We start from the raw sequence: 288,358 nt of genomic DNA, 5'->3' as shown, positions 1-288,358 counted from the left end.
CTAATAAATGTATATGCGTCATTCGGTAGTCTTTCAATATCGGTACAACTGTACTTATTTCCAGTGTCGAAATGAGAAAGTACTTTCTTAAATATGGGTTGAGCGTTGAAATCTCCCATTATAATGATTTCAGAGTGTTTGTTATCTTGAAGGATCGTATGTATTTTGAAAAGTTAGTTGGTGAAGTCGGTAAGGTTGTCCGCATGACATACCGGCATGTAGACAGTCAGTATGCTTATCGTCCCTCCGTTGGTAGTTGACTGAATACCAGCGATATTCTTACTTCTGCAGCTCGTATCAAAGTACTGCGACTCCTCCGTAGGGTCGGACCTGTAGTGGTCCGTTTGCTCAATCTACAGCAGAGGTACCCAACCCCTGGATGTTCGGATAATTGGATAGATTCGATGTTTCGTTTTGTAATAACCACGTTTCTTGCAAAAGTATTACGTCGTAGATATCGCACATATCTATAATGAAGTTGACGTTTCTTTTATAACTTAAAACATTACCAGTCGGCAAAATTCTTTGTTATTGTAGGTTTTGAAATCCTTCTTTGGTATAGTTAACTTGAAATATCCAAATTGGGTGGGATTTCGTTGTATTATTTTTTCGACTTGGATTTTACTTCCTTTTATTTTACTATTGATAAAGTTTGGAATATTATCCTCTGTTACGCAATTGTCGAACCTCGACACAAAGAGCGATGTTTTTAATTCTCATAAATATTTTGACAAGTAAAATATAATATTTTCGCCTTGATTATGTCAATGGCAGTGCTTAAACATAACCTACTTTGCTAAACAGACTGCACAAATATGTCTTATTTTGTTATTCGGCTGTAAATCATCACTGCATATTCCTACGGGGAAAGAGAATTTTTGTTTATTATTATTATTATGTAGCAGGCAGCATTCTGCTGATTTCACAACAAGTTTGACAGTAATTGAGTTGTTTTAAGTTTGAACTAAGTCCTTTCTTCTCTCCAAATGTGAATCCAATAGAGCTTTGAATTGATTTATATTTGTTGCATCGATGACATGTTGTGGGAGTTTGTTCCAAGCATCCACTACTCTATTTGCAAAGAAGTGTTTTCAAGGATTAGATGCAAAAGGCGTTTTGGTAAATTTTTTTGAGTGTCCACGGAGATTTATATTTTTATTAGTAGTGAAGATTTCTTGGATGCTAGGGCGACTGTAATGTCCAGATAAAATTTTGAAAGTCTCGATCAAGTCACCCCTTTCTCTTCTTTCTTGTTAGGTTGGTAATCTTAGTTCCTTGAGTCTATCTTCGTATTGTAGATCTTTCAGAGCTCTTGGTATTTTAGTAAAACGTCTCTGTACTCTCTTTAACAGATTTATATCCCTTGCGAAGTAAGGACTCCATATTTGGAAAGCATATTCCAGGAGAGGTCGCACATATGTTTTATATATTTTTAACATCATGTCTAGGTCAATGAAAGTTTTCTTGATTAGATATGTTAGTGAATTTGCTCTTTTCACAATTCCAGCGATGTGTGGTTCCCATTTCAAGTCCTGTGATATGGTAACTCCTTCGTCTTGGTGTAATGTCACTGCTTTTAGAGGTGTTCCATAAAGCTTGTAGGAAAGTGTAGGGTTAGTTTTTCCAACATGTAGGACAGTGCATTTTTCGACATTGAATTTTCGAAGCCAATAATTTGTCCATTGATATATTTCGTTTAAATCGTTTTGCAGTTGGTTGTGATGAGTGTGTGGTTTAGCAAAGAATTTTATATCATCTGCAAAGCAGCTGGAGTCTGATTTTATTATAGTATGCAGGTCCGTGATGTACAAAAAAAACAAAACTGGACCGAAAACTGATCCTTGAGGGACACCACTGGTCACATTTCGCTCACATGACAGTTGGTTGCCAATTCGAACTTGCTATTTTCTCTCAGTGAGGAAGGATTTGATCCATTCGAGAAGTCGTCCTCTTATGCTTAGGAATATAAGTTTAGCTAACAGTCTGTTGGTTGGAACAGTATCTCAAGACGCCTGCAGATGTAAGTTTATCGACTTTTGTCATACGTACAGCAGTAAACCCTCTCGCCTTCCCTTTCGGGGTCACATGGTTACATAATACGTGAAATGTATGTGGCGTATATCTCTCAACATCGTGAATCAATCGTCAAGCTATTTCCCGATTGCGCCCATGCTACCTAACCGTGGAGCTACCTTCCGCCTACTCCTAACATTATAAAACACAGTGCGTGGTGGGAAGAAAATGTTTGGCAATCTTAAAAGACAGTCTAGGCTATCTTACACGATACGTTTTACAATGTCTTTCAATGTGTCTTTATGTTTCCTACTACTTTTCGATGTGTTTTTACTATGTTTTTCCAAGTCTTATCACGTAGTACGATGATTTACCGTGTGTCGCCATATTTTTCGGTATTTGACAATATTTAACTATGTTTCTCAAGTTTTAATTATGTTATATGATGTTTTACGGTCTTTTTACTACGTATGACTGATTTAAGAGAAGTTTTACCATATTTTTGATTGTTTTTCATGATTTTATCATATTTTACGATGTTTTACGGTTTTTAATGATGGTTTACCATATTTCACAAAGCTTTTCAAGGTTCAATTATGTTTTACTATAAACTTTACTGGTTTTTAGTAATATTTTCCAAATTTTAGTTTTCAAGGTCATTTTCATCATTTTAAACGTCTTCCGTCATATATTTGACTAGTTTTTAAGGTTTTTAATGATTTTTTTAGAGGTTAAGCATGCTGTTCGCTGTTTTAGAGTCTTCTGCCATACATTTGACTACATTAAACGGTTTTAAATGATATTGTACCATATTTTACGACCATAAATTAATAAATCGGAATATTTTTACGGTATTCTATCATTTTGATGAGTTGATTGCGGACAAGGCCTTTTTTGCAATAATTTAATCAGATTTTCAAGGTTTTACCATATTTCACGGTCTTCCACCATACATTTGTATGTTTTACCATATTTTACCGTCTTTCACTATTTATTTGTATGTTTTACCACATTTTACCGTCTTCCACCCAACATTTGTATGTATTACCTCATTTTACTGTCTTCCACCATACATTTGTATGTTTTACCACATTTTACCATCTTCCACCATATATTTGTATGATTTACCAAATTTCACCGTCTTCCACCACAAATTTGTATGTTTTACCACATTTTACCGTCTTTCACTCTACATTTGTATGTCTTACCACATTTTACGGTCTTACACCATACATTTGTATGTTTTACCACATTGTACGTTCCTCCACCATATATTTGTATGATTTACCAAATTTCACCGTCTTCCACCATATATTTGTATGTTTTAATACATTTTACCGTCTTCCACCATAAATTTGTATGTTTTACCACATTTTACCGTCTTCCACCATACATTTGTATGTTTTACCAAATTTCACCGTCTTCTACCTTATTTGTATGTTTTACCGAATTTCACCGTCACCCACCATATATTTGTATGTTTTTGTAACATTTTACCGTCTTCCACCATACATTTGCATGTTTTACCACAATCCACCGTCTTTCACCAAACATTTGTATGTTTTCCCACATTTAACCGTCTTCCACCATTAATTTGTATGTCTTACATCATTTTACCATCTTCCACTATACATGTGCCTGTTTCTAGACATTTTACCGTCTTCCACCATACATTTGTGTGTTTAACGATATTTACCGTCTTCCACCAAACATTGTATGTTTTACAACATTTTACCGTCTTCCACCAAACATTTGTATGTTTTACCACATTGTACCGTCTTCCACCATACATTTGTATGTTTCACCACATTTTACCGTCTTCTACCATTTATTTGTTCGTTTTACCACATTTTACCGTCTTCCACCATACATTTGAATGTTTTACCACATTTTACTGTCTTCCACCATAAATTTCTCTGTTTTACCGTATTTTATCCAATTTTAGAATTTTTACCGTGTTTTCAATTATTTTGGAACAATTTATCATTCTTCACAGTGTTTTTTTTTTATTTTGGACCTTTTTTCTCTATTTCTTACGGTTTTTAATGATGGTTTACCATATTTCACAATGCTTTTAGAGGTTCAATCATGTTTTACCATATACTTTAGTGGTTTTTAGTTATATTTTCCAACTTTTTAGTTTTTCAAGGTCATTTTCAGAAAGTTTTCATCTTCCATCATATATTTGACTAGTTTTTAAGGTTTTTAATGATTTTTTTAGAGGTTAAGCATGCTGTTCGCTGTTTTAGAGTCTTCTGCCATTCATTTGACTACATTAAACGGTTTTAAATGATATTGTACCATATTTTACGACCATAAATTAAAAAATCGGAATATTTTTACGGTATTCTATCATTTTGATGAGTTGATTGCGGACAAGGCCTTTTTTGCAATAATTTAATCAGATTTTCAAGGTTTTACCATATTTCACGGTCTTCCACCATACATTTGTATGTTTTACAATTGATTTGGTAAATCATACAAATATATGGTGGAAGATGGTAAAATGTGGTAAAACATACAAATGTATGGTGGAAGACAGTAAAATGAGGTAAGACATACAAATGTTGGGTGGAAGACGGTAAAATGTGGTAAAACATACAAATAAATAGTGAAAGACGGTAAAATATGGTAAAACATACAAATGTATGGTGGAAGACCGTGAAATATGGTAAAACCTTGAAAATCTGATTAAATTATTGCAAAAAAGGCCTTGTCCGCAATCAACTCATCAAAATGATAGAATACCGTAAAAATATTCCGATTTTTTAATTTATGGTCGTAAAATATGGTACAATATCATTTAAAACCGTTTAATGTAGTCAAATGAATGGCAGAAGACTCTAAAACAGCGAACAGCATGCTTAACCTCTAAAAAAATCATTAAAAACCTTAAAAACTAGTCAAATATATGATGGAAGATGAAAACTTTCTGAAAATGACCTTGAAAAACTAAAAAGTTGGAAAATATAACTAAAAACCACTAAAGTATATGGTAAAACATGATTGAACCTCTAAAAGCATTGTGAAATATGGTAAACCATCATTAAAAACCGTAAGAAATAGAGAAAAAAGGTCCAAAATAAAAAAAAAACACTGTGAAGAATGATAAATTGTTCCAAAATAATTGAAAACACGGTAAAAATTCTAAAATTGGATAAAATACGGTAAAACAGAGAAATTTATGGTGGAAGACAGTAAAATGTGGTAAAACATTCAAATGTATGGTGGAAGACGGTAAAATGTGGTAAAACGAACAAATAAATGGTAGAAGACGGTAAAATGTGGTGAAACATACAAATGTATGGTGGAAGACGGTACAATGTGGTAAAACATACAAATGTTTGGTGGAAGACGGTAAAATGTTGTAAAACATACAATGTTTGGTGGAAGACGGTAAATATCGTTAAACACACAAATGTATGGTGGAAGACGGTAAAATGTCTAGAAACAGGCACATGTATAGTGGAAGATGGTAAAATGATGTAAGACATACAAATTAATGGTGGAAGACGGTTAAATGTGGGAAAACATACAAATGTTTGGTGAAAGACGGTGGATTGTGGTAAAACATGCAAATGTATGGTGGAAGACGGTAAAATGTTACAAAAACATACAAATATATGGTGGGTGACGGTGAAATTCGGTAAAACATACAAATAAGGTAGAAGACGGTGAAATTTGGTAAAACATACAAATGTATGGTGGAAGACGGTAAAATGTGGTAAAACATACAAATTTATGGTGGAAGACGGTAAAATGTATTAAAACATACAAATATATGGTGGAAGACGGTGAAATTTGGTAAATCATACAAATATATGGTGGAGGAACGTACAATGTGGTAAAACATACAAATGTATGGTGTAAGACCGTAAAATGTGGTAAGACATACAAATGTAGAGTGAAAGACGGTAAAATGTGGTAAAACATACAAATTTGTGGTGGAAGACGGTGAAATTTGGTAAATCATACAAATATATGGTGGAAGATGGTAAAATGTGGTAAAACATACAAATGTATGGTGGAAGACAGTAAAATGAGGTAATACATACAAATGTTGGGTGGAAGACGGTAAAATGTGGTAAAACATACAAATAAATAGTGAAAGACGGTAAAATATGGTAAAACATACAAATGTATGGTGGAAGACCGTGAAATATGGTAAAACCTTGAAAATCTGATTAAATTATTGCAAAAAAGGCCTTGTCCGCAATCAACTCATCAAAATGATAGAATACCGTAAAAATATTCCGATTTATTAATTTATGGTCGTAAAATATGGTACAATATCATTTAAAACCGTTTAATGTAGTCAAATGTATGGCAGAAGACTCTAAAACAGCGAACAGCATGCTTAACCTCTAAAAAAATCATTAAAAACCTTAAAAACTAGTCAAATATATGACGGAAGACGTTTAAAATGATGAAAATGACCTTGAAAACTAAAATTTGGAAAATATTACTAAAAACCAGTAAAGTTTATAGTAAAACATAATTGAACCTTGAAAAGCTTTGTGAAATATGGTAAACCATCATTAAAAACCGTAAAACATCGTAAAATATGATAAAATCATGAAAAACAATCAAAAATATGGTAAAACTTCTCTTAAATCAGTCATACGTAGTAAAAAGACCGTAAAACATCATATAACATAATTAAAACTTGAGAAACATAGTTAAATATTGTCAAATACCGAAAAATATGGCGACACACGGTAAATCATCGTACTACGTGATAAGACTTGGAAAAACATAGTAAAAACACATCGAAAAGTAGTAGGAAACATAAAGACACATTGAAAGACATTGTAAAACGTATCGTGTAAGATAGCCTAGACTGTCTTTTAAGATTGCCAAACATTTTCTTCCCACCACGCACTGTGTTTTATAATGTTAGGAGTAGGCGGAAGGTAGCTCCACGGTTAGGTAGCATGGGCGCAATCGGGAAATAGCTTGACGATTGATTCACGATGTTGAGAGATATACGCCACATACATTTCACGTATTATGTAACCATGTGACCCCGAAAGGGAAGGCGAGAGGGTTTACTGCTGTACGTATGACAAAAGTCGATAAACTTACATCTGCAGGCGTCTTGAGTGGAAATTCAGTAGACTAATATATTTTGTTTGAGCTATATTTTTGCTTATAGCTCAAAAACTGCAGAATGAAATTCTTGTGTGCTGAATGTGAGAGTGGCCTTCAACAAATACCTGTACTACACAAACTAATTCGGGACCTTCAAGAAGAAGTCAATGCCTACAAAAAATGCGATTCACAGAAGGCATGATTAGTGAACTTAGCGATCGGCAATCCCGAGCAAAAAATATAATTATAGAATACCACGAGATCTGCTATAAAACTACTAGACTAAGATTACCACGAGATCTGCTACAAAAAAGGGCAAATCGGAAGTAGACCCTCAACCTGCTATAACACCTACTTCAACGGCATCCTCTGTTCCAGATCCATCGGTAGGGACTCAAACTACCGAAATGGCCTCGACCGTCATCCGCTCCACCACCGGGCATACCTCCTCCACCTCCGAGCCGCCAGTCAAAAATACCAGCGATTGGAAGAAAGTGACGCATAGGAATAAGAGACGTCCTATCCTACGATGTACCGCTCAAGAACCTACCTGCCTGGTTGCCGTCGAAAGGCTGAAGTACATTCATGCTTGGCAATTCGACGCCAGCACCTCAACCGATGACATTGAAAAATTCCTGCTTAATACTGACAACACTTTAAAGTGTGACGTTACCAGACTACCGTCACGGTCTGACTACGTTTCGTTCCGTATCGGGATCCCGTAATCAAAATTCGCCACATTTATGGATCCAAACTTATGGCCTAACCATATTTCGTTCAACGAGTGATTTTTTCGCAGATAAAACCAAATTTATTTATTTATTTCACGCCTATTACCTAATGTTTTTACATACGTATATATATTTTTTATATATTTACGAAATTATACATGAAAATAGTGCAGGAAACGACTACTTAAAACAATTGCAGAAAAATAAATATAAAGTCAAAATATCATTGAACTTGATCTACGCAGCATGCAGGCACAAAACATAAAAAATCCAAAATATTTTTTTCTATTTCAGTTTACAAAATTATGATGTGTTAGTCAAATCAAATTAAATACCTTTAATATAATATTCCACTACTTGATGAAAAAAACTTCAAAAGGTATGCTTATATATTGAAATTGATGAACTAAATATATCAACAACATCGTAGTATTTGTTTCCTAGCTGTTGAATCCGTCGCATAGGAGTGTGATATTGGGACGTTGAAATAGAATTGCAACAATAATATGGTAGGTACTGTCTTGTAACCGACCTGCTTGGAGTATGAAAAGAGATTACATATAATAAATCAGGGGTATCAACATTGAAATAATAATTTTATACAAACATGTTAAATCGGAAATAATTCTGCAATCAGATAATTTTGTTAAATTTAATGAACAAAGTACGTTATCGTAATTTAGGTTTTCTCTAGGAATGCCCATTTTAAAATTTACATATCTTAAAAATTTATTTTGGATTCTTTCAATCGCATGTGAATGAACTTCATAATTTGGGGACCAAACCGTGGAATTGTATTCTACAAGGAGTGACATTTATAATGTTTTTACAGTATTTACATTTTTGAAATCACTAGATACCCTTAAAATAAATCCCAGCATTTTCAAAGCTTTATTGGTAATTATTTCAATATGCTTGATAAAGTTAAGTTTCGTGTCAAACCAAATGCCTAAGGTATATGACGAACCGAATTTTTTAAAATTGGACCATACGGATGACTGGGGAGATTCATTCATCCAGACCGCTTTTTGTTTTTCAAAACGCGTTTCGCTTCTGCCTGGGCGCGTTTCACAGAAAGGTAATTTTCGAAAGACATACATTTACGGAAAATGGAAAATGCTTCTCTTCTGGATTAAACGACACTAGTGCATTCTTCATCCCAAAATGGGGTGGTTTGTTTTATCTTAATGTGAACATTACGTTTTTTAAGTGTTTTTTCTGCATCTTTTATTATCATGTTAGGAAACCATTCACATTGTAAACTAGTGTTGACAAGGGAAGACTTAGATGCTTGAACAATGGAGTCTTATTCTGAAGAAAAATTTCTCCAATTCGAGTCTTTCGTTTTAAATTTAAAACTATCGTTTATCGAAAAGGAATGCGTGGAAGATAGATGGTGGAAGGTAATTATTATAGGAAAATGGTCACTGGAAAGGGGATTTTTAAGAATATTCCAATAAAATATGGGAATCACCGAAGATGAGCAAAAAGATAAATCGACTGCACTTTTCCGATGTTGAGGGGCAGTGAAACGAGTTGGAGATCCGTCATTTAGAATACATAAATAATATGTATCCATAAAATCTAATAGATTATGGCCAGAACGGCTTGTTAACTCACTGCCCCAAGAAGAAGAATGAGCATTGAAGTCCCCAAGTATCATTTACGGGGGACGAATCTGGGATATAAATGTTGACCATTCGTTTTCAACAAAAATTGTAGAGGGAGGGATATATATTGATAGTAATGTAATATCAGATACAACAGCTTCTACTTTCTGAAAATCATTGGAGAGAGTGTGGAAAATAATTTGTTTAAAAGGGATAGAATTATGTATAATAAGAGCAGTGCCACCTTTGCCATCCAGTCTATCATGTCTTAGACAGTGATATCCAGTAATTTTAAATTGGTATGAGGGTTTTAACCACGTTTCAGAGATGGCAGCAACTGAAATATTATGTTCATCAAGTAACTGTACAAGATCAATTGGCGAATAGACTTCTAATATTCCATTGAAGTATTTTGCTCAGTTGCGGATACATCGGGAAGGCTAGAGAGTAAAGATTTCATATATTCGGTAGCGTTGGACGGTATTTTATTGTTATTTGAAAGGATCGTAATTAATAGGGTTATTAAAGTTTGAATAAAAAAAGAATTTTGAAAGAAGGAATAAATTTTGGATTAGATTTTATCGGTGTGAAAATTGTTTCTTTGTGGGAAGATGAAAGAGGGGATTTAGGGGAAGAAAAATGAAAAAGAGAAGCGTTAGTCGTTATCTCTGCAAAAGATTTTTTTGTGGGAGGGAATAATTGAGAGGCCTGAAAGTAGGAAATTTTGTCTGCAGCCATTGTCTGTTTGATATTTCTCTGTCTAGATAACTCTGGACAGGCCACACTAACAGCAGTATGGTTGCCCTTACAATGAATACAATTAGGGTTATTCGTTGTATTTTGACACTGTTCAAAGGGTTGATCCTCTCCGCAATGGAAGCAACGAGGAGGAGAACGACAAATAGGTTTTGAATGGCCAAAATGGCAACAGTTGAAACATTGGATAGTCGGGAATCTATATATTTCAACGGGAAGAGCGTTTTAATAAATAAATACATGGGATTGTAATTTTTGACATTCGAAAGTAATAACAACGGATTGGGAAGGTTTCCATATAGTGGTGCCGGTGGAAGTATCCTTGAAATTCAAACGACGTGCTTTCAAAACTTTTGGAGTTAATTGAGAGTCATTAAGAGCGTCTTCTATTTCTGTTTCTGATAGATTGGTTGGGATACCTCTTACTCTGCCCATTCTGGTTAAATTGAAATTAATTTTATGGATAGTTTGTATCGACCTTCCGGTTTTATTGATCCATTTATAATACCAAGGTTATTGAGTTTTGAGCTAAAAATAAATTTACCAAAATCCAGGGGATGAATTATTTTCCCCTGTTCAGTCCTTTGGACATTGACAATAAATGGAGCTGAAGATGAAATAGAATACATAAGCTCAATAGCTTTTGTTTCTCGAGGAATGGTATCATTATAACTTCCATGAGAGATTGGGGCTTCGTTTGATGGTGAAAGAGATTTAATTTTAGGAGGTACATTAATGCAAAGCGGAGGTCGTCGTTTTCGGAAGGAATGGTTACAGAAGTCTGAGTATCATCAGAATCGTAGTCGTCTACAATATTAGAAATGGACTCAGGGTCCGGAGGGCGATTTTTGTCCTCCTCCATTTCAACAAATTACAAAAAAAAATCAAACAATAGATATTATTTAAGAAAAAATAAATGCTAGAAATAATACAGGCAACTGCGTCGCAAACCAATAACACAAACAAAAATAATGAATACGAAAAGGTTACAAAAAATAAATCGTATCTGTACGCCTCGCCGTCAGCGAGCCGTCAAACACAGAGCACTGGATGTAAACACAACTCTAGCGTATATCTCTCAACATTGTGAATCAATCGTCAAGCTTTTTCCCGATTGCGCCCATGCTACCTAACCGTGGAGCTACCTTCCGCATAATCCTAACATTAGAAAACACATTGCCAGGCATAGTCAACTTCGTGGTGGGAAGAAAATGTTTGGCAATCTTAAAAGACAGTCTAGGCCAGGGGTGCTCAAACTTGAACTGCTGGCGATCTACCTCAATATTATTAGATTCCGATCGATCGACTCTGAGAGGCTGCAAGTATGTGTGATGCAGGATTGTCGTCTATATAGGTAAGGTGTATCGTGGCTCAGGTATAAGTGTAGGTATATATAGGGACGTTGCACAAATGCATGGCAACGAATCCACATAGAATTTAGAGGAACGACAGAAATTAGTTCGCAATATGTATTTTTTTTAGTCAAGATAGGTGGAGGTCCGCACTAAAAAGTCAATAAAAAAACTTATATTTATTCAAAATTGCAAGTTTATTGGTTCTTACAAAAAACAAACGAGTTGTAGTTTTTAAACTTAACTAAATTACGACTTTGGATGTTGAAGCTTGGCACTGCATGTCCTCAGCATACTTTTCATACGATGGTACGTAATTACCGAGTGCTAATTGCAAGCACGATGACATATGTTCGTCAGTTAGTCGATTGCAATATTTTGACATAGTTATCTTCATTTCAGAAAATGCAGACTCGCACAAGTAAGTTGACCCGAAAATTGCCGTCAACTAAAGGGCGATTTGCCTTAGATTCGGATATTTATCTTCAGATATAAAATACCAGAATTTTGTGTCAGATGCTGTGGCTATGAGATGTATATCTGATATTATCTGCAATGTACCAGAACACTCCGTTCAGTAACTCAGTCCGCTACAAGCTATAAATAAATAATAAAAAAGAAGGCATGAAAAATGGGAAATTTTTGTCGAGATCGACTCAAAAAGCACTCGCGATCGACTGGTCGATCGCGATCGACCGTTTGAGCACCCCTGGTCTAGGCTATCTTACACAATACATTTACAATGTCTTTCAATGTGTCTTTATGTTTCCTACTACTTTTCGATGTGTTTTTACTATGTTTTTCAAGTGTTATCACGTAGTACGATAATTTACCGTCTGTCGCCATATATTTGACAAATTTTTCTGGTTTTAAATGGTATTTGACCATATTTTACTGTGTTTCTCAAGTCTTAATTATGTTATTTGATGTTTTACCGTCTTTTTACTACGTTTAACTGATTTAAGAGATGTTTTACCATATTTTCTTATGTTTTTTATGGTTTTCTCACATTTTACGATGTTTTACGGTTTTTAATGATGGTTTAGCATATTTCACAATGATTTTCAAGGTTCAATCATGTCTTACCATAAACTTTACTGGTTTTTAGTGATATTTTCCAAATTTTAGTTTTTCAAGGTCATTTTCATCATTTTAAACGTCTACCGTCATATATTTGACTAGTTTTTAAGGTTTTTAATGATTTTGATAGGTTTTAAATGAGGTTTTTAATTTTTAATTGGATATCACAACCGGCCGGGTCTCCCCTTGTTCCAAATCGGCAACCGTCACGCCAGAACAAAGAAAACCAGGTCTCATCACCAATTTCAGAATTGCCCCAACCTCATGCACCTCCAGGAAAATCTACTTTACTGAGTGTAGAAAGGGAAAACCATGACATCCCTTGTCACGAATCTAGTCGCGAAAATATGACACGTAAGGTCCTATGTTACGTGCCACCTCTAGAAAACGTTGTAACTCCCTCGTCGTCGGGGATTTACATCCCTTTCTAGGTCAATAACATAGATAACACACGACGATCTTGTCAACATTAAGCCTGCTTTTAGCGATAGGTTGTGTACCTATCGCTACCCATTCAGCCAATTATCATGTGAGATATATGTAAGGTCTACTCGAAATGCCAAATTTAGGATGAGGACTCTCTGTATTTTAATATTTGGTTCCAGTATTTATTTTATGAGGTTACTAGCACCCTCGTGTATTAGGTATGGGTAACTTCTATTGAATACCTATCCTCTCAGGTAGGTATAAACGGATAATTGGTTTGATTTTTGCATTTAATTTAAAGAGGCTGCCTACCTCTCGAAAGGTACCTGTTGAGAAAAGTTGTTCGGTTGGTAGTTTTATTTCGGAGATTACCATCTCCCACTTTTGACTCTAGATTTGTTTTGTGCATCCCAATTCGTAGCTTAGAAAGTCAAACAATAGATGAAAAGTATTAAATTAGAAAGTCAAATAACAGAAGAAAAGTATTCATTTTTGTTCTGTCTGGTTGCATCCGATCGCTTTCTATTCGGGCGGTCATACGCTAGCAAAACTTCCCCTTTGACTGACTGTACCTGCGTCTCGTCCTATATATGAAAAGGTCATTGGCCCGTCTCTCGCTCACAGCTGTTTGACAGTTCGACTAGCACATTCCTTTCAATGACAACATTATTTGGGCGGCAGGTGTCGTAAACTTAGTTCCTGTACCTCGGTTGTATCCGTCTTTTAAAAGGGTCCTCTGGAATTTAATAAATAATATTAAAAAAAACTCACCCAATTAGTCATCTCTCATTCTAAGCGTGAAGCTTACCTGGTTACACTATATAGCTAAATCAGTTTAATTTTCGATCTCCTACCTATCGGTTTCTTTTCTCCTTTTAGCGAAATCCTTGCAATTTGTTCAAATTTTGGTCCCCTCCCTACGCCTATAAAGGGGTAATTAAGTAATTCTGTAAATTAAAATTGTACCTCCCTAATCTGTCAGGATTCGAACCCAATTTTTTATGATTTGTTTGATTTTCTGGTTTACGGTCTCCGTGGATAGACCGCCATCTCGCCAACCTTTAATTCTACTCTAATCCAATTAAACACTTCCTGCCTTTAAATACGTTCACTCTGTTTTAAAACGCAATCATCATTATTATTATTTTCATGTTTTAAGACAAGTAACTTAGTTTGTACTACATATTTACGAAATCACGTTTAATTTAACACATTTTATATTATATCGCGATCGCCCAACTCTTAGCGCCCCTGGGGTGATTTTTCACAAAACGGCGCTCTACAAATTATCCAATTGTTCCTATCTCCACTGAGCACAACCACTTTCACTTTACACAAACACCGGTTCAATAATATTTCACTTTAATTCAATATACAACAAAGCTTTCTAACACCATTTGAATTCACTAATTAACTGTAATTTCACACGACACTTCTGATTTGTATCGATTTCTCGGAGCTGTCAACGTATCCACGTTCAACAACAGACTGTCATGCGATCTCTCTCTTCCTTCCCGTGGGAACATGTGTGCTTCAAGCCCGCCTGTCAATAAATCTTATCTGTTAGCCCAAACAAAAAAATTTTGGAGTACATTCATTTCGTTTATTTATGTGATTGTTCAAACCATCACAAAGTTCCGCAAAAAGAACGCAAAAAGTTTTTACTACAAGAATTGCCTCAGGACTGAACTTTATGGCAATTCACCCTAAATCCTCATTTGGGCAAAGACACTTGTACCAGGCTCCACTTCTATTTAATAGCCTTCCAGATCACATTAAGTCGTCAAATTTCTTGTGTACATTTAAAAATAATTTTAAATTATTCGTGTTATCCGGGGATTTCCAACATATTCTTTCATCTTTGTCCTTTTAAATTGTGGCATAATATGTTGTTAATGTATATTTTTTCTTACTTTTCCTTTTATAATGTAATGTTTTTCTATTTCTTTTTTCTCTCTTAATATAAAATAATAGTTTATTATATTTTTTCTTTCAATTAAATATCAATGTATATCATGTCATCTTACATGTTAACTTCATTATACTGTAATGAATTGGCTGGAATTAAATTATTAGATACCATGTAGGTACCTTATTCGTAGAAACGTTAATATAACAATATTTTTATATTAATATATAATCTTTGTGCTATTTTCATTATTTTGAAAAATTATTAACCCCAACACAGGAGTGAAGTTAAAATTCTTCAAAGATAACAAACACTCGTCAAGTCTTTGGGAGACATACGAGTCTTTCCCAGCCTGACACGGTATCATAAAAGTTATGCTATCACATTTTGTATTACGGTGAAAATTAATACTTAATTATTTTTAGAAAGAGACATTGCTGCACGTTTAGTTTGAGTACAAAAAATTACCATCAACGGTTAGAATCTATGCTTCAAAAAATGGAAATAATTCTATGAAACAACAATTAGCTTTTGTAAATTATTTGTCGAAGTTTGCAAAAAGTTTATTAAATATTTTGGTGTTAAAAGAAGTGACAATAACTTTTATAATACCTTTGTCTAATTGAATATGTTTTCTAGTTTTGTGTTAAGTAGTTATTACAGTATAAACGAAAAAAAACGATAAACTACTCTGAAAACATTATTTACATTTGAGTTAAAAAAAATTTCATTTCTCGATTTGTAATGGAAATATCTGAAAAAGTCTTTTTTCTTCTTTCAAAAACAGTATTTTATTTGAAATAAAAGCGTACCTAAAGAATTTACGACCATGTTAATAAGAGTAGAACAGTGTACCTGAACATTGGGTCTGGTGCTGAGAATGTACACAATCCCATCAGCGATGTCAGCCGGCTCTATGAAGTTCACGGCAGCGAGGGCCAGGGTCACGTTGTTAGCCTTGAATTCATCTGCCACTTTCTGTATCAGTTCTGTCTTCACCAATCCGGGACTAACACTCTGCAACAACGGTAATAATAACTGTAAATATGCAACTATAAATGTCACCTACATTATCACCTATAGTATAGTAAATGTCACCTATAGTATCCCGATGTTTATCTGTGATTATGTTAGAAAAAAAATGATTCTATATGAAATCACCAAATGAAACAGGAGCATTCGCCTGTTGACCTACTCATAGGTGTGTTGCTGACGAATCAAGATCAAACGCTTGTAATTTTACAAAAAGTGGAACGGGATTTGTTCAATCGGTATATCAACCCTATTTGCTCAAAACAACTAGTATCATTGGTTTCTTTGGAGAATTTCCCGCGCCAAACAATATTTGAATATGTTCGGCATGTGCCGCGTGAGAATGAGTGGCTTGACTCTGTTCCTTCTTCTTAAAGACACAGTTTCCCTAAATATGACATTGTGCGAATTGAAAGAGAGAAGCGATGGATATTTGATGAACTTACGGACACTCTGATGTTAGAGTTGAGGACAGAGAGCTCGTGGGACACAGTCTCCGTGAGGGCGGTGACTGCGTACTTGCTGGGGGAGTAGATACCGGTGTTAAAGCCCTGGTGGCGAGGGATCTGGTGGCCCACAATGCTGAAACACACACATAACATGTATTTATTCATATGTTCCTTACAATAATTTCTGAACAATAAGTACAAATTAATTTTTTTTCAAATATTTTAATGTTTATAAATAATTTTTTTATGCATAGCACAAAGGATGACAACCCTGAAACACCCGTATTGTATAAATTGAAAAAATAAATGCCGCTGACGGGAATTGAACCCGCACTTTTCTGATTGTCGGTCAGATTCTCTACCATTGCGCTACGTCGCGTCGGTTTATTCTAAACCCGCCAAATAATTCAATGTGTACCCGTATGTTTCATTCAACATTTATTGCTTATTTGATTTGTCACCTGAAAAATAACCGAGATTTTCAGTGATGAATGCGTGTCTTTTATTCTCGAGATGTTTTTGCGAACGTTGACGAAGCACTATTATTTATTCAATTATTTTAGAAATGTGTCTTAGTGAAGTAAATGAATTGCGGTACCCCAACTAATCAATGTGCTACACCTATATTAAATACTAAGTACATTTTAAAACTGGAATGCACTGCTGGCAATCTTTAAATCTGAATCTGATACAGCAACCTCTTGCCTCAAAGTGAAGTATGCTTCATCATTTCTTCCTTAATCTTTTAACATTGTGAATTATTTTTATTGATGAGTATGATAATAAGTCGAAAGTTGAACCTGTTGATATTGATTATCTGACCATCATCTCCTCGAGTCCTCATGCTCTTCAGGGCCTCCCGAGTAGCGATGCTCAGCGCTATCACATTCAAGTTCAACACCGTCGTCCAATCTGATGTCTTTCCATCTAGAATCAAACAACAGACATTATGTAAACTGAAGAGAGACAATACTTTTAATGTCTGACATTTCAGCTTATGAAATTGGTTTCGAAAACACCTAGTCAGCAATAAGAATTTTAAAACTGTACTTCAAACTCGAGAATGGTTTTCTCTTTAAATGCGTCCGCAGATAAATCCACAAATAAATTAACAACTATAATTTTATCTGGTAGCGAGTCCCCAGCTTAATAAGCATTGCACTCATAATTTTTTATCACACATTTAATTTCTTATTATTTTATTTTAATTAAATTAGCCCACATCAACTTTCCCACTGTTCTGATGGCAGTATGCTATACTAGCGCGTCTTAGCAGCGAGCCTTCGTCGGGTTGGTTTCCTTTATAATAATAATTGTCATAACTGCCTTGTTGGTTTCAGACCTTAAATAATTTTACACTAATATAATAATTATATTTATTCCGGACTGTGGGGAGGTTGGTGCGATCCCAAACATACCATACAGAGCATAAATATATATGTAAAGAAAAATATAATTTTCTTTAATTCAAGGCAATGCCGAGCTTGTCTTGTCATTGTGGCTGTGTGTGTCGTGGACTGTCACTAGCTGGATGTGCGCCACAGTACCTACACAGTCGACTCGATATTTCGTAATCTATGGTTTAAGACATAGTAAATATAATCTATGGGTTGTGACAAGGCAGATTGATGGGAATAATTTCAATAATTTGTAATTGCTATCGTGATTGTGATTAAGGAATTGACATAACAATTAATAACATTAAATGTCGTTTCTTTCCTTACAGGTAATGTTTTGTTACTGAATGCTTTTCTTTATGTAAATCTTATGAGATTTACAAAATAAACCTCTTCTTTCCTTACAGAGAAACTCAATTGTGTTAATTTACTATGTCGTTCAAATCACAAGGAAAATATCATTATAAAACGACATTTCTTGTCACAATATGGAAAAGTTGAAGTTTACATTTCAATCAAAACCAACATCAGACGTAAAGTCTAATTTTATTGCCACAACCTCAATTGTTACACAAGATGACAAAGTTTTCCTGATTCCTGAAGAATGTCAAGCAGCATCACTTCACAAACCTATTTTCACCTCTAAGGCTTATGCTACAGTTAAAATACATTAAAAAAAAGACACCAAACCAGAAGTGTATGGATAAAAATGACAGAAGATATTTCACAAACATATGTGGATGCGGATAAAAACATGATTTTTCAGGACCAATTTCTAGAGGAAATAACTAAAGAACTAGTGTCTATTGCCAATAACAGGAGTTCAGAAGACCCTATAGTGAAAATTTTGGAAAAAATAGTTGAAAATCAGCAGAAAAACGAAAAACAAAGCATGAAAAAGTTAGCTGACAGGTTTGTACTTGAAAAATTTAATGGAAAAAATATAAGTGCATGTCACTGGATGGAAGTATTTGAAAAGAATGTGCAAGGTTTGACAATAATAATGATTGGATTATTTATATAGCGCCGTTTTCGTGAGAAAATCACCTCAAGGGCGCTTAACAACTTAATTTATGCATTGATCACTTAGACTTAATTACTTTTGGTTTATAACTAAGTTTCATAGATAGAGAGAGACTTTTAAGATTAATGTCGCGTGATTTAAAACTAAGACTTTTAACTAATGACTTAAGTTATACATATTGTTATGACCAAGTGGGCATTTACACAATACCGCTATAATACGATGTAAGCATCTACGGCTTAAACTAGAGATTTACGACTAACATACATATTTAATTTATATTTACAAATACCGATTGTTATGATTTCTGCCCGTGGTGTCAGTTATAAAATATTTAAAAAAAAATTGGTTACGCGTAATAAACGGTTAATAAAGGTGAAAAAAAATTCAATTAGAAAAATCCCCTGGACTGAGCAATGAAATAATACTGATGAATAAAAAATAAAAAAGGTCATCATTCTGGATACGAGAAGTTGAAAAGGTGAGTCTTTAGTTTTGCTCTGAACTCAGATGAGCTGTCGATCTTTCGCAAATATGAAGGGAGTTTGTTCCAAGCTGTTGGGCCTGCTACTGCAAAAGCTCGGTCTCCAAAATTGGTATTGTGATTGCGCATAGGTACTGAAAGTTTACCTATGGCTGTTGAAGATGCTGATCGAAGCGTTGCTTGCCTAACATTAACATCGTTTGGAATGCAGAGTTCCGACAAGTAAGGTGGCGCCATATCATGTACGACTTTAAAAACCATCCAGCAGAGTTTGAATTGGATTCTCTCAGGGCACTTTAGCCAATGAAGGTTACGCAAATATTGTGAGATGTGGGAATATTTGGAAACACCAGTTATCAGCCTTGCTGCAGCATTGAAAACTGACTGAAGTCTGTCAGTGTATATTTTAGGGAGACTTGCGTATATACCATTGAAAAAGTCGAGTCGTGATACAACGTAAGAGTTAACTAACATCTTTGTGGCGTTAGCCGGAATATTTATTTTTACAGATTTGATTTGACGCAGGTGAAAGAAACCTGCGCTTACTGTTTTGTTAATTTGGGATTTGAGTGATAGATCTTCATCTAGTTGAACACCTAGGAGTTTAATGTCATTTTTAGGGATGATCTTGCTGCCAGAAGTAATGAGAGGAGTTTTGTCTAACATTGACTGGCGCTTTTTTGTTGCTGTCCAGAGAAATTCTGTTTTGGATGGATTTAGTCTAAGTTTGTTCGAAGACATCCAGTCTGTTATGGCACCAATGCATTTAACAGTGATATCTTTTAATTTGTCTTTTTTATTCGGTGCAAAGTAGAAATAGATTTGCTGATCGTCAGCATAGCAATGGGTAAGAAGTCAGAATGAATCTATAATTTCGGCAACATCGTTGATGAACAGAATAAAAAGTAGGGGCCCCAAGACTGAACTCTGGGGGACTCCAGAAGTCAGGGTCACGTAGGGAGAGTTTTTACCGCCCGCTTGTACAGATTATGTTCGGCCACAGAGGTATGATTTTATCCACTTAATAATTTCACCACCCAGTCCAAAAGTTTTTTCCAGTCTGTTGATCAGAAAATTGTGGTCGATGGTGTCAAATGGTGCACTCAAATCTAATAATGATAGCAAAGCTAGCTTACCTGACTCATTTGCAAGCATCAAATCTGACAACACGCGCAATAATCCAGTCTCTGTAGAATGGTACCTCCTATAAGCTGATTGGTACTTTGACAGCAGTTCATTTTTCTCCAGATGGGCGGTTATCTGCCTGATCACAATTTTTTCTAGGATTTTTTAGATGAACGGTAGATTTGACACAGGATGATAATTACTCAAATCCTCATAATCTAGTTGGGTTTTCTTTAGAATTGGTGAGACAAGAGCCTTCTTAAGCAGCTGGGGTACCTCGTATAAGTCAAAAGTTTTGTTATATAAGTAAACTAGGAATGATACTATATGGTACTATACTAGGCAACATGGGTTTGTTCCTCAAAGATCTATTAACTCAAATTATTTGGAATTTTGTAATTATGTATGTAATTCTTTTAATGAAAGATTACAAGTAGATGCAATTTATACTGATTTCCAAAAAGCTTTTGATAAAGTTAATTACTCCATCTTATTAAAAAAACTTGAACAAATTGGAATACATGGAGATCTACTTCGCTGGGTGAAATCATATTTGTATAACATAACTCAATTAGTTCTTATTAATGGATACAAATCATCCCCTATAATTGTAACTTCCGGTGTTCCACATGGTTCAAATCTTGGCCCCCTGCTTTTTCTTATATTCATAAATGACCTTGGCTCGAAATTAAACTGTGATTATGCTTTTTTCGCCGATGATCTTAAAATTTTTCGTAAAATTAAGTCTGTTTCCGATCATCAACTGCTTCAAAACGACCTCGACACACTTAATAACTGGTGTACTGTTAATGATATGCACTTAAATGTTACATTTTATACTTCACTAGAAATAGAATAATAAAGGATTTTTCTTATGTTATTAATAATATTATTCTCAAAAAAGTATCTTCAATAAGAGATCTAGGAATCACTCGTGATTCTAAATTCATATTTGATGTACACATTATGTTTAAGCTGTGGACCTTTTATAACACAATCAATTATTCTTTTGGCAATGAATTTATAAGGGTATAAGGGTACTTACGGAGGTAGAGGAACATTCACTTGTTGGGATTCACTGATTCACTTGAATTCCACTGTAATTTTGGTATAAGCGAAATTTTATTTATTGCGATGCGTGTAATGATCTACCCTTTCATCAAACTTTTCCTTCTCTTCTTTATTACACACCCCTTCAAGTGTGTACATCCTAGTTTGTCTACGTGACGTACGACCTTGAACGTACTCATTTCACGTGACGGTTCAGTATAAAAAGGCTTCACCGAACGTTGTGTTGGTTTTTTGTTTCTCGGTTTAGAAACCTAGTTATCTATGTATGTGTGGTATCCCTTGGTTCTTTTGAGATAGAGTGAGTTGAATCCATTACCGCTGTGTTTTAAAGCCATCTCATAAACCTGATTTTTCTGAGTCGCCTGCTCTTCAAACTAGCTACGTGAGTCTACCTGTCATAGGGTTATGTGAGTATAATAAAGTGTTAGATTTTGTATGTGTGATGAACATACGATAAATTTATGGTGTTAGTTGTCGGCGCCATCCATGTATATATTTTGGGAGGGGAAGGAGAGGAAGGAAATGAATTTTTTTCAGGTTAAGATTGGCTCCTCCTCTTTACCAAACAAAACCGATGGATGATAATTTGAGCAAGGCGATCGATATCTGCGTGTCTGGATATCACAACCGGCCGGGTCTCCCCTTGTTCCAAATCGGCAACCGTCACGCCAGAATAAAGAAAACCAGGTCTCATCACCAATTTCAGAATTGCCCCAACCTCAAACACCTCCAGGATAATCTACTTTACTGAGTGTAGAAGGGGAAAACCATGACATCCCTTGTCACGAATCTAGTTGCGAAAATGTGACACGTAAGGTCCTAAGTTACGTGCCACCTCTAGAAAACGTTGTAACTCCCTCGTCGTCGGGGATTTACATCCCTTTCTAGGTCAATAACATAGATAACACACGACAATCTTGTCGACATTTAGCCTGCTTTTTAGCGATAGGTTGTGTGCCTACCCATTCAGCCAATTATCATGTGAGATATATGTAAGGTCTACTCGAAATGCCAAATTTAGGATGAGGACTCTCTGTATTTTAATATTTGGTTCCAGTATTTATTTTATGAGGTTACTAGCACCCTCGTGTATTAGGTATGGGTAACTTCTACTGAATACCTATCCTCTCAGGTAGGTTTAAACGGATAATTGGTTTGATTTTTGCATTTAATTTAAAGAGGCTGCCTACCTCTCGAAAGGTACCTGTTGAGAAAAGTTGTTCGGTTGGTAGTTTTATTTCGGAGATAACCATCTCCCTCTTTTGCCTCTAGATTTGTTTTTGTGCATCCCAATTCGTAACTCAGAAAGTCAAACAAAAGATGAAAAGTATTAAATTAGAAAGTCAAATAACAGAAGAAAAGTTTTCATTTTGTTCCGTCTGGTTGCATCCGATCGCTTTCAATTCGGGAGGTCATACGCTAGCAAAACTTCCCCTTTGACTGACTGTACACCGCGCCTCTCGGCCTATATATGAAAAGGTCATTGGCCTGTCTCCCACTCACAGCTGATTGACAATGCGTCTAGCGTATTCCTTTTATGGGAAGATTATTTGGGTTGCAGGCGTTGCAAACTCGGTTCCTGTATCTCGGTTGTATCCGTCTTTTAAAAGGGTCCTCTGAAATTTAATAAATAATATAAAAAAACTCACCCAGTTAGTCATCTCTCATTCTCAGCGTGAAGCTTACCTGGTTACACTATATAGCTAAATCACTTTAATTTTTGATCTCCCCCCTATCGGCTTCTTTCCTCATTTTAGCGAAATCCTTGCAATCTGTTCAATTTTGGTCCCCTCCCTACGCATATAAAAGGGTAATTAAATAATTCTGTAAATACAATTGTACCTCCCTAATCTCTGTTGGGATTCGAACCCGAGTTTATAATTTGTTCGATCCTCTGGCTCTCGGTCTCCGTGGATAGATCTCGCCAAATCAATTCCCCCCTAGACCGATTAAAACTTGCTGCCTTTATATACGGTCACTCTGTTTCAAAACGAAATCACTATTATTATTATTTTCATGTCTTTAAGACAAGTAATTTAGTTTGAACTACACATTTACGAAATCACGTTTAATTTAACACACTTTATATTATAATCGCGATCGCCCAACCCTTAGCGCCCCTGGGGTGATTTTCACAAAACGGCGCTCTACAAATTATCCAATTATTATTATTGTCATTATTATTAATTGTATTCTCACTGAGTCGAACCACTTTCACTTCACACAAACACCGGTTCAATAATCTTTCACTTTAATTCAATATACAACAAAGCTTTCTAACACCATTTGAATTCACTAATTAACTGTAATTTCACACAACACTTCTGATTTGTATCCATTTCTCGGGGCTGTCAACGTACCCAAGTTCAAGACTCGACTGCCCGTATTTTATCCCTTTCTGTGGGAATGTGTTTACTCAAGGCCTATAATCTATCCCATGTTGCTAGTCTAGACAAAAAAATTTTAGAGCACGTTCGTTTATTATTTATCGTTTATTTATGTGGATATTCAAAACATCACATGCGTTAAGATGATTTTGATTGTTTCTTGCGATAAGATACGTTATGGGTAATGATGTTCCCTTCGCGTCACGGCTGTTGGTTTCGCACTGACTGATTCCCGGACAAAGAGGAGAGGTATGAAGGAGAGGAAAACGGGGTTCAGGAACAAAATTCATTGCCATAAACAATTCGCAATGACACGACAATTAGCCATTATTTGGCGTAAACATGCTCCCCGCCTTGACAGAATGGTCAAAACAAACCAACGTACGATAACAAAAACAAAATAAATAACTGCTATAGAACAACATGGTGTTTCACTGTTCAAGACGTGTGTCTATTGCGAGTAAAAAAAATAAAATAATGTAAAAAAATAAGAAATAAAGTAATTAGAAAAATAACAACCAGATGTATGTGTGCATACTTCTAAAATAACTAGGCTAACTAATGAAAAATAAAGGCTTATTGATTTGGTAAAGGGCAAACCTTTACCACAGGACGCTTGTAAGATCCTGCCTTGGTTCGGACAATTACCACTCGAACAATACCGTCCTTGCCTGGATAAACTTCATCTATAATACCTAATGGCCAGTGCAGAGGTGGTGCGTTGTCAGCCTTTAATAGCGTACCCTTTTGTACAGGATTAACTGGAGTGTTCCATTTTAACCTAGTTTGTAAAGAATTCAAGTACTCCATCTTCCAACGTCTCCAATAGTTCTGAACCATGTGATCTAACATAGATTTTCTTTTAAGTAATCCGACTGGTTCTTGGGACACGTCTGCAGAAGGCAATGCAGTTAAATAGGTTAATGTGAGGAAATGCGCTGGGGTAAGTGCCAACGGTTCCAATGGATCAGAACTCAATTGAGACAGAGGACGAAAGTTTAATAAAGCTTCAATCTGAGCTAAGATAGTGGACACATCTTCGTAGATAAGGAGCAGCTCTCCTATTACTCGGTATAAGTGTGTTTTCACACTTCGGACATTGGCTTCCCAACTACCACCGAAATGAGGGGCACTAGGTGGATTTAATTTCCAGTGGACTCGATATTCTGATAGGGTATGTGAAAATGCGTCTTTAAATTGTTCAGAACTCAGTAAATGATACAAATCATCTAAATATGATTTGGCACCGATGAAAGCAATTCCATTATCCAAATATAATGTACTGCAAGGTCTTCGTCGTAAAATAAAACGTTTAAAGGCGTTTAGAAAGCAATCTGTGCTGAGATCAGAAACAAGTTCAATATGCACGACTTTAGTGACGGGACATATGAATAAACCCATGTAAGCCTTTAAGCGACGAGTTCATCTTTGTTGATTCATTGTGATTGCGATAGGCGTTGCATGGTCTACGCCCGTATGTAAAAATGATTTTGATTGTTTCACCCGGCACTCAGGCAAGTCTCCCATAATCGGAAAATTGGCTTTTGGATTGGTTTTAAAGCAGGTGTTGCACAGGTGTACACGTTTTCTAATCAAGTTTCCAGCGGAAAGTATCCAATATTTTTGACGTAGCAAAGATATTAAAAGCTGTGGTCCAGCATGTAGATATTTCTTATGGTGATAATCGATGAGGATGGTCGTGACGTGTTCCTTACTTGGCAACAAGATCGGATGTTGAGAATTGTAGTTCAGATCAGAATTTTTCAATCTGCCTCCAACACGAATAAGAATAATGTCTAAAAATAGTCTTAATTTTCTTAATGCAGGGGCTAAGTAACGTTGCTTTTGTAAATTCTTTAGGTCATTCTCAAAATGAACTACTTGTACATCACATAGTATGGCCCTCTCAGCAACTTCGAAATGATTTGATGTTATTTTGAGTTTTTTGCGATGAGATACGATGAGTTGCGTTGCGTTTCGTTGCGTTGCGTTGCGTTTCATTGCGTTACGTTGCGGTGCGCTGCCAAGCGATGTGATGCGATGCGATGCGTTGCGTTGCGTTGCGTTGCGGTGCGATATGATGCGTGTTGATGCGATGCGATGCGATGCGGTGCGATGTGATGCTTGTTGATGCGAAGCGATGCGATGCGGTGCGATGTGATTAATGTTGATGCGATGCGATGCGATGCGGTGCGATGTGATGCATGTTGTTGCGATGCGATGCGACGCGGTGCGATGTGATCCTTTTTCTAGCATCAAAAGATGACGTAAAGCTACTTGACAAGATTCTCCTTGCATTTCTGGAGGATCCTTAAATGGGATGTAAACTATACATCTACCTGACGGATCTCTGATGGTAGATTGAACATAAATTGCATCATGGACATTTTCTTCCGGTGATTGTGATTCACACTCTGTGACCTTTTCCAATTGACAGAATTTTGCAATAAGTTCTTCAACCGATGGTTCTGTCGTTGTGCAAAATGAGTTACCAAGGGAATAAGAACTTTCGATAGTAGGTGCATTTCCTATTATTATATATCCTAAGCTGGTCTCAATGGCACTTGGTAATAATCGTGTGCCTTTTACCTTACCGGGTAATATTATTTGGCCAAATAAATTGGCTCCGATGATTGCATCTATGACCCCTGGGGTGTGGAATTCGTCATCGGCAAGTGGTAATTCATTTAAATAAGATAAAGCGTTTAGATTTAGCGATGATGCTGGCAGCTGAGTTGTGATGCGATCTACGACCAAAGGTCGAATGGAGAAAGATACTTTATTGTTGTAACGAGACTCAATCCTCAAATTAGTGACTCCTTTAACGCGTTGAGCAACATCCCCTATTCTTCTAATCGTGGCGTGATTGCGATTTGGGAATAAATGTAAGCCAAGGCGTTGGAAACATTCCGTTGTAATGAAATCGTTTCGCGATGCGCTATCGATTAGGACACGTATTTTCTGATAATTATTCCTAACATCAAGAACATTAATGGATGCGGTCCCTAATAGTATGGTTTGATTCGGAGAAAAAAAGTTTTCATCTCCATTATTCAGAGTGCACAATGTGACATGATAGGATAGATTTTCAGATTCACGCTCGGAATTTTCCGCTAAATCTTGCTCATTAGAGTGAGAAGAGTCGGATGCTGTTGTATTAAAATGTAATAGAGAGTGATGATTTTGATTACAATATTTGCATCGGTTTTCCGATTTACATTTATTAGCAAAGTGCATTTTACTAAGACAATTTCTGAATAGATTTTGTTTTTGAGCAATTTCAAATCTATTCTTAGGAGATGCTTTTAAAAATGTTGGGCATTTATAAATTGATGTATGATCTGATAGGTTACATACAGCGCACTCGTATTGTTTTATTTTACTGTTTGTTACACTAACAAATGCTTGGCTATATTGCTTCTTAAGTGAGTTTTTCTCCATGCGCTGTTGCGATTTACATTCCGGTAATGCAGATGTTCGCTGTAATATTTTTGCGTGCTCACGCAAAAAAATCACGAACTCTTCAAATGAAGGTGTCTCAGATCTCCTTACTGACGATTCGAATGCCATAGCTGTTTCCTTATCTAATTTTTGAGTTCCTATATAAAGGAAGAAATATTGTAATAAATTCGAAATTTTTAATTGTTGTAACGCCGAAATTGACGAATGAAACTGATCTATAAATAATATCCTAACTGGTGACTTTAATATAAATTTCAAAAATTTGAATGATACATATACTAAAAGACTTAAAAAAATTATCCAAGCATCGGGAATGAAACAACTTGTTAAAAGTGAGACACGAATAACGGATAAATCCAGGACGTTAATTGACCTTGTCATATCCAACAGATTAGATTTGAATGTAAAAGTTCTAGATGAGCCAAAAATAACCGACCATAACCTTATCCACATTACAGATAACACAAAAAGAACTAATACGAAAACCAGCAAAGTAATAAAATACAGAAATTATAAAAAATATAACAGTGAAAGGTTAATTGAACTTCTGGGTGATATGAATGAACTTCATCAAATGGAATTTAATGAAAAGGCTAAATCATTAATAAATAACCTTCAAGAAGTAATCGACCAGTTAATACCAATCCAAACTACTAAAATAAGAGGAACAAATAAATGGTATAACATAGAACTACAATCAATACAATATGAAAGAGATAGACTGTACAAAATTGCAAAAATCTCAAGAAACTCACAAGACTGGAAAGCATTCAAAAATGCAAGAAATAAATACTCAAAACAACTGAAATTTTGGAAGAACGATTACTTCAAAAATAAAATTATCTGTGAAAAAGGAGACACTAAAAAAATGTGGAAAACCATAAAAGGATTAATGCAAACTGAAGATAAAGGGATGAAACATGACATTGAATTTCCACATCAGATACAGGGTAGCATACAGAACTGCTTCAACAAATATTTTGTAAACAGCATAACAGAATTACATCAGAGTATACCAATACTGAAGGAAGACAACCGCGTGAGAAATGTTCCCCTAAACCGAGAAAAACTTGTGTTTAAAGAGATTGATGAAACATATCTTTTACAGATTCTAAACAGCACCAAATCAAAAGAGAGTCCAGATGGAATAAGCTTTACAGTTTTAAGGGATGCAATGCCAGTGATAGGACCTCATCTACTGAACATAATAAATGAATCGTTAAGAAGTGGAAAATTTCCAAACACATGGAAAACATCTATTGTGATCCCGATTCCGAAAGTTGTTAATACCAGAAAATGTGAAGAATTTAGACCTATAAATATGTTACCAAAATACGAACAGGTACTAGAAATTGTAATAAAGAAACAACTCGTTGAGTATTTGGAAAAACATCATATATTATGTGACGAACAATCAGGATTCCGTAATAATAACTCTTGTGAAGCTGCAATAAACATTGTGATTAATACATGGAAGAAAGAAACAGATAATAAAAAAATCACCATTGCAACATTTTTAGATTTTAAAAGAGCATTTGAAACGATAGAAAGGAAAAAACTTTTGGAAAAATTAGAAGATATAGGTCTTTCTGAAGTAGCTCTAAATCTTTTCAAAGAATATCTCCATGAAAGAAAACAGGTAACAAAATTGGAAAGCTCAGAATCAAAACCGATAGAAAACAACCTCGGTGTTCCACAAGGGTCGGTATTAGGTCCAATTCTATTCATTATTTACCTTAATGATATAATTAAAACCATAAAACATTGCAAAATTAGATTATTTGCAGACGATACATTAATCTATATTTCATGTGAAGAGTACATAGATGCAATTAATAAATTAAATGAAGACCTACAAAATATAGCGAAATGGCTGAAATTAAACAAATTAAAACTGAATGTCAACAAAACAAAATATATTGAAATAGGCAACAAAACGCATAACACAGAGTTAAAATTGACAATTAATGGCGAAAAAATTGAAAAAGTAAATGAAATTAAGTACCTGGGTGTGATACTAGATTCAAAACTAACTTTCGCAGCAAATTTTGAATATGTGCTAAAAAAGGTGTCTAAAAAAGTCAATTTTCTTAGAAGATTAAGAAATAAACTAAATGGAAACACTAGAGAGCTGATTTATAAAACTATAGTTGCTCCACATTTAGATTATTGCTCTACTATGTTGTATTTGGCCAATGAAGGAAACTTGAACAAGCTAGATGTTATACAGAATAGAGCTATGAGATGTATACTAGGAAAAGGAAAATACGCAAGCATAGATCAAATGAGAGAACAGCTAAATTGGATTTCTATAAAAAAGAGACTATTATTTAATGTGTTAATTTTTGTACATAAAATCATGAACAACCAAATGCCAAAATATTTTAAGGATGAAATTGTTTTTAATAGAGATGTTCATAATTACGAAACCAGAAATGTAAATAGGATTAGATTGCCACATATGAAAAAAACAAAATCACAGAACTGCCTAATGTACAAAGGACTAAAAATGTATGATGAAATGCCTGAAAGTCTGAAGAATGAAGGAAGAATGAATGTATTTAAAAAGAAATGTTATATTTATTGTAAAAATATGTAAAATTACAAAATGAAATATGATCTTGTTTATATTAGTTTATATTCAAATGTATAAACTAACTCAATAAATAATAAAAAAAATAAAAAAATAAACGCTTCTAAATTGGATGCTGTTGGAATAGTTATTTATTTAATGTTTAAAATTTGATCGAAATAATACGCTGCGTGTGCTCGATTATCTTCATATTTCTCTATTAAAGCATTCCAAATAATTTCATAATTATCAGCTGTTGTTGGAATCCCAACACAAATATTTAATGCTTTATCAGACAATGAACCGACCAAATATTGTACTTTTTCTGCGTTAGAGAGATCTGTGTTTTCGTGAATAATATTTTTAAACGTTTCATAATAAATTTTCCAGTTCATTAAATTCCCATTAAAGCCGGGTAGCGTTAACTTTGGTAACTTTAGATTATGTTTTGGTTGGGTAGTAGATGACGACTGATTCATATTTTCACTATTCATTTGCCTGGCGGTTAGTTGAATAATGGCGTAAATTTCGTCAAATGATTGTTCCATTTGAAAATTGGGAATATATTCCGGATTTATTTTAAGGTTGAGCGTGTTTATTTTACTAACCATTTCTGAAAATTCCTTCCTAATCTCTGGTAACCATGTGGCGTTTGCGCAAAAAGTGTTTTTTGACGATGTCGTCTTCAAATTTTTCATGCTATCAAATATTCTCTGAGCTCTTGAAAAGAATGAATTTTGACGAGCTTCCAATAACTTAATTTCTCTATTAATTTCTACATTTGACGTTTCGTTAGTCATTTTTATGATAAATAATATAATAACAATAAATCGTTTAATTAAAATAAATAATGCGAGATCTTACTGTACAAAACTATCTACCCTACCCACATAAATAATTCGACACGTATTTAACGATGAAACACAATATCGTGGATAAATGCGTAAATACGTATTATAATTACGAGATGCGCTGGTTCATATCTCTACATAATAATGTATGTGGCTCGAATTGACCAAATGTTTAAGCTGTGGACCTTTTATAACACAATCAATTATTCTTTTGGCAATGAATTTATAAGGGTATAAGGGTACTTACGGAGGTAGAGGAACATTCACTTGTTGGGATTCACTGATTCACTTGGATTCCACTGTAATTTTGGTATTAGCGAAATTTTATTTATTGCGATGCGTTAAGATGATTTTGATTGTTTCTTGCGATAAGATACGTTATGGGTAATGATGTTCCCTTCGCGTCACGGCTGTTGGTTTCGCACTGACTGATTCCCGGACAAAGAGGAGAGGTATGAAGGAGAGGAAAACGGGGTTCAGGAACAAAATTCATTGCCATAAACAATTCGCAATGACACGACAATTAGCCATTATTTGGCGTAAACACATTAACGAAATTAAGTGCAAATCATTAAAAATTATGGGATTTATTCACAGAATATGTAAACCTTTCCAAGATCCTCAATCAATTCTAACTCTTTACAATGCCTTAATTAGAAGTAAACTTGAATATGGAAGCACTATTTGGAATCCACATTACTGCAAATATGAAAACATTGTAGAATCCGTTCAAAAAAATGCTTAGAATGTTATCCTTCAAATTTGGATTACATGACCATCTTAGATCATATGACGTACGTCGTGATTACTTCAAGATTGATACACTTAAAACTAGAAGGCAATTGACTGATCTCATATGTTTATATAAAATTATTCACGGTCAACTTGATACTACATTATGTCTTAGCAATATTAAAATAAATGTCCCCAATTCCCATTGTTTAAGACGCCATAATATTTTTCACCTGAATACATTTATAAATAATATCGCATACTTTAGCCCTCTGACCCAGATGTGTCGACTGTATAACAAGATAGTGTGTGCTGAAGTAGATATTTTCGTCGATAATTTGTACGGATTCAGAAAAAAAGTTCTGGCGCTATTAAAAAATATTAGCTAATTTATTGTGTCAATTTTCTCTCTATGCATACCTCTCGTATTTCTTATGCCTCTTACCACTTGTAATAATGTATAATGTAATGTGTTACTTGAGCGAGCTTGTATATGATTGTGTATTTTATTTTTATTTTTTGATGTTTTTGTTTTCTAATTGTATGTATCTGTATTTAATTGTATGTATCTGTATTTAATTTTTTGTATCTTTATTTAATTGTAGATTTTTGTAATTGTACAATAACTGAGTTTTTATAAGTAGATTGTTCTCACGTAATTGTGATCATCTGTAAAACCCAGTATAAATAAATAAATGTTTCAGACACTTTTTGAGAAGCCACGTTGGGATTGGGTCTAAAGCACATTGTTTGTTTAGTGAACTAGACACAGTTTTGGTGACTTCTTCCGATGTAGTGTGTGTGATCTTAAGAAAGGATTCGCCGTTGTGGGTGGTGAACGTAGGTGGAGGTGCAGATGCTGTTGTGGCCCGAATATTGTCGATTTTTTCTTGGAAAAAGTCGGAAAAATCTTTCGGACTGAGCGCTGCCGTGGTTGAGTTTTCAGACTCACCTATGACAGTTTTAAACGAATTCCAAAGTCGCTGGGGGTCCGAATCTTCACTCTCAATCTTCGTTATCCAGTAGTCGGCTCTTTTTCTCCGAATTGTTTCCCTCTATACAGTTTGCACACCAACCTACGCTTCCCTTTGGCTGGCTAGTTTTCCGCTCTTGTATATCCTCTCAAGTCGGCGCATAACAGACTTGCGAATCAGACTTGCGAACAGCATAGGTTTTGGTCGAAAAGGGGGCATGTTTGTTTATTAGTGTAGTTAAAATATCATTATAGACTTCTACTAGGCCAGATGTCGAAAGGACATTACTATTAAGGTCGTATTTTGCAAGGATGGAAGTCTTCAGTTCTTCCTCAAAGAGGGCAAAGTCAAACTTTCGCCACGCTCTGGTCGTCTTCGTTTTGTAGACAGGTCTGGAAGGATTAAAGTCTACTTCGGTACGCACAAGCCTGTGATCTGAGAGACCCACATCTATTACTTCGGTTATTAGCGGTGGGTCAGTATTCCTAGATATAAAAATATCAAGTATTCCGCCTGCGTCGTGAGTCAGAATATCTACCCATTGCCTACATCCGTAGCACTTTAAGACATCCAGGAATTTTATTTTATTTTAATTTTATTAATTTTAGTAATTTGACATTACTAAGGACGAAGAAAAAATTTAAATCTTTAGATTATTTTTGGACAAATCATGTACAGATTGGTATTCGTCCATGATGATAAAGCTTAGTTTACAATCAGAGTGGTTAGATTGGAAATCAAACATTCTGCAAGCCTATGGTGATAAAGGTTGGACTGCTAGCAGGTATGTTTTATCTTTCAAGTATTAATCAGGATCATTATTAGAATATGCGGTTAAAAAATAAAGACTTTTACTTGAAATAAGAAAAACAATTGATCAGGGGACTTTAACCGATATAATTGCTGCCGATTTACCAGATTATATAACAGATAGAATCAACAAGGATGAGATCATAGAAACAAAAGACTTGTTTAATTAACTTGGAAAATGTTTAGTTTCGAAGAAAAAGTAAATGAGAAAGAAAGATGACACTAAGCCGTTGAAAGAAAAATGTAGCATTTGTGAAAAATTAAATAAAGGTGTGCGCTATCACTCAGAAGATTTATGTTGGTTCAGAATAAAGAATAATAATAATGAAAATGATAAGAGGAAAATAAAGCACATTAATAATTCAAAATAAGAATGCGAACTGCAATGTGAGAACCAAAAAAAACTAATAGTGCCGCCATTAATTATTAAAGTAAAGTTAGTGTTAAATAAAAATGTTGAAGTATTTGGAATCTATGACTCGGGCTCTAATGTGTCATTGATAAACTCAAGGTTATTGAAGATAAACAATGAAAAAACAGGTTATTCGAACAACACTAACTTAAAAACAATTAATGGCATTAAAAAGGCAATTGGTATGATATCACTGGATGTAACTATTTTTAACATTGAAAAAAATATGGATGTCTTTGTAATAGACAAAGAAAATTTTGATTACGATTTTTTAATTGGACTTGATTACATACAAAAATTTAGCTTAATTCAACATGAAAACTTAGAAATCAGTCAGAAAGCTCCAACACAAATAAATTAAATAGTTTCTAATCAAACCCAATCTAATAATTTAATAAACTTCAATGAAAATTTTACAAAAAAAAACTTCATTACTTATATAAATCATCTAGACTTTGATCAACAAAAAGTGATTGATGAATTAATAGTGAAGAATAAATCTGTATTTGCAAAGGACAAATATGACATTGGAAAGGTAAAAGATTATGAAGCACACATTGATTTTTTAGTGGAAAAATATTGCAATAAAAGACCGTATCGTTGCACAATCGAAGATAAAAAAGAGATTGAAAAACAGATTGCAATATTACTAGAAAAAAATATAATAGAAGAATCATATAGTCCATTTGCAGCTCCAGTTACATTGGCTTATAAAAAAGATGAAAACAAAAAATCTAGATTGTGCATAGATTTCAGAGATTTAAATAAAATTGTTGTCCCTCAATCACAGCCGTTCCCGCTTATTGAAGACCTGATGGTAAAAACAAGAGATTGTAAGTTTTTCTCAACACTAGACTTGAACTCAGCATTTTGTTTAATTCCTCTGCGAGTCACAGACAGGCACAAAACTGCTTTCGTCACTCAAGAAGGACATTACCAATGGTCATGTTTGCCATTCGGCTTAAAAACCGCACCAGCAATATTTCAGAGGATAATGTTTAACATAATACGGAAACACAAACTCGGAGATTTCACAGTAAATTACTTAGATGACATCCTGGTTTTTTCAAAAACTTTCTCAGTTCATGTCAAACATCTAACACCGCTGTTTCAAGCGATTGAAAGTGAAGGCTTCAGACTGAAGTTTACAAAATGCACGTTCGCAACTGACTCGGTTAAATATTTGGGTCACATAATACAAAATAATTCAGTTAGACCTCTGAAAGATAACTTGATATCAATAAGAAACTTTCCAACCCCAAAAACGCAGAAAAACGTGCGACAATTTTTGGGAAAAATAAACTTTTATCATAAATATGTGCCAAAAATAGCAATGAAATTGGATCCGTTGCATAATCTTTTGACGAAAGGTCAAACCTTTGATTGGACTATGGCATGCCAAGAGTCATTTGATGAGATGAAACAAATTTTATGTTCTCAACCAATACTAACCATATTTGACCCGAACTTGCCTATACATGTATACACAGATGCTAGTATACAAGGAGTGGGAGCTATCCTAAAACAGCCACAAGAAAACAATGAGGAAAAACCAGTAGCTCACTTCTCATAGAAATTGAATGAAGTTCAAAAAAGGAAGAAGGCTATATATCTGGAATGCCTAGTTATCAAAGAATGTATTAAATATTTGCAACATCTATTGATAGGTAAGAATTTTACTGTCTTTTCAGATCACAAGTCATTAGAGAATATGAATATGAAATCAAAAACTGATGAAGAATTAGGAGATCTAACATACTACCTATCACAATATGATTTTCAAATTAAATATTCTCCAGTTAAATACAATATTGAAGCTGATTGCCTAAGCAGAAACCCAGTCTTAGAACCAGATGAGAACCAAGATGAGCAATTAAAAGTTATCAACTTAATCAAATTAGAAGATATATTAAAAGATCAGGTGAAAAATGAGAAGATACAGTGCAGAAGAGATAAATTGATATCGAAGAATAATGTTTATTACAAAAAAGTAAAAAAAAGAGAAAAAATAATTCTATCAGAAAAATTCAGCATAGTATTTATCAAAAATGTTCATACAGACCTAGGTCACATAGGAATTAAACAAATGCAAAAAATGATAAGCTCGTTGTACACAGCAGAAAATATGACAAACAATATAAAGAGAACCTGCGAAAGTTGTTCAGTATGTTTAAAGAACAAATCAAGAGGTCAAAACAAATATGGATTGATGTCTCACTTGGGTCCTGCAACAAAACCTTTTGAAATATGTTCCATTGATACAATAGGCGGTTTTGGGGGTTCACGGTCAACAAAGAGATACTTGCACCTGCTATCAGATCATTTTAAGAGGTTTGCATATATTTTGACATCAAGAACTCAAAATACCAATGATTTCAGCAAACTCGTAAATTCCACAGAAACTAATGACATCGGCATGATACTATCAGACCAATACCCGGGTCTCAATTCTAGAGAATTCAAAAAAATTTTGGATGAAAAAAAAATTCCAATATTTTTTTCTGCAGTAAACTCACCTTTCTCAAATGGATTAAATGAAAGATTGAACCAAACACTGGTCAATAAAATTAGATGCAAAATTAAGGAAAATGACTCAAAAGGAGCTTGGACAACTATAGCACATAATTGTGTAAAAATCTATAATGAAACGGAGCACACTGTCACAGGATATGCGCCACAGTATCTACTTAACGGCACAAATGTTACGATTCTGCCAAATGAGTTAAAACTTAAGAAGACCGACATCAGTTTGATGCAAGACAGAAAAAAAGCTCTGGAAAATACTATGAAGTCACATAATTACAACAAGATAATTTACGATAAAAGCAGGAGACACTTCAACTTCAACGTTGGTAATATTGTTTTTGTGGAGAATGGAAACAAACTTAACAGGAAGAAGCTAGACGAATTCAGAATCGGACCCAGCAAAATTATAGAAAAATTATCAAACTCAATTTACAAGATCTACTCAAGCTCAAAACACTGGTCGACAAAAATCAGAATCAATTTTTTTCCACATCTCAAAGTTAACTCCAGTACCTGCATTAATGAACCAAAAAGAGGATACTTAATATGTTGGGGTTTATTGTCTTCCCTAGGGGGGGAGAGGAAAAGAAAAATATAATTTTCTTTAATTCAAGGCAATGCCGAGCTTGTCTCGTCATTGTGGCTGTGTGTGTCGTGGACTGTCACTGGCTGGAAGTGCGCCACAGTACCTACACAGTCGACTCGATATTTCGTAATCTGTGGTTTAAGACATAGTAAAAATAATCTATGTGTTGTGACAAGGCACTTTGATGGGAATAATTTCAATAATTTGTAATTGCTATCGTGATTGTGATTAAGGAATTGACATTACAATTAATAACATTAAATGTCGTTTCTTTCCTTACAGGTAATGTTTTGTTACTGAATGCTTTTCTTTATGTAAATCTTGTGAGATTAACAAAATAAACCTCTTCTTTCCTTACAGAGAAACTCAATCGTGTTTTAATTTACTGTGTCGTTCAAATCACAAAGAAAAAAATCATTATATATATTATTATACATATAAGTTTTTACATAAATTGGAATTAAAAAAAGAAATTGCATGGTATTATGCATAAGAAAAATATAAATTAATGTAAATAGGCAAACATCATCGATTCATCTGTTCCTTGTTGTTATTGATCCATTGGAATGAAGATTATTGGCGGGATCATCGTTTTCCAATTTGGTTCAATAGTCGAACCTGAACTCTGACGGGATTCCATGATGAAGATATTTTGTGAATTTATTGATCCTCTCCCTCACTCCTGCAACCCTTGTTCGCATTAAGGCTGCAAATATAAGAAGGCTCACCGACCATGTTGGAGGTGATGCTAGTGCCGGCGTTATTAACAAGGATATCCACTCCTCCAAACTTCTTCTCGATGGCTCTGAAGACCTCAACAATTTCCTCCTCCTTGAACATGTCACACTTCATTGCGTGGATGGTCCCATTGGTCCTGGCCGCTAGTTCCTGGGACCACACAACATACATATATAAAATGTGTATTATTAAAGATATCCGGACAACTCAACACAATCACAATTCAACACTCCCTTAAAACGTGATATGAAGTCATGAAAGGTAATAGGTAACATAGTTTATGTTTATAGGTTTTTTCATCGCTTTTGATGACTATATCACTTTTTAAAGGTGTGTTGAATATTCAATTTGCTGAGTTATCATCGAACATCATAAACAAGAAAGTCATAGAAATGCAATTTTCTCCTCCTTGAACATGTCACTAGGTTTTAGAAGTTTTGATCGCAATTCACTACTGTCCATGAAAATTCTCAAGTCAAACATTGACATTGTAGAAGCCTGTCAATTATTTCAAATAAAAATTTCAATATTTTACTTGGCTTTGAAATATTTACAAAATGTTAGCTGTCAAATGGCTATAAACACTGATTAATTTTGTACTATAATTTCGAAACCAGATTTGGTGTAATCTATTTAATCACATATTAATATATATTACTAAATTATATTTTCTGTCCAAAAGATATTATTCTGAATACAGAAACAGAATCAATCAATACAGAGACAATCCAGAAAACCGGAAAACCTCTAATCTGAATATTGGAATGCAGATGGTAGTATTAAATCCTTCAATTCATGATGGACTTCAACCTTGTCCTGCCTAAAACGCTGTGTAAATCTTAAATATCCGAATTACATAACTTACCGCACCATACCAGGCGGTGGCACCGCGATTGTCTTAAAATATTCCATAGATCACTATTTTGTGAATTGTCCCTCAGCCAAAAACATAGAAACTACCGCGATCGTCATCAATACCCTAAACAATGGTCCAATTAAATTCATCTCCGCTTACGGCCCTCCTAAAAGAAAATTAAATACTCCGGACCTGGATGAACTCCTAGGCATCCCGTTTCCCACAATAATGGTATGCGACCTAAATGTCAAGCACGGGGCCTGGCAGAGCCAAAAAATGAATAACAAGGGACTGTTTGTTTCTATCCGACGGCTCTCTACGTTCAGAACCATCTCATCGAACCACACACAAACAAATCCAAAAGCAAACAAGGCGATATTTTTTTTAGAGTAAATACAAATCATTTAACCATATTTAGCCTAAACATTTTCAGGCTAAATATGTTTAGGGTAAATATGTCTATGGTCTACTAGCATTTCACGAGGAAGTTTTATGAACAGCATTCAATCTACTTTCATCCTTTTTTGCCAGTTCCATGCTTCTCTTCCATACATTTGGGTAGGTACCAGCACTCCATTGTGGACTGCTAACTTCGCTTCTTTGGACAATTTTTTTTAGCGCCAACTGCGTTCAGTCCTCCATTTATGGATTTACCTGCAATTACTCTTCTTTCAATATCTCTGTCAGCCTTCCCATCTCTCGTAAACATGCTTCCTAAATACACAAACTCATCCACCTGCTCCAAGTATTCCTCATTCACAGCTATATTGCACACTGTTTGCGTACTCTCTCTTTCAAACACCATTACTTTAGACTTACTTACATTCATCAGTAACTCATTCTTCATGCATACTTCGTTCATCCTAGACACGAGAGACTGCAGATCATCCATAAAAAATTATTTCGTGCTTAGTAGCAATTTTCTGATTTATTGACTAACAAACTATTCGTCACGCCGTTTCCCCAAAAACAAGTAACACAACTCTGTATTGGCATACACTGTTCGCTTCAAGCATATTCATGCATTTTATACTTCATAATTAACATATCAAAATTACAAAATGGTAAATGGCAAATAAATGTATCTTTCATAGTCTTCACAAAACAGTTGTACACCAAATATGATTTAAGATTTTCACGGCCAAAAGTATTTTTGTTATTTTTTTTTGGGGTGTTATGCCGTGTTGCGCTAACTCAAATAATAAAAACAAATAACATTAAGGTGTACATCAATATAATGTTACCCAGACGATTACAAATTTAGAACGCAAAAGTCTAGAAAATGATAAATGGCTAAAAAATCGGTTGTACATGAGTGAAATGTGAAATACTCCCGAGTGAAATTATTCATGATCCATGAACTCAAATTTGTTTTGAATTTAATTGTCACATTCAAAATTGAAACTGCTTGTGTGAAGTATATTTCAGGTAAGCGTGTAATGGGTACATATCCATAATATTTAAATAAAATTTGATAGCTTGGCTTAAATTCAAATACGGTTTTGTCTTTACTTTAAAAGTTGTTATAAAAATATAAGATTGTTCATTTTAATGGTAGATTTATTTTTTTGGTAATCATATATTTTTTAAAGTATTAAGAAATAAATATAATTTCACAATGTTCCAAAATAAAACCGGTGACCGATTTACGTGTTTCGAATTTCGAAGATGATCCGCCCCATTACTAATTAAACAAGGATTTGTTTAATTAGTAATGGGGCAACAATTTAGCTGACCAGAGCTAAATGGCAAACGTTTCGTCGTCATTCGTAAAAATTAAAAATGATAACTTAAATTTGTTGATGGAGCCCCTTTTTCTTCATGAATAATAAATACTTTCCCTATTTTCACATAAATATAAATAAAACACTGCAAATTCAATGCGAAAACACTCACTTTTAAAACACTTTCGGGTGAATTTGAAAGATATTTACTTTTAACATACTATGATTGTACGATTCAATCATCGAAAGCAACCAAAACGAACACACACAAGTCGGTAATATATTGAATTATAATAAAACAATGGATTACCAACTTAAATTAATTAGGATTTACTTGGACATTCATTCAATGAAAATTTGTCCATTCGGACATTCTACCGAAGGAATTTTGTCCATTCGGACATTCTACCGAAGGAATTTTGTCCGTTTGAACAACGATCTAATGAATAACGTCCATTCCGCGATTCAACCAATAGAACTTTATCAACTTGGATATTCAAGCAATGAAACTGAGTCTATTCAGACATTCAACCAATATAACTTTATTTGGACATTCATCCGAAGTAAACGTGAACCAATCAAAAGTATTGAAAAACCTTAAACATGTGTTTATTTGTCACAAAACATGAAAAATTTTATGAAAAAATTGAAAAACCGTACGAAATAATATTTCAAATCGTCATAAAACCTAAAACTTACAGAAAAACAAGAAAAATATATTAAATCGTAGTAAAATACTGAAAATTATTGAAAAAACCATGCAAAATGAGAAAAGACGTCATAAAACCTCAAATATATTAGAAAAACGGAATTTATATATTTAAACGTCGTTAAACCTTAAAATTTGTAGAAAAACCACATTTTTGTGTTAAATTCTTGTTAAACATAAAAATTTTTCTAAAACATCGTAAAACACTGAAAATATTGAAAAACCATGCAAAATTTGTAAAGACGTCATTAAACCTGAAACATTGTCGAAAAACCAGTGTGATGTGTTAAATCATCGTAAAATACTGAAAATTATTGAAAAACCAGGCAAAATGTGTAAAATCGTCATAAAACCTGAAAAAATGTAGAAACACCGTATTTTTGTGTTAAATTGTGGTAAAACATGAAAAATTGTCTAAAACATCGTAAAACATTAAAAATTATTAACAAACATGGCAAATGTATCAAATCGTCATAAAAAATAAAAACGTATAGAAAAACAAGATTATTGTGTTAAATCGTCATAAAATTATTGAAAAACAAGGCAAAATATGTAAAAATCGTCAGATTTCCTCGTTATATTGTCATTAGAATAATTTTCTTTTTTAACCAGAATTTAACACAAAAATAAGGGTTTTTCCACAATTTTTTGAATAATCGTTGTTTAACCTGAAAAATAATAGAAAAACCTTTTTTGTGTTTGATTGTGGAAAAACATGTAAAATTGTCTAAAACATCGTAAATCGTCGTAAAACACTGAAAATTATTGAAAAACCATGCAAAATGTGTAAAAACGTAATAAAACCTCAAAAATTGTAGAAAAACCGTCTAAAAAGTCTAAAATTGTGGTAAAACATGAAAAACTGTAGAAAAACCTAATTTATCTAAGTTGAATTGTCGTATATCATGAAAATTTATCTAAAACATCGAAAATTGTAGAAAAACCTTATTTTTTAGATCAATTGTTGTAAATCATGAAAAAATAAAGAAAAACCTTATTAAAGTTTTGAACTGTCGTAAAACATGCAAGATTATCAAATACATGGAAAATCGACGCTTTACCTGAAAAATTGTATAAAAACATTATTTTTTTTTTAAATCGTCATAAACCCTGAAAAATTGTTGAAAAACCTTATTGAAGTGTTAAATTGTCGTAAAACATGGAAAATTATCAAATACATGGTATATCGTCGTTAATCCTGAAAAATTGTAGAATAACCTTATTAAAGTGTGAAATTATCAAAAAACATGCGAAATTATAAAATACATGGTTAATCGTCGTTAATCCTGAAAATTTGTGGAAAAACCTATAAAAGTATGATATTGTCACGAAACTTTATAATTTGTATAAAACCTTAATTAAGTGTTAAATCGTCGTGAAACCTGATAATTTGAAGAAAAACCTATTTTAAGTGTTAAATTGTCGTAAAACATGCCAAATTATCAAATACACGGTACATCGTCGCAAAACCTGAAAAATTGCAGAAAAACCTTATTATTGGGTAAAATCGTCGAAAAACCTGAAAAATTGTAGAAAAAAGTTATTTTTGTGTGAAATCGTCGTAAAACCTGAAAAATTGTAGAAAGACCTTATTTTTATGTTAAATTGTTGTAAATCATAAAAAAATGTAGAAAAACCATATTTAAGTTTTAAACTGTCGTAACACATGCAAAAATATCAACAACACGGTAAATGGTCGCTTAGCGTGAAAAATTGTAGAAAAACCTTATTTTTGTGTTAAATCGTCGAAAAACCTGAAAAATTGTGGAAAAACCTTATTAAAGTGTTAAATTGTCGTGAAATATGCAAAATTAACAAATACATGGTATTTCGTCGTTAATCCTGAAAAATTGTAGAAAAACCTTATGATTATGTTAAATCGTCGTAAAACCTGAAAAATTGTAGAAAAACCGTATTTAAGTGTTAAATTATCGTCAAACCTGAAAAATTGTAGAAAAACCTTATTTTACTTTAAAATTGTCGTATTTCATATAGAATTATCAAATACATGGTAAAATTGTAGCAAAACCATATTTATGTGTTTTATTGTCGTTAAACTTGAAAAAATGTATAATAACTTAATTTTATTGATAAATCGTCTTAAAACTTGAAAAAATGTAGGATAACCTTATTAAAGTGTCGTTATACATGAAAAATTGTAAAAAAACCTAATTATGTGTGTTTAATTGTCGTTAAACCTGAAAAAATGTAGAATTATCTTATTTATGTGTTAAATCGTCTTAAAACCTAAAAAATTCGAAGAAAAACCTTATTTAAATGTAAAATAGTCGTAAAACATGAAAAATTATGAAAAACTTGGTAAATCGTCGCTAAACCAGAAAAATTATAGAAAAACCTTATTTAAGTGTGAAATCGTCGTAAAACCTGAAAAATTGTAGAAAAACCCTAGTTTTGTGTAAAATGGTCGTAAAACTTGAAAAATTGTAGAAAAACCTTACTTTTGTGGGAAATCGTCGTAAAACCTGAAAAATTATAGAAAAACCCTAGTTTTGTGTAACATGGTCGTAAAACTTGAAAAATTGCAGAAAAACCTTATTTTTGTGTGAAATCGTCGAGAAACCTGAAAAATTGTAGAAAGACCTTATTTTTGTGTTAAATTGTTGTAAATCATGAAAAAATGTAGAAAAACCTTATTTAAGTTTTAAATCGTCGTAAAACATGCAAAATTTTCAAATTCATGGTAAATCGTCGCTTAACCTGAAAAATTGTAGAAAAATCTTATTTTTGTGTTAAATTGTTGTAAATCATAAAAAAATGTAGAAAAACCTTATTTCAGTTATAACTGTCGTAAAACATGCAAAATTATCAAATACATGGTAAATCGTCGCTAAACCTGAAAAATTGTAGAAAATCCTTACTTTTGTGTTAAATCGACGTCAAATCTGAAAAATTGTAGAAAAACTTTATTTTTCTGTAAAATCGTCGTAAAACCTGAAAAATTGTAGAAAAACCTAATTTTTGTGGTGAATTGTCGTTAATCATGAAAAAATGTACAAAAACCTAATTTATCTGTTAAATCGTCGTAAATCATGAAAAAATGTTGAATAACCTTATTATTGTATAAAATCGTCGTAAAACTTGAAAAATTGTAGAAAGACCTTATTTTTGTGTTAAATTCTTGTAAATCATAAAAAAATGTAGAAAAACCTTATTTATGTTTTAAATTGTATTTAAACATGCAAAATTATCAAATACATGGTAAATCGTCGTTAATTCTGAAAAATTGTAGAAAAACCTAATTTAAGTCTGAAATTATCGAAAAAAATGCAAAATTATCAAATACATGGTAAATCGTCGTTAATCCTGAAAATTTGTGGAAAAACGTTATTTTTGTGTTAAACTGTCGTAAAACACGCAAACTTATCAAATACATGGTAAATCTTCGTAAAACCTGAAAAATTGTAGAAAAACCTTATTATTGTGTAAAATCGTCGTAAAACATGAAAAATTGTAGAAAAACTTGATTTTTGTGTTAAATCGTCGTAAAACTTGAAAAATTGTAGAAAAATGTTATTTTTGTGTTAAACCGTCGTAAAATCTGAAAAATTGTAGAAAAACTTAATTTTGGTGTTAAACTGTCGTAAATTATGAAAAATGTAGTAAAACCTAATTTATCTGTTAAATTGTCGTAAATCATTAAAAAATGTTGAATAACCTTATTATTGGTTAAATCGTCGTAAAACTTGAAAAATTGCAGAATAACCTTATTTTTGTGTTAAATCGTCGTAAAACCTGAAAAATTGTAGAAAAACGTAATTTTTGTGTGAAATCGTCGTAAAACCTGAAAATTTTTAGAACGACGTTATTTTTGTGTTAAATTGTTGTAAATCATAAAAAATGTAGAAACACCTAATATATCTGTTAAATTGTCGTAAATCATTAAAAAATGTTGAATTACCTTATTATTGTGTTAAATCGTCGTGAAACTTGAAAAATTGTAGAAATACCTTATTTTTGTGTTAAATCGTCGCTTAACCTGAAAAATTGTAGAAAAATCATATTTTTGTGTTAAATTGTTGTAAATCATGAAAAAATTTAGAAAAACCTTATTTCAGTTATAAATTGTCGTAAAACATGCAATATTATCAAATACATGGTAAATCGTCGCTAAACCTGAAAAATTGTAGAAAATCATTACTTTTGTGTTAAATCGACGTCAAATCTTAAAAATTGTAGAAAAACTTTATTTTTCTGTAAAATCGTCGTGAAACCTGAAAAATTGTAGAAAAACCTTATTTAAGTGTTAAATTGTCGTTAAACATGCAAAATTATCAAATACATGGTATCTCGTCGTTAATCCTGAAAAATTGTAGAGAAACCTAATTTTAGTGTGAAATTATCGAAAAACATGCAAAATTATCAAATACATGGTAAATCGTCGTTAATCCTGAAGATTTGTGGAAAAACGTTATTTTTGTGTTAAATTGACGTAAAACATGCAAAATTATCAAATACATGGTAAATCTTCGTAAAACCTGAAAAATTGTAGAAAAACCTTATTATTGTGTAAAATCGTCGTAAAACATGAAAAATTGTAGAAAAACTTTATTTTTGTGTTAAATTGTCGTTAATCCTGAAAAATTGTAGAAAAACGTTATTTTTGTGTTAAATCGTCGTAAAACCTGAAAAATTGTAGAAAAACCTAAATTATCTGTTAAATGGTCGTAAATCATTAAAAAATGTTGAATAACCTTATTATTGTGTTAAATCGTCGTGAAACCTGAAAAATTGTAGAAAAACCTTATTTTATTGTTCAACTATCGTAAAACATGAAAAAAGGTAGAATAACCTTATTTAAGTGTTAAGTTTTAGATAAACATGAAAAACTGTAGAAAAACCTAATTTATCTGTTGAATTGTCGTAAATCATGAAAATTTATCTAAAACATCGTAAATCGTCGTAAAAGTTGAAAATTGTAGAAAAACCTTATTAAAGTGTGAAATTGTCGTAAAACATGCAAACTTATCAAATACATGGTATATCGTCGTTAATTCTGAAAAATTGTAGAAAAACCTAATTTAAGTCTGAAATTATCGAAAAAAATGCAAAATTATCAAATACATGGTAAATCGTCGTTAATCCTGAAAATTTGTGGAAAAACGTTATTTTTGTGTTAAACTGTCGTAAAACACGCAAACTTATCAAATACATGGTAAATCTTCGTAAAACCTGAAAAATTGTAGAAAAACCTTATTATTGTGTAAAATCGTCGTAAAACATGAAAAATTGTAGAAAAACTTGATTTTTGTGTTAAATCGTCGTAAAACTTAAAAATTGTAGAAAAATGTTATTTTTGTGTTAAACCGTCGTAAAATCTGAAAAATTGTAGAAAAACTTAATTTTGGTGTTAAACTGTCGTAAATTATGAAAAATGTAGTAAAACCTAATTTATCTGTTAAATTGTCGTAAATCATTAAAAAATGTTGAATAACCTTATTATTGGTTAAATCGTCGTAAAACTTGAAAAATTGCAGAATAACCTTATTTTTGTGTTAAATCGTCGTAAAACCTGAAAAATTGAAGAAAAACGTAATTTTTGTGTGAAATCGTCGTAAAACCTGAAAATTTTTAGAACGACGTTATTTTTGTGTTAAATTGTTGTAAATCATAAAAAATGTAGAAACACCTAATATATCTGTTAAATTGTCGTAAATCATTAAAAAATGTTGAATTACCTTATTATTGTGTTAAATCGTCGTGAAACTTGAAAAATTGTAGAAATACCTTATTTTTGTGTTAAATCGTCGCTTAACCTGAAAAATTGTAGAAAAATCATATTTTTGTGTTAAATTGTTGTAAATCATGAAAAAATTTAGAAAAACCTTATTTCAGTTATAAATTGTCGTAAAACATGCAATATTATCAAATACATGGTAAATCGTCGCTAAACCTGAAAAATTGTAGAAAATCATTACTTTTGTGTTAAATCGACGTCAAATCTTAAAAATTGTAGAAAAACTTTATTTTTCTGTAAAATCGTCGTGAAACCTGAAAAATTGTAGAAAAACCTTATTTAAGTGTTAAATTGTCGTTAAACATGCAAAATTATCAAATTCATGGTATCTCGTCGTTAATCCTGAAAAATTGTAGAAAAACCTTATTTGTCTGTAAAATCGTCGTAAATCATGAAAAAATGTTGAATAACCTTATAATTGTGAAAAATCGTCGTAAAACTTGAAATATTGTTGAAAGACCTTAATTTGTGTTAAATTGTTGTAAATCATAAAAAATGTAGTAAAACCTTATTTAAGTTTTAATTTGTCGTAAAACATGCAAAATTATCAAATACATGGTAAATCGTCGCTTAACCTGAAAAATTGTAGAAAAATTTTATTTTTGTGTTCAATTGTTGTAAATCATGAAAAAATGTAGAAAAACCTAGTTTAAGTGTTAAAGTGTCGTTAAAGATGCCAAATTATCAAATACATGGTAAACCGTCGCAAAACCTGAAAAATTGCAGAAAACCTTATTATTGGGTAAAATCGTCGTAAAACTTGACAAATTGTAGAAAAACCTTATTTTTGTGTTAAATCGTCGCTTAACCCGAAAAATTGTAGCAATATCTTATTTTTGTGTTTAATTGTTGTAAATCATGATAAAATGTAGAAAAACCTTATTTCAGTTATAAATTGTCGTAAAACATGCAAAATTATCAAATACATGGTAAATCTTCATAAAACCTGAAAAATTGTAGAAAAACCTCATTTTTGTGTTAAATCGTCGTAAAAGCTGAAAAATTGTAGAAAAACCTTATTTAAGTGTTAAATTGTCGTTAAACATGCAAAATTATCAAATTCATGGTATCTCGTCGTTAATCCTGAAAAATTGTAGAAAAACCTTATTTGTCTGTAAAATCGTCGTAAATCATGAAAAAATGTTGAATAACCTTATTATTGTGTAAAATCGTCGTATAACTTGAAAAATTGTAGAAAAACTTTTTTTTTGTGTTAAATCGTTGTAAAACCGGAAAATTGTAGAATAACGTTATTTTTGTGTTAAATTGTCACAAACCATGCAAAATTATCAAATACATGGCAAATCGTCGTTATCCTGAAAATTTGTGGAAAAACGTTATTTTTGTGTTAAATTTTCGTAAAACACGCAAAATTATCAAATACATGGTAAATCTTCGTAAAACCTGAAAAATTGTAGAAAAACCTTATTACTGTGTAAAATCGTCGTAAAACATGAAAAATTCTAGAAAAACTTGATTTTTATGTTAAATCGTCGTAAAACCTGAAAAATTGTAGAAAAATGTTATTTTTGTGTTAAATCGTCGTGAAACCTGAAAAATCGAAGAAAAACTTAATTTTGGTGTTTAACTGTCGTAAATTATGAAAAATGTAGTAAAACCTAATTTATCTGTTAAATTGTCGTCAATCATAAAAAAATGGTGAATAACCTTATTATTGTGTTAAATCGTCGAGAAACTTGAAAAATTGTAGAAAAACCTTATTTTTTTGTTAAATCGTCGTAAAACCTGATAATTTGAAGAAAAACCTAGTTTAAGTGTTATAGTGTCGTTAAAGATGCCAAATTATCAAATACATGGTAAACCGTCGCAAAACCTGAAAAATTGCAGAAAAACCTTATTATTGGGTAAAATCGTCGTAAAACTTGAAAAATTGTAGAATAACCTTATTTTTGTGTTAAATCGTCGAAAAACCTGAAAAATTGTAGAGAAACGTTATTTTTGTGTGAAATTGTCGTAAAACCTGAAAAATTTTAGAAAGACGTTATTTTTGTGTTAAATTATTGTAAATCCTTTAAAAAATAAAGAAACACCTAATATATCTGTTAAATTGTCGTAAATCATTAAAAAATGTTGAATAACCTAATTATTGTGTAAAATCGTCGTGAAACTTGAAAAATTGTAGAAAAACCTTATTTTTTTGTTAAATCGTCGTAAAACCTGATAATTTGAAGAAAAACCTAGTTTAAGTGTTAAAGTGTCGTTAAAGATGCCAAATTATCAAATACATGGTAAACCGTGGCAAAACCTGAAAAATTGCAGAAAAACCTTATTATTGGGTAAAATCGTCGTAAAACTTGAAAAATTGTATAAAAACATTATTTTTGTGTTAAATTGTTGTAAATCATAAAAAAATGTAGAAAAACCTTATTTATGTTTTAAATTGTATTTAAACATGTAAAATTATCAAATACATGGTAAATCGTCGTTAATTCTGAAAAATTGTAGAGAAACCTAATTCTAGTGTGAAATTATCGAAAAACATGCAAAATTATCAAATACATGGTAAATCGTCGTTAATCCTGAAGATTTGTGGAAAAACGTAATTTTTGTGTTAAATTGACGTCAAACATGCAAAATTTTCAAATACATGGTAAATCTTCGTAAAACCTGAAAAATTGTAGAAAAACCTTATTATTGTGTAAAATCGTCGTAAAACATGAAAAATTGTAGAAAAACTTTATTTTTGTGTTAAATTGTCGTTAATCCTGAAAAATTGTAGAAAAACGTTATTTTTGTGTTAAATCGTCGTAAAACCTGAAAAATTGTAGAAAAACCTAAATTATCTGTTAAATTGTCGTAAATCATTAAAAAATGTTGAATAACCTTATTATTGTGTTAAATCGTCGTGAAACTTGAAAAATTGTAGAAAAACCTTATTTTTGTGTTTGACCGTCGTAAAACCTGAAAAATTGTAGAAAAACCTTATTTTATTGTTCAACTATCGTAAAACATGAAAAAGGTAGAATAACCTTATTTAAGTGTTAAGTTTTAGATAAACATGAAAAACTGTAGAAAAACCTAATTTATCTGTTGAATTGTCGTAAATCATGAAAATTTATCTAAAACATCGTAAATCGTCGTAAAAGTTGAAAATTGTAGAAAAACCTTATTAAAGTGTGAAATTGTCGTAAAACATGCAAACTTATCAAATACATGGTATATCGTCGTTTATTCTGAAAAATTGTAGAAAAACCTAATTTAAGTCTGAAATTATCGAAAAAAATGCAAAATTATCAAATACATGGTAAATCGTCGTTAATCCTGAAAATTTGTGGAAAAACGTTATTTTTGTGTTAAATTGTCGTAAAACACGTAAAACTTTTCAAATACATGGTAAATCTTCGTAAAACCTGAAAAATTGTAGAAAAACCTTATTATTGTGTAAAATCGTCGTAAAACATGAAAAATTGTAGAAAAACTTGATTTTTGTGTTAAATCGTCGTAAAACTTGAAAAATTGTAGAAAAATGTTATTTTTGTGTTAAATCGTCGTAAAATCTGAAAAATTGTAGAAAAACTTAATTTTGGTGTTAAACTGTCGTAAATTATGAAAAATGTAGTTAAACCTAATTTATCTGTTAAATTGTCGTAAATCATTAAAAAATGTTGAATAACCTTATTATTGGGTAAAATTGTCGTAAAACTTGAAAAATTGTAGAATAACCTTATTTTTGTGTTAAATCGTCGTAGAACCTGAAAAATTGTAGAAAAACCTTATTTTTGTGTTAAATCGTGGTAAAACCTGAAAAATTTTAGAAAAACCTAATTTTTTGTTAAATTGTCGTAAATCATGCAAAATTATCAAAAAAATGGCAAATCGTCGTTTATCCTGAAAATGTGTGGAACAACCTATTTAAGTGTGAATTTGTCGTGAAACCTGATAGTTTGTAGAAAAACCTTAATTTAGTGTTGAATTGTTGTAAATCATGAAAAAATGTTGAAAATCCTTATTTAAGTTTTGAATTGTCGTCAAACATGCAAAATAATCAAATACATGGAAAATCGTCGATCACCTGAAAAATTGTAGAAAATCCTAATTTTTTTTTAAAAATCGTCGTAAACCCTGAAAAATTGTGGAAAAACCTTATTTAAGTGTTTTATTGTTGTAGAACATGCAAGATTTATAAAGTACATGGTATATCGTCGTTCATCCTGAAAAATTGTAGAAAAACCTTAGTGTTAAATCGTCGCTTAACCTGAAAAATTGTAGAAAAACCTTATTTTGTGTTAAATCGTGGTAAAACCTTAAAAATCGTAGAAAAACCTAATTTATCTGTTTAACCGTCGTAAATCATGAATATTTAACTAAAACATTGTCAATACTCATTAAACCTGAAAAATTGTAGAAAAAACTGATCTTGTGAAAAATCGTCGTAAAACCTGAAAAATTGTAGTAAAACCTTATTTTTGTGTTCAATTGTTGTACCTCAATCATGAAAAAATGTTGAAAAACCTTATTTAAGTTTTTAATCGTCGTAAAACATGCAAAATTATCAAAAAAAATGGTTAATCGTTACTTAACCTGAAAAATTGTAGAAAAACCTATTTTTTTTTTTAAATCGTCGTAAAACCTGAAAAATTGTAGAAAAACCTTATTTTTGTGTTAAATCGTGGTAAAACCTGAAAAATTTTAGATAAACCTAATTTTTTGTTAAATTGTCTTAAATCATGCAAAATTATCAAATACATGGCAAATCGTCGTTTATCCTGAAAATGTGTGGAACAACCTATTTAAGTGTGAAATTGTCGTGAAACCTGATAGTTTGTAGAAAAACCTTAATTTAGTGTTAAATCGTCGTGAAACCTTATAATTTGTAGAAAAACCTAATTAAAGTGTTAAATTATCGAATACATGGTAAATCGTCGCTAAACCTGAAAAAATGTAGAAAATCCTTACTATTTTGTTGAATCGTCGTTTACCCTGAAAAATTGTGGAAAAACCTTATTTAAGTGTTAAACTGTCGTAAAACATGCAAAATTATAAAGTACATGGTATATCGTCGTTAATCCTGAAAAATTGTAGAAAAACCTTATTTTTGTGTTAAATCGTGGTAAAACCTGAATAATTGTAGAAAAACCTAATTTTTTGTTAAATTTTCGTAAATCATGCAAAATTTTCAAATACATGGCAAATCGTCGTTTATCCTGAAAATGTATAGATAAAAAATAACAGAAAACCTTTAGAATTAAAAGTATGTAAATTTTTTTACAGAAAACCTTAAGAATAAAAAATCATCGTTATTTCCTTCTTGTACATCGCGGGTCTGTATTGGCAATATTACTTAATTTAAAAAAATATGCGGTTTTTTTGGTATTACACCACTTTGGCAAACAAATAAGAGATCAAGAGAACGCGCGTCTTTTACTTCTCAGGCACACACCTGAAGTGATTAAGTTTGTAAAAATACTAACACGTTTATGAAATAGCAAACTAGAAAATTTTCCTTATTACCCCAAAAAATAAATTTTTACCCCATTTGGGGTAATTTACCCCGGTTCCCCGACCGCTGGTGTAGGTGCTTTTGTATTTGATAACTGACGGTTCATCTTTAGTGATCAGTAACATCTTAACTTAATTCCAAATACATTTATTTTTGTCCATGTTTATTGAGAATTTTTTTCCAGTCTTCTGACATACCCTTTTCCAGTCCGTTGTTTCCATTTCTGTTAACTTATAACGAGGTTCATTCTTCTTTGCACACTTTATAATTATCGCTAACTCCGTTGGAACAAATATTGGACCTTGTTTTAAAACCCTGACCTTTTCTCTTTCGATGCAAGAATGAACGGAGTATCCTTCGTTCTCTGAGTGCCCAACAATTAGATATTTATTGGTAATAATTTGAATATCAAGTGTTCGTAGTGCATGAATATACATGAAAAACAAAAATTTGTTTTTATTCTGTGCCACACAGTTATCAGAATAAAAGATCACTTCCCGTTTCCCTTGGCAAAAGTCTTTTGAAAATGTGTACACGCAGGTAGACATTTTGACTGCGTCTCTTTTAGCTACACACTCATACTACATGTAACAATGGTTCTGTCGTGTTTTGGTATTGTAAATAGAGAAGTTATAAACTATTTCTTCTTCTTCTTCGATGGCGCTACAGCCCATATCGAGCTTTGGCCTCCTGCAACAGTCGCCTCCAACTCCTCCTGTCCTCAGCGGCTGACTTCCAGTTTGTCACCTGGAGAAGCTGTGCTGCATCCCCTCTTACCTCATCTTCCCACCTCAGTCTGGGTCTTCCCACTTTTCTCTTTCCACCTGGGTGACCAGTCAGAATTCTTTTTGGGACGCGTGTACCCGGCATTCTCTGTACATGCCCAGCCCATCTCAGCCTGAGGAGTCTCATGTGTGCCGAGATGTTAGGGGCCTTATATATATCGTACAATTCTATATTGTGCGGATACGCCACTGTTCGCCCTCTTTCACGGGTCCACATATTCTTCTCAGCACCTTTCTTTCAAAAGTATCCAGCATTTCAGCCATCTTTACCGTCAGTGTCAGCGCCTCACATCCATATGCCAATACAGTTCTTACAATGGTCTTATATATGGTTATTTTGGTTTTTCTGTGGACACTACGTGACTTAAACACTGGCAGCAAAGAGAAGTATGTTTTGTTGGCTGCTGTGATTCTCCTTCTGATTTCTGCTGGATCCTCATTGTTCTCTGTCAGGCTGGAGCCCAGGTAGGTGAATTGGTCGACCACTTCGTATGAGTAGTTGTCTTTAAATAGTGCACTACTTCTTCTTCTGTGTGAGGGGTTCCTGCTCTGTACCATCATTTTTGTTTTGTCAACATTAACTCGCAGTCCTACTTCCCGCGCCGCTGTTTCTAAAGGGTCGAAGACCTCTTTAATGGCTGAAATTGATCTTCCGACAATGTTGATGTCATCCGCATATCCGACAACTTGACTGCTCTTGAAACAAATATTGGAGCCAGTGTCTATTAGTGTTTTTCGTATTACATGTTCGAGCACAATGTTGAAGAGAGTGGGAGCCAGACTGTCCCCCTGTTTAAGTCCCTGTGATACTGTAAATTCTTCCGACAATTCTCCGTCTATTTTGACCTGACATCTTGAGTCTGACATTGTGGCTTTTATGAGCCTAACCAATTTAGGTGGAATCTGGAATTGTAGTAGTATGTCATATAGACACTCCCGATCTATGCTATCATATGCTTGCTTGAAATCAATGAATAGTTGGTGTATGTCTATGTCAAATTCCCAGCACTTTGCCAAGATCTGTCTGACGGTGAACAGTTGGTCTGTTGTGGATCTACCGGTGCGGAAGCCTGCCTGATACTCTCCCAGTAGGTTTTCTGCATATTTATCAATTCTTTGTTTCAGTATCATGGTGTAGATTTTATATGCTGTGCATAGAAGTGATATTCCTCTATGATTTTCGCATTTTAATTTGTCACCTTTCTTGTGAATTGGGCATATTATGCTTATTTGCCATTCCTCTGGAATTTTTTCCAGTGTCCATATTTTAGTTATTAAATTGAGTAGCAGATTTCTCAGATACTCATTTCCATATTTGAACAACTCTGCCGGGAGGTTGTCTTTCCCAGGTGATTTGTTGTTTTTAAGTTTCTTTAGTGCAGCATTTATTTCTTGCATTGTTGGTGGATTCGCTGATTCTTCATTACTTGATTCAGTGGGGATGTTGGTAGGGTGACTTCTCAGGTCGCTATTAGGGTTGAGAAGTTTATAGAAGTAGTTTTTCCACACTGTTTTTATTCGTTCCTTATCTGATATAATTGATCCATCAGCGTCTTTGCATAGTGTTGTATTCGGTTTGAAACCCTTCTTGAAGAAGTTTACTCCCCTATATGCTTCTCTAGGATTATTATTGACAAAGTCCTGTTCCATTTTTAGCAGTATATCATTCAAGAATTTTCTTTTCTTTCCCCGTATCAGCTTACTCGTTTCTTTTCTCGCTTGTTCGTACGCCTGTCTTTTGTTTCTTGTTGACGTTTCCAAGTACTTCTTTCTGAGTATATTCTTTTCAGCTATCTTTCTTTCACACTCTTCATCAAACCACGGGTTCCTGGGCTGTCTGGGCATGTTTCCGACACTTGATTCCACTGCTCTTACAATTGCTTCTTTTATATCATTCCAATCTTTTTCGAGTGATTCTTGGGAGTTCTGCTCAGTGATCTGATCTGGGAGGCTATTTAAAAGGGCGTTGTGATACTGCTCTTTGCCTTCTGGTGTTTTTAGAGCTTCCGTATTGATTTTTGGAATAGTTGGTGATTTTCGTGTCCTGTTGATTGCAATTCGGCTCCTATAGGTGGCCACCACCATGTAGTGGTCTGAATCACAGTTGGCACCCCTATATGTCCTTACGTTTGTGATGCTCGTTGCCCCCCTTCTTTCTATCAGGACATGATCAATTTGGTTATGGTGTCTACCATCTGGCGACGTCCAGGTCCGTTTGTGTATGTCTTTTCTTGGGAATTGAGTCGAGGCCACTATTAGGTTTCTTGATTCTGCGAAATCAATCACTCGGGTTCCGTTATTATTAGCGTGCTTGTGTAGACTGTTCATTCCTGTAATGCGTTGGAGCAGAGGATCCTGTCCTATCTTGGCGTTAAAGTCCCCAATTACCATCTTAATGTCGTTCGATGGTAATGTGTCGTAGACCTGTTCGAGTTTCTGATAGTATGTATCTTTCATTATGTCCTCTTTATCTTCCGTTTCAGCATGTACGTTGATCAATGTTACATTGAAAAATTTCGTTTTTATGCGTAAGCTGCACATTCTTTCATTGATGGGTTTAAAGTCTAATATGCATTTTCCCATTTTCCGGTCAACAATGAAGGCCACTCCGAATTTATGATGTCTTTCATTTCCACTATGCAGTATCGTATGCGTTCTTGTGTCAAATGGCTCAGATCCTATCCATCTGGTTTCTTGCACCGCCATTATGTCAATTTTATATTTCGTCATCTCTCTAGTGATCTCTCCTAGGGCTCCACTTCTATACAGCGTCCTTGCGTTCCAGGTAGCTATTTTCAAGTCCTTATTTCGTTTGCCGGGTCTTTTCCTAAGTTCAGTTGTTGTCCGAGGCTCTGTGTTAGGATTCGTAATAGCGTTGCTTTTACAGGGAGAGGTTATTAGCCTCTCGCCCAACCCCCTACCAGGAGGGCCAGGGTTTTTCTGTAGGGGTTTCCATCCCTTAGCTGGGGGGTTCCGGTTTTATGGCGCCGGAGATTCGCCATTCATCCTCTCCTATCTGCTATGGCTGATGGTATTGCCATTGGCCACATTGCCCAGGGCTCGCGGGGCTTAAGAGACCACTCGTGGACGCTAGGAGTAGGACTATTGGTAGTGTTGCTGATGGAATGCAACAGTGGCATTACACGGTATTTAATGAGTGACACATTTTTCCCAGCAAAAAATGCGTCTCCGTGACCCTACCAAACTTTGAGCCCCTATAAACTATTTAACTTTCTATTATAAAAAAAAAAAACGTAGATATATTGCCATTCGGCAACGGCATAACAGCCTGTAAGTCATAAATGACAACTACAGTTACATCAGTGGTCTTGGAAATGTTTTTATCTTTTTCTTTTTCTTGGCGAGATAGTTTCACATTCTGAATGTGTTCAGAATATTCTTATTATCTTGGCGAGATAGTTTCACATTCTGAATGTGTTCAGAATATTCTTATTTTTCTTATTTCTTATTTATAGGACCATAGTTGTAAGGTACACAAAATGAGAAAAGGTCTTTTTTTGGTTTAAAAAAAGGTATATTGTTGCGGCGTGAATGGACTGTAATTTACGATATTTTGTGAATTTGTTTGATTTGACTTACCAATATCTCCAAGCTGTCGGCACTTTCCACTTTGCTCTGCTTTAATCACCGGTAGGGTAATTGTTAGTATTGGAAGAGAGGTCAGGAAAGGGAAATGGTGATATTGGTTTTGCGAAATGGTCAATGCGTTAGAGATTGCTATTTTTATGCACTTTGTCACGGCGATCTTTTGCGGTATAACATTTGCTATTTACAGCGCGGCGCGGTGGTTTTAATACCTCAAGATAGGTTATGCGGAAGCGGTAGGTCGGTTGAACCTTGCGGGCAAAATTTTAACACAACGACTGATGTAGGTAAAAGCGCGGAACGCGGGCGGGAGACAACCGAACCAAAATACTATGCAACAATTATAACTGGCAGAATTTGTATTCCATTTCTGACGCGATTGCAGCGTGTTCAGATACTCCATTCGCCATCGATTCCAGAAAGTCTGGACTAGACGATCGACAAGATGTTTTCGTTGCAGCAAATTTACTGGCGCATCTGACAAATCAGCAGCGGGTAAAGATTGTAATGGAGTGAGCGTTAACAAATGCGCGGGTGTTTAAGGCAATGGAGCCGAAACATCGGTAACGCTGAGCACTGATAATGGGCGTGAATTTAGAATAGCTTCAATCTGATAAAGAATCGTTTGCATCTATTCGTATGTGAGAAGAAATGTACCCAAAACTTTATTTAAGTAACATTTAATGCACTTAATGTTACTCTCCCAGATCCCACCGAAGTGGAGTGCTTGTGGAGGATTCATCTTCCACTCGATACGGTTTTCCAACAAATTTTCTGAGAATTCTTTCTTGTAATCCGGTGACTCTAAAAGTTCGAATAAAGCCTTCAAATGCGATTTAGTTCCTACGAAATCTGTCCCATTATCAGAATAAATTACCTTTACAGGCCCTCGACGGGATAGAAAACGTTTGAACGCGTTGAGAAAGACTTCGGTCGAGAGGTCTGAAGCGAGTTCAATGTGAACCGCGCGGGTCACCAGACAGATAAATAAGCAAATGTATGCCTTTTGGCTTCTCACACCCCGACGGCTATGCGGGATTATTTGAAGCGGCCCAGCGTAGTCGACCCCCGTGTGCAGAAAGGCCTTAGCTTCGTGGACGCGGCAAGCGGGTAAATCTCCCATTATTGGGAATTGAGGTTTGGGATTGACTTTAAAGCATGTATTGCACTGATGCACGCGTTTCCGAATCAAATTGCGCGAAGAAAGTATCCAAAACCTTTGCCTCAACAGAGACATAAGTAAGGTTGGTCCCGTATGCAAGTTCTTAATGTGGTAATAATCTACTATTAAATCAACTATATGATCATGGGCGGGTAATAAAATAGGATAACGACTATCAAATTCGAGTTCGGCGTTTCTCAATCTGCCTCCTACTCTTAGGAGACCGTCCTGAATAAATGGATTTAATTTAGCAAGAACTTGCCGTACTTTCTTGCCGTTGTTCACTGACTTCATATCATCGGAAAAATGTACTTGCTGAACTGCCTTTATAATAGCGATTTCTGCAATGTCAATATGGCTTAACTCAAATTTACGGGGCAATTTCCTAATGAAGCGAAACACGTAAATGACAATTCGAATCAATTTCGACCACGAATGAATGCGAGAAGTCAACGTGCATAATAAAGGTGACACGATTGTCTTGAGGCGATTATCGGTATTAGGTTTCATTTTGGGTGGATCAGCTACACGAGAGCACAAGCCAAAAGTAGTTGGCTGTTCATACTGATTGGGTTTCAATTCCGGTAACTGTTCTGAATTTGGGTGCTTAAATGGTGAAATAAGCCACTCGAAATGCGGCTGGCAAAGCCGTTTTGGACCAATCCATCAAATTTCATTTGCTATCAATTGCGATGGTAGCATACCTCTTGACAGACAGTCGCCAGGGTTATCAGCACCTGCAACATGATAAAAATGACTACTGTTTAAATTTTTGTGTATTTTGACTACACGATTGGCAACAAAGATTTGCCAGCGGTGAGGTGATGAATGAATCCAACTTAAAGTTACAGTCGAATCAGAAAAGGTAAATGTTGAATGAATAGTAAACCTCGCGGAGTAATTATCAATTACCTTTTTCAACAGGTGCGATAACAATAATGCAGCGCATAATTCTAGGCGTGCTTAGGAGACGATTTTTAGCGGTGCTACCATTGATTTTGCGCAAACTAATTGAACCTTAATTCGGTTATCAGGAGTGGTCACATGAGCGTATACCACTCCTCCATATGCCTTTTTGCTTGCATCCGCAAATCCAACAAGTATTAACGTGCATCCTTCAGTGACTCCTTTATGACGTGGAATACGAATCGACGATATTGACGGTAATTCCGCGTTAAACTGTTGCCACTGTTGTGATATCTTTGCGGGTGGGATTTCGTCCCAATCGATTTTTAAATTCCACAGCTCCTTTATTAGAAGCTTGGCTTGTACAATTATAGGTGCCCAGACCCATCACGTCAAAGAGTCTAGCGACAGATGATAAAATATTGCGTTTCGAACAAGTTCGATTTTCTGGAGTAACTTAAAATGCGAAAATGTGATCCGAAGGATGCCATCGTAGCCCAAGGATTTTTAGCAGATTTAGAAGATTATTTTGTGATCTCGCCCTAAACAAAGCTGAATATGTCGCATCAGTCTTTATTTTATTGCTAAAATTGTCAGGAAAGGTACACAAATGGAGTAGCAGGTGCTGATAACCCTGGCGACTGTCTGTCAAGAGGTATGCTACCATCGCAATTGATAGCAAATGAAATTTGATGGATTGGTCCAAAACGGCTTTGCCAGCCGCATTTCGAGTGGCTTATTTCACCATTTAAGCACCCAAATTCAGAACAGTTACCGGAATTGAAACCCAATCAGTATGAACAGCCAACTACTTTTGGCTTGTGCTCTCGTGTAGCTGATCCACCCAAAATGAAACCTAATACCGATAATCGCCTCAAGACAATCGTGTCACCTTTATTATGCACGTTGACTTCTCGCATTCATTCGTGGTCGAAATTGATTCGAATTGTCATTTACGTGTTTCGCTTCATTAGGAAATTGCCCCGTAAATTTGAGTTAAGCCATATTGACATTGCAGAAATCGCTATTATAAAGGCAGTTCAGCAAGTACATTTTTCCGATGATATGAAGTCAGTGAACAACGGCAAGAAAGTACGGCAAGTTCTTGCTAAATTAAATCCATTTATTCAGGACGGTCTCCTAAGAGTAGGAGGCAGATTGAGAAACGCCGAACTCGAATTTGATAGTCGTTATCCTATTTTATTACCCGCCCATGATCATATAGTTGATTTAATAGTAGATTATTACCACATTAAGAACTTGCATACGGGACCAACCTTACTTATGTCTCTGTTGAGGCAAAGGTTTTGGATACTTTCTTCGCGCAATTTGATTCGGAAACGCGTGCATCAGTGCAATACATGCTTTAAAGTCAATCCCAAACCTCAATTCCCAATAATGGGAGATTTACCCGCTTGCCGCGTCCACGAAGCTAAGGCCTTTCTGCACACGGGGGTCGACTACGCTGGGCCGCTTCAAATAATCCCGCATAGCCGTCGGGGTGTGAGAAGCCAAAAGGCATACATTTGCTTATTTATCTGTCTGGTGACCCGCGCGGTTCACATTGAACTCGCTTCAGACCTCTCGACCGAAGTCTTTCTCAACGCGTTCAAACGTTTTCTATCCCGTCGAGGGCCTGTAAAGGTAATTTATTCTGATAATGGGACAGATTTCGTAGGAACTAAATCGCATTTGAAGGCTTTATTCGAACTTTTAGAGTCACCGGATTACAAGAAAGAATTCTCAGAAAATTTGTTGGAAAACCGTATCGAGTGGAAGATGAATCCTCCACAAGCACTCCACTTCGGTGGGATCTGGGAGAGTAACATTAAGTGCATTAAATGTTACTTAAATAAAGTTGTGGGTACATTTCTTCTCACATACGAATAGATGCAAACGATTCTTTATCAGATTGAAGCTATTCTAAATTCACGCCCATTATCAGTGCTCAGCGTTACCGATGTTTCGGCTCCATTGCCTTAAACACCCGCGCATTTGTTAACGCTCACTCCATTACAATCTTTACCCGCTGCTGATTTGTCAGATGCGCCAGTAAATTTGCTGCAACGAAAACATCTTGTCGATCGTCTAGTCCAGACTTTCTGGAATCGATGGCGAATGGAGTATCTGAACACGCTGCAATCGCGTCAGAAATGGAATACAAATTCTGCCAGTTATAATTGTTGCATAGTATTTTGGTTCGGTTGTCTCCCGCCCGCGTTCCGCGCTTTTACCTACATCAGTCGTTGTGTTAAAATTTTGCCCGCAAGGTTCAACCGACCTACCGCTTCCGCATAACCTATCTTGAGGTATTAAAACCACCGCGCCGCGCTGTAAATAGCAAATGTTATACCGCAAAAGATCGCCGTGACAAAGTGCATAAAAATAGCAATCTCTAACGCATTGACCATTTCGCAAAACCAATATCACCATTTCCCTTTCCTGACCTCTCTTCCAATACTAACAATTACCCTACCGGTGATTAAAGCAGAGCAAAGTGGAAAGTGCCGACAGCTTGGAGATATTGGTAAGTCAAATCAAACAAATTCACAAAATATCGTAAATTACAGTCCATTCACGCCGCAACAATATACCTTTTTTTAAACCAAAAAAAGACCTTTTCTCATTTTGTGTACCTTACAACTATGGTCCTATAAATAAGAAATAAGAAAAATAAGAATATTCTGAACACATTCAGAATGTGAAACTATCTCGCCAAGAAAAAGAAAAAGATAAAAACATTTCCAAGACCACTGATGTAACTGTAGTTGTCATTTATGACTTACAGGCTGTTATGCCATTGCCGAATGGCAATATATCTACGTTTTTTTTATAATAGAAAGTTAAATAGTTTATAACTTCTCTATTTACAATACCAAAACACGACAGAACCATTGTTACATGTAGTATGAGTGTGTAGCTAAAAAAGACGCAGTCAAAATGTCTACCTGCGTGTACACATTTTCAAAAGACTTTTGCCAAGGGAAACGGGAAGTGATCTTTTATTCTGATAACTGTGTGGCACAGAATAAAAACAAATTTTTGTTTTTCATGTATATTCATGCACTACGAACACTTGATATTCAAATTATTACCAATAAATATCTAATTGTTGGGCACTCAGAGAACGAAGGATACTCCGTTCATTCTTGCATCGAAAGAGAAAAGGTCAGGGTTTTAAAACAAGGTCCAATATTTGTTCCAACGGAGTTAGCGATAATTATAAAGTGTGCAAAGAAGAATGAACCTCGTTATAAGTTAACAGAAATGGAAACAACGGACTGGAAAAGGGTATGTCAGAAGACTGGAAAAAAATTCTCAATAAACATGGACAAAAATAAATGTATTTGGAATTAAGTTAAGATGTTACTGATCACTAAATATGAACCGTCAGTTATCAAATACAAAAGCACCTACACCAGCGGTCGGGGAACCGGGGTAAATTACCCCAAATGGGGTAAAAATTTATTTTTTGGGGTAATAAGGAAAATTTTCTAGTTTGCTATTTCATAAACGTGTTAGTATTTTTACAAACTTAATCATTTCAGGTGTGTGCCTGAGAAGTAAAAGACGCGCGTTCTCTTGATCTCTTATTTGTTTGCCAAAGTGTTGTTATACCAAAAAAACCTCATATTTTTTTAATTAAGTAATACTGCCAATACAGACCCGCGATGCACAAGAAGGAAATAACGATGAAGGTTCATTGTAGGTTTCCAGGGAATCAACACAAATTTGTTTTTTTATTCTTAAGGTTTTCTGTAAAAAAATGTACATACTTTTTATTCTAAAGGTTTTCTGTTATTTTTGATACATACTTTTTATTCTTGGTTTTTTTTTTTAATTTTGTCACATACTGTTTTGTTCGTTTTGTTACATACTTTTATTCTTAAGGTTTTCTGTTATTTTAATTACACGTACACGCTTCTTATAAATGAAATTATAAGCACAATTGTATTTTTCTTTCATTTTTATACCTCTTTACTCCCATACAATTGTCATATTGACAAACTATAAGAGTGAGTGGGTGTGTGTACCTACTGTTGAAATTGTATTTATGATTATAAACAGCACGGTAAAACACACAGAAATAAGAATTATTAATCATTATAAGCAATAATTATTAGCCTGAAACACTCATCCACATTTAAAAAATCTCCCGAATACAATAATTAATTATTTTTTTAATGATAAACTAACGTTTATAAGACAAGGTTTTATGCATAGCATAAAGGATAACAAATATATATAAGCAATAATTAGTCATCCGAAATACTAATACAAATTGAAAAAATCTCCCGAGTAAAAATAAATGCCGCCAACTAATTTAATTATCCATCTTCAATTAATCATTAATTCAATTATATAATCTAAACTCGTAATATTATTATTATGCTACACTGAGATAATTTGAGAAGATTACCAAACCTCAACGCAACAGTGAGATATTTCCAGATTTACGTATACTTTGTCAAAATTAGTATGAAAAAAGTACTTATTTATCTAATATTACTATTTTGTGTTGATGTTAAATAATTTACCTCTCTAATACAATATATAATACCATTTCTCTGCCAGCTTCATCGAAGTAAAAAAAATATCAGTTGTGATGTTTCGTCCCTTTTTGAGATACGGCTGTAATAGTTTCATTATTACATATTCTAATTATGTATAATTTTCAGAGTAATTAAGTACCACTAGTGACACATATGAAGGTTTGATTATATTGTTTATGAAAGGTTCTCGCCTCTGCTATTTGTTTGTAATTAAGTCGCGTCGGCAAGGCCGATTCCTGTTTTGCGGCCTTTTTTTAATTTGAAGTTTGTCAACTGTCTTTTCATATAAAAGATTGGGTTTCCTTAACTCTTTCTTGCTCAAAAACAACCAACCTTTCCTAAAGAACCACAGGAACTAGCCTGTATCCAGAGTATTTACTGTAAAAAGTGCCTAGTCATATTATGTGAAAGTGTGTATTTATTGTTAAATAAAATAATTCGGTTTGCTTTCAATAACATAGTATAATTAAAAGGACCCTTATTTATAACATGGTCCTAGCAATCCGGATATTGTAATCCAGGCGAGATTACAAAAAATTTAAACAAAAACCAAGCGGCCAAAAATATTGAAGAAATCCGTGAGAGATCAGCTGGAAGTCTGAGAACCTGAAAACACACCATCGCATCAGACAGATAAATGCCAATCCTATCGTATCCTATCACTTCTAGAATTCCCAAAATATCTTTATTAGTTTATTCAAATAATAATATTAGAAATAATTTGTTACAAGATTTCCGATTTACTGTTTGTCAATATCATAAAAAATTGCAAATTATAACTTAATTTTGTATGACATTTTACAATAACAATATTAGCTAAGTGATTTATATGCATATTTTATCGAAAATAGTAAATATTGTAAGGATCTTGTCATCATTTCTCTCAAATTGGAGTATTAATACACAAATAATTTACTAGTTTTAGTGAATTATTGTAGTGATCATTTAATTATTGGGAATTTATTGTCGCGATTCATAATACGATGGAGAAATTGAAAGGATTAGTGAATAAACGCGGAGTTTTAAGGGGAAAATTAACCAGATTCAATGATGACTTGAATACGCTTTCAGCTCACGAAATAAAACTGAGATAATATATGACAGAATTAAATGTATAATTTGATGAATTTGAAGTTATTCAGGATGAAATTGAGGAAATCTCAGATGTAAATGAAATCGAAAATGCTTCTCAGAGAGAATCATTTGAAAATCAATATTATTCATTAATGACAACGGCCAAAGGTGCATTAGAATCCGTAGAACAATCGAGGGTAGAAATAAAATTACCTAACAAGAATTGTTACAAGAATTCCACGGAGACCAGAAAAATTGGAACACCTTTGTAGAAACTTTTAAGACTTTTAAAAGTTCACAATAATAATTCGATAAGCAATGTACAGAAATTTTATTATTTGCTATCTTGCTTAAAAAGAGAAGCAATTAAAATCATTTCGAATTTAGAGATGTCTGAGTCTGAATATCAAGCAGCATGGGAATTGTTACATGATAGATATTCTAATGTGCAAATGTACATAAGCATATTCAATTCATATTCCAATCGAAGGAAATGAAGCAGGAAGATGCAGTCGCATTGCGGTGATTGATAGATGGAACTAACGTTAACTTAAAAGCTCTACACAACTTAGGAGTTCAAGTAAATCAATGGGATGCTTTAATTATTTACAAAATTTCAAACAAATTAGACATGATTACTAGAAAACATTGGGAACAAAGCCCTATTGAAGGGAACTTGCCCACACTGAAAGAGTTCTTGAAATGTTAAGCTTTACGAGCTCAAACTTTAGAACTTATATAAATAATACATAACATAAATAATTGTGATAAGCTAAAGACTAAAATATCAGGAAATTTAAACGTTGAAAAACTAGAATTAGCTTTGAAATATTTAATTGCATCGTCACAAAAATACAGTTTTCATGTAGAACTAGAAGCCTTGATAAAAAATGGAAGTGTAAATAAAAATAGTTCTTTAAAGGCTCTGAACCCGTTTTTACATGACCAATTAACACGGGTTGGTGGGAGATTGTCCACAGCAACACATTTAACTTTTCAACAAAAACATCCTATTATTTTACCTTCAAAGCATAAGATGACAGAATTAATAATACGTCACTACCATAATGCGATTTTACACTCAGGAGCACAAGCGTTTCTAGCCGAAATAAGGTTAAAATTTTGGCCAATATTCAGTAAAAACACAGTAAAACGAATATTACATAACTGTATAACATCTTTTAGATGCTGCCCCGTCGTAGGCCAGCAAATTACGGGTAACTTGCCTATGGACCGAATCAACCCGGGCAGGTCATTCTCTGTAACCGGTTTGGACTACGCGCGTCCACTCCAAATCAAAAGTAGAGTTCTGAAGAGAGCACCTCTAATCAAATTGTATCTATGCATTTTTGTTTGTCTTGCTACTAAGGCTGTCCATTTAGAGCTTGTAACAGATTTATCTAGCGAAACTTTTTTAAATTGTTTAAAACGGTTTATAGCTCGCAGAGGTCAACCCAAGAAAATATATTCTGAAAATGCTTCTACTTTCAAAGGAGCATGTAATAAACTGGAGGAACTGTATGCCAGTTTGAGAAAAAATGGTGACAAAATTCAGGAATATTTGGCAAATAGGGCTATAGAATGTCATTTTATCGCTCCACGCGCACCAACGTAAGGAGGTCTGTGGGAAGTCGCAGTCAAATCTGCCAAATATCACTTGTATAGAATTAATAATTATTCATCTTTAACTTTTGAGCTTTTATATACTGTACTATGTCAAGTCGAAGCCTGTTTCAACTCCAGACCCTTAACACCACTGTCTAACTTTCCTAATGATTTAAATCCTCTGACTCCTAACCATTTCCTTATGGGCGCTAATGCATCTGTTATTCCAGAAGAAGATGTCCGAGATGTACCATACAACAGACTAAATCAATATAAAAAATGACGGACTTATTCAATAAATTTGCTTCGGTTAGAAAAAGGATTATTTGGGAGAACTTCAACGGAGAAACAAATGGCGAACCACCAACCAGAAGTCCCTCCAGAAAGATGATCTAGTTATTTTGAAGGAAGATAACTTACCCCTCACTCTATGCAAATGGCTTGCATTCTATCCTTTCATCCTGGAGCTAATGGAATCGTAAGGGTAGTCACCCTCCGGACATCACAAGGGACGTTCGTGCGACCGATTATAAAAATCTGTCTGCTAACCATAGAGGGCAACCTTGAACACCAATAACTTACTCGTTCAACAAAGGGCGATATGAAGAAATAGAACGATCCTGCAATTTACGTTTTTTTTTTGCACGCCCCAAACTGATGTAACAAACCCGATGTAACCAAATTGATGACCCTGGCTCAAATTGATGAACCTTCGTGCAAAGCTGATGACCTCTCGTGCACAAGGTTATTCTCATAGAAATCCAGATGAAAATAGAAGAAGAAGCCAATCAAGATTTGCGTTGTGTTTGTTAAATACTGACTCCTTTATATTTTATATGTTCTTGTTTCTATTTATTAACTATAAAATTTAATATTAATGGCTTATGTATATATGTTTTTTTTTCGTTTTTTATTAGAGAGAACCTTGGTGAATTAAGTTTCTTTCGGGTCGGGTGCATGTATTATTTTGATTGCAGTAATTGAATCAATTAGATACCATTAGTGTCACCTGTGAAGGTTTGGTTATATTGTTTATGAAAGGTTCTCGCCTCTGCTATTTATTACAAGAACAATTCCTGTATTGCCGCCTGTTGAATTTGTGTCAATGTAGTTTGACAACAGTTTTTCATATAAAAGGTTAGGTTTCCTTAAACAATCGAAGGTTTCACCTTCCCTACAGAAACACAGGAACCGGCCTGTACCTAGTGTATTTCACCTGCAAAATGTATTCATGTTGTGCAAAAAAGTGTCTATTTATTGTGAATAAAATAATTCGAATTGTTCTCAGACCCTACAATTTATAACAGCCATCCCTATGCTAATAATGACCACTGCTCAGCACCACTGCCTGTATTTAGATGTGAGATAGTAGGTACAATATATTATTGTCCAAAAACAAAATTAATTCAAACGAAATCTTGAAATATGAAAAATTGAAAAAAAAAATTAACTCTAAAATTGATAATGATATATTCTACCCTTAGGACTTAGGACGGGTTGTTTCAGAATTTGAACAATTCATCAAATTTAAAAGTTGATTTTCACGATCTGTGAAGGTTCTATTCTGTTGTGAAACTGAAATAATGACAAAACTTGAAAAGAATTTTCACATACCTTGAAAATCAATTTCCAATAATAAATAAATTTATTTTGGAAAACACACTTTTTACTTTTTACACAAAATTTCGACTTATATTGAAAAAAAATCATTTAACATTTCTGGTACAGAAACCATTCCAAACCGTTCCATTCCGTGACCATATTTACTTATTTTTTAAAGCCTAGAGGCTTTTCCATGAGAAAAGTTGATTGGTACAGTTTTTTTTTTAATATTTTTTTTTGTACATGATATAACTGCCCCAGCAACAATATTTTGTATTTAATAAGTACAAAATTGAAAATGTTTACTAAAGAATCCGTATTATGTATGACCCTCCATTAGTATTCTGGGCAATGAGTACAATATTATGGTCATTAGTCTCAAAATTTCAACGCTAAAAAAAACCCTTCTAGTAATCTGATACTGGTGGAAACAATGAAAACGAAAAAATGAATTTTTAAATATTATTTTATATGTTTGTACTTTATCGCTTATCTGAATTATTCACACAAACAGTTTCAATTTTAAAAATGACACTAAATTCAAAGCAAATCCAAGTTCAATGAACCACAGTTACAACCACAAACAAACAACCAAAATTAGTATTTTCGATGATTACAATATACACGGTGTCCGGAAACTCGTAGTACAAGCGGGAAACTGGAGAATCTACACCACATGGGGAACCCAAAAAAACATAAAGTTTTTTGATTTGAGCATTTTCAAAAAAAAAAAAAAAACCAAAAAAAAATATTTTTCGGCTATTTTAGGGTTAAAGTTTTTTCTGGTGTTTAGGGTTGAATAACAGATGTTTTAACCCTGCAGAGCAGAAATATTTTATGATTACACCGGGTTAAATGAAGGGTGATTTCAAAATAATGCTTCAAATCCGAGTTTCTTCATTTGTTTTACTTTCAAATAGTTTTAATTAGTTGGGTACTTTGATCTTCAGTAATAATTTATAAGAATTTGATTAAAAAAAAAAAAAAAAATCAACTTCAAACTCGATTTACTCGATAACGAAAGCTCAAATAAAAAAAAATATATACTACAAAATCGACTCCAAATGTGATGTAGATTCACCAGTTTCCCGCTTGTACTACGAGTTTCCGGACACCCTGTATACATGTCTGTTTTTGGAATTACAGGCAATCTTTATGATTAATTTTAACCAATTGACTACGAGGTATTTTGTGGTAGTCGATGCTCCTGTAAGTATGCTTGACTATTTTCTGCGATGGCACCCGTTTCCTGGTCAAAACCCGAAGAAATTCTAAAACAAACAACATAAAATTGTTTTATTTTATGCCTTTTTTCAATACCATATTATTATATGGCTTGGCTTTCGGTGGAATTCAGTTGGTAATAAGACAAGGAATTAAATATGGAAAAAAAAATACTAAGCATACCTTTAAATTATTTGCAAACATTCTTTCCGAAAAGATAGTATGTATTGGCGAAATGAATTTTCAATAAAAAATATGTGTTTCTAAGAAAATATTTTTTAGTCCTCACCAGTATGTGTCTTGTCTGGATTTTTCACACAGTAATATACAATGGCGAAATTTTTATAGTCCGTTTCCAAAACGGTGTTAAAAATATTGTAATGTCCCTGAAGACTGCCTTCAATTGAGTCTGTCTTTTTCTGCCAAAAAACTGTCTCAGCTTTATGTGTCCTAAGGGAGAACCATTATTGTTTTTAATTAAATATTTCAGAACTCATTTCGGAAACCTATTGCTGAACTTGAAAAATATCCTGCAAAAAATAATTGCATATTTATGTGTTAAGTATCTACCTACAATATTTAGATAACGAAAGAATAATTTGTTCGAAACCCGTTTTTGCGAAAATGTATGACACCCCTGTTGGAACTAACAAGCAGGAGCGGATCTAAGGTTCAGAATTTCAGCAAATGCTTGCTGAGCTCGTTGCGGTCATCTTTTTTCTATTAGCACGCGACCATGAGCCCAAGAAAACAACTAAAATAATAATTAAAAGTATTCTATTTTGCTTAGTAAGTTTTTTTCTATTCTTATTTTACTAGCGTTTTTTTATCACCGTCGCACAGTTTGTGAGTATGTAATGTTGTATTCTAAAAAATGTTTAATTTGTATAGTAAAAATAAAAAATTTGGAAAAAAATAAAGGAAATTTTTAATTTTTCATAATAATATTTTTGGTATGCTATCTTTCCGAAAAATAAAAATCGAAAGTATTTATTGGTTTGCCCTCCGTCCTAGAAAAAAAATTCATCTGCGCATAATAATTAATATTTCTGCATATAATAATTAACTTTCCACTCTCTTCGCCTACACCACAGGCTCAGAGATTTTTGAGGAATAGTGCGGTATCCGCAATTTCAAGCCTTTGTATATCTGTAGGTAATTAGTAGTAACCTACACATTTGAAAAAAAGAATTATTCATATATTTAATTTTTATTCCACCATTCCAAATGCAGAAAAGAATATTTTCATGATAAAATTCAAAATAATAACACCATTATTTTTTTTTTTAATTTTCTTTTCGGAATAACATTATTGAGTAAAACCTCAAATTGTAATATTTAATTATTGAAGACAATATTAGCGATTTCTAAACGAAAATTTGAAGCAGAAAAATCAGAAAAGGATACGGTCACATCTAGGACTCGAACCCAGGACCCTTGTCTTTCCGGGACACTGCTCTACCAACTGAGCTAATGGGACCCTATCCACCTCGGTCACTTTTAACTGTATCATACTTCGAATAAGAACTACCAACATTGTCTTCATATTTTCACCGCACATTCTTATTACCCAGGACCCTTCTCTTTAAAGACAAGGGTCCTGGGTTCGAGTCCTAGATGTGACCGTATCCTTTTCTGATTTTTCTGTTTCAGATTTTCGTTTAGAAATCGCTAATATTCTCTTCAATAACTAAACACCATTATTATTTGAAAATTTAAAATGTTCATATTATATCTTCAAATCACTATTAGGTGGCTTAGCGACTAGCGACACGGTTAGCATTCACAGTTCACAAACAGATAATTCCAACATCTTTTAAATTTAAAAAACAGTTGTTTGGCCTCATATCCAAAATGAAGTTTTGTATGAATAGATAACTTATCCCCCCTCCCACCCCTTTGACCTCTCCAAATGGTGTCTCGCCTTGCGCCACAGTGGGAGGGTTATATTCATACGTCTGTCACTCCTGGACGCACTGATCCCTAGATTCCTTCCCGACTGTCATACCTTTTAATTTCCTTTCCTTAAAAAAGACCCTCCACACAGCATCCTAAAAGATGACAAAGGCTCTGAGGGAAATGATTTTCCTCGGGGTTTATAATTTCATTTAAACCATTAGCCCCTTGGATACGTTTGCAGACTGCCCATTGAGTCTTAGGAAGGGGTGGTTTCAGAGAATTTGAACAATTCTTAAAATTTCCAAGTTAATTTTCAAGTTCTGTGAAAGATTTAAGTTCTGTTATTATTTCAGTTCTGTCAAGCAACTAGGATATAATGATATAATAACAGAACTTTAATAGGACTTTCACAGAGCCAAAAAAGGAATGTTTAAATTTGATGAATTGTTCAAATTCCGTTAAACAACTCATACTTAGATCTGCCCCTGCTAATTAGTACTGAGATAATTTCTTTCTTACAAAGTGTTTTGATATTGTTCCACAACAAACAAGTTTCCGTCATCCTCAGCCTGATAAAATACAGCAATACAGGAGTGGTGCACGGCATTCCCGTCTTCGGCAAATCTCTCATATTCATACCATGGACCACCGAACCTTTCATGCCGAAAGTTCTTTACCTGTTTCATCTGAAAATGGAATCACGTATACTAAAATATTGTTTCATATATTTCACATATTGTTTTTTCACATTTTAAATTAATTGATTTCCAATAAAATTGTTAACCTCACTAGGACCAACCTGTATAGAGGTTACAATACAATTCGTGGTTTGTTATTTATGTAGATTTTTAATACAAATATTTTTATACCTTTTCATAATTCGGACATTTACCAGGTCTAACGATTTGTCCTTGTGTTGATGTTATAACTATAGAGCATACAATAAATAGTATTCGAATCAACGTATTGTTATCTCTCGATTTACAGAACACTGAAAAAAAGTCTAAAACATGAGTATTTTATACATTTTCTAACACACATCTGTTCAATTTATTTATATAACAGGTAGAGATGCATTTTTCACACAATAATGAAATACAATCAATTACAGATCGACATTGTTAGCTAGTTTTAACCAAAATATCAGATAATTCACTAATCAGTCAAGAGCATCCAATGTTATTAACCGTTTGATTGCCAATCGTCGAATCTCGTCGATTCGTGTTTTAACAAAGATTGCCGATCGTCGATTTCCGTCGTTTGCGTCAGTCGTGTTCTGATTCGCGCGTACGTCGGGTGTGGTTCTGCGGCGTTGGTTAATATTATTCTAATATTATCTTAATAGTTGTAAGATCGTAGTAAACCTTTAAAATTTCAGATTCATTAATAATTTTTATTTATTTTAGTTAATTGAAAAAATATAACGTCGAGGGCGTCCTCTGATATGTCTGACAGCGGGAGCGACGATTTCTACTCCTCTAATTCAAGTTCGAGTAAGAGTAGCTCTGATGAGAGTGATGTCAGTGATGTCATACCTGTGTTTCCCAACCGCGGGATGCGAATTTCCAGTAATTCTTTGGATCGTGACCAAGAAATGGAGAGTAACACCGGAAATTACTCAATTTCAAATGTACCTCCCGCAACCAATTTTTCTACCGAAAATTCTCATTTTTTCGAAACGCCTGGACTTCGGGATCCTCCTCCGCGTGATTCTAAACCAATATCATATTTTGATTTATCGAAATCCTTGAAAGTTCAAAGAATTTATGGGTAAAAAAATATATAGTTTCATAAAAAATAATGTTTTTTTGGTGGCATTTTACAAGCAAATGTATGAATTTTTTGGCACTCAAACGGTTAAAATATACATTTAACAAATTTATTATAAACTAAGTAGGTTTACATAAAAAAATACGTAGGTAATTAATGAGAATTTTTTTTTCATTTTCCCATAATTGCTGATATATGTGTAAACTATTTTTTCTCAAGAAACAATTATAAAAATAAATGTTTTCTATTCAGATTTAAATACAAACACCATTTATTTACATAATATGATTTGTATGGTTATAATTTAGAAGAAAAATATATTTTTAGGTTATTGATATTGATCACATGCAACATGCAACATAATTCAATTTCAATATGTGCTAATCTTTTCTTAAGCCATGCTTATGTAGAGAAATTACTTATTAAATTTACCTACCTCGTAAAGACATAATAAATATTTGATTAAATATACTTGTTTACTCGCACTGTTAGTAATAATAATTACTTTGGTAAATAAAACCACTGTGTTTGCTTTCAATAGCTGGGGGTAAGTGAATGTTTTACTCATTGATACATTCAAGATAAACAAAAAAGTTTAAAATTTAATTTCCTCACAACCTAATCATATTTTTAGGCCACTTGCATAATTTTTTTTCCTATTTAGGCAAAAATTGTGAGAATATATTTTTATAGCATCACACTAAAAAAAATAATATCTCATAATTATTTTAGCCATGATTCATCTCCTTGTCCCGTCATTATTATGTTCAATGTCGTTAAAACTGGACATTTTTATGTAGTGACGTCACAAGATAAAAATTCAAATTTATATTAAAAAACTATGATTTTTTTCCTTTGTTGGCAAAATTTTCGTAATCTTAGTAGAAACATCTAATCACAATTTTTTTTCCAAATCATTATAAAATGCAAGCAAGTGGCCTATTACTTGACCGTGTAGAATAACTACATAATGCGTTATTTTTGCTTTACGAAACAATCGAGCCAAAATTATTAATGGTTCCACAGGTATTAAAGTTGATTTGATATATCAACATTACTAATCAGGGATAATTTTATTAGAGCAATCAAAACACTTCATACTTCTAAAATATTGTTACGTTAGAGTGACAGTGTTAGGCCGGCCACAATTTAGATGCAAACAATTATCGCACATTTTCATACGATTCTTTTCATGTTTTGCGTTGGTCAAGACCAGTTACATTTCTCCGATACTAGTAGGCTGCTACGGTTTCGTCGCAGTCATTTATTATACTAGAAGGGATAAATTTGATGAATTCCATAATATCATGGCAGACTTAAATAATGACAATAATCATGGTATGTATAAGTATTTGGTATTTGTCATTTGATGGTCACGCAGGTGATAATTAGAATCACTTTGATCCCACAAACGTTTGTGGTCATGTAATAAAATAATAAATTTTTCATTACCCATCGTAGGAAACCATAAAATTTTCTAAACAAATCTGAATCGTATCGCATCTATTCGCGCGCACGCGCATAACTTAATTGTAAGTAGTGTGCAAGCTTCAATATTACTTTAAATATAGACTTGCGATTCAATTTGACAATGATCTTTTTATGTTTTTTTGTTTCCTTCTTCAGCTGCCTAATAAAAACAAAATTAGTAACAAATTATTAGTTAAAGTTATTTTTGATCCATGCAGTACACCAGCGTTTCCCAATATTTTTTCGCCCCGGAACCCTTATCGATCATACTTTTCTAGGCGGAACCCTATTTTTATAAGAAAAAGATAAACTTGTAGTTTGAATACTTTCATGTTTACCATGAAAAGAAAGATCAAAAGTTTTGTGTAAAACTCAATTTAATGTAAAGAGTGATATCTTTTTACATTTTTTGTTAAAATAGCATTGAAATCAGGCTTTATGTCAGACAGCTGAATACGAAGATCTGGAGTGGCATCCAGTCTGTTTCTGTATTTGTTTTTTGTGTAAGCGTAAGCCGAAAAACCAGTTTCACATCGGTAAGTGGTCACAAACGGTAACAAAACTGTGATAGCCTTCTCGACGACTTCTAGATATTCGTTTTTAAGTCCAATCCAAAACTCATCCAGATTAGTTTTTTCTGAATTAAACTTTTGTTGTAAGGAAGAAGAACACATATCAATCAAAGCCTCGTTCTCTGTTGCTGTAAGAGTCGACGGTGTCCTGTGAACTAGGAATGGATTCTGTACCCAGTCAATGTCCTGCAGGTTTTTTTCAGGAAAATACTCTTCCAGAGATTTGTTGAGGGCCATCAAATGTTCGTAAATGCATTTTTCAACATCTGAGGTTACTTGCAACTCATTTTTTTCCAGAAACTCGTTTAAAAGAGTAAAACATTGGTACTGTTTCTGTTCAACACATTCTATCCAGAAGACAAGTTTTTTTCTAAGAGAAGAGATTTTGTCGTTTACTGTAAAAGTATTTGTGTTTCTTCCTTGCAATGACTTGCAAATTACATTCAGTTTATCAAATATGTCTGCCAAATACGCCAGTTTCATTAGCCATTGCTCGTCGTGCAATAGTTGAACAAGACCACTCAAAGATGAAGAAAGCGATTCTTTGGAAAAAAAATACCACTAGTTCGTTGCGCAATTCAAACACTCTTGATAATACTTTTCCTTTGGAAAGCCATCTTACTTCCGTGTGAAGAAGAAGTGATTGATGCTGACTTCCTATATCTTCACACACTTTTTTAAAAAGTCTCAATTGGAGCGGACGTGATTTAACATAATTCACAATTTGTACGGCTTGATCGAGAACTTTCTTTAACTCGTGTGGTATTTTTTTTACGACAAGGGCATGTCGATGTAAAACGCAGTGACTGCTGCTGCATTTAGGTGCAACATTCTTAATTCTTGTTACAGTACCTTTTATTTTGCCAGTCAAAGCGGCAGCTCCATCGCTACATACATCGACACATTTGTTCCAATGAATGTTATGTACATTCATGTAATTATCAATGACTTTGAAAATTTCTTCTCCAGTGGTGTTGGTCTCCAAAGGAGCACAAATAAACAAATCCTCTTCAATAGATCCCCGAAGGGGTATCTTACGAAAACAAGCAGTATTTATAGTCCAGCGACATCTGTACTTTCGTCCAGTTGCATTGCAAACATTTCACTACTTTTCAATCTACAAATCAATTCATCTTCAATGTGGTCAGATATTTTATGGATTCGATCAGATATGACATTATTGGAACTCTGAACTGCTGCAACTTTCTGCGCTGCGTCTCCGCCAAGTACACACTTGACAATTTCTGTCATACAGGGTTTTATTAAAGTCTCTGCAATCATGTGTGGTTTGCCAGCACGAGCAATCCTGTAACTTAACAGGAATGAAGCTTCGGTGGCATTCTCGTTATCAGTTTTAACATATTTATGTAAAGCAGCCACACTGGTTTTATGTGCATCTTTGTATCTTTTAAAAAAGTCTAAGCTTTTGTCTTTTAGTTGCGGGTGGTTGGAATTAAGATGTCGTTTTAGCTTTGCAGGTGCCAGAGAGCTATTACATATGATTTTGTTGCAGATAACGCATTGACCATCCGGATTCTCAAGCATTCCTACAGAAATAAATCCAAAGGACAAGTAAGATTCGTCATATTTTCTCTTTTTTGAAGTAGTGTTATCCTGAGATTGCCCAGCCCTTTTAGTCGTTGGTGTATTTTGTCTATCCTGCTAAGGACAATATCCTTCAGTATTTACGATATCCTGGAATGAAATAAAAAACATTAGTAATGTGACGGCAAGATGCAGTTTGGTGTTGGCTAAAAAGAACAGTCCCACCCCAAATCTTACTTTGGCACAGTCTGGAATTTGACCCCTTTTTCGGGCGTGATTCATTCATATCAAAATTAGATGGCATTTGCTGTTTAAAAGGCTAGAGTCGAACACCCATGCGTCAGTTATACTACATTAAAGTAATTTATCAGGGTTGTCACGGTTATCACCAATCAAAATATGTTCATGAACTGGGCCTAAATGATTACTTTTTTTTTTTTTTTATAGTGAATACCTCACAAGAGTCCCAACTGCTCCCGTCTGGAGCCAGTGAGACTATGGCATCCCCGATTGGGGGATGTTGTGAGGCTGAAGGTAAGTGGGGAAGGGAAAGAGGAAGGTGGGGAAGTACCTGGCTATTCAGATCTAGTCACTAAACACGGCTAAAGTCATTTGGAGCAACGTTTCAATTCTGAATGGTGGTCTTACACCAGGACGATACTGGTAGTATCTTCCACTCTGGAACGTGCCGCAAATATACTATATATTATTTTAATTAATCAATTGTGAAATAACACAAATTAATCAAATAAAATTTATTTGCGCACGCCGGGTTCGAACCCGCGACCTTCGGAATGGCAGTCCAATGCGTTACCACTGGACTATGCCGGCCGTCAGATTACTATTGCTAGGTAAGTATAATTTACTTACGGATAAATCAACAGCTTCTTCTGAAATACTTTCATTATTTGCTGACGATGAACTTGATGAAGCACTTATGCCACTTTGTAAGCGCCCTGTTTTGAGCCAGTTATCCATTTTTTAATAAAGGTAGGAAAGGGATATCGTAAATACAAGATTATAAGAACAGGAATAACAATATCACTGGAATGTCACCTTTGTAAGTTCACACGAATTAAAAAAAGAACGAAAGCACACACGTTCTCTCATGTCACAGTCATAGAGTCGAGTGAGCTTGCGGCGGGCGATACGGGTCGCGGGTGGCGGAAGGAGGCGACGGTGGTCAAGCGCGCTGGATCTAGCTCCCGTGCGCATTATTTTTTTTGTTAAATACATACGTTAAATCGGGACGGAACGCGGAACCCTTGTGATGCTTCTACGGAACCCCAGGGTTCCGCGGAACACCTTTTGGGAAACGCTGCAGTACACCACTAAACAATATAGAATCTGCTGTAGTTTAGGTTGGGTACAAAACAAAATAAAAACTAAACACATATATATATATTTTTTTTAATTGCCGGCAACCCGGGCATTTATTGCAGTAACATGATCAATATTACAAATATGAAAGTAACCCGCCTCGCTAGAAAGTTTCTGTTCTGAGGCGGGTAAACATTGTTTGAAATCACGCTGTTTTTTTTATGTATCTTGAAAACTTATCATAATAATCTATGAAATTACCTATTTCTTAATGTGCCATCAAACTAAATTTAAAAATGTTAATAATTCGTTGCAAATTACATTGAAAACAGCATAAAGAATTATTCCAAACCTTTCCCGAACAGCTCGATCGAGAAACAACCATTGTTTCACACACGACATGCAGCAAAATGCAAAACTGACTTCCATTTATATCATCATCTCTTTAAAACATATACATAATATTCATCGTGCTGTCTCCCTCACGGCCATGACATTAGCATCCCGAAGTTGTCTTCAGTACCTAATTATTACTCTAAATCAAAGACAGTGCCATCTCGTTTATTGTATAGGGACAGAAGATATCAAAGCAGTGGACATTCTTTAAATTCACCCAACGAATCATAGGTATATGAAAAGGGGAGCTTCTATTTGAGACAATAGATGTCACTGCTCGTCACTTGCCGCCCCACTATTTCAAATAAATCAAGAATTAGACAAGTTGTTTTGATGCATACATATAGTTACATGAACAATAATTTATTATTATTGTTTACTTATAATTTTGGAGGCCAAAAACCAATTGACCTAAGGAGAGGACCGCCCCTGGTGTCAATTCTCAATATTATTATGTCAAGCTTGCCTGAAAAATACAATTAAACAGGGGAACAAAATCAAGTGTGTTATTTTTATCATAGAAATTTTTTTTTTTTTTTACAGTATTACCGCACAAGAGTCCCAACTGCTCCCGTCTGGAGCCAGTGAGACTATGGCATCCCCAATTGGGGTATGTTGTGAGGCTGAGGGTATTGGGGAGGGGAGGGAGATGGGGAAGAGGAAGGTGGGGAAGTACCTGGCTATTCAGATCTGGTCACCAAACACGGCTAAAGCCATTTCAAGCAACGTTTCAATTCTGAATGGTGGTCTTACACCAGGGCGATACTGAGAGTATCTATGTAGAAATAAAACATTGGTAAAAATAAATGCTTTTAATTTGTAAAATCCATAAAAAAATAACAAATAATGTTATTGGGTAGATATTATTTAGTCATAAAATGCAATATTATAATAGGGACTTGAAATTTTCATTGATATTTTCAATTTGTTGCTAAAATGACATTTTTAAACAGAGAGTTAAACAATATCAAAATTAAGTCAAAACAAAATGGTAATCATTATTTAGTTTTCTTAGCTCGTTGAAGTATTTAAAAGTATCACAATAAGGTGGTAGGCATAGATAATAATCTTTATTTATGAAAAATAAAAATTTTATTGAAAAACTTTAAAAAAATATATTAGTTTCATCTCATTGTAAATTTCCATAGTGCAAGATGAAGAGAGAGAGAGAGATAATAGAGAAAGACATCTCTGATCTAAATATAATTGAATAAATGCAAGAAACATGTCTATAACACAAGACTATAGCTCTAACGAATAATTTTAATTTTGATCTTGTCAAAGGCATTGTTGAGTACCCCTCGGACGTTCCAAATGTTAGCCACGTCGTCGGGCTGGTTGTTGTAACTCGAATCAATGGCTTTCACCCAAATCTCCATCTGGAAATAAATAAATAATTGAACAAGAAGATAATATTAACAAATCTAAACAAAATATGAAATCTATATCTATATCTATCTAGATAAATAAAAATGTTCAAAGCTCTTCACCGATGGCTTTCAAATGTTGACATAACGTTGCATTTGAATACGCGCATGTTATTACATGGCGACAGGTAAAAACATGCTTTTCTTAAAACAGCGCCATCTGCTGGACGTAAAAGCAACAAGCGGTATTGTTTCTCTACAGACAGACTGAGTCACAATTAGGAATCGAACCCAGGATCTCTGTTTTACCAGGATATTGTTTTTAGCAACTGGACCATTGGAATGTAATTATTAAACATCATATTTGGCCATCTCATATTTCATATACAGAATTAATATTAAAACCACTATGCCAGATTGAAATAAACATTGGCGGCCAAAATATCTCAAATCTCCTATGCGCAGATGACTCTACTCTCATTGCCTCTGAAGAAACAATTAATCAACTCCTTAATCCATCAATGCTATCAATAATAATATGTCACAATAACCTCTCTCTGCCCCCTTTGGGCCGGGATCTTGGCCGTCCACAGGGTCCAGGCCCAGTGTCTCCCGGCTGGCATGTTGTCCTGATTCACAATAGTCCCGTTGATCCAAGTCTTGCCCTGGTCTCCGGTCAGATCCACTCTCAAGATCTTCTGTCCGCCACCAGACCAAGCGTAGCCTAGAGGAAATTTTAAAAAGTTGTAAGGCCCTTTTTCAACAGGGACACGCAAATATCAGATATTCGACGATTCAAGTATTTTGGTGATTCATCTGCATAGAGGTTTGTGCATGGGCACATGTTGTTGACATTTTGTAAACTCGTTGGTGACGCCAGTATCATGCGACAAGCTTTGATCATCTTTGCTTGTGTCAAACATTTTGCAACATTTATTTATTTATCTATCAATATAAAGTTATTTACATGTATTTATCGACATCTATCTCACTAGGGTACACCTGTGTCGAGACAGACGTACATTGCTAGGAACTAAACAGTCAACAAAAAATGTCAGCTTCAGCAGAGTGATGTTGTGAAAGCTAGTTTTGACATTTAGAGAGGTGGTGGCAACGCAGGTTTTGTGATTTCAGTAGTGTGTAGGGACTCTGCGCAACAAGTTGTTTGCGACGTGAATACACAACATCATTATCAGATACTGGAGTATTCCTGTGGAATAGGTTGAGTAGGTTGTACAGTTTGTATGTGTTAATAGAATCCTTATTATGTACAGATTAACATATTTACTGAACTGTTATCTGTAAACCTAACGATGAGTGTTTGTTTTCTGGCAAATGATTGACCAAGCAAAAATTTGGGAGCAAAGTTCAAATAGGGTGCAAAGTGAGATTAAAGAATGTATATTTTTGGAGGGTGGTGGGAAGTCGGTGATTTTCTGAACTAGAAAGACAATTGATTTTCAAAAAAATCTTTAGGGCCCAGATTATTACTAATCAATGTATTACCTAATGGCAAAGTAAAAAGTAACGAAAAAGCTGTGGCAAAATGAAGAGTTCCAAAGCCACTCATTATTAAATGAAAATTAAAATTATCATTATTTAATGAGTTAAATTCATTTAAAATCACAGTGTAGTTTTTGTAGCTACAAAATGTAAGCCACGAGAGGTCTGGTCTGAACAAATTCCCAAAACACTATTGTTTTTTTAACGAAATTAGTTTTCACAGTGGTGAATACTTAAATATACCGTTTTGTGCATAAAAATATATCGGCTTTTCAGTCTAGAGGTTGTGTGATATCAAATGAATTTTATTTTATGAAATATAATATTAAGTATTAAAGAATTGTTCAAAATTGCTAAAATTATTTAAAAAGATGTAACAATATTTTCCATGGTAGCATTATAGTGACCAGATGGTGATACATACAACTAAAATATATGAAAGTTGAGTTTTAATGAAAATGCTAAAATCATTCTTACTAAAATAAACTCATTTTGTGTACTCCTCTTTGCCTTTTTTGTGCTAAAAATACTTCACTCGACTTGCGAGCTGCAGCTCACTCATGGAAATATGAAACTTGATATGTTGTTTATTATATTATGTAGATGTATAAACAATGTAATTTTCGTCCCTTTTTCTTAAATGAAAAGTATGTCTAAGAGACTAGTTATGCAGAAGATGGCCTCTATAAAAACAATCATTTTAAAACAGCAAGGGAATGGAGAATTAGAAAAGGCAATAATTTGGTGAGCATTTTTAATAAGAAACCATTTTTGACTGAGATGATCCCTCAATATTTGATACGTCAAAAACAGATTTCTTTAGGTCTACTTGGCCTTCGTGGTAGAGAGGTAAGGCTCTTGACTGGCAATCTGAAAGATGACGTTTCAAATCCCAGAGTGCACAAGTAAATATTATTTGATTAACTTGTGTTATATTAACAAATTATAAATTCAAAATAATACATCATCATATATTTTTGCGACAAGTTCCATAAGATATTCTCAGTGTCACCCTGGTGTTGAAACGTTGCTTGAAATGGCTTTGACCGTGTTTGGTAACCAGATCTGAATACCCAGGTACTTCCCCACCATCCTCTTCCGCCCTCTCCTTCCCCTCCCACTACTTCAACCTCATAACAATGTCTAAGGAACTGAAAAGAAAAATAAATTACAATAACGAGATACACGGACACGGGACGAGAAATTCTAAGCAAATTAGATTGCCAACAAGAAAAAAAACAAGCACCCAAAAATCTCTGATGTACCAGGCCGTTCAACTCTATAACAAAATCCCGAAGGAAATTGCTGTGATAGAAAATATTAATAAGTTCAAAAATGAATTAAGAAAATATGTCTATCTCAATTATTAATGTTTCTTTTTTGTGACTTTATTGAAATATTTAAAGAAAGATTATGTTTGCCAAACAATGTAAATGTTTATTTATATGTTTATAAAACTATTAGCACACACGAAGATGTGAGCTAACTTAAGATTAATAAATAAATAAATAACATTTTCAATTGGGACTCCTGTTCTTTTCCATACAAAAATATTTTTCCGCACAAATAATTCAACTTTTGTACCTGAAAACTACCTTAAAAGATTGAAATTTCGAAAAAGTTATTATTCTTTTTACTTGTAATATCATGTAGAATCACCTCCGGAAGTTTGTGCAAAAAAATTTTTATGATTGTTAGTCGGTAGCCTTAGCCCTCGATCACGGAGGCCGTTGAGATAAAATAATATGGACTGCTCTGAGAAAACTTTGCATGCAATTTATAGTAAGTCAATAAACTTGTATCATAAGTGTCCAGAATTATGCCAGCACTTTCAATAAAATTCATATTTACGTAAAATTAAAAGAACACTTCTTCAAATACCGTGTTGCCGACTCATGCCTGGAATTATGCCGAACACTCTGACTCTGAAATCTTCAAATACCGTGTTGCCGACACATGCCTGGAATTATGCCGAACACTCTGACTCTGAAATCTTCAAATACCGTGTTGCCGACACATGCCTGGAATTATGCCGAACACTCAGACTCTGAAATCTTCAAATACCGTGTTGCCGACACATGCCTGGAATTATGCCGAACACTCTGACTCTGAAATCTTCAAATACCGTGTTGCCGACTCATGCCTGGAATTATGCCGAACACTCTGACTCTGAAATCTTCAAATACCGTGTTGCCGACACATGCCTGGAATTATGCCGAACACTCTGACTCTGAAATCTTCAAATACCGTGTTGCCGACACATGCCTGGAATTATGCCGAACACTCTGACTCTGAAATCTTCAAATACCGTGTTGCCGACACATGCCTGGAATTATGCCGAACACTCTGACTCTGAAATCTTCAAATACCGTGTTGCCGACACATGCCTGGAATTATGCCGAACACTCTGACTCTGAAATCTTCAAATACCGTGTTGCCGACACATGCCTGGAATTATGCCGAACACTCAGACTCTGAAATCTTCAAATACCGTGTTGCCGACACATGCCTGGAATTATGCCGAACACTCTGACTCTGAAATCTTCAAATACCGTGTTGCCGACACATGCCTGGAATTATGCCGAACACTCTGACTCTGAAATCTTCAAATACCGTGTTGCCGACACATGCCTGGAATTATGCCGAACACTCAGACTTCGAAATCTTCAGATACCGTATGACCGACACATAAAAGATCTTTTATTTCAATTAACTCTATCAAATAATATGCCATATGTAATTAGTAAAGAGAATTAGATGCTGATATAGTAACAGATCCTGAAACACATCTAAAGAAACATCTATTTCTTCACCTGGAGACACCAGACGAAGAAATGACCACTGCCAAGGAACTGCCTCAGTATTTTTGTTGTCCCTCCTCCACTATTCATCGGATGTAATTTAAACTTTCAGAGCAAAGCAATCACAGCAAAGGAGCATAATTACGAGTTCAAAATAACCATCTCTGATAACGTCGGACTAAATTATGTGAAACTGGTGGTAATTATGACATGGGAATAAATAACAACATCAAAAATTGATTATACACTAAAATAATAACCTGAAAACTTACACCTAACTGCATTTTTCGCAATTTAAAAAAAATGTTCAATCCAAAAATGTCAAGCATCAAAGCCAATATGTAAAATTGTATATTTTATTGTAAAATAAATAAACGAGATATAGGGTGATGGTTTAGGTGAGTTGAACTGACCTAGTTAGAGGTATTGCCCCAAAATGGTGCATCCTCCTCCGCCGGCCAAAAGCCGAGAGGAAAAATATCTAACTAATTCACTTCCCATGAAAGGGGAGTTTCCCGACAGGGAAGACCTATAAATATAGAGCCAGATTCAATGTCAAGACAGTTCTGAAAAACCAAAACAAGTCTCCAAGTAAACTTTTCAAGTGTTTTATTTAGTGGTAAATTCATTTCCTTTCCCAGTTCAAAATCAGTTTTGGCTAGTAGTAGGTTCATGTGTCAAGGCAGATTTAGAAAATTCTTCTCTGTACTTTGACGCAGCTTCACTCCATTTTTTGCCACACTCCCCGAGGCTGATTTCGTGACAAGTTGTGTCCATCCCCCTATCGTATACAGTATCTGTGCAGACATATAACTGTATCGTACAAAACTTTTATTGTTGACAACATAATCAACTCCTCGAATACTGAAACCGGGAAGCAATCTAAAAATAAGTGTTTAACAGGTATGCGTTTTTTGTTTAAAAATTATTCCAGTTCTATGAAACGCCTGGCCATTAGAAACAATATACGTATTAACCTTTCCGGGAGTAAGTTACGTAATTCTGGCTGTGCTCTGGGGAGTGAATTTTTGAAAGATATATATTTTTTGATTAAATTTTATGATAGTATGCAAAATAAATAACAGCCGATCTCTGTCGATAATTATGTAAAATGTTTAAAATTGGTGTAAAGTCACAGGAATATGCCCATAGATGGCAATACGATGCATATTTACAGAATATGCATCGAATATGAATATGCGACCCCTGTCGTCCATAGCCATCCATACTCCTTTGGCGAAAGTGTGTACCGTCGTTCATTCGCGTCCATACTCCCGGAAAGGTTAATGACTAATGGTAAAATACAAACTACAGTGGTAGCCAAGATATGAACATAAACTAAATATCATATTTGAAAACAGTAATGGGACTAAGCCGATCAAAAATGTAAGAAAAAAAATTTCTCACCCTTCACCACTACACTAAAATCCTCGTCTACTTTGACTACTGATCCATTTTCCGGTGACAGAATAGCCGACGTGACGGGAAGATATTGGATAGATGTAGAGTTTTTGTAGGCATTTTCATCTGGGTCAATACTAGGGTTAAATCCCTTGTAGTCCATCTGCTGCCAGTGTGATGGACTTTCCTCATTACTAACTGTTATCGCCGCTAAAATGTGAAAAAATATTTTATAAATAATATGTAGTAATCAATATATTTACTTTTAAAAAATAAATACAATTTAACCCCTCAGACCTCTGGCGTATTCTGTCAGAATTTTTGTGTTTCCGCTTTGCAATAAAATTAAAATTAATGGAATATTTCTGAATACATATATCCAAAAACTAAAATCTATTTTTGAAAGGTGGTGAAATACAATTTCAAATTTCATCGTTAGAAAGAAACACATCATTTTGCAATATTAAAATTTTGAATGCAAAAACAAAAAAGTTTTAAAAGTGGCTAAACAATGAACTAAGAAAATACAATTTATTTACAGCGCCCTTGAGGTGCTATCTCACGAAACGGCACTATATAAATCAGCCAAATATTATTATTTTGTTTATTTATTTATTGTATATCACAATACATAAATCATGTTTTTTCTCTTAAAAATCAACCTCACTAGGACTAAGCCTGTATTGAGTTAACAATTATTATTATTAGCCAAACGTATTATAAACATTATTCTCACCTCACTCTTTTGTTGGATCATATAAAAATAATTAATAAAAAGTTTCAGGGACACACAACAATTTGTATGAGATATGAATTGTTCCCAAAAGCGAACAAATTAGCCTGAGAGGTTAAGTTAAATGACTTACTCAACCACTTGACGCATCTGGCACCGACAGTTCCAGGAATAAAGGCTCTGACAGGGAAGCCGTGGTCCTTAGGGATTGGTTTGCCATTCATCTCGTAAGCCAAGATGACGTCATTCCTTTCTCCCATTGCAGTTGACAGAGGAATGGAAGATCCATAGGGCTTACCAGTGGCGTCAAAATCAGCGCCTACAAACTGTGACAAAATAATGCATTATGTAATACAAAAATACTTTCTAAAACTTTGTTATTTTTGAGTTTCTTCCTCAGGTAATTTCAAGTGCCTTGACGGCACTTGAAATTACCTGAGGTACTTTGACCTGAGGTACTGACTTTGACGGCCGGCATAGTCCAGTGGTAACGCATTGGACTGCCATTCCGAAGGTCGCGGGTTCGAACCCGGCGTGCGCAAATAAATTTTATTTGATTAATTTGTGTTATTTCACAATTAATTAATTAAAATAATATATAGTATATTTGCGGCACGTTCCAGAGTGGAAGATACTACCAGTATCGCCCTGGTGTAAGACCACCATTCAGAATTGAAATGTTGCTCCAAATGGCTTTAGCCGTGTTTAGTGACTAGATCTGAATAGCCAGGTACTTCCCCACCTTCCTCTTTCCCTTCCCCACTTACCTTCAGCCTCACAACATCCCCCAATTGGGGATGCCATAGTCTCACTGGCTCCAGACGGGAGCAGTTGGGACTCTTGTGAGGTATTCACTATAAAAAAAAATAAAAAAAAAAGTGCAATACACAGTGAGTTGCCCAAAACGCAATAATTAATTAATCCGCTAACAAGTCGTGTTTGGCTTAGCAGGACCTTAACCTGTCAGTCCTCCAGCATATTCTGTCAGAAAGTCGGAGTATTTCTGTTTTGCAACAAAATCCAAATAAATGGAATATTTCTGAACACATCAGAAAAATAAAAACTGTTTTTGAAAAGTGATTAAACAAATGTAATATAAACGTTAATGTAACCTCCCTTTTTTGTTGTTTCATATAAAATAGATTTTAAAAAAATTCACATAATTTCACTATTTTTTTCAAATTGCGGTTGGAACCTTTGGTTTCGTTGTTACATATAACATATGCAACTATGGTTAGTTAGTTTCCTTTACTTTAAAAAAAGATGGCGCCCATTACTATTATTTTAAAATTCACTTTAGTTACACTAACATCATAGAGGTGTACATTTTAATTCTTCTGTGGTTAACTTCAGATTCAAATATACATCTTGGTGTTTGCTCTCTCTCTAACACCGTTTAGATCATATTTCTCACCGTGACAGTAAGGGAGACGCAACGATTTCTATTGAGACCATACAAGCTGTTCCTGAAAGTGAACAAATTAGCCTGATATTAGCCTAACGAATCTGTATCTTTCTAAATTAAAAATAAAATAAAATTGCAAATGAGAATCTTCATTTGATAGGTTGAGCATGTCTATTGAGAGTAAAGCGCACATTTAGGAGGAAATCAACTAAATAATGAGCAAATCAGGAGGTGCTCAAGGTGCAGAAAGGTTAATAATGCGTTAACCTAATACATATAGACCAGTGCAATAAGAGCAATAAAGGGAGTTGCGATCATAATTATTCCGGCAGTCCCAATTTTTAAAAATCTTTTATAGACTAGTCCCCTGATGTAAAATCCAAGTTTTAGACCTTAGCGCACCTGTGCTTACACCGCCTTATTGAAAAAACCAGCCAAAATCTAGGTTTTCTCAAATATCTCGTTTCCAATGCAAATTTCGGCTTTCCACACCCTTCGTTGTTTTCTTTTCTACTGAATCTGGGTATGTATCGAAGACCACTATTGTATTGGCTCCGTAGTGATTTTGTACATACCTGACATATTGCTGGAAAATAGCTGAATAAGGTGGAGTACAACCCCATGCAACTTTGTGCAGTAAATGTCCTCCCATCAATTGCCAGAAAAGCCTGATTGTCCTGAGCAATTTAGTACCAAATTATTATCTTTGGCGGCAACTGTAGTCAGTGTGCTTGGTTTTTTCAAAAATGTCTGTATTTTTACAACTTTATATATCGGTATGTATTAGAGAAAGAATAAAATTGTCTAGGCAAAAGTTCTACTAAATTTGTTAAGATACTTTAGTCGAAATTTTCATTGGAAATGAGGTATTTGGGAAAAACACGATTTAGGTTGGTTTTTTCAAAATGGCGACGTTAGCACATGTACAGGGTCGAAACCTTGGATTTTACATCAGGAGACCAGTCTATAAAAAAAAAAAAAATTGACTACGAGAATAATTATGATTGCGGATCGCTATTGCACTGGCCTAATATCTCAGATACAAAGCAATATATTATATTGAATCAGTAAAGAAGTAACTTATCATTCCTACCTGAAACGATTAGATAATCAGTACATATAGTTTTTAGGCACGGATCCGTGATAACTCATTGCAACGATAATTCAACACACCTTTAAAGTCATTTAATGCAATGAGAAAAAACCTAACCTATTTAATCTAGTTTTTGTTTCATCACTTTTCATGACTTTTTATCACTTTTTAAAGGTGTATTGAGTTGTCGTTCTGATGAGTTATCCGGTCGTCCCTGGCAATATTATAAAGATATAAAGTAGCCTGCCCTGCCAAGATTTTTAGGTAAAAACTTTGCTCTGTCGTAAACTTACAAATATTAGAATATTTAGAAAGTTTGAGACCAACCTGAACATGCTTGAATTCATCAGGAGTAACTCCAGCTGCTTCCAGAACATCTCTCAACCTGGCTCCAGCCCAAACTGCATTTCCAACAGCTCCTGGACCCCAGTTTAGGCCTCTGGTTGGTTTGAACTGAAAAAATGTTATAATGTTGCATTATTATTCATATTAATAATGTACTAGAAAAACATATAAAATGAACAAATAAAAAGTACATTTGTCCAGCAGTAAAAGATAATTTTGTAAATCGCCTATTACAAAAATCTCTTCTTGTGTAATCATTTCATAGTGCAGGTTATCAACAACTATTTTGGAGATACACATGCATATGAAAGTCTTCTTTTAAAAATCTCTACCCAAAAAATGGCTCATCCCTGATGGTTACCAAATACACAGTAGTCATTTATTCACTGAGAACTACTTATCGATGTCAAGATATTTTAAGTAAATAAATCATTATTTTGATATAAACGAAGTAAAAATATTGAAACTGTTGGAAAATTGATTTTGATGAGTAAATATCTTAGAAATCGTCTTTTTTATATGAATACCGCACTAGGGTCGCAACTGCTCCCAACAGTCTGGAGCAAGTGAGACTATGGCATCCCTAATTGGAGTATGTTGTGAGGCTGAAAGTAGTGGGGAGAGGAAGGAGATGGGGAAGAAGAAGGTGAGGAAGCAAGGCTAAAACCATTTCAAGCAGAGTTTCAATTCTGAATGGTGGTCTTATATACCAGGGAGATATTGAGAGTATCTTCCACTTTGGAAAGTGCTGCAAATACACAATTATTAAATTGTGATATATCATAAATAAATCAAATCATAACACAAATCACCCGGAAGGATTGTTTTTATTAGCTGGAGATTAGAACATACCCAAACTAAATTGGAAGGTAACTAAAGGGCAAGACCAATTAGAACCGAATTTTGTAGAAGACACTGCTAGCTGTGCGTTGGTTGACTTCCTTTATTCTGTAGTCAACACAAACAAACGAATTCTTGATTTAATCATGACAAATACTTCAGAATGTAGTATAACTCGCTATACCGAACCTCTGACGCCTCAAGATTCACATCACAGAGCCTTAGACATAGATTTATCCCCTGTTACTGTATCGTCTCTCCCCATCTTGTCGTCTATGACAATCTTGAATTTCAAAGTAAAGATACTGATGGAATACTTCAGGAATATATGTAAATATATTCTTGAAAAAAAAATTAATGGCGAACGTTTTTCCCCTGGTACACTTCACCACTACACTGAGAAATCATCAAAAGAAGACCTCGCTTGAATGTTATGAAAACTTCATTTTGACAGCAGAAGATTCAATAAAAAAAGTGCAACAAACGGTTCTGGTCATTCATTAAATCAAAGCAACCTTCTTCCAATCTACCAAAAAAAATTTACCTTGACGATATTTCCTGCACTGAATGACTATATCATATCATAATATCATATGCGACCATTTTGGTGATTATTTTAGATCAATTTTTATAGAAAATATCCAATCAATCATATATACAGGGTTTTCCAATAAGTGGTTTTATTTTGAATAGCCCGCTATTTCGATAGATGTTACTTTTAAAGCTGTCATTTTTTGACATTTGACAAGTAGAAACTACGCCATTAATAAAAATGGAACAATACAAGCTTCAACAACGCATTGAAATTATTAAAATTCACTTGAGTGAATCAAATGCAAATCATCTTGAGTGATGAGGCCCATTTCTACCTCGGTGGCTACGTCAAAAAGAAAAATTGTCGCATCTGGGGCTCGGAAAACCCAAGAGTTATTGTTGAAAAGCCTCTCTATCCTCAACGTGTGACTTTTTGGTGCAGTTTATGGTCCGGCGGAGTCATTGGACCTTACTTTTTCGAAAATGAGGCTGGAGCAACAGTTACGGTGAATGGATCGCTATCGAGAGATGATTAATGATTTTTTATGGCCGGAATTGGATGGTATTGATCTGGACAACATTTACTTTCAACAAGACGGTGCTACGTGCCACACAAGCAACGAAACTATTGATCTTTTACGATTAAATATCAAAATAACACCTCTTATTGGAAAACCCTGTACTTAATATTTTTTTAAACTTGATCCGAATAAAATTGTGGATCTGATTTAATTCCATCCATATTTTATATAAAATGTCGGAACCAATTGTCCTATCCTCTTTGCTTACTATTCAAAATATCATTTGAGGAAGGTAACTTCCCTGATGTTTGGAAACAAACACTCTTTACATCTATTTACAAAGCGGGGACAAAAATATTATTACCAATTACAGGCCCTAACTCTACTAGGCTAAACTCCAGATTGTCTGCAGGGTAATGGAAAACATAGTTCTTGATCAACTTTTTCCATCAGTACAAACAATCAATACGGGTTTTCAGAAAACGGTCAGTCAAGACCAACCTGCTGGAATACACAGATTTTATATTAAATTTTATGGGTGGTAAAAATTAAATTAAACTCAATCTGCACGGATTTTTCTAAAGCCCTTGGTAAAATTAATATTGAACTGCTTATGAAGAAGCTGTTAAAAATCAGGATTAATGGGGACCTTCTAAGATGGATCAAGTCGTATGTCACAAACTGTTCCTTAACCTGGAAAAATTTAACATAATATTTTTCACCAAAAGCATTAACCCTCTAATGTTCCCGTACAAAATCAATGACGTAAAACTAAAAAGATGTAGTGAAGTAAGGGACCTAGGTATAATAATGTACTCAGGATTGTCTTTCCGATCACATATAAATTTCATCTCTGACAGGGCCTACAAAATTCTAGGATTCATCATAAGAGTGATGAAACTGTTCAGATCACCTCATGTAATAAATGTCTCTTTCGTTCGCTCAATATTAGAAATTGGATCAGTAATATGGAATCCCCAATATAAAGTTAATATTGAAAGGTTGGAAGGAATTCAAAGTTCTGAAACACTTAGTAGAAGATTGTACCACTTTGTAAAACTACTTTTTATCACCTCACAATTGCCGCACACTTAGGATGGGTTGTTTCATGGAATTTGAACAATTAATCAAATTTCAACATTAATTTTCAGGTTCTGTGAAAGTCCTATTCAAGTTCTGTTATTATATCATTACAGGCCAGTTACTTGACACTGTCAAGTAACTGGCGAACAGTTTTGTCAAGTAACTGGCCTATAATGTTATAATAACAGAACTTGAAAAGAACTTTCACAGAACTTGAAAATTAAGTTTGAAATTTGAGGAATATTGTTAAAATTCTATGAAACAACCCGTCCTTAGACTTTAAATCCTTCCAACCAACCCAGCATTTGAATGACTTTTTTTTTTTTTTTTTTTAATTAATTTTTAAAAAGAAAGACAAACATTCCCGGGTTACGAATAACCCAACAATGTTTGAAAATCTCCTACTACCACCACAGAAAGCCGAAAATGTTGCTTGTGTTGTGATGGAGGACTTAGCCAGCCGAGGAATCGAACACGCGACGCTCGAGTGAGACCAAAGCGCTATGCCCACTCAACCACTGACCGGTCAATAAGAGATATATCTGATAAAAAAAAATTATCCACAACGCTTTTGACAACGACTACCTTCTGGAAAATGTTCATTTCCACTGTCCAGTTTGAAACACATGGTCAAACATATTCCATACCCCACACTCAAAAACTAACTACACACAACATTCATTTTTCAGAAGTCATGCACAAAATACAATAATATATTTTCAGATATTACCGATATTTTTCATTTGTCCTTTCAAATGTCCTCCTTCCATTTGTTCAGTTTACTAAATGCATATTGGAGAAAATTAAATCAAATTGTTAATTACGTACCCTCCCCCCTGCTGTATATAAGATATCTCAGTTATTTTCATGAAGGCGTTTTTATGTTTTTTTCTGTATGTAACATGAATTTTATGTGGAAACTTCAATGGTTAATGCAAACATGTAAAATGTATGTAATTATTTATATTAAAAAAACTGTTCGTTTCCCCAATAAGCTTAAATAAAAAAATAAAATCAACCACAAAGGTTATAATTTTCTAAATAGCATTAGGATAGCAGCAATAAATTTATTACGGGCTATTTTTTATATATCAACACAGAAACAAAAACCATCACACCGGTGGAAAACTACAAAGAACTGGATTGAATATGAAAAGGTAGATGAAGAAGAAAAATATTAGCTTTAGTAAAATGCCAACCTGGTTCATCTGAGATCTTCTGTTCCCTGCACACATGAGGGCAGATGTGACGGTGTGCTTGGGAAACTTCTTGACATCATCCAGAGTCAGCTTGAGTACTTTGCTTCCAGGTTCATTGCTTTTTACTTCTATTACATACGTGTCTAGATCTATCTCCGGTACAGGCAGATGATGTCTGACATAAAATAAGTGACTGAAAATTAAATATAAAAAAATAAATTTCCCATAATGGGGTATTTTCACAAAACGTTAAAAATGTGTGAAAGATTTAGAATGGATTGTTTCACAGAATTTAAACAATTCATCAAAATTTCAACGTTCATTTTCGGGTTCTGCGAAAGTCCTATTCAACTTTTGCTATTATATCATTATAGGCTAGTTGCTTGACAGAACTGAAATAATAACAAAACTTGAACAAATCTTTCACAGAACCTGAAAATTAACTTTGAAATTCGATGAATTGTTCAAATTCTCCGAAACAACCCGTCCTTAAAGTTTATTTTTCTGATTCTAATCATTGTACTAAAATGTGTAATTTCAATATTTTCATTCATCTAAAAAATGATCTTAAGCCGTACATTCCGAAACGGTTCCAACTCGCTACAATGTCATTATGAAGGAGAACCGCCACTGGCTGGTAAGATGGCTGGCTGGTACAATAATTGAAGTTGGTTGTTAATAAAGTAGGTACCTACTAGATTGGTTTGATTTAATCAATGAAAGCCAGAATGTAACTGTTTCTCCAAAAAATTCATGTTATTGAATTTTTTATTTTTTTTTTATTTACGAGAAAAAACAGATACAGATATCAATTGACAAGAATATACAAAACATCAACTAGAGAATTCACCTGCATCCAAACTATTTCTCACGAATTGACTGTGATTGAATTCTTATGGATGTGGATTTTTTCCTAGCAATATAAAATCATAAAACTTCAAGAGATCATTCAACATAATAATAATTTATTGTGTATGAAATATGAAAATATAATGATTTTGATAACACCAAGGCCACATAGCAATCGCTTATTTGTGCCAGAAGCAATTATTGTTTATTACTTTTTCAGTGAAACTCTTATCACATTTTGACGCCACTTCAAACCCAAATCAAATTTGTGAAAAATATAGAATTTTAGCAAAATCATTCAATAATAAATGATAGAGTTTGGTGCATTTTCATAATGGTTTAATTGATGAAATCTTACTTAGGTGTGATGTACGAAGCGCCGAGCAGTGCTTTGGGGGTCTCAGCATTGCATGGTTTCTCCGATATCATTAGTAAATTGGGGTCTCTTTTGGGCTGGTTTGCCCACAAACCGTGACCCTTTTCACTAACATGAACATCCTTATAGTTTCCTGAGAATTAAAACAGTTTTTTTTTAATTCATATGAATTCATACAAGAGCCCTAACTGCTCTGAACCGTTTGGAGCCGGTGAGACGTGAGACCATGGCATCCCCAATTGGGGTATGATATGAGGCTGTAAGTTGTGGGGAGGTGAAGGAGAAGGGGAAGAGGAAGGCGGGTTATTCAGATCTGATAACCAAACATAGCTAAAACCCTTTCAAGCAACGTTTCAATTCTGAATGGTGGTCTTACACCAGGGCGAGAGATATCTTACATACACTGAGAGTATCTTCCACTCTGGAATGTGCCACAAGTATTCTACATATTATTTTTAATTAATAAATTGTGAAATTTACTTGCGCACGCCGGGATTGTTAGTAGAGAGCTTTACCCCTCGACCACGACCACGTCTTGCATATTCTTGTACCTTCTTGGCGCTTCTTGTCTCTTCCTGGCTCTTCTTGTATCTTCTTACTTCTTAACGACCTTACAGGTATTCCTAACTTTTCTAGCCGACTTCTTCTTCTGCTTCTTTTTGTCTCTTTTAATATCCGTGAAATACATAAATAAAATAATACCAAAAATTAACCAAGAAATTAAAATATCTAATCAATTCACAAATTCCACGTACGAACAAAGGACACTCCTCTGTATCAAATGTAATGAATACAAGCTGACTGGAAAATAAATGAACATAAACAATTAAGAAATAGAAAAAATATTGGGATTGAACTTGGGTCTAAGACAAGACGACCCTAGAAGGTTCGAGAAGATGCAATAAGAGGCATGACGAGCTGACAAACTGCTTTGGCAGTTTAGCGGTTTATATTGAAGAATAAAAATCTTAATAAATTAAAAGGAAACATAAATGTTCATTTGTTCAAAATCTTAAATTTAAGAGTTCTTCACCGATTGCTTTGAAATTTTGATACAACGTTAAATTCAAATACGCGTGTGTTTTTATATACATATATAACATATAGATGTCACCTGTTACAGGTAAAAACATGCTTTTTTTAAAAAACAGAGCTGTCAGTTGGACGTAAAAGCAACACGAGCTATTGTTTCTCTATTTGCACAGACAGACTGAGCTACAGCAACGCGTGGCGGGATACAGCTACTAAAAAATTAAAATTAAAATAAACTAGATTAGACTAATAGAGACTAGAAGTGGCAGCGGTAAGAAGTAAGAAGATTCAAGAAGATTCAAGAAGATTCAAGAAGATACAAGACTAGCCAAGAAAAGATGAAAATTGTCAAGGCATGAAGAGCCAAGAAGAGACAAGACTAGCCAAGAAGGGGCGAGAAGATGCTAGAAGATGCAAAAATAGCCAATAATAGCCAAGAACAGCCAAGAACAGCCAAGAGAAGACTAGAAGATACAAGAAGGGTCTGTAAGATGTAAGAATATGCAACAAGAGACGAGACAAGCGAAGAAGGGGCAATAAGATGCAATAAGATGCAATAAGAGGCATGAAGAACCAAGAAGAGACAAGAAGAGGCAAGAAGAGCAAGAGAAACTAGAAGAGACAATATAAACCAGGAAGAGCCAAAAAGAGGCAAGGAAATGTAAGAAGAGGCAAGAAGAAGGAAGATGTAAAAAAGAAAAAATAACGCTCTAATCAATTCCAGCATTTCTGCTCATCCTAAATTCCAATATTATAATATTAGGTTGCCATGTATACCGGTCGATTAAACTCCAACCTTCTTCCCATCCTCAGAGCATGTGTTCCAAGTCCTAACAAATCAGTGACCCCAGGTGTACCGGTCGCACCGGGACAGGAGCAGGCTGGGGTGGTACAATCGAATCGTATTGTATTGTATCTTCCAGGCTTTCAAAATAGATCAAAATTTGCTGTGATCGAAAACGAAAACTAAAACTTTGAACAAAATTATTGTAAATGTTATTTTTCAATATATGTAGTTGGTTAATCAAGAAATACCCAGAATCCCCACATTTTACCTACAAAAAGGTTCTCCCCGCAAAAAAACCCAAAAATTTGTGGAAATTCTCCATGCAGTGGAAACCCTAATGTGGATCTTTAAACCATAGATTTATAACTAAGTAGACTGGTTGTGTTGAAACTTCAGGTTCAGTTGTACCAACCAAACGGTGTATTTCAATGACATTGTGTTTAGTTCGTTTTTAAATGACTATATATAAATTCTACATAAAATAATATAAAATAAAACTTATATATTCAGAATCAGCGTTTGTGAATCTATATGAATGTATATTTTTTAAAGCCATAATATTTTTCACTGCACTTCCTTATCGTATAAATTTGAAAGCAACATACCGATGCGCAAGGTTTCCAAAAGTTCCAGAACTTGAGGGTTATCATGCTGTTGGTAGAGGTCCCAGAAAGGGTCCACAGATCCTCCTGCGGCCTCCAGGATCTGGTTTCCACCAGGATGAGTTGCGGCGAACTTGGTGACATCGTATACTCCAGACTTGTAGGTCACCCATATTCCCGTTTCACTGTTACAAAAATATGTACAGTTTGAATATTACAATAAAATATGGAATGCAATATTGAAAAACAATCATTATCATTTAGCCTTCGATTACTCCTTGTTAATTATTAAAATCTGTGAAGTCATACTGTCATAGGATATGTGACTTGATTTAAAATAATATTTTCAATAACAATAATTATTAACATTAGAACACACTGCTTGCTCAGTTCCCATTGTGTTGGCATCATAAAACATATATATATATAAGGATGCTCACGTTTGTTTCACGTGTCAAATAGCTGGTAGTGAAACACAAAAGAACCAAAACGTCTTCATTTTGCACAAGCAGCATTTGATTTTTTCTTCAATGGGCAAAACTGTTATTTTAATACCTGGTTGTGTGTTTTGCTACCTCTTCATATCCATACTCTGGAAGTCCTTTAACAAAACCGTCAGTGTTGTCTTTATCAGTTCCTTTTTTAACTTTATTTTCCACACTTTTTGCCAGTCTTACATTGTTCCTACCTGAAATAAAAAGAAAAACATCATATTAATGCGTGATTCTTTCTAAATTAAATATTCGGTAAAGGTTACGAATTCCGCTTCACGGTAAATATGGAAAGTTTACTTTGAATTAATACTTGAATTTAGTTATATTATTACTTAAAGTTACTATAAATGTTGGGGAACCTTTAATAACGCCTGCTCGCGTCCCCTTTAGAGTTATATCCCAGTTTTCAAGTAGTTTGTGGGCTACGCTAGGTTTGTATAGACTGGTTTGTGATTTAATTCTAATACGATATTATGAATATAATCCAACTCTTGATATGAACATAGTCGCCGTCGGCTGCGACTATAACGGCGTTGTATACTAATTGACATATCGCGTAAGTGACTTAATAAACGAAATTAAAATTAAAAGTGCGTATTTTTCCATCTCCCCCGACATAATAAATCATGTTTTAAATTAATAAAGCTAATCCATTTATTTGAAAGTGAAATATTGCGTATTAAGAGTGAAGCGGAATAAGAGAAAAATAATAAATATTCTAACACAGTAGTGGGTTGAAAGCTTGTAACGTTTAGTGATGAACACATAAATTTATATTATTTAGGTACATTTATTTTGATCATATTATGATTTAACTACCATGAAAACAATAGAACTCTTTTTATGTGTTATGGGTAGGTACCTACCAGCAATATATTATTACAAGTACTTACCTACATAATAATTTTATCGAGTAGAGGAGGATAACAAATAGCCATAAGGTAATAATTATTACAAACTGATTAAAAAGTATGTATTCATTGTTAACAACACAATATTATATTACATACTTGCCAGATAAAATACTGCTGCAGCAGATCCTGCAGCAACACCGAAAAACAATAAGTGTTTGTTCTTGGGTTCACGCAAGTGTTCCTGGTCTACATTTTTCTGGTAACCATTATTGGCTTGATGAAAGTATTTCACAGAACAAACTTGCAGATGATGTCTTGGGTACCTCAGATTATTTAACACATTCCCTAACGATGAATTTCTAGAAAAAATAGAAAGCGGTTAAAAATTAGTATTTAATTTGCAGTTTCAAATAAAAATATTAACATTGCCTAAATTATACATTATTATTCTCAATAAAATATAATTTTATAACAGGGTCAAGAACATTGAATGTATAATGTGTGTATTTATAATTTTTACACAGGTATGCTACCCACCAAACCTGTTTCTAAATTTAAAGATAACACTGTGTTAATTGATTTGCTTGTATTTTGCAAAGCGTTTTAAAAGTACTAAATAACTTACCCACAATAGAGGGTTTTAAAAAAACTCATTTTCTTATGATTATTCTTCTATGTATATCACAAAGAGTATTATAATCTTGGGTAACTAATATAAAAAGTTCACGCAGACAGAAAACATGGGCAAAACAAGTGTTTAGTACAAAATCGATTCACGATAAGATTATTTTCTTAGATATTACACAATTTTTCGGCAAAAAATTAACCGCACTTCACAACTTATTCTAAATCCTGTTAGAAAAATACACAAAACTCTTATAATTTATTATTCTTATATTCTAACTGATTCTAATCAAATTTATGTGATTTCGTATCAGAAAAATAAAACAGAAATCTGCACTGAAGTTCTGTTTCGACTTTCGACGTTGTTCCGTGTTGTTCCGACTGGCACAAAAGATGACAGAGACGAGAGGCGCATATGGGCGCATAGACATCATATAGATATATTTGTATATTATTATACCGATATATATTATATAGCGATAGTGGTAGATAGTAGTATATTATGATATATTATGTGCGACGACAGTGTTTATGAAAAATATAAAAGAATCCACACCACGGTTCAAACATTTTGTTTCAACAAGAATCATATAACAACTTATAATATTTGACTTTTATTTTTTATTGTTCAAATTGAGAATATAACATTGGATAGAGGATGTTTCCCAGTTTTTTTATGCTTACCACGCTCACCACTTTTAGATCGTGAGTTTTTTGTGAATGGAGCTCTTTAGTGAATCAGCTGGCTTTGACGTTATGCTTTGACGTTTCTTTCTCGGTACTGAGCAATTGGTTTATTTATCAGAGCATGAGAGTGGTATATTTATGCAGAGCATGCTCGGTGGTATTCTTAATAATATTATTTTTTATGGCGTTTCCCAGCTAAACCTATTTGATTTTGATATCTTGTAGTATTATGTACTTGCGTACAACATATTACTATAATTTTACAACGAAAGACTCTAGAAGAATCTCGTAACGTGAGTGGTTTATTTATGTTCGTAACAATTTTGATTTACTATGTAAATCACGAACCCAATCTCGTCGAAGGCGGTGTCAGTTGGTGTCAGTGCTGTCAGCTGTCAACATAAATAAACTGGCTGTCAGTGTCAGATATTTTTCGCCGGTACCGGCGAACGCGTAGGTACGGGCAGAAAATAACGATTCATTGAACGTGGACAAGAAATAATAATAATATCCGCCGACGAGCCATGTATTGTTGAATTTTTTGTAGATAATTATTATCTCACTTATTGGACGGCGCTCCTCAAAAACCGGAGGCACTCAATTATTATAAAACAATAATCTTATCTACAAGTTGTTATCAGTGGAATATAACAAATATTCTAACACATACCAGTGTTTCGTACGTGACCGGTGTTTATTTAAAAAGTCGGAGTGCATATTGTTTGTCATTACCGACAGTGCTTTATACAAGTAAACATACTCTCTTTGGTTCGTGTTATATGAACATAAAAAGTTCTAAGGAGTTTTTTTGTAAAAAATATTACAAAGTGAAAAAATGGCATCTGACAATCTATCTCCAACAGACTCATTGGATTCTCCATCCTTACATTGCGAGCACCATCATGTAGACTTGAAAATAGACTCATTTGGCGTCATGGCGGCCGCACCCGGAGATTCGGATAAGGCCAACCTGTCCATCACCAGGTTCACTTGGAAAACAAGAAACAATATGCAGGTTCAGGTCATCACATACGGTGCCACCATCACAAGCATCAAGGTGCCCGATAGACATGGAAATGCTGCCGATGTCGTTCTGGGTTTTGATAATATGGAAGGATACCAACAGTCTAACAACCCTTACTTCGGAGCTACAGTTGGAAGAGTTGCCAACAGGACTGCTGGTGGAGCATTCACACTGGGAGGGATAAACTATACCCTCAGCAAGAACAGGGCTCCCAATCACCTGCACGGAGGCTTCCGCGGCTTCGATAAGGTCAACTGGGACTACCATGTGGAGGGATCCAAAGTTGTTCTAAGTTACCTCTCTAACGACGGAGAAGAAGGATACCCCGGAAGTGTGCTCACCAACCTTACCTACCAAGTCACCGCTGATAACATCATCAAGGTATACATGGAGAGTATCACCACTAAGCCAACCCCGCTCAATCTCACCAACCACTCCTACTTCAATCTGGCCGGTCATGAATCAGGCCCCAGTGAAATATATGACCACATCATAACCATCAATGCTGACAAATACACTCCCACTTCCGAGACTATGATAACGACAGGACAAATATTGCCTGTGGGTGATACTCTGTTCGATCTAAGAGTTCCTAGAGTCCTCTTGGACCTATTGAAGCAGGTCCCATCCAATGGATACGATTCCAATTTCTGTGTGACAAAAGGAGCGGATCAAAGTGTTGCTTTTGTATCCAGAGTTGTTCACCCTAAGTCTGGAAGGTCTATGGAGATTTACAGCGACCAGCCTGGAGTACAGTTCTACACGGCTAACTTCCTTCCCAATCCTTCGACCGAGGGCTATGCCCCTCTATATGGCAAAAGTGGGGCTCCCTATGTGAGGCATGGAGCATTCTGCTTGGAAACTCAGAACCTGCCCAATGCAGTCAACTTCAAAAACTTCCCCAACTCCATTCTTTATCCAGGAAAAAAATACACCCATAATGTTGAATACAAATTTGCTTCCCAGAATTGAATTTAATGTTTTGAAAAGAGTGCCAATTATTATCACAGATAATAAAGTAATGTTAACTTATTCATTTTAAGCTAATTTCATTTTCCTTTGTCTAAATGCATTCAATTTCTTATTTGTTATTAACTTTTGTAATGAAAAGTATTTAATTATTGTGTTGTTCCATTCAGTACACATTATTATTGCACCTAATAAATTAATATCACGATCTATGTATTTAGTAAATTTATAGCTCTATTGTTATTGTATTTGCAATATATTTTGTAATCTGCTGACAACTTGCTTTGCTTACATATATTATGTTCTTATGTTATATTCTAATTTATATATATATATTTTAATCTGTGCCCTTTTAAAACTTCTTGAGCTTATCATCAGAACTGGATGTACATAATGCTCAACCTGTAATCGTTTACACAAAATTATGAATTAACTAGGTAGGTACTAAATATTATTGTTATTTTGAGTACCTGGTCAAAGTTCCAGCATGGTACCTAATGGCTTCTGGTTTAAACATGTTGGTGAAGTGCATTTAGCATTGATGTTTCAAAATATACATTTCTAAGTAAATGAAGAGTTTTATTTTATTTAAGAGTTTTATTTCTGAAATAAATTTAAATACAATCCATTCAATCTATTTTAACACAAAATATCATAATATTCATTTTAAGCTACACAGCAATACATCAATATTTGTGAAGCTTGTGTTTATTTCTACAAAAGTTTATTATTACATAAAGCTGTTTTTAAAAATTAACAAAAACAGGCCATCTCTGTAACTTTTGCAGGTATGTACTGATAAAAGAAAATGCGAACACAATATCATTGCATAATTTATCAAAAATCCAAAAGACAACAAGATTATGTATCATGATATAAAAAATATTGAAAAATAGTTCACATTTAACTTGGCAGCTATCAAACAGTATGAATCTTTTTATAGAGGATGGTAACCATTTTAATTTTTCAACAATAAATATTATATGCACTGACGGTAAAAGTATGCATTTATTTATTTATTTTTGGACAAGTATAAAACAGTTTATCATGGATATCAATTTGTTAGACTTCACTAAGAAAGTTATAAATATCTAGGTTATTTATACCGCAAGATTAACCACTGTAGCTATTTTCGCCATATCATGCAAGTTTGCAAAACGTTTTGAGCAATAACTTGTTTAATTTATAGAACCTAAAAATGTGCGATAAACAGTGAAATATCGGTGCATTCATTGGCTTTAACCTACAGTAAGCAGTTCATATGTTTCATTATTAATATTTTGAGGAATGGTATTGATTAAATAAAATGGTAAATGTATATATACACAACCAATCGCTCAAGTGGTTAAGTTACAATACCACTTATCGAGATATGAAATTGCGGATAATATAATACTGTAAAACTTTTCTTGATGAAAAAAACCAATATTATTTACTTTATAAAGATATGATTTGCCTGAATTTGATATTGTGAGGATTGTTAAGTTTAAAAACATTCTGAATGAAGAGAAAAATTGTAAAAAAAAAATAACTTTAACAGAATTACAAAATATTAAAAATGTTGATGAAAAGTTAAGACATAGTTTGTATTATTGTCATACACATTATGGAAGAATTGGGTTAGTATTTTACAGTTTTTTTTGTAACCAAAGGCAATCGGAAGTGAAAAAACATGACAACACATTTTTTTTGGTATATAAATTAAAATTCTCCATTAGCGTGATTTTATTGAAAATATATTTTTAAAGAATTTTCGTAGCTACGGTGCCGACGGTCTCAGGGGTAAGGCTCTCGACTAGCAAGCTGGAGGTCTCGGGTTCAAATCCCGGCATGCAAAAGTAAATTTTATTTGACCAATTTGTGTTATTTAGTAAATTACTCATTTAAAATAAAGTATATTTGCGAAACGTTCCAGTGGAAGATGCCCTGGTGTAAGACCACCATTTAGAATTGAAACGTTGCTTGAACTGGCTTTGGTGTCAAGAACTGAATAGCCAGGTACTTCCCCACTACCTTCTTCCCTATCTCCTTCCCTCCCCTCTACCTTCAGCCGCTCAACACACCCCAATTGGGGATGCCATAGTCTCATTGGTTCCAGATGGTTGGGAGTAGTTGTGCGGATTCACATTAAAAACATTGTGAAATAATCTATGCTTAGAGTAAGTTTAAAAATCATTTCCCTTCTTCTTCCCCTCCCCACTACCTTCAGCCTCAAAAAATACTCCAATTGGCGATGCCATAGTCAGACTGGCTTCAGACGGTTAGGAGCAGATGAGACAGCAGATGAGTGCGGTTTCAAAAAGAATAATAACAAACTATAAAAATTCACCGTCAGATGTAGGTTTTCTGTTTGATCCCTAAATTCGAATTAAATCATGTAAACGATTTCACATAGAATTTAAACATGTTTCATTTGATAAACTGACTGAGACTTAACGCAGTAAAAAAATTAAAATGACCTATCTGCTACCAAGTTGCTGCACATATCTTTCTACAGTCTATCCCATTTGAGGTCTAACTATAATTCATACTAATATTGAAAGCAAGTAGGTATTATAATATGTCTCTTTTCTTTCTTATAGAACAGGAAGATACGGTATCACAAAATGTATATGATTTACAAATAGCTAAGTATGTATCTATAATCAATAATTTCTTCCCAATGATATTCATCTCTGCCATAATATTTTAGAAAATCACAACTGCTAGTTTACTATTTATGTAATGTAATATTATTATATAAATGATTTCTTACGATAATTTTAAAATATACAAAGTTTAATTTAATTCGAAACTCATTTTTAAAAAGTAATAATATTAAAGTAACACATCAAACATATTGTTATCTAAACATTGTATATACTTATAATGAATTGTACACATAAGTAAAATAATATAATGTGTGATGTTGTTTAAACTTTTAGTTTTTTTTTTAGTCAATTCTGTTGATACGCAATCAATATAAGATAAAAAATCAAATCAAATAAAAAAATAGTGCAATTTAAACGAAAAACATAATTGTATTCAATCTCCTCAATCAATCTTATAATACATACATGTATGTATCTTTTAGTTGAAAAAGATAATCTGATTGGGAAATATAAAATCATAGATAGAATCAACATATTTTACCCTGTAGATAAGGAATTCACGGGTTAAACAAATAGATACATTATTTATTTCATTTCACAATTTTATGTTAGTGAATATAATTTTTTTTGATATATTAATCATGTCTTATCTTATATATTGAAATGATAATAGGTAGAAATAAGCAGTGGCGTAGTAAATAACAGAAATGATAATAGGTAGTAATAAGCAGTGGCATAGTAAATACCAGAAATGATAATGGGTAGAAATAAGCAGTGGAATAGTCAATAACAGAAATGATAATAGGTAGGAATAAGCAGTGGCATAATAAATAACAGAAATAAAGATGCATTCTATAGCTATTTGTGAAGACATGATATCTTTGCCTTACAATGACAAGTGTTTGTGCGTTACATTATTTTAGTTACAAATAGAGACGTGATTTTACAAACAAGTGCAAAACTAAGCGTTTATTTTCTAATGATATTACAAAGAACTTTCACAACTTACACAGTGAAATTCATCAAATATGTATTGTCACGGATATGGTTTTTGACCAGCACCTCTATATGTATGTAAATACAATGGTATAATGTCTACTTAAAGATTACTAGATTTAGCTTGAACATAATAAATATACACATAGGTACCTATTATCATATTGATAAAACATTCCTAGTTAATTAAAACATGCTTTTGTCTGAAGCTCTTTATTATAGTAAACATGGAGTTTGGAAGAATCTGACTAAGTAAAGTAGCTACTTGTACAAATCGGTGTTTTAAAATAATAATCTAAATAGTTCAGAATATGATTATTGTCAGATACTGTACGCACTGAATGTAATGAAGAAATAATACGAAACCACTTGACATTAATTTAGATTTCTGATGCTCTACAGCATTTTGAATGCCGAGATTTCACCCTTTTGGTACGCATTAGAGATTTTAAAAGATAGATTAATACATCATACGTATTTTTATAGATATACATTACCAAACAGCTATATAAAAAAATACACTTACAATATTACTTTTCCTTAATTCAATATTTTATAGGTAATACATACATATATTTAAAAATACCAAACACATTTTTATTTAACTCTATAAATATAGGTTCCATGTTATTGTCAGATATAGTTTCTATAGTATTGTCTTAAACACATCAACAGGTAAACTAATATTTATATCCTTCGCCGCTTCTTGCGGTCAGTTATGCTTTAATACCAAGCGTTATAAGACAAGAGTTATGTCTACTATTTTATATGATGTTGTTATCGTAATCACTACATCAACTGCAAGTTTATTCCTATAACATTAATTCAAATCTACTGCAATTTTCACATTTAAATCTTATGATATATAAAGTTATTTATATAATTTATAAATTCCATTCATATTGTCACTTTACAGAAGGACCAAAATACTCTTTCTAATTCGGAAAATAATCCACAAACGACTTTCACTGTGAAATAATTATTTTAGTATATATGTAATAGTTACACAACAACTTCCTATGTTAATTCAATAAATTTAACAATACATTCAAGATCCTTACATAAGTAGTTTGATTGATACATCGCCACATAGACATGTCTATGTATAAAAGCTGGATGCTGCAACATGTATTATGGTCTAATAAAGCCAAATACCAATGCATTTTACTTCGTTCAGTATGAGAACGAAGTTACCATAGTTAAATACATAGTTCGTATTAATCAAAGCTAATTGAACAGTAGTTTTCATATAATGTAAAGCTATCGTTCATTGAATGTTTTGTTGCTGTGAGACTACTTTAGTCGACTTTTTATTTTACCAAAGTAACTCGTTCCCAACGTGAAGTTTTATCGTTAAAATATTTATCTATTCTGTTATCTAAAAACCAGATTAATGTTAGTTTATCATAACCATCAATAAATACCACATCTATTTGAATTGTACAAATGTGGAGAAACAATTAGTTCCTATTGCACAAACACACATTTGTGCATAAATTATATTATATAGGGCTTTTATATATAATTATGTAGTCTACGTATCAAATACTCGGGTATAAAAATAAGTCACAAGATTAGAGACTACATTAGGAGTCTTGTTTCTAGAAGTGACAGCTTATCCCAGAGAGTCTCAGTTCAGAGACTACATTAGGAGTCTTGTTTCTAGAAGTGATAGCTTATCTCGGAGAGTCACAGTCTACACAGTAGAAGCTACACGCTGAACAGTGAACAGTGACAACTTCTATTTCCTATTCTTCTAAACACCCAACATTCATTTATAAGCTGTAGCAATTGACCATATTTGTATACCTACATTAAAATTCACAAATATTTTATAAACTTAATCCTTCGATTTGTGAACTATAAAAGTCACTGAAAAATATAATAAAATGCAAGGCTCAAATAAATACTCTCTAATTCAAGCACATGGTATAAATATGTGTTTTCCTATTTATCAACTAGTGTCAGGAAAAGTTGTAACTTGTCAGTTGTCAGTTGCTGTCAGTAATTGTCAGCGTCAGATGTCAGTAGTGCGACTGTCTGTGTCTGTGACAGAGACAGACATTGTGACATAGCATTATATAGCAAGACCATTTCACCACTGAGGAGTGATGGTAATATATGACAATTGTGACTAAGATTTATTAAAGCTTTATAAGGTTTTGCTAACTACTGGTAAGTCTAAGATTTTCAGTTGAACACATTTCTATTAAACTACTACGGCATTCTTAAATACTTTTACTCTCTCTGAATTTTTATTGTGGTCACCGAGTTGACCTCTTCCACGGATTATAGTATATATTATACGCTAAGTACCTACTAATAATAATATTGTAGGTACCTATGGTATGTATAATATCATAATGCTGTTAATGTTTGCGTCCTGAAACACATTCATTCTTTGGTAAATTGAAAAGATTAAACCACAATAATAATTGTTTAGAATAAGAAGACTGCTACTTAAACAGTTAGACACCTACTGAAATTATTGTGCCAGACAGAGAAGAAATGTTAAGAACCTACTCTAAAATAAACCATATTATAGCTTCGATCTAAGATATTGGAAAATATTATGTAGGTACCTACCTAAGTTATTATAAATAATCTGAATAAAGGCATTCATTCCTACATAAAGACAGTAGGTGTAAATAAAATGTAAATACTAATAAAATTATGTTTATGACAAAATACAATGATTTGATATAGATGATAAATATATTGATTTATTTGAATTCTAAAACTCTACCCTGATTTTTATTACCTTATATGGAAATAAAAATTAATGCATGAATTTTATGCATAGATGAATAATTTTGATAAAATCATGACTATTATTTGATAACTTCCAAAATCAATGATAAAATGTAGTGTATTTAAATTTATGTTAAATAGATTCCTTTTTAGGTATTTTTAGTAATATGTAATATGTAAAGATTTCACAAAACATTTTCAATCACCCGTTGGAATAGGTAGGTTTATTTTTTCCTATTAGAAGTATAATAAAAATATATTTATTTCTAAATGATGTCATTGTGTTCTAACTAATGAGAAGGAAAGCTCAAAATACAACCAGTGTTATTTTAATTCATATTTTAAATATTTGAACACTAACAATAATTAATATTAACGGGTTATACAGAAAATATACCTACTTACTGAATAAGTTGTTTAAAAAATAATGTTTAGAAAAATAAGTTCGATATAAGTAGTCCAGATAATAAAATCTGTCAAGCCAAGTGATAAAGTTGAAGCTTTCTTCATAAATACATACATAGGTACATATATGTTATAATCTTTGACTTTTCTCATCAATTTATTCAATGGTAGACAAAAGTGAGGAACAGCAAAGGTATGGCGTAAAGATAGCAAACTATGCATATCACAGAGCAAGGTATAAATAATAAGAATTTGAACCTATTAATAAAATGGAGTATCTCAAGTTTTAAAACCAAACTATTTCTTTTTTTTAAATTTGTAACAAGCACACAAATGAAAATCATTGTTAATGATACCTAATTAGATAGTACACTTCATAAACAGTTAACTACTGCTGCAAAATTTTAACAGTTCCTTGTTGGTAAATAAACTAGCTCAAAGTAATACAAAACCATCATTTAATGAAGAATTGACTTCTTTAAAAACCTTCTCTGATAATTATCTTCGTATATTATATGAAATCTACATTTTTCTAATATATAAATACTATGTATCTTTCAAAGTAAACACATTTATAATTCTTACTAAACTCTTCTACAGTGAATAAAAAGTTTAAATGATAATTTAGAATTTTTCAACTTTATGAACTATACAAACATGAAAGATTTTTTTCTTTGTATTGTCACTAGTTACACGCTTACATACATATCATGTATAAATATTTTACATTAAAATTCACAGAAAGGCAATCTTTTTTACACAAAAACGACAATTCGAGGTATAAACCCTTATTTTCAATTCAATGACTAATTACGTTTTTATAATATAAAACTAAACGGACATTAAACTATAATACTATCTCTTCATCTATGAATCTTCAATAGAATGAAGTTCTTTACGATGTACCTAAAGCTCTTGCAATTAAAATATTTTTGATTTGCTTCTCTTATCAGTGTAATCGGCACTGATGATAATTGGCACGGTAAATCCATTGACGTTCGTATTTATTGTCCTCACATTAAAATATTTTCTTTTTGATGTACTTTTTTCAAAGGCAAAGCAATAGAAAAACCCTTCGTAATGCTTTCGAATAAGTTAAAATCTTGATAAATAAAATTTCCCGCAGTAAATTTGTATTTATTAAAGCGAATAGTTCATTACGTTTTATAAATACATAAAATTAGAGTTTTTATGAACTCTTATAAAGATCAAATAGCTTATGCAATATGTTTATTGTCTCAAATATTGTCAAGTTTTCTTCAATAATTTTTCCCCTCTTCACATTATTGTCATATTTTAAGTCACCATAAAAGTTCATTTCTATTTGCAAATCAGCATTTAAAAAATCTTTGGTTGTATAGTTAATCGCAATTTATCCAATTATTTTCACACATATTTTAAAAGTCTACAATAGAAGATCATTTCTCAATATGCACTAATTCTTTCATTATTCAACAATTTAATTTGGATTTACCCTTGATAAAGATGCTTTCATTCATAATGATACAGAATACACATTTGTCTCACTTAAAACCACCGCCATTTTATAAATTAACTTCTCTCAAAGAGACATTACATTTTTTTGTGCAATTCTCATCTTCAAGACCTGTGTTGAATGACCATTTCAGAGAACTCTCATTATCTGATCAGCTTCCTACTCCAGCAAAATCATTACAATTGAATCCCTTTTTCTCATTTTCATCAGAAGTAATTTTGACAGTTGTTTTGTTTCGATTGTTACTTCTTGTTGTATATTTTCTTCTGCGCTTATGAAGCATTCGTTGTTCACCGATCGTAATGATCAGTGAGTCTATTTCACTTACTAGAGTCCCGCTCGGGCCGTTCTCACCAACGGTTCTCCGTCCCGGTGTACCTGTGGGTCTCGCTGTACATGGGGGTGGTGGAGGGGTGGGCCTGGCGAGATTCCTCCCGGGGGGGAGGGGCGGCCCCCTGTCAGTCAGAGTGCAACTCCAGCATCTGCCGGATCCAGGGGACGTAGCGTGGCACAAAGGCATACACACCAGGTAAACGGGGGTGAGCGCACTTGATGCCCCATGACACTATCCCACCGACGAACCAGCGATCTTTGTCATCGGGGTCTCGACATAGCAGAGGGCCACCAGAGTCACCCTGAATTCAATTACAATGACATCATTAGTTTCCAATTAGAACAATTAATAAAACACCTTATATTGATGTAGTGAAGTTCGGTGATTCATGAAAATACAACACAACAAGTCTATAAGTAATAAATCAACAATATTATTTTGTCATCATATTAACTAGACAATAAAAATAATATGTTAAACATCTATCAAATCATTATGAGAGATATAGGCATGGTAAATGAATTTACATAAAATTTCACTTAACACATAACTTGTGTGCGCTACGTGATCAATAATACTGTACTGCCATATGTGAGGTGTTAACAATCTCATTTTGATGTAATATATTATGTTAAGTGCCGTGTAGGTACACACTGAATGCTAAATTAGATTCTGATTTTATTGAGTACACTTGTACTCAATAAAATCAGTTCTTATTTGAGTAAGTAATTAGTGCGTACCTCTATCGATTTGACTTGTGACAAGTGATTTATAATGATTGCATCTTAATAGAGATAGATGATAATAATGATCAATTAAGTAGGCAAAATATCAGTGCAATAAGTCATGTTTTGATATCAAAGCAAAAGATAAACGACTCAAAATACCAATAAAAAAGTGTAAGTTTTGATAACAAGTAGGTAGGTCATAGACTAAAACATCAATGAGGTAGGTACATAGAACTATACAACTAGAGGCGTTATTGTGTACTAACATTCCGTCAAAAGATGTTCCACTATTAGAATGCTATAAACGGTGCGCGTAGACCGGATTCAGTTGAGAACATTGGAAGCGTTGAAGGTGAAAAAGTGGAACCTCTTTTTATGCTTCATGTCTCATCTAAATATCTCATCAATGGGTAGGTACCTATATATTTCTGTTTGCACAAATCTGTATGACGTTATCAAATAAGCAATTAACCTACAATCATCTCATTAAATCTAAAAAATATAATTATAATGCCTAATAAACTGTTGCCTCATCTCAATCAGGTTCAAATAATTACTGTCCATACGTCATAATGATACAGCATAACCCAATATAAATATATTATTATTATTGTGCATGTTCACTTCTTAAATAAAAGTACTTAAGAAGTAATTTTAAATTTAATATCTGTCTGTTCGCTTATTTCAGTATATTTAAATATAATTTTAACATATATTATCCTATTAATGGTCGTAAAACGCCTTCTTAATAATATTATAATACCTTTTTTTAAATAGTTAGTACACAGAGATAAATATTAGATTGCACGCAAAAGAAGGTGGACAGACTCTTGCTATGCACAGAAAGGGCGTAATTTATTAGTAGTTTACTAGCGTTCGTTGGTGGCTTGCCATGCCGCACTCACTTCCCGCACCATGTTTTTGTTGTTGTTTTGGTCGAACTGGTAAAGATCAGACAGGATCTGGATCACATTCAATTTTTTCATCTATTTTCAACCTTTTTAAATTATCTCGCGATATTACGTAAAACAGAGGAAAAAATTGACTGGTATATTTTTTTTTTTTTTTTTTTTTATTTTTTTAAAGAAAGACAAACATTCCCAGGTTACGAATAACCCAACAATGTTTGAAAATCTTCTACTACCACCACAGAAAGCCAAAAATGTTGCTTGTGTTGTGATGGAGGACTTAGCCAGCCGAGGAATCGAACACGCGACGCTCGGGTGAGACCCAAGCGCTATGCCCACTCAACCACTGACCGGTCATATAAAAGTATTGTAGGTACTACCTAATGTATTTAGATATGATTCGATGTTTTCCAAATGAAACTTTAAAAACACCCCAGAAACATCATGTTGAGCGTAGAGTACAAGTCAAAAACAACAACTTTAGTTACTTTTATTGGGTGATTAAATTAGAAATGCTTATTTTTAATTGAAATAAATTTTGATATTTTTTTTTATTTTGATACCACGTGAAGATTTTGTCCCAGAAAAAATTGAATACTTTATCTAAAATTGTATTTTTTACTTACAAAATAAAATAAATTATATTGGGTTAAAAAGATTATGTGTGTTTTTTTTGCTTCAATTTTCTTCGTTGTTCTGTTTAGTCGTACTACCATTATAATATGAATATCGTAAAATCGGCTCACTTGACAAGCATCCTTCCCCCCCTCGGGATAGCCGGCACAGATCATCCCCTCAGTTACATTGAGGTCCCGATGCTCCAGCCAGGAGTTACACAGATCCCTGTTCAGGACTGGAACCTGAACCTCATTCACTGCCGGTTCATACTCGGACACTGAAAGAGGAAACAACCTTTAAAATCCATTAAATTTACATAAACATTGTGTTTTTTTATAACATTAGTCAAGATGATACCATAAACAGTAAAGCTGGATGTTTCTCCGAAATCATCCAGTGGCGTTTTAGTTTGGTTTGAATACTTTACGAATGTAGAAAAAAATATGATCTTAGGAAATGAAATCCTGCCTTTTCTAGACATGGAGATGATGCCAAAAAAAACTCGTAGTTTAGGGCACACCGTGTATAGAAAACTTATAGGAATCTGTATCTACACGCCAAATCACAAAACCACCGAGCGCAGAAAAGAGGACGTATCCATGCGTCGGTGACTCGAGCAACCAGAATAGGTGAAGAATCAAAAATATCGGATAGGAGTTTATAAAGCTAACCAATGCATTCGAGCAAAACGGTTACCCCGTAAAATAGTCAGGTAAGGAGAAATAGAGGCATGCAAAAACCAAGTTTCCTCGAGTCTATAAAAATACAGACAGATAGAGAGTCTAAAAACTCAGCTGTTCCGGATGTGACAAGATTTATGTAGGCCAGACAGAATAGACGATCTCCAAAAGGATATCGGAACACTTTCGAGAGTGTAAACTCGCCATCCCGACAAATCGGCAATTGCCAAACATTTCATTGAAACCGGCCGTTACTTTGGATTTGTTCCTGAAGTCTTGGGAAGACCCACTTCTAGATGCATAAGCACACACATCACCACAATCTCAAAATTTTAAACACCCATATAAGGTAAAATTTGTAAGGCGCAATGACGCCGTTCTATTTGTATAAAAAACAATAACATTAAATTCAGTAAGTTTAAATGATTTTACACTTCATGGCAAATAAGAATCTAGAAAAAAAATCAATCTTTGTTTACACATCTGCCCCGATGATAAACGCTGTAATGCTGTCTGAAACGTTGGATAAAGAAGGAAATAGCGCAACACGGAATTATACCCAAAAATAAATCACTGTAATACTTTTGGCCGTGAACATCTCAAATCGGTTTCATGATAACTCAACACAGTGACTATTCAACACACTTTATATAACTTTTTGTTGATGTGATGAATTATCATTTTGATGATTTATCCGGTCACCCTCAAATCATATCAGAATACTCACTATCTTTATCTTCCCTCTTTCCCCAGCCGATGACGGTGCAGACAGTTCCTTCGGGCAGTTGCCTCGAGGCGGGAGGAAGGCACACCGGCAGAAGCTGCTCGTGGAAAGTTACTCTTGAGGCAAGCTGTGGAAAAAGTTACATTTTATAGGTAGCTATAATTTGCAGATAATGATAATACTATACCTACTTGAAAGAATTATTAAAATGCATTGGTGTAATTAGCCCCGAGATTAGGAATTACCAATAATTAAAAACCAACAATAATTGCGATCTGTCAAACTAGTGTAGAAATTAAAATTGAACATCTTTTGTTTTTTGGAATCGTCGACATGAAAACAAATACAGTTTATTTAAATGTGAGGTTATGTTTGATTTCCGAAACTGACAGGGTTGACTTGAAGGTAGGTACAGGAAAACTTTCACACATTTTTTTAAAAAATGTTTTCAATGCGTGCTTCTTCGACATAGATTTATTTTATTTTGATTTATCATCTAATAATTGGCTTCTTTTATGTTTATGTGAACATTTCAAAAACACAAAAACAACTTTTCCATGTAATTCTCTCGTTGTGTAAAGTTTTAAAGAATAACAAGTACGTCCTTATAATAATATCGTTTTGGGAATAACCGTTTGATGTTGATAAGAAAAATATTCACTTTGACCAAAGTGCTTTTTGAAAGTTTAATTATTTTTCCATCTTGGTGTGGCCATTTAAAACCATTATTAACGCTCGCAGAGACCTGTATTTTTATCTACACATTCTTGACGGACATATATGCGTTGGTGTATTGTTATTAAACGGTGCATTTTTCCTACATAGGCCAATGGCCTGCCCTCAACATTCGAGAGAAATTCGTAATGCAAGGCGATTTTTAAGAAAATTGGTGCAGTAATATTTACCTGGAATAGTGCAACATCGTTGTCATGGGCGACCCCCAAATTGTAGAGAGGGTGAGGAAGGACCCTGCGCACCTTCATCTTCTGGCCGTAGTATGAATGCGCATGTCTTCGGGTGATGCCTAATTGAATAGTCCACCCTGACACATCGGAGTGACTGGAACAAGGGAAGTTTTTTTAAGAACTGAAATATATATTCAAAGAGGACAATTAATAAACTAGCATCAGTGCACGCATCATACTTATGTACTGGCGCGTTTCCAAACCCTTGAAGCCAATTTCCACTAATTGCTGATTTATAAAATTCGCTGGACTGACGACCGATGGCTGCCAATCACCTGGATGGAGGAATTTTTTAAGATCACTGACGCAGCGGACGAGATAATCAGAGGGCGATGGAACTTGGAATAAATTCTAGTTTTGCTGACACAATCTTGAGTTGACTTGAATAGAGGCCAACCTCAACAGCATTAGAGTGAAACGATATATCCGATATTGGCAGAATACAGTTATAAATTTATGTTAATGAAGTAGGTAGGTACTGACTTGCCCACCCAGTGCGAGGCCTGTCACTGATCGGCGATGAGCACCCACTGGTCAGCGACCGGCGCAGTAGATCACATCACAGTAGAGCACCCCTACGCAGTGGAACTCCTTGGGCATGCAGTTATAAAGTTAAGTTAATGAACATGGTACTGACTTGCCCACACAGTGCGAGGCCTGTCTCTGATCGGCGATGAGCACCCACTGGTCAGCGACCGGCGCAGTAGATCACATCACAGTAGAGCACCCCTACGCAGTATAAAGTTAAGTTAATGAACACTGTACTGACTTGCCCACGCAGTGCGAGGCCGTGAGCACCCACTGGTCAGCGATGAGCACCCCGGCGCAGTAGAATACCTCCTCGGGCCCGCCGAGGATTGCGGCCAGGAAGGGCCACTCTCCGGGAGCTGCCTCCACGCCGCCGATTATCCGGTTGCTAGGCTTGGCGTACACCTGTCGGGTCTTGCCGCATACTGAAATAAGAAAATAAATCTTTAAAAATTGTTAGGTAATGTGAGAGAGGTAAGAGGCAGGCGAAAGTAGTTAGTTAGATTAGTTTGCTGGCTGTTTAGATCAAGAATTGCCCTACAGGAACGGGACTCTTCAAATTATATGCCCACGAATAAGGCGGAACGATACACCGACATTTCCCATATTACAAAGGCCATATTGCAAACGATTGTTTACTTAGCAGAAAATATATTTCGTCGAATTTATTTTAGTAACTTTTATAAAGAATAAAATGCAACAACTAAGTCGAAACCGTAAAACAAATCATAGATTATAAAAACCGCCTGCAAAATGCTTTGGCCTGGAAAATCGTGAAAATCATAATAACAGAGTTACCACGCGACTGCGCTCTTAAAGTGATATTAGTGATGAAATTTCGATGTCATTGTGTACGTGGTCAGATACAGCAATAAATAAAATAAACACGGTTAGTTAAAGGTTGCACGATACAATTAAAACTTTAAAATGAAAACTCGCTAATTCGATTGTTTCTGTTTCACCGAGTTCCTTTTTCTTTAATGGTTGAATAAATTTAAAACACGTAATTCTTTTAGCACTATCTCGAAAAAATTAAAAGGAGAAAGTAATTCGATGACCTGGAAGGCAAACTAGACTGGGAAAAATTAAACAAAAATATCGAGAATTATCTACATAGGTATTCTTCATTTGTTTGTTTTCAGTTTCAGTAAAGGATTGAAATATACTTAGAAGTTGGTGGCAAGGTAAACATTAAAACATGAAAAAATTTCATTATGTAATCGTTTTTTAATTACCAAGTGCAGAAATAAGTATTTTTTATTTGTCTCAATATGACTGGCACACATTACGTTACATACATCGTCAGTTTGACCTTTGACTAAAATAAAAGTCGCGGTATAAAAATGTATATTATTTGTACCTACCTAATAATTTTGTTTCTTTATTAATCAGTGGTGTAGAGTTCACCCTGTCTCAAGAAAAGAAGAGATTAATAAAAGGATCATAAATTAATAACTTCCTTCTTTTTTCTTGAAGTACGCGCCGTAGGCAGTGCACGGCTTTATAACTTGAAGATACTTTTAAACCTCTGATATTAACCGAATTCTACGAAACACTATAGGTGGATGGCAAGCAAAAGAGTGTGCGAAAACGCACATCTCTTGCCATGCGTAGGAAGGGCGTATTTTGTTAGTAGTTAGCATTAGTAGTTAGCATTAGTAGCTAGCATTAGTAGCTAGCATTCATTGGCTTGCTACACCTGTCTAGCCTCCCTAGTCTCCCGTATTCCGCTTCATTCCAGACGACGCGACGCAAGCGAACAGTATTTTGTTAGTAGTTAGCATTAGTAGTTAGCATTAGTAGCTAGCATTCATTGGCTTGCTACACCTGTCTAGCCTCCCTAGTCTCCCGTATTCCGCTTCATTCCAGACGACGCGACGCAAGCGAACAGTATTTTGTTGGTCGAACCCTTGACTTAAAAGTAAAGGAAATCTTACCGTAGTCAGTGCAGACGAGGTTCACGTTCGATGACGTAGCCCCGCAGGTCCGGAACTCCTTGAGAAGGTTAGTGTCCCTCTCCCGATACATCCTCCACAGGGACGGATCCCTCTGTCGCGCTGCTATGGTTAGCTCACTACCGTCTGTGGTGGTCAAGCTAGTGTAGTTGGCGTTGCTGAAAATTAGAAATATTATTACTAGGAAGAAGTGAGAAATACTACGCGCAAAAGCAAGGCAGACAAACAAAGATGACAATTGGTAGGTACGTAAATATTTTTAAATATTATAGATTTCTTGCAAATAAATGAAGACAAAAAGTAATTTATACTTTCTTTTACAACTGAGTTGACATCGTCTCTAATTATTTATAAATCTCCACATATTCACGTATAATTAATTACATACAAATAAAAACATAATCTGCTATAATTATTATCTAAATAGCATAAAATAATGTTTCTATCCGCGTCTGTCTGTTTGTGCGCTTAGTTCTTCTAAGATACGCACCGTATATTGATAGAATATTTATTATCATTTAGAAAATTTATTCCGTAAGATTTACATAAACAATAGTACATGCATATTATACTTATAGAAAGTAGAGAGAAGTCGATGTTTTATAATAAAGTCGTAAAAATATATGGATACATCAAAATAAAGTACTACGGAATTAAACATCTTAAAACGCCCACTGAAAAGTCCGTGATGGTATAAATATGTCTATCTCTTAAGGATAACCCCCAGCGACGCCGGGTACCCGTCAGCTAGTGAGTAATAAATGTAAACTAAACTGTGGCTTATTCCGAATTATACGAGAATCTGTATCGACAGGTATCGACTGTCTCTCGATCGCAAGAAAGGACTTTGACAGTTTTCCGGGCCAATGTTATACTGGAAAATCGCTTTTCTTAAAATAAAAAAACTCGATAAAAAGAGCAAATTCTACATAGGCCTCGTGATATTTGAAAAACCAAACATGGCCCCTTAGAAGCAAGCCACAAAGTTATCTGCTTAAAAATACAAAATACAAAATTCAAATATTTTTTTATTTTTTTTTATTGTTTTGGTGTTTAATTCGTAGAACTCCATTTAATTTTGACAGTTTTAATTTTAGACAGTTTGATAATGGCCTCAAAAGCCGAAACAGCTGTCACATTAAAAACTGTAGAAATAACAGAAATACTTGCAGAACTTAATAATTATTATAACATTATTAAATTTGATTTATTTTAATTTTATTTAAAAAAAAAAAATCAACAAAATTCAAAGTTCGAAACATATATGGATTGCAATACAAAAGATTTAATTAATATGTAACGTATTCGAGTACCTATCTACGTATTTCTAAACAAACTTTGTATACCGGCAAAAAAATCTCTGAATGCCACTATATATTAAACTTTATGCTAGTAAACCTGTCGCTAAGAATACTAAATGGGTAGTTAAATTAGGTACCCACTTAATTAAAAAATATATTATATTTATTAATGCAAAGTCGCAAGAATTATTTACTATTGTTCTTAATTATTTGAAAAAGTTGGACTTTTTTACAGTGACAAAGTCAAAGAGTCGTGAATCATTGAATACCTTTCACTGAGATAATATTTGCTTCTTAAGTCCCTTATATAAATATCCTGAATAAATAATAATAACAAGCAAACCGCAGAAGCAACGTTCCTAGGGGAACATTTTAATTAAATTATCGTTCTGCTGTTTCCTTTTGCCACCATTTTTGCAGTGGGCTCTTTGGAAGTTGGTATTAGTTTCTGTGGTTGAATAAGAAACTGTAAGCTCAGAGCCATGATATAATAATACAAGCTCTAAAGCCAGCCAAAAAAGTTTACTTTGTGCAAGTTTTTAACGATGGGAGTTGTGGTAGTTGGTGTATTATATTTAACTACTGAAGTGGCGCTTTCGCTACCTGGCCACAGGGCAGAGGCGTGTATTCAATAGAGGCACATAAGCACTGTCTACCCTGCCTTACTCGCGTATAAATAATATTCAAATTTATAAACTTATTGCAATAAATAAATCTATACGCGCGAAGTTCCAGCTAAGAATCGCAGCGCCTCGCGCACCATAGTGATCGCACGTGTCAAAAGCAGAAACTAAGTATGCCAAAAGTATTCAATCTTTAATTTATATTACACAAAATATAAAAATTTAGGCTATGTTTTGATTCAATGGATTACTCTTGTATTAGTGTCTAAATAGGCAGAGATTTTCAGAACAAAATGCGATGACCAGCAAATATAGCAATTAGTGCCATCTGTCGGAACCTCTATTAATTAGTATAACTTTACTAATGAAATAATGATAATATTATTGTTTGGCTTTCTTTTAAAACATCATTGGCTGCATTTATTTTGCGATAAAGTTATAGAAATTGTATGTATCCAGTAAAAAGTTTGTAATAAACGGTGAAAACAATATTGCTAAATTGTTGAGCATCTCCTCAAATTATTAGTAGTTTGAACACGTGTTTGCCAATAATTTGAATAGATTCTTAATAAATTAACAATACACATTTTTCTCCGTCTATGCAAAGATGAAATTAAATCTCAGAAAACTTTCATAAATGGAGTAACCATTAAGTTTAGAACACATCATAACCCCTTTTATAGTTATATAATTCGGTTCTTACTAAATAAGTACCCCCCTGAACAAAATAATTATTTTTTATTTGGTTTGTTACAGTATCTTTTTTTACATTAGCTCCACACAGGAGGCCCTAAAGAAAAAAAACACGAACCTATTTATACTTAGGTAACCAATACAGCTGCCTTGCTCGGCGAATTCCAAGGGAGCGACATTTCCACATAACATACTATAATGCCTACAATGGACCCCGAAATGCTTCGCTATTACTAATGTCTTTCTGCCACCATTCACCGTACACGACAATGTTATTATTAACAAACTACATTACATCCACTTTAAGAGGAAGCTATAAGCCAAAAATGTGTATATTCTTGGTATACTTTATATTGCAGGTAATAGGCATAAAAATCGCTTGACAAACGGAGTCTTGAAACGTTCGATTTCAAGCAAAAAATTGGTTTTTTATTTATTTTGTAAATAATTTTATAAGAAAGCAAAAAATTTAATCAATTGAAACTGTCACAGATAAGCTTAGCTATAATACTGAATTTTTAAAAGTTGTTTTCTTTACGCGTTCATACATTTTAATTGAAAAAATATTTTTTTTAGTAGTTTACATTTATATTTTTTATCGAGTAATTTATATTTTTATTTGTATTCTTCTCAACCGAAACGATAGAAAAACCTTCAATTTATCCAAAACATATTTTGTTGGTATTCATAATGTATACCAATTCGTTATAAAGATTAATCAAAATAGTGATTTAGCATTAAGCTTCGCTCTTAATTATACTCTGTATTTCGTTCCGGTGCAGAGATATTGCCTTAAGTATTCCTCGGGCGTCCCCGACTTCTTTTATATTTTAAACCACTTCTAAATACTTTCTAAATAATTTCTAAATTTTCAGCGATATCTGTGGCCCAGTCATTTGGGCAAAATTTACATTTTTATTTATATAGATTATTAAGAAGATGTTGTTTCCATATTTTGCACGAAGTTAAACAAATAAATATAAAAAATCAAAGAAATTTAACTGCAGCCGTAAGGCAGTTTATATTGCTTTGTTTATAGGATAAAAAAATAATAAAACATGTTGTGGTATCTAAGCTATCCTATGGACAGATAGATGTAACATTAAAATTAAAACATTGACATTGAACGAAGCAAAAATCAAAAATTCAATATTTTAAGGGTTCTATAAGTCCACTGAAGGAAAGGTTTGATTCCCAAGTTTTGTAACACTGCACAGATAACAGAATCTCAATTTAAATTAGCAAAAAAATAGTTTTCGTCCTTGGTTGATTTTATTTTAAGTTTATCATCCAACAGAACTGCGAGGATAGTGCAATTCCAGTCTGCCATATTACATGACATATAAACAATAGATATTACACGTAAAGAAAATAAAAATAAAAAGGAAATGAAAAATGTACATAATACAAGTAAATAAAATTAAAGTATCGTCCTTTAGGGAGGTCCTTTTATCGTCCACTTATTGCTAATTGAGTGGAGAGCTGAGCCACTCGGATACAGCCACTACAATGAAGTTTGTTGAATTCCGTGTCCTGCCCCAGAAGATGGCTAGTCGGCGGCGAAGCAAGGCAGAGAATAAGTTCACTCTCCCTTCAGTGAACATCGTGGAGGCACTGCAAAACTTTGGCAGTTGCATAAATTGCCTGTTGCGGTTTCTAGTTGTGGGGAGTGAGTCCCTCTCCCTTCAGTGAACATCGTGGAGGCACTCCAGAACCAGGAAGTTGCCTGTGTGTATTGTTCTCCCCCTCAGCTTGTCCCGCTGTGCTTATGTCTTAAAAAGTAATGAATGATTTGAAATAGCCATATTTACCTGTATCCGAGCATGGCACACACAGTGCCTGGCGAGGCCTGGTCCCAGTGAGCCACACACGCCGGCTGCCAGCGTTGCTGCTGCGGTCTGAAGAGCTGCAACTGCCCCTTGGCGATGTCTCCATTGCTCTCGCTCAGTCTGACTGCAATTCATATAATAACATTATAGCATCCGGCAAGTAGGTGTCCGTGGCTCTCCGTGTTGCATACTGATAAATTCCAGTCTGCATGATTGATATAGGTTTTATGTTATTTAGAAGACAAGTTGGTGCCGAAGCAAGTAAAATGAATGGACAGTCTTGTTTTTGTGAAGAAGAAATTGGAAATTAAATATTCTGTCCCCTGAAGAAATATGATTTATTAGAAGAAATTGTCGAAGTCGCGAAGTGTGTCATGTTCCATGATGATATGTCTCACTGAATTGAATCAAATGTCAAGAGTCATAGTAATAATAAACGAATAAGTCAAATTTGCATTTGAAGTTTGTACTCGTAGATGTGATTGCCAGGAAATAATAAGTGTGATGTTCCATATTTTCTGCAGGAAAACGAAGTGACATAACAAACGCGTTTAATCTTTCCTACATACCACCAAAATTGTCTTATTTCAGTTTATCAATCATTGATGTACCTGAGGCGTACTGTCTTTTATACAGCGATTTAACAAAATTTTAGATTTGAACATAAAGTGTGGTATTTTCTCTTTCTAACACTGTTTAAATCACTTTTCTAACCATGACAGTAAGGAAGACACAATGATTTCTATGAGAACATATGAGCCGTTTCCAAAAGCGAACAAATTAGCGTAAGGGGTTAAGATATATATCTCAAAGATTATTATCTATTAGTAATTGTCAGCATTCAATTATATACTATTAAGTTTATTTATTAAAACTGCTCAATACCGTGATACCTCAAAGTTATGCGAAGACTAATGAGTAGGTAACTAAAGTAATTAAAAGTTCCCAACTTTCTGGGCAATAAATAAGGCCGACTTAGATCGAAGCATCTGGGAGGAAACACGACTGAGTAGACTCATCCCCTGTTTATTTATTTTGTGGCTTAATAAAATAAACAAAGACGTTTAATGCGAACACGGAGTTGAAAGTTTCGTCTAAGTAAAGTCTTCTAAGCGGAACTGAAAACATCCACAAATCGGCAAATATTAAGATGTTTGGAATTATTTCATCATTTCATGGTAAATAATATTATTTAAATTATTTGTTTAAATTATGTTATTTCATCCTTGTTTTGTTAATTGAAATAAATTAAACATTGAAAACTTCGGGTTTCAACACATTAGTATAAACAGTTTATGGAAGAACAGATTCATACAAGTAAAAAATTTATATATCTTGCATTGACCACTTTTGTTTTATATCTACACCTATTGCCGACCAGTTTCAATAAATAATTTTATTGAAACCTGGTATAAAATATTTTTTTGTTTTTGTTGACATTAGAAATAGTGATTTATATATTATGGGAAAAACTATCCATTGCTATATATAATTGGAAAAACTTGCATTTAAAAAAAAAACCTTTATTTTTTGTTCCAAAAAACATATCTATGGAATTACACTTACGTATCTAAAAATACTATGATTTAAGATTACGGCGAGATCATATATTATGTTACTTGAATGTCTAAAATAATAAAAGATACTTATATTCATATTCTCTTTGAATATCGTACATTTGAGGTTTTTCCAGAAATATTATGTAGGTCTGTTATTTGTAGATGTACCCTTGCTGTCCACCCGAACATGATTTCAAAGAAGCTTTTTAAAAAAAAATTTTTTCGCGTTTCTTGCTAGTTTTCTCACCAGCAATACAATTTATCACTCTACGAGGCAACAATAACGATATTTCTATTATTAGGTCGAATATTTATAATTGTTTCTGTAAGGCGACGAGGATGCTCACGTCACTCACTGGTCAGAGAAAGGGAATTAATCCTACTCTCTGCCGAATGAGAACCTTTGATCCCGACAAAGAATTGTGTTGTCCCACACTAAATACAAAGTGTCACTCAATATATTGTACTCACCAGCAGCTTTGGTTATCTCGATGTGTTGATTCAATTTGAAAAGAGAATTTAGATCAAAGCAACGTTATTATGTTTCTCCACAATGTTTACGTCGAACTGTATCGGTAGTTACCGAAACAGGGCAAGCAATAGCCATATTGAGCGTCTAACAGCGATTCCAACGAATTATCACGACGCGCGACGTGATAAAGCCAGAAGTACTTGAAGACTTCTCACATGTGTCATTCGAACAATTGTTTTGCAGTTTCAAAATTAATATTTGAATCCTGGCTTTGCGATTGGCGTGAACAAAATTAAGCTACAAAAAACCAATGGAGTGACAAAATAGTTACAGAGGTTTAATGTTTTTTTCAAAGATGTGTAGCAATTGTCAAAACATTCAGATATTTTTTTAATCGCAACTAACTCTGGAAAAGACATGATTTATTTAGATTATCGTTGTACATATCCGAGAGTTTACGGATCAGATTAAAATATATCAAATGGAATCCCAAGTGAATTTCAATCGAAATAATTAATCAATTTTACGGACTCCGAGCTTTTTAAAACCCAATGTTCTAAATAGAGCCTTTTTGTGCTTAAAGCGGATTATCTTTATAAAAATAACATACGTAACGTACTCAAAATAAATCAGCAGTTCAGATAAAACGAGCCTCAAAAAACTTTTAAATTTTGATATATTATCTGGGAACCCTCAAATGAACGAGTACTTATATTTTGTATTGGCCACAAAAATAAGTTTTCAGTTCTACCTATTTATGTATTAGATCATTTTTATTAAGTGGTGCAGGGCTACCTCGCATAATTATACAAAACATTCAATTTATTATATTAATTAATTAAGACATTTAATATGTTATATTTAATACACAACACTTTCAATATATTATATTAATTAACAATATTAACAAATCACGTATGATTGAAGTTGTCTTTCGTAAAGATTTTTCATTGCATGCTCTCCTGCAATCTGTACCTACGTATATTTTTGTAGTAAATTTCGCTGTTTCAAAAAAGGATGTCTTACCTGTCACAGGTGATATCTATATAATATAGGTATATAAAAACAAGCGCGTATTCAAATGCAACGGTGAGTCAACATTTCAGGGCTAAGTGCAGTGGAGACATTAGTAATAAATTGTTATCAATAGCATTAGTACTAATATTCAGGGCTAAGTGCAGTGGAGACATTAGTAATAAATTGTTATCAATAGCATTAGTACTAATATTCAGGGCTAAGTGCAGTTGAGACATTAGTAATAAATTGTTATCAATAGCATTAGTACTAATATTCAGGGCTAAGTGCAGTGGAGACATTAGTAATAAATTGTTATCAATAGCATTAGTACTAATATTCAGGGCTAAGTGCAGTGGAGACATTAGTAATACATTGTTATCAATAGCATTAGTACTAATATTCAGGGCTAAGTGCAGTGGAGACATTAGTAATAAATTGTTATCAATAGCATTAGTACTAATATTCAGGGCTAAGTGCAGTGGAGACATTAGTAATAAATTGTTATCAATAGCATTAGTACTAATATTCAGGGCTAAGTGCAGTGGAGACATTAGTAATAAATTGTTATCAATAGCATTAGTACTAATATTCAGGGCTAAGTGCAGTGGAGACATTAGTAATAAATTGTTATCAATAGCATTAGTACTAATATTCAGGGCTAAGTGCAGTGGAGACATTAGTAATAAATTGTTATCAATAGCATTAGTACTAATATTCAGGGCTAAGTGCAGTGGAGACATTAGTAATAAATTGTTATCAATAGCATTAGTACTTATATTCAGGGCTAAGTGCAGTGGAGACATTAGTAATAAATTGTTATCAATAGCATTAGTACTAATATTCAGGGCTAAGTGCAGTGGAGACATTAGTAATAAATTATTATCAATAGCATTAGTACTAATATTCAGGGCTAAGTGCAGTGGAGACATTAGTAATAAATTGTTATCAATAGCGTTAGTACTAATATTCGCTTTTTTCATTCAAGTTTTTGTTTATATTGCTGAAATTCATCTGTCAATTATATAAATCTAACATTTTCATCATTAAGTAAATTATTACAATACAAGCTGTACCCCATCACTCATTGCTGTGACTCAATCTGTCTGTGCAGATAGAGAAACAGTAGCACGTGTTGTTTTTACGTCCGACAGATGGCGCTGTTTCAAAAAAGGATGTCTTACCTGTCACAGGTGATATCTATATAATATAGGTTGTCACGTAACGAATCGGACACGTTCAAAACTCCCTGCGAATTCAAATCAGTCAGCGGTGAGTTGTTACCATTGTCGCTGTGCGCGCGCGCCTGCCTCGTGCACGGCCAAGTTGGTAAAACTGCTCTACGCTCGACACGCCGGCATTCAAATCACCAACGGCCGCCCACACTCACAATCTAGCCTTGGCCCTGTCAACATGTCTGTTTTGCTATCAACCAGGACGCCATGATTGCGCGCCTAAATTAACGGCCGCTTTGTACAAGTATTTTCGAAGCCTGTACCTAATTGCTGTGCCTACTCACCATGGAGAAATGTACGCGTAATAGCGCGTACAGTACGGAAGATAACCCTCCTTTTGTGGTTCAACATGTACGCGAAACCTACTACAAATTCATGTAAGCGGATTAACTATCTTTACCTTTTATGTGCCTTTTGTGACTTGAAATATGCCTACACACACGCTTGCCAGCCAGAACCTAAATTATCAAGAGAGATTGTTCCTAACGAAACGCTAGGAATATTTAGGATGTAAATGATCCATCTCATTTGTGTATCTGTTTGTAATTGTGCTTTGTGAATATACTATCATACCCCATTAATGCGTTTCCTTTGACGAATTCGAAGTGGTTTGTTTGGCAATCAGTTCCCCGTGTAAAAGCCGTAGCTGACCTGACGCCTGATGATCATGACCTCAACCTCTACCACCTGAGCTAACGCCGATATGTACTAAGGCACCCTTTTTGCAATGGACCTCTCACAGGGAAATTGCGCCCTTTACACTGTCGCCTAACATGGGGCAAAATTTTTTTTGTCATCCCTTCATAAGCCAACAATAGACTACCTCGTGTTCGTCAATTGAAATTCTATTCATGTACATTATTCTTGTAACAACATGTGATTTCCTTAGCAAATGTCCACAAACCGTTTTTTTTGGCGCGCTCGCAAAAAACTGGGTTCACAAAATGGTGGCCACGCGTGCTCACACCTTGCCGCGTATCGTGAACACTCACGACAACTACAAACAAACACAACAGAGTTGTTTTTGTTTCTCAACAAGCAATAAACATCACGAATTCGTGTGTGTTTATTTTTTTTTCAACGCCCATTTCAAAACCGTAATGTCTCCTTTCACATAGCGAACATTACCAACAAATCACCTTCCTTCAACTAGTGTAAATAAAAACACGGGTATGTCTCAACACTAATTATACATTTATTCCTAATAAATTATAGGTACAACTGTTTTTTCCTCTAGTGTGCAAATACGAGTGTTAACCTTCCAAGTGCCTTCGACGAGTGTTAACCTTCCAAGTGCCTTCGACAAGTTTTAACCTTACAACAAGTGACGTGAAAAGTGAAATTAAATTCATTCCTTTTCTTCAACATCCTCAATTTCAAATCAGTAAATCTGTGGTCAATTTTTTCTCAACGAGTGAAAGTGACTAGTGAAACTAAAAAACACAGTTTTACAAAGCAAAGTCCTGGCCAATTTTTCTTCTCAACAAGTGAAAGTGACTAGTGAAACTAAAAAACACAGTTTTACAAAGCAAAGTCCTGGCCAATTTTTCTTCTCAACAAGTGAAAGTGACTAGTGAAACTAAAAAACACAGTTTTACAAAGCAAAGTCCTGGCCAAATTTTCAAAATTTCAAAACACTTCAAAAATTCCGGAACACAATCATCTTCCTTTTTCAAACATCAAGCAAACCTTCAAAATGGACTCACCCACTGTACCTACAGAAATTACATTTGGTGTAATCACCAACATTTTCCAATCAAAAAGAGAAATATTACTACAAGCTCTTCGTAAAAGGGACCTGTCGCCAACTGACAAATCAAGGAAGTCGCTTATAAATTACGCCTTGTACTTCAACAAGAAATACATCAGGAATTTACGTTTTAATTGCCCCGAACCAGTGGAAGCAAAAATAATTACACCAGTACCACCTGAGTCAAAAAACATACCAGCACCGGTCATTCCACAAAATAAAAGTTACGACCTATCATCCTGGAAAATTAAATTCAACGGTCGCACCGATGTGGAAAATTTTATTGACAGAATAGAAGAAACTGCCCAAGTCAGAGGAATTCCCATAGAGATCCTACATCGCAACTTTATCGATCTCATTGCACCCGAATTGCTCTCGTGGCATAAATCACAGAAAAAAGGGCAGATTCTTGGCCCAAACTAAAATCAGCCCTCATCAGCAGTTTTGGAAAACTTCTCTTCACCTGTTTCGGACAACGAACTGCTGCCGATTATAATTGATGGTCTCCTCCATAAATATGAGAACATCATTACTTCACAAAAAATTCTCAGCATAAACCAACTTAACGACGTTTGCCTTCTATTGGAAACATACCAAAACAGAAGAAAAGACTCTAACGATGCAAACGAAATCACCAAACCAAGCAGATCCTCTGGTATCAAACCAGAATATAATGAAAGAAAAACCTGCTCATTCTGCAAGAAAACCGGTCATTCTCAAACTACTTGTTTTAAGCAAGCTAACCTCCAAGAACCCCGAGACACCTGAGCACCTAAGAGGCATTCTTCCCAAAACCGCTCTCCACCTCGTGACAATCTACGAGAAATTTTCAAAAAATCAAGACACAATTACGAGAGATTACACGCTCCCAATAAAGTTGTCAAACCTCCACGGGACTTTTCGAAACCCCCTCCAAATTGGGTAAACAAGAAGCAAAAAAACTAATACCCAACCTCTCGGGAATCCATTTCACTCCAAGGCCTAAGGAATGGATAGAGTGGTTGAGACACGTAAAATACTTCAACCAGGCCTTACATCTTTCAACTGTTAGTTGCAAAGAAGCTCAAGACGGAAGACCCTATGCTCAATTCTCCGTCAATAATGTCACCTTTTCGGGACTTATGGATAGTGGCGCATCTATTAGTTGCCTCGGCAATAATGCACACATACCTTTCGTCAATTGCGGATTTAGAATCAAGATGCATTCTACACACGTCACAACCGCAGACAACACAGCACAAACTGTCACAGGTTCTCTAGCACTACCTGTCAGTTGCGGAAACAAAACAATCACGATCAACTTCTTAGTGATCCCTTCAATAACCCAGAACTTTATCCTCGGTGCAGACTTCTGGAAGGCCTTTAATGTCGCCCCCCAGGTATTTAACACTTGCAACAACACCTCTCACTCCACACAAGTCAGTGAAATTCGTACAGTAATACCTTACGAAAATCTAAGTTCTGCTCAGTCACAACAATTAAAAAGGATGATCGACAAATTCGAATCAATATCCTTCGAAAAATGCGGTTTAGGACTAACTAACCTAGTCGAACACCACATCAAAACAAATGGACCACCCATCAAACAAAGGTACTATAACCTAGCTCCCCAGAAACTTAAACAATTGGAAAAAGAGTTAGACGAAATGTTGAGTTTAGGCGTTGTAGTTCCTAGTAGAAGCGCCTGGACCAACCCAACTCTACTTGTATCAAAAAAGGACGGCTCTGCACGATTCTGCATCGACAGTAGAAGGCTTAATGCTTGCACTGAGGCTGACGCCTATCCACTTCCATTTGTTCACGCCATCCTCGACAAACTACGAAACGCCAAGTTTATATCCTGAGTTGATCTAAGCAACGCTTTTTGGCAAATACCATTAGATGCTGCATCTTGTGAAAAAACTGCGTTTGTCACACCAGGTAGAGGTATGTTCCACTTCAAAAGGTTACCATTCGGCCTCAAAAACAGCCCTGCTGAACTACAAAGGTTAATGGACAAGTTATTCGGCCCAGAATCGGATAATAACTTATTCTGTTACCTAGACGATCTCATCATCATAACTGACACTTTCGAAAAACACATTGAAATGCTGGAAACAGTCTTCCAACAACTCAAGCTCGCCGGTCTCACCATCAACTTGAAGAAATCAGAATTCTGCAAGTCCCGCTTGCGTTATTTAGGCTTTATTATCGACTAAAAAGGTCTGAGAACGGACCCAGCTAAAGTCGAAGCCATGGCAAATTTCCCCAAACCCAAAAACGCAAAAGAAGTCAAAGGTTTTCTAGGACTGGCCGGTTATTATAGAAGGTTCATCAAAGACTTCTCCAACATTGCAGCACCCCTCAACAAAATCACTGGTACACGCAAAGGCATCAGTAATTTCTTATGGTCTCCTGAAACCGAAAAAGCCTTCATCACTTTGAAATCTGCTCTACAAACAGCACCTGTGCTGAACTGCCCTGATTTCACACTTCCTTTCACGCTCCATACTGACGCTTCTAATTTATTTATTGTTTTTGTGTTTAATTCGTAGAACTCCATTTAATTTTTTTATAAATTTAATTTAGATTAAATTTGATAATATTATTATTAAGTTCTGCAAGTGTTTTAGTTTTTTATTATTGTGACAGCTGTTTCGGCTTACAAGGCCATTTTCAAACTGTGGTTAGTCCACATTGAGACGACGTTTTTATACTATTTCAAATGTAAATTTTGAAGGTGCATACATTGATTTATTACTGGTTACACCGATGACATGATCTATTGTTGGTTAAACCAATCTATGTTTTCCCCTCAGTAAATGGTAATGGGTTCTTAATTATTTACTAATGACTTTATTGCTATGAATTATTTGGGTGCATTATACTGCTTGGGTTTTGTGAAAATACTGAGAAGTGGTGAGTAAATTATTTTCCGTACTTTATTAATTAGTGTTAAATTTGGGTCATTCGTTCGTTTATTGATTTCTAATTGTTCAAGTAAATTTAATCTAATGCCCTTTTTTTCTATATGCAATGGTTTAGGACCCTTGTTGTTAAGTGGGGTATGATTATTCACCAAGAGATGTTCTGCGAATTTTGAGGATGTGTTTTTATTATTATAACATCGTATATGTTCGTTGAATCTAGTTGAGAATGCCCTCCCCGTTTGTCCGATGTAAGTGGCGTTACAATCGGCGTGGTCACATTTTAATTCATATAACCACAGTTTGAAAATGGCCTTGTAAGCCGAAACAGCTGTCACAATAATAAAAAACTAAAACACTTGCAGAACTTAATAATAATATTATCAAATTTAATCTAAATTAAATTTATAAAAAAAAAAAAAAAAAAAAAAAAAAAAAAAAAAAAAAAAAAAAAAAAAAAAAAAAAAAAAGACGCTTCTAATGTTGGAATCGGCGGAGTACTAACTCAGGAATTTCCCGATGGAGAACACCCTGTAGCTTACTTTTCCCGAAGTTTAAACAAACACGAAAAGAACTACGGAATAACGGAAAAAGAGTTACTGGCAGTAATGGATTCTATTCACCACTTTCGAGGATACATAGACGGTAGCAAATTCACTGTAATTACTGACCACAGCAGCCTAAAATGGCTAATCTCCTTGAACAATCCATCCGGTAGACTCGCTCGTTGGTCATCACGCTTGTATCAATACACTTTCGATGTCATACACCGCAAAGGCGCCGACAACATGTACTCTTCTAAACACCGAACCAACTGCTCCCATTTCTTCCACTAAGGACACCTGGTATCTAAGGATATTCAACGGTTGCATTAACTCTCCTCAACAGTTTCCCAATTTTATCATAAAAGAAGGACAATTGTACCGTAATTGCAAACCTCCTTTGTCTATTCTCGAAGACCATGCCTGGAAACTGGTTGTTCCTCCCGAAGAAAGAGAACAAATAATATTCAACAACCACAGTGCCCCGGAATCCATACACCCCGGAACCTTCAAGACATATAAGAAAATATCCTTGAAATATTATTGGCCCGGTCTTTTCAAACAAGTGCGAAATTATATTTCTAAATGCGACACTTGCAAAGCTTATAAACACAGCACTGCACCCCCTGCTGGTCTTATGGGTAAACCCAAACGCGCCGATAGACCACTGCAATCACTGTCAATGGATCTTATTGGACCTTTCCCCAGAAGTTATGCTGGACACATGCATATACTCAGTGTAGTGGACATTTTCACCAAATATTGTTGGATTTTCCCTTTAAAAAGAGCCACCGCATCTGCAGTCGTAAGCCTTTTGGAAAAACACATATTTATACCTTACGGAACCCCCCGTACAATTATTGTGGATAACGGAAAACAGTTCATCGCAACTGAATTTAAGGAGTTCCTGTCCAAATACGGCATAAAGGACATTTTTTATAATACTCTCTACACACCACAGAACAACACTGTAGAGCGTTATAACCAAAACATCAATACTGCCCTGGCTATCCTAGTTGATAAAGACCAACGCACTTGGTGTAAAAACTTGGAAAAAATTCAAGCAGCTATAAACAACACGGTAAATCTTACAACCGGTTACACCCCATTCTTCCTCAAACACGGCATGGAACAAATTGTTCACGGCTCTCTACATCGGAATATTGATTTCCCATCATCGGTCCCCTCATCTGAAGACCCTGTAGAAACATATGCTCACCGTTTAGAAGAACTTTCTGCTATCTACAGCGAAGTAACAGACGCTTTATTACTGGCCCACCAAAAAAGTGCGGACAGATACAACTTACGCAGGAAACATGTCACTTTTAATAAAGAGGATATTGTCTGGAGAAAAAATAACACATTGTCACAAGGTGCCATGTACTTCTCTGCCAAATTGGCACCCCGCTTTATCAAGGCTAAAGTACTGAGAAAAATCTCAGATTTGGTGTACACCCTGTCCGACATTTCTGGTAAACACATAGGCAACTACCACATAAAGGACATTGTCAAGGCTGGAAATATGGAAACAATAGAAACCATCACTCCCGTCCCTACGTTTGTACCTCATTGGCAGAAACATCCACTGCCATACACTACAAACTTTGCTTAAACAACTATCTATGACTTCTACTATTGATCTCACAAGCCGTCTACCATAGTGTTATTCGTTTTTTGTTGAAATCATAAGCCTTTTTAACCATAATGTTCTTGATTTTCATAAGTTAATCATCCATTATGGTTTGTTGTAAGTAAATCTTACACGACAAGGTACAATAAGTGTCAATTGTAACCTTGACCTCGGTACACTATTTCTTTGTATATAAACTTTTGTTACTATTCTTTTTCTCACGTTTCACTTTTTCTCATGTACACACCTTTTTTGAAACTGATCATTTCAGAAAAGAGACACCTCCTCAATGTCGGTTTGTATTTTTGGGTACGCGCGATACTCGAAAATGTTCTCCATTCCCTGTTCCCAACACACCAAGTTTTCTTGACATATCATTTTATTTTTTTGCTCTTGTTCTTCCTATTGTCCTTCTTATTTGTTCTAATGGGTTCCATCGTATAAAAACAATGACCCTTTTTGCAACATACACCCAATTGAGGTGAATGTTCTACCCCTGTAATTTGTAATCAAAATGCGTGGGTAATTCCAGTTCGGTATCGTCATTTGATTCAAGTTACACAGGTGTAACAAATATAAGTTACAATTACCATGTTAAAGTTTTTTCAGTTTTCCCAAAATTGAATGGCGCTCAACTATCCCATTTGCTCTTGTCTTTTTTCAGAATTTGATATTGACACGTCATTTCTGAAAATAGTTGTTGTAAAGAAAAACAAATTGCAATTTGTCTTCCTCATCAATAACATTGTACCATGCATAACACCTTTCGGTCACATTGAGTATGTAAAATCATAGGATCTCAACTTCCTGACCCAAATCTGTTATTTTGTCGCACTTTATTTTGTCTTGAATGACATTAATTTGCCTTGTTAAAATACACCAAGCCAGGTCACTCATATTAAGTTATCCTGTGTCTCAAGGTGCCCTCCTTTTTGTATATAAAAATGTATAACATGTAAAGTTCACAACATTCGTGTTTGTGGCAATTGGTAACACCAAGCGTGTTTCCTTGCTCATTTTGTTTGGTCATTTTAAGTAGGTAAAACCCAATCAGGTCTTAAATAAACCACTACAAACCTTTATATTATAAGCAAAGAATATGTAAAGCCAAATAGGCCTCCTTTGCTATATATATATTTTTTTGTCTTGTATAAAAAATTCTTGTTGACATATGTCTTGTATTATGTCATCACTTACCGTGTAAACTCAACTTTTGGTTGTGTCATCACAATATATTGTAAGCAAAGAGTAAGTAAAACCAATAGGTCTCTTTCGCTATATTTGTGCGCTGTGTTAGTAATTACTACCATCACATCACATGTCTTGTACAATTGTATCTGCTTGTCATGTTACTTTTGTATTATGCTGGTACCAATAACTATCGACATCACCAAGTATATTTATTGTGTATTTTGTTCATATGCCGTCTGTATTGAAATGGAAACTTCTTTATCAACTTAAACGTAAATTTGTCTTCCACCATGATACGAGAGATCGTTATAAAATCCACCATGATACGAGAGATCGTTATAAAATCCACCATGATACGTGCGAACGTTATAAAATCCAACGCTATACGAGAAGCTCGTCATAATCACTTAATTTTTTCGCCAATGCAGCGAATAGGTAATTTGTCTCAATGTTTTGATATAAATACCTACTGTCTTACACCCTTGCAATACTAGGCTCGACCTTTTTTTTCAAAATCGTTCAAATTCTTACATGATACGTGAAGACGTCATAATACTTACCGTGATTCGTGTGAACGATATAATATCAATTGGCCTTTCTTAATTAAGATTGCCACCTGTTTATACTTGAACTACCTGACGTAGATCATTTTACCCGGATATGTCTTGTCATTTTAAAAACATTTGACACTTTTGTTTAACTTGCCAAACAGCAGGAAATTTCCCTCTTGGAAGAATTTAAAAAAAAAAAAAAAAATAACATTGAAGCTGTGCATTCAGCAAATTTTGGTTGAACTGATGCCTGTAGACTTCTTGTAACTAAACCCAAGAACTATCTACTATCCATTGACCATGGACTAATCATCGGCTTCACTTTTGATTATGAGGTATCGTGTCGTAGGAGGTCAATCGGGACATGACACAAAAACACCTAACTCGTCGGCTGGGAAACGAATAAGAAAACTCCCAGGTTTGTGAAATTTGAACAAGGGTCTGTCATTTTCTCACAAATTTGTAGAAGATTAAATCGACCCTAGTCTTTCATCCAATACACATGAAAGACTAGAATTGTATTATGTTGTATGTTATGTTTCATCACACCTTCTTGTAAATGTAATGAGTCGGGAAACCTGCTGTCAAATATATTTCGCTCTCTCCTGAAGATCGAATCCGGACTCTAGCCAGTTTTCAGCAGATTTCTGTACTCAAACATCTTCTTTCGTCATCACTTTCACCATGTACATATTGTTAAAAATTATTCACGGATTTGGAAATAGTACGATAAGCATTGGCTTATCGTCTGTCAAATAGGACAAACCTCACATCTCAACACTCTGGCATCTCTACAAACCTGAAGCACCTATTTTGACCTCTGTGATAGTAGAACCCCTCCGCAACAACAAAGTTCCACACCGTGTTCTTTTCCAAGACCCTAGTGTTCATTTGAGTGTAATCTCAAAGGGTCATGTGTTAGTGAAAATAACAAGTGCTACGCAAACTCCGACCCACTACGCAAACAAACTACGCTTCGCAAATCTTAGCTTCCCGGACCAATGATAAACTTAGAGTCATTTTTTTTCTCTCTTTCAAAATGTTACTATGTTTTGTCTTGTCTTGTCATGTCATATGTCACTATGTTTTGTCTTGTCTTGTCATGTCATATGTTACTGTGTTCTGTCTTGTCTTGTCATGTCACTGTATTTTGTCTTGTCTTGTCATGTCACTATGTGTTTTATGTTTGTCATCAATTAGCTAGCACACCCAACAATCTCTCTCTCTCTCTCTCTCGCAAGCCATCTCTCTGAGAAGCCTGTGGCATGTTTTAAGTAAAAGAGGATTCTTAAGCCTATTGCTTCATTGCCACGTCGCTTTTTCTCGGGCGGGCGGGGATGTGTCACGTAACAAATCGGACACGTTCAAAACTCCCGCGAATTCAAATCAGTCAGCGGTGAGTTGTTACCATTGTCGCTGTGCGCGCGCGCCTGCCTTGTGCACGGCCAAGTTGGTAAAACTGCTCTACGCTCGACACGCCGGCATTCAAATCACCAACGGCCGCCCACACTCACAATCTAGCCTTGGCCCTGTCAACATGTCTGTTTTGCTATCAACCAGGACGCCATGATTGCGCGCCTAAATTAACGGCCGCTTTGTACAAGTATTTTCGAAGCCTGTACCTAATTGCTGTGCCTACTCACCATGGAGAAATGTACACGTAATAGCGCGTACAGTACGGAAGATAACCCTCCTTTTGTGGTTCAACATGTACGCGAAACCTACTACAAATTCATGTAAGCGGATTAACTATCTTTACCTTTTATGTGCCTTTTGTGACTTGAAATATGCCTACACACACGCTTGCCAGCCAGAACCTAAATTATCAAGAGAGATTGTTCCTAACGAAACGCTAGGAATATTTAGGATGTAAATGACCCATCTCATTTGTGTATCTGTTTGTAATTGTGCTTTGTGAATATACTATCATACCCCATTAATGCGTTTCCTTTGACGAATTCGAAGTGGTTTGTTTGGCAATCACTTCCCCGTGTAAAAGCCGTAGCTGACCTGACGCCTGATGATCATGACCTCAACCTCTACCACCTGAGCTAACGCCGATATGTACTAAGGCACCCTTTTTGCAATGGACCTCTCACAGGGAAATTGCGCCCTTTACAAGGTATATAAAAACAAACGCGTATTCAAATGCAACGGTGGGTCAAAATTTCAAAGCAATTCTTGAAGATTTTCGGAGATTTACGATTTTGAACAAAAGAACATTTATTTTTACATAGACAGATTGAGTGGGTATCTGAATCTGGAAGGAAAAACAAGTTTGGCACATTTATTAACTACATATTTCCTTTTAAATACGTGTGCGATCTGATGGTAATATTGTCATAACGTAAATAAATTATTTTTGCTTGCTGATTTTAAATTCACTTGGATTAATTTCCATAATGAAATTAAATGCCACCTCCTTTAATATTCATAAATAATTGATATTAACGGTTGAAAAAACACTGTAATGAGATATTCAGGAAATTAAGTGAGCACGCTAAGTCCCTTAATTCGAACGGCTGTATTTGAAATTTGTGGAAATTTCCATACAAAAGCTGCATAAGAAATATAATTACGCTTGAAGTAATAACCATTAGCCGTTTTCTCGAAGCGGTGGGGATTGTTTATGAGCGCGTTCACAAAGCTGAGAAATTCTTTCATAATTCCAAGAATAAATCCCTCTTACTGGATGCCGGAAAATTAAATTAAATTCAAAACTCTATTTAAACACCGTAAAACTAACACTGTGGTATTTTGCTGCTCGACAAAAATCCGGGTTCAGCTCTTTTACTACGTAACTAGTTACCAGTGGGTACTTATGAATAATTTTATATTACGTTTTAGTTACGGTCATTCGCTTGTTGGGTGGTTTGGGCATGCAAAACGGATGCGGATCTAGAGAAGGAAAGGGGGAGAAAAGTTGAGATGATTTATGGAAAGTTGTCCTCACGTTGGGATCACCAGGAAAGCGCGCGGAATATTTGAATTATGGAATTATCTCGGAATTTTATAAATGCGTACACAACAACAAAGCAAAGAAACTAAGAACCGTGACTATAGTAACTGAACAATAGGAACAAAAAGTACAATCAAAACATTTCGCTGGTGGGTTTAATTAATTAGGAATAGGTTTTAAAAGCTAAAGAAAAACCAACACACAAACAAAAACAAAGAAAAAAACAGGTGAGGAATTTTTTTAATTACATTTAGTTTAACCAATACATCAAACTTTTACACAAAGAACTTTAAGATGACAGTATTTCACAAACTTTTCCAAATAATTCCAATTATGTGGATTTTCTCACACTTTGGTTTAACGTGAATATAAAACTTTTCCCGCAGTTACAAAAGACAGTCGTAGGTAGTAGAATCTTCACGATAAGTTAATGTTATATACTTGTGATAAGTTGTATACTTTTCAAAATAAAACATATTTTTGATGATTTAAAAAAATGGACGAATCAAAGATTTAACATTGATTCAGGATCAAACTTGTGGAATACTCAGAAATCGAACCACCATAATGGTGGTTCCAATTATTGAAAACGAGTCAATACCTTACATAATGCATAGGTACGAATATAGGTTTTGAATTTAGTCCTAAATAAACCAATTAGTCTATGGAGAAACCGTCACAATAAATATTTATTATTATTACTTTTTATTATAATGCTCAAATATTTTGTAAAACATAATACCTATATTATTTCCTAGAAATGTTGCTTTTGGTAAGAATCTATTTGGTAGGTAGAAACCGACTCGACGCTCCGTAAACATTTACCGTTGGCATATTTTTATGGATGAAAACTTTTTCAATATAGGGCTCAAGATGAGAACAAGACGGATAAAGTTTGTAAATTGGTATCCAGATAATGCCTCTGCATATAAATCTTCTTAAATCCATCTCAGAAGAAAAAGCAAATCGACTCCTCTAGAACTTAAGTGAATTAATAACTAATAATGTAAATTTCACGCAATATTTTCAAACATGATAAGGCGAGGGACTTTAATAACCTATAATCGAACAGAAGGAAGTTACATCAAATGTGTCAACTGTTCAACTTGATGAATTCAAAGGTTCCTTCCTATCTGTTTGACAGACTGCAGTGGTCCCGTGACTCACATGCACATAGTACACGCCAAAGAGACCATTTACTTGTTCTCCCCAAACATAAAACTGCTGTTTTTGAGGGTAGTTTTAGCTACTCATCGTCAAAACTCTGGAATAAAATACCACTGCCTATTCGAACAACAACATCGTTGCAGTGCTTTAAGAAGCTCTGCAGCGAATGGTTGCTGACAGCACAGTCAACCGCACAACATCATAATTGATTGAATTTAAAATGAAAGGGACACCTACTTGTGATTATTATTTTTTTTTACTTTTATCTATGTATTTTATGTAAATTTAATCCTGAATTTATATTTTATTTTATTTTAAAGAAATTTGTATTTATCGATTTATAACACATTATATTAAAGGCACTGCTGAAAACCAGCTACATTCCCGGAGAAATCCGGAATGTACAGCTGAGCAGTTGCCCTTTTGACAATATAATCATCTAAATGTATGTGTACAAACTATATGCAAACATGTAAAAAATTATTGTCAAATAAACGTTTTTATTATTATTATTAATATACATGACGTCCAGAAACTAGTGCAAACGGGAAACTGGTGAATCAACATCACATATTAAGTAAACAACATTTTTTGATTTGATCTTTCGTTTCCGAGTAAATCGGGTGCGAATTTGGATTTTTCTAGGTCAAATTTATAAAAATTATTATCCTCGTAGGGTTGATATCATTTTTACTGTCTCTAAATTACGTTGAAGTGTAGACTCGGCTTCAAATAGTTTTTTTAACCATTTAGTTGACGAAAAAAAGAGTAGGTAAAAACTAATCTGATATTCGAAATGCTCAAATCGATAAAATATATATTTTGGGTTCTTTATGTGAATGATAATTCACCAGATTTCCCCTCATAACACTATTTTCCGGACACCGTGTATATGAAATTAAATGTTATAATTCAAATCCTATCGCAATATTCAGAATTCCTTGAGTTTTTACATAGTATATTTTCACCATTATTAAATATTTTTTGTCTTAATTTTCTTTGGATATTTTCATTAAATATTTTTTACAAAACAATTTGGCTGTGCCGCTTTCGTCAATTAAAATTTTCTTTTATCAAGATTTTCCTCATATTGACTAAGTTTATTTAAACATTGAAACACTTCAATATGTTTCTACTGCATTTTAAATTGAAACCTTTCGTGTGGTTCTTTTTTTTGATCGTCTGTTTTGTCACAGATCTCTTTTATCGCGGTTCTGTTTAGTCCGTGTTCTGTTTTGTCATTGTTCCGTTCTGTTTTTGTTTTTTCGCTGTTCTATTTCTGTCATAGAATTGAATTTAGGAATACTCACGACAGGGAGGTATAACACCGATCAAAAAGTGAAACAAAAAAAACCACAGTAATCTCTGTGGTCTGAAACGTCATCAGGTTAGTATCCAATGAAAATAACTTTGAATTTTGACAGCTGCGTACTGGCTGAGAGGATATCTGTGGTGGTTTCGTTTGACATCTTGAACTTGAAGCACGCCGTTGTGTTGTAGAAATTTGGCCGATTTTAATATATATTGTTTATCCGATATAAGCGAGATGTCCATCAGTTTTTGAATCGTGGAGTATGGCCGTGTAGTATACCGATAGTGGAAGGTGGCCGAAACCCCTGATCCAAAATACTTCCCAGGTTATGACTTAAATGAACCTCCCGTAGTATACCAGCAAGGATATGGCAGTGGAGGTGTCGGAAAGGCTCCTGCATAAAAATCAACATAAACATTCCATGACAATCTTATGTCGTGAAAATATAATACACATCTTTGTGAAGTTATGATGTTTAATAATTTCTGGTAATTTCCTAGGTATCGCTGACTATTTGTGAGCACATACTCTGATCAAATCCCACGATAGGATCTACCATCTTTACGACGATGTATTTAGGGCAACGCAAAATGGTTATTAGAAGAGTAGACTTGTTATTTTACACGTAATTCATCAACAATGTCACCGGCCAAATGCCTGTGTTGAAAAATTGTTATGAATCGATCAATTGAAACGAAAACATAGGCACAACCAACAAAATATATTAATACACTGCTTTAATGCTTTCAGGAAGAACAGGAATGAGTATTAACGATGTTTGGAATGAACCAGAAACACGAAATTCTACTGCCGATATCGAGGATTTTTTAAGAGGTTTTGAGTTCATTGTAATTGACTTATAGACACATTACAAACAACAATGTAGGAAAACGTTTATAATTAATCATCGATTTTCTTTCATGTTAAAAGGATTGTATATTTTTGTTAAAATGATTTTAGTGTTTCATGCCTAGTAAATAATTTCTAGGCAGGGTGGTTCGGTCATCCAATTTTCTCTGAGGAAAGCGACTACTCCGCAGTGTTCAAGCAGAATATCTTCTGCCCAGCGCAGTGCGTAGCAGGGCTTCAGCTCCTCGTCTTCCCGCCTTCACTCCTGAGGAAGTCGAGTGCGTCAAAAGGACCTATGACTTCTTCGGACTAAACCACTACTCCAGTTCATTATGTAACTTTGTTCCTGCCAGGAATATGCGTATTGTGATACCGTACTGGATCGTAATTATATCATGCTAGGTATAATTCCATCGTTCTGATACATCAATGATTTAAACTATTATGTAGCTATAATTTACTGTCTTGAGTTTTTCATTTTCTTTTGCTAGCAGGGAAATATCAAAATTCGATGCTTCTAAACATTCGACATTTATTTTTAAAATATTTTAGGCTTATGAATGGAGCAGGCTCCGATTAAGAATTATATTGTTTATGGTGGCGTTTTTTGAGTTTCCTCTATCCTCATCGATGGTGTATGTGACGTAGCCAAGTGACACGAAAAACAAATGTGGTTGCTAGATTTATTTATTTATTTATTTTACGCCTATTAAGGCTTTTACATACATATATAACAATATTTAAGAAATTATACTCGTAAATAGTGCAGGAAATGACTGTTTAAAACACATATATAAAAAAATATTGTTGAATTTGATCTACACAGTATGTATGTACAAAATATAAATATAAAATATCCAAAATAATTTTTTTGTTTCAGCCGACAAAATACTGTTAGCGTGCAAAATACTGTAATACTGTCAATTTAAATAGTTTTATCAAAATATTCCCCTACTTGATGAAAAAAAATTCAATAAGGTATGCTTATATAAAATATATTAAATATATCAACAAAATCGGAGTATTTTTTCCTAGCTGTTGAATCCGTCGCATAGGAGTGTGATATTGGGACGTTGATATAGAATTGCTACAATAATATGGTAGGTACTGTCTTGTAACTGACCTGCTTGGAGTATGAAAAGAGATTACGTATAATAAATCAGGGGTATAAAACATTGAATTAATGATTTTATACAATCAGGTTAAATCGGAAATTATTCTAAAAATTATGGTTAAACAGTGGACCAACTTGCTAGGAACAAAAAGCACGGAGTTACGAATCTAGTGGGTGGTTTATTTATGACTCACGGCAATTCCTCTCGTCCTGTCCCCAGGGGCAGTCGACCTTCCCATCGCAGACATGGCTCTGCGCCATGCAGCGTCGCTCCCCGCAGTGGATTGTGCCGCGGCCGCAGCTCTTGCAGTTGAGCTCATCGGACTGGTCGAGGCAGTCCACGTGTCCGTCACAGCGCCAGTCTGCCGGGATGCAGCGCTTCGTGTCGCACTGGAAGCCCGTCGGACAAACTAAGGAACAAATTAATAGGGTTTTATTATGATGTGGACAAATTACTCAGAACTAACAAAATTAACAAGTGAATTGTTCGTGAAGGACGTGTTCTTATCAGTGCTCTGAATATTAACTGTATAACAGTGTTGATATGGCGACAAGATCGACCCAAGCCTGGGAAACGGTCACCGCTGCCATTAAGGACCTCACGGACCAGATTAGTGGCCTAAAAAACATCATAACAGAGCTACATAACAAGGTTAGTGATCAATCGAACCTTATTGTTGCACAAAATACTACCGTCGCCAAACTGTCGGCGAAGATAGTTGCACTGGAAGCCGCCAGCACCTACGGCACGAGGGAGCACGCAACCAGTGGGCCGTCTACCTCGGGTAATTCTACGGAAGGATCAATCCCGATCAAGTCTTCATCTAGCGGGCCATCGGCCTTGGACGAATCGGCAGAAGGTACAAACTCATCAGCATCTCCGACAAATGAGGAATATCTCGGGAAATCTAACCCGGACGAAAAAATAAAGAAAAGGAAACCAAGAAAAAATAAAGCTAAGCCACTGAATGAACCAATCAATTCTAAACACGTTGATTATCAGAGTGAGTGGCAGGTGCAAGCACGAAAGCCGCGACATCGTACATCCCTCATAATAACGGGCACTAAAAAAGAAACGGCGTTGCGAGCAATAGAGCGAAAGCATTATATCCACGCTTGGCGCTTTAGCCTAGATACCGATAGCACACACGTGCACGCATTTCTCAAAACCATTGAACCGGACTCCGAATTTGATATTGTCTCATTGAAGGCAAAAGGGAACTACACCTCCTTCAAAATAGGTGTCCCGGAAGAAAAGAAAGATACATTCCTAGATGCCGCCAACTGGCCGGCAGGTATCGCTGTGTCTAAATTTAAATTCTTATCACCATCAAATAAAGAAGGTGGCACACAATCAGGTAAATCTTTACCTACCTAAAAATGGCAAAACTAGCGTTGAAATACCAAAATGTGCGTGGTCTAAATACGAAAATAGGTGAATTTTCGAACAACGTTATTTCACAAAATTCTGAAGTTATTGCTCTAACTGAAACATGGTTGCAAACCTCTGTATTCGACGCAGAACTGTTGTCCACCAGCCAGTACACAGTACATCGCCGGGACCGAGAGGGGCAACGAGGGGGAGGGGTACTGCTCGCAGTACGTAAACCGTTAAATTCAATAAGAGTAAGGGAGCTAGAAACAGATGGCGAACACCTCTGGGTAAAAGTCTGTAAAGATAACTTCACTGTGTTTATATGTGTAGTGTACTTCTACTGCACAGATGACAGCGAAAATAGACGTATTTTCTATGAACATTTAGACAATAAAGCCAATATATTATTAAATAAGAACATAATAATTTTGGGTGATTTTAACTTAAATAATAAACCCGAAGACGTCTTAACTGATTTTTCGTATTTCACAAACTCGAATGGACTGACGCAGTACAATAAAGTGAAGAACAGTAGCGATAACATTCTCGATCTTATCCTTAGTAATATAAATGTGTGTGACGTGATGAGAAGCGAGGAACCACTGGTGAATGAAGACCAGCATCACCCGACGCTGGACATTTCCGCGCGCCTATCAAGAGCGGTTCGGTGCAGACGAAGACCCCGCCAAAACGATCGCCGCGCCCCCCGCGGGCCCCCGCCTTCGCTCCACAATTATAATTTCCACCAATTTAATTATAAGCGAGCAAACATAGAACTGTGCAATAATATTCTTTCGCATTTTGATTGGACATTTTTGTACACCATAAAATCTGTAGACGAAGCAGTGAAATATTTAAACAATGTACTGTTTAGTATTTTTGAATTATGTATACCAAATAACAAACCCAACATCACAAACGATGTATATCCGATATGGTTCAATAAGAGCATTATAGATAAACTGAAAAGAAAGGAATCGCTCAGAAAAAGATATCTATTGCACAAAAAGCAATCCGATTATCTGATATTTTCAGCGAGTAGATCCGAGCTAAAATCTGAAATAAAATTTGCTAAAAAACAATACATGGAAAATGTTCAGAATGGGATCAAAGACGACATAAAGTTTTTCTGGAACTATATTAGGTCACAAAAAGTTAACCCAACCTCACCAACATGCTTGATTGAGGAAGGCGTAACTTTTACTAACCCTAACACAATTGTAAATAAGTTTGCTGACTATTTTCATTCCGTCTATAGTCAAGTAACCCCTAAACTTGAAACCAATTTCCCAACAGCATCACCCTGGAACGTTGGAGATATCTCACTCGGATTGACCAACATCCAGGAAATAGAAACTTGTATCCGGAATCTCCGACCTGATAAGGCTACTGGTCCGGACGGTATTCCTCCTTCAATAATTATAAAAATCTCTCCAAATATCTGTGTTCCCCTTGCGTACATATTTAATCTCTGCATCATGTCTTCCACATTTCCACAGTGTTGGAAACTAACGAGGGTCAGCCCCATTCACAAAGCTGATGAAAAGACTGACGTCAGAAATTATAGACCAGTTGCAGTACTGTCAACAATTCCAAAAATTTTTGAAATGATTATCTGTGATAAAATCAGTCCACAAATCACGCCTTTCTTAAGAGGTAATCAACATGGCTTCTTACCGAAGAAATCAACGGTAACCAACTTACTCTCTTTCTCTCGACGGGTAGCACAAAGCCTAGACTGTAGGCATCAGACGGACGTAATTTACACGGACTTCGCAAAGGCATTTGACCGAGTAGATCACGATATTCTAATAAAAAAGATGCATAAAATAGGTTTTAATCAACCCTTACTGACATTTTTTGCGTCATATTTAAAAGATAGAAGTCAGTATGTAAATATAAATGGATACGACTCCCATAAGTTCGCAGCTCTGTCAGGAATTCCTCAAGGATCGAATCTCGGTCCCATGTTATTCCTCATTCTGATTGATGACATTCAGGATTGCATACGTCACAGCTCATGTCTACTATTCGCAGATGACATGAAACTGATGAAGGAAATCGAATCAGATTATGATTATTCGAAACTGCAGGCCGACCTCGATTCAATCATGATATGGTCGGTAGAAAATAAACTTAACTTCAATATTAAAAAATGCGTTGTTATGACTTATAGTCGTTCACAAAATCCGGTATTCTGCCAGTATAGAATGAATGGTGAAGTACTTACACGCGTAAACATCATCAAGGACCTTGGGGTGATCTTTGATCCTAAGCTGACATTTTCAAACCACATAGTCCAGCTTACCTCGGCTTGCTCCAAAACTCTTGGTTTTGTAATTAGAACTTGCAAACAATTCAATAACAAAGAAGCAATGACCTCCATGTTCAACGGAGTGGTCAGAAGCAAGCTGGAGTACGCCAGTACTGTCTGGATACCTTATCAACTTAAATACATAAATATGATTGAACAAATTCAAAAAAAATTCCTAAGGTATGTTTACATGCGATCATACGGAATATATCCGAAATTCATGCATCACGTGGAACTGCTAAAGGAGATAAATTACCAAAGCCTGGAGACTAGGCGTAATGCCGGACTCATGGTATTTGAATTAAAGTTACTAAAAAACCTTATCGATTGCCCATATCTCCTGTCATGCTGTAGATTATTCGTTCCTGATAAATACTGTCGAAATCGTAGCCACGACCTATTCTGTATACCGCAGGGTCGGACAGATGTCATTGCCCGACATAGCATGACAAGAGGTATGACCTTACTAAATGCCCTACCAGCGGATATAGATGTGTTTAATATCACTATACCATGTTTTAAAAAATATATGTACATGTATTGTTAGTTTTTATAAAATTGTACCATAATTGGACTTACCTGTCTGTCGTACAATAATAAAAAAAAAAAAAAAAAAAAAACTTCGTCGATATACGTGTATTTTATGCGTTTCGTGTCGCACTGGAAGTGCGTCAGACACACCAAGGAACGAATGAAATATATTTTATTTTGCTGTGGACTGTAAGTTTGGCATATGGGCTAAATTAAAAAAAAATTCATCTGCCGGGTAATAATATGGTATCACCAATTGGGGTGTGTTGTAAGGCTAAAGGTATAGGGAGGGGAAGGAAAATGTGGAAAATGAAGGTGAGGGAGTATCTGGCTATTCAGATCTGGTCACCAAACACGGCGAAACCCATTCAAGCAACGTTTCAATTCTGAATGCGATGAAAATTTTACTAAAAACTTTGTTTTGTTTTTCTTATTTAGTATTCGGGAATCAGTCGGAAGAAATAAAAAAAGTGTATTTGTCGCTAGTACGCAATTGTTAGAATACAATTCAATAGGAATTATCAAATTCATATGAAATATTGAACGTATGCATCACATTTTTTTACGATTTATTGACTTCAAACTACACATACCAATTCAACACATAAACTATACATTATTGATTTTATAACACGCTTAAAACACATTGTTTGGAAAATGGCACAAAAATAAATTACTTTTGTAACTTTTTTCATTAATATTATTCATTCCAAACTAGTTGTCGTGAACACCTGCAGGCATAAATAAACTATTCACCTGCAGGTCATAGACTTCAATGTAACAAATCGAGCAACCAGGTAAAATATATTTCTCTGCAACAATAATTTCAGTTTTAATTAACACACAAATGCACCTCATTCTCGCCTTCATTCCCCTGGACACAAATTATAATGACATATTAATTTTATTTTCAGCAGTATTTGAGAGATAACTGAATGATGTTTTCATGTAGCGTAATATTATTATTTTATATTATATTTATGCCATCTGCAATTTTAAAACTGGTTATTTTTTTTCAATTTTTCTCTATTTTTTAAATGCACTGTCACTGTATCATGCAGTAAATCATGTCTCATATATAGAATACAAAATATGGCGTTTATAATGAATAAATAAATATTTTTTTGAGTATGCTATGACGACTTTCCTGTCAATACTGGGAAGGTATATTTTCTACTATGCTAAACAAAAAATATTCGAAGATGAAATGTGTACGCAAAATTTTCTGAATTGATTTAGTAACAATTTAATCAGGGGACCTTTTCAATTTGTAGGATTTTACGTATCAGCTCACAATGTCGGCATTGTCGTGACATGACCTTTCCCCTCCTCCAAATGATCAATTCAAATAACCCATCCGAAATTCGTGCTCTTTTCTGCGATACAATAATAATTCGAAAACTTTTCCCAACCAAATGGCGTACAGTCTGTTTGTTCCGCAAATGTGATTTTCCCCAGGCGAGACGAGCTTTCTTCCCTAGTAGAAATTTGTACCGTAATGCAGCGAGAGGCGAGAAGGAATATAAAGAGAAAGTCGTGAATGATATCGTTATACTCCCTTGGCGGTGGTAAAATGACTTTCAAATGGTGTATGATATTATATTTGAGTATTATTTTGTTACTTAACTTTTCCTAAGTAGCTATGAGAAGACTAAAATATAACCATCAACAAATTTACTACAACGAAAATGAACTGGTTAACGTATTAACGCGCAAATAAACAGATACAAAGTATTATTGTTTTTGTTGTTTTCACTAGTAATATTCGTGTTTTAGCCCCTTTTTGCTGTTTCACTAGTAATATTCGTGTTTTAGCCCCTTTTTGCTGTTACACTAGTAATATTCGTGTTTTAACCCCTTTTTGCTGTTTCAATAGTAACATTCGTGTTTTAAACCTTTTTGCTGTTTCACTAGTAATATTCGTGTTTTAACCCCTTTTTGCTGTTTCACTAAGTAACATTCGTGTTTTAAACCTTTTTGCTGTTTCACTAGTAATATTCGTGTTTTAACCCCTTTTTGCTGTTTCACTAAGTAACATTCGTGTTTTAAACCTTTTTGCTGTTTCACTAGTAATATTCGTGTTTTAACCCCTTTTTGCTGTTTCACTAAGTAACATTCGTGTTTTAAACCTTTTTGCTGTTTCACTAGTAATATTCGTGTTTTAACCCCTTTTTGCTGTTTCACTAAGTAACATTCGTGTTTTAAACCTTTTTGCTGTTTCACTAGTAATATTCGTGTTTTAACCCCTTTTTATTGTTTTCTCCAGTAATATTCGAGTTTTAACTTATTTTTAAATTTGGAGAGATATTCTTCATAGACAACAAACAACCGTAGAGAGATATATCTTCCATCCTGACACGGTATTATAAAAGTAATGCTTTCTCATTATGTATTTCCGTGAGAAATATGATTTAAACTATTTTAGAAAGAAAAAAACATTGAAAAAATATTTTTCAACGCTTGCAAATTTTAAAAATAAATATTTAAATACCAAACGAATAAAAGTGAAGTGATAATAACGTTTTTAATACCTATGTCTGATTAAACGCGTTTTTTTAAAATATTTATAAACTACAGTTTTAGACTAGTTAGAATTTAAAAACATCATCTTTATTTTCGATCAACATTTTAATTGCACATGTCGAGTTGCAATACTAAATCCTGAAAAAGTCTTTCATCTGCTTTCAAGAAGAGTATTTTATTTTTAATTTTAAAAACAGCGAATTTATCTGAAATCGAAAATATTTTCCGAGGAATCTGTGTTTTTACAGTTCTTGTAAGAGTGGTACATTGAAGAATTTCAGAGACTACGGTGTTGAAAATTGAACTCATATTAATAAAAGAGATTCCAGTGTCATATTTTGAGAGGTAGGGTGATAGCAAATGGAATGAACCTGAATTTTAAATGACCCATCCTTGAGGTAACGCAAAACAATAAAAACCCAAATCATTCCACAACCTAACCTAACCTAACATAACCCAACCCAAATCATTCCACAACCTAACCTAACCTAACATAACCCAACCCAAATCATTCCACAACCTAACCTAACCTAACATAACCCAACCCAAATCATTCCACAACCTAACCTAACCTAACATAACCCAACCCAAATCATTCCACAACCTAACCTAACCTAACATAACCCAACCCAAATCATTCCACAACCTAACCTAACCTAACATAACCCAACCCAAATCATTCCACAACCTAACCTAACCTAACATAACCCAACCCAAATCATTCCACAACCTAACCTAACCTAACATAACCCAACCCAAATCATTCCACAACCTAACCTAACCTAACATAACCCAACCCAAATCATTCCACAACCTAACCTAACCTAACATAACCCAACCCAAATCATTCCACAACCTAACCTAACCTAACATAACCCAACCCAAATCATTCCACAACCTAACCTAACCTAACATAACCCAACCCAAATCATTCCACAACCTAACCTAACCTAACATAACCCAACCCAAATCATTCCACAACCTAACCTAACCTAACATAACCCAACCCAAATCATTCCACAACCTAACCTAACCTAACATAACCCAACCCAAATCATTCCACAACCTAACCTAACCTAACATAACCCAACCCAAATCATTCCACAACCTAACCTAACCTAACATAACCCAACCCAAATCATTCCACAACCTAACCTAACCTAACATAACCCAACCCAACTCATTCCACAACCTAACCTAACCTAACATAACCCAACCCAAATCATTCCACAACCTAACCTAACCTAACATAACCCAACCCAAATCATTCCACAACCTAACCTAACCTAACATAACCCAACCCAAATCATTCCACAACCTAACCTAACCTAACATAACCCAACCCAAATCATTCCACAACCTAACCTAACCTAACATAACCCAACCCAAATCATTCCACAACCTAACCTAACCTAACATAACCCAACCCAAATCATTCCACAACCTAACCTAACCTAACATAACCCAACCCAAATCATTCCACAACCTAACCTAACCTAACATAACCCAACCCAAATCATTCCACAACCTAACCTAACCTAACATAACCCAACCCAACTCATTCCACAACCTGGCTGTTCAGCACCTGAACAACTCGTAAAAGTGAAAAGTAATAAACTCTGTTCGAATGTTGGCCATGCATGTTTCCTTGCGTGCGGTGGTTACCAAAACCTCATCGATTCAAACGATTCGTTCAATAATAATTATACAGGTATTACGAGTACATCGATAAATATTGAACGGATTAAAGATATTCGTTCTATTTGATAGTGAAGTATCAACCATTATAACATTACTTAGACCAATGAAAATTTATTTTTCTTCTTAATTATTTGAGGAAAATAAGACTTCCAGCAAAAATTAAATGAAAAGTGATTAGCATCAAGTTGAAGTGCTACAAAGGTGAAAATTGGGAATTAGCAGTGAAGTATCCATTGAATATGTGCGCACTTGGATGATTTACGGTATTGTGTTGTAAAATCAAGTAAAGATTAAACTTTACCCTAGGTGGAATGTGTTTCCACTTGTCAATGATAAATGTAATCAACTACGATGTTTTTTTTTATTGGCGATGGATTAGATTATAATGTATAAAATAATATTTACTGTTTTGCAGTTTAATGCTAATTAGCTACAAAATGAAATTATTTTGATAGGCGATTAATTAATGACTTGACTCTGTGATTGATAATATCGTAATACCTGTGTACCTACCTAAAATATTATTCAAAAATAAGTTTTATTATTTTCGGAAAGGTTTACAGCTGTTTTAGGCATATATATGGTGTCCGGAAACTAGTAGTACATGCGGGAAACTACTAAATATATATCAAATATAGAACTAAAAAAAAATATTTTGTAAAAACTTTTTTGCCATTTTGTTTCCATAACTAAAAAAGTTTTGGAGCGGGGTCTACGCCTTTAAAAGCCATTGAACAGCTGTTGTGGATTCACCAGTTTCCCGCTTGTCCTACAAGCTTCCGAACACCGTGTACAAGCAATAGATAATTTACATGACAAAACTGCCGGGCGGAGCCAATAAAAGTACTATGTTGGGTGTAAACAAAGACGGAGCGCCATTCTGCATAGATGTGATTTGAAGTAGTAAAGATGAACGCAGTTGATGAGACTTTTGTTCGCGCGAATTCGTAGAAAAAATGGTTCATGGTCCATCTCCCTCGTTAAAATGATGTATGGTTACGAGTAAATGAGTGAATTGGGCAGTGGGTAAGTTGAGGAAATTACCTGGTTTCTGCGCGCGAAGCCTAGCCTCTCGCACCTCCCTGTGGCCGAGGCAAACATCCGTGTCGGTGGTTTCGGGGAAGTAGTCACACTGGAGGTATTCCGGCATTGTAAGCCCGAACACATCCAGGAAAAAGCCGCAACGGCGCATGGTCTCTGTAAAAAACAAAATAAAAAGTACTGTAAAGTTTATGAAATTTTCTGTATTTAACGGCAACGGCAGTTTTGTTTTCCAACTCTTTGAAATGAACGCTCTAGTCAGCGGGCTGCCGGACTGTTGAAATTTTAATAATTTTTCATCGAAATACGATTTTCGAAGTTAGCCCGGAGCCTTAATTCCAAATCTTAATAACAGATGACTCCGCATGCACGTTAGTACGACTCGCCGTGATGACAACGTCGAACGTTTGCATTTTTGTCGCCAGGAAACAAGAATAAGTTAGTAATTAAATGTTTTATTTAGTGTTACATCATTTTATTTTCAAGTCGAATTGTTCGGCATCTTGTTTATTATATATTTTTGTGTGGACAAATTTTTTAACCACCTATTTATAAAGCGACATGTGTTGTGACGTGTGTCTAATCTAAAAATCGGTAGTGTCATAATTATGTTTGGCTCAGATTATTAGGGTGGCCATCTAAACCTTATAATCGTGTGAGATGGCAATCTTTTCTAAAAGTGTGATGGCCATATGTGTACGTATGTATTCCGTCCTTTTAAAAATTACAGAATGTTGGTTTCTTCTTTTTTTTCCGATGCCTAACAAATACAAGCGCAAGGTCTTCTTGGCAACTGGACGAAAGAGCAGTTACGATTTGAAATAAATACGGAGAGAACTATAACAGAACTGGTAGGACTATTAACGGGACACTGCCATCTCAAGAGACACGTGCAACTGTTGGGAGTGGAAAACACCAACATCTGTAGGAAATGTGAAGAGGAGGAAGAGATTCCAATTCACCTATGGTGCCAATGTCCCGCTCTGCTGGGAATAAGGCTCAGATACCTGGGAAGACACAGTGTGGAACCAGAAGACATCGCCACATATCCAATGACAGCTCTGGCTTCATAAAAGGGACCGGGTTACTGGCAAGGGAATGAGGTAAAATGGGAGATAGTACAATGGGTCTATGGCCTAAGTGCTCGCGGGGAACGTAAGTAAACCGCCTCCGACTATAAAAAAATATAAAAATAACAGAACTGAAAAGACTGGATACCGTATATTGCATGAACACTGCACAGAATTTTCTGACATTTACCATACACGCGGTCGTAAGGACTTGTCGTTAAAAAATGAAGAAAAAAAATCAAAAGAAAAAAATAACAATTAGGTATGGCCATCTCTGCGAGATACTCCAGTCAGTCCAGTTTTTATGTTGTTATTTTTTTCACCCTTTATCTCTTTTCAAAATTGTACTACTATGTATGTTTTAAAATAAATAAAGTTTTGATAAACTATGTAATGAATAATTTGCTACGCTAAAGAAAAATGTGTAATAAAAAAACTATGGCCAACTCCCCCGGACTTACCATATTGAATTAAAACAATACTACAGTACTAAAAAATAGCATTCAACCACTCAAAAAAAAATCAATTCGCAAAAAACAAAATTTTTCTTGCGATATACATACTTATATTTTCAAATATTTTTAAGATAATTTAAGATTAGACCGACATTTATGGCGTATTTCAATTGCTGTAATGACATCGAATTTCAGAAAAATTGATATTTTTCCGCAATTGTGTTCTTGAATGCCACCTTGATAGAACGCATTGTCATCGACAGTCGAGTCTATCTGTCAAGTTTTAACTCGATCGGATACTGGGAAGTGGGTTAATTTCCACTTCAAAGATTTGCATTCCTTCATTATAGAAAACAAAAGTGAAATTCAAATAGTCTTCGATTCTCTATACTTATTCTTTTTTGTACCTACTTTTCTGAATGATAAAATGCCACAGATTAAGTACCAGTGATTGCGGTTATGTCATTACCTATCTCCTATTACTGGTACTTATAATACACAAAATAAAACAGTTTTAAAACTTCACCAAGTAAACAACAACTAATTTTAAATTCTAATTGTATACGGACATGATGAAATAATGATAAAATTATGCAATTCGATTGGGGTTAGGTAAAATTAACATTATACATCAGAACATTAGAACTATAAAAAAATGTACGACTTTCTTATATTTTTGTACGATACAAAATCTGTCGTAAAGTTTCATATCCTAATATTCACTGAATGCAGATTAAAGAACAATTCTTCAAATTTCAAAGTTAATTTTCAAGTTCTGCGAAATATTTTTTCAAGTTCTGTTATTATTTCAGTTCTGTCAAGCAATTAGCCTATAATGATATAATAACAGAACTTGAATAGGACTTTCACAGAAAACGAAAACGAACGTTCAAATTCTGTGAAACAATCCATCCTTAGTGATTCCTATAACGCACAAACAAATTTTGGGCTATAATTTATATCACACATCAACCAAAGTAGCGGTGTGGTAGTTTATATCGACAACATTATTTTCGCTATTAATTCTTTTCTTTTATTTTTTTTCTTATATTTCCTTATTTTATCTGGCCTTTGGCATGATTACTTAAGTATTATAAATTAATATAATTTTTTTAATTTACATGTTGATATTAGGTACGTATTAAACAACAAAAATTAAAGCCATTTGTTTCTTAGAGCTGGCACTGCCTAGTTAGAAACTAATGTTGACTAGACCATAATGTATTCACGCATGCATTACATCTTATTCTCGACGTACGTTGTATTTTTCATTGTATTAATATCTCTATACACATATCCAATATCCCATAATATTATTTGGCCTAATATGTTACTTTAAATTTCTGTATCAAAATATGTGTATATATGTATCCTAATAAATAATAAAAATAAAGGGTATTTAATAACAGTTTTTTGTACAATTTAAATACACATAAATATTACTCTTATTTAGTACTGTATTCAATTGTGTATAATGTACTCGTACTGTGCGTATGGTGTTAGTTAGTTTCTGTGAATAGGTAAAATGATTTTCGGCTTACTATGTGCAAGCGCACAATGGGGCTGCTCGTCAGAACCCGGAGTTGCCCGGGTTACCTTATACAAGGGAGGCTGTGTATTGAATATAGCAATGGGAAATAAGATACGAGGTAGATAGGGGGGGGGGTGGTGGGAAATGATCTGTTTTCGCGATTAATCCTATCACCGAAGTATTATATTGATAATATATTATTTGCAATGTTGTACGAAGTTATAAAAGGATATTTGGGTATATAGTAAAATATGTAGTATTTATTATCAGTCTTTTTATATTTGACAAATAATAATTTAATTGCACGGAGAAAATGATCTTGATAAAAAATTAATAGCATGCCATTTTTATGATAAAATATTAGTCATTCAGAATATATCGAGAACGCGTATTCTATTGCTAATAAATATTATGACGGAATGCGACAATATCAGTGTGTCAATAACAAAATCAATATTTGCTGTCCACATAAAACATTCACTTTCAACTGACACTTTGTTAGGAACTCTATCAATTTATACGTTAAAGGCCTGTAGTTCCGTTTTTAACGACCCCTGTGGTACAGCTATTAAGATCCTTGGCAAGAGGGGTCGTGTTCATGCAACTGGGAAATTTAAGTAAATTAAATAAAATAATAACTTTGATCATCACTCATTTAAATTAACCTAAACATACATTGTGTGTGCTTATATAACATAATATGGACTGAGATAAAATATAAAATAGAATTTAAAGGAACAATGAGAACACAGTAACAGAAAGAAAGAGACAGTTAATCTTATTATTAGTTTTTAAATCATCCGATTTTATGTCCGGGTTAAATCTTTCCTACAGGAAAAACTAAGCGATTCCACACACTTTTCCACAAATGATCATCTAGTCAACCAACATTATGCAAGTGCATTATATAAGTAAAATAAATACAAAACAATACAAGAACAACACGTCAACACACCAGAGATCAAATGGGAAAATAATTCACCGACTCCAGATATTTTCATATCAGAGGGCTCGGCTAGATAATACTCTTAACAGGGCCTATAAATCCTACTGATCCCTCAACATAAATATTAAAAACGCTCAGATAGTTTAGGCATGTAGCTTGAATGAACGAATAAGGGAGTGTAAGGAGGTTATTTGATGCAAATGTGAATGGTAGAAGAAGTAGGGGTCCCCCGAGAAAGACATGGCACGATGTATTAGATACTTGAGTCGGGTCATGTCAAGAGTCAGAATAATAAAAGATTATTCATAATACGGTGTAAGAATGTGAATGAGGCAAGGAGTGTGTGCCATTACCGAGTTGTTTGGCAGTCCGTCATCTCTGCCTACGCATGCGGGAAACGGCAAGTTGATAAGTTAGTTAGGTTGATGTTAGCCCACGTCTAATGTGAATGAGGCAAGGAGTCTGTGCCATTACCGAGTTGTTTGGCAATCCGTCATCTCTGCCTAACCATGCGGGAAACGGCAAGTTGATAAGTTAGTTAGGTTCATGTTAGCCCACGTCTAATGTGAATGAGGCAAGGAGTGTTTGCCATTACCGAGTTGTTTGGCAGTTCGTCATCTCTGCCTAACCATGCGGGAAACGGCAAGTTGATAAGTTAGTTAGGTTCATGTTAGCCCACGTCTAATTTGAATGAGGCAAGGAGTGTGTGCCATTACCGAGTTGTTTGGCAGTCCGTCATCTCTGCCTACCCATGTAGTATCACTGCAGATTTCGGAAACTTGCGATTTGTATCTATCGATTACATCCATATCTGGACACAGTAAAACTGACATAACGCTTAATGCCTATATAGGAGTATAATGTCGCCCAATCAGCCACATCAAGCAAGAAAAAAAAACATAGTGTATTTGTATGTAATAATTAATTAGTCGTTTGTAAACTTAAATGTACAAATTACTAAAATAAAAACAATAAATAAAAAAAAAATAAAAAAAAAATAAATCATAAATTCTAGATGAGTTACTTGGCTTGGGCTATTATAGAACGCCAACAGAACGGCTGCCATAAAAAAATCTTTCGGTAATTACGAAAGGAAATTGTCTTGGTAAACCGAAAACAAAGCTGGGAAAAAGATTCAGTTGTGATGCGAGGTAAAAGAGGAATTGCGAAAGACCGAAGTAAATAATATAATATAGGCAAACCAGTGTATCTGGCATGGTTGATCGATAAATGATATTGTGATAATTAATAAAAAATTTCAACAATCTTAACTTTGACTCATATTACGTGAAAGATTCTGTTTTCTCAAGACCTTTTTCGGTTTAGTTACATCGAAAAGTAAATTAGTCCGTTCTCCACTAAGAACTGCTTCCAATAATCTGGAACCAGTGAGACTATAGCATCCCCAATCGGTATATGTAGGTATTAGGGAGGAGAAAGATATGAAGAAAAGGAAAGTGGGAATTTACTTTGCCATTCAGATCTGGTCACCAATCACGGCTAAAGACATTTCAAGCAATATTTCAATTTTGAATAATGGTTTTACACCGAGGCGATACTACACATTATTATTTTTTAATCAATTGTGAACAACACAAATTAATCACATAAATTTTACCTGCGCACCCCCTGGGAGCCTTATCCCTCGACCACACAGGCCGTCAGTTATGTTTATTAAATATGAAGAACTAGACATTTTTCATTCTTCCTCTACTCTACCTCCTTCCCAAACTCACTTCGTCCAAACTCACAATATGCCTTAATTTGGTTCATTCAAAATGTATTATATATTACATTTTTAAGGTGTTAATCGTTTCTAAAAACAATTTGAGGCAATAATTGAAAAGAAGAACGTGCAAGCATTTTCAGTGTGATAGCACCAATCATTCACCAATTAAATTGGGAATGTCAGGGTCCTATTGACACAAGACAGTTGGTACTTTTTTACTAAACATATACAAATCACTAAAACAAACGAAAAACACTTAAGTACTGTGCATTTGAAAATGCGACAAGATTCATGTTTTCCTGAAATAAGTGACTAATTTATTCGAAACAAAAACAGTAGATATGTACTGTGGCACCGAATCAAATCAGCATGTCAATAATTTCCATCCGAGTAAGCAAATCACGTTCAAACATACATAGCTTATTCGGGTAAACACATAAAAACACAAATAACGGGAAACCACCCTCGCTTATTGAAAAACAAAACATTTCACAAACGAAACAACATGTAGGCTAGGGTGGGTCGTCAGACATTTTTTAGAAGTAATGACAATTTAAAATTCATAATAGGTACCTATTAAATTGTGTATATTGAATTGTGTTTGCTGTTAATTTGAAGATTGAATATTGTTTGTTTGTATATTGAATTAGTTGTAGTTTTTGAATAAGACTTTGAATACTGTTTACACATCACCTTTTAAACATCATTTTATTTTTGTATATACTTACTACTCCCATAAACACGAGCTCCTGGAGCTCACCTTATGGAGAGTGGCATTGTAAGACAGAGAAAATGGGTTCGGTTCCGAGTTGCGACCGGAATTTTTATTTTTTATTTTCTTTGACTTGTTCATGTTACGTTTAGATTTATTATAATATTTTACAATGATTTAATATTATATTCATTACTTCAATAATGATTCAAAAGTTATTCTGAAAAGTTATTCCAATAAATTGAAATATTTATTCTAGGCTTGCAGAAAAAAACAATTGGTATTAAATAAATAAAAATCATATCCGATTGTATCTGAGACACTATCTTTGTAGGTTACAAATAAATTCTTGTTGAATTTTGTAATCGTAGAAATATATAGCACCCAAAAAATGTAGGATGTTAAAGATCATATTGTTAATTCTGATATTGAAATATGAGATCGACTAAAATGACGTTAAAAATATCCGGTCTCAATGGCCGAGTGGTTAGAAGCGTTGTCCCAGTAAGACAAATATCTTGGGTTCGATTCCCATTTGGGACCGTTATCTTTATATTATTTTCTTTATAGTGTTCTGATCTATTTCGTGTTTTGTTTAGATTTATTAGTATTATCTTATGCTTCAAAGAGTTAATATTATATTGACGAGTATAAACTTCAAATGCGATACAAATAGAATTAAAAATATATTCGGCTGAGACCAATACTTTAATTCAAAACCTTCCTGTATCAAGAAGACTGTAGCTTTGCATTGTGCTGGTGAAACTCATTTCCTGACTGCCACACGGAGAAAACTTACTGATATGAAAAACTGTTGTTTTTTTTTTAAATCGGGTCAAATTATTATTTGTTTTGCTGTTAAAAATGGGACTGCAGTCCTGTATCGAATTAATCGGTCATAAGCGAATGTTTTATGAGGACGGCGGAACATGTGTTCATACAAATACTATTGATATTGACATACTGACATTGTCGAAGTCCGTCATGATATCTATTAGGAAAAGAACACGTGTTCTAGATATATTCTGAATGACTAATATTTTATCAGGAAAATGGCATTCTATAACTTTTTTAACAAGATCATTTTTCTCCGTGCATTTTAATCAATCTAATTATCACTGATGTTTCAAACTGTTTTCACGTGTTTGACATCAATCTTTGTTTTCATAATCAGAGATTCTAACCTTATTAAACTACATACAGAAAGTGTCTAAGATAAAATTTTCAAATTCAATTCACAAAAAAGCCCCACTTTTCCTCTATCTATACATTGACGGCCCACTCTAATGTAGCCCTACTTATATGTTGAGCGCCGGAGCAACTCAATCTCCGAAATGAGATTCTCCCTGTTTGAACGCCAACTCGTGTTGAAATTTTGACCTATTTTCCAGATCCCTCAAAATGAAGCTGAAATGTGCCTTTATTGGACATTTTGGTAGAAATAATTTCATCATTATACGGTATAATAAAAAGCCGCGGTAGATGGTTGACGAATAAGGCGTTTTTGGGAAATATTTTTTTTCCCTTCACTTGCGGTACTAGAAAATTTCGAGCATTTCTGTATGTACACTCAGGGCCTTACTGACAACAACGGATACAACTGATAAACAACCTTTTGCCATACATAAATGGTTGATAAACAGTTGTATACAATTTAAAATACGTTTATTAAAATAGTAATGCTCCAATTTTCGTCACTTCGATCAATCTTCGAACACTTTTCGTTTTAAATTTCAACCAACTTATAAACAATCATTAATGTATGGTATATGGATGTTTATCAGCTGTTTAAAACTTAAAATCGGTTTATTAGTAAGGGGCAAGTCATTCTAAGTAGGTAAATTGAATCCGATTATCGTGTTGTTGAAATTAAGAAATCAATCGGTTATAAGACCTTAAGATGTATACAGATATATTATTATTATATTCAATGGTTTACATTTTATAATCACCAACAATTATTAAGACGAAAATACGAGTACCTAGCAGCTTAATTATAAAGCAGAAAAGTTATTTTTTAATTACAAAAAATCCTTAATCGGTGAGCTTATCAAATCGTGATTTTTTTGCAGGAAATTTCAAGGTCATCTCAACTATTTTCAACAATGAGCTAGGAAAATATTAACCCTACGTTTAGTTGTCAAATTTTCTGAATGAATTTTTATTTGCTGTTTCATTGTTTTTCGTAAGATAAAAATTAAATAGTACTTCGACAAAAGAGTTATTTTATTCAGAAAATCAACAGCTACAAAATTTTGTAAGAAATGGTAAAATATTTATATAATAACGATGGTTCTTAATTATTAGTGGATATAATAGAAAAACGAGTTACAATAGCCTGTTGTGATAATGGCGGTGGGGGGGGGAGGGTGGATACATCTTGTGTGAATGTTATTTATTGATTTTAGATTTGGAGATATGAGGTGCCGAGTTAAATAAGTCGAATTCACTGTGTGATGTTAAAACATATATCAAAATTCAAAGTTTATTTGCAAGTTCTGTGAAGGTTCTATTCAAGTTCTATTATTATATCATTATTGGCTAGTTGCATCACAAAACTGAAAAAATAACAAAACTTGAATAGAACCTTCACAGAACTAGAAAATTTGACGAATTGTTCGAATGTTGCGAAACAACCCGTCGTTAATTGAATTTGTTTATGTAATTCAAGGCATTATATAATTAGTAAGATTGCGAAACCCAAATTTATTCGCTGAAATAATTCTTCAATGATGATGATCACTTTGTATACCTTATTCGAGTGCTGATAGCCACCATTCAAAGCTCTGGTAAAACCGTAACTCTGATTTGGATTGCTGGTCACGTTGGCATCCGTGGATAATGATAATGCGGATTCCTTGGCAAAACAAGAAGCATCCAACCCCATTGTTACCCTTGTAAACCACATTCCCCTATCCGACATTTTTTTCCATCCTCCGATAGATACCGCAATGTTTGTTCAGAGTATTGGCATATTGCTAGTCAATCCAAGGGAGCCTGCAAGGCCTCAATAAAAAAGACTATCCCATCAAAACCATGGTATCAACAACTCCCCCATTTCTCTAAAAAATATTTTTTTTCACTTATTCGAATGAGGATTGGACACTGTTCCGTTCCTTCTCATCTTTTCAAAATTCACGTGCTTGACTCCTCAGAGTTGTACATCCTTTTGTCTAGAAGTGGTAACTTCGATAATATACGTTTTGGTTGTCTCTCTCTGAACAAATATTCTCTTTTCTATCAAGTCTTATCTGAAATTGCCTCCCTTACGTTCAATATCTCATCTCTTTTAAGTCTGAATTCGACTTGAATCCTCGATATAATTTTGAAATTTGCACTACAACAATTTTCCAAACAAAATTCATATTTAAATTCACCTTCCCTCTGTCCATAATTTGGTATGATGTCCTAGAAAACTCTTGAAAGCCAGAAACAATTGGAAAAAATCTCTTTAATGCCATTATCCTACACAAGATATTTCTATACGGAGAAAAATGAGTAATAATAATATTTGGCTAATTTACATAGCGCCGTTTTCGTGAGAAATTACCCAAAGGGCGCTGAGTAATGCTGATTTATTAAAAATCTCTTCAATTTATTGGTAAGCCTCTTGAAAACGGGACTGCTAAAGTGTTAGTAAATTCATAATAATATAAGAACATGTATTCGTCCCCTTGCGTTTGTCTTAATAATATATTATGAAGACATGCAAAAATGTTATGCTACGTATGGACACGTATTCGGAAATCGTGACGACACATTGGTATTTTACTTAAAGTTTATCGGGATACCTATAAATTCATTCGTTAATGGCCTGGAATCCCGTTTTTAACAAGAATTCGTATATTTTCAAAAGATTCTTAATAAATTGTTCATATTTTTTATCAGAAAGTTTTCTCCGTATTTTAGCAAACAATATCCTTCGCGGAGATATTTATCTAAATATCAAGGTTTTTTTCCAAAGTTTTGCGTATTTCTTTTTCTTTATATTAAAAGGCAATCAAAGGAATGAGCATTCTTCAACAAAGGAGCGAATATTTCCGCCAGCAATAAGTAATTTCTTGTTTTCCGTACGCAACCAGGAAAACAATAATTATTTCAAATAAGACCGCAAAGGCTGGCGGAAGGCCAGAAGGACACTCCGTGAAAATAAATTACGGCAAATTTCGTTAGTCGGTTAAAAAAGGGATGTTGTAATTGAATTTCTAGCTGAAGGTAAAACAACAAAGAGGTTTGAAAAGAGATATACAAATATATATATATCTGTATTTTTTAAAGTTGATGGGAGGCGAATTATAAAATGTTTTCACTGCAAGTGACACAAAGGATTACGAGTTTTCAGAGAGTGTTGTTTTAACAAGTGTTTTTAAAATTGATCCAATTTTGGACATTGTTTCTTGTAACGTAGCGTAACGTATAAATAATCACGGTTTGTGATTTGTAATTTATTTTATAAAATATTCTGCTTATTCTTGTGTGGTTTGTGTTATTACAGTTAATAACATTACATATTTAATGATAAAAATCCATTTCCTATTGTATTTCATTGACAGCAATTAATGGCCACTGAAGGACATTGACGGCCTCTCGACGAGCGATTTAGATCCTTGACTACGAATCCAGAGGTAGAGGTTCAAATTACGGAGGGCGCAAACATATTTTATTTAATTTAGTACTTAATTTGTATTATTTTACAATTAATTCTTTAAAATAATATAAGTATTAAGTATTTTACGACATAACCCAATGGGAACTCCATAGTTCCGCTGGCTCAAGACATTTGGGAGCAGTTAGAACTCTAGCGGTCTTCACAGAAAACTATTCCCCTCGGGCCCAGACAACACAATATCATGTTACTTACCAGTACAAAATCTGCCAGATAAGAGATTTATTTTGAAATATCTCAGTTTGATATTTAATTTCAAATTTTGTATCGTAAAAATATAAACTTTTATATACAAAGAGCTTGGTGTTCTTTATTCTAAGACTTTACCGTTTGTATATTATATCTAACCATAATAGAAAAGAAAATAGAAGGACTTGTATGAGTACGTGAGGATGCGTCAATTGGTGACAGATATAGCACAATGTGACTCAATGGCTCTTGATGTTTCGTGACAGATACCGCACTTCGTGGCTGGAGTGGTTAACTTTCTAACTAACTATAAACTCATTAACTGTATCTATTCTATTCGTTGCATCCATTTTATATTTAAAACCATAGGAAGAAGAAAATCTTTCAAAACCGTTAGGAAACCAAAACATTATCTCACTTAGGTCATAAAGCAAATAACTAAAGTTTACCTGCGCAGCGTTGGTAGATAGCTACTTGAATCGCCGTATTTTATCAGAGATCTGCAAAGTGGATAGTGGCTTAGTTTTGTATACATAATAATAATAATATTTATTGGAAACTCGCCAAACCAACAATCCAAACAAACAAAACTTGCAATCGCAGTCCCTAATTTATAGACTACCTCCGTAGTTTAATGTTTAAGACACATGACATCTCGGATTTCTCTGTCCATCTAATTATATATGGCAGCTATAATCTAGTGGTGTTTTACAAAAATATAAATGTATGTACACGGAGAAAAATGAGTATTGCTAATTTATTAAAAATCTTTTTAAATGATTAGTAATCCGGTTAAAAACGGGTTAGCGAATAAATTAATAGTTTTCATGTAACATTTATGTAAATGACGAATATATTATCGTGATTTCGGAACACGTGTTCATGAAAATCCTAAAATAATTCGCCAAAAACTGTCCGAAAAAACTGCAATCACCATTTATAACTCCATTATTGCTCCACATTTTAATTACTGCTCAACTATCCTTTTCCTGTGTAACGACCGAGAGCAAAATAAATTTCAAATTCTCCAAAATAGGGCGATGAGAATAATACTCAGACGAAATAGGTATTCAAAAGTAAATAAAATTTTAAACGAACTAAATTGGCTAACGGTGAAACAGATGTTGACCTTGAACACGATGATATTTTGACACAAAATAGTAAACAACCTGCTACCCAAATATTTTTCGAATAAAATTGTATACAACAAGGACATACACAAACATAAAACTAGGACGTGCAATCAAATCAGGCTACCAAAGGACAAAGCGAATACCCAGAATAGTATATTATATAAAGGGATGAAATACTATAACGCGCTGCCGGAAAACCTTAAGTCTGCCCCAATTGAAAAGTTCAAGATGTTGTGTAGGAGCCACATCAAGCAAGAAAAAAAAACATAGTATATTTATATGTAATAATTAATTAGTCATTTGTAAACTTAAATGTACAACTTACTAAAATAAAATCAATAAATAAAAAATAAAAATAATTTTTTTTCGCATGTGTTCATTATATAATTATTATAAAGGCAAATGCACGTGCATCAACATGTGTTCCGAAGTATTGGGAATTTAATTGATGTTTATGAAATGCCTATAACCCCGTTTTTAACCAGATTCCCAATAATTTAAAGAGAGATTCGCAATACTCATTTTTATCCGTGGCAATGGCATCATATTTGTTCAAAAGCTGAAATGGACCGAGAATCGGCGTTTAAGACGACACAATACCCTAAAATAATGTTGGTATCTCAACGACGACGTAAGTGGAGAAGACGTGTACAAGAATATGCGTCGCACGGCCCCGGCGTATTGGACGAACTTACGGTCGAATTTTCCCTAGCAAATACTCTAAAATAGAGTAGGAATCCTAACGACGTAAGTGAAGAAGGCGAGTACAAAAATATTCGGCGACCAGCCAGAGGTACTGGATGGACCTATGGTCGAATTTGCTCTAGCAGGCCTAAAGAATTGATCATTCCGCAGAGTTTATTTTAATTAATTCTGATTAACATATTAATAAAATCTAAGATATTTCTAATTGAATCCCTAAGTAAATTACTAATTTGTAGTGTAGAAAATAAGATCTGATGCTTTCAGCTCAATTTATAATTACAAAAACGTTTTCAAAAATTTTCAAACCGATTTGCGAAAGGTCTTTTAAGGCGATGCACTACGTCGCGTCGTGTAATATTTTAAATTGAGCCGCTACCAATAACAACCCTTACGTAGATGGCGATAAGGTTTAAATTCCCGCTTAACACCATCCACCTGTTTTGATTTATGCAAGAAAAAAACATGGCCAAAAAGTGCCTTTTATTTTATTTTGTGGATGTTCAGGCATAAATATTTATTTTTTTCCGATCATTTTATAAACAACTTAATTTGACACATTATACAATAAAATCATAACCGAAAATGGGTTCGTAAGTAGGAGATTTTGAACTTTAAAGCAGTTTTCATAGGCCTTATACATTATTTTTTTCTGGGCTAAAAATATTTATTTAAAAAATATTTGATTATTTTAAAGGCCGAAATATGTTCTACTCGCAGTATTTAATTAAATCATCTGAAAGGTTTTAGGCGACCAATTTTTCAAACCAAAAACACATGATTTTGCATTACTACGTATGGCATCGCCTTAAGGGTAAGTTCCTGTTTTTATTAATCTTAAATATAAATAACTTATATCCGTGGTATCGGTCTAAAAAAATGTGGTTACAAATTCATAAGAATTACTTAAATTTAAGACTCGAACAAACCCCTTTATTGGTGTCCTTTCATATGTCAAATAGGTAAATCATAGTATTTTTGTTGACATTGAAAATATATCAGGATCAATACGTGGTTAGATTTGCTGATCAATCTTGTTCTACTTGCTGACCACAAGTGGCTGCTCAACTGACTATTTGCCAGCAAAAAGTATTTTATAGCTGACCATATTATTATAACGCTGAACATTTAAATGATAAAAAAAAACCTATATCTTCATTAATCCTATGCAGAATATTGCCTTAGAAATTTCGAGATCTCTTTTGTTTTCTCACGGTGAAACGTAAACGTACCTATCACGTGAACCCTACAACCTGTGTAGTATCGATAGCCGATAGCCGATACTGCCGATACACGTGCCGTTCTAGATACTCGCAGCGAGGAAACTAAGCCTTGGTAACCATATAATACCGCGCAGTTAGTGGCAGCGAACCGCTCCCCGGGGGATAAGTAATCACGGCGAACACTACACTCAAACTACTATACAATATACTTCTTCTACTGTACAATAAATACGTGATGCCCTGTGAATTTTACGAAAATAATAATGATTTTAATTCTGTAAGGAGTTATTGATTTTTCAAATAATTTTTTGAACTTCATTACCTTATTTTGTATACATTTAAACAGTGGAATCATTTGAAAGATATTCTTATTTGGGTGGTTGTGTACTGTGTTGTAAGACTTCTGTAGAGTAAAAGGGGACTGTGGGAGGGTGTTCCAAACTATTTTCAATCAATTTAAACCACTATATGTGTGCAAAAATTAATGAAGTAACAATATATATTATAGACACGCCGTAAAAATCTCAAAGTGAAAAGCAAAAGTATGTTAATTGTAGTGCTTTCTATTTTGTAGTTTTAGTACTAAACTGTCACGCGTCGCGTTTAATATTATTTAAATATCACATTTTAAGTTACATAACTATGTTTCCAAAGATTTTAAGGTGTAATACCCAAACTATTTTATATTCGGTACATCTCCTCTACTTCTATTTTTTTTAAATATGTGTTGTAAGATTCTCACCGCTAATTTTATTATATTTTTAGACCGCTGAGGTATTACGCCATGTTGCCGTTCGTTCTCCTTCTGGAACCATAGTTTGGAACCATCACTCACAGCGTCCATAATCTGGAATATCATTGGTTCAAATTAGTTAGTTAGGAGCAAATTTACTACTATTGATCACCGCGATACTATTTAGAACTGCTCTTGACCACCACTAGTTAGGTCGACAGTACAGCGTCTAGGACCAAACAGCTCCAAACCGTGTTGAGCCATTGAGACTATGTTGTATGTTGTGGAGCTTAAGGTTGTAGGAAAAAAAAGAGAAAGGAGAAGAAGAAGGTGGGAAAGTACCAGACTATTCAGATCTGGTTACCAAACATGGCTAAAGACATTTCAAGCAATGTTTCAATTCTGAATGGTGGTCTTATAGCCGCATTGTGAAATAACACAAATTCATTAAATAAAATTTACTTGCACACGCCAGGATTTGAAACCGCCACCTCCGGATTCCTAGTCAAGACGCTTACTCCCCGGGAGGCCGTCAGTCCTCTCGACCACCACGATACGAGTCAGGTGGATAGTACATCACATAGGAGCAAAATAACTCATTTTGACCACCACTATAGTAGTTAGGTCGACAGTACAACAAATTAACTTTAATCCCACTGTCCCGTGGTCCTGGCCTTCGGCGCTCGTGTAGACTGACTGTTGTAGAGTTTAGAAGGCTTCTATATTATATTCTCCTGTGATGGACTCGGCATTGAAGGCTTTAGCGCTGCCCGTGTAGACTATAGATTGAAGACGTTCGCCTCCGAGAGGGTTTTGCTCCACGTGCACTATGCGTTGTGCAGCCTCCGAGAATTCAAAGAATTACTCATTTAATCTTGGTGACTCACTGAAAATAACTTTTAATTTATTTTGAATGCATTTGCGGTTTTATGTTTTAATTGTTTAATTGAACTGTCATAAGCTGAACAAAAAACAAAAGACACAATATTTTGTTTTTACATTGGGGTTTTTCAACGGTTTTGGGAATTGTTTGAATTTATAAAAACTGCAAATTTCATGACACCAAACCTCACTGAGAAGTTTCACTAATGAAAACACAGTTGTTAATGTTTTTACTTAGACACTGGTTGAAGTACAGTGCACGGCGTTGCCCAATGAAATCAGATGTAGTCTGTAATTTTGTGTGTAAAATTTTATCAAGAAGTTTCAAAACGCTTCACGAATATATCTTACTGATATAAAATACTGTTAATTAATTAAAGCATCTGGTCAAATTATTCGTTTTCCTGTTAAAAACGGGACTGCAGGCCTTTAACTTAATTAACATAGTTCCTCACAAAGAATCATGGTTTATACAAATATTGATATTGACATACTGATATTTTGTCGCATTCCGTCATGACGTCATGATGTTTATTAGGAAAAGAACACATGTTCTCGATAAATTCTGAAATAATATTTTACTAAGAAGTTGGCATGATATCATTTTTTAACAGGATTATTTTTTTCCCTGAAAGGGGTGGGAAGAGGGGGTGGGATCAAGTAGTCAGTTACTTCCTCAGGTTTTGAAGGTCACCTATTAAAAATTTCATTGATCTCGGAATAAAACTGTAGATTTGCATATAAAAAAATGTCGCCTGCCCGCCACAGACACTCTTCCTAATACAGATATTTTGGGTTAAACACAGCAATAAGCCAAAATAAAATGGTTACTCCCAGTTTGAACACATCTTTTGAACAGAGAAAAATTAAATTATATGCTCCAAAATTATACAATGTTCTACCAAATCAAACAAAAAATAACGGAAAGGAATATATTTAAAACAAAAGTAAAAACGTGGCTGAGAGTAAATTGATATTCAACTTACAAACATTATGAAGACGATGTAAAGACAACTTGACAACTAAATACAAAAGTTTAAAAACTACAGGCTGCCTCAGAACGGGAAACCCTAGTGAGGAGAACTGTGAACAAAAATTTATACTTATATTGATTACACTTTATACCCACATCATGTACAAACTTTGCAATTGCAACTAATAAAAAAAATAAAAATAGAAAACAGACACTAGTTTTAATTTTTTTAAAGAGAATGAGTCAAGTCTTTCTCGATCGTCCCCGATTTCTTCTCTCATTCAAAAACATAAAGCAAGTATGATGCCCAAAACGTGGATGTATGTTTACTTATTAATTATACTAAATTAAATAATAAACAATTAAGTAAATGACAAACTAAAATCTAATGAGAAAGCAAATTAATCTAATAATTCTCAAATAGATCAGAGATCTCAGATTAATTAGAACATCAGAGATTAATTTCACATATTATATTTGAAATATCTTGCTTACTAATATTTCAAATAATGGTCATCATTTCCTAACATCGTCCGAGTTTCTTATAATTAGTCTGTAAAGCCCATAGACATATGAATATTAGTAGACCTGCCCTAAGTGATTAAAAGCGTATTATTCCCCACTCCCCATACCGGTTCCATTGGAGCCGGCTGTGCTCGCGTATGGCCTCAAGTGAATTTAGAAAACGTGAGGTCATCATTCTTGTGCGAACTATGGTCAAGGCATCATCGGTTCATTTTACGAAATAACACGGCAAAATGGTGGCTTGTGGTATGAAAACTTGTAAAAATAGATGTGAAAAAGAGAATAAACCCAATTGTCGTATTACATTCCATATATAAGCATTATTTTACTTTATTTTAAGCATATTCACATCGTATAATATGGATCAGTTGTAGAAACATATACTATCACATCGAGATACGTCTCGACGCGAAACACAAAGCTGGTTGGTTGCTGGGAAGTAAATTATGAACATTTATAAAAGTGTCTTAACTAAATACGTAAACGAAATATTCGACTCTGAAAATAGAAGAAATTTATTTTGCCGAATTCGGACTTCGCAAATTTGTTCATAACGTGGCGAGTAATTTGCGCTCCCATGTAAAAATGTCTATTCATTCAAAAGCAGATTTTACTTTTAAGAACTAAATGGTGATATTATAATGCGAGATGCCTATATACTGTCAGATTGATTTATTGACGAATCACAGTCAGCTTTACCCCCTTCGTTCTTCAACAGTTGATTTTACCCCTCATCTTTAATTTCTAGTCTATATATTCATATGTCTGTGGTAAAGCCCTAATACGCGTACCAAGGTCCTAAAGAGATGACGGGAGTGAATCACGTGATCATTTACCCACTAAATTTGGCAAATCTAGTAAGTAACCGGTTCACTGGTCACCCGCTCATTCGGCTGGCTTAATCGGATCATTTTTCCTAGAACGGAAAAAATCACGAAAAGGTATGGGCCATATGACCATTTGGACGTAGATATTCTAGAATAAACCTACCGGTTTTATGCTCGAAAAAATGTGTGATTTGATGAACTCTTTTTTTCAAAATATTTGTTTCGTGCAATATGTTCGTTGTTATTTTATTAGTACTAGCTGACGTTAACCCGGCATTGCTTGTGGACTTACACGAGTTCATGTTTGGGGTAAAGTTTTAAAGTGGTGAATTCCTGATAACTGCTGGGAGCATTTTTATTATTGACATAATGTTATCTTATTGATAACTTAATCAGTATTTCTTTCACTTAATCGTGCCATGTCCTTGCCATCTTCAACCATTCACTTTCAAGTCATATATATAAATAATTATTTGATTCTTGTCTTCCTCGGTCATCCCCAACTTTTTATATCATTGACTTCATGTATTATCATGAAATCCACATTGTTACTGTTAAAAAAGCTACATTATGTCGACTTAAATTCGACTTCATATCTAATTCCAGTGTAGAGATAATGCGCTAAGTCTTTCTAGGTCGTCCTCGACTTTTACAATTCAAAAATATATAGGTATAAAACAGGCATGATGACCAAAACTTACGTAGATAAAAGTTTACTAATTAAATTAATATAATTAAACAATATGATATAAAACAATTAAATAAATTAAAAAAAAACAAGATTAATAAGAAGTAGAATTCAAATTACGTAAATAAAGATTTATTATTGGCACCTGTGCTAATGAAAAAACTTATTTGTATCTTAACTGTCTATAAAATAAATCACATTATCTGCTTGATATGATTATCGGTACAACTTTTGTAAAGTTGTTAAAATGGGTAGGTACTTAAAAATGTCTACTTCATAATTTACATAAACTTACACTTCTCAAATTCTACTGAATCCATTAAATTTCATAATTTTAACTCCATCCAAACACGACGTCAAATTTTTGATCAAATCTTATTATTTAAAATCCTAAATAATGGTCTGGACTCACCAGAACTTACCAATTTAATAAATCTTCATATTCCGTCTAGATCAACCCGACAATCTGATTTATTTTATCTACCCTCTTGTAGAACAAACATTCGAAAAAGTTCCCCGATTCCTCGTATATGTGCACAATATAATACAAAATTTTACAGTATTGACATTTTTGGTAATAACCTAAAGAAATATCGATATGAAGTAATGCGTACGATCGATTATTGGAATGTATCGGGAGCATCTCCTATCCTCTTCCTATTTTCCCCTTCCTCTCCCTTTCCTAACACCAAATTAATTTTAAGATACTAAAACTTCATTTTTAATGCACTTTAACATAAGAAACTTCTGTGGCTTGACTTCAGTTAACTTGTATATTTATATCTATCATTGTATATTATATTAAAGCTGTTTGTTTCTTACAAAATAAATAAATAAATAATTTGAATTTTTAACTTTTATTTTCGTGAATGAATGAATTCAGATATTGGAAGCCGAAATTAATCCACTTCCCGACGTGCGATCGAGCTTAAACTCGGCAGATAGACTCGTTGATGACATCTTTTGATGGCAATCTCGTACACATGCGTGGACATAGACGCATTTCTCTGAAATAGGATGACATTATAGCAGTTAATATTCAAAATAAATGTAGGCCCTATCGGCATTTGATGAGGTTGGAAGAATTGTATATTCCAGTTACTAGGTAAGAAGGTTCAATGTCAGTCAAAAAAATTGAGTTTCAAAAGACATTTTAAAAACTACTTTTTTTTCGGGTTGATTCTAAACTCCCCATATTCCGGAAAAATATTTATTATTATTTTTATTAGACCAATGCAAGTGTTATATATTGTGTATGTGCACGGCAAAGTAGATAAATATTCTGTTTGTATTTAGTAAGCTTTTACATAGAACATGTTTTTAATCCCTTGATTTTAAGCTGGTATTAATGTTAATTTGGGATTAAATGTTCTGTTTATCAATATATAAAAAGTTTGGTGTCAATTGATGCATCTACATCAGAATGTTTACGTCTGACTGTCAGAGAGTGTAGTTTATGATGCGAAGTGTGTTCCAAATTGATCAGATAAGAGTGTGCTGAAGTAGATATTGTCTTCGATTATTTATACGGAGAAAGATTTTTTTTAATGCTTTTGCTAAAAAATATGTTGTCATGATTATATTATGTATTACTTGCGTCTATATTTGTGTCTCTTCTGTCTATTGTGTCTCTTGTGTCTGTATCTGTGTCTCTTGTGTTTCTATTTGTGTCTCTCAATGTTGTGCTGATTATATGATGTATTACTTACGTCTCTATTTGTGACTCTATAGGTGTCTCTCAATGTTGCTGATTATATTATGTATTACTAGCGTCTCTATTTGTGTATCTCGTGTCTCTATTTGTGTCTCTCAATGTTGTGCTGATTATATTATGTATTACTAGCTTCTCTACTTGTGTCTCTTTTATCTCCATTTGCGTCTCTCACTTTTGTTGTACTATTTTTGTATAATTTTATAATATCGTATTTTTATTTGTTTTGTATTTTAATCTTTATTTAGGTGTATGAAAAATAATTAATCCTACGTCTGAGTAGATTTTTACAATTGTTGTACCTACCTATTTATGTATTAACTTAGTTATTATAGCTGGATCATTCCCACGCAAGTAAGATCGTCTGTGAAAACCCAGTATAAATAAACAATTATGGCTAATTTTCTTTGTCTGAATACTTTGATTCGTAAGAATAATTTTCTTACGAATCTTATAATTGGAAGACCAAATATTGGATGCGTATTCCAGATTCTTAGTATTAATCGTATAATTTGAGATGAACATTTTGAATGTTTATTAAATCGTGAGTAAAATGACATGCCTAAGGCTTCAATTGAAGTTGTGCTCAATAATGCAATGTTATTGATGTTATATATGTTTGAAACTTTGTGAAAAAAAATACAGCATCACCATATTGAAAAAAATATAAATCATTAAGGGCGGGTTCTTTCAGAGGATTTGAACAATTCTTCAAATTTCAAAGTTAATTTTCAATTTCTGGGAAAATTCTTCTGTTATTATTTCAGTTCTGTCAATTAGCTAGCCTATAATGATATTATAACATAACTTGAATAGAATATTCACAGAACCCGAAAATGAACGTTGAAATTTGATTAATTGTTCAAATTCTATGAAACAACCCATCCTAAGGACGGGTTGTTTCGGAGAATCTGAACAATTCATCAAATTTCAACGTTCATTTTCAAGTTCTGTGAAAGATTTTTTCAAGTTCTGTTTTTATTTCAGTTTTGTCAAGCAACTAGCCTACAATGATATAAAAACAGAACTTGAATAAGTCTTTCACAGAACCCGAAAATGAACGTTGAAATTTGATGAATTGTTCAAATTCTCCGAAACAACCCGTCCTAAGTGTGCGCCAATTGTGAGGTGATAAAAAGTTGTTTTACAGTTCGAATTTTAAGTGGTGCAATCTTCTACTGTTGTGATTTAAAAAAAAATCCTTCGTATCCTGAGTACCAGTATTGGCACATTTGGTACCCATCCATACCGGTCGATTAAATTTTTTTTTTTTTTTTTACAGTATTACCGCACAAGAGTCCCAACTGCTCCCGTCTGGAGCCAGTGAGACTATGGCATCCCCAATTGGGGTATGTTGTGAGGCTGAGGGTATTGGGGAGGGGAGGGAGATGGGGAAGAGGAAGGTGGGGAAGTATACAAGAAAATATACAAGAAGAGGCAAGAAGAGACAGTAAGAATCAAGGAGAGATAAGAGAGAAGAATTGGCAATGAGAGCTAAGAAGGAACAAGAAAAGACAAAAAAAGAAACAAGAAGAAGCAAGAAAAGACGAGAAGAACCATGTAGAAACGAGAAGATACAAGAAGAGGCAAGAAGAGCCAAGAAGAACCAAAAACTGACAAGAAGAACTTAGAAGCGCCGAGAAGAAGCAAGAAGAAGGAAGACGTGAAAAGAGAAAAAAAGCCTTTCTCAATTATTTCCTTTATTCCTGCCTATCAGAGTTACCCATATTGGCTTATAAGGTTGGCATGTATACTTGTAGATTAAACTGCAACGTCCTTCCCATTCTCAGAGAACATGCATCAAGTCCTAACAAAGCAGTGCCCCCTGGTTTACCAATCTCACCGGGACAGATGTGCTCATGGCTGGGGTAGAATAACCGCGCCGTATCGTATCGTAGACATAATTCTGATTAGTACATGATGACTTAGTAATTACATACAAAGCTGGTTTACTGTAAAATATGTTAGAGAACATTTAAAATTTATATTTTGTAGTGAAACGCATTTTGACTAACCAACCACCACGCCGTTTCTCCACAGGGGTAGTGAGAGAGGACGGACCGCCAAACAACCCGGTCTTCGCAGACACTTCTTGGCTCATTCACAGTAATCTGATCATCAGTAATTCAAGTATCTGATTCACTTGGTCGTGTCACGTCTTCCTCGGGCGTCCCCGACTTCTGTTATCATTCTATTCTCCTAACACTCCTTTTTTTGCTCATTCGCTCTACATCTAAGCGTACCTTTCTTGATCTTACTCCTTACGCTTACATCAGCCTTGCACTCTGTGGATCTCCACATTTATCACACGTACGCCTCAGCATTCAGCATTCTACAGCATTCAGTCTAATTTCCTCCTTTCTCTGCCAGTTCTATGCCTCACTTTCATACATCAGGGTAGGTACCAGTACTCCATTGTGGACTGCTAGCTTCGCTTCTGTGGACATTTTTTTGATAGCGCCAACTGCGTTCAATCCTCCATTATTGGAGTTACCTGCATTTACCCTTCTTTCAATATCTCTGTCAGCCTTCCTATCTCTCGAAACATACTTCCTAAATACAAAAACTCATCGACCTGCTCGCAGTATTCCTCATTCACAACTAATATTGCCCACTGTTTTCGTACTCTCTCTTCCAAACACCATGAATTTAGACTTACTTACGTTCATCATTAACTCATTCTTCATACATATTTTGTTCATCTTGGACATATTTTGACTTAAACTCTAGTTTATTTTAATACTATTGGAAGGGAAACCAACAAAGTTTCCACAATAACTAATTTGCTGTCCCGAACTGAATCCAATGATATCTAAGGAAATATTTACTTCATGGGTAAACAGTATAAAATGATCAACATTTATGTTTATTTCAGGTAAAATTTCTTCATTTTAATGATCTTTTGACGAGAAAATATATATATTATTATTCAGAAACTGAAAATTAGGAATGTATTTCCTTAGCAAGAATATTAACAATTTAATAATTTTGTGTTTGAAATGTTTTCGAGCGTAATTTGTTTCCGTTGTCAACCGCAGATGAAATGATGGAGAGAGCTTGGGGCATATTGTTTCTTTATTGTAAGAGTCGACTCTTAGTATTACCAACACGTGTAAGGCATTATAAAACTTTGTGTGATCTTTCTTCCAATAAGCACTAAGGCAATAAGCGCTAGGCGCCTGACGAGCGTTTGAAGGCACCAAGAACACAAACAGATATTCAGTATTTCATTTCGACATAAAAAAATAAGTTTTACATTATACATTTTATGGATAGTGGTGATATGAAATAACATCACCTTTTATCACACAAGAGAGGGTTTAAAAAAATATGTGAAAGAATATATATGAATTATAGGTTACGACACGTTTTTGCTAAAATCTGGCATTGAAATCAATACAATGGGCTAAAAATAATTTGGAAAGCATTTCGCTAAAAGTCTTCAAATATATCGAAAATAATTGAGAAATATAAATATGTTTTACATTGGGGTTTTGTAAAGAATTTTTACGAATGTTAAGAGTAGTTTGTATTGGGTAAAACAAAGGTTTTAATTGGAACTGAAAAACAAACGATGAAGTTGGGTCCCAATTGAATTGACACTAAGTAGATCATATAGTTATTTATTAATTAATTATTTCGACAATGTAAATATAAGGCGCTTTCCACATGGTGGTTTTGTATAGAGTTAGCTTGTGTTTGAAGAATTCCGTGTCGTATTAAATCTGAAAGACGACGCTACGCGGAAACCTACCAACCTTAATGCAAGGCAATACTCTAAAATGAAGTCAGAATATTAACGACGTATGAGTAAGTGAAGAAACCACGGACAATATCAAGATACTTTAATAAAAGTCGCAATCGATAGATTAAGATGAGACAATTCCCTAAAATGAAGTCAGAATCTTAACGACATAAGTGAAAAAGCCGTGCACAAAAATATGCGGCGCGCGGCCTTGGTGTATTGGACAGACATGTGATTGAATTTGCCCTAGCAAATCTCTAAAATAAAGTGGGTATCTCAACGACTTAGGTGACAAGTGATGAAGTTGTGTAAAAACGATATTCTGCGCGCTACCCGGCGTAATGGATGGACGTATGGTCGAATTTGCCCCAATTCCGCTGAGTTTATTTGAATTAATTCCGATAAACATATTACTTGATTCTCAGATGTTTCTAGAGAATTCGTAGGAAATAATTAAAATGTGATTCTCGAGCAAACCCCCGTTATTAGAGTCTTGTGTCACCTTAAGCTATTTCCATGTTGAAATTTATCATTTTCGTTGAAAATTCCTTATAGGAATAACAAATTCAAATTTATATTTACAACGAAGTATTATTTGTGGCGTAAATATACGAACATAATGGTTAGCGGGAACCCCCGTCTTTATAATGCCGGTAATCCGAGGCGTTACTATAAATTATATTACTTGACTTAAAATATTACTCATAAATCCATCGTAGTAACCTAAAACAGTACTAAAACAGCATTCATTCGTAATATAAGTCTATTCTCTATTAGTTCTATGGCACTCTAATATAATGTTTCATTACTATTTTTTTTAGTAAACTAATGTTTTAAGACAAGATTTTTTATGCATAGCACAAAGGGTAACAATTTTTTTATAAGCAATAATTATTAGCCTGAAACACTCATCCACATTGAAAAATCTCCTCATAAAAGATACATAACGCCAACGGGACAACGGGACGTCCCGTTGGCGTCATGTATCTTTTATCAGGAGATTTTTCAATGTGGATGAGTGTTTCAGGCTAATAATTATTGCTTATAAAATAATAATGTTTCATCTTTCACGTAATAATAGTCAAATTCCTTCTTATCCATGCTACTTTAATCAAAGCACAATAAATGTTTATCTTATTGTCCAATACCACGGACATTTACTGTCTTGATTTTCTGCGAAAACACAAATATGTTTGGCTTATAATATAATTTCCATCGTGAGTCACAGAATTATGGAATGTTCATGTAACTATAAAGAAATAAGATATTGTACCAAAATGCATTAGCAACATAACGTTATTATTTCACTGACATACTTAATTGAAGACAATATTAGAGATTCTTAAACGAAATTTGATACAGAAAAAGACATGGTCGCATCTAGAAATGAACCCATGACCCTCGCCTTGAGGGGCGCCGCTCTACAAATACGCTCTAAGAATGGCTAATGTTCTTCAATAATTAAATATCACAATTTGAGGTTTAAGTCATTATGTTATTCCAACAATAAATCATTAACATAATTTATTATTATACTAGCTGTATCACGCTATGCGTTTCTGTGGTGCAGTCTGTCTTTGCAGATAGATGTCTGTCTGTCCGTCCAACAGATAGCGGTATTGTTGTTTTTTTAAAGCACGCTTTTACCTGCCACAGATGACATCTTAATAATATATTTAAAAAACTCTCGCGTATTCTAATGCAATGAGGCGTCCAAATTTGAAAGCAATCGATGAAGAACTTTGGGAGATTTAAGATTTTGAAGAAACCAACATTTAAATTTTTATTTATGTATGTTCAAAGTAAGACCTAAACAATATAAAGCATTTAAATAAAAAAAATCATTCACGTCATTATTAAACAAGAAAACATTACCATTTAATGTTGGGAAAACAGATTTAAAAATACCCCAAAGAATAGAAAATCTATTGTCACAAATACTTTCTCAATAAATAGGTTTAACCGGTAATAAATCATTTTAGACATGAAATTGAATTAAAACATATAAGTAAGTCCTCTCAACGCGACCTAACCACAGTTTTAAAATGGTCTTGAACGCAGAACCACCTGTCACAATATTAAAAACTAAAACACCTGCAAAACTTAATAATTAAATGGGAGATGTTTTAGTTAATAAGCTGATCAAGAGATTTTTTACTGAAATAATTAAAAGATTCTACAAAATAATTTGATGCTTAGTTCTAAGTACACAAAGAGGAAAAAACTCTAACAATGAGATCTGAAAATCTAACTGAATGTTTTTAAGAAACACGAAGCTATTATGGTTCATAGAAACTGATTGTGATTATTATTTGACAAATAATATTATTTGCGCTCATAATATTTTAAGGAAAAAAGTTTTGAAGAAATAACATAAAGAGAATAAAAGTGATATTTATTGAATCATCCGATCATCAATGTTATTTTCGATAATTTTTAAAGTCGTTTTGGCCAATGTTATATTTGAGATATTCGTTTATCAATTTCAAAAAAACTGTTTCAATAATTTAAAAATATGGATTTTTTTTGTAAATTGAGGATGTGTCTCTAATAACGTATTGTATTAGATATTCTTAATTGAAATAAAATGTAATTTTAATTTTTTATGTGAATATCGCATAAGTCTCAACTGCTCCCAACTCCCAAAGTGGGAGTAAGGCTTCCACGATTGGGGGATGTTATGAGTCCGAAGGTAGTGAGGAGGAGATGAGGTGAGGAAGGTGGGGTAGTTCCTGGCTAACTTAGCTGCTAACTCTATACAAATCTCACGTTCGCCCAACAATTGCGTTTGGGAGCCACCTCTGGACTGGAGCCCTACAATACTTCCTGGCAAGAGAAGGCGATCTGTCTGATTGATAATACATTGTTAATAAACCAATTGCATGTGGGCATGTTGAGTCTGTTCGACAGGTACATTAAAGGAGCATGCTCTAAGGAGCTATTGATCCTCGGTGCGCCGACTTTGTTGGCTTCATGAGAACGCGCAGTTTTTTCGACTCGCTTTGGTGTAAGACGGCTTTTTTGTAGAACTAGCCATTGGCATCTGTTTTTCCTCCTTCATATAATCTGAACCTCTTCTAGACCCGCATTTATAAAGCTCTTCCTACAGCCCCTACCTTAGCCCGCCTCACAATATTGTCAAACCGGGTGTTTCCATAGCTCCTCTGCCTTAACACTGTACTACACTGTCTACGTCGATACTGAAAGTGTCTTCGTCGATACTGAAAGTGTCTTCGTCGATACTGAAAGTGTCTTCGTCGATACTGAAAGTGTCTTCGTCGATAGTGAAAGTGTCTACGTCGATACTGAAAGTGTCTTCGTCGATACTGAAAGTGTCTACGTCGATACTGAAAGTGTCTTCGTCGATACTGAAAGTGTCTTCGTCGATAGGTAAAGAATGTGTCTACGAAAGTGGAACGTGCCGCAATTGCACCACGTTATATTATATCAAATTATGAAATGAAAGTAAAACTTGTGAAGTAACACAAGCTAATAAAATAAACATTATGCTTCGGTATGCAGCTAATACCTAAGTTGTTCATTGTAAAGATAAAATAAATTTACTTTCACACTTTGGGATTTAAAGCCGCGACCTCTGGATTCGTAATCGAGGATCTTAACCACTCGACCACAGAGGCCCTCCAAAAATATAGGTACTATAAAAACGTTAAAATAATTAATAAGCAAAACTAACATAAATTATTTCAAATAATACACTCCACAGTGATTGACACAATGTTACACGCGCTGTTGATTTTTTAGCGTTGAAGGTGCAAAAGTTTTTATTAAAAAACTTTCGTCAGCCTTCCCGAGCCCAGTGAAAGGAGATTACTAATGAAGCTTAACCCTGAAGGATCAGATTCGGGGGGTTGGAAGGGGACTGTGGACCAGGGGCGTGCCGTAACTCTTTGATGGAGAAACATCCCACCTTCCGCCCCTGCCCACGTCCCCACTATATTTTATTTTTTATATTAGAGTTATTGAAAAAATAAGTTTTCAAAGAATAATCAAAAACTGTCGCAGACTTGCAAACTTGTCTGTGTAAGTGCCATGGATAAGTAAACTGTTAATTTGTTTACTATGTACCTACAAACTTAAATGGAACCGGATAAATCATCACAATGATAATACATCACATCTTTGAAAAGTTATATAAAGTCATGGAAAGTGATGAAACAATAACTTTATTAACTGGGTTAAGTAGGTTAGGTTAGGTAAGGTTATTTTTTTATCATTGATTCTAATGACTTTATATCACTTTTTAAAATTGTGTTGAATTGTCACTGTGTTGAGTTATCATGGAACCACGTAATTCACCCAACACTAAGGAAATTTTGGTTTGCACTTATTTATTAATTTTACTTGAAATGGTACTTATTATGTACAGTGGTTACTTATTATGTGTGCCAACATAAAAACCAGATATAAAAATTCATATTAGTTACAAACCAGATACAGTAGGTATTTAACAGTAGGTACATATATATATATATATTTTTTAACGCATCTTCCTCTTCTTTTATCTTTGTCGGTATTTATTGGAAGAAGTGATAATTAATAGAAAATAAAATGTTTGTAAATTATCATAACCGTGTTCTAAAAACCCGGTAAACACAGTTTTTTTGTGACATAATTTAAAAAGTCACATTTATTTCTAAAACCTACCCCACTACATATCGTGGGGTTATTGCCAAAAGTTGGTAACTACATTTTTGTTTTTTTGAGTTAGCGATGATTTTAAAGTTTATGTACTATAATCCGTGTCTGTAATAAGTTTGGGTCCCCTCTTTTATAGTTACGTGGGTTTTTAGCTACTGTTTTTTTTTAAATCTTGCAACATTATTTTTTGTTTAATTAATAGATACGAAATCGTTTGATACACGTCAACAAAAATAAATAAATAATAATCTAAAAGACATATTTTTCTTTTTAACATATTTTTAAGGTTATGAGCTGAAGAGGAAGTTAAATAGAATAATAAAACTAAACGAAACATAGAACAGAACAAGACACTGAAAAAATAAAAAGATAACGCTCATAACTAGGAATTGAATCCAGGATCTATTGTCTTACCGGGACAGGCATCTTAAACCACTCGACCATAAAAAATTTGTTCCAGGATGATATTATTCATTCTGAATTTAAAATCTGATATTGGCAAATAATTCGCTTAATAAATAGGTCCCAATGGGCGAGTTGTTTAAGACGCCTGACTGCAATAAAATAAAAAATCGATTTAACGTTCAATATGATAAAAAAACTAATAGATACCATTTTATTCTTGCTTTACGAAATCGGAAGAAAAAAACAAGAGACGCCACTGCTGCCAATGACTTTATAAAGATTTGCCTATCATTCTTACATTTACGAACCGCACAGTTGTTAGTCTTCATAGAATGATGAACGGAAAAATTCTCTAGGAAATCTTGTTAACTAGGTTACAGCATTGTGTACCCCAGTTCCAAAATGTTTTACAAATTCATAGAGATGACCTCTTCCCTATTCACGTTCACTATTCAGTGAGATTACTGTATGATATCGCCGCCTGTTTCATGCCCGAAGGGCTTAATAAACTGTAGGGTATATAAAAAGAGCCGATCAATCGATCGAGGAGAAATTTATTTAAGTCTTCCCTTATGTTGTCATTGGTTTCTTTTGAGTTTGGTTAGTTTCTTGAAAAATCCATATGACTAGAGTTTATAGGTGTACACCTCATACAATCACCATTAATGTTATTATTTTACCATAAGACAATATTGAACTTGGGTATTTAATTTGCACTATTTAATGGCCTTTTCACGGGATTAAAAATCCGAGTAGCGAAATAACACGCACTTTCAACAACGACGAGAAATGACACAAATGTGTAAATAACAGTCGCTCTTTTTTCTCAGTTCTTGTTTCTTTCAAGGTAAGACTTTCTCGAAAGGAAATGACAATTTAAAAAGGATATTGGGATGTGGAATAATCACAAAACTGATATAATATTAAACGTTGACAATTATCTATGGCGTTGATGTATGAGATAAGTAATTGTTTTTGTAATACATCACACAAGCGTCACACTGCCCGATGCTAGTGTAGCTATGATACCCCAGGTCAGTGAAAATTTTGAGTATTTGGACCCTCAAGCCCCAAGCCTTTAATGTTCTGGGAGCGATCTTATAAATATTTTTGATTTATTTTATGTCAATCTTTGGTCTGATTTGTTAATGTGGTTTATGCTTTTAATAGTTAACATCACTAAGCAGAGCGTAGACATATGGGAAAGTGTTAAATGAGAAGCTGTAATATATTTTTTTTATTTTATCTTATTTAGGAAACAAACAGTCATTTATATATTTAGCATAAACAGCAATTATTAACAATATTAGACCAATAATGTTCCATTAATTCTAGTCGTTGATTCAATATTTGCACCTATACAGTATATTTATAAATGACAAAGAAATATAAAAAATAAACATTATAAGGAGTTACAAAATTTTATAAAAACAATTAAAGACAGTTAGTAGTAATTCAGTTTTCGCATGATTATAAAAAAACAATAAAATCAACAAAGATGATATGATTATAACACAAAATAAAAAATTAAGTTATTAGTTTAGTTTGTTGCATTTTATATGTTTTCAAGTTAGACTTGAAAATGTCTACATCTCGTAAAGCATTGTGAGTTTTTATAATGTACAACTTTGAAACTTATATAAGTGGGTGAAGGTAAAGTGGAACCGCGTTTTATAACTAAAGCACTAGAATGGGGATTGGGAATGCGCCAAACACTTTTTTTAGTAGTTTAAAACAAAATTAACGAATCTCAAGCGAAAAGATGTGAAACAGAAAAGACGAAACAAGATTCAGTCGCATCTAGGAATCTTGAAGTATCTTTTCCTTGCCGGGGAAGTGCTCTGACTACTGAGCTAATTCGACCACGTAATTTTTTATTGTAGCATTCTTGAACTGCGAGCTACCATTCTCCGAGAGCTTCATTTTCTAAACCAATCTTTAACATGTATTTCTAAAATGTAAATAAATGAGTTATGAGTTTTTAACGAAACTTATTTAAGGAATGGTGGAAAAAAGTATTTTATAAGACTTTAAACCAAATGATAGACTTTTAAGCATTGGTATAAACTAATTAGTAGACCGAGGCTATTCGGATCGGGTGAGTTATTCGGATCAAGCTAAGCAATATGGATATATCTCGGCTATTGTAATCAAATGACAAAGAAAAAATTTGGATACAGCGTCCCCATCTACCGTATGTCATAAGAGTAAAATTACCGATATTACAGATTGCGTGGGTTGACTGCTAAAAATCGATATGTGTGAAGATCATCCAAGTTACGTCTCAAATAAATGCCTGACGTAATATTGTTCTCTGCGTTCTTAGTGTTTTTTCTGAAAAGGTAAGCTATTCAGTCATGTTCATATGTTATATATGTATCAATCAAATGCACAGTAAACAGAATCAAAGCGCAATAAATTTCATTTTGTATGTTTTTGTACTTTACTTTGAGTAAATATCATATTAATAAATGTGAGGTTAAACATACCGACGGTGGGGGGGCTATTTGGATCATATTTTAATGCTTTTAAAATTCGATGCGTTAATTGTTTTTTTTTTATTTGAAACAGATGGTGCGCAACTATGTGAAAAAGACGACTAATCAATCATGGTCGAAAATTGCAATGGATGAAACCGTTAGGAAAGTAAAATCCGGTGAAATGGGATTACGCAGTGCTGCTGTGAGCTACGGAATCCCAAACACGACAATTTTAGTTGGAACATCCTCCTGAAAAGGTACCAATTTTTCATATTACATCTCCAGTAAACGTTTCCAAATTGCGTAAAGATACTGAAGAAAAAATAAAAGCCTCGAACGCAAAGGAAAACAAAAGATCTTTCGCCAAAAACGAAACAAAATTACAGCTCAAAGGAAAAGGTACCCCGGGACTCAAAGTTAAAAAATCTTCCAAAACAGCTTCTTCATCGGCTGGGGCTTCAAGAAAGTGGTTTTGCATTTATTGCAATGAAGTTTTTGTACATCCTCCAAAGGAAGATTGGATTCAATGTTCTTCTTGCGAAGAATGGTGCCACGAAAAATGTTACGACAAGAAAGTTTTTATTTCTGCGGTGTGTAAGCCAATAAGAGTGTAATAAGTGTCATCATACTTTCATATAAGTTATGGGTTCTAAAACCTATTTTTGATTTTTGTTTTTTTTCATACTTAACTATTTTTCCGGTTTTGATCCGAGTAGCCCCACCACTGATCCGAATCACCACATATATATGTGGTGATTCGGATCAGTGGAGAGGTCTACAGTAATAGTCATATGTTTTTTTAAAGTTACTTTATGTTATGATCATTAAAATAAAAACATATAAAAATGTCAAATGCTTATTATTAAATAAATTTTTTTTTCGAAAATGCATTAGTTTTAATTTTGTTCAAGAAAACATAAAAAATGATCCGAATAGCCTCGGTCTACCCTACCTATGGTTTATTTATGATTTTACAAGAATCATAGGCGACTGCCATTTATTAGTATTTCTACAACATGTAAGGTATACTTGAAAGTTTTCTCATTCTGATAAAAACTTCACAAAACTGTCAATTATCGGACTTGTCACAAATAAAAAGAAACGTTTGAAATACTTTCCTTCAGAAAAGCTAAATTTACAACGCTTTGAACTGCAGCTACCTACGTCCAAGTCTGATTGATACATAATACACAACTGAAGTGATATTTATACGGGTTACAGAAAACTTGCATTAATTAGACTTGTGCAAACACGGCACTGCAGTTAGTGAACTTGTCGAGGCACAGAGTGCAGTAAACAGTCTCGGCGCGGAATGTATACATGTAGACCAAACTTTAAGTTTCTCATTGAAGAAAACTAAATCCAACAAGATTCCTTGAGTGAGAAACTATTGCAGTCATGCGGCTCTGAGCTGCGCGCGGTGGAAGTCATACAATTTTGTGGCACGTGTTCATAAGCCGCAGCTTAACTTACATAATGGTGCTAGGTAAACTACATACCCGCTTGTCAAACAAACACAGTGAGTTTTATAAATTTATTGATGAAGTATAAAGTTATAAATACTACGCATTTTCCAGCACATGAGCCAGTGTAGTTTTCACTATTGGGAACGTGTAATTTTAAGAGAAAACAAATAATTTAAAAGATAAATATAGTATTTTCGTATTTGATATCTAAAAAATAACTTCTGAAAGAGAAGACGAAAAAACGAGGTAAAAATATATTTCAATTTGCTTGCTCCGCTCGCAGTAGTTTTTTTGAGTAAATCAATTATAAATTAATTAATATGTCATCTGGGATGAATTTTTTTGTTGTTAATGATGTAGGTGTGAGTAATAACAACAAAAAGAAAATATGTAGAGAGATGAAGATAACAAATAAATTTAAGTACACGAAGCTCACGAATTGTAATTGACTGCTAATAAAATTATTATACAAGTACAGTGAAACAACCGGCCAAGGATGAAAAAATAACAGAACTTGAGTTTTAACTCTGAAAATTGACGAATAGTTCAAATTCTTTGAAACAACCCGTCCTAAGAAAATTAAATTGAAGTTCCTAAACAAATTTTGGACATTCTTCGTAGTGCTTTATGTAATTTAAAATAAGGACTAACGCCGCCTTCTAATGACTTTGGCCTATGTGGATATCAGAATATGTCAATGGCTACGGATTGATAATGTTGACTATTAAAATCGAGTGTATGTTCAATACTTTACAAACAATACAAGTGATGATATTAAGATAAGATTAGCTTACCCGTACAGAGACTTCTACAGGGCCGGACCATGTGCCCAAGTGGGCCGCATTTGGGAACGAACACAGAACAAAGGAAGAGTGCTGCAAGCTCATAACATCTAACGTCCACCACTGCGTCGTAGATCTCAAGCTCCTAGACAGAGATAAAAAAATAATAAATTAGGAATTTGATCAACAAACATATTACAATAAGTGTTTCATAAAGTAAAGAAATAGAAGAACCCTGAATCCAATACCGTTAATGCCGTAAATATTACTGGTCTTCTAAAAGCTATTATTTATTCAGATCCTTTCGGAAAACGGTTTTGTTATTATTACACTCGTTTACAAACAACAGATCGATAGCAGAAGATCCATATTAATTTATACCGCTAAAATCACAAAATATTATTTACAAAATCGGTCTCATAAAAATGTTATTCGAAATATATTGGCTATCCCCAATTTTAATAATCTTTTGGACAAAGAAATGTTAAATTTCGTCTTGCGAAACCAAATAATGCTCTACCAAATCTAGTAAAAAATAACCAAAACTAGTATATTTAAAGGTGTTTTCTGCTCATGGCTGAGAGAACTGACTTCTAATCTACTTGTAAGCATTATGAAGACAATGTAAACTATAACAACTGGATAACTACTACAACAGACAGCCTCAGAACATAAACTTTTATATGTATATTTAAAGTGTTGTCTGTTCATAGCTAAGCGAACTGACTTCTAATCTACTTGTAAACATTATGAAGACAATGTAAACTATTACATTTGAATCTGGAACTACCGAAACCGTAGTGAGGAGGACTGTGAAAACTGAAACATTTTATTTAACAATGTATTTCACACAATATATAACTTACCGTAATTACCACCTAAGTCATATTCATGTACAAATACATAGTGCAAGGAAACATGATGTAAAAGCTAAAATAGTATGTACTTTTCTTGTATTGAATCAGTTCCAAGCATCTAAATTCAAGTAAGTGCTCATTTAAGAAAATGGAATACTAAATCAAAAATTAAAAATGTTGATCTGCCAACTTCTTGAATAAAGTCAACGGCCTCGAAGAATAATGTCGGTTGTGCAAATTTGTAGTTTTGCAGAAGAGTTATTTAAAGCTTCATTTATGCGTTTTTATTATATTTGAGATCAAGTGTTGGAAATATTTAATTTGAGAAATATATAATTAAATTTAAATATTTTCAGATTAGTTATAGTTCGAAGCGCTATTCCTGTACTCAAAAGTTAAAAAGAATAGCGTACTTTCAAGCGTATCCAGGTTGACTATAGTATATGGGATCAAATAAATCAACACAAAACTACTTTGTTGAAGTTCTTATCCCTTAAAACATATACGTAGTTAGAGAATACTGTCAACATAAAGCGAATGGTAACTATGCGTAAAATATCTCATCATTTTAAAACCGTAAAATTATAAGGCTCTATGTAATCCTGATAGAACCTAACTAACTAACAAACTACAACATACTTTATCTGCAGGAGAAGACAGAAAAGATGAAGCGCAATACAACGCTAGTCTAGCAAACATATATTTCTTCAATCAAAGTTGTCAAAGTTAGATTCCATTAGAGTTTGGTTTTGAAGAAATTAATCAAACAATCACGATAATATCCGCAAGGGTGGGCAAATAAAGACAAACAATTCTGTCCGGCACGCTCTGCTTTCACCCGCAACCATTCATCAACGGTGCTTCTTTATGTTGGAGAGGGTTCAGAAAAAGTTTTTGACATTTCACTACACGAGGGAGTGCGGTTACTATCCTTCCCATCCGTCTCTTTGTTCTAAGCATGCTCGGGTTTCTCGAACACACTCCTTGCAGTTCAGAAACGAGAAGTAATCCGCAATCCACTTATCCAGGCGAGGCTATATTTGAGCATGTGACTCTTTATGTTCCTGGTGACCATCTTAGACAGCGTCATCAAAGATTATTATGTCGTCCTGCATATAAGAATATAAGAACCAACCTGCCACTGGTTCTCCCGTGGGAAGGAATATATTACTCCCAAGCCAAATCTCTTCCGACGTCGATATATTTCTATCAAATTACTCATAATTGTATACGACGTTACTACAACACTCCTTATACTCTTTCTCGACTGGATACTTTGGTAGCCCGTCTCGGAGACCAAATCTTCATGATGCATAAATTTAAATGCATTCTCATAAAATATAGATAGGTACTTTAGATTTGTTCCAATATTTATATATATAAGTTTTTTTGGTGTATAACCGCAATATATGGTCAGAAAACATGATAATCAATTAAAAACACTATGAAGACAATTTAAAGACAACTATAGACTAAATAAAAGCTGCAGGCCGATTCAGAACAGGAAACCCTAGTGAGGGGGACTGTGAAAGCGGTAATATTATTCTTAAATTATGCTTTATACTTACATCATATTAAAACGGTGTCATAAAAACTAATAAAATAAATAATTAAAAACATCTAGCTTCTAGATCTTTGGTGGATTTTGCAGATGCCAATCCTCACATTGCATCTTTTATAAGAAAAGGGATCGGAGCTATCAGTGATATGTCCATAAAATATAATGACTGACCTGTTGAGCATCACGCTGTCCAAAGTGGCCTATGTAGTTGGGGAAGACGGTGAAGTTGTAGGGCACCCGGTGGTACTGGCAGAAGCTGACTATGACAGGCAGGCACACTCCCGGAGCGGGGTTCCGGGCCAGAGGGGACATGTTCAGGGTGGTACTAGTAGTCACCGTCTTGTTCACCACCTGCAAGTACTGAATATTACATTGTCACATCTTCTCCATTCACATATAAAAAAAAACCGTAAATAAAATAAAAAATCCAGTTGAAAAAGCGCCTGTCGCTGGATATTGGCCAATGAAGGATAAACTCACTCATCCGCATGAGGATATCCACCACTCCTCAACGTAAAATATTATAAAGGTAATTTTTATTTGAATACCGCACAAGAATCCCAACTGCACCCTACTGTTTGGAGCCAGTGAGACTATAGCATCCCCAATGTTGTGAGGCTGAAGGTAGTGGGTAGGGGAAGGAGATTGGGAAGAGGAAAGTGGTAGAATATCTGGTTATTCGGATCTGGTCAAGCAAAGTTTCAATTGTTAATGGTGGTCTTAGACCAGGGCGATACTGAGAGTATCCACTGTGGAACGTGATGCAAGTATCCTATATATTATTTTAAATTAATAAAATGTGAAAACAATTAAAATTTCATGATATTATTATTAAAAGTACTAATTTAGGTTGTCGGTGCATGCGTTATTTGATATTGTATTCCCGTGTAACGAATAAAATTATTTAAGTTCAATGAACTTTTAATTTACTAAATTGGAAATGACAGGTATAAATCATATTACACAAGTGATACACAGGTACAAACATTATTTTCCTTGTTTAAAACGTGTATTTGGTTTGTTTACATTTTTGACAGGTATACTTGGCAAGTCAATTCAGATAAACACATTTTTAATATAAAGTTTAAGCTTGAAGTAAATACGACTTTGCACGCAGAGCACAGTGTATTAAATACATACTGCATTATTCACAGCTGCTATTTTTTCCTCCATTACTAGTTGATGTCATTACATTTATTAGACCTCTATAATTTGACAGCAACAAAAATATAATACCTGTAACTTGTGAGTTGCTACCCAAATCATCGCATCCCTATTCCTGTTAACCCAACTCTAGCCGGAGTTTGCCGAGTCAACGGTAAAGGAAAAGATCTCCGAATGTCCACGTGGAGGATCAAATCGGCCGCATAGTCACGGAATTACTTTCAAGGAGAGGGGGAAAGAAGGGCGCTGACGAGCTGAGAGTGAATTTCACAATTACAAGAACGGGTATTGTTTGGACGTATGCACGACGAGTCTGATGATTAATTAAAGAGTCGATCTGAAGCCGACAGCATATCATTGAAGTATTCCATAGCCGTGCGACCTTCACTAGAATTGAGTTTCACCAGTAATATTATATACTCTAAGAACCAATTACATTTAGTTGTTTTGAGTTTTATTTGTATGTTCATTTTCCCACATTCCCTCCGAACACGGTTAAAATGCTCTATCTATTACACACTAAAAATACAATTGACATACCATACATAAATAAATGTGACTTTCACAATAATAATATCCCGTATTTAGACATGGTTGATGAGTTGCTGATATATCAAGCATCCCCACCACCACAAATCATAGTGAACACGCCACCACATCGATCAAGCGGCAAAACAGTGTAGTACATGCCATGGTCAAGTGCAAATACGGTGCGACCGACGATGTAAGAGGGATAATCCGAAATCATGCCCATAAAAGGAATGACAAAGCTACGGTCAAGAGAAGAAAGATGAGGGGGAGACAAACAGGACGGAAGGTGGAAGACGCTGGACCGGGGGACTGTACTTCAGTTGACGGAGTTCACTTGCACTAATAGTCCAAGAGACAGGAGCGTGCAGCCGCCAGACGAGCTGCTATCCACGGTATGGGTGATCACCCATACATGGTTAAAATCAATACCTCTTCTGGCCCACTTAAATTCATATCTGTATATAGACTTCCCAAATGACATTTGGTTCCTTCAGAACTAGACTCACTCCTCTCTGAAAACGTCCCCACCATCATAGCCGGTGTCTTGAATGCAAAACATGGCTCCTGTCACCTCCAATATGATAACAAAAAATAAAAAACCCAAACTTTATCCTCCAAATGGCAGGCCAGATATAATCGACATTATCATACTAAAATATACGTCTCACGTACACTCCCTTACTGTACGACCTCGCATCCGACCACAAACCTGTTCTTCTAACACTAACAGGTGGTACGAATCCACTGGTCCCATATAATCCAACTAATAATTTTTTTTTTCCAAAACTAATCGATTTATTACATTCATCTACGACATCGCCTCCTTCTATTCCTGACGGAGCCATTCTTAACACGGCCACTTATAATTCAATGAAATTCAGCATCAACTAGGCATCCGTTTATATTGCCAACGACACAAGTCGACACGGAATTCCCAAAGAGATCAATGATCTTATTAGCGAGAAAATTTTTATTTTGAATGAATGGCAAACAGTTAAAATCCCATAGTAAAAATGCATTATAACCGAATATCCCGCCAGTTTAGAGATGCCTTAAATGAATTTAGCAACGAACGTTGTCATGAGTATATATCGTCCCTCGAAAATGAAAGAACAGCGTACTGGAAGCTCTCCAAAACTCTGAGAATATGAATATCTCCCTTTCAAGGCCCAAACGGAGTAGTATATTCTACTGCAGACAAGGCAGAAGCCTTTGCAGATAGTCTTGAAGCCCAATTTATCCCAATAACCGACCATGATGACCCATCCTTCGTTTCAATGGTGGATTCAAAAGGAGCCTCAATTTTAACAGAATCTGATGACTTACCAATCAAATTCTCAACACCTAATAAAATCAAAAAAATAACCAACTATTTCAAGATAAAAAAGCTGCCAGTCCAGACGCATATAAAATAAAGTAGTAATATTTCTCCCTATTAAAGGCATCTGCGCCCTAACAAAGACCCACTATTAACTGAAAATCATCGCCCAATCAGTGTCCTTCCTTGCTTAGGTAAAATTCTAGAGAAAATCATTAAAACTCGATTAGAATAATTTACTCGCGAAAATAAAACTTTGCCAGATTTCCAACACGGCTTTCGACCGGGACATTCTTCAGTCCATCAACTTCTTCGCGTGGTCGAGCACATAACAGAAGGTTTCATTGATAAACAAACATACGGTGATCCTTACGCTCAACATAAGACAAGCATTCGACAGAGTATGGCATTACGGTTTACTATATAAAATTTATTTATTTATTGGTAAAGGTAAGAGACAAAATGTATCTTACGGGCTTTACCAAAGCTTAAAATGATATTCAGTTACCTTTCAGATATACATATAATTTCAGAGGACATATTATCCTCAATTCATCCACTAAAAGCTGGTGTCCCCTAAGGCGGATCACTTTCTCCTGATCTGTATAACATATATACTAATGATATTCCGCCACCAATGGACCACAACGTAAAACTTTCTCAATTCGCAGACGACAAAAACGTAATTTTAAGTTCACTGTCGTGACCACTGCTACACGCCGCGTACAGTCCCAGGCCACTCTAATAGAAGATTATTGTAAAAAAGGGAGAATTTAAATTAATCCCATTAAAAGTGCTGCAACAGTCTTCATACGAAGAGTGGCCAAACAGCCCCCGAAAATAATTCTGTTTGGTGAAAACGTTCCATGGGGAAAATCAACAAAATATCTCAGAGTAACTTTAGACTCTAAATTAACGTGGGCTTAACACATCAACGGAAAAATAATATCAGCAAATAAGTCAATATCAGCAATCTACTTCATGCTAGGTAGAAATAGTCGACTATCAGCAGAAAATAAATTACTAATCTGCAAGACGACCATAAGGTCGGGTTTTACATACGCTGCACCCATTTGACGATACGCAGCTCACACACAATTAAACAAATTACAAGACCTGCAAAACAAAGCAATTCTATTAATGTTGAATGCTCCGAAGTGCATCAGGGTAAACACTCTCCATAAAGACACAAACATTCCTCTGATAAAGGATTTAATTTTTTCACACTCGGAAAAATTCTACGCCAGCCTAGCCGGACATGAAAATCCAACCACCAACACTCTCGCTCAATACAGCGAGAAAGAAATTATGCAACATAAAAGACCTAAAGTAATCCTCCGCAAGGAGTAGGCAATTAAGTATGAAAAAATAAATAAATCCTGTCACAAGTCGCAGTATAGTTATAAGTTTCACTTCACCACAACATAATAAAATCATTCCAAGAAACGTTTTAAAAGAAAAATCCAAATTTGCAATGATGCTACAGTCAGTAAACTCATTGTTTAGGAACTCCAAGTCCAAGTCATAATTTCAATGCTAAAATTTCACCAATGCAACGAATTCGGATATTTAAAACACACGTAATACCATTTCGTAAGCGTGTCGAGTAAACATCAAGGTGTGTTAAGTTTAGTACATGAACCGTCTTACTTATAAAGATTCTCTAACATGCCGCTGCAGCAGTATAGATCTAAAAGGAAAAGGGCCGCGTACTGCTAGCGGTAAAATCTTTACTCACAATAATATTTTTTAAACTGGCTCGACTTTGTTCCAAAACCTCAAAAACATAATTTTCGAATTTCGCGATTTGTTGCTAACTTCAGTTCGTTTCTTCAGAAAACATTTGTAATATCATTGACCCGGTCTGTTTTGAAATTCATCGAAATCCGGGCAATTTTATTTCTATTCAAAATATTACTCTGATAGTGCTGCTGCAAATGGGTATTACTTTTTTTTACATTTTCATTGCGTGACCGATAAATATTTTTTAAATCAGTCAGATTTTTAACAAAATCCGCCATCTCCATCTTGACTACGATCATAATACGTTTTTATTCTTGGGGATCGGGCGGTTGAAAAATCTGTCAACTACAAATACTGCCGTATTACAGACGGTACGCATGCGTGTGATTATGAGTAACGTTTTTTACTAATCCGTTCTTATCTCTTCGTATTATCTATCATAAGAAAGACGAGAAAAGTATTAACACACCTTAGGAAATAAGACAAATCAAATTTGTGTGATTGAATTTTAAGCAGTACCCATCGTTAAGCCTTCACACTTTTGCTCAACGTTACAATTGAGTCAAGATTAGGTACGACTGGAGTGACCTAGTTTCCGACTCTCTCCAACTTTGGAGAGCTTTTTTCTTTGGCTACCTACGTCCTACAGATTTACAGAGTGCCGGGCAATTGGCACTGGTCGTATTTTTCGGATTTTAGTTCGATGTTCCTACTAGAGAACAAAAGCTTTTACTAACACGTCCGGAATAGTAATTATGATCAGAATAAATTTGATTCGTCGTGTTTAAGCACCTCCGCAAATAGTAGGCACTGAATAAGATAAGCTTTGTTCAATATTATTTTACATTATGATTCAAGCAGAATGAACCAGAACATCTGAAGTTTAAATTTAAACAATTCCTGAAGATCGATATACTGTTCACGAAGTCTTTATTTAAAGTAGGTACCTACTTGCATTATTATTAACATAAAGCTTTAAAAATAATTCTGAGGTGAAATTTCGTAGTAAAAATATTTATTCAAATTTCAGAAAATGAAGAAAAAAAATTCAGTACTTTTTGTGGTCCTATAATGATAATTGAATGTAGAGAAAAGAGGAACTTACATAACTACGATGTATACCTTGAAATGCTCCATATTATTATATACCGAAACTATTCGCTTCTCGGCACACAAATGGTGGTTTCAAACCGGGCGAAGGAATTAAAAATATATATTTTTATGTATAAGTATATGTACCTACCTATATATTTTTTACATTAATAAATATATGTTGAATAGTAGGCATATGTGCAAATCGTTGCAGAGTGAAATATACTCTCGGATTCGTTATGGTGAGTTGGCATTTTTCAGAATTGAAGCAACCTTCTGCATCGTTTTAGATAAGGATGCCACTGTTAAACAGATGCATGAGAGAAATCAAATAATTTTGATAAATCATTTTCTATAATAACGAAAAAAATTATATTTTGTAATCTTTTTCCTATAAAATGTAACTACGGTAAACTAATTCCGTCATAATAAACGGGAAAATATTATCAAAATTTTAACTCTTTTTTCTGGAAATTATTTTTAACCCATAAAAGACCAAATTAATTTAATTTGAAACAATTTTTGGACAAAACGTTTAGTCCATTTAACAAAAATCGTTTACGACTGAAGGTTTTTTCTTTAGGATTAACCTTAAAGGACCTTTAGGATTAATTATGACTCACATTTTAAACAGCAAACAATGTTACATTTTTACTTATTACAACGCAACACTCTTGGTGTTAATAATAACTATAATATCACATTGTTTTGATTATAACGTTATGCCGAGGTGGGAGAAAAGGATCTAAAAGAGGAAGGTTTGGCAGAAGCTCGATAGCTTAATATTCACAGTTTCTTTACTGAACAGCTGGAATTCTAATTTATCACTCATGAAAATATTTTACTAAAGTTCACATGAAACATGGTGATAATATAAAATATACCAGTTATATTACAAGCATCCATTCCAATGCATCAATAATTTGTGACCTCGAGAAAAAGAAGCTTAGCGCTCTGTCACAGACAGAGGTCACCTATGTAGATTGACAGTGTTGCTTTTTCTTGAATAATAAAAGTCAACATAAAATTTCTACTCTCATTTCAAAACAAGAAAGATTTATTAAATTCCTTAAGAATTGACCAATTCTACACTTTAAAATTATATAATGTTATAATGTTTTTCCCTATTTCAATGTGTTTGTAGAACCCCATTAAATATTTGTTTAGAGAGATTATTTAGCTAAAGGTATTCCAACAACTACTTCAAGGGGTGCTTCTAAGGGTTGTTAAAGGAAATTAGGGATTATGAGACATTTAAAATTTTGAAGGTTTCTTAAGACGACACAAGACTCTAATTACGGGGATTTGCTCGACGCTCACATTTTAATTAGTTCTGATGATAGTTTTACTAAAATGTCTAATGTTTCTAGAGAGATCCTTACAAAGTAAGTTATTTACGTTTAAGATTAATAAAAACGGGACCTTACCATTAAAATATTTTATGTAAAACGTTTTGAAAATTTTATAAAAGGTTTTTAACTCTAAAATTAACGGTTAGCACCAGATTTTATTTTTTTACACGATTTATTAGTACTTTCCTGAGGGGAAAAACATTTGAGATTTAAGTAATACTTTCATAAGAAAAAATAAAATAATGAACATGTTAATGTTAGGCAAGCAACGCTTCGATCAGCATCTTCAACAGCCATAGGTAGACTTTCAGTACCTATGCGCAATCACAATACCAATTTTGGAGACCGAGCTTTTGCAGTAGCAGGCCCAACAGCTTGAAACAAACTTCCTTCATATTTGCGAAAGATCGACAGCTCATCTGAGTTCCGAGCAAAACTAAAGACTCACCTTTTCAACTTGTCGTATCCAGAATGATAACCTTTTTTTATTTTTTTTTTCATCAGTAGTATTTCATTGCTCAGTCCAGGGGATTTTTAAACTTGACTTTTTTTTTTCACCGTTATTAACCGTTTATTACGCGTAAAATGTTTTTTTTAATAATATTTTATAACTGACACCACGGGCAGAAATCATAACACTTGGTATTTTTAAATATAAATTAAATATGTATGTTAGTCGTTAATCTCTAGTTTAAGCCGTAGTTGTAAGTCGTATTATAGCGGTATTGTGTAAATGCCCACTTGTTCATAAAAATATGTATAGCTTAAGTCATTAGTTAAAAGTCTTAGTTGTAAATCACTCGACATTAGTCTTAGTTATAAGTCTCTCTCTATCTATGAAACTTAGTTATAAACCAAAAGTAATTAAGTCTAAGTGATCAATGCATAAATTAAGTTGTTAAGCGCCCTTGAGGTGATTTTCTCACGAAAACGGCGCTATATAAATAATCCAATCATTATTATTATTATAAAACACGGAAAGATCGATTGGCTGACTGCTAGAGCAAAGTGGACCGTAGGTCCATCCATTACGCTGGGCCGCTCGCCGATTATTGTTTCCACACAACTTCATCTCTTATGTCGTTAAGATTCCCACTTTATTTTAGAGATTTGATAGGGAAAATTCAACCTCAGGTCTCTCTAACACACTAGTGTCGCGTGTCGCATATTTTTGTGCACGGCTGCTTTACTTACGTCGTTAAGATTCTGGTTTTATTTTAGTGTATTGTCTCGTCTTAACCTTTGTGTCGAGAATTTTGATTAATGTTCGTCCTGTTTAAGAAATTCCGTCTATGCTCGTGGGTAAAGAATTTAAATACTTAAATTGAACAGGAGAAGAATACTAATGAAATTATTTTCAGAATAATTATAACTTTATAAATTTTAAAAAAATATTTAAAATGTTCAGAGTCTGAACTTCAGACACAAAATAAAAAAAGACTACGCAGAATTGCTAGAATGTATTGATTTATTTACCAAACTTAAGTTGTTGAAGGTAATTTAAAGGCTTTAGTTATTTCACGAGAAATTACAACGAATGGACTACGAGATGCAGTTTATTTATTTAACCTTTAACTATGGACGTGAAAAAAAAATCACACTCCCATGGACGTCGGGTCACACAGACCCCTTCACAAAATTCTTCTAATTTTCAAACCTGGACCAATCTGACTTAAGCAAGGAGTTTATATGTAGAAAGTATTTATAAATAAAAGATCGAGTAATAAAAATAATCAAATTTTATTCATATTTTAATAATTATCTCCAAATTTAACAAACCTAGTCAGTTTTCAGTCTTAATTGACTTGAGATCATATTAAGGCTCCTTAATTATAGTAGGTATTACAAAAATCAAAACCAATAATTTTTCCTAGCTAATAAAAGAAACAGTAACAAAAAGTCATAAAAAAAACTTCTGAAAGAAATAAAATAAAAATTCTCACAAGGATCAAACTTATGTAAAATTACTGGCACTCAGAACATAGAGGCTTGGAAGACAAACTGGCTTCACTGGCTTCTTGCAGTTAATACAGGCATGGGTTGTCTTTCTAGAGAGCTTTGATGGGCAAAATCTACATCTTTTACGATTTTTAGGACCAACTTCTTCAGCCTGTATTGCCGCTGGGGGCACATCTGCACCTAATATTCGAGTAATTGTCAACCTCAATTCTCTAGGCAACTTTGTGCATAAAACTCGTCTTTGAGCATGTGGCAGGACTAGAGACCGCGCTTAAGTTTTCAAAAAATCACCTCTTTTTTGAAAAATTATTATTAATTATATTTTCTTTTCCTGTTCCTGATTGAACAAGACGTAAGCATTTACTCCACTTAAATCTAGAACAAATTGAAAAAGATTATAATACTAAAATGTAAGAAAATTATAGTAGACGGGTCACATAGGCCCGAGTATATTTGTATGGAAATTATAGTCAACGGGTCTCCCAGGCCCTGATCAAATTTAAAATGATTATTACTCACGTAATAAGTGCCGGATGACGTGACCTTCTCCCTCCTTGGTCATAACACAACTAAAACTGAAGCTACTGAGACGCGCGGGGATGGCACGCGCGGAGAAGGTGTTTATTCCGAGAAATTGAAGAAGGGGTTGGGCCTCTGAGACCCGACGTCCATAGTTAAAGGTTAATCATATCATGATTTTCTTCATAAATTTTATTATATTTATGGTAATTTTATTTTAAAAATTGATATTAGTAAATGGAAGCAGATATAGTGATGGGTGATTGTGATCGTGAAATTAAGGACAAAATGGATCGGTATTTAAAACATTATGAAAATAAGCAACAAAAGGATTTCTAAACATGCACATTATTTGAATGTTATTTACTATGTAAGTTTGGGGGAAATACTAAGAAGAAAATAATGTAATATTTCTTACTAGGTTTCCTGTATTCATAATTTTGAGATTCGAGTTTTTGTATTTTTTATTCAGAGGCGGGTTATTTTTTAAAAATTTCTACTTGTTTGAAAAAAAAACAAAAATATTTTAAAACAAAATTACCTACTGTAGAATGCCACCACGAATTTAACGTAGGAACTGAATGAAAATATTATCCAACATTTCCCTTTCCAAAACTGTTAATTCTAGGGGGTGTTGGGCCTTTTTGGCCAACATTTGTACAAGTTTTTACCATTTTTATGCTGTCCATTTCGTTATTTTTACCTTTTATTTATAAGTTTCCACAAATACCAAATTATTTTGCGGCTTTGAGGTGATTTCACAAAAACGGCGCTATACAAATAATCCAATCATTATTATACAATAATAATAACTTCTTTTAAACTTGTTTACAAACGGAATTATTAGTATTTTTTCTCTTACACGCTTTTGGCTTTTTGCGGACGACAATAAGATTCTAAAGATAATAAAAAATCACGATGACTGCCTCCTTTTCCAATCGAATATCGACTCTTTCAACGATTGGTGTAAAATTAATTGTTTGAAACTTAATGTCGATAAATGCAAAATTATGTCCTTCTTTAGATCAAAAAAACCGATTGTCTTCGAATACAAACTTAATAATATTTGCTTAACAACTGTTACATCTATTAAAGACCTTGGTGTCTCTCTTGATAGCAAGCTTTCTTTTTGGGATCACATAATTACAATCGTTAATAAATCCCTCAAACTACTTGGTTTCATCACTAGAATCACTTCAGACTTCAAAAACGTAAATACCCTTAGAACTCTTTACTGCTCCTTGGTTCGCCCCCATCTTGAATATGCTTGTGTTATTTGGTCTCTTTTTTATGCTGTCCACATTTGACGCATTGAATCTGTTCAACATCGGTTCTTAAGAGGGATTGCTAGGACGCTAGGTTTAGAAAAAGGCAAATACTCACATGATGAAATTGAACTAACTCTAAGCCCCTCTCCTTTGGAAGTCCGTCGGGAAAGAAATGACCTCATTTGCTTCTTCAAAATTATAAATGGTATTATTGATTCACATACTCTACTGCAACTCATTCCCTTCAATGTCCCCTCGCAAAGACTCAGAAATAATGAACTGCTCTTCCTCAACCATCATTCGACAAATTATGGATATTATTCATCATTTTCCAGAATGTGTAGACTGGTCAACTCAAGTCAAAACCTTAACTTTTTTGGGATAAGTCTGAATGATTTTTGCCAGTCGCTAAACAAGTGACGGAATATTATAAGTGTCCTGTGGTCCTGACCCACGGCGTATTCTTGACTTGATTCGACTTGTCACTTTATTTTCTTATATTATTTCTACCATATGTCTTTGCTTTCATGTACCTTTTTCTACTCCCGTATTTTTCATTTTACTGTATTCGTGTTATTATTTTGTAATTTGGACGATGTCCGTTAATAAATAAATACATAAATTCAAAATGGCTAAGGAATAATCTGAAGCGGCTTAAAGTGATACATTTATACAATATAAATAAAATATGAATGGTACTAACGCTCACCTGGATGGAGGGGTAGGCCCGGAAGTAGGCGCAGAAGCCTCCAGCGATGGCCAACAGCGCGATCACGTTGACCACCACCTGCGCGAAGCGAAACTTCAGGCGGCCCTGCGTCACATAGGGGTTGGATGACCTTCTCATGTCGCGGATTATCTGCCAATCACAAAAACAATTAAACAAGTTGCCAAGTCAGAAGCAGTCATTTTGTCTCGATCATTCATAATGGCCACACTTTAGGGAAACATAACTGCTTTTTCCCGCGGTCAGGACATAAACGTTTCATTTTGTATTGGTCAGACAAAAGCGTAGGGGGGTCGACTTAAAAAAAAGTCATTTTGTCTCGATTATTAAAAAAGTTCGAATCATTGAGACAAAACGGCTATTCCAGCGAAAAAAAACACATTTCATCGGCAAAGTACTAAATTGTACTTGCGGTACTTTTCCCAACTTTACAGCATAGTGTTTACACATCGGATTTAAAAAAAAACACCATTATTTCCATTTTCACTTAAAATTATTTATAGTCAAAACCAAGATTTAAACCAGGGCACATTAAATATATAACACATTAAATTGAAACTTGGAAGATAATGACCTACTTTTTAAAAAATAACTTAGAACCGGTTGTTTCGGAGAATTTGAACAATTCTTCAAATTTAAAAGTTTATTTTCAAGTTTTGTGGAAGATTTTTTCAAGTTCTACTATTATTTCAGTTCTGTCAAGCAGCTAGCTTATAATGATATAATAACAGAACTTGAATCGGAGTTTCACAGAACCCGAAAATGAACGTTGAAATTTGAAGAATTTTTAAAATTCTCCGAAACAACCCGTCCTTGGTAAATGACAAATCTCAGTAATATTCACCGGTTTCAGACTAAACAAAAAGTTATTCTCTAATCTGATTCAGCTTTCAATTTTCATACCTTTCTATCCCTTACCTATTTAAATAATTACGTCTTAACCCCAACGAACGATCAAACTATGTTCATTCAACTGTGTCATTTGATGTTTTTCTCATTGTGCTAGAAGTTATAATATATATATTTGGTTAAATTATAATGTTATTTTATGAATTGGCTGATTGGTTATACTAGTATCCTAAATAAGCGAGCCAATTTATATCAATGTGCCAAAAATCATGCAATATCTAGCATTAACCGGGATAAAGGATATTCATGTAAATCAGTTAAAACATCTACTTTAAAGTCTGTAATCTACCAAATATCAAATGTAATGTCAAGATCATTAAAAGCAGCATATAGCAGGTTGTTAAAAATAATTATACATAATTTCACTTATCGTTTTTACCTACAAAATGAATAACTTTCCAGAAAGAAACAAGCACTAACATTATACATATACCTAAAGAGAAGATCAGCTTACTTGAAAAAGTGAATACCTTCAAACGGTGAACTACTTAGACGTTACAAAATTGCACAGCTTTACCAGATAAAAACGTCAAAAAAAAAACACAGAAAGTGTAATATGATTTAACGGGCATTTTTGCTAAAATTTGTATCCATTTGTAGCATTTTTGCTTTTCATTCCGTTGCTTTTCAGTTTTATTTAAGGTTTCCACCAATACCAGATTATTAGACGAAAGAATTTTTTTCATTGATAAAAATGTATGAATAACTACCATACTATGTACTCCTCGCTGTCCAGGATAAAAAATTAGAATATTCTGTCGACAGCTTTAACATATCACTTAATTAATACAAATGGTTGTATCATTGAAGAAGATGTGGAGTACTAATAAATTTAAATGACATATGTAATAAATAGATCGAGACAAAGAACAATTAAGGGTGACGGTCTCAACTGGGAATCGAACCTAGAATATCCGCCAAACAAAAGATTGTTGCTGGGGCACTTCAGTTGTGAATAAAATTTAAAAAAAATTGTTACTTCCCCTAAAAATCGTGATAAAAAATAAATAGATGCAGTCATGAAATGGAACTAAAGGATTTTATATCAGAAAAAAAAAAATTATGTATTTTTTTTATCTTGACAACAGCGCCTTCTATCGAGTCTAAAACTATCCTATATTTCAAGCTGGAACCAGCCATATACGTTTAAAAAATCTAATTGAAATCGGTTGGGCGGTTTCGGAGATTAGTGTGTACGAACACAGTGACACGTTATTAATATCAAAGCTCATCTTACAAAACTAAAATGGCTTGGTTTACGTGCCGAAAGAGGATATAGAAGGAATATTACGGTTTTACTAACAGTGTTACAATCGCAAAATCGCAAAATGAATAAATGTTTTTTTTATGATTCCAATTGTGACTGTTTTCCAATTCTTTTGGTTTATTTGAAGTTTATCAATTTGTTCAGGTTGCTTCCTGTCACGAATATCCTCGAATATCGTGAAACTGTTTCGGCTATATTGTTTATCTTGTCAAAGAGAGCTTAACTGGGTGTCGATAGATTTAAGCCCCTAAAATATAAAATACGAGATATTAATAAAACAGTTCCAGAACGACCGGATTAACTTCGGTATGTATTATTTTTTTATAAATGTCACAAAGATAAAACCTAAATTAAAATAAGTATTTTTACATGTGACCCATTTATTAATTTTTTTATGTATTAACGTAGTGTAGAATTTCTAGCTCCCATATATACCCCGTCAAATGTGAAGTGATAATTATTGTCATGTCGTATATCAAACACCTTACTCATAAAATAACTTACCTTGTGGTGCAGAGACATATTGGATCCATTCTGGAATCTGACGATGGTCTGAAGGCTGGCGGGGGTGGAGGCGCTTTTGGTGAGGGGTGATCCCCCGCCCCCGCTCTCGGAGGACGCAGGTGGGGGTGCGGGCGGCGCTGGGCCCAGCTTGGAGCACAGACGGCTGCTCTTGGTGGTGTGGTGGTGAGGCAGCAGCGGGGCCTCCATGGTCTTGGTCGTGTAGCTCGGAGACGACGTCTGACTAAAGCTGTCGCTCGAGACGCTGGAGTCTTGTCTGAGTGACACCTTTCCTCCATTGCTCTGGTTCGATGGTACAGAAGTCAATGGAGGTGGAACATTAGATATCTTCCTATTCGAGTTCATACTGTCTTGCATCACTTGGTTTATGTTCTTTTGCGATGACTGCACGTTTTTCTTGTACGAGTTGGTCTTTTGCATATTTTGGTTATGGTCTTGCTCGTTTTGGCATCCGTTTATAATGTTTCCTGTGAGGTTATTGTTGCAATTCTCGAAGTTGTCTGTTCTGTACTGCATGTTGGCGAAGGGTTGTTCGGTTTGGTTTTGCTGCTTTCTCGATGACGGGGGGTTTTGGTTTTCTCTGGAGCGGTTTGGTTGTTTAGGGGTGAACATGGTATAGAGGTGACTATTCTTATCAGGTGGAGGAAGGTTCCTGGCCGGCGGAGGGGGAGGGGGCGGTGCGGGCGGAGTGACCCGAGGGGCCAAAGGGGGCTGGGGACTAGAGCGCCGCGGTGGGGGAGGGACTACGAGTGGAGGTACTGGGGGTGCCGTAGGAGCCACAGGAGATCTCTTGGGGACTGCGGGAACCCTCAAAGGAATCGGTGGTGGTGGTGTCGGCCTTTGTATAACCTACGAACAGAATATTTTTTTTACAAAACAGGACACAATATTAAAGCAGATTTTTCTAATTTTAAAATGAAATCATTAAACTATTAATGTTGTTATTGTGTTGTTAAAAGTTAGTAAACTTATCTATTCTCTGAAAAAACTCTATTGCGTGATTTTTCAACCTTATACATAATCTTATTTGGCAGAGCTAAGTATATATCCACTATCCATACTTCACCTTGTATTACAGTGTTCTCAATCTGTCTATCAACCGCTGTTCTTGATGTCGTAACACGAGCGCGTAAATCTTAATATCTCTCGTCTTGGCAATAGTATTGTTCAGCGATGTCTTGACTTGTCATTCGACTCAAGCCGGAGATAGAACAATAGCGGTGTTATCACTATATTATCTGGGACGCACGTGATAAATCAACACATTGAACACTGAACCTAAACACGCCACTAAACATCCACTGGATGTTTATTGAAGATTGTAACCACAATGAGGGTGTGAAAGTTTTTATGAACCTTTGGCTTTTCTCATTTCAAGTTTTCCAAGTGGTTGAAAAGGCAAAATATTTTTTTTTCTTAATTAGAGAACAACCTTCCTACAAACAACATCAGTGGTAGACACACCTAATATTTGAGCCCTTGCCCGGAATAATGTTGTATCCAACAAAACTCTAAATGTTAATTGATCGGTGAAATAATGTAGGGTATGATATTGTGCAACTCTTAAGGAAGTTATTATGGTAACGATAATTACTTACGCCTATGGCAGCATTTTAAAGATTTTAAGATGGTTTACGGAAGAACGTTGTAAAATGTTATTTGTCTAAATCACGGAGCGTTTTAAATAGTGAATTAAAATTCACGGAAATAAAATGAGAAAACGGACATATTATGGCTTCAACTGAAAAGACTTAAAAGCCAGGAAGCTGAAGGATTTAGAAAAGTAGTAAATGTTCAGAAAAAATGTTAGCCTTTTTTTTTCCACGTTAAAACGGATTTGTGGAATAATGATAACAATAATATCTCGTTATAAATCGTTTGAATTATTCATATTGTTATTTGACTGCTAAGCTCAAATACCTCAATATCTATTATTATATAATATTATCTTCTGCAGGGCACTATTTAATGAAGCAGAGTAAAAAAAACAATATATGGAATAATGTAGTGAGTAAAATTTTCATTTACAACATTTTTCCACAAATTCACCATAAATTCTAATTCAATTGTCTTTCTTCACCACTTTGCATTTACAACTCTTAAGAATTACTGCTTCCGATTTTTTTCTCAAAACAAGATTGTTGATGGACACAATATTATTCTGGACAAGGGCTGAACTATTATTTAACCCTTGATTTATCCGGTAGGTCCCTGGGACTCCATTGAAAACTTTTAGCGCTCATAAAACCGTTTGTTTTTTGAATTACAAATTGTGCGTTCCAGTACCTTCACGCAGTGATACTCCAAATGTAAGGGAGAGCGGACGACGATGTGCGTGGCTCCGATAGGTGAGTAATCTCGCTAGGGTATTAATGTTACAGTTTTAGCCTATTTACAGTATTGTCACCTGTGTCCACCGCGTCTAAAAAAGAAAACTGTATATATTTGCCATAGTTGTACTAAGACTGTGTGCCTTGGCTGTACAAAAAAATATGCAATTACTGTGTCACCCTCCGTGACTAGAAGGTCTTGCACCTTGTTTTTTTGTTCGAACAAAAGGTTTTTTGTTGTTGCTTTTTATAAGAATTGATTATGTTTTTGTTATATTTCTTTAAAAAATAGTTTTGTTTTTGAAATGTTGAGACTAGAAGTTAGGTCTCGTAATTTAGTTACAAAAAGTGCCATATTCTAGAAGTTACTTAATAAAAGGCCGTGATTCTATAATTTTAAGTAAAAACCTATGTCATTGCAAAACCAAATATATAATAAACAAATGTAATTAGCACGTCATTTAAAGAAGTGTTTTATTTCATGTTAAATTAACGATTTTATTTCCGGAAGTCCTGGGGACTCCACCAGGTAAATTGTGTATGTATGAAGTCACCGGGTAAATCAAGGGTTAAATATTTATTATATTTAGGGTTATATATTTAAGGGTTATCTTTTTGGGAAAAAGTCTATATCTCGGTAGTCAAGTCAAGTTGTGGTACCAGGAAACATCGTCAAACTCCCAATCACAACTCTGTTGAACTCTATCAACTAAATAACTACACACAGCACTAAGGATGGGTTGTTTCACAGAATTTGAACAATTCATCGAATTTAATTAAAGTTAAAGTTCTGAAAAATTCTAATCAAGTTCTGTTAATATTTTAATTTTGTGTTACAACAGAACTCGAATAGAACCTTCACAGATCTTGAAAATTAGCTTTGAAATATGATGAATTGTTTACTAAACAAATTCTGTGAAACAAACCGGCCTAACTACAACACTAAACCGATGAATAAAATAATTATACCGGAATCTGAATTTGAATCGGCTTCTGCTGCAGCCGCGAGGGCCTCGACGGCGGGCAGTAGGGCAGTGCGTCAGACGGGCAGTACTTGAAGCCCCCGCCCGCTCCGGCAGGACCGGCGCCCGGCACGCCGGCATTGGCAGGCGCGGTACAGTAGCCGGCCGAGTGCCTGCGGGCTGGGGGCGCCGGCCGAAGCAGAGACAGCAGTCCTCGGTCCCCACCCGCGCCGCCCGCTAGGCTCGCTGCACGACTGCATCTGGCCAAACACAGCGCACTCAACTTCACATGCAACATGAACTCTTTCATCTTACTGTTTTTAACCCCGAGACCAATATTATTTCTCACAGTCTGATACGGACTCTTCATAAAATACACGCTATCTCATTTTTAATAACGGATATACGATTTAAACACAACACCACGCTTTCAGGTTGCAAACAAAAACTTACTACGGACGTTCCCGAAAACAAAATAATTGTATGCAACAAACTTTAGCATTTCAAAAATATTTGTCAAGGCTTGAATTTTTTTTCATTAAATATTAGAAGAAAAGGGAATTATATCAAAGATACTTTTTTCTCATAAAAAGTGTTTGTTAGGGTCGTGTAAAGTGGTAATTACAGTTTACACGGCAAAACAACCTCTAAAACTTTATCCATGTTTGTGTTACAATTATATCACGCAATTTTATAACACTAAAATCTGAAAGAGTTTTTCATGTGCTCTTAAAAATCATAATTTATTTTTAAATACGACCAAATACAGTGAATTTAAGTGGAAACAAATGTAATCAATTTTTATGCCTTTGGTATGGTCTTTGACCAGGACGATTCTGAAGTTATCTTCCACTCTGGACTGAGAGACAAAATGAGCTTTCCGATAAGCAGGATTTGAACCCCTATCCTCTAGATCAAGAGTCAAGGAGCTAGACATTCTGTTACGTATTAAACTAAGATAGTTTTTCTTGTTACTGATCACATCTTACATACAAATGCAATTAGGTACCTATTCCGATATACATGTACAAGCAGTAATTTCTCAATAAACTTCGTTGGTGTTTCCATATTCTAGAAACAACCAAGCAAATACCGAGAGCATTCAGAACAGAGCTTATTATTTGTTAGTTGTTAGTTTATTATTAATAAGCAATATTCATTTGATTCATCTGAGAAGCAATAAAAACACTCAGTAAGATCACATCATAAGCTTCGATGCATTCTTGGAAAATAGATTACAAAATGTAACACAAAAATATAATAACATATTAATGAGCAATTTTCTCTCGTCGTTACCGAGAAACAATTATATCTTCCTTTAGATAGTAAGTAAATTCTTCGCGGAAATTGTTAAACATAGTGTAATATCTTCGGCTAACGAACAGTAATTAAAAAAGATGAAGGCAGAGGTGACATAGGTATATATTTTTCGTGCCGATTTTGATAAAAATATCAAGTTTTACTTTTCTAGCCGATTTATAGATTCAGCTTACTTTTAAAAAAAGTTATTTATAACTGAATAAAATTTTAAACTTATTATTGCATTGACGTAAGATCAGGCCAATTTCTATATTCTATAGATTTTTTTTTTGAAGAAAGATGAAGAAGATAAAAAAGATTAAGAAGATGAAGGAAACGTAGAAGATGAAGAAGATAAAAAAGATTAAGAAGATGAAGGAAACGTAGAAGATGAAGAAGATAAAAAAGATTAAGAAAATGAAGGAGATGAAGAAGATGAGAATACAAAGATGATGAAGAAGATGAGGTTATGAAGAATAACATCTATAAGAAGGAGAAGGCATCGGCATACCTCGCTCTGTTGGCGTCGAAGTTGTGATCAGCCGGCGTGGACGTACGGCCTAGCGCGTCAGGATGTAGCTGCTGGCTCACCATACTCCCTCCCTGCGCCCATGCTACCGTCAGCCAATCTAAACAACAAAACAAACATTACAAATAAGCTGTTGTTACACTAGGGTAGTAGTTCGTGTAAATCAGATAGTTTGGCCTTTTGACAAACAGAACATGTTTCACTTCCACCACAGTCATTTTTTTTACTTGTTTGATTCATTGATTTGTCCATAAGTTTGTCAAAATATAAAATTTATAAAAATAGTATAAAAAACCTTTTTTAAGCGTAATGATAAAATTGAAATTTTTAAGCATTATTTTCAATACCCCGAAAAATCGCATGTAATCAATATTCCGCAAATTTATTTGAATTCTAAACTATTTATTTTCAATGAGATCACACACAAAAAATCAAAACGGCGTTTTTTCGCAAACTCATCTTTACGACACAACTTTTCCCATAAGACTAAGTTTTAAAGCTTAGAAAGTTGACAACCGTGCTTTTTATTACCCTCTTCTGAGAATTTTCATTTAGGCGAGTTAAATCTTAAGATCTTCTAACACTTTTCGTTTTATAGATGTTTTTACTGCCTTTTAATATCGCACTGAAACGTCTGTCTCGTTATTAAATGAAGCGGAAACGATAAAAATAAACAGAGGTTTATTTGTTTCAAAACTAATGCGTGTTTGTCGTGGCATTAAATAAGAAATTAAAAGATTAGGAAAAATGTTTTGCTTATTAACTTGTTAAATGTTTATCGAAAGCATTCCTTCATTTTAAGACCGCTAAATAATTTTTTTGCACTGACATCGTTTCGAATGGAGAATGAAATGTTTATTTTATAATTATATATCTGATAGTCATCACTAGGGGGCTTCGTTTGAGATTTTGCATTGTTTATTCCACAAATAATTGCAATAAGGGAGATAAGCCAAGAACCATTATTAGTGTGATACCGCGTGCACAAAAAAGGTCGCTAACATCGTCGTAACCCATACGGCAAATCGAAAATACGGTGCCCCGCATTGTTTTATCTACACGTCAAACGCATAACTTTCATTGGTTCGCCGCATTGAGAGTCCGTGAAGTATGGTCGTAGCTCGGTGATAATCGGCAAGTTGCCATTCTTTGTTTCTTACGGTTTATTCACACTGAAAAAAGTTACAATATGTGCATTGAATTTTTTTAAAGCAAACTATGTTGCAGCTTATGATGATCTAAAAATAGTTGCGTTGACTTTCATAAAAGTTTACTCTGAAATTTTCATGACGCCAGTCACTCATTAGAGAGATTATGCTGCCTTTGGAAGCAGATTTCTGCTTTTATTTCGTACCTTTTTTCAATCGAGATAATGCTTCAATAATATTCTACTTACTAACTTTAAAATCTTTAGCTGAAAAAGAATTTTAATCACTCAAAAGACCTGTTATTATTTTTCTGCAAAGTGTTCCCAAGAACATACATACAAAGTATACCTGTGTATGAACAGTCTGTTAATAAATTGTAAAATATTTGTAATACAAATGGAGGGCGCTGCAAACGTTTTAACGGGTAACCCTTCAGGCTTTTAAATATTTTTACCTACTAATCCCCAACCCAACCAACTGACGAGTCGTTCCCATAGAACTGACGGGGCATCGAGAATTTTGACGATGTTTTAAATTAACACTGACTATGATTGAAAATACTTTTTGAGGATAATCTTGATGTGATTTGAATGTAAATTGATTTTTATGCAACCTTACTGGACATTTTTTGGTTTGTATTATACCTATTTTTTAAAAATTTTATATTTCATGTTTTATGGATTTTTACGGTGTGAAAAACAAGAGTAAGTTTTTTTTATACATTTTTAAAAACTTAAATATAGTTCGTCCACCTGAATTCTCCAGGAAACCAATATATAGAAATTATGTAAAAACTATTGTAAGTGATTTCAGCTGCGGATATTTGCGGGTAGTTACTTTTTATTATCTTTACTCTATTGGAGAGATAATAATATCTATATTAAGCTATATCGTGAATGTGGATTATTATTATTTATGTCTACTAACTTTTAATATTTTCGTTTACTCTAATCTCCTTCTAAAAATATTTTTAGTAGATATTACAAAATTAAATAAAATTTAAACACTCCAATTTTATATTTCTCAATGTTTGTTTTTAGTACCTAGGTACAACTCAAGATAATATTTTAATTCCAATTTTTATATCATTAAATACAACAAATATAATGACCATTTTCCCAGGAGTGAGTTAAAAAACATTTTATTTTATTTGTTCAGTCAGCTTTGTTTCCGTAAAAGATGTTTCCGTTCAATTTAGTATCTTCGCTTTATTTTATGCACTAATTTTTACTTATGATTTTCCATTCAGAACATTATTCCTATCTTTTTAAATAATATTAAAATACAAAAAAAAACGAGTTTCAGGATAACCTAATTTATAACTTTTCTTTGTGCTTAAACTCAAACGTTCTTAAGAAAGTGTGAAATCTATTAAAAATATTTTTAAATAATAATAATACCTATACTTATAAATCACTAAGATAACATAATTTCCATGTTTTAGAATTTTTCAGTACCTTAACGTTAATTTCAGCAAACCCAATTTTATTTTAAGTTTGTTTCAAAATTTTCATGAAAAAACAGTTTTCTCACTAACCATGTTCGCAAAAACACACTTTTGCGACACCGTGCGACGCGAAGCGACGGAGAAAGTTCTCTTGGAATTCGGAATGCTTCCGAGGTATTTCAAATGTGCCATATATTTCTTTTTTTGAAGTCGTCATAAAAAAATATTTTAGAAACTAGATAAACCTTACGGATATTTATATTAAAAAAAAACACAGTTTTTTCTAAATAATAGAAATTTACCATCCAATGTAAAAAAGTTAACAAATAAAACGTTTTGACTCGAAAATTCCATACTTATAAAATGATTCGATATTTAAAAAACTCATTCCTTTAATGTAAGAAAACTGTTTACTTTTTTATGTCGTTTATACAATAAAAAATATTAATATATTTCTAACCTTCAAATGTCAATGAAAAAATCCCGCCAATTGTTAATCATTCCCTTTGACAATTTTTTATGATTTTTTACATCAAATCAAGTTTAAATAGTTGAGAAAACCTGAGAAGAATAATTATTCTTTCCAACGACAGACAAATCACATATCTCCGCATTATAGAAAACACTTTTAAAATGTGTAGGCGCCCGGTAGATATCTGTCCTTCCAGGAATTTGATGGTTGTGGCTAGTAATGTCCTTCCAACGCTTGAAGGGTTAAATGAAAAGGCAAGGTTGAAAGGAAAAATACAGATAATTAAAAAAAACACTACGGTCCAAGTGATTTTTTTCCACGACAACATCAAACGATTTTCAGATAAAAGTGATCCTTCCTGATATGAGATAATTCTACACCATATTCTAAAGAAATTTAATTTTCAAACACGTTATTTAAAAGATTTTTTTGCTTTATTTTTGAAACGTAAATAAGATATTATATTATCAAAGAAGCCATTCATGAAATGTATCAAAACTTGAATCGCGTACTAAGCAGTTAGAGAAGAATTAAATTAACTCATTTTTTGATTGCTAAAATTGGGAATCAATACATTGCTTATACTTGAATATGGATATCAAAAATCGATTCATAAAATAGTTTCCATTTTATTAAATTTATTATAGAATATGTTGGGAGTATGTGCGCATAGGATGCTTTCACCGTTTTGTTCTCCCCAACTCTTCAAATAATTGTAGGAAAATATATTCACGCAACTGGAATGTCAATCAACCTTGATAACGGTTTAATTTCTGAATTCATGTACGTCATGTCTGGATATCTACTTAAATCTGGGGGAAATTGATTGTTCGGGTGGGAATTGGAAAACGATCCACAGAATCAGATTTCAGATTGTGTATTGGACGTCATTCTAAACCATACTCTAGACTTAAGATATTACAGAAGAGTATTTAATGATGCGAAGATGTACGAATGCGAATAAAGCAATATGTGTTTGTCAATACTAGTAATTTGACGGACCAAGATGTAATTATAAATTACATTTACTGCACATTAGATTAGATTTTGTTAGCTAGGAGGTAGTTACATTTTAAATTATATTTACAAATCAAGTGATGCTCAAATAAAATTATTAATCAAACATAAAACTTTTGGTTTCATGACGGGTCGGTGGCGGAGACGACATCGCATTTGTGTCCCACCCAGGCGTTATTCAATTAGTTCAATTCCTTGGCTGCCTAAGTCCTCCATCACAATACAAGCAAACAAACATTTTACATTGCTTGCTGTGGTGGTAGTGAGAGATTTTCAAATTTCGTCAGGTTATTCGTAAACCGGGAATGTTTGCCTTTCTTTAAAAAATAAGTAGTAAAAACTATACTCTGTAAAAAAAACGGACAGGAGAAGGTTCAAGTACGAAATAAAATATATTGAAGATCTAAATTAAGACATCGGAAATCAAATATATTTCGAAATTAGTTTTTACCCTTGGAAAAATTATATTATATATTTTCAATTCATGAAATTGAAATTTGACTTTACGTAGATTAGTTAAATAAATGTTAGTTAGTTAAATGTTATAAGTTCTACTTATTAAAGTGCTTGCAATGCCTAAAATATATGCCTGCTTGTTTCAACTCAACCATTTAGCATTTACACCTACATATCTGTAAGTTAAGTTTCGGTTCCGATTCGAGATGGTAGCCTTGTTCTCTAACCCACCAGAGTTCGCATAATCGTGGTTCTTATTACTACCTGTTAAATCGGAATAATCAATATTGTGGAACCTACCGGCCCGAAAATTTTAAATTAGCATTGGTTTGGTGATATTTATTTGGACAAATTTTATAATTCCTTGTTTGAAATTTAAAAAAATTTTTGATGTAAGCGATATTCTGATTTATTAAATAAGAGAACATTAGAAATATCGGTTCCAATTTCGAAAAGTTCACGGATGAATGTATGTAGGTTCACACAAAATGAAAATATCGCGTATAATATGTACAATAATCTTTTCCATTATTATTTAAGCTGTTCATAAAGATAAAATTGAAATTCGATATTATTTGATTAATTTCTCAAGGAATTATATTAATATCGTAGGTTCGAAGGATTTTCGATAAATACTCTCAGACTGCGCTCGTAGTTCTTGAACAATTAATTGGCGGTGAAACTCGAAACTAGAACACGTTAGCTCGCCCCGAGGTTAGAATATCATTCATACAATAATGGTCTCGCACCAAGTTTATAGTTCAAATTTTTTTTTATACGTTACTCAATAACTCCTGAGCATTGAAATAACTTGAGAATATTTAATATATTTTTGGCATTAGATTATTTGTTCAAGGATCACACAAAATAAAATACTTCTATCGGGGATGTCCTAGACCCAGTGGCTCCGGGCCCGGACGTTGTAAGATATTCAAATAAAATAAATAAAAAAACGGACAGCTTCACTTTTTTTTTCTATAAGATAATCGGAATGTATTTTCTGTCTTCTTGTATTGGGGCTTATAACTTATTGATTGCTCGTCTACGCTTTTCTTAGTTATTTTCAAAAATGCAAACTTAGATAGTGGATACCCCCCGAAACCCGAATATATTCCCGTCATGATACAACAATAAAATTTCATTAAAAAATCTTAAATTTTAACAAATGTTTTTTTCACCATTATAATGAAAATATTTATGGATCAGAAGAGATAAGTAGTTATATTAAATTTATAAAAACAAAACTAAAATCAAGCAGCATAAAAAATGAGAATTATGTTATATTTCACAGGATTTTTAGTACACCAAAAAAAATTATTTATTTATTTACAAAATTCAAAACCATTAAAAATAATATTTAGTATATTTGCGGCGGAGTGGAAGACACTCAGAATCGCCCTGGTGTAAGACCAGATCCGTATAGCCAGGTACTTTTCCTCATTGCTTTTCCCTCCCCACTACTTTGAGCCGCAAAACATACCCCAATTGGGGATGTAATGATCTGATGAGGATGATCTTACTGGCTCCAGACGGTTGGAAGAAATTGGAAATTTTATGCCATGATAACAAAAAAAACTTATTACACGAAAAAGTTTACACAGCAAAGTACTACATCCACTTATTCAGCAGGAACGTAAAGTTCATAAGTATACACTTTTTCTATTTCTTATTACAATGACTACAATACACACTAGCTATAGTGAAATGTAACATCAAGTGTTGAAATACACTCCTATCAACATTAAATAGAACAATTTAGATAGAATTAAGTAAATTAATATACCTAGGTTAGCAATATCTATAACCACGAATATAGATGCTTTCAAGTAAAATTTAATCTTCCCTCTCCTTTAATAGCAGTTATTACAAAAATATGGACTACTAATAAAATAATATCTGGAAATATCCGACTCTGGAACGAGATTCCCTGAAAGCTAATTAAGGTATTTCACATATTCTCGAATGCATTCGTGTTCCGCAATAATTACATTACAACACCAGATCTAAGTCAGTAGAAATATATGTAAGCCGTACATTTATTTCTTGCTATAGTAATGAATATTTAGGCTTTGTATTTACAAACATTTAAGGCTTTGTAATTACGAACCAGACCTTCTGAAAAGGGGTCAGCTAACTCCTGATCCTTAGGCAATAGAACCAAAATTGTAGAATTGTGAGTATCAACGAATGATTTTTTTTTGGATAAGTAGGCACCATAGACCTTTTTTTCATTGAAATCACATGTAATTTAACTGGGACGAAGTAAGGTTTCTATTTATTTAGTGAAAAAGCCTCACGTCATTTATCTATTTCTTTTTAAGCTTATTTGTTTGCTGTTCCAATAAAAAGGAAACATGTTTTTTGTAACCATGTTAACTATCAGAATTATCTAAGTATATTGTAGGTAGTATTGATGTTTATTATTTATGATATTTTAACCTCCTTTAACTACGAAAAGGGTTAAAACCCGATCGGTTTTTGCCCACACGATTTATATGGAACCCATATCTGAGGCAATTTGTATGAAAATTTGTTGCAAAGGGGTAAGTAGTAGTTTTTGTGGTATAATCCTCTTCTGACCATAATTTTGAAGCTCGACTTAAAGTTAAATAAAATGAACAAACTCAGTTTTTTGTAGAATTGTTAAAAGGGGTGTATTATGGATTACATCGGCTTATTTCGAGCTAAACTTGGTACCTATCGGAGAGAATTTCAATATTTTTACAGTACCTACATACCAATTTCGAAACATGGTAACATTTAAATTACGCCATTACTACAAACAAACAACGATGCGTTTTGATCATATATAGGGTTTTAAATATACAAATATATTTGAGATATCGAAATTTGGTCTTGAATATAAACTCTTAAATTAATGCTTTTATGTTTTGCTGCAATGCAGGTATAAAATCTATTGAATGCAGATACATGCGCTATAGAGACTGATAATAACCTTCAAATTCTAAAGCCTTTTTTTTCAGATAGAGGTAGGTAGGGTTGGTACAAGATGCCTAAAAAAAAGTTTTTTTTTAGTTTTAGTGACTTTTTCCTAAACGGGAACGATATGGACTTAATAACCATCAGCAATAATATTTTTACAAAGTTAAAGAGTTAAAAAATAGCATAAAATACACTTAAAAAAAGACAATTCACATAAAATACTGTCATCTCTGCCTGTCGAAGACTAACACAAGTCTGAGTAAATAGAAAACCTTTCATTCTGTCGAGATCACTTGTTGGTCCTGAGCGATCTGTCCCATCCCATCCCGGGAGACTGAGAGCTTACCGATCGTCACGTCACTTATTAAATACGTGACAAACTTAATGGAAATAGAAGTAAAGGAACAGCCCTCGATAGATCCGTTGTTACCTCTCACTCTTTTGCATAAACGAAACGTGTAACAGAGAGAGAAGTGATTAAGGACTGGAGGGTCGTGGTAAAGGCATACCTTCGATAGAACCGTTGCCATCTCTCCCTCTCTCGCACAAACGAAGCATGTAGCAGAAAGAGAGAACCGGGGGGGTCGTGGACCCCTATGGTCTCTGGGACACTCTTCCCTAGTAGACAGATTGATGGAGAAGCTCGGAGATGGAAAGATTGAAACGTTAATTAATTTCAAATGGAGGTAAAAATTTCGGTTTTAATTAATTTAATGAAATACTACGTTTGACGCATTATGCTGAAAACCATTACAGTTTTATTGAATATCGTTACAATTGGTTAGATATATATAGGTGATAGGTAAATAGCTATATAGGTACCTTTAAGATAATTTATTTACTAGTTTTTGGAGTTGAAAGATAATCCACCTTAGTTTATTTAGTAAAAATTGAGCTTATTTGAAAGGACTGTCATTAAAAACAGGTTTTTTTCACAGAATTTGAACAATTCATACAATTTCAAAGTTAATATTCAAGTTCTGTTACAATCTAAGTTCTGTGAAACAACAAACCTATGATAAAATAATAGCAGAACAAGAATTGAACTTTCACAGAACTTTAATTTAAACTTTTAAATTTGATGAATTGTTCAAATTCTGTTAAAAATTCCGTCCTAAATGAGCAAATCAAATGACGGAAAGTTAATTTCACATGTCGCATTTTGGTTTACTAATTTTTCTGCTAGGAATTTCTATCTCGACGCAACCATTTTCAGCTGGCGTTTTTTTTTATCTATGGAGCTTCGCAACATATTTTACTTTATAAAAACGCAAGATGCTATTTTGTTTGTTCAAAGTTTTACAATATATTTCCGTAACAAAGATGTTTTCAATATTTAATTTAAAAAAATATTTTTGTTCCGAGACTGCTACTGTCTATTTGCTACTGTCTTTATCATTATATATAATGAAATGGAATGAAAATCCAAAAAATCGTTAATACAGAAATAACCTAATTGCGTAACACGAGTTTGGTTGCAAATAAATATTATTTTAACAAAATATGGTCCCTTCAAGTTGTCAGTTTTGTATTACCACTAAATAATATATTCTTTTCTGATAAATAGAGTTTGATAAAATGAAAACAATCCAATAAGACGTAATAGAAATTGAGTGGAGTTTGATAATTTAAAAATTCGGGTCCAAATCTAACTAGAGAACAACCTCATTTCGAGTTTGCCTCGAGAATTTGAACTAAATACCCGGATGGATACCGTTCGGATTCAACCCCAGTAAAAGCACATTCCGAAAAAGGAACAAGTAGATCATAAAACGACTTAAATAAATTAGTTCTATGATTGGTTCCTTTTTTGCGCAGTGGTGGATTTAACTGGGAAATAACACGGAGTTTTGTGCCGCTTCTGCTATAACAATATTTGGTATTGACATTGATTTATCACCGTTGGGAGAATCCGTTTCTTGGAGGAAATTCTTGGATAACAATCCTGTACACAGATGACCATTTCACTGAGAATCATTAAATCATACAATCTTTGACATTTCTCGATAAATTGAATATAATTTTATTTTGAATATTGATATATATTTATTCAACGGAGAATATTCGGTACAGAATAGGTAAAGAGGCATTAGTAGTTAGGCCTTCCTGTCCACACAATTTTCCGAAAAATAACATAGGCCCTGTAGAACATTATTTCTAACAAAAAAATAAAGTATAAAGTGACATGTCTGTGTTTTTTACAATTGCACATTACAGATACATGCAAATTAAACTCTAGATATAAAAGTTGCGTTCGCCTAAAAAATCACAAAACATTGCTTAAATATTGCTAAAGTTCCACTATTCTTTAGTGAAACATTGAAAATGTAATTTCAACTAGCTTCTTGCAGTTTTGAATAGTAAATAAAAAGTATTTTTGCACAAATTTTTATTTTTATTTTTGTGGTGATTCTAAATTCTGGAATTTAAAAAAAAATTGCTTATAATCTAATTGTCCAGTTCAACTTAAAATATCTAACCTTATCGGGTTGAGAACTGTTGAGAACCTTTTTTTCTAAATATTATGGTATGGGAAGGTACCTAAAAGAAGAAATCTTTTTTTTTTAAAAGAAGCACAACTTTCCATCCAACTTGTCTTTAATAGTTCCTGCCGCTCTCGTCGAAAAAAGTAAAAAAAGTTCGTACTTTTCAGGAACACGCTCCATTCCGATTCTCTTTAATAAATTAACCATACTTTGTCTTGTACCCAAATTCTTTTTAACAAAATGCTAACATAAATAATCCCTTTGCGCACTTCGTATGAAGTTTAAATTATTATTACTGTCGGAATATCTGACAGACCCCAAACTTACACCACTTTAAAAAGTCTCGTAACTTGGAAGAGTAGGGACGTTTCATGAGCATGTCATTATTGTGGCTATTAATACAAGTAATCGATAAATTATCCAATCTCCAAACCAGGACATCAATCGACTTCGACAGTTTCTTACTAATGATGCTCGTAAAAACGTGTAATTAATGCGACAGCATAACCAAATGACATAACTTTGGCATAAGTAAAATACAGAGATTGCTAACCTAAGATAAGAGAAATAATTTAATACAATATGACGTTTTACCTTTCTTCTGGACTGAGGTTGTTCCGACACGACTTATTTTTGTCGCTCTGAGTGCATATTTTTATATCGTTGAAGAAGTGGCAAAAAGAACCAAGAAGATACAAAGAGTGACAAGAAAATACTTGGAGGGTGGAGATAATGCAGTCAGAGGCATCAAGAGACAAGAAGAGACGATAAGCGATGGTAAAAAGTAAGAAGATTCAAGATGAGACAATACTAGCGAAAAAGGGGCGAGAAAAAGCAAGATGAGGCAATAAGAGGCAAGAAAAGACAAGGATAGAATAGAATAGCATTCTGAACACACCTCACCCGATGAACCCAGGTACCCTCGCTAAATCACCAAACGAAGCGAACCATTTGGGTTACCTATGGCGGAGGAGTTGGTTATCCAATGAACGGTTTCCGGGGAGGTGGTACCCAAACCCGCCTCCCGAATTGTAGTTTGCCAAAAATTTAATCCCTTACCACTTTTCACCACTTTTTACCCCTGATATCACAAAATAATCAATTATTTAATAGCCTTCACTTCATAATTCAAAAAACCAAAACAAATAATAGCACATATCCATACTAGACATTTGCAATTACTTTTAAATAAAATAATAAGTTTTCTGATTGTTTGGGTATTTTGGCCTCAAATCAAAATTTAAGTCTAGTGTAAAAAATAATAAAAAAATCTTGATATTTATTTAAAAAAATGCTAACCTCAGGAATTCAATGATTACCTATTATTTCACATTGGCTCCCTACTGGTCGATATAATCATGCTTCATTTCTTTAAAATGATAAATTAATTCACAATTTCGGTGTCGGTAAAATGTGACAAAAGGGTAGGCAACCGGTGTCCAAACAGACTGCCACTAATAACTTAGCAAAATAAACGCCCTCGTTTGGCTTTCGAATCACGGAACAATTAAAAATACCTGTGAGAATTGAGGGCGTTGTGTTTTATGACCAACTGTTTATGAGTTGCCTTGTTCGATACTGGCTGCGAAAAGGTCACAACCAAAGATATTATAATAATAGAGAAACAAGAGAGATTGGCCATGAAGTATGAACCCAAGAGCACGAAACTGTCGCCAACATCGTTCGTTTATACTACTGCAAACCTTATCTACGCACTACGGCGCCTCGCCTACATACCAAACGTTTACATTGCATTGACTCCGCCGCTTTCATCGTTCGTAGTTCGGCGACAGTCGGCACGCTTCCACGCCATATCTCTACTGTTTCTATTTAGTATGGTTACTTTTTAACCCAATAATAATTAAATAACGGTTATTTATTTATTTATTTTATTTATTAATTTTATTTTAGTAATTTGTACATTAAAGTTTACAAATGACTAATTAATTTTTACATTTTAATATTCTATGTTTTTTCTTGTTTTATATGGCCTCTACACAACATCTTGAATTTTTCAATTGGGGCAGTCTTTAGGTTTTCCGGCAGCGCGTTATAATATTTCATCCCTTTATAGAATATACTGTTCTGTGTATTCGCCTTGTCCTTTTTTGGTAGCCTGATTTCATTGCACGTCCTAGTTTTATGTTTGTGTATGTCCTTGTTGTATACAATTTTATTTGAAAAATATTTCGGTAGCAGGTTGTTTACTATTTTGTGTACAAATATCATCGTGTTCAAGGTTATACGATTGCAAGGGACGACGCCAGCTTCCAAGCTAGGGGAAGGCAATTTTTTTATAGAGCTTACAGGGAAGGAACAATTTTTCGAAGCCCGTACGGGTAGTGCCGCCCCGGGAACTATTTATTGGATAGCCAAAACCTCTGCTATTGGTCACCCCGAGTGGTTAAAAATAAATATTTTTCTATGGAAAAATAGTTTTGTACATAGAAATTTGGAAAATAATTACTAATCTTTTTTTCTTCTACGATCGTGTAGAATCACCTCCCGAAGTTAGCGAACTTTACCCCTGGCAAACCAATGATTGCTTTCGATTTATTTAGTTCGAACCACTGCTAGCTAAATCCTCCATCATTGCACAAGCGACATTTTCAATTGACATAAAATGTGAAAAAATTTCCTAGTGTCCTCAATATGTATCATTTTGGCACCTAGCCGAGCCCCCTCCTACGTTGTGGCCCTATGGAAAAGTTGATATATTATTATTCTTCGAGTACTGTGTCCTCTTTGTGTACCACTTCCACACACCACCACAGATGACATATAATGCCTTTAGAAAATTATTTCCTATCGGGGCCTTCTGAGTGAAGTTATTTTAAGAAATAAAAGAAAAAGGATAGGCTCTGACTCAGACGACGCGTGCCACTAAACTGTCACATTTATTATGAAAAATAAGAGATTCGTAGTTTTGGCGAAAGTTATAAGCTTCTCTTTTTATTCATTAATTATTTTGAACTTAAATTTCTGATAACTTCTTAATTTTTAAGTGAAACTTCTTTACGCGCGTTATGCAATTTCGAGGACCGGAGTAAAACCAACTCATGACCGTCATGAAAAACCGTGATCATTTCGCTATAGGAGCCTAGCCAATATTATATACCTACTTTAGGTCACTCTCCGAACTCAGCTTCGCGGTCTAGAGGCAGAGCGCCCGATTGTCGTCGTGAAGAACCAAGGTTCGATCCCCGCTTTAACTATTTTTTTTTCTTTTTGTGATTTTTTTAATAATAATTTTTTTTAAAGTGATAAAATGCTCTCGTGCTGCGACGTTTTAGATATTTTGACTATATGATATTTTGGTCGAATACGTAATAACCACCGTCTAGAGGCAGAGCGTTCGACACTCGTTATGCAGGACCCGGGTTCGAATCCCATATTTTTATAACTTTTAATTTTTTTTTATCAACGATTTGTAATAATGTAGTAAAAAATTACATAAATTTGTTAATTTACCTTTAATTTAATTTACGGTACCTATATGATATTTTGGTCGAAATATTGGTTACAAATCGAACCGGTAGAGTCGCTCGGTATTTTGATTAATTATTTTTATTTTGAATCATTAAAATTACTTATCAAGGCCAAGGAGCGAAATATCTCTCCTTGCGGTTTAGAGGCAGAGAGTTCGACCCTCGTTATGCAGGACCTGGGTTCGAATCCCATATTTTTATAACTTTTAATTTTTTTTATCATATGCTACTTATAAATATGTCAATAGACAGAAAAAAGAGAGAATGAAATGAAAAGAGAGAGAGAGAAGAATAATAAAAGTTTCACTTCCGTCGTGCGTAGGCTTGCCACACACTGTATTTTTTTATCACTTTCCTTATATTACGATGAATCATAAAAAATCATCTCTTCCTAAATATAATTATTTTTGATGATGTTACTTCGTGTGCAATGATTTATAGAAAGTTATATAAAAGGCACTAAATCCATTTATTTCGCTCCATAAAATATTTTATTAAGTTATCACTTGAATGATCGGTTTTCTCGCGATGAAATATTGACAGAACCTCTAATCGCAAAGTGGTTCAGTATTTTTCTATATTAATTCTGCGCTCATAACGGATGCTGTGCTCTTATGTATCTCCAAATAAACGTCTATTGAATCAATTTTTGATGGTTTTTTGTATATTGCTGACTATTAAAGAAAATTAGGCAGGTACTACTCAACTCAGCATGAAAATAAATAAAGCTTTTCATTTTTAAATTACTTTAAAGTTTCTGCAAACTTGTTGGGTACATTTATAAGAGTCCTTATTGCTCTCGACTGCGCGGAGCCAGTTGTAGAATATGCACGGAGAAAATTGATCTTGTTAAAAAAGTGACAGCATTCCTGATAAAATAGTCATTCAAAATATATAGAGAACACGTTCATGACGAAACGCGGCAATATCACTATTTGTTTACGACGTGTTCCGAAGTCCTGATAAAACATTCGCTTTTGAACTTACACATTTTTATTTAAGTTATTTATTTTCGCTTTCACCCATTGAGGATGATTTTGGTGGGTAAGAGCTAAGAGTAAGCAATTTAAAAAAAAAGTAAATATCTGAGTACGCACGTTTTAGTTTAGCAAATAGATATTTTGGTGAACTCTCAACTTATTTGAGACGCAGGTATTTTGATGTTCAATAAAGAAAAGCATTGATATTAATCGTCAAAATATCTGTCAAAGGTAATTAACAAATATTTGTGTACGCTTCCACAATGACTATTATATGTTTTGAAATAGATCCTTGATAATTTCTTGGGAATGTATGTGTGTATCTTGTAAGACAAGCAGGTGTTAATTAAAAGGACATCAAACATACAAGCAAACGATTCGTGTAATTATGTTGGAGTGCTGGAAAGTTTGAAATAATTGGGTCATACTTTAATCAAATTTAAATTAGAGGCGAAGACGGCACATTTCACGTTTCACGATTTGCATAATATGACGGTCCTTTGAAATTTCACGTTGTTTCCAGGTATACATACACTAGACGTTTAATTATAGAAATTAGGCAACACATCAAGTATTACGTTTAATTTTAGATAATGTATGTTTGTAGATAATAATAGATAGACAATAATAATAATTATTGTAGAAAAAAAAAAATAATCATTAAATACAATACAAATATATCACTCTCAGTATAGACCCATTACATATTTACCGACAATATACAAAATTTTAACCTATTGCTTGACAGATTTAATATACAGGATTTTCCAATAAGAGGTGTTATTTTGATATTCAATCGTAAAAGAACAATGGTTTCGTTGCTTGTGTGGCACGTAGCGCCGTCTTGTTGAAAGTAAACGTTGTCCAGATCAATACCATCCAATTCCGGCCATAAAAAAATCATTAATCATCTCTCGATAGCGCAATCCATTCACCGTAACCTCCAGCCTAATTTTCGAAAAAGTAAAGTCCAATGACTCCGCTGGACCATAAACCGCACCAAACAGTCACACGTTGAGGATAGCGAGGCTTTTCAACAATAACTCTTGGGTTTTCCGAGCCCCAGATGCGACAGTTTTGCTTGTTGACAAAGCCACCGAGTTGGAAATTGGCATCATCACTCAAGATGATTTTCATTTGATTCACTCAAGTGAATTTTAATAATTTCAATTCGTTGTTGAGGCGTATATCGTTCCATTTTTATTAATAACGTTATTACTTGTCAAATGTTAAAAAAATGACAGCTTCAAAAGTAACATCTACCGAAATAGCGGGCTATTCAAAATAAAACCTCTTATTGGAAAACCCTGTATAATCATTTAGATGAAAAAAATATTTTATCTCAACAGCAAAAAGGTTGTCGCACAAAACATATGGGATTTAGAGAACAATAAGTTAATGATTCTATAATTCTAAAACAGATTCAAACTCGATAGCGTGATTTACATACTTGCTATATAAATAAACAGCCTCATATCTTATCTAAATAAATAACAGTCAGAAGAATATCTTCAGAGAATCTTGAATTGGTGCGGTGGACAAGAAAACGACGTCCACTACTACAAGCACGTGTATCGTGATAAATCCAATAAAAATATTTATATAAATTAAACAAAATTACTTTGTTTGAACCTTTGTACGTTTTTACGACTTTTGTACGACCACCGGTTTCGGATCACGAGGGCCTAACTATGAAAACTGGTGTTTTCACTTATGCTTGGCCCCGTACAAACAGCTGTGAGTTGGCCATATCAATTGTTCATACAATTGGGCATATGAGCATTTCAATCATTATTTGCGTTTATTTCAAAACTGTATTTTATTCCACGTTGAAGTGGGAGTGGAGACGTGACTAGGACTTAGGGAAAAGTTAGAGAAAGATATAGAAAGGATGGTGAATGGGAATATATCTACGACAGGACTATTTAGATTAGCAACTATTTATACATTGGCATTTGTTAGTTTTTTTAAATTTTTTTGTGTGAAACCGCACAAAAGTCCCATCTGTTACCAACCTTCGAGTGCCAATGAGACTATGGTATCCCAAAATGGGGTACATTGTGAGGCTGAATGCAGCGGTGAGGGGAAGGAGATGGGAAAAAGGACGGTGGGAAAGTAAGTCATTCAGTTCTGGTTACCAAACATGGCCAAAGCCATTTCAAGCAACGATTCAATTCTGAATGGTATATCGTGTAGCGACGAGTCGCTCATGAGCGATCCGTGCAATTGAGCTAGCTCTTTTTAATGAGCCGTATTCATACGACTCCCGGAAAACCGTATAATGGCTAAATTTAATCAATCAAAACAGACTCTTTTATCACGTAATTTTTATTTTACAATGGTTCAATTATTCATCTCACTACGACCATAAATAACTAAAATAATTACAAATTTGTTTCCAGGCATTTAACAATTGACACGAGAGTTCATTCTATAAAAAATGGGTTCAACTAAAAGCGACTTCATCCTCTGAACATACGAGAATACATTTTTATAATTTACATTTATCCAATAAACTCGTGAAGCTTAATAAACACAACCTTAATAATAAAAACTAATTATATGATAGGCTAATACAATAACTCGGGTTCACGAACCCCCTGCAACCACCTAAGATAAACATATCGCGGATATTCGATAGTACTCTCACACATTTCTATGACGCATCTTTAGATAAACTTCTCTTTCTCTAATTACTTGTTCACGTAAAATCATTGTACACGACGTCTCTAGCCTCTACAAGGCTTAATAATTATGCCCACGATCATGAGACTTTTAATTAATGTTTGATGCTATGATAAGAATAATTTCCGCATTTACACGTGCGTAAGTAGAATATTTACATCTTATCCCAATAAAAAAGGAATGACGTAAATTGTAAATTAATATTATTTGTTTCATGTTGATTGCTAAATGTATTTATGTATTGTTTCGAAAAGATTTATATTATTTTTTCCGATTTTATGTCCGGGTTAAATCTTCCTCATAGGAAAAACTAAGCCCTTTCACAACACTTTTCCACAAATGATCATCTGGTCAATTAACATTATGCAAGTGCATTATATAAGCAAAATAAATACAAAACAATACAAGAACAAAACGTCAACCCACCAGAGATCAAATGGGAAAATAATTCACCGACCCCTAATATTTTCATATTAGAGGGTTCGGCTCGGTAGAACTCCTAACAGGGCCTATAAATCCTGCTGATAAGTAGTAATTATTATTTATAATTTTATTTTTATTTAGTAAAATAAAATTCTATGCATTTAGAAAATACATCTAGGGCTTAGATATTCCATTTCTATATTTTAAACTTTTAAGTCCGACTAGTTGTAATCCGAATTTTTTGTATATTGTTAGATATTATCAGAAATTGATTCATAAAACAATCGATTTTGATTCAATAAATAGCCAGCAAAATCCGAGAATAATAAGACCCCAAAATACTCAAAGTTTTAGGGGAAAACTTTTTTTTAAATCTTTAAAAAGATTATTTTTTATTTTTCCCGACCAACTTAATTGCAAAAGTTTATGATCATTATTTTGAGGAATTCATTTAAGAATAATAAAAAGATTAAAGTTCACTTTTTCGTGAATGTTTTCATTAAAAGACTAAAAAGTATGCTTGGCTGTGCGATCAGTAATGTGAATGTTTGTGGAGGAGCTCTTTGGGACAGATATTTTCCAAGGGTAGAGAGCTTTCTCTAAGTCTACTCTGAAGTTCGCATTACAAGGCTCTCCAGAAACGTCATTGTCGAGAGTTGAGACTTACAGTTATGGGGAAACATAAACTAAAGACCAACATAAATGAGAGTAAGAACTGTTATGGTTAAACTTATATTCTATGCAGTATTTATGTATTCTTATCCGACCTATATGCTTTCAGCTAAGCTTTAGCTTAAAAAAACGCAAAAAAGAAATAAGCGGTGACGATACATACTTCTAGATAACAGTTTTTTTTACATTATTTCCACTGAGAGGGACAGAAGTAAAATAATGAATCTTATTCAAGGCGATAGGTCGAGAGAATCCGAATGGAGAGGTCAAAGGGTCTCCCTCATCCCACACTTGATGGGCAGATACATCTACTGCTAAGACCTGGAAAAACCTCACAACATTAAACTTGACTCCCCTTCTAAGTCACGAGACGTAGCGAAATACTTGGGATGAGCTATGGCAGAGATGTTGGTTATCCAATAAATAGTGCCCGGGGCGGCGATACCTTTACGAGCCTCCCGAATTATAGGTATCATATGTTCAATCAAGCGTTAAGAGGAAGCTACAAGCCAATGTACGTGTATATTCTTGGTATACCTTATATTGTAGGTAATAGGCATTCAAATCGCTTAACAAACCGCGTCTAGAAACGTTCGATTACGTGCACAAAACTGGTTGTTATTTATTTTGTAAATAATTTTATAAGAAAGCAAAAAATGTAATCAAATAAAACTGTCACAGATAATCTTAGCTAAAATACTGTATTTTTTAAAAGATGTTTCCTTCACGCGTTCATACATTTCTATTAAAAAATATATATTTTTAGTAGTTTACATTTATATTTTTTATTGAGTAATTTTTATTTTTTTTATTTGTATTCCACTTAACCAAACGATACAGAAACCTTCAATTTATCTAAAGCATATTTTTGGTGTTCATAATGTTCACCAATTCGTTATAAAGATTAATCAAAATAGTGATTTAGCATTAAGCTTCGCCTTAATGTTAATTCTTCAATATTACTGCGGTGAAAAATCGAAATTACCGTCGAAATTGGAAGAAGAAACGACTTCGTAGAAGAATCTTCAGCGGTTGGTAGTCTACCGGACAAAGTGAGAGTGTTTATGTTTTAATATTGTCGCCATAAAATTTTATTGAGTTGGTTGATATTGTTTGTATTTAATATCTACTAACCGAAGCCAGTGCACGTGCATTTGAAAATTTGATCTACATCATTTTTGATGTATATTATTTTTTAGCTGATTTAATCTCGAAGCCTATTATATAACACTTGGTTGTGCGCAAATCCTTCGTTTGCGATTGTGCGGGGGGTTGGTGCGGATGCGGATGCGATATAGACTAAGCCAAACAAAAACGAATTGAATTGCCTTAGTGTTTGCAAGAGGAAAATGAGTAGGAAAGGCCAAAGACTTACCCTGGTCTCGTTCTCCTTAAGCCGCTGGTTCTTTTCTCTTATCAGTTTGCATACAATTAACATTCGCTCACTTAACACAAACAAAAAACACAGTGACATCCACTGCTGCGGGTAAAACGTTTCACTGGACGATGTGTGCTCCAAAAAACAGTCACAGCCGAGTTCAAACATATGCGGGTTTCAAGATGACACGAATGTTCGCGGGGAATGCAACGATAACACTGATAACAATACTCCTTGTCTTTGGCCCGGATCACGGAAAGGGGACAAGGGGCAAAGGGGGGTGAAGGGTACACATTTAAGGCTATTCAATTTTAAACCTCACGCGCAACTAACACTATTTACATACACTTTAGAATTAAAACTGTTTCTGTGAGCTCTCTGAAGAATGAACAAAATATTGGTATCTCCTCTTTAATTCCTTGTGGTAGTTTTAGCTCTGGATGTTTTTGCGTCAATGTAGTTGTATTGCTGCGGCAAAAGAAAAAACACGCGCATGCCTAAATGTGTAGGTACATAATGTAGGTGAAATTTAATGTAACGAAAAGACAAGCCCCTATGCGTTTATGAATTTGCAGTTAAAAATGCTAATTTCGGTCGTGGGTCTGTTTGTGATTGTAATTTTGATTCATTTGAACTCGAATTTGTTTTGAATTGAAGTGTCATTTTCAAAATTTTAGCTTATTGTGTCAAGAATTCAGACACACGCTACCTACCTATATTATATGTTAACATAAAATTATATTCATTGTCATTTTCAAATCTGGAACTTATGTGTCAAGAATTCAGACCAGCGATAAAGTACCTAACTACCTATAATATAATATTACCAGAAAATTATTTTCATTGTTATTTTCAAATCTGGAACTTATGTGTCAAGAATTCAGGCAAGCGATAAAGTACATACCTACCTACAATATCATTTTTTTATATTATAATATTGTATTTCTTATACTATTTGATATTTAAGTTTCTTAGGTCATATTTCGTCATGTGTTAAGGGTTTGCGCATTCTCCATTCCCAACTAAGCGATTTCACTAACTAACTAGATTTAATAACATGACATCTCGTGATTTTTCACAAACAATAATACTGAATATTAAAATTACACATTTTTAAGAAAGATGAACAAAATCAATTTTGCACATATTTTAAATGGTACACCTAGTGAAAATATCCATAGAAATATTTAAAAAAATGTATATGGAGGAAAGATTTTTCTTTCTTCCGTGATATCAGAACCGGATGAAGTTTGCTAACCCCATTGCCAATGCCAGCTCCGCGCGGTACGTGTGAACACGGGTACAAGGTTGGTTATACAGCACGGTATAGTATAGGGGTGGGCAGGGCACAGATGTAAGGTGCTAATATCACCAGATTTCACACAATGCCACCGATCGATTACAGCGGGGCAAAGCCGAACGCCCAAATCCGAACAATTCTTCAGGCTTCTCGCCGAAAACGGTCTAATGAAAGGGAATGGAAGGCGCCCGACACTTTTGTGACTGTACCTACTTTGAAAGAAATATCGTATTTCAGAGTATTTATAATACATATTTATAAATATACAGGTTGTTATGGGAAAATTTTTATTTATTTTTTTATTAAATATACAAACACATTACAATTATTTACAAATGTTGATATTTCGTGGCTGATTTCGTAAAAATTTTTTTTTTTAACCAAACTGCCCAACTCAAATGAGAAATTATTTCTCGTGTTTAAGTTGAGGAGTGACGTCATTATGGTTTATAAGACATACTTGACTTACTTTAATCAGTGAATCCTGACATTATTTAAAGTAAATAAGTAAATGAAATTTTGATCTCCGCTGTTTGACTTTTCGATGTTTTTTTTTCAATTTTTTTTTTTTTTTTTTCAACTACTTATTTAAAAAAAAATCTTCCACATGTTGACAATGAGACGAGTAAAAACGGCCAATCTCTCACTTTGACCGTAGCTGTCCAATTCTTACTGATTTTCCATGTTTTTGTAGAAAAAAAAAATAATAAAAAGTCACCGGAGACCAAGAAATCATTTACATTTTTATAAGAATAATGTTAGGATTCATTGGTTAAAGTAAGTCAAATACATCCCTCAACACCCTGTATATTAGCAGGTAGAATTAGAATTTTCACGGTTCTTAGTATAGCCTCGCCAATCATATTTATTTTAAATAAAAGCTTAAAGCTTTAATTAAAACAGTATTTTGTAAAGTCAACTTTGCTAGTGACTGCCATTTTTAATTCCAGAAGTAAAATGATTTATATTAATGGCATACTGAAAAGAGTTCATAATCTACTCTTTCATAGATGAAACTAATTTAACTCTTTTAGGGAAAAACACTTATGGCAAGTTAGGCTATAAAATATTATGATTCAGTTCAGTTTCTATTTCAGTGCCGGTAAATTTAAATACGCGTGTAAATTTGCAATATGAATTCGTTTAAATGGTTTCGATTGTATACCAACTCTATTCTTTCAAGAAAATCCCACAAAAATAAGATTAGATTGTATCACCGATACAATATTGTACTTGCATGCTTTTTTGATAGAATTGAGTTTTCATACGAATTAAACCATTTATTCGTATTATTATTCCGTAGATACATGCGCAAACAAACAATCCAACAATATTTTTAAGCACATCTTTAAAAGAAAATTTCATTAGCGCCATCTTATTATTAAAATTTATTTTAATACCGTTTAAGAATTCGAATTCCCAACAAGTGCATAAGTAGCAGCCCAAATTTAGGTATTATGTAAAGCTGAATTGGGAAGAGAAGCGAAGGAGATGGGGAAGAGGAAGGTTGTGAAGTAACTGCCTATTCAGATTCACTATTAGGCTCAATCCCAAGGAATCGATATCTCGAAAATTCGACCGGTCGTTGGCCGAGTTGACATCGCGTTTGGGTCCCACCCAGGCGTAGTGTGTTCATTTCCTCGGCTGGCTAAGTCCTCCATCAAAACACAAGCAACATTTTTAGCTTACTGTGGTGGTAGTAGGAGATTTTCAAACATTGTCAGATTATTCGTAACCGTATTCGGAATTTTTGTCTTTCGTAAAAAAAAATCGTCTGAAGGCGGAATCCACTATTAGGATCAGTCCCAACCGATCGATATCTATAAAATTTGTCTGAAGGCGGAATCCACTATTAGGATCAGCCCCAATGGATTGATAAATATAAAATTCGTCTGAAGCGAAGCCACTATTAGGTTCAGTCCCAAGGGATCGATATTTAGAAAATTCGTCTTAAGGCGGAATCTATTATTAGGCTCAGTCCCAACGGATTAATACCTAAGGTAGGAAATTATTTAGAAAACTCAGTTCCAATGAGTAACAACTCAAAAATGTACAGTTGTAGGTTAAATATGAGGAAATGTCTAGAATACTAAAATATACCAATTTATTTAAGAATGACATTATTTTTACCAACCACTAAATCAGAATCATCGCAATTACTTTAGAAAACTGAAACAACAATTGTTCACTTGATTGTGACATGTCTTATTCGACCTGTTTTACAATTCACTTATATGACATATCTTACATTCTCCGTACATCTTTTCTTCGTTCATCTCATAGGCTTAATTTTACAATACATACCTCAGTATTTGTTTCACTTGATTGTGCCACTTCGTCCTCGGACGTCCCCAACTTCATCTACCATTCTCTTCCACGCCATACATTCTCCTTAAACCCTTTTCTTTTTTCATAATATAGGCCTGATTTTACCACAAATTTTGAAAATGTTTGATTCATGCCGTCCTCGGCCTCACCGACTTTTTATACCATTCACTTCGTGTAGTATCATGAAAACCACATTGATACTGCTAAAAAAACTGTATGAATTCGACTTCCTATATATTTCTTGAACAGAAATAATGCGGTATGTCTCTCTCTGACTTTTTTATATTTATTTAATAAATATAAATTTTAAAAAAAGATTTTAAAAATTTAATTGAAAAAAAAAATTAAAAAAAAATAAATTTTAAAAAACATTTACACATTTGTTATTTAGAAATCTAAAGACGGGTTGTTTCACGGAAATTGAACAATTCATCAAAATCAATTTTCATTGGCCAGGAGCTTATCAAAACTGAAATAATGAAAGAACTTGAATATAACCTTTACAGAACTTTTAAATCAACTTTGAAATTTGATGAATTGTTCGAATTCTGTGAAACAACCCGTCCTTAAAGTTTGATTAAAATCTACAAATCCCTGAAGTTTATATTAATTAATGGTAAAGTACGCGAACTTCGGCTGATGATTACACAAATCAAAAAAAAGATAAATAAGCTTTTTGGAAATTCCAACATTTTTTTAGGTAGTTTTTAGATAAAAAAAATGTTTCCATGGAAAAATAAATATTCTTCTACAGAAAAATATTTTTGTATAGGAATAAAAAAGTTGGAATTTCAAAAAAAAATTTTTTTTACTTCTACCATCAGTTAGCGCACTTTACCCCCAGAAACTCTGTATAAGGTCACCAATCTGTCTCTGCGACGATGTTTCGATTCATTGTCAGTCGGTAAAAATATCTTTAAATCGTTTTATGATTTCAAAAGGATTTTATGAATATCCGTTATAGATAAAATATTTTCATTCAAAATGTAAACCTGATTCTGCCTATCAATTTTCAAAAGGTCACTTAATAAAACTTATTTTCTGTGAAATTTATTAAAGACTAGATTTCGGTTTGTAGTACATATATTAAATCCGGGAAAAAATAATGGTTGCCCTTTCAACACAGCAATAATTCAAGAAAAAAGTTTGGAATAATGTTTATAGTACCTAGAAATTTTAACGTAACAAAAATAATGCTTTTTGGGTATTCCGCGAACACACCAATAATAATGTAACAAAACACCAAAGGAAATATAATTTAATATTTTTATCAAAGCAACATCTTGTAAGAAGTAGCGTAAAAAGTTCTTTGTGAAGTCGTTAGGACTTCTGGGAAAAATCAAATGAGGCAATTTCTAAGAGTTGTGGTGCGATTGCGAAGAAAAAAATGGTCTTGAATTTTTTCAGTAGTACTATTAAAACATTTTTACATATGTATGTATCGATATTTTTATTAGGAACTCAAATTATTACAGTCTTAAATAAATACATCTTGAATAATATACTATCCAGTTCTAATGAGCATGTTTCAATAAAATTATAATTATCTTTATCTTTCTAAATTTATAAAAATCTCGGGTGTTAGTGGTCGCACTCCTCCGAAACGGATCAACCGATTTTTATGAATTTTTTGAAGTGAAACTTCTTTACGCGCGTCATGCAATTTCGAGGACAGGAGTAGAACCGACTCATGACCGTCACGAAAAACCGTGATCATTACGCTATAGGAGGCTAGCTAATATTATATACCTAGTTTAGGTCACTTTCCAAACTCAGCTTCGCGGTCTAGAGGCAGAGCGCCCGACTCTTGTCGTGAAGAATCGAGGTTCGATCCCCGCTTTAACTATTTTTTTTTCTTTTTGTGATTTTTTTAATACGAGGAAAAGTGATAAAATGCTCTCGTGCTGCGACTTTTAGATATTTTGACTATATGATATTTTGCTCGAAATATAGCTTACAAATCGAGCCGGTAGAGTCGCTCGGTATTTTGATTAATTATTTTTATTTTGAATCATTAAAATTACTAATCAAGGCCGATAACGCGACTAATTACCCTCGCAGACGTGCGTTAGAAGTTTTTTTAGTAAAAAACACAGCCGTAAGTGAGATTTTCAAAATTTAGAAATGTTTTTCAAATTCAGACTCCATACGGGTATGAGCCTGTTAAAACACGATAGATCTGTTCCAAAACGGACAAATATACGGAAATATTTTGAAAAACGACAGATATGACTTCACACTGCCGATATATCTTCGATTCGACCCTATATAAAGCGTTAACGAGACGTTATGTGATATTATTCATTTGCCGTGTTTGAAAACGAAAATTTACGCGGGACAAGTCAATTGAGGAGTACACGTTGTATACGCGGTTCTCGTTGCGCGAGATACCTCTCCTCGCGGTCTAGAGGCAGAGCGTTCGATACTCAGGACCCAGGTTCGAATCCCATATTTTTATAACTTTTAATTTTTTTATCACATGCTACTTATAAATATGTCAATAGACAGAAAAAAGATAGAATGAAATGAAAAGAGATAGAGAAGAATACTAAAAGTTTCACTTCCGTCGTGCGTAGGCTTGCCACACACTGTGTTTTTTAACTGTGTTTTTTGCGTTAGATATGAAAATAGGTCGTCAAGCATACTTCATACCGCTAGGTGATTAGGGTGTCCCTATCTTAAAAAAATGTCTTTTTTTTGAAAAAAAGTATTTTTTGTACCTTTTATATGTGATATAAAAAAAAATAAAACCCCAAATTTTCACCCTCCTACCCCACTCTCCCATTTTTTAATCACGATTTTAGTATTTTTGTATGAACAAATTTAACCGTCGTTCGTATTTCAAACAGAACGAAATTATTTATGTTATTGAATGACAGATGGCGCTACGTCCGCCTCATCGAACTTTCATACACACATGCGCAAGTCATTCACGTGAAGCGTCACGTCATTTTGACACATTTCATTCGGAATTTGTTATTTATCATAATTTTGTACGATTTATTTTAACTTATCTATTTGTGTGCTTGTATTACCGTAAACAATGCCAGCAAAACGCCAGGGGGCCCATTTGGGCTGTTGAACAAATAAAGCAACAAACATGAAAAATAGTAGAGCAGAAAGAACAGACTAACAAATCCAACAAATAACAAAAATGTGCATGTAAGCATGTCGCGATTGCATGCATCTCAATCACAGGAGAAACGAGCTAAACGAAATCAACAACGACTATTGGAACGGAGACAAACGCGCTGATGTGAATGCTCCTCGAATGAATGATAACGATGAAATAATGCGCTACCAAATTGGCCGGTACATCAGCTCCAACGAAGTCTGTCTGGCGTACCTTTGGTTTCCCAATTCATGAACGGGACCCAGCAGTCATACATTTAGACATCCATCTTGAAAACGGCCAGCGTTTATTTTTCACCAATGAGACAGCAATTAAGCGTGTCATAAATCCACCAAAAACAACAATCACTGAATTTTTCTAATTGTGTTACCGTGCGGATACTTTCGGTGCCTTCGCACGAACCTTACTATATTCTGAAGTACCACACTATTTTAGATGGAATAAAACAAAAAATGTATCCCCCGCAAGCAAGGCACACCAATTGTTCCGTGCACCGGTATATTCAAACACTTCAGGCCGAGTATATACAGTCAATCCAAGGCAGATTGAGTGCTTCTATCTGCGGCTGTAGTTGGTTAATGTCACCGGCCCATTGTCATTTCAATATATACGCAAAGTGAATTGACAACAGTATCCAACATATAAAGATCAATGCCTTGCACTCGGCTTGCTCGACGACAATCACTGAGACGATATGCTTGCTGAAGCAGCATTGGGCTGTACAGCAACATAAAATCGTCTACTATTCGCTATAGTATTGACTTCATGTTTTCCGGGATGAGCAGACACGTTTTGGGATAACCACAAAGAGTCAATGACTGGCGATATATTGCATCGAATTTGTACACGTTGCAACGATCTGACGATTATATTCAGCGACGCTATGTACAATGAAGCATTAATTGCTATAGCGGATCTTTGCGTTGTCATTGCCAATTTACCACTCAGTCATTTCAGAAAGAAAGGCTGGCAGAAAGAGCCATTTTAGCAGAAAAAAATGTGGACGTCGACGATTTAAACTTCAAGAAATAGCAGTCCTTTTCAGGTGACTTGGTATCATACAAATCGATCGATACAGTTTGCGATGCCAACGAAGCTGTAAATTTTCAAACAGAGTTTTTGAACTCACTGGATTTTCCAGGCATGTTACCACACCGTCTAAGACTGAACGACCCCAAGTATTTTCTGTCTTATGGTCTTTTAAATCCAATAAATCCCAATTATTCAGTCAATTATTAATGGTTACTTGTGTATTTGCGCAGAAATACGTAAAATACTAAAATAATATGTCAAGTATTTAAGCTAATATAACAAGGATGGTAATTTGGGTACTACTTACTCTCTCCCTTGGCTGCGGGATATTTAATGAAGTCAGCAAGTAAATTAATAAAATAAGAAATCTTGTGCTGTAAATTATGGTGATTACTCCGTCGCATAATAAATACAATTTTGATATTTATTATTAACAAGTTTAATTTGTAGAGCTCCATTATATTTTTTATTTATTTTACATACTCATAATATTATTATTCAACTTATAAAAACAGTTTATTTATAAACAAGTTCTGCTATGTAATTATTATTAAGTGTGACAGCTGTTTCGCCCTCTGAAGGCATTGAAGGAACATCTGAAGGACAGTTTGATAATGCCTTCAGAGGGCGAAACAGCTGTCACACGTAATAAAAATTACATAGCAGGACTTTTTTATAAATAAAATGTTTTTATAAATTGAATAATAATTGCATTGACTAAATAGAAATGACTTATTCAATGCATGAAGTATGTTTTAAGGTAAGTATGTTTTGGTATCTTTTCTAAATAACAAATGTAGATCCTAGGAAATAAATTGTACAGCGCCCTTGAGGTGATTTTTCACAAAAACGGCGCTCTACAAATTATCCAATTATTATTATTATTATTATTATGAAAGCGTCATTCTTCAATATTTCCAGATTAGAATTTCTTGGCTAAATATTGACTTTTAGTTGGAAAAATGATTAAAAAGACCCTATTTAATTCAACTTGTACAAAACAACCCCGTTAGGTTTATAATGAATAAAATATCAAATAAATAAAATAAAATACAATTTCAAAAAACATGTCCAATACATGCAGGCTCCTTCAAACACTGCAGTTTGTAATGCAAACTCATGGAATTTAGTTTTATGAACCTTTTAAATGTTTAATGAATCTTCCTAAAAACTCATATCACGAATATGAGTTATGTTATGGTAAAATACATTTATTTTTGTGATAAACAGAAAATGACAAGAGACTTCGTACTTGATACTGCTTAATACTGATTCCTTTCGGTGTTAATGTTTTCGGATTTGACATGTTGTCGTAACCTCCAGCGTGACAGAACTCTTAATGTTTATTCTATTCCTTCCATTCCAACAACGTACGAGTGTTTTCCTAAAACCCGCCCTGTTAACGTGGCCAAATGAAAAGTTCCAGGAAAATTGAAGCAGCGGTGATAAAAACTGCGAAAGATATATCTTTTCGACACCGATAACGACAAATTATTCAATCTTGTTAGCATTTTGGTTTTTCAATTTCTCAGAGATTTCAATAAAACTAAAATTTATTTAAACAAGCTACAGAGATGTAGCGCATCTGAATCTAGAGTCAAGAACACAGTTGTTTTTGGATGACAGCGTATGGAACCTAACCTTTCCCTTGTCAGGGTCGATGGTCTCAGCAGTGCTGCAGAGTCTCCACGCTCTATGGTGAACGTGTAATTGGAATTTGTAGGTTTTCCAGTCAGATTTGTCAGAGACAGATTTGGCTCTTTGTTACTAGTTTGTGGTAGTTCAGCTAGTGGCAATCAGTCATTGGCATAAGGCACTCCACCATCGTCAGTTAGTAGGAAATACGGGCGCAGAGCAGGTTATCGATCACTAGAAACGGTGAGGTTCTATTCTACTTGATTAAAAGATTAACATATTTGAGAAAATGGTTTATTTTATCACTTTAAACAAAGGGATACGTGGTTCAAACACATAAACCTAGCTTTATTCTATGGATTTTCTCTCTGAACAGTACGTAAGTTACAATTAAAAGGGCTAATGGATAAAGAAAGAGTATACTCAACTCACAGTGCGGGTGGCGGCTGCGTGGTCTGTATTTAAGTGGTCTCAGCCTTTACCAGGGAAGGCGAGCAACACAGAGTTTGTCCGGAGAGAGGAACCGGTCGTCGACTTTGATAGAGGTTGGTTTACATTTAGGTATTTGTGCAATGTAACACAAATTAATTAATACGCCATATTTCCCTGTTGTATTTTGTTTTAGGACTCATCTAGTGCTTTCTTTTTCAACGATTCGGGCTTCGATTTGTTATAAGTTGAAAGACAATTCATTCCACGAGATTGAGAAGTTTGTGACATAAAACATCAAATCTCTCCCAAAAATTACATGAAGAGATAATCTATTAAAATTCTACTTGATAACGAAGTGAAAAGGAAGTGAACTTTGACAGATGTAACATCCGGTTCACAGACTGATAAAAGTAAAGTAAAAGACACTTTGTTCGCAACTTTGAGATGAAAAGTTTTCGCATAAATTATTTATTATTTACCGAGAAATTCCAGAAAAATAACACAGATAAATAAGCAACCTCCCGGAAATTAAAATATGTTTAAAAATGTGATGTGATTTTTTCCCTTTTTCTTTTTCTTATTCATCGAGTGTGGCCATCGAGTCGAGTATTATTTATTTTTTATTTTTTAACAAATGTTTTATCTTCAGGCATTTTTTGTTGTAGGTATTTTCAATTTCAACTTCACTAGGCAAATGCATACACAACAACCGGAAGCTCAATACAAGGGACCATTTGAAATAACATCTGGCCATCTACTTCTATTTTCTACTCGGCGTATTTACATAAAATTCCTTCTGATGACATGTAAACATTATAATTAGAACATTATAGTTAGTTGGTCGACATGTCCAAAGCGTCGGGTTCAATAATCTGCTAGCTAGTAATGAGAGTGGTTGATTGGTTAGGATTCTTGGCTATGAATCCAGAAGTCGCTAGTTGAAATTTAAATTTTATTTGCTTTATTTGTGTTATTTCACGATTTATTCATTTATATATATATTTGCGACACATTTCAGAGTTGTAGATACTTTACTTATTGCACTGTTGAAAGACATACATTCAGAATCGAATGAAATTACTTTAGCCGTGTTTAGTGACTAGATCTGAACAGCCTGGTAATTTTCCACCTTCTTATTATTCCGCATTTTTTTCCATTCCTAACTACCTTTAGCCACACATACAATAAAGGTTTTACATATTGCTGGGACGTATTGGTACAAAAGATGAATCCCAAATATTATCCATTATATAGGTATGATTCCAATGTACCATTCTTTATATCCCAGCAAGGGTTTTCCTAGTGAGGTATTTAAGAAACACTATAATATTTATTATTTTTTCGGAATAACTTTTATTGAGTAAAACCTCAAATTGTAATATTTAAATATTGAAGACAATATTAGTGATTTTTTAAACGAAAATCTGAAACAGAAAAATCAGAAAAGGAAACGGTCACATCTGGGACTCGAACCCAGGACCCTTGTCTTTCCGGGACAATGCTCTACCAACTGCGCTAATGGGACCCTATCCTACTCGGTCACTTTTAACACTTTTAACTGTTATTGTGTCACTAATATTGTCTTCAATATTTAAATATTACAATTTGAGGTTTTACTCAATAAAAGTTATTCCGAAAAAATAATAATTCATTTCTAGACTTGTAGAAAAAGTCAATAGATGTCGCACATTAAAAATAAAAACAATAAGATAGGTTTATCTAAAAAGACGCTGTCTAAGATTGCATTTAGTTCGGGTTGAATCTTGCGATCATACATAAAGATAGTTGCCAATAAAAATGTGCGGTGAAGAAAATGAAGACAATGTTGGTAGTTCTTATTCGAAGTATGATACAGTTAAAAGTGACCGAGTAGGATAGGGTCCCATTAGCGCAGTTGGTAGAGCATTGTCCCGGAAAGACAAGGGTCCTGGGTTCGAGTCCCAGATGTGACCGTTTCCTTTTCTGATTTTCGTTTAAAAAATCACTAATATTGTCTTCAATATTTAGCTATAATATTTAAATTATATACAGTACATTTCATTTTTTCTTTATTTATTTAATAAAACACCGCACAAAATCTATGTACAAAGTGTACATTAAAATTTAAAGAAAGACAAACATTATCGTGCTACGAATAACCTGAAAATATTTTAAAATCTCCTACTACCACCACACTAAGCGGAAAAATTTGCTTGGGTTGTGATGGAGGACTTAGCCAGCCGAGGAATTGAACACACTACGCCTCGGTGTGACCCAAAATCGATGTCAACTCAGCTACCGACTCGTCTGTATTTATATTGTTATCGAAATTGAATAATTTAACTGTAAAATAAAAAGAAAGCTATAAATTTTAAAAAAATAATATGTACTGGACTGATGTAAATATAAATTTTACGTCTTTTTGCAAGAGTATTACGCAAAAAAACTGTTTTTGCAACTCAGTCGGCTGGAGCATTCAGGTTAACGGATATTCGACGCGTTTCGTGAATGCTGAATGCCGATGCTTCGACTACTCCCCGTTGTGGAACGGAATGATTGATTGCAAATCCAAAGTTTGAAGCGTAAATCGATTGTGAAAATGAATCGTATTTATCACATTTGCTAAAGTAACAACAACCGTGATGAAATGCTCGGGGTTTAGTTGAATAAGAACGAAGTCCAAGACCCCAACCATTTAGTTCAATTTACTAAAACACATAAAACTTCAGTAAGGTTTTGCTATGTAGGTACACACTTATATTCATAATCGACGGTAAGACTCAATCGAACATGTTAGCTTGGAAGCATGCTCGTCGTTGCGTCACACACTCGAGCAGCTCGACACAAGATACCATACACCTTACTGCTGTTTTGCTCATAAATAAAAAATAAGAAAAATATAGTTTTATATTATCCGTTTGGGTGCCAATCGTCGATTTTCGTCGATTCGTGTTTTAACGAAGATTGCCAATCGTCGATTTCCGTCGATTGCGACAGTCGTGTTCTGATTCGCGCGTACGTCTGTACGTAAAATTCTCATTTTTTCGAAACGCCTGGACTTCGGAATCCTCCTCCGCGCGATTCTGAACCAATATTCTTTAATAAAACACCGAAAAAATCATCGAAATCCTTGAAAATTCAAAGAATTTATGGGATTTTAAAAAAATATATAGTTTCATAAAAAATTATGTTTTTTTGGTGGCATTTTACAAGCAACTGTATGAATTTTTTTGCACTCAAACGGTTATTATTACATTCAAATATATTAAAAGTATCGTCAACATATTTGATAATTCAAAACACACATAAAAATGGGTTTTGGACTTCAACACGAACACCGAATGATTTATAACTTCAGCACGAACACCGAATGATTTATAACTTCAAAACGAACACCGAATGATTTATAACTTCAAAACGAACACCGAATGATTTATAACTTCAAAACGAACACCGAATGATTTATAACTTCAACACGAACACCGAATGATTTATAACTTCAACACGAACACAGAATTCTACATTATAAAATTTTATTTTCATGGTTTAATTCATTTTTAAGTAATCGAGAAATTTTATTTGCTAGGATTTAATGAACTCATCAACTATTTCACCAACTAACCTGTCAAAATTTTTTGGCATCTTAAAAAACGTCTTGGGAATGTTTTTGTTTTTTGTAATCATTACGCTACACTAGTGCCTCTAGCGGCCAGAGATGTTGATATTGCCAATATTTTACTGGTGTTGTACGTATTATTAATATTATAGGGTATTTGATAACTCTACTTCATAAAATACTTTAAATTTAAATTTCAGACCAAAATTCCACACCAAACTAAAACATTATATTTTTAATCAAAAGATGTAGCAAATATCTGGTACGGATAGGCGATAAACATTATTTATGTTTCAAATAATAAGATATAGATCATGAAAAATCACTTAATCTTGCTAAATTACATAATTGAACGAGGCATTATGAAAAAATATTAAATAAAATTTGATAAATTATTTGCCTCGATCAAGTTCAATTCCTTCTATAAAATAAATAATTTAAAATCCTATCAAAAATATTTGAAATGGATTACTTTAATGGCTAGCATATTATATGTGTAAGTCTCTGGTAAAGGCAAGATATTATATAAGCTAAAAGCCTAGAAAATTAATATATTTTCATAAAATATAAACGAAAATCTGTATTAAAATATTAACGAGACAAACTGTTATGAAAAATATCAAAATGTTGATCTTATGGTTACCGTATTCCCAAATTTCGAATTGTCTTTCCAAGCAAAAATAATTTTATTATGTCAAAATTTGTATCGTTTCAAGCCACTCACGTTGTACCTATATTGCCTTTCATATACATCAAATAAAATCAGTTTGAATGCATACAGATTGTATGTTTCACTATTGAAAAAATTGTATTTGAGAGCTAAATCACCTCTCAATCTACCCTTGAATGAGTAGTCGTAACACATTGGTTTAATAAACCCGTTCCTCTCGGGTACCAGCAATACCTCCTAGATCACAAGGCCGGAACACTGACTCAAACCGGCCTCTTAACCAGTGACAGTTTTCTCTAAGGTGCGTTTGTGCGAAATAAGCAAGATTGTTAATGGCGCCAGAGCGGTAGACGTTCAAACCTTGGAATTTTACTAAAGACTTTTTAACAACAAATTTCGCAAGAAGCAACAGAATTTTCCTGTCTACTATCGCGTTTTATGGATATATTAAAATATAAAGCACTCTTTGAATTGCCTAATACAAAAAAAAATAAGTAACGTTACTGAAAAGGTTACATTACGTATACAAAATTATAATCCTAGTATAATTTGTAATTTTCGTTTGAAAATTATTTTTTATAACCCATGACCTTTAATTCGTTATATGATGATGAGATTTCTTTATATCTAAGGAGAAAGATATATTACATAGAAAGACCAAATAAGATTTTTTTATAAGACTAGGGGATTTTTTTCCATTTTTAATCTCCAATTGAACTCCCAATGAGATAATCAACAGCCGCTGTTCCAAACTTGTATAAATACCTAAAAAACATGATTTGAAAACTAAATTGTATTAATGCATAAAATAAAAATAACGTTAAAAGGCTGATTTGATACTGTGTTCCAGCCTTGTGATGTAGATAGTTTTAACACGAGGCGCGCAGATGTGGCGAAGAGAGCATTTGAAAGCAGCAACTAAATTGTCATTTTTGCCTCCCTCATATAAAATGAAACATTGTGATTATCCCATAACGACTAGGCGATAAAATGTGGCGTGGCAGTTTCTGGCTCTTGTGGTACATCCTGCGGTTTATACGTGGATTAAGATTGGTGGAGTATGCAGCATGATGAACACATACTTAAAGCTTGACATTTAAAAAGAGGAACTACGGAACAAATTTTTAATAAAATATGATTTGGTAATGTGAGCCTTACTGCCTGTTTTCCGTACTGAGGCCTTTTAGTAGGTTATTTTGCTTTCAGTAGATGAATAATTATTTTTTTAGTAAGTGAATAAGTTAATAACAGCCTTACTAATAAAGGTGGAAAAAAATACAATTAATAAACTGAAAGTGTCATGAAATAGTTCATGAAAAGTTATATACATTACTTATCTATCCAAAGAGAATTGATTATCGGTTGTTTAAACTTTAATTTGAATTATAATTATTTTTTCAAGGGTATTTTCAAACGTCGGCTGAAGAAAAAGGTGGCGCAACGTGGCATAATACCTCAAAAATAAATCTCTACAGTCCAACATATGTCTAGTTTTTGAAAAAGTAGGAGAACAAACTAACTTTTAAAATTAACTTTTAGATTTTCGTAATTAAAATTTATATCATTTTAAAATTGTAATATTTTAATTTCCAACACGATACACAAAAAAGCTTACCATAAATATTCAAAAACAAATTATCTAAAATTTTTTTGTAAAGAATTTAAATTAAAGCTATGATTTAACTTCCATTCATACAATAAAAAAATGATTGTTTCAATAACTCCCAGAGAATAATCAAAAAAATCTGATATTTTGGAATCATTTAAAAAAATTACTTTCTTTGTTATTAAAAAAACATCACTCTCATGGATGTTTCATTAAATTACGCGGTACAAATCAATTAAGAAATAATATGTCTAAAATGATCTGGCTCATTTCAACAGTAGCGATTCATGAAGTTAATATATTTTCCGTTGCAACAAATAATACAATAAAAAATTAAATTAAATAAAACTTAAAACTATCAAACACGTTCTCTAAAGTTCTTTCATCGTTGGGTTTATATAAATATGGGGATATAAAGTAAATTCCGAGCCGCGGCTTTTTGCTAACGCTGATTTGATTGTACGCCATTTATTAAAAAAACGGCAAGGTCAATTTATAGAATAATCTCACAGTAGCAAATCGCCATTTTTCAAAATATTTGTAATACCCAAATGGGACTATTATTATTATTATATTAAATTTTCAAATGCTTAATTAAATAAAATGTTTCGCTTGGTTTTTAAAAGTCATCTGCGGTTTTAAACTTGAATTCATATTATTATTCGGTACCTACATATTTCACTTTTTTTATTTTAATAAGTGTGATTTTATTATTTATTAGTTAACAGGAATGTAATAATGTAATATATAATCATAACTTTTTAACAGTAAATCTGTTTGTCGGATGTTGCTCTCGAACGGTATCCTCAGTCTCGATCATTTTTTATAATGATTAGGTTTGATATGCTCATGTATTTATATTATTCATTCCAATGCTGATATATTTAATTATTAGCGACATTTAAGGCTGGCCGCATACATACGTTTTTCGTATTCGATTTCCGAATTCGTTTTCCGTATTCGGACATCCGAAAGCACGGAATCAGTAGAAAATACATTAACTGCCGCACACGTTCGTTTTAGTTCCGAACGGAACAAATTCCTTACGCACGTTCCGAATGCGAGCCGGCGCGTTCGGAGAAACCGAATGGAAAAAACCTAATGACGTCATGTGGAACGCAGCTATTGCATACAGTTTGTTTGTGCCGACGCAAACGTACGGAAATTTCCGTTCGTAATTCAGTGTTGCCAACGGATCTTGACCTAATATCTCCGTTTCTCATACATAAGGTAGCGTAAAGTAGCCGAATTTGCTGTTAGGTGGGACATGTTTAAAATTGATGTTTTTACGTGAAAATAAAAATTTCGTAGGGGGGGGGAGGGTGGCTAGAGAATTTCAAGAAAATATAAAATTTGTCTGGCGGCCAGTCGCCTTTTAGATTTTTTCGGCGCCGATTCTCGCTCTGAGTAGCCTAAATGGCGATATATCGCCCTTGTTGGCAACACTGGTACTGACGTTTATACATTCCAAATGAAGAAAAACAAAAAATGTCTTCAACCGCTTCATCAAAATAAAATTCGATTTATTGATTTTCCCAAGAACATAAGATTTATGTTCGCAGAATTCTTTCAATTTCAATAAACATTTTTTAAAAATCAACGAGAATGTTTGATCGAACATAACGTGAGGTTTTTCACAAAAAGCCAAACGTAGCCGCAGTTTTCAGAACACGTCTTTGACATACTTTCTAAGAAAAATGGGAAGGAAAATTGGTGTTCTAAACAGAAATTTAATGTAACAGAGAATAAGACGCCTATTAATTTGTTGCCGACCACAAGGAAACGGTTCATAAACTATGGGTACACACGTAATAATTTTTTCTATTTATTTCATTCTCTTCAGCTTTGTATTCGTCTACATAATGGTTATGCCGCGATACCACAGACTCGTCTATCCTTTCATCGCAATCCTCCGCTATTTCTTTCCACCTCTCATTCCATAAAAAAGGATATCATGACTAACTCCCAAAACTCTTGCTTCGTATCATAAAATCCAAAAATTTTTTTATTTATTTATACTGGTTTTTACAGACGATCCCACTTACGTAAAAAAAATCCAGTAATAAAAACTCATTTAATATACACAAATAGGTAAAACAGTTACAAAAATCTACTAATACATAGGATACATTAACTTTCATACATCTAAATAAAGATTAAAATATAAAACAAATAAAAATACAAAATTATATGAAAGACAAGTACAAAAAAGTAAGAGACCCAAGTAATACATAGTATAATCAGCGCAACATATTTTTTAGCAATAGCAGAACATTTTTCGGAATCCATATAAATTATCGACGAAAAAGTCTACATCAGCACACTCTATCTTATTATTTGTGTGACACGTTTAGGTCATAGGGCTAAAGTAGGCGATATTATTTATGAATGTATTGATCTGAAACATCCTGTGGCATCTCAAACAATGGGAATTAGGAACATTTATTTACATATTGCTGTATCAAGATGGCCATATTAGATCAGTCAGTTACTCGGTTGCCTTACAATTTAAAGTGTGTTCATCTTAAAACATGCGTTGTATGATCTTAAATGGTTACGTAGACCACCTTTGTAAGATAACAGTCTTAGCATTTTTTAACCATTTCTACAATGTTTTCATTTTTACAGTAATGGAATGTCCAAATAGTGTTTTTTATGTTTAAGTATACTTTTGATTAAGGCACTGTAAAGGGATAGTATTGGTTTAAAAGCTTATATATTCTGTGCATAAATTCTATCATTTTAAGTGATTTGCACTTAACGTCATTAATGTGTACATCGAATATGAATTTAGAATCAAAAGTGATACATAGATCTCTTATGGAAAAAAACTTTCATAGCGATAGAATTATTAAGAAAACCAATCGTTGATATGTCTCAAGGTAGAACACGTGATAAATTACCCTTTAATAAGAAAAATAATGAAAATCACAGTGACTAGGGTTGAAAGCGTTTAATCTACCTTATTTTTTAGTTGGCCATCTCGTAGCCTTCATAAAAGATATCTCCTCCAAATTTAATACTCTTGTGGCTCAGGAAGAACGAGCAAAAATTGAGTCATATGGAATTAACTTTATATTAATTTGACGAAGGTTAGAAAAGTAAGGTCACCTGAAATCACCCAAAAATAAAATAATTTTTTCAGAATTACTTACTTTTTAATGATAAAGAATAACTTATTTAATTCTACCTTTTGTATTAATGGCGAAATAATGGTGTATGAAAGCGAAACTTCTATGACTTGTTTTTGTTGTTTGTTTTTGGGGTGTTATGCCGTGTTGCGCTAACTCCTTCTTTAGCCGACGTTTCGGACAGCGTTGCAGTGTCCATCATCAGGGCAGATCCGGTAGATCGGAAGATGTGAAGTTGAAGAAGGAGTTAGCGCAACACGGCATAACACCCCAAAAACAAACAACAAAAATGCTTTTGGCCGTGAGAATCTAAAAACTTACCTTCTATGACTTGGTTTTTTATGGTTATACACTTATGGATGTTCTACCTGATAGAACACTTGTCTTTTTAAGACCCAGTTTAGTTAATCCTTTGCTTACGACGCTCCACGCTGCATTATGAGTTGCATTTTCACAAAGAGAAAGGTCTACCCAAGACGGTTTTATTTTTAGTTTTAATTATTCATATTCTCTCTCTACTATGGAGGTGTAGGTGTGTGTGTAAGTGAAAGTGTAGGTGTAGGTGTGGGTGTAAGTATAGGTGTATGTTTAGGAGTGGGTGTCTATGGAATGGCTTATTCAGATTTTCTATAATCAATTTATGAATATGCTTAATTTGACATATAAAATGTCGATTTTTACGAAAGTGCAAAATTTACATATGTTTATGTAAAAGTGAAATAACCAGGTAAATTTATAATATAAAAGATCCATAACGATCTTATTTTAACGTATCTGAGTAGGCTCCAGATAAAAATAATTTTTATTTATTATTCCCTATCAACATTTTTGATATTCCTTGACATATTTTTTGTATAGAGTTATGGTAGGAGTCACATCTTATATTTTTATTTAAGATTTTTTAGAAAAAAAAAAATTCCGTGGAAGTAGGTACCTTAAAAATTGTTTTATCAAAAACAATAATTTTACTATCGATCTAAAATAATTTTAAATATAGATCACAAATGGATTGAGTTTTATTATTTTCTTAGTTATTTGAATTAGCATTTAAAAATTTACTTTAAATATTAACCCTGAGTGATATTTACTTAAAACTGCCTCACGAAAAAAAAAGTTATTAAAGATTGCCTTTGAAAACACTCCTTTTTCCAAAATAGACGTAGAGGCTTTGACGGAAACGAAAGGTTTGTACCAATAGAATCATTTTTTGGTTGCTTTTAACATTTTAAGGTTGCTGCTTACCCTCAAACTTTATTTTAATTTCTATAATTCAATCAAATCAAATGCTTTTGATTTCTTATGCAGAAATAAGGTATAAAAACATTGTATTATATTATATTTACATGAAGTGTAATTAATACCTATACTCATAGACATATGAATATGAGTAGACCTGCCCTAAGTGATTAAAAGCGTATTATCCCCACTCCCCATACCGGTTCCATTGGAGCCGGCTGGGCTCGCGTATGGCTCAAGTGAAATTTGAAAACGTGACGTCATCATTCTTGTGCGAACTATGGTCGAGGCATCATCGGTTCATTTTACGAAATAACACGTCAAAATGTTGACTTGTGATATGAAAACTTGTAAAAATAGATGTGAAAAAGAGAATAAACCCAATTGTCGTATTACATTCCATAAGTAAGCATTATTTTACTTTATTTTAAGCTTATTCACACCGTATTATATGGATCAGTTTTAGAAACATATACTATCACATCACAATGTAGCGATTCTCAAGTGTGCTCATCGTTGTTTACTGGGTTAAGTAAATTATGAAACATTTGTAAAAGTGTCTTAACTAAATACTCTGAAACTAACTACGACTCTGCAAACAGAAGAAATTTACTTTGCCGAATTTGGACTTCGCAAATTAGTTCATAACGTGGCGAGTAATTTGCGCTCCCATGTAAAGATGTCTATTCATTCAAAAGCAAATTTTACTTTTAAGAACTAAATGGTGATATTATAATGCGAGATGCCTATTTACTGTCAGATTGATTTATTGACGAATCACAGTCAGCTTAACCCCCTTCGTTCTTCAACAGTTGATTTTACCCCTCGCCATTATCTTCTCGTCTATTAATTCCTATGTCTGTGCCTATACTATTATTAAAATTATAAAACATAAATTTTTATTTTTGTACTGGAGAAACCGGAGACGGTATAATTTCTTGGGAATCAGCAATCTATTGTAAAGTTGAGTTTTGCTGTACGATCTAATTTTATAAATCTGTTTTCACCGAAACAAACTATCTATTAAAATGCATATTTCTCAATTTACATTATGTTCCTGATAAAAAAAAGACTTATTTTCTTTTTATATACTAAACATTCAAGCGTTTCGTCATCATTTTCTGTCAGAATATTTTGACTGAGCCAAAAGAGTTTCAAATATGGCGAGGGAGACAATTGATAAAAATAAACACAAATAAATTCCAGGAAAGAAAATAAACATGAACTGTGTGTAGAGAGCCAGTACACTCGTAAAAACAGATAAAACCTTTTTCTGAAAATTTCGTAAAGCTCTTAAAATAAAACAAAAATATTATTTTTTTAAATCATGTAAATATGGTGTTCGGGGTTAATGTGAAATGTGATGGTATGTTAGTAGAATATGGTGTTTTGGGTTAATGTAAAGTATGATGGTACGTTAGTAGAATATGGTGTTCGGGGTTAATGTGAAGTATGATGGTATATTAGTAGAATATAAAAATTAAATTACTTCTTTCGAAATTCCGTTGTTTTTTTCCACACAAAAATATATTTCCATTGATATGATTTTCTTTCCCATACAAATATTTTAACATTTTTATGGTGGAATTGAGACAGTTTTTTTATTTGCACCATGATTCTTAGAATGTATCAATATATTACTTTGGGAGGCAAGACATGACGTGTGTTGGAATGGTCTGTCTATTTATTATGTAACTGTAGCTCCTCTGGCCTAATACTTTTGAAAATGTGTCAAAATACGTGTTTTAGTGCCTAACCTACTTAACCCAGTTAATAAAGTTTTTGTTTCATCATTTTCCATGACTTTATATAACTTTTTAAAGATGTGATGGATTATCATTGTGATGATTTATCCGGTCACAGTTTTAGTGGAAGATTTACGATGTGATTGTAACATTTGATTTTGCATTGTGCTAATAGATGTAAAAGGAAGTTAAAGTTTGCAAGTGAATTCGATAGGACACAATGGATTGCAATCCACCAAGACATCCAAAATAAAAAAAATACAGTGTGTGGCAAGCCTACGCACGACGGAAGTGAAACTTTTAGTATTCTTCTCTTTCTGTTTTCATTTCATATTATTATTATTCAGAATGCTGTACATTATAGTTTTAAAAGCATAAATTTATTTATAGGCGTGTTGTTAACAAATGGACGTTTAACTAGATTCCTAATATTGACATATTTATAAGTAACATGTGATAAAAAAAAATTAAAAGTTATAAAAATATGGGATTCGAACCCGGGTCTTGCATAACGAGTGTCGAACGCTCTGCCTCTAGACCGCGGAAAGAGGTATCTCGCGCGACGAGAACCGCGTATACAACGTGTACTCCTCAATTGACTTGTCCCGCGCAAATTTTCGTTTTCAAACACGGCAAATGAATAATATCACATAACGTCTCGTTAACGCTTTATATAGGGTCGAATCGAAGATATATCGGCAGTGTGAAGTCATATCTGTCGTTTTTCAAAATATTTCCGTATATTTGTCCGTTTTGGAAATGATCTATCGTGTTTTAACAGTCTCATACCCGTATGGAGTTTGAATTTGAAAAAAATTTCTAAATTTTGAAAAACTCACTTTGTGCGGTTGTGTTTTTAAACACGGCTGTGTTTTTTACAAAAAAAAACTTGGCACGCTCGTCTGCGAGGGTAATTAGTCACGTTATCGGCCTTGATTAGTAATTTTAATGATTCAAAATAAAAATAATTAATCAAAATACCGAGCGACTCTACCGGCTCGATTTGTATGCTATATTTCGACCAAAATATCATATAGGTACCGACCGTTACTTCTAGCCAATTACCCGAGTGAACACCTGCCGGTCTAGAGTCTCACTAAATGGATTTAGACATTTCGGGAGACTCTCGGTTAAAATGAACAAATTTATGTAATTTTTTACTACATTATTACAAATCATGTAGATATCTTCTTATATGTTTGCATGGCAAAGTCGCAGCACGAGAGCATTTTATCACTTTTCCTCGTATTAAAAAAATCACAAAAAGAAAAAAAAAATAGTTAAAGCGGGGATCGAACCTCGGTTCGTCACGACGACAGTCGGGCGCTCTGCCTCTAGACCGCGAAGCTGAGTTTGGAGAGTGACCTAAACTAGGTATATAATATTAGCTAGGCTCCTATAGCGAAATGATCACGGTTTTTCGTGACGGTCGTGAGTCGGTTTTACTCCGGTCCTCGAAAGTGCATAACGCGCGTAAAGAAGTTTCACTTCAATACACACTCCAGTCATATTTCACTTTTCTGTATTGTTTGTGCTATCATTGTTATGTTCCCAAGCTCTCGCGGTCCGAGCCAGTGATATGTAACCAATAGACCACTTGACGTAGCACGGGGTGCTGTGATTTATTTCAGTTTCCAGCACTCACATGTAAGAAAAGGTTGTGAGGCACTGAACTAGGATAGCATACTAAGTGTTGGCAGACATGGGTTATGTTTTAAAATTGGTCCCATGTGATGACTGCTTTGGGGCGTTACATGAAGATATTCAGAACGTCAATAGTAATAAAAAATATAACAAAGTTATGTAGAGCACACGGATGGCACCGCATAATTGATTATTTGATTACTGGTGAATTTATTTGTCTTGAAGAATTTACCTTATGAATGCTTTTAAGGGCTTGCGCTGCTCAAAAATCCTTCGCCCCATTGACGTAGGAGTGCTCCTGGCTGGTGTGGTACATTTGGTGGAATCGTATGTGGCACTCAAAAAACTGATCTAAGATGTAAATTTTCACGAAATACATAAAAGTGCCAATTTTTTCGAAAATTTAGGAAATTTTGTTAAATCATATTATGATATTCTAGTCCAAGGCTGCCCAACCCCAGGCCCGCGGGCCACAATGTGGCCCGCGAACGAATTACAAGTGGCCCGCGTAAACATTTTCAAAAATCCCGCCAATCCGCCAATCCGCCAATTTGAAAAAGTGTCGCGGGCCTGCGCGCGGTCACCAGTGTTGCCGAAACACATTGTACAATACACCGGTTTTCGCCTGTAGTAATCCTGTAGCCACCCCCCCCCCCATGGAATTCGAAAAATTGCTGTGGGGTATCACATATGATGTTCGGGTGTGCGGGTGTTTTTCAGCGAAGTTCCGTAACAACCCCCCCCCCCCCCCCATGGATTTCAAATATTTTGTGGAGAGCACTCGAATTTCTTTTTTGTGGGGAATTTTGTTTTATAGAAATTCTCTAACAACCCCCCCCCCCTCCATGGAAATAGGAACCGTCAGGTATTCAGTGGCCCGCCAGTGATTCAAAATCGTCAATTTCGCCCAACTGCTAAAAAGGTTGGGCAGCCTTGTTCTAGTCTGTCATGAGTTGGCTCATCAGCCCTCCATGGTATAACATAGACTTTTGGGACACCCTGTATATTTAAATCTTATAAGAGAACATTATACAGATATTTCAACGTTCTTTATTGATGTAATTGAATTGAATTTTGTTTTGAAATTTTGATACAAATTTGCATTCGAATAAGCATGTGTTTTTATATACCTATATTATATAGATGTCACCAGTGACAGGGAAAACATTTTTTTTAAAAACAGCACCATTTTTTGGACGTAAAAGCAACACGCAATATTGTTTTTTTACCTGCATAGACAGACTGAGCCAGAGCAACGCGTGGTACAGCTAGTATCTAATAAATAAAATAAATATTCAAATCATTTTTGCATCATCAGGAGTTTTGAAAGTTATCTGATAAAACAGAACATGATAAAATAATATATTTGGTCAGGTTGTGCTAAGGTGGCTTAGGTTAGGTTAAAAAAGGTTTTTCTTTTTACTTCACTTCTCATTAAATTTATTCAACATTCTGCAGTTTCAAGGAACCGTCTTTAAGAGGTAAGGTTTTTAATTGGTGTCGTTTTTATTTTCACTCTTGGGTATTTTTATCGAAGCATATACACACGTGATCTTACGTGTCCACATCGTACGGCGACAAAGTTCCCGACTGAAGCGTCCCCTTTCGTAAGTTCTAAGTATGCGAGTGAAAGCTCAGCACTTTAGTCAGTAAAATGTCTACTCAGATACCTCCAGCGATAAGAACGTCGAGGCAAATAGAGGAATATAAAGGTCACAGAAAAACGACGCTGTAAACTAAAGAACAGTGTATTCAAAGAAAAACTGAATGTGGAAAAGATTTTAATATTTTTGGTAAGCTTGTTACCTTCTCGATTACGAATGTGTTCTAGACATTTAACATGTATTTTTTGAACGGCTTTCAATCAACATCATAAGAATTGTGAAAACACGAGATTAATCCAAAAATTTTATGTAAGAGATTTTACGATTTTATGCAAATTAGATCGTATAACGATAAATATGAATATTTGTAAAACATTAATAAATGGTTGTATACACGGTGTCCGGATGTTCCTAGTTCGATTGAGACATATATGTCGATATTGTGGTATAACTTTTTGTTGATTTGAGTTTTTGTTTTCAGGGGGTTAAAATCAGCTGTTCTTTTAAAATACGCCGAGGCGTTGTCCCGGCTCCAAACGTTTTTTTATCTCTTTAATTACCGAAAAAATGGAAATATGATGATGATTTTTTTTAGTTTTTACCTATAATTCACTAATTTTCCTTTTGTACTACAAGTTTACGGACATCGTGTATAGGTTATATAAGCTCTTTGCAATGTTTAATACAGTAAAGCTTAATTTAAAAAAATTGTGATTTTCTCGATAATTATTTATGAGAATAAACGTCACTATCGAGTAAGGATGTTACACGGATTGATTAAACATCCCTAGCTCATTTTTTCACACTTCAAGCTTGAATATGTATGCATTGCCAACGTCTCCAGAATATAAGATAAGATGAAATTACAAACATCTTGACGGAAGTGACATCAGTGCGGATAACTTGATATTGAATTTGCGTAAATAATGTACAATTTATAAGGAGGAAGAAATATACCTACCCAAAATAACATTCAGAAGACGAAGAAACATTCATAAAAAGTTACCATAATGAATTATGGCGCTATGGTGTGCTAACTTCTGTTTAAAAATATCCTATGAAAACTATCTCAAAATATAAACTTGGCAGGTACCAATATAGGAAAGAAAACAGACTTTTCAATTTGGAAATCACTTTTATTACTAATAATATGACATTTTGATTCTGAGAATCACGTCATCTTTTTTGTTTTTCTTTGAATCGGGTTATTTTGGCAGTTGGGTACTTTCAGGAATGGAAGTTCATACTTTTAAAGTACTTTGGAAGTCTTAGCTTCATCGACTTTGACAAGGCAGTGTTATTGTAAAATTATTATTATAAGTTACATCTGTTTCAACCTTCCAAGTCTGCCGCACTGTTACTTACTACTGACTAGTAAATTTTATTTTTTTAATAAATCTAAAAATTAAAACAAACGTGACTGAAAACGGAGCTATGAATGATCAGAAAGTAGTTTTACATTTTCTTGAAATTGTTTTTGTCGCTTTTTGTAATATTACGAAAATGATAAAAGGTTTTATAATTTCTTAGTGGGTTGGAAAACGTTGGGTTTTTTAGGTGTCTTTTAAGCCTTGATAAAAAGGGTCTTGCGCGCGCACATAGGACCAATGAGGAAATGAAATAGCTTACTTACAGGTAATTTGGCTCGATTATCTTACCGAAAAGGATGAAAAGAAGAAATTTGAGCAATTCCTGCTTCTAATACAGTCGAACTGAACCAATACCAATACAGATTAAAAAAATGGTAGTTACACTCAACGAAAAAATCTCTTTTCTTTAAGTCTTTCAAAATCAAGCATTAGATAAACTGTTTATAAATCTCTCTTTACGACCGTTTTCACCAAATAATTCTTACCGCCCTCCAAGTAAAGTGAGAATATAGATACAGAACTTCCTAACTAACAAAAAAATACTAAAACATTTTTAACCGAAGTTTTTCTCACTATCAATAGCCATAAAGCAGTAAATAAGAACTTTCAATGTTTAATTACCTACATTAACCTCGGATGAACTTATTTTGTTTATGCTAATATGCTAACCGTCTTAATTATTACATTATAACGCTCTGGTACATCGTTGATATAGTGAGGCAAGCCTTAAGCCTGTTTCAAGGCCTTTTTAACCGCCTTGGTAATAAGTCAAGTTTTTCGCTCTTCTGACCTTAAGCTATTAGTAAACTCATCGCCACGGTTTAACGATGGTTTAACCAGCCTTAAACAGGTACAAAGGCCGGCGTTACGATACCAACACTTAATCGCTGTATAAGAATCATTAAGCTATCGCGTAAGTGCATTAAAAGTATCACTGATGTTTATTGCACTAGGTGATTTATTCAAATACGCCTATTCAAGAATTCATACTATTCTCATAGAGGGAATTATTTTTAGAGACGCGAAGCGAAAAACTTGGTTCCACTTTTTTACCCTCAGTAAATAAGTCCAATTTTACCTCCAACGCCGAACGACCGAAATCTACCAAATCCGTTCTTTGCGCACTGCCACTTGCATTCTAATAGTAGAACACGTTTACGCTATAGCGCTCTATAACATTCCTATAATTTTTCATTAATAAAATCGTTTTTTTGCAATTATGAGATAATTTTATAAATAAATAAAATAAATCGTTCATTCGGTTTTTTTCATTTCTGAAGTAGTTCCCAATATTGCTTAATTTCTTTAAATTATTTCTATCTTACATATACGAGAACCATTTGAAATAAACGTAGAAATTGGGTGAATTAATTAACAACTTAACAACTTAATTTTACTGCCATTACGTATGAAGTATGGGTGTTTGTAATGTAAATTATTTAAGGATACGTATTCTCCGAAATATAAACTTCACTTAAATAAACAATGTCTACTCAGTTTGACAAGTTATACCATTTATTATCATAAGTTTTTGAAGAAAAACTTGTACCTGCAAATGAATGTCATCTAAGAACTACGTACAGGACTAAATTTAAATAATATTCCGAAATAAAGTAGAACGTATATTTCCTACGATAGTTAATTGATTATTAAAAAAAATATGGAACAACTACTAATGTGTGCAAGTTCTAAGAAGAATTAATTCATCTTATTTTATCAACAAATCAAACAAGTAAACACTTATGATAAGTGAGCTTTAAATGTTTAATTTGCTTTGGGTTTTATTTAAAATTTCAAGCGGAAAGGATTTCTAGCGGTCTTTTTAATTATTTTATTTTAAATTTTTACAGTTTACTTATATCAACTATAATTAATATGAACATTACCTTTTTAAAATATGTACCTACATAGATTTTATACAATGTTAAATTAAAGTAAAAATTATGTGTACTACCTTTGAATGATTTGAATATTGAAGTGTTTCTTGACCACCTCACCAGAAGAAACTGCGCTTAAGTGTTTACGCTTTATTTTTAGGTTAAAATTTTTATATTTATTTTATGTTACGCTTTTTTAGGTTAAAATATATTACATTTATTTTATTTACACAATATTGAGAGATAGTGTTTTAGGAAAACCTTGAAAAAGAAGGAGTTATATATATATATATATATATATATATATATATATATATATATATTAACAAGCAATACATTAGTCAATATGAAAGTATATTGTACAGGGTTGAAAGAGAATTGTACAAGGTGAAAATATATTGTGCGTGGTTTAAAGTGTATGTTTTATTATGTATTATCATTTCATCATACATTTTTTTATAATATAATTAAAATCTAAAATAAATACATGATAAATCAATTATGTTCCATTAATTATAAAAATACACAAACAAATAATTGTACAAAGTACTCATTGATATTTGCTTGTTGTATTTACTACAATGTAAATAAAAACTTAGGCAAAAATAAACAGTTTTACTCAATAAACAACAAAAACAGTGTAAATAGTCAAAATAAGAATTTAAAATTTTTACATCAAAAGATATATTCATCCGGTTTTATTTTATATGTTTTCAAAATATAAAATTGAAATTTTTTATGATAATGTCTACATCTTGTAGGATGTGAATGAATTTTTAATAGGTTAAATTGAATAAATCAATTGATCTGGTGTGGCATTCAGAGCAACGAAATGCAATCATTCCTAATGTATATGCTAAATCAAAAATACATTTCGAATAAGAATAACTCATAAGGGAGTTTTCAACGTACATATAGTGTAATAGAATAAAAATTATGATTACTTAGGCGATATGACAGTTGTTCAATAGTCAAATTGATGATTACTAAAGTAATATGACAGTTGTTCAATGGTTAAATTGATGGTTACTAAGCCTCTAGAGGCCTCAGCACGGGTAAACCACCCAGTGAGGCCAACATTACCATATTATACTAAGAATTAAGATATCGTACCAAAATAAAATAAAGTAATATGACAGTTGTTCGATAATTAAATTGATGATTACTAAAGCAATATGATAGTTGTTCAATAGTTGAATTGATGATTACTAAAGCAATATGACAGTTGTTCAATAATTAAATTGATGATTACTATAGAAATATGATAGTTGTTCAATAATTAAATTGATGATTACTAAAGCAATATGACAGTTGTTTAATAATTTTTTTGAATGTTTTCAATACGATAAATATATTTGACCGTATCGAAAAGATTGTTTGATATTGGGGATCCCAAATTACAAACAAGTTGTGAAGTTACGTTTGTCTCATAAAGAAAAATAAGTGTGTGTAGTATGGTAAAGTATGTTTTTTTGCAGAGTAACAATAAACTAATATATTCGCTATCCAGTGGAATGCAAATTGGGGAAGTGTAGCCTCAAGAAAAAACCATTATCACAGTTGAAAATGTAGAGCTAAGAGTTCCTTTGGTAAAACTAAGCGGTTATTAGTCTGAAGGGTAGGATACTTGTTTAGCAGTCGGACGGGTCTAGTTAGTAACTCATATTGATCAGGCAAAAGTACCTACTGACCGTTTCGCACTACATCTACATAACATAACTATGCATGTGAAACAGTTTTTATTACAAAACCTAAGAAAAACAATAATATTCATCGATGTTATATACTTTTATGAGATGAATATTATTGAAATCATTTGGAATTCTTTACAAATTGGCTACAGAGTAATGCAGCATTCTAATTATGACATTTGAAGCAATATTATTGACCTCAGAAAACTGGATATTAGTAGAAAAATTTTATAACTACATTACCAAAAATTAACACTTTAAAAATAATACTTAATGCAAAATTATTTTATTTTTATGAAACCAAGAATATTTCGACAACTTTAGAAAACTTATATCAATTTATTACTTATTTTAATATCTACGCAAATTAATGTTATTTTTTAATTTACAGTTTGGCGGCAGTAAAAATAAAAAAAAAGTGCTTTAATTAAAACTTCAATCAGTCTTACCTTTAAACGACGCCAGCTTGCTGTCTATATTTGCAGATTAAAATACAAATATTTTCTTCAGGAATAATCTCACGATTACATTTCGCTAACTCGCGTTCATCTATGTCATTAGTTTTAATTCCCGCAAATTTTCAAAACTACGTATCAAGTTATGTATATATCAAAACGAGGGTTTTCTTTAAAAACTTCATTCATGTTTATAGAGAAATGTCTTTGAATAAATATTTATAAAATTTTTATTGTCGCAGTTATATTACTTTAACGTCATTATTGTCATCTCGTTTAAATATCCCATCATTTTATATGTATACAAAATCTTTTTTAATTTGTTAAACAAATTAACCACTTTTAAAAAATGTCTATTTTAGTTTTACTGGTAATATCACACGTTGAAAGCATACATTATTGTCGGGTTAAGATATAAATTTATCACTTGTTTTTAATAAGATTTCCGTTTGTTTGATTTGAATGGTAGATGGTTGATTGGAATTACTGTATTCGTCGAGATGGTTGGTATGACCATCAGGTTTGTTCGGTCGCGGTCGGTTGTGCGGATGTTGGGTGTCGTGTACCGATCACCGTGCCCGATCAACCGGTGTCCGGTGTCCGGTGCTGGGTAGGCACTGTGCCGCGTGTCACCGGCTGGAGAAGTTGGCAAACAAACGCCCACACGCCGCGGCGTCACTAACGCTACGGTACTCCGGGTACAGTGTGGAGCGTGGAAAACCGAGTTCCGCGCAAGGCCGACGGCGACGGAACGAGGACGGGACGGGAGAAGGGACCTACACTTATAAAACGCTGGCAGGTATGAGCGATGGCGCAGATGCCTCCATCTCGCTCTCTCTTTATCTACCAGCAAACAGCCAGCCAACAAGCCTCCGACCGTTTCAGAAGATTGGTTATATTTTAAACGCCGTTTCAAACAAACGATCGGAAAGATCGTTAGGGATCATATTAATACACTTTCAAATTTTACACCGGTGATAACTCCCTAATTAATAACCACATTTGCACGTAACAAAAACAAAGTAATGTTAATTAAATTTAATAATTTTAATTTTAAAAACGTACGATTTTCGAATAAAAACACGAAAATTCATAATATTTTTTCAAAATGATATATTAGTAAGATTTCAAAAGTTTATTCACCTGGTAGTATCTATTACAAGTGAAAACTTAATAACAAATATAAAACTGTTCGCTTTTAAACATCTACGGCATCTATGTGAGTGGGAAAGCTGTTTACCCCTCTTATTTATCGAATCCCCCGCCTCGCTACGGTTACTACTCGGAGCGCAGTAGTACCAGCGGCCGCTTGCCGTAGCTCGCAGCGGACTAGCGGACTAGCGAGCCGAGCGGGCTGCGCACGCGCGCCCCTCTACGCCGCCCGTAGCAAGGCGGGAGAATTCGCCTGGAGATGACTACGCCGAATACTTCTAGCTCGTAGCCACTTGATACTTGCACAGAAGTGCGTTAAAATGCGTATCGATGCGGCCCGTTCAATGTAATTAGGAATCCAATCGAATGCCACCCAAATTAAATGGCTTGCGGGCGAGTTAATCATCGTCTTTTAAATGATATTTTACTTTCAAAGAGATTTTCCTTTCATCATTAGGAGTTAAAAAGTAATGAGGTGGTGGGCTAGTAGTCAGTGGGTCGAGTTGGATGCTTTTCTCTCTTAGTAAAATGTTTTCTTATTACAAACATAGAAAATCAGGAAGTATTGGACAGCTAGGTTCGATGTGAGGATTTGGATGGTTATTCCGCTTAGTGACCATTGGCGAAAGGTAGAAAAAAATGTTGAAAAAAGTATCCGGAGACCAACGAAAATTAATGTAAGGAATCATTGGTTAAAGTAAGTAAAATACGTCCCTTTACATCCGGTATAATACATAGACAAGTACCGGTACATAGCTCACGACGAGCTCTAAAAGAATTTTTATTTATGACAGCAGTAAACAGAGTGCTTAAATTATTAAGGGTTTTTTCTTACCCAAAACTCGGAATACGGATTTAAAAAAAAATTATAAACTAGACTTTAAGCATATACCTACCTCCAAATAATTATTTATAACTATTAGCTCAAAATACCAATTGAATACATTAACAATGTCAATTTGATTAATCAATTGCATAAATCTAATAACACTGTCTGACAGGATAAGTATGTCAAACCGGGTTGTCATTCACAACTTTATTGATCGTCCTTCCATCGTTGCCACTATTAAATTCCATGTGCCGACTATGTAAAATTCTTCTGCAATACATACACAATCAACTATCAGACACACTCAATAAGATGCACGATCTGGACAACAAGTTTGGGGGTACTATTGATATATTTATAGAACTAAACGTAATATATACCAGGACTTTGTAGAACCCTACAAATTTTAGTAGCGTTGGTAATGTTGTTTTAGTATTTGAATTATATGTAGTATTGTTCTAGTTATTTTTTAAATATTATTTTTTTATTACTATAACACGTTTTTCTAATATTGTTTCTTATTCAGTTTATCAGTTTACTGTTACTTCATACTTTAAAAAAATTGTTTATAATTTTCGTATATTATCTCTGTATATTCTATTCTTAAAATCCACGAAAAAAGCCCGACTGGGCGTAAAAGAAAATAAAATAAAGCAACTAATTTGATTGATTAATCCATAAATGTAATGCCAGAGGTTGTAGTAAAGATTCGAATTTGAAGCGTTTGTTGCTTTCTTGATTCTGCCATCACATTCACCGAAAAGACGAGAGGTAATAACATCATGCAACAAACCATCACGTTGTTTCCTTAGGGGTAGACAGAGAGATTATACCGTAGAATATACATACAACTCCTTCTTTATACATAATCCTTGCTTCATTCACATTCAAAGTCGTCTTCTGTTATTCTTTATTAGTCTTGACATAGACCGAATTAAGTATTTAATTTACTCGATCGTGCCACGTTTTCGACTTCAATTCTCTTCTGCGTAATATATTCTCTTCTCACTCCTTTCTTCATTCATCCGCTATACATGCCCAAACATGTAGTAGGACTTGTCAAAATCATAGATGTCTTGTCGACTTTCTGGCATTTCAGAATCGTTATTATGGTTTTTGAAGGGATGTAATATGATTTTTTTTGTTAAAATTTTATTTGCCAACTTGGAATAAAGTTTTAAGGCTGTGAATTCTAGTGTACCTGCCAACTGAGTGCATTTTTAAGGTCGAAATAATTAAAATGAATTGAAAAATTTACTTTTTGAAGTACATATTTGTTTATACGTGATCGTGCAATGTCTTCCTCGCGCATCCTCGACTTCTTCAACAATTCTCCTTACACGCCGTTCTTTGTTCATCACATAAGTCTTCCATACCTACATAAGTATTTGTTTCCCTTGATCGTGCTATCTTTTCCTCAGACTTTCCCGACTTCAACAACTTCAACCCGACTTCAACAACTTCAACCCGACTTCAACAACTTCAACCCGACTTCAACAACTTCAACCCGACTTCAACAACTTCAACCCGACTTCAACAACTTTAACCCGACTTCAACAACTTCAACCCGACTTCAACAACTTCAACCCGACTTCAACAACTTCAACCTGACTTCAACAACTTTAACCCGACTTCAAAAACTTCAACCCGACTTCAACAACTTCAACCCAACTTCAACAACTTCCACATCATACATTCTCCTTGCACCTATTTCTTTGTTCATCACGTACGCTTCATTTTATCACAAATTGATTCATGTCTTCCACGGACGTCCCCTGACTTTTTCTTCCAGTCACTACTGAAACCACATTGTCAATATTAAGAAACTACATTTACTCGACTTTAATTTGACTCCGCCTCTCATTCCAGTGCAGTGGAAAGATAATGCTTTGGCGTCTTCAATCTACTATCATTCTAATAAAATAAAATTTTTGGCGAAATCCGTCGAGTAGTTTTAAGTGTATAAGGCCACTTTAAAAATGCATTGAAATGAGAAATTATTACTGTACATTAAAATTAAAGATCTCGAAATGTTTTTAAAATAACTAAACTGAATTAAATTGAATTGGACATTGCCTTTTATTTATTTAGATTTCATCACACTACACTATACATGATGTACTGTTGAGTTATAACGAACTGCAACTTTCACGTTTTTATTTTATTTAGGAAACAAACAGTCGTACATTAAAGCATAAATAGTAATTATTCATATGTTCTAGAACAAGGCTGCCCAACCTTTTTATCAGTTGGGCGAAATCGACGATTTAAAAGTCACTGGCGGGCTACTGACTACTGAAGGTTACTATTTTTGTTACCTAAGCTTATTAATGTCTTGTTTTATGCAATAAACAAATAAACATTTGGAAATTTTATTGTGGTTTATTAAAATAATAAAATAATTAGCATCCACTGCCAAATAACGAAACAAAATTTTATGTAACAAAAATCTAAATCCAAGTAATTGGTAAAATCAATGTGATTTCTGACATTGTTTTTGTTTTAATAATTCTCCTACGTTATGAGTCAGTTCAGATGTTGACAGTAGCAAAAAATCAGACATTTGTTGCTCAGTTAGAGATGTGCGGTATTTATTTTTTACAAAATTAAGATTAGAAAAAAACTTTTCACAAACATACGTTGATTTAAAATTAAAACGCCAGTCTTCCTTTGGCACCAATTTCCAGAAATCTCCAATTTTTTCCAAAGAAGTTTGTTTCTTTGAAAACATTTTTTCTGCAAAAAAGTTTTTCAGTGCAGAATGATTTTGCAGTTCAGTGAGTTCCAACTGGATATGGGCAGGATAACTTAATTATTTCAGTCAAACTGATTGTGAAAGGATTAACAAAAATTTGTAAATCTTGTTTTGTACTTTCAAAGTCCTGGAATCTGCTTTAAAATGACTGTAATAAGCATCTAATTTTAGCTTCGTACGTTATGGTGGCAATATTGATCTTCTCTTTTAAAACTTTGAGTATGGGAAAAATTTAAATATTTTCGTTGGCTAAAGATAGTAGGAAGTAAACAATCTTTGTCTTGTAATTTGAGATTTACAATATTGAGATAATTGGTGATGTCAACAAGAAATGCGAGATCACTCAAACAGTATTTATTCTTCAGTAAATCACTTTCCAAAGGTAATGCCCCTTTGTCTTCTAAAAATTCCAACACCTGCTCTCTCAAGATGAAGAAAAGATATAACATGCTACCCCTTGAAAGCCATCGCACAGCGCAATACAGTTGTTAGTCTCCATATTCACTGATTTTTTCTTCAAATAAAAAGCTTTTGAACGTATGTAATTTATGCAGCGAACTACCGGCTCCATTATATCATTCAACTTCTTATTCTTTGAACACAACGCCTCCTGGTAGATGATGCAATGATACAAAAATATTTTCGATCTGAGTAATTTTCAAATTGGCGGGTATTTTGAAAATGGTTCACGCGGGCCACTTATAATTCGTTCAGGGGCCACAATGTATTAGTAGTATTTGTACCTACACAATGTATTTATAAATGTTAAAGAAACATAAAAATAAATAAACATTATAAGGAATTACAAAATGTTATAAAATAAGTAAAGACAGTTAGTAGTAATACAGTTTTCGCATGATTATATTAAAAACAATAAAATAAACTACGATGATAGTATTATTTAACAAAAAAAAGTTATCAGTTTAGTAAGCAGCATTTTATATGTTTTCAAGTTACAGTTGAAAATGTGTGCATCTCTAGAGACATTGTGAGTTTTACAGATACTTCCTATTAAAGAGTTTTGCGCATGTTCAGATTTACAATGTGGTGTTTTAAATAAGTCGTTAGATCAGGTGTTGTGTTCAGGGCAACGAAATGCTATTTTTTCTAACAGATATATTTTTTTTATAGTGATTACCTCACAAGAGTCCCAACTGCTCCCGTCTGGAGCCAGTGAGACTATGGCATCCCAAATTGGGGGATGTTGTGAGGCTGAAGGTAAGTGGGGAAGGGAAAGAGGAAGGTGGGGAAGTACCTGGCTGTTCAGATCTAGTCACTAAACACGGCTAAAGCCATTTGGAGCAACGTTTCAATTCTGAATGGTGGTCTTACACCAGGGCGATACTGGTAGTATCTTCCACTCTGGAACGATATAATGAATCAACAAGATTATTGACGGTTTTGTATATAAAAAGGGCATCAGAAATTTTTCTGCGTAGGGTCAAATCGATGATCGAAATGATCGATGATGAAAGCGATACGATAGGTGTTTAATAATTTTTTATTGGATATTTTCAATACGATCAATGTATGTTTGATATTGAGGATTCCAAATGACTAAAGCAAGCTCGAGTTGTGACCTTACATATGACGGTTAAGACTGTCCTGGTGATACGCAACATCCGATAGAAGAGAGCACAAGAATGAAACGAGGAATGTTCTAGTGGTTTTCATTTTCCTTTGCTAGGGGGTGGTGAATTGTCGAAAGGAATTTTTAACACGTATTCCTCCTCTCGTAAAAAAGCTTCAAGGCTGTTTCATCGGACTCCCCAAGTAACAGCTGAAGAGGTTACAGAAGGTAGTAACCTAACCTTTGTCTCGACCTCAGTACGTGTTTCAAGTATATTTTTGAAACTTAGGGCATGTTGTCATTTCATTTTGCTTGTTACACGTCACGGGCCGGTTCTCAGACATCAAAGAGTTCGGTCTGCAGACTCCGATCTTGATCCAATATTGACAATACAAATTACGTTACCCGAGGAAATGATCCATTTGTTTAGCGGCCGCAGCGCGACACGCCACGACACTGTATTATTATACTCATAAACAGAATATTTGGTAGTGCGTGACCTCAGCTTTTGAAATGTTTTCCAGCACAAGGTTGAGGGCCTGGGTTAATCCGGGTTTTCTGTATATATTGAAGTGAAAAAAGCGAGGTTTTTCGAACAATAATACATTAAACAAGGGATTAGGGATGATATTTTAAAAATACAACATTTTGTGAGACAAAATCGAAATTCTAAAGGTACGGATACATTTGCCAAATGAAACGCGAAAAGAGCATCGAAATATGGGAAAGGAATGAAGCAACAGCAAATAGCGCGAAACGCCGCTTGCGGTCGCTTCGTTCCTTTCCCATAATTCGAGGCTCGACTCGCGATTCAATTCGCAAATGTATACGCAGCATTATATATCTTTCACAGGTTTGTTCCGTCAGGGTCGTGCGGCGACCTTTTTTACTCATATTCTCAAATTTCCAAAACAAAAAGTTTGCGTATGCGTTGCTTTAGAGATTTTCCGGTATTCTATATGTTTTGTTAAAATAATCTCAGTTTTGCCCCAGTTAGAGAATATCTTCAAAATTTAAGCGTTGTTCAAATTGCTTTCGCTTGTTAGTTTAGCTATGATACCGCGTATTTTACTACCGCTGCTCCAAACCTTATGAAGTCAGTGGCAACCCCAATTGGCGTTTGTTGTGAGGCTGAAAGTAGTGAGGAGGGGAAGCAAACGGGGAAGAGGAAGGTGGGAAAGTACGTGGCAGTAGATTTGGTCACCAAATAGGGTTAAAGCCATATCAAGCACCGTTTCGATTCTGAAGGATGGTTTTCACCAAGGCGATACTGAAAGTATCTACTGTCAATCATATCTGGATGAATTACGAATATGCAACAACTTTTGAATTCGGCTTACATCATTATGAGCGTAATATATTTATTTTATTGATTTATTGTGAAAAACAGTATATTCCATTTACATTTCACAAATAACAGTTTATAAGAAGTCAGTACATACATTTATTTGCATGGGTAAATACATCAATACTATCTGATTAACCAGATTTGTTAAATAGTATGCTTATTGCCGTCTTAAATTCTCTTTGGTTCAAATTGAAAATGTCAATCACAGAAGAAATGTGATTTAACAAAGTAGTTATTCTCCCCAAAGGCATGATCATTGGTAGGTTGGTCCTGCCCCTTGGAAAAATAAATAATCTGTGCTGTCTAGCTCTGATGAAATTATCAGGGACAGAAAAAGAAATTCGTTCCAGAATATCTGGATTGCAAATGTGTCCATTTAGCAGCTTGTGCGCCACTAACACCATTGCAATATTTCTCCTAACGTCTAGACGTTCTATCCCCAGCATTCCGGCAAGAAAATCAGAGGGATACAATAGAGGGTAATATCCGAACTCTCGCATGTAGAGGTATCGCATAAACTTTTTTTGCACCTTTTCTACATCATTTGAGTAAAGGGCATCTTCGGGTCCCCATATTATCGATCCACTCTCAAGAATGCTGCGAACCAAAGTAAAATAAAGCATTTTTATGACTGCCGTATTCGTAAAAGATTTCGAATTACATATAACAAAACCCAGCATTCGCATTGCAGAGTTGCACACCGAATCGATATGAGTTCGAAAAGTCAGACGCGTGTCAAAAGTGATTCCTAAATCCTTCGTTATCGAAATATGTTTTAGAGAGGTACCAGACATTTTATAATTAAAATATAAAGTACGCTTTGCCCTTGTAATGCACATAATTGAACACTTACTACTGTTAAAATGAAGTTTATTTTGATGACTCCACTCTACTATACCGTCGATATCGATTTGTAGACGAATGGAGTCTTCATTTGTCGTTATACAGGTGTATAGTTTAATGTCATCCGCAAATAATAAAAATTTTACAAATCTTATAAACATCCCTATGTCATTAATAAACAATAAAAATAATAGTGGTCCTAAATTAGACCCTTGAGGGACCCCAGAATTTGTGGCGTAGAGTTTCGATGTGAACTGCCCGTAAACAACGTATTGTTTTCTGTTAGACAAATAATTATGAAAGAACAAAAGCAGCATGTATGAGAAGCCGAAGCTTTCAAGTTTATTCAGTAATATGAGGTGATCCACTTTGTCAAAAGCTTTCGCAAAATCATTATATGAGACATCTACTTGTTCGTTATTGTCCAATATATTTGAGACGTAATCCGTAAATACCATTAAGTTGGTCGTTGTAGACCTGCCCTCTCTAAACCCATGCTGCTGGTTTATGAGAAATGGTTCTACTTTATAGTATATACGTTTTTGTATTACGAGTTCAAATAATTTGGCCGGTGCCGAAAGAATTGCCACAGGTCTGTAATTAGATACACATGATTTATCGCCGTTTTTGTGTAAGGGCGTGACTTTTGAGATTTTCCAGCGGTCGGGGAACTTACCGGAGTTAAGTGAAATATTAAAGATATGTAAAAGCGGTACCATTAACGGATCTGCATATCCCTTCAGGACAATTGTGTTAATAAAATCTGGTCCAACAGATTTTTTTGGTTTTAGTTTTTTAATTGCAGCTAGGTAATCATTTTTATTTACACTTAAAATTTCAACATTTTGAGCTAGTGAAGAGTAACCGCCTGGGGAGTATGAGTCAAATTCTGCACTATGATCGCTATAGACTGACTTAAAGTAATTCGCAAATGCTTCCGGAATATCGGGCCCAGTATGAGTACTTCCGTTCCATGACACTGAGTTTAGAAACCCACCGTCTTTCCTCTTTTCGGATACAAATTTCCAGAAGGATTTCGGATCACTCTTGACGTTTTTTTCGATATTATTTATGTAATCCTTATACGCAATATTTATACTACGTTTGATTTTAGATCGTAGAATACAAAACTTTTCCCGATATCTTATCAATCCGGTGCGCCTCCAGTTTCTGTGAAGTTTGCATTTCTTTTTCAGGTCACTAATAATTTCACCATTAAACCATTTAGGGTATCTTCTTTCAAAACAAGGTACACGCTTTCTCTCAAAACACATGTCAAAAAGGTCATAAATTACATTATAAAAATATTCTACTGCTAAATCTACATCTTTAAGTTTTAATAAGGGTTTCCAGTCGTGAGAATTCAAGTAAACATAAAAATATTCGAAGTTACCACGTTCTAGATTCCATCCTCGCTTAACACAATTTCCATTGTCGTCATTTAATAAATTCCGACAATAGGCTTTGCTTACATTAAGCGCGAATTCTATATATAAAGATGGGTGGTATGAATCTTCACTAACAAATGAGTATACGGATTTGAACACTTTTAAGTCAAAATTACTGATAATAACGTCCAAGGTCCTGTTCGTTATATTAGTGATTAAGTTTTTCTGTTCCAATTGAAATAGTTCCATAAAATATAACAAATCTGTTTGAGTTGCTTTGTGACTCACACAGGAGTGTAAGTTAAAATCGCCAACAATAATAATTTTTTTATCTACTAAAAAGTTAAAATTAGCTATGATTTTATCGAAAAAATCAGAGTAAGTAGTTCTCTGTGAAGCCGGTGGAATGTACACTATACATATATAAATAATAATTTCATTTATTTTAGCCTTAATCCATAAGTTTTCGCCATCATTTTCTAGAAACGTGAGTCTCTGGCATTGTTTGACGCGATCACGTCTCGCGGCTAGTAGCACTCCTCCTCCTCTTGATTGGCCTGAAGTTCTGTCCTTTCTGAAGACGTCATATCGTTGATCGAACAGTTGACAATTATGAATACTGTCGTTGAGCCAGGTCTCTGACAATAATATAAAGTCGTTGTCTTGTATAATAACACTATGTAAGAAGTCATCGGTCTTGGATCTCAATCCCCGCACATTTTGATAATACATTGTGCAGGGGAGAGAATTTACTTTAACTCTGCTCTCTAGTCATTTAGTGGCCGCAGAATCGTTTTGTTTGCCTCGGTTTTGGTTAAGATCAACCGGACATGATGCGGACATGAATAAATATTATGCGGACATGAATAAACGTGTGTACATAAGGGTTTAATTTCTGTAATTCAAGATGTGCCACAAAAAATGTCTAATCATTTTTTTTCTTTAATTGTCGAAGACGATTGATAAATATATTTTGTCACCCAAAAAAAAATCCCGTAGATGGTGTTGTTTTCAAAGAATTGTTTAATCTTGTGATGAATTTGTTTTACCTCGTCTGGGTTTTTTCTTTTTTTCATGTAAACTTGTGTTAGAAGGATACCTTCGCGTTTGTGTGTGTGTAACTCTATTGTATTTTTGGGGCGGTATTATTTTTCGTGACCTTAATATTAACAGGTACCTACCTACCTACCTGGTGAGAGCCTGCTAAAGAAACAAGTGTATTCTATTGAAAATATACTACCGCAGATATCGTAATCCCCTATAATGTTTTTTTGTACATTTTATTTAGTAGAAGTCTTAAAATATTTATCTATAATAAATGTTTTTTTTAATAATCCGTACATTTAACATATGTGTCTGATATTCGACTCCAATAAATATACTTTTGAAAATTTCCAATTTAATGAAAAATAAAATATAAATTCACCTTCACCTACCCTCTCTCAGTAATTTGGAATTAATGCTTCGAACACCCTTGAAGGGTGAAAGCTAGAAAAAATTGAAAAAAAACATGTAAACGAAAATCAGTGAAAGATATGTTCGTGGCACAATGGCTAGTTTCATAGGTTTTACGATAACTTAACACAATGACAAATCAAGACACCTTTGAAAAGTAATATAAAGTCATAGAAGAGTATGTATGAGACGATGTATGAATGTGAATGAGGCAAGAAGTGAGACAAGACCGAGTTGTTTGGTGGTTTGTCCTCTCTGACTACCCCTGCGGTGAAAGGTTTGATGGTTAGTTAGTTAAAAAGCGATCAAAAGTAACATGTTACCTAACCCACATAATCTAGTTTTTGTTTCATCACTTGTCATGACTTTTTATCACTTTTTGTAGGTGTGTTGAATTGTCATTTTGATGAGTTATCCAGTCACCAGTTCAATTTCTCAAAACCTAGAGATCGATGTTTAGACGACGAGACTGCACCTAAACACATTTAACTCAGATGGTTTCATTTATGGAGAAAACAGGTTTTTTTCTTCTTCTTCTTACAGCATTGTTGGTACTGCTAAGAGTTAAATAATAATTACAAATTACGTTAAAATATCTAGAAAGTTTAGGTTTATTGGAACGTCATGTATCTTCTCAGAGTAAGTGGAAAATATCATTGATAGGCAATGATCTCTTTTGATAGGTAATGATCTATAATGATAGGCAATGATCTTAGGGCAAATATTTTATAATTATTCAGCTTCACACATCTTTCAAATTTGTACATGTAATTAGGTTCCATACTTTATGTATTTTAAAACATTTTTTTTAATAAGGAGAAAGATTGTGTAGGCTTCACTGGGTGCTTTACTTGTGCTATTATAATAATCCTGTGATTTTTCACGGGTCGGCGCTAGTATTTTATAAAATCCAAATACCAGCAAGTTTTGATATTTCTCTTTCAAGTGAGAAAGAAAAAGGTTTCGGGACGTACATTATAAAAACGGCACGCTCAGTACCGCGGGCTACAATGGGCCGGGAGCGCAGAATAGGGAACGGGTAGACTTTCCACGGGGAAAATTGTTTATAACCGCCCCTCGCTGTATGGTGGCGCGCACGGCCAACTTTGTCGAACACACGAAAATTTACGGGGGGCATCGTAACCCTGCGCTGCGGGCAAACGGCTCAATAAGAACGTTATAACTCAACGGCTGCGGAATACACATATTATTATTTTGTACTTTATGAACGGCTTTTTTAGTTAGTCCAACCCAGAAGAATGAATATATTTCATACTTTTAACGTTCTTATTCTCCGTACGTACAAAGTCATTATAAATAATATTCCATCTCATAAGCGCACATGTTTTCATCTTCCGCACACGTCTCGAAGAAAGGAGCCTGTCGTCATGTCGTGTTTTGCGCAAGAATACATAAAAAAGCGATATTTTATGATAGGTTCACAGAGTTTCCAACATATTATTTGACATATTTTGAACAAATACTTTCTGAATTATCTCTTGTTCAAAGGTCTTCGTATTATTTTATTTATGTTTTAAATGTTCTGCTTCTACGGCAAAAGCATCATCAGAGGTTTTCTTTTTTTTACTGTGACTTTTTATTATGTACCTGGGAAACAATATATATCGTTTCGAGCTAATACATAATTATAGCCAGTCTTAGTGTCTAGTTTTTTAGTCTTACTCCGGTATCTTAAGGGCCGGTAAGAAATTGACATAAATCTAAATAAATAAATAATATTCTATATGACAGTAGCTACAAAAATAATCGTTGTTAATTAAATATATTGTTTACCAAAAAAACTTTTATCTTAAGACAAAAAATACCAAAAGAGAAACGTGTACAAAAAGCGAATAAATACAATAGTAAATCCGCATCGCAAATAATCAAGTATTTATAACTGATGAAGCGATGCTTGAACATTTGAATGTAAACTGAAGCCAAATTTGTAAATGGTCACCAATTTAGGAAATTTAACTAAACCAATTAAAAAAAAATTGCTACACAAAATGTAGGCAAACTTTTTTGAGAAAATAAAACTTTTTTTAGAAGCAGATATTCAATTAGAGTAACAAAAGGTCATATTTAGATAACATTTCAGAAAAAGTTGGGGTTACAAATTTACTACTTGTGAGAAAACGGTATTATTTTTGGTGTCAGGTACTTTATTTGACTAACGTAAACAAAAATATAAAGGTAACGTTTTAGTATAAAAGGAGGTGTCAAATTTTGGTGAACATTTACCATTTTGGTGAACATTTACCATTTTGGTGAACATTGACTGTTTTGGTGAACATTTACCATTTTGGTGAACATTGACCGTTTTGGTGAACATTTACCATTTTGGTGAACATTTACCATTTTGGTGAACATTTACCATTTTGGTGAACATTGACTGTTTTGGTGAACATATACCATTTTGGTGAACATTTACCATTTTGGTGAACATTTACCATTTTGGTGAACATTGACCGTTTTGGTGAACATTTACCATTTTGGTGAACATTTACCATTTTGGTGAACATTGACCGTTTTGGTGAACATTTACCATTTTGGTGAACATTTATCATTTTGGTGAACATTTACCATTTTGGTGAATATTTACCTGAAAATTTGCCTGGCCGCACACACAATATAAAGTTGATGGGCCGCACACACATTGAAAACATAGAGGGAACGTTGATTATGAGCACATAATTTTTTTTGTGATTATTTATCTCTCACCTTCTTCATAGCGCGCCACGTTGATATCAAATAGAATGAATCCGTCCAGAGTGGTGGATACCCGATTATGGCCCTAGTGAAAGACCACAACACGGGTTGAGGAAAAAACATTGATGAAAAAAGCATTAGCAAAAGTAAGTTTAGAACAGCCGTAATTGAATGTCACCTTTTGTGTAAAATTCGATGTTGTAAGTCACCAAGTATATTTTAATTAATTTTTCTCCCCCACAGAAGGGGTCAACGTACGTGACTCTGCAGAAACTGAAATCAGGAATGTTACGTATTTGTTTTTAATGGTTAAATAATGAATCGATTACTCAGGTGTTATTGTTCAACAATATCATTTTGGTTTTGTATCTAGGTAACATATGGAAATTTATATGACATTCTGAAATTCAAACACTAATAATTAAACAATATAATCTCGGTGCGTAACATTTAGAAATGTCATAGACATTCTAAAATTCAAACGCAAATAATTAAACAATATAATTCAACGACATAGTCGAACACAAATGATTGAACAATATAATGTGCTAGTTACATTCTGATGAGTAATAATTATTATATTCTGTATATATTAATTTATTATTTTTTTATTAGAGCGACTATTTAAACTTTTTACAAACAAAATATGATAGTGAATATATATGGTTATTGTATTTCTTAGTCCTCCTCACTAGGGTGACCTGTGCTGAGGCGGATTAAAGTTGTTCAGTTCTATTATAGGTATTTGTTTTCTGTGTCGTTTTTATTTTTTTTTCTCATAGTTTTTTCATTGATTTCTTTCATACAGATTCTTGATTCTAATATCATTCTTTAAACTTTTCTATTCGGTTTATATCCGGAGGAAGTAGTTTCGTAGTTTTATGACTTGGAATATTTTTTATGTCATTGTGATTTGATCTAGTGTGATGAATATCAGTATTGAAGAAATGTAGAGGATCCAGTATTTTTGATAGTTTCAATAGTATATTTTTAGTGAATATCTGTTTTACATTTGGTACCTTAAAACTATTTAAAATTGAACGTATGCCGCCGTTCTTAAAATAGTTGGTAGTGAAACGGTCAGCGTGGTTGTCTTGTGATTGGGGTTTAATTCCCGGTTGTTGATTTTTTTCATTAAATGTAATTTTTTTAAAATTATAAATTTATATAAATTATATTATTTCATTCCAGGATTTTTCACGGGTCAGCACACGTTTACCCGTATTTTTTCGTAAATAATATGATACAACTTGTACAACTGTCGTTTTTTTCTTTCGAGCTTCGTGTCTAAATGGTTCAAATTTAAGCTCTGTAAAACACTCATCAGACCAGTAGTAAGCTACAACTTGAGTGCTAAGGGAATGCTGAGCTCGCAACAAGAATAGCGGAAGAGTTTAGAATGTTTAAAAGGAAGAAAGCTTACTTACTGAGATGAATCTTTGAGGACAAAAAAGGATGTGTCTGATGCCCAACGAATAACGCACCCTTTACAACAACTGTTTGAACAATACGTAATAGAAACAATGGCAATGAATCATTATTAATATGAAACCACGAATACACGCGACACCAAAACTAACTTAGCCAAACATCGCCTAGATAAAAATCACTCACTTAGTGATAATAATAAACCAACTCCGTTACACGAACAAAATAAATGCCGTAAACTGAATCTTTTAGAGCAGTTAGAAATTAACGAAAACTCTAATAATCCGAAAGCTATTCTAATGAATGAACAAAAAATATAATTCGTTCACCCTTACTAGATATCTTCAAACCTAGTGCAAATATGAGTGCACAATGAAGGACTTAATTATGCCATTAAAATAACCCTACGAGTCATGGTTTGGGAATAACTTACATAAAGACATTCAGTCAAATTTAAACATTACAGTAACTGGGGAAACTTTAGTGGGGTAATAACCATTAATAATTTCTAACATTTTACTCAAAATCAATTAAGAAATCATTAATTGAAATTAAAATACTTATCTACAAATAATATAAATGTATCGTCTGTAAGTGGGCTACCCACAGTTTGATAATGCCTTCAGAGGGCGAAACAGCTGTCACGGGTAATAATAATTACACAGTATAACTTGTTTAAAAATAAACTTTTTTTATAAACTCAATAACAATATTATTGAATATATGAAAAATAAAAATTCAAATGGAATTCTACAAATTAAACTTAATAACAATAAATAACTTAGATGCCTTTATAATGATTTGCAAGGAAATACAGCATTATTGGGTTGAAGAGTGTGTAATTGCTGAAAAAGACTCCAAGAGTGGTGGACACTATCATTATGGCCTTGGTGAAAAACCTCCATTCTGAATCGGAACGTTGCTTGAAATGAGTAAAGCCCTGTTTGAAACTGTATAGCCAGGTACTTCCTTTTCAAACCTTCCTCATTTCCACTCCCTTCAGTCTCGCAATATATCCCAATCAGTGATGCCATAGTCCCATTGGATCCACACATAGACATAGACAGAGCAATTCAGACTTTTGTGCAGTATTCACTTAAAAAACAGTTTATTTTGCTATAATTTTATGGTGACCGGATAAATCATCACAATGATTTTTTTTTTTTTTTTTTTTTTTAAATAAATTTAAAATAAATCAAATTTAATAATGTTATAATAATTATGAAGTTCTACAAGTATTTCTGTTATTTTTACAGTTTTTACTGTGACAGCTGTTTCGGCTTTTGAGGCCATTATCAAACTGTCAAACGGCCATTATCAAACTGGCCTCAAAAGCCGAAACAGCTGTCACATTAAAAACTGTAAAAATAACAGAAATACTTGCAGAACTTAATAATTATTATAACATTATTAAATTTGATTTATTTTAAATTTATTTAAAAAAATTAAATGGAGTTCTACGAATTAAACACCAAAACAATAAATCACAATGATAATTTATCACATCTTTAAAAAGTTATATAAAGTCATGGAAAGTGATGAAACAAAAACTTTACTATCTGGGTTATGTAGGTTAGGTTAAAAAAAAATTTCATAGTTTCTAAGGACTTTATATCACTTTTAAAAAGTGTGTTGAATTGTCACTGTGTTGAGTTTTCATGGAACCACTATTATGAATCTAATACAAAGGGATTACGCTGCACGCACTCGTGCATTTAAAATCAAAATGAATATATTTAGCTACTTACAATACACGTGCTTCTCATGTTGGAGATTGATTCCTATGTATGTTCACGTAAAGATTGTCATTGGAAGTGGAACAAAAAGCATTGTTTAAAATGGTTTTTACCTCGAGACCTAACATGAATCCATTAGAATAATCCTTTCAACTTTTTGTAGGCAAAAAAGCCAAAGGGTGGCTACCCTCACATAAACATAATATTATCGTCCCGCGCAGCACACGCCAACCTAATGGCTTAGTCCTCCATCAAATAATGTACTTATTTAATGGAACAAAAAACATATAAGGGTACGTATACATTTGGGAACCGAAACGCGAACCGTACCACGAATTACGGGAAAGGAACAAATTAACTGCAAGGGGCGTTTCGCGCCGTTTGCGGTTGCTTCGTTTCTTTCCTATAAGTTGAAGTTCAGTTCGGCAGTTCGGCTCGCGGATGTATACGTAGCATTGTATTTGGATAAAATTCCGGAAAAAAATAAGCATAATTTTATTCAAATAAAAGGCTTCCAGAATATCTTTGTTTGGAGAACATAGAAACTGTTTTGGGAATCTTTTTTTTTTTCAAATTATGTTATATGTTTTGTAATGTGCCTCAACCACAATAATCGTAGGAAAATTTTTCAACTTTATATCTGTACTAATTGGGATATGTTGTGACGCTGAAGGTTGTGAGTGGGTAAGGAAAGGAGATTGGGAAGAGGAGGTTGGGATGTAACTGGTTATTTGTATCTGGTCACCAAACACGGCCAAAGCTATTTCAAGCAATGTTTCAATTCTGGATTCAAGACTTCCACTCTGCACGTGCCGCAAATATAATATTTGGCTAATTTTTATAGCACCTTTTCCGCGAAAAATCACCTCAAGGCCGCTGAAGTATCTTTGGTAATATGTTATTTTAAATTAAATTAATTTAAAATGTTATTTTCAATTGAATTTGAACCTATGACGTCCAGCTTGCTAAGCGATATATTTACTACTTATAATTTTTAATGACATTTCCCATTCCCTTTCTCATAAAATACACCATAAAAAACAGTTTTAAATGCATTAACAGGTTCCACGCTAACTCAACACAGTGACCATTCAACACACTTTTAAAAAGTTATATAAAGTCATTAAAAACCATGAAAAAATATGTTTTTTAACCTAACCTAACCTACTTAACCCATTTAATAATTTTTTTGTTTCATCACTTTCCATGACTTTATATAACTTTTTAAAGATGTGATGAATTATCATTTTGATGATTTATCCGGTCACCGCATTAACAATATTTAAATAAAATTAAAATTGTTCCAACATTACCACTATCTATTTAAATCATTTAAAAAGTTTGTGGTACAAGATGGCTGCCAGGCAATTTCCCCTCACTCTTTTGACTTGGATTCCACGTCATTAATTCAAAATTACACTGAGGCTGTGCTCTTAGAAATGCTGCCTTCCGTACTTAACTCGCATAAAAATATAAGAAATTATAAAATTGTTGCAAGAAATCTATTTAAGCGATAAATACGCGCGAAATTTCAGCAACGAATTGCAGCACAGGGCGTGCCTCTTCGACCACCGTTAGCAGGAAAACCAAACAATAAATTCTACAAAATGTGATGTGTGGGCAGTACGCATTCAAGAGAAAACTCGCTTGCATTGGTGTACCTTTCGGTATAAATCACAAATGTATTAATCAAAGCCATCTGTTGGTGGGTGTCGGTATTAGGTTATTTAATTCCTTAAACGAAATAAAAATTATGTTATTTTGGCTTTTTTCATGCAATTTTGTCGAGGAAAAAGGGAATTTATAGTTTTCCAGTAATTGGCTTCTAATTCTGATAAATGATACACAAACATATCATAATGCAGGACGTTTTATACCGATGTTACTGTCGTCTCTGTTTCATGTTGACAAACGGCCGCTTCCTTCTGATTAAGGTTTTCTATGGTTTCCCTTAATACAACCGGCAAATGCGAAGGAATTCCTAAGAATAGGCCATATCCGACTCCTTCCTGCTCCCAACACAACACAAACAGAAATGTGTGTAATATATGGCCGTGGTTGGCTACTGTTGCTGATGCTTGGGCTGATGATGATGCAAAAACATGCAATTTTAGTAGGGTTTTTTAGGAAACAATTTTTTCCCTACTGAGAAAATACAAGGCCTCTAAGTCTATAACAGCCAGGTAACATTTTAAACATCCACATGAGGTAGAAATTGTGAGGCACAATAACGCGCCGTTCTATTTGTATAAACAACATTAACTTTAAATTCTGTAAATTTAAATGATTCCCCACCTCATGGAAAATAAGAATCTAAAAAAATAAACGAATAAATGAAGCGGTTATATGGATATTTGAACGTTAAATAGTAAGATGCAAGTTAGTATAAATTAATTCTCTGTTTTTATACTGCCAACCCTGATTAAAAACTTACTGCAGCCACTGAAGGTGATAACGTTTTCTTAGGAAAGTAGACCGGGTTCGTAGAGGAAATTAAAATTTCAAATATTTTTTTAAAAAAGAGAACAGAATTCTTTCATGCATGAAGCGAGGTAAGAAATTATCCATTGAACTAGAAATAAAAAGTTATTCAAAGGAGACGCAAAACAGAAACATTTTTATGGAAGAAGTGAGATGAGAAGCACTTCCAGAAAAGATCTGAAGTAATAAAATTATAATTGAAGAAGTCATTTGGTTTTATAGAAGAGGCGAGGTAAAAACTAGTTTATATGAAAATTGAGTAAAGAAAGCGAAGGTTGTTAGTTATATCGTGGTGTAATATTCAAATATACATGCATGTAAAGTAGAATTCATAAATCGAATCTGCGCAAATGATACAAGAACTCGACATAAATAAAGCTTGTTGTATTAATCGGATGAGTAATGCACCCGAGACCAATACATGAAGCAATCCTAGAACTATTGATCGGATGAGTATTATACTCGAGATCAATGCACAAAGCAATCCTAGAACTATTGATCGGATAAGTATTGTACTCGAGATCAATGCACAAAGCAATCCTAGAACTATTGATCGGATAAGTATTGTACTCGAGATCAATGCACGAAGCAATCCTAGAACTATTGATCGGATGAGTATTGTACTCGAGATCAATGCACGAAGCAATCCTAGAACTATTGATCGGATGAGTATTGTACTCGAGATCAATGCACGAAGCAATCCTTGAACTATTGATCGGATGAGTATTGTACTCGAGACCAATGCACGTAGCAATCCTAGAACTATTGATCAGATGAGTATTGTACTCGAGATCAATGCACGAAGCAATCCTACAACTATCAAACTTTCACTAATTAAGAATACTACCTCTCGAAATATAAACGAATGCCAAGATTAAATAAGTCCATAAACCCTTTATTACCCGACTAGTTTCCAAGTTGTTTCCGTCATTAACCGCTATTTTATGTATAAAATCCCGCGCCGAGTATTAGTCTGGAATTCACAAGAGCAGACGGTGAATCAATACAAAACTTGTGTACTTTATTCGCGTACATAAAAACCCTATAACTCAACGTCACAAAAACGTCAACGGGAAAGCCATTAGTTTCATTTGGAGCCACATTGGACCCCTGCCTAGTACCTACCCTCGGCTCCCTACTCCGATGATGAAGTAAATGAAGAGGCTTGCTTTGGTTGTTATGAGGATTTATATACATTTGAAGTACTTCAGACGTAATCCACTCTTCCATCACTTGTTGAATACAAACTTTACTGAAAGTGATAGTAAAATAATTTTGTAATACATTAATATATGTAATACTAGTTTATTACAAGAAAGACAGCACCAGGTAAATATATATATATACATGTATAAAGAGGTACTTACCCACCTCCCTATTCCCATCTCTTTCCCCTTCCCATTACATTCAGTCTCACACATACCGCAATGGGGGATGCCATAGTCTCACTGGCTCCAAACGGTTAGAAACAATTGGGACTCTTGTGCGGTTTCGCATGAAAAAGAGGAAAGTGTCTACAGCGGGCGGAGTGGATTTGATTTTTATACAAATTTAGCTATATTCCGAATTTTTTACACTCTACCTTCAAAATAATAAGAAGGTCAACATTTCTAAAAACCTTTTCCAATTATTTTCCAACCCCTTAAAGCAAAATTTTGAGACTCCCTGAAGAATTTTTGCACATTTGATGTTCAAAATAAGAGGAACATTGCTCTTGAAATAATAATGATGGATGATTTGTATAGCGAAAATCACCTCAAGGGCGCTGTACAAATATATAATACATTTCTACAAATTTACATATGTTTTTATTCTTAATTATTTACATTTCATACAGGCAGATAAATCTGAGCATCTGAGTAATCTTAATCGGCGTAAAGCCCGAGCAACGTTGCGAATTGGAGCAAGTAATGTAATTAAAAGGAAAAACAAGGGCTTACTTAATTCTTTACATATGACAACATTTGTGACACAGTGGTTACCAAGGGCTTACTTAATATTTTACATATGACAACATTTGTGACACAGTGATAACATTCCTTTTTACAAAAAAACTTAATTCGTGAACTAGTTCGTGCTGCGAATCAACATTGAAATGAGTTCTTAAATGCAAAGTATCATAAACAAGTAAGTTGCGGTTTGATTTGAGATTTTCACGACCAAAAGTATTATGGTGAGTTATTTTTAGGGTATTATGCCGTGTTGCGCTACCTCCTTCTTTAGCCAACGTTTCGGACAACATTGCAGTCTCCTTCATCAGAGCAGATGTGTAATTCAGGGTTGTGGTGAAATGTGTGCTTATGTATAAACATGAACATATTTTCATACATAAGCACACATTTCACCACAACCTTAAATTACACATCTGCCCTGATGATGGACACTGCAATGCTGTCTGAAACGTTGGCTTAAGAATTAAGAAGGAGGTAGTGTAACACGGCATAATACCCCCAAAACAAATCACTATAAAGTAATTATTGAAGACAATATTAGCGATTTCTAAATGAAAATCTGAAACAGAAAAATCAGAAAAGGATACGGTCACATCTAGGACTCGACAAGAATCAGGGTCACATCTAGGACCCGACAAGGCAAGGGTCCTGGGTTCGAAAAGGACCAGGTCACATCTAGGACTCGACAAGAATCAGGGTCACATCTAGGACCCGACAAGGCAAGGGTCCTGGGTTCGAAAAGGACCAGGTCACATCTAGGACTCGACAAGAATCAGGGTCACATCTAGGACCCGACAAGGCAAGGGTCCTGGGTTCGAAAAGGACCAGGTCACATCTAGGACCCGGAAAGGCAAGGGTCCTGGGTTTGAGTCCTAGATGTGACCGTATCCTTTTCTAATTTTTCTGTTTCAGATTTTCTTTTAGAAATCGCTAATATTGTCTTCAATAATTAAAAATTACAATTTGAGGTTTTACTTAATAAAATTATTCCAAAAAATAAATAAAAACACTATAAAGTATGTTGCGGTTTAAAAAATTGTCAAAAGCAAAAAATCCTATTGTTGAAAGAATATTTTTTTGTGTTTTCTTTATGAACAAAAGCATGTTGAATCGAAAACTGTAAAGCCGAAAGCCGACATATATTTGAAGAAAATTACTTGAATTACTTTACTTTTTTTGTTCGACATCCTTCAAATTTATTTAATCCTAGTAATGAACTCATACCAACAGTTTCCTCTTCTTACCCAATATGGAATCTTCACAAGCACAACCCTACTTACGTAGCGAGCAATCATGGAACCATAGAAGATATGAATATACAATGAAAGGGATTTTTGCAATGAGAAAACAAAATTCTTCGAAAAATCTTCATCTGTAGTAAAAATTTGCTTAAGCTTTACTAAATAATTTGTAATAAAAAAATATTTAAAATTTATTCTCAAATCGCATTAGCTTTCGCTAAGCTAATTAGGTTATACAATTAATGATAATTTTTTGGTATAATTAAGTATATTTTTTGACTTATTTTAAAAAGGTTAGTTTACACACGTCAGGCACTTTTAAATCTGAAACTTTTTTTCAAGAGTCAGAATAACGTAAGAGTATGTACGAGACAATACATGAAAGTGAATGAAGCAGGGAATGTGTGCCAAGACAGAGTAATGTGGTGGTATATCATATCTCCCTACCCTTGACGAGAAACGACGCGATTGTTAGTTACGTAGTTAGTTAAAAAACATATATTTCAATGGTATTTTTTATAAAAAAAATGATTTAGGTATCTACTACTAAAAAAATATTTTCTTAAATTCGAAACGCAAAAATAGGTGATTTACCTTTTGTATAATATAATATATCACGCATGTCTATATTTATATAAAGATGGTAAAATATTAGTTTTCGTTGGTTTGTATATTATCAAAGATCTTTCATCATTGAGTAAGGTTTGGTTAAGAGAAAATAGGAAATTTTCTACCACTGGCGGATGGTGGAGCGGGAATGAGGGAAATGGCAGTTTTTTGCGCTAGGCAACACCTACCCTCTCATGTCGGGGAGGGAGATGGAGAGGGGTGCGAGTCACGTCACGTGATGTCCGGAGATAGCGGCAATAATGCGGAATGATAGTGCAACTAAATGGGGCGGCAGATATTACAAAATAAATAATAACGTGTGACAACTTGGAAATTTTTATCAGATTTATTAGGAAATATTTCACCTCTTTCACTGGAGCTCGAGGGTCGAGTCTTAAGAAAAATGTTTTAGGCACTGGATTTTTTAAAATATTATATTTGTTGTAATATTACAATCACTATTTAAGAAATGCGATTCAAAAAATACCTAAAGCAAGTCAAATGAGCAAATTTTATTTTCATGAAAATTCAAACATTTGCAATCGGAGGTAATAACATCAGGACGAAAATGATAGTTTAATTGATGGTTTGACGTGACTTGCTTCAGACCTGTAGCAATATTTTGGCACTGAGCCCTGAAGAGTTTCATTAAATTTAAAAATTTTCACAGCGAAAAATAGAAAATATTTATCACCCTGGAGATGTCACAAATCAAAATCAATGCGTTCTTGAAAGGTCTCAGTTACGAGATAATAATTTGTTGTAAAATAATCACCGCAATTATTAGTAAGAAATTTTACCGAAAATAAATATTTTCCGTTTGTTTGTTTTTAAGGATTTTTTTCCTATGTACGCGTATTAATCAATGGTGAAATCCATATAAGAAATTAACTTTAAGGTTAAGTTTAACATGTCTATCATTATTTCTAAGAAATACTGCCAATTTTCAAGATTTATCTTCCCTTATACTTCCCCTCCCGCAAATTCTTTCATCTAACAAAAGGGACTCTAGTCCCTGAGTTCTATTGCTCCGAGCATTTAAACTGTGTCAAACAAAAATAAAAGTAAATTCTCCCCACAACGTTGAAAACAAGATTCTCAACAAGATCAAGAAGAAAAAATTCTGTACCGACTCTATATTTGAAAAAGAACGAAATATTTCTATGCGTAGTTTTTACAATATTCAATACTTAATTAAGAAATGTATTATTTTATTTTGATGAACGTCAAATAACTGTATGGTAATACAGAGCGAACGGTGTAAAAATCAATGTGTTGCCATAGTGTTAAAAAAACTTTAATCAGTGGTTGATTTTCTACTCTAGAAATGTTTGATTTAAAAAAATTAAAAAATATATATGTTTATTAAGGAAGGGTTGTTTTACAGAATTTGAGCAATTCATAAAATTTCAAAGATGATTTTCATTATCTATGAAGTTTCCGTTCTCATTCTTTTTGGCCAGTTGTTTGTCAAAACTGAAATAGCGACAGAACTTGAAAAGAACCTTCACACAACTTAAAAATCAAATTTGATGACTTGTTCAAATTCTGTGAAACAACCCGTCTTAATAGTATTTTATGTTTGAAGGTGTTTTTCATTATCTTTCGAAAAAAGTTGTTAATTATCGGGTACGCATTTTTTTTAGGTACGCGTGCGATAAGTTCCAACATTGGTATGATGCTCTTTTGTTTTGAAATATTTAACCATATTACAAATAGTCTGTTCGTAGTTTTATTTCGCTAAAAAAAAAACAATTTTTGTAGACGACTTATGAATAGGTACTTGGAGCAAGCGTATGAATTGTGTATTTTTAGAAGTATGTTTATGAGAGGCGGAAAGTCGGATGAGGATATAGAATTAATGGTATACGCAGAAAACTCCATTCATGAGTTATAATAATTCACAAGTTGTTACTACCCAGTTTTTTTTCAACCAGGGCCGCATTAACGCTCAGGCTAACAAATATTTTGAATAGACTGAAATAAAAATTAAATATCTTCATTTAAAATAAAATTTCTTACTACTAAATGTAAGATGTTTTAAGCAACAAAGAATAATATACAATGTTTGTGCATCTATGTAAACAAAAAATGTAAATGTTCGTTTGTTCAAAATCTTAAATCTCCGATATCGCTGAAAATTTCAAGTATGTTCTTATTAGTGTCAGGAGTGTTTAGAGTAATTTAAATGGTAGATGGGTCCGCTTGTACTAAATAAAATAAGCACTACCATAATAATATTCTATTTTTCATATTATTTCATAGTAAGGTTAATAAAATCAATGGCAACATTCTCGATCCTTGGACAACTTCGACAAATCGGAATGCTACCGAGCCCCTAAGCCATTTTCAAGTTAAGTTACATGTAATGACTGCAGTTTTTTATCAATACATTTTATTTCAAATTAAAAAAAACACAATTATTTTGAATATTTTGGTACATATATATATATATATATATATATATATATATATACTCGTATATTATGAATCTCAGCTTTATGTTATTTTTAATGTACATTAATTTCCAATAAATCGTATTGAATCCCATAATTATTTTCATCTAGATCTCATCTTTTTGTAAACTTCTGAATACTAATTATTATTTTTTGGTAAACTAATGTTTAAGACAAGATTTTTTTATGCGTAGCACAAAGGGTAACAATTATTTTTATAAGCAATAATTATTAGCCTGAAACACTCATCCACATTGAAAAATCTCCTGATAAAACATACATGACGCCAACCAACGGTATCTTAAACAACATATTCCAACATGTATCTTTTATCAGGAGATTTTTCTATGTGGATGAGTGTTTCAGGCTAATAATAATTGCTTATAAAAATAATTCTGAATACTATGTAAAAATATTTTCTTCATTCAAATAATAAATTTTAAATAGTTTTTTTTGTTTCTTTTTTGGAGGCGGCCCTGTTTCCCCGGTTGCGTCCGCATCACAGTTTTTACCTCTGGGTCTACAAACCTTAAGTACGGCCCTGGTTTTAACACTTTTTTTTAACATTGACAAAAACCGCACAGCGTCTAACAAAATAGTTACATGTTGCAATTCCAGACAAAGCAGCTCCATTAGCGGAGCGAGGAAAATCTGGGGCCTGCAATAGACTAAGGCTTGCAGTATCTGTCGGCAAGGACAGTTTGGCAGTCCTGTACAAGACTGAGCCTTATAATACCTATATATATGTGTATTATAAGTATTATATATATATATATATATATATATATATATATATATATATATATAGATATATATAATACATATATAATAGATATATATAATACTTATTATATATATAAATATTTAAAAGTATTTGTCGGCAAGGACAGTGTGGCAGTCCTCTACAAAACTTAGCCTTATAATACCCATATTGGATTAAACGTATATTTTAAGGTTTTTCTGTCAGTCAACCCGGGTTTGAAGTTCGCAGTTGGTACCTTATTATAGTATGTTAAGTGTAAAGCTATGTGACTACATAACTTTAACCTTCAACGAACTTCAATTACACACGGAGAAAAATGAGTACGGCAAATGTCGATAAAAATGTGACTGCCGGACTATTTCCTAATAAAATATGAGTCATTCAGAATATATATGAATACGTGTTAACGCAGGTGGCTTTGTCCTAATAAATATAATTGACTAGTTATAGTTATAACATATTTGTTTGAAATTTGTCCAAATCATTGGTAATAGGTAAACGAATAATTTGACCAGATTTTAATAAAATTTACATTAATTTATATCAGTAAGTTTTCTCCGTGTATGAATTCCCCAAACATACTAGATATCTAGTTTTAAAATGTTATCAATGCGAAAGGAAAGTTCACGAAATCACAGCTAATTTTCCTTATAAGAATAATAATTTCACTTGTATATTCAATAATAAACAGTTATATAGGATAGAGGTTTCTTATCTACTCTAATGTTAAACGTCTTTTCAATAACCTGAGCTAATTATTTAATAAATATTAATATCGGCAGTTAAAACACTGTGTGGTGTGGAAAACGTTCAAAACGCTCTTTCAAAAATAAATAATAACAGAGCAGATGCCAATCTCTGTAGTGCGAGGCTGCGTTTTTAAACTCAAAGCCAAAAGGAAAATATTTCACTATTTACACCATTCGAAGTTTTTCAATGTTGTTTTTCTGTTAGGAGAGGAAAAATAAGACAAGTCAAAAAAAGCTAAAACCATTTAAATAAATAACTTCTTTTGAAAAATTTTCTTTCTGCTATTTTTTTGCGCTCAGAATTTTTCTACATTATTTTGTGATGATACAATATTATTCTAGGTATTTAAGTTTTTTTCTGGCGTAATGTTTTGCTTACATTAAAATAAACTTTTTTTTATCAACTCCTTCTTCCTTCCGTGCATATAACTTACCACGAGGTTTCGCTAAGGAAATAATTTAAATAACTTCATTGCAGTAAATTATAAAAACCCATACAACTTAAACAAATGAATATTTCTACTAATACCGGTAAACCACCGAATACGAAACAATTAAAGTAAGTATTTGGAAAAGGGTAATGTATAGTACCTACTGATATTATGCATAAACTATTCACATCACGTAAGTCATAATATTAATAGTATCTTAATAAAATTTACATTAATTTATATCAGTAAATTTTCTCTTTGTATGAATTTTCCAAATGAACGAGATATATATTTGGGAAAGAACCTCACATAACTACTCATAGTTTGAGCTTTAAAACTTATATATTATAGTATCTTATCCTATAGACTAAATGTTTTTGCATACAAACTATAAAAATCTGAATATTACATAAGTTAAATTATAATCTTAAATATGTTGTAAAATGACTAAAATAAAGGAGAGAGAAAAGGAGAAGAAAAGAGAAGAATATGGGCGTGAAGTGTTTTGTTAGAAATTTTCTATCCGCAGTAAATAATGCCTCTGTTGGCTATCCATGTGTTGATTTCAGTTTTGTAGAAATTATCTATCAGCAATAGATAATACCTTTGTTTGCTATCCATGTTTTAATTTTGTGTTTGTAGAAACTATCTATCCGCACTAGATAGTGCCTTTGTTTGCTATCAATGTCTTTATTATCTATTCGCAGTAGATAATTACTTTGTTTTCTATATATGTATTGATTTTGTGTTTTAGATTAACGTTATTTAGTTGAATGTTTTTAAACTGTTTATTAATTTTTTTTTTTTTAAATTTGTGCACTGATTATAGTAACTTCCTTATCCATAAGTGGTATTTGTCTTCGAAGTCATGTGTCGATGACTTGTTTCGTTATTGTGTTTTACAGTATGATGGTTTACTTTGTCTTTTTGGTAGAGATAATGAGAGATAAAGAGGTTTAGAGATAATTTTGACATATGTATAGTTTTCTGAATGGTCAGTGCCGCAAAGTCCTTAAATAACTGAATTAGCGAGAATCTAAATAGTTTTTTACTGTAAAACCTTTAATTAAGGCAATTTGTGCTTTGTTCACAGGGTCCGAAATACAATCCGACGTTTTGTAATGTGCAAATTAACATAGATATGTAACTATATAAATTTTGTATTAGTTACTAAAAAGATCAGGTTGTAAAACTACGCCTTCTGTAACATCTTTATAAAAAAATATATAATGATTTTCTTTTGTTAAAATATATCGTACCTACTTGTAAAAAATCCAAAATTTTATTTCCGGATTCTTAGATCAGTACTTGAAAACACTATACTCGAAAATATCTCTGAATCGCGTAGAAATTTCAATCGTTTTACTTCGTATACGAATGTAACATATAAAATATACACTCTAAAGAAAAATATTACCTTCTCTATCGATTAATCAATTTGCTAACGTCAATGGGACCACATCATTCTCAATTTCAGGAAGATTGTTATATGTAATAAAGACAGTGAGAAGGGGAAAGAGATGTTAAAGAAAAAGGATTGGAAGTATTGAAAGCATCTGGATATTCAAACCCGAGAAATGAAGAAATTTTGTAGCTAAAGCTAATTTAAACATCGTTATTATTATTATTAACGTAAGATACTCGTAGCTAAACCCAATTTAAGCAAAATTTAAAATTAAATCTTAATTATTTCTATTAACTAAATTAACCACGATTCTTACTTTGGTTGTTTTGTAATATGTTTTGCATAAAATATATAATTGTTTAATTTTATTTTTTCTGATTGGTTACATGCAGCGTAATTCAGAAGGTATGTTAATGTAGTTTTTTATGGCTTGGTAAATTTAATGGTTTTGTATTTAAATAGTTTTAAAATCAGGTGTAACAAATTGATTTCCATTTCTCACGATTTTGTAGTATTCCTGATACATTTACATTACATTTTTCTGAGCACATTTTTTAAATGGAAGCTTATTTGAATATACCTTCGTCATATGATACTGGAATTACTATCGTACCTTCCCAGGGCGACATTTTGGTGCAAATGTAAATGGTTTTTTGTTTGTTTTACACATGCACAAAACAAATGTTGTTACAAAACCTTGATAAATTGTCTCATATTTTATAGCTTACGACCTCTGAGTCCAGGGCCCAGGAGCTTACCGTTCTGCGACAAATGTTACCAAAATCTTCATATCTTCCCGGAAAGCAGTATTTTTTTTTTTAAGTCCAAATTAAAACCTTGTGCTCAAGTACCTTTCATTTCAGAGAAAGCTACTAGCCAAAAATGTATATATTCTTGGTATGCCTTATATTGTAGGTAATAGGCATTAAAATCGCTTGACAAACGGAGTCTAGAAACGTTCGATTTCAAGCACAATACTTTTTTTCTCAATTTATATTGTAATAATTTTATAAGAAAGCAAAAAAGTTAATCAAGCGAACCATTTGAAAACTCCCTTTTCCCTCGTGGGGCCTTCAAGGAACCGAAGGAGAGTGGTCTCTTCTGCCATGGGGCCTTCAGGGAACCAAGGAGGAGTAGACTCCTCCATCGCGGGGCCTATAGGAACCAAGGAGGAGAGGAGAGGAGAGACGAAGTCCTCTTCCATCGTGGGGCCTTTAGAGAACCAAGGAGGAGTGGAAAGGAGAGATGAGGCTCGCTTTCCTTTTGGGGCTTTCAGGGAACCAAGGGGAATTGGAGAAGAGAAATGAGACCTGAGAATACACAGTTACATCAAGTGTCACAAATAATCTTAGCTACAATGCTGTATTTTTTTAAAATTTGTTTCCTTTACGCGTTCGTACATTTCTATTGAAAAAAAAATTTTTTAGAGTTTACATTCATATTTTTTATTGAGTAATTTATTTTTTATTTGTATTCTACTCAAGCTAAACGATAGGAAAACCTTCAATTTATCTAAAGCATATTTTTTGGTATTCATAATGTACACCAATTCGTTATAAAGATCAATCAAAATATTGATTTACGTCTTAAGAATATATTCTGAGAATGTATGTGTGAATTCCTCTGTGCGTGTTAAGAGTTCAATATGTTAATAATGTGGCTTGACGATCTCACAAAAATCGATGAAAATCATTTACAGATTATTGTTTTTTTTCTTTCGCATCGAATCTAATAAGGAGATATAAAGTAGATTAATGCATTTCAATGAAAAGGAATGGTTACGGACAGATGGATTGAATGTTTGGAAGAAGGCGCACGAAAGCAATATGGAAGGCTGAAGTACTTGAATTGTTGAGTTATGGAATTTTTATGTATTATTCAGATCCCTAATGTGGCCGGAATACAAAGGAGAAGCATTCCTTTACATACATTTATCTAAGTACCAAAAGGTAAAAAAGACCTATAATACTTATTCAGTATTTTAGATAGAGGTATGATAATGTTGTAATGTTTTATTGTATTATTATATCACGGTTACATAATAATACAGTAAAATAGTTTATTTGAAATCCATCATCCGAAAAATTTATTGCATTATTCAGAAATGATTGGGTTGATATTATTGTTCCTTACCTAATCATTATTATCGGCAGGTCGATTTCAACGGAACCTGGTAAATGAACTAAGGGAACTTTTAAAAAATGTGCCCTTCTACATATGTTCAATTGTAATGACAAAATATTAATAAAAAAACACTT

General features: G+C 33.9%; 4 protein-coding genes and 1 pseudogene across 4 annotated transcripts; 2 read left to right on the top strand and 3 right to left on the bottom strand.

The window, feature by feature from the left end:
- Positions 1–14,536: 14,536 nt before the first annotated feature.
- LOC149425002 (dehydrogenase/reductase SDR family member 11-like) lies at positions 14,537–52,230 on the bottom strand. The gene is made up of 6 exons (XM_089646982.1): positions 52,156–52,230; positions 37,591–37,750; positions 17,250–17,376; positions 16,447–16,582; positions 15,824–15,985; positions 14,537–14,602 (listed from the first exon to the last, which is right to left on the bottom strand). Exons 1-6 carry the CDS (start codon positions 52,228–52,230, stop codon positions 14,537–14,539), a joined length of 726 nt encoding a protein of 241 aa, XP_089503108.1.
- On the top strand, positions 18,335–36,821 carry LOC149425003 (uncharacterized; annotated as a pseudogene).
- A 26,227-nt stretch (positions 52,231–78,457) lies between the features above and the next one.
- shop (sulfite oxidase) lies at positions 78,458–98,429 on the bottom strand. Its single transcript, XM_089648466.1, has 11 exons — positions 98,039–98,429; positions 97,570–97,772; positions 96,621–96,753; positions 96,069–96,250; positions 93,627–93,777; positions 92,420–92,612; positions 88,225–88,350; positions 85,533–85,725; positions 84,673–84,876; positions 79,513–79,685; positions 78,458–78,973 (listed from the first exon to the last, which is right to left on the bottom strand). The coding sequence occupies exons 1-11, from the start codon at positions 98,065–98,067 to the stop codon at positions 78,845–78,847; spliced, it is 1,716 nt and encodes a 571-aa protein (XP_089504592.1). The 5' UTR covers positions 98,068–98,429; the 3' UTR covers positions 78,458–78,844.
- Positions 98,430–98,786: 357 nt separating this feature from the next.
- On the top strand, positions 98,787–101,304 carry LOC149425000 (galactose mutarotase-like). The gene has a single exon (XM_089650900.1). It carries the CDS (start codon positions 99,560–99,562, stop codon positions 100,718–100,720), a length of 1,161 nt encoding a protein of 386 aa, XP_089507026.1. The 5' UTR covers positions 98,787–99,559; the 3' UTR covers positions 100,721–101,304.
- A 6,782-nt stretch (positions 101,305–108,086) lies between these two features.
- LOC149424999 (atrial natriuretic peptide-converting enzyme-like) lies at positions 108,087–202,341 on the bottom strand. Its single transcript, XM_089650899.1, has 13 exons — positions 201,581–202,341; positions 198,877–199,032; positions 187,399–187,578; positions 184,822–184,954; positions 150,581–150,733; positions 141,287–141,502; positions 120,824–120,965; positions 116,378–116,553; positions 114,682–114,865; positions 113,853–114,006; positions 112,951–113,074; positions 111,672–111,820; positions 108,087–109,590 (listed from the first exon to the last, which is right to left on the bottom strand). The coding sequence occupies exons 1-13, from the start codon at positions 202,208–202,210 to the stop codon at positions 109,414–109,416; spliced, it is 2,574 nt and encodes an 857-aa protein (XP_089507025.1). The 5' UTR covers positions 202,211–202,341; the 3' UTR covers positions 108,087–109,413.
- Between the last annotated feature and the right edge of the window lie 86,017 nt (positions 202,342–288,358).

The sequence above is a fragment of the Hesperophylax consimilis genome, chromosome 3 (assembly GCF_061612785.1).
Source record: "Hesperophylax consimilis isolate HC1 chromosome 3, BYU_Hcon_1.0, whole genome shotgun sequence".
Taxonomy (NCBI): domain Eukaryota; kingdom Metazoa; phylum Arthropoda; class Insecta; order Trichoptera; family Limnephilidae; genus Hesperophylax; species Hesperophylax consimilis.
Note: the sequence above shows the minus strand (reverse complement) of the source record. Positions and strands in the feature narration are given on the sequence as shown.

What these genes read in the sequence shown, in the direction of transcription:
- LOC149424999 (XM_089650899.1), bottom strand. Translation starts at nt 202,210, where the DNA reads ATGTTCACCCCTAAACAACCAAACCGCTCCAGAGAAAACCAAAACCCC. An exon ending in GCTTCGCGCGCAGAAACCAG is followed by an intron (nt 141,503 to 150,580) that starts GTAATTTCCTCA and finishes TTTGTTCCTTAG; the next exon opens with TTTGTCCGACGGGCTTCCAG. An exon ending in GCCTCGCACTGCGTGGGCAA is followed by an intron (nt 114,007 to 114,681) that starts GTCAGTACAGTG and finishes CCCTTGTTCCAG; the next exon opens with TCACTCCGATGTGTCAGGGT.
- LOC149425000 (XM_089650900.1), top strand. Translation starts at nt 99,560, where the DNA reads ATGGCATCTGACAATCTATCTCCAACAGACTCATTGGATTCTCCATCC.
- shop (XM_089648466.1), bottom strand. Translation starts at nt 98,067, where the DNA reads ATGAGTTTTTTTAAAACCCTCTATTGTGG. An exon ending in TTTAAAACCCTCTATTGTGG is followed by an intron (nt 97,773 to 98,038) that starts GTAAGTTATTTA and finishes TATTTTTTCTAG; the next exon opens with AAATTCATCGTTAGGGAATG. An exon ending in TTTGGAAACCTTGCGCATCG is followed by an intron (nt 93,778 to 96,068) that starts GTATGTTGCTTT and finishes TTTAATTCTCAG; the next exon opens with GAAACTATAAGGATGTTCAT.
- LOC149425002 (XM_089646982.1), bottom strand. Translation starts at nt 52,230, where the DNA reads ATGTTACTGATCACTAAAGATGAACCGTCAGTTATCAAATACAAAAGC. An exon ending in CCAGCGGTCGGGGAACCGGG is followed by an intron (nt 37,751 to 52,155) that starts GTAAATTACCCC and finishes GTGTGGTCCCAG; the next exon opens with GAACTAGCGGCCAGGACCAA. An exon ending in CATCACCTCCAACATGGTCG is followed by an intron (nt 17,377 to 37,590) that starts GTGAGCCTTCTT and finishes GTTTGATTCTAG; the next exon opens with ATGGAAAGACATCAGATTGG.